This window comes from Anabrus simplex, chromosome 1 (genome assembly GCF_040414725.1).
Source record: "Anabrus simplex isolate iqAnaSimp1 chromosome 1, ASM4041472v1, whole genome shotgun sequence".
Lineage (NCBI taxonomy): Eukaryota > Metazoa > Arthropoda > Insecta > Orthoptera > Tettigoniidae > Anabrus > Anabrus simplex.
In genome coordinates, this window is record NC_090265.1 from 688789124 (window position 1) to 689069652 (window position 280529).

General features: G+C 39.2%; 3 protein-coding genes and 2 long non-coding RNA genes across 9 annotated transcripts; 2 read left to right on the plus strand and 3 right to left on the minus strand.

Moving 5' to 3' along the window:
• Nucleotides 1–84507: 84507 nt before the first annotated feature.
• On the minus strand, nucleotides 84508–149749 carry LOC137496956 (uncharacterized). The gene is made up of 3 exons (XR_011017546.1): nucleotides 149558–149749; nucleotides 116282–116454; nucleotides 84508–84641 (listed from the first exon to the last, which is right to left on the minus strand). It is a non-coding gene; the product is annotated as an uncharacterized lncRNA (long non-coding RNA).
• Nucleotides 96900–102072, plus strand: LOC137500429 (putative nuclease HARBI1). Its single transcript, XM_068227326.1, has 2 exons — nucleotides 96900–97119; nucleotides 97778–102072. The coding sequence occupies exons 1-2, from the start codon at nucleotides 96908–96910 to the stop codon at nucleotides 98646–98648; spliced, it is 1083 nt and encodes a 360-aa protein (XP_068083427.1). The 5' UTR covers nucleotides 96900–96907; the 3' UTR covers nucleotides 98649–102072.
• On the minus strand, nucleotides 103995–111992 carry LOC137500432 (uncharacterized). Of its 3 annotated transcripts, XM_068227335.1 has the most exons (7): nucleotides 109912–111992; nucleotides 109757–109809; nucleotides 109538–109601; nucleotides 109376–109441; nucleotides 109096–109161; nucleotides 108902–109009; nucleotides 103995–107413 (listed from the first exon to the last, which is right to left on the minus strand). In XM_068227335.1, exons 1-7 carry the CDS (start codon nucleotides 110033–110035, stop codon nucleotides 107172–107174), a joined length of 723 nt encoding a protein of 240 aa, XP_068083436.1. In that variant the 5' UTR covers nucleotides 110036–111992; the 3' UTR covers nucleotides 103995–107171. The 3 variants fall into 3 exon arrangements, with proteins under 3 accessions (XP_068083436.1, XP_068083433.1, XP_068083429.1); XM_068227332.1 differs by having other exon boundaries at nucleotides 103995–107410; nucleotides 109757–111992; XM_068227328.1 differs by having other exon boundaries at nucleotides 109757–111992.
• Nucleotides 149750–149962: 213 nt separating the features above from the next.
• On the plus strand, nucleotides 149963–233603 carry LOC137496954 (hyaluronan-mediated motility receptor-like). 3 transcript variants are annotated; one of them, XR_011017544.1, is made up of 5 exons: nucleotides 149963–150067; nucleotides 179751–179914; nucleotides 194085–194612; nucleotides 198495–198729; nucleotides 227669–233603. XR_011017544.1 is itself a non-coding variant. In XM_068225141.1 (5 exons), exons 3-5 carry the CDS (start codon nucleotides 196191–196193, stop codon nucleotides 227843–227845), a joined length of 489 nt encoding a protein of 162 aa, XP_068081242.1. In that variant the 5' UTR covers nucleotides 149963–150067; nucleotides 179751–179914; nucleotides 194085–196190; the 3' UTR covers nucleotides 227846–233603. The 3 variants fall into 3 exon arrangements, 2 of the variants coding, with proteins under 2 accessions (XP_068081242.1, XP_068081243.1); XM_068225141.1 differs by having other exon boundaries at nucleotides 194085–196267; XM_068225142.1 differs by lacking the exons at nucleotides 198495–198729; nucleotides 227669–233603 and having other exon boundaries at nucleotides 149969–150067; nucleotides 194085–194519.
• On the minus strand, nucleotides 212093–212568 carry LOC137496955 (uncharacterized). The gene is made up of 3 exons (XR_011017545.1): nucleotides 212433–212568; nucleotides 212255–212347; nucleotides 212093–212169 (listed from the first exon to the last, which is right to left on the minus strand). It is a non-coding gene; the product is annotated as an uncharacterized lncRNA (long non-coding RNA).
• Nucleotides 233604–280529: the final 46926 nt, after the last annotated feature.

The window sequence follows — 280529 nt, forward strand, 5'->3', positions numbered from 1 at the left end:
AGTGCACTCATATTCTTTAATGGGTAAAAAAACACGATCAAAACAAGCACATTCTCACCTTACTGCGTATAATTACAGATCCTATGTATTCACTGACTCGTATAAATACACTCGCACACTTATATTCTACAAAGAAACTAACATTTATCGTCAACTTACATAAAATTACACCGACTACATACGATAACAACAAACCAAAACAAACCCACATTTCCAAGAATTCCGGCTACTCGATTCGCCATATTTGAACGATCGAGAGTAGCATTAAGATCTGAGCAAGACCAACTACAATATCTCAGACCTTAACCGACCTATCGAAACTGTCCATAATGGCGGCAGCTGGAGTGTTAGCATGCGTTTGTTTTGATTTGTGAAAGTCGTGTTGTTACCAAATATTTACGGAAATTTGAATATTATTAATCGTACATTATATTTATTTATGGTCTTAAGAAGGTTATAGATCCTCTTTCAGTGCCGTAAGAAGCTGTTTGTTCTCAAAGAGCTTATTTATTCCAACAATATCGGCGGTGATTAGGTTAACGTTCATTCTCGTGTTGTTCTGTGAAAGTATTTTCTTCATTTTTAGTTACCTATGCAATATGTTTATAGTTTTATGTGCTGTGTGCCTGGATGTAAGTAAGAGTTTCAGTGTTCCCGTTTCCAAAAGACCTAATATTAAGGCAAAATTGGGTTAAGAGCATTCGTAAGGAAAACTTCGAACCGAATCATAGGCCTAATAATGCTGTGTACATTAATCATTTTATCATTTTTGAAATCAAATGTATTGTTAGGGAAAGCATTATATACCCGTAGAAGGTGGTGATCTAATTCGAGTGCCGCGCAAACTTCCGAAGTTAAAACTAATGATGCCTATCCTAGCATTTGCCCTATCAGCCAACGTACCTTACTACAAAGAAAATTAAATCAGTCCCAAACACATCCGGAAAATCATGACCAAGATTTATGATTTAGAGACGAAATTAAACGGTGGTGCAAGAATGATGTAATTAATTTTCTACGTTTTACAATGAACGTGCGTAAACTAAACCTAACCCCTTTCCCGTGAGTGAACATGAGGATTATGTTCTTTTTTTATGTAATATACAATTTTGCCGTCAATTCTGGTGAGTTATAAGGTAACGAGTTCTTTAGATGGCCAAGTGTATCATACAAATATCGCTTGTACCTACTCAACAATACAGGTGGATTTTGGAGGGTTGAAATATTGTTGGAGAAATTTGTTTGCGTGGTTTACATAATGGGCGGTGGTTAATAGTGGTGTCATTGTATTTCATGTAAGGTTAATAATGTTCTTTGTTGACATCTATATATCGTATTTAATTATTCATATTTCGAGTTAATGAGTTGCATTTCATGACGTTTGACTTGTGATCTTTTCTTTAGGTGACTCGGAATAAACACGCATAAGCTTGCCCTCAACCTCTCATATCGCCCACCGATGTCCGCCATGTTTTTCCTGGATTACGGTCTGATGTAATTGTAGTTGGTCTTGATCTGAGAATTGGAGTCGGTCTTGGGTTACAGGTCGATAACGTGACGTCATCATAGGTTACAGCAAAGAGATTGGGTTACAGTTATGTAGAGGAAAGAAAAGGAAGGGCGATCATGATAAGTCATGGAAAAGTGTAAATCGAGACGGAGCGCAGATGAGGGAGGAAGTTTACCAGATGGTGGAAGAAGATAACAGTATTTTTAAGCCTGACGCAAGCAAAGGTAGAAATAGGATTGTCTCTCAAATGACGAGACAACTTAACCAAGAGCCAGACAGGACGCTAACGAAGTTGAGAAGGGAGTCATCAGACGATGGGAAAGGAAAGATACGGACGGGTATACAGATGCTGGCCCGCATGAAATTACCGTGCGAAGAGAGGGCGTCACTACTCTCTGGAGAAGCGATGGGAGGGAACCTGCAACAGCTGAAAATACCAGACTCAAAATGACACAAAGAACACAAAGAGGGACAGCTGTAACATCCAAAGGCAACTTAAAACTAAGGGCGGCAGACAGTATGGCTTGGATTTATATAGGACGAGTACACCAGGACATAACTCCAAATGATGTAATCCACTACTTGGTGGACAAGGGGATCAAAGATGGAGTTAAATCTGAAGAACTCCGAACCAAGGGAGAAAATAAAGCCTTCAAGTTCGGAATTCCTCTAGAAAGCAAAGATAAAGTGTACAAGCCAGCTTTCTGGCCAACGGACATAATTTTTCGGCCCTTTCGATTCACCTCAAATACACAGTAAAACTTCATGGCAAATGAGAGACTCAGAAGTGAGGCTATTACTATGGAACGTTGAAGCAGCCAAATGCAGCCAACTTAGAGCCAGAGGATATTTTTGATTGCTATGACGCAGTGATAATGTCAGAAACCTTCCTGACCTCAGAGTGGACAGCGAACAACCATTACACAGTTAACTTACTAGCAGAACAAGGACTCACAGGAAGACCAAAAGGAGGAATCACATGCCGCCTCACGCCGAAATTCAAGCCCCTTAAAGCTATACATAGAACTAATAATGTCTTAGTAGTAAAAACTATACTGTGTATTTTCATTTGTGCGTACTTCCAACCGGAATTCAAATCTCTCCAAATGATAGATGAAATAGGCACAGCCTTGAGCACAACAAACAGAAATGACGGCATTATCCTTGCGGGTGACTTCAACTGCAGAGTAGATGTCCCTTCACAAAAATCAAGAGAAGTTTTAGAATACTTGGAAGAGGAAGGATTATCCATGGTTAATAGAAGCGAAGACAAAACATATATAAGTCATAATGGCACGAGCACCATAGACCTGATCTTTACAGTCCTGGGTAAACAAAAACCAATAGGACAAAAAATTATCCTAAACCCAGTAAGGAAACATCAAAAGGTACAAACCATGCTTCTGATTAAAATTGATTATGATCGAGAGGAGATTGAAACCCGTAGGATATCGAGGAAGTTCCTCCAGCACAATATATGTGAGACAGACAACCAGTAAATTGTGAAGATGGTGGTGGAAGGCAACCTGGAGGAAGCAGCCAACAAGCTAGAAGATTTACTACAAGGCGCAGACATTTCAGAGCCTACATTTAAAAGGAAGGCAAAGGCTTGATTTAAGGGAAATTGCTACATGGCAAGAAAGACTGCACTGAAAGCGCTGCACGCAGCCCTTAAAGCCCCAAGCACCAATCTACTGGAAGATTACACCAACAAGAGACAGACCTATAAGGCACTCTTAAAGCAGGAGAAAAAGCTACTTCAGGAACAGGAAGAACAAAGATTGATAGGAAAAGCAGAGCAATGCCCGTATAAAGCTCTTAACCCAAGACGCCCAAAATATCCGTGAAATATTCCTATTGAGGTTTGGGAGAATCATGTGGGCCACGTATGAAGTACAAGAGACACACGTCCTTGCAGCATTCTAGTTGAAACACCCACGGGAGAAAAAGACCTATACACTGAATGGTTTACATTCAAGGAAGTAGAAGATGCTATAAACAGCTCCAAGAATAATAAGGCTTGCGGTCCGGATAGTATGTATGACGAACACATCAAAATTGCTTTCCCGACACTTAAAGAAGCAATAACATATGTCTTGAACCAGTGCCTTAAGCAAGGAACGATTCCAAACAGCTGGAGAAAGTTCAAAGTCAAAATGATATATAAAGGAAAGGGAAGCACTGAAGATTCAAACGCGTATAGAGGCGTCGCTCTCGAATGTACGATGCTAAAGATCCTAACAAAACTCTTATGTATACGCCTGACTAGAGAAGTCGATTCCAAACTTCCAGAAGAACAATTCGGTTTTAGAAGGGGGAGGAACACGATTCAAGCCATCAAGTGTCTACTGGATGATATTGAAGCAGGTACAACTGGAGCTGAAAGCAAGCTGTACACCATTTTCGTCGACTTCTCCAAAGCCTTCGACACTTACAGCCGAAAAATATTAATGGAGAAACAAGACAGATTAATGAGAAGTAATGCAAGTCTCAAACGACTAATTCAGAACATACTGGCCTCAAACTGCATAGTAATTAGTGACGGAATAGTGAAGTCCAACCCAAATCAACAAACCACCGGTGTACTACAAGGGGATCCTCTAAGACCAGTACTATCTATAATTGCTACGGCGGACATTATAGAAGCAATCCTTGAGGAAACAAGCATATATATGTATGCAGATGATATCGTGATTGCCTCGAGGTCCAGCGAGACACTTGACGCGTTGGTGAAGTGGACAGAAGAGAATGAACTTTAGTTAAATGAGGAAAAGACAGTATCAATGACATTTAGGAAAGGAGGTAAAGCATCCGAGTTTCATATACATGGGATACCTCTAAAGAATGTATCGAACTTCAAGTATTTGGGAGTCACACTACAAACCAGAGGTAATGTTTTCACTACTCACATCAGCCATCAACGACATACAGAATTTGAATAAGTTATCTATCAAAACAGCCCTGAAATTATTTGACCTCAAAGTGTCACCAGTGATCACCTATGGATTAGAAATTGTATGGTCGCATCTAAAAATGAAACAGTTCGAGCAATTGGAAAAGGTGAAAGCTACGTTTCTGAACAAGGCACTATGTGTCTCGAAGTATACGCCTTCAAGGCTTGTATATGAGTTAACTCGCGAACCTTTCTATGTAGAGGATGTCCGTTGTCACCCACCGCTACCAACTACACCAACATATCTACCGTTCATAGAGAAATTACGAGCAAAGAAGAGAGACATTTGGAGCGAATTTTACTCGAGGGACGCAATGGTTTACAAAGACTGGCAAGCAGGAGGATATTAGCTCAGACACTTAATTACACGCTTTGCAATACACGGATTTCATTATAAGCTGTGTAAAATAAAGAAATTCCATCAAGCTGACACGGACTGTGTATGTGAACGTTGTGATAAGAGCTATGAACGTTTTCATGCCATGGTTTGTACTTATCGGCGCGAATCGATGATAGCCTTCTGCAGAGATGACTAATGTTGTGTATTAATGTAAATATCTTTTGGCCATTGGCTGCAATGAAATATATTATTATTCAGTTATGTAGAGGAGGATGCGAGTTAAGAAGCTCATAGGACTCACTAGCCAAAAGAATTTAGAGTTTAATGTTACAATTATCCAAAAATTCATGAATAGCAAGAACAAGTGAAGGTGTAGGATGTTGAACGAGGCGAGCATAAAGTGTGGAAAGAACGTTTTCTATTTAGGGCGAAATGGGGACATTGAAAGAATATGTGATTAATGTCGGCCATACTATTATTACATGCACACATGGGTGAATCCGCTAACTTTAATTTGAATTTATAAGCCGGAGTCAGAGCGTGATTAAAAGGTAATCTGATAATTGTTGTAATATGTCTGCGTGAATATTTTGTTTTTGAAAACCAAGGGTGACTAGCATTACTTGGTTGCAGCTGATAGTAATATTTTCCTTTGAGTTTCGCCGATTGTGTCCAGTTTTGCTGCCATTTTTGTTGAATAGCAAGTTTAATAATCGGCGTGAAATCTGTGTAGGGAAGGGCTACGGAAGCATTGTTTCCGGTTGCAGATGCAGCTTGTTTTGAAATTTTATCAGCCTGATCATTACCTGCGTTGTTCGAATGACCTTTTATCAATGTTAAAGTTATATCAGCACTATTTTCATCCAATTCAAATAAAAGGCGTCGAATATTGCATATGTACCAGTTTGTATAGGACATATGTGACATTAAACTTTGAAGTACCCTTAAGGAATCTGTAAAAATGATCACTTTGGAGACGTGGTAATTTTTTAGGTATAGCGAAGCTTGTCGTATAGAGAAAGCCTCAGCAGTAAATATTGAGGCATAGTTTGGAAGTGTGTATTGCTCACAGACGTGTAACTGCGGAATGTAATATGCGGCCCCCGTGCCTACATTTTGTTTGGATCCATTTGTATATATTAAGAGAGTAGATTTGAGATCATTTATCGCCATTTTAAGTGTTAGTTTAGGTATTTTAGAAAGTTTCATTGTGCTGTTATTAAAGGAAATGTGCTGAGACACTACAATATTAGGTTTGTAGTGCATTATATTGTATGGCATTGTATTGTATGGAAGCGAAATATTTTGTTAAATGCGAGTATGATATTGTCGCGTCAAGTTGAATGCGTCTAACAAAGCAGGAGTACGTGATTGCTGTTGAGAACGTTGCCCATATTTCTCCAGTAATTGTGGTATGGGTAGGATAGAACTTCTGGCTAGCGCCATTCGGGGCAATAAAAATTTATGAGCTAAATACAAACGGCGATAGTGGAGAGGCATGTCACATGTTTCAACAAGTAACGCATTAGTTGGGGAAAAGTTTAAAGCGCCTATATATAATCGGAGTGCTCGATGTTGAATTACGTTGAGCTTGTGAATAAGAGTTGAGGAAGCAATATCAAAATAAAAGGATCCATAATCTAAATGCGAACGTATTGTATGCCGATAAAGTAATAAAGCCGTTACGGAGTCAGCACCCCAGTTTCGTCGAATTGTTAATTTCAATATATTGGTAAACTTTTTAGTCTTTTTCGAAAGGTATTCAAAATGGGGTTTCCAGGACAGTTTATTATCTAAATATATACCAAGATACTTGTGCACACGGATTATCGGAATTGTAATATTTGCAATTCTGAAAGAGTCTGTATTATACTTGCGTTTATGCGTGAAAATCATGGCCACATTTTTAGTAGAGGAAAGTTCCAAACCATGCTCGTTTAACCATGCTTTAGCAGTAGTTAATGCTCGAGTGATATTAGTTCTGCAGACTTTCATGAGAAGAATAAATTACTGTATCATCCGCATAAAGTAATATTCTTGCATCGCGTATTACAATACCTTCTAAACCCTTTAAATATAGAGCAAATAATAGGCCACTTAATATGTCGCCCTGAGGCAACCCATTAGACGCGTATCGTACATTAGACGTAGAGGTTTGGCAAGTGATTTCCATTCGCCGAAAATATAAAACATGTTGGTGCATTTTAATAAAATTAGCAGGAAGGTGTAAGTTATGAAGTTTCGACAGTAACATGTGTATGGGCACGTTGTCATAGGCAGCTTTGATATCAACGAAAGCAGCAATTGCTCCATGTTTGCGTTGTTTTGCTTGCAGCAAATCCGTTAGTAATATATTAATGGGATCCGCTGTGCTTCTCCCTTTTATAAAGGCGTATTGATAGACGGGTAGCAAATTGTGATAAGTGAGACACCATAAAAGCCTTTCCAACGGAATTCTGAGGAAGACCTTCCTTAAACATGACCCTAAACAGATTCCTCTATATCCGATGAGATTAGTAGTCGAGAGTTTTGGTTTCGGTATGGACACAAGCGTAAATGTATTCCATGCAGGAGGAAAATCTGAGTTTAGTATTTGATTGTAACACGCTATGGTTATTGCATGTGCATGGTAAAAAAGATGGGAGAGCACTTTTTAGGTAATATAGTCTGGTCCAGGAGCAGAAGTAGGTTTATTTTGGAGTTTGTTAAAAAATTCTGGGTAAGATATAGGTTGGGAGAGTGTGAGAAATGTATCTGGAAGAGGCACTGTAGTATACTGCTGAAATTCTTGAACAACAAAATCCGGAATTAATGTGTCGTAAAATTGGGAGATGCTTTCGAAGTGTGGTTGGTCGAGTTTATTGCATCCCGTATGAGCTATTTCTTATAGCAGCCCAAATATCCTTAATACAGGTGTTTCTATTGAGGGAGTTAATAAGACATTTCCAAGGTTCTCTTCGTCTTTCGTTGAATACTTTTGTCAGGTGGTCAGTGTACTTTTTATATTGCAAATAATTGGCAGGTGTGGAATTTTGATTTAAACTTCTGAGCAGGCTGCGTCTTCGTTTCACCATAGCGGCGCATTGCTTATTCCAGCAGTGAATGTTAAGTCGTCTAGTAGTATTGCTATATTTCCGATAATGAAAAGGGTGATATATATCTAGGTAGTTTTGAATATGCTGATATAAGGAAGTATAGGCAGAAGATATTTGTGATGCGAATTTAATGCGATTTAAAATATAATTATGAAAGAGGCAAAAATCAAAATCTTACAGATTCCGTGTTCTACGCCGAAGTTTTAAACTATGTTCTGCGGATGAAGTTGTGTTATAATGTCAATAATTATAGGAAAGAAATCACTTAGATGAGTGTCTTTGTGTGTGTACCACATTGATTTATGGACGATATTTTCGGAACAAATTTATAGATCTACTGCACTATTAGGGTGCCCGGGTGGAGATAGCCGCGTAGAGGAGCCATCATTTAAAATAAACAAATGGTTATTTAAGACTGCATTAAGAATATAACGTCCTTTTGTTGTGGTATCGACACATCCCCAGTCAGTGTGATGTCCGTTGAGATCACCTGCTATTATTAAACTGTCTTGGGCCGAAAACTGTGAAAAATAGTGATGCCTTTGAAAGATGTTGCCTTGTATGGAAGGCGGGCAGTAGAGGTTCACGATAAGGAAATGATGTACTCTCACAACCAAGGAGTATGTGTTAGGAATCGTGTAAGGTAGTAAGATGTTAGTATATGGTATTTGCGATGGAATTAAAGTGAGTACCACACCGTATCCACAATCATAGAGTCGTTCAACATTATAACCCTGGATGGAAAAGGCGGAGTCAGGTTTAACCATGACTCTTGTAATATAATAATATGGGGATGGTATTCTTGGATGAGAAGTATTAATTCATGCTTTTTTGGAGTAATGCTCCTACGGTTCCATTGCAGTATGCGCATCATCCTGTACGAAAGCTGACTTACTTTGTTAAAGAGGATATTTAATAAATGAGTCCATTGAGGATGTTCACCCAGAACGTCTGCTAAGCTCTTGAAGTCTTGCAGTATTTCTGCTTGAACATTCTTTTTTAATCGCGGGAGTGTAGGGCGATCAGATGAAGTCTGAGGGCATTCTGAAGGGGAAGCTGTGCTAGTTGACTGTTCCACTTGCACCTTTGGCTATTGAGTCTGTGAAATAGATACCCGTGGAGCATGCTCCAAGATAGGATTGCGTAAGATCGCGTGATAGCCTGCTCTATCAAAGCTGTGATAGTACATATATCACACCCCCGAATTATATGTAGAAGTTTGAGATATTATTGTCAGTATTCGATTTATTATTATTATTATTATTATTATTATTATTATTATTATTAGTATTTCATTTGTATATTTTGTCATTTATATTGGTAAGCTGGAAAATATCCACATATCTAGGTATGAGTAATTTGTTTTGCATGAGTGGGAAAACATTGCTTTAATAACTCTGGTAATTTGAATGAGTCATATGGCTGCCCCAGTGTCTATTGTGATGTACTTGTGTCAGGAAATTCCATTTGTCATGTATATATCCCAGCCTGATGAGATGAGCTTGTTGTTGTACCAGGGAAATTTGATGATTCATGTAAAACTCCCCAGAGTTTGTTATTGTCTTGGGAGGAAGAAGTAGTTCAGGGCTTGGTCTTGACTAGAGATCTCTCATGATTGGTGGGCAAGCACCAATCCAGACGTATCATCTGAGAGGAGGGGGATGTTGATGTCTATAAAAGTTGATCATACGGCGGCAACCAGGAGATTGTAAAAAACATTGTGAGAGTGATTGTAAAGGAACGAGAAGGAACTACTACAACTACAAGAAGTAACACTGTATGAAGGAACGAGAAGGAAGACAACTACAACTACAACTGACGCACTGTACGGGAAGGAAGTGGTGCTGATACACGGTACTGGAGTGACACGGCAGCAATGGACTGGACTTCAAACGTTCGTGGAGCGTAGTCTAGTTATGTTTGTGGAAAGTGGCTGATTGTGGAGAGTGCTTGCACATTAAGTATTGTAGCACTTGTGGCGGCCTAGCATTATATGTTGGTGAAAGCTATCTCAGACTTTCCATAAATTTATATGTTGAGGATCGACAGACGTGTGTATATATCTTTACAACAAGTGTTAAAATATGTGAACACAGTGGTACAAGGTACAGTATCTGTGTGATGTGATAACTGCCGATTATGAGAATCGGTAAGTCGAATTGATACAGAGACAGTGAAGGGTATTTATCTTCATACATGTACATTGTTCATCGGACTATTTACAAATGGTAACATAGTTCTCGCTTTCGTTTTCCCACGATTTTCATTATTTTTGTTGTTGTTGTAAATATGGAGTCTTCCAGCAATATTTTATGTGTGTATTATATGTATAATGTTGTATGTTGATGAGGTGCTCATGCACGGAATTTGTTAAGAATATAGTTAGCTATTTAGAATCAGTGTTATTGATGAACCTAGGTGCAGTTCCTACCTAATTAGTCGTTTTCAGGAGGTTAGGTAAGGCCTGCAGCAGATGTACCAGTACGCAGCAATTTGTACACGCCCTGGGATATAAAGTTTATCATGCTCTTATATAAATTCGAGGGATCCATTCTGGTGAACTCTGGCGCCCATACTACGGACATTTCGGTTAATTATGCTTATTAATTTTATTAAGTTATTGAGTAATTTTATTAATTATATTTTATTCATGATTTTATTTATCAGTAGTCATCAACATATTACAAAGCCTGGCAGGGGAGCTGGTCAAATTGGTCTTTGAATCACTTCAGTGAATTTCTGTTTACGAGGAGTCTCATGTGGAGATATCGAATTGCTTGTACTAGGCTGTGGAAATAGATGTGGGAAGCTAAGGGGGGAAATCCTGTCGGATGGAGTTTTTCTTGTGCTTCCAGGAAGGAAATATTGTCCACACACATCATGCGTTTGATTGCGATTTGTTGCTGATGAACTTCACATCTATCGGATCCTACACTGTGATTCAGCCCACAATGTTGACATTTACACATTAAATCAGAAATGTGTGAGTTTCATGAGATTTAGAGCAGTTTCCGGATCTCGGGTATTTTGTTCTGCAGTTTTTGGCTGTATGCGCATATCATTGACACTTCCCGCAGATAATAGGGCGAAAAATGAATGCCTGAACCACTAGTATTACGTGAAATATAGTAACAAATTCTGGTAAAGTTTGGCATTTGCAGGTTAATTTTATCGTTCCCGTAGGAACAAAGTTAGCTTGCCCATCAACTGACACACGTTTGTTGAGCCGTTGGGCTTTAACTATAGGAACGGTGGATTCAGTGTACTGGATAATGTCCTCCTCAGTTAATTTCTTATCGCCTCCCCGAATTAATCCAATGCGATACAAGCTGGATTCCGGAATGAGAGCTTTAAGTTTATGAGAAGTCAAAATGGGGTGTTTGAGAAAAATGTTGGCATTGTCAGCTGAGTCAAAGAGACTTTGAATGCGCTTTGCACCTTTCGGTTTGATAGATATATGATACCCACAATTTTACTATCGTAGAAGAGCCTACCAAGCGTCATGGGATGAATATATCCAGTGTTTTTCTCATCAGCTGACTCAACATAGATTACGTACGCACCGCGGTGTCCTGAATAGTAGTAAATCGGATTAGTTATAATAATCTTGTCAGATTGTATATTGGACGAAGAGTTTTCACCACCGAGAGCTGGTGTGATGTCACTATTATTGGTTGACCGCACTGTTTCTTCATGATCAATATTACTAGAAATGTCCATGTCCGGTGAACGGTTAGCACCCCCACCCTCACTAACGAAGAGAGCCATACATATACCGTAATGCTTGCACTATGGAATACTGCACATGTCGCACACGACACAATTAGGAAAGTAGAACCACACACTACCACTCTTCGAACCGAACTGAGAATGGGATAATTACAATGAGGATAGAAATGATTATCTTCATCTACTTCTTGACTATTTTGGGCTTTAGTTCAACACCTTACCCAAAACTACAACTTTTCTTCTTCTTGATATTTGGTTAAGCTTGATATTTGACTAACACACAGTTCCAATACTTTTGAGAATGATACACTTCACAACACTCTTAACCACTATTTATGTAATTAATAAAATCTTTATCTCACAATTTCTATATATGGAAAATTTGTAAACCTCTTGGTTAGTACCGTATAGGGATCGCACATTAATATGTGGGATTCATGCAACTATTCAGAAAGTACTTTATCTAGCAGGAGTGAAAATCTATATAGTATGGATATGGATATAAGGGTGATTAGCACGTGGACACAAGGTGCTAGTCCTTTACGCCAAAGTTATCCATCTTGGCGTCTTGCTACAATTACGCAAATGACCGGATCTACAATTGTGAAGAACATAGAATATAAGTCAACTACTATAGGAGATAGTATTGAGGAGGGGAGAACACAAATCAGAGGGTTGAGATGTAGGTATTGCTCAAGGAATATGTGAAAAGTACCAGTAACGTGTGTTATTACGAACGACGTGATACCTTAATCCAAATACAGTAGAGACAATACGCGACACTGAGCGAGATATCGGGGGACAGTTATTGGAGCTGTCTCTAGCGAGTAGACCTGACAATTACTTATTCTGTCATAAGAGCACGTGTATTTGTGTGTGAAGTTTTTGGTGTTATTTATGCGTTTTCATTGAGTTGACATAATTAAATACTAGCGTGTGTCATTCCTTGATACCTAGTCTCAACATGAGGGGAAAGGTATATGCTGTGTTTGGCTGCACTATCTATGAAGTAGAGAAGAATGCGCGATCATCCTTTCGCTTCGCTCGTGACAAGAAAATGTAATATTGTGTTTGTATATATATTCTTCCAGTGACAAAGAGATTTTTATAGTACTTCATAATTTTCTGACCCACTTGACCCATATTTTAACTGGCTTAAAATGTAATACGCATATTTTATTGTATAGTGCAGCAGTTAACCTCCAATACCGATATGTTGTTGTAGGTGTGATCTGTGGGTTTTGAAATGTCACAGAAGTGATTTGGATAATGTGTACGTTACGCTTATATAAGAATTATAAGATCAGTTCAGATAATTTCCAGGCCAGCGACTTTAGAAATCCTCGACTATACAGCCAAGTGTATGTTACATTTTTGCTTTAATTGTACGTAAATATTCCTTAAAGCATCACATCGACAACATTTTCATACTTATCTCTCTTTTATCCCTCTTGTCAGATTAAAGCCGTGATTTTATAGATTTTCTTCCTGTTAGTAGGCTTCATGTTAAGAGGAAAATTGTCCAGCTATTAAATGTTAATTCATTGCATCATATGTGTAAGGAATGTGCCGATATTTTTATTGACAAGTGCCTTAATGTGATGATAACCATGTTTTTTAAATGAGAAAAAAGACTAATCTAACCGTAAAAGTTCAGGCAGGAATGCTAAAGCAAAAAAGAATGCATAAATGAAAGATCAAGCCATTTCACAGCAGTCCATTTCAGATCTTGTTTATATGTCTAATTTCAGTCTTTAAATAATAACCTTTTAAATAATTCTTAATTCATTTATGCAGAATTGCTTTAGCAACTTCGAAGTTAATATCTCAATAACACTTTCTTTCTAGACGTAATTTCTTTATCCATATTCGTCTATGCATTTCCATTGATATTTGAATTTAGCGCGATTTTTTTCAGGTCAAGTCACTAGGAGCGCCACCGTCGAATTTTCTCCCATTTTAGCAAGGCCAAATCCGTAAGTGTCGTGTATTCTCTAGTGTATTTGTTTAATCCTTACCTAAAGAATTTTGGTCAGGCTAAGGGAAGAACAACGCAGCAGTACATGTGTGATAGAAACGTCAAATGACAGTAGCAGTGCGAACAAGGGTCTCAGGAGCTGCTGTAGCTATATATCAAATACAAGAACCGAAACAACTCTCGAATAGGCAGAGAAGAGAAATGAGTAATATTTTGTTAATGACACAACTATTAATGAAAAAGTTAACCTGTTGCAATTATAGTATGATTTTCGTATCATTCAGAAATCTGTTTAATATGTATATTATCTCTGGGCTCGGGTTATAAACAATACAATAAACACTTGTTGGAAGAGGGAGTCGTAAACGTATTAGGCTTGTAAGTAACTGTGTTCGAGCCTGATTATATAACGGGCATTGTAAAATTAGATTATTTGAATCCGCCTCATTTGAACCACATTGACATATTGGCTGGTTGACAATATTGAAGCGATCCTTATACAGGGGTGTAAGAGCATGTTTGAAACGTAGCCTAATGATATTGATTATATGACGTTGTGTGTATGTTGTTCGTTGATACCAGTGTTTAGTAGGCAGAGAGGGTTGGATTCTATGATAGAATTTCCCTTTTATACTAGCGGTTTCATTCCAGAACTGTTGCCATAATGATATATAATGGCCATGAAAGACTGTTAGCTAAATTAGAGAGAGCAGGAGTTCGTGGCGTTGCTTTGAAGTGGTTTGATAATTATCTGTCTGATAGAAAACAGTATGTAGTGCTGAATAACTGTAGGAGCTCAGCAATTAGGGTAACCCATGGCGTTCCATAGGGGTCGGTATTAGGGCCGATACTCTTTCTAGTCTACATTAACGACATTGCAACTTGCCGTTTGAAGGGACGTATCACACTATATGCCAACGACACAAACCTGTTCTATACTGGTTGCAATATAGACTCCATTGTTAAAGATATGCAGGAAGACCTCAATACTCTGTGCTTTAGGTTTCAAGCAAATAAATTAACAATTAATGTGCAAAAGACTAATTATATGATAATGACAAAACAAGGACAGAATGAAATACCACATAGTAAAATATACATGCAAAATACTGAAATAAAGTCCGACTCGTTGGCTGAACGGTCAGCGCACTGGCCTTCGGTTCAGAGGGTCCCGGGTTCGATTCCCGGCCGGGTCGGGGATTTTAACCTTATTTGGTTTATTCCAATGGCACGGGGGCTGGGTGTGTGTGTTGTCTTCATCATCATTTCATCCTCATCACGACGCGCAAGTCGCCTAAGGGAGTCATCTCGAAAGACCTGCACCTGGCGAGCCGGACGTGTCTTCCGACACTCCCGGCACTAAAAGCCATACGCCATTTCATTTTACTGAAATAAAACTAGTTAGTACTGTCAAATATCTTGGGTTGGTGATTGATAGGGACTTGAACTGGACAGAACATGTTGAATACATTACTAAAAAGTTCACACCTGTTGCAGGAATTTTAATGAAACTTTATTTTCTTATCCCTCAACGTCTTCTAAAACAGATCTACTACTCTTTAATCCATAGTCACCTACAATATTTGAATGTAATCTGGATGCGCTGTAGGAAGTCTGACTTGAATGAGCTAATGGTAGTACAAAATAGAGCTGTTATAAATATACTTAATCATACCTACTTAAGGCCAATAAAATATCTATACCTAAGTGCTAAAATACCACCCCCTAAGCATGAGTACAGAATTCAATACAGCTGTACTCATGTATAAAATAAAACATAAATTTTTACACCACAGCACTACATATTTACTCTGAATTCTGACAACCATCCATATAGTACTAGGCAGGAAAAAACTTTGCCTTATACAATGTTCACTCTTATAAATATGGTATAAACACCTCGAAGTTCTCTGCGAACCAAAACAGGAGGTAAAAACAGCACCAACTTTGGCAAAATTCAAACAAAGAGTCAAGCATTATTTCTGGGAAAGGTACAGTGAAGTCATTCTCCCAAAAAATCTTGCAAACTGTCCGGAATTATTCTTGTACCTCTGCAACTTTTATGTTATGTAAATGTCAGTCAGAAATAATTATCTGTAATCCGCATATTGATGATGTACATATTTTATATATTGTATGTGTTTATATGCTCAACCATTTACTAATAATCTTATACACACAAACTATATTTTGATGTGTAAATGCCCGCCTGTATGTAGTGTCCTGTACAATTCCTATGTATGAGCCTGCAGGCTCGTTGGAATTAATTGAAATAAATGAATGAATGAATGGATGAATGAATGAATGAATGAATGAATGAATGAATGAATCAATCAATCAATCAATCAATCAATCAATCAATCAATCAATCAATGTTTGATGTTTCTTTAGTATTGGAATTACATCAGTTACTGGAGTCATAAATGTCATTGGAGGGGTGTGAGCAGTGAAGCTTCTTTGGCAACTTTATCCGCTTTTTCGTTAGCTGGAATGTTTTATGCACCGGAATCCATAGATCGTAATCTGTATACCATAATTATGTAAGGCATATAGTAGCTGCTTAACATTATAAACTTACCAATATTAAGCGTGAATTTAGTGGACTGGATAGATTGTAACGCTGAAAGTGATTCTGTGAAAATATTGGCATTTGGAATCGATTCGTTCTATATATACAGTAGTGTTTGTCTTATGAGTTCTGCTATGAATATAGAGAAATATGGGTGAAGTTTATATAGTCCAATGTACTGATTTCGTTCATAATAAAAAGCAGCACCTACTCCACAGGCATTCCTAGAGCCATCAGTATAAAATTTATGACCAATATTGGAATATGATAATGGAAGTTTTTTAGAGGTTGGTGAAAACGTAGATATCCTAAAGTGTAGCAAAGCAAAACTAGCAAGGGTAGCTTTTATACTTGCTGGGTAGTATTGGATTACGAAATACGATTCTGTTTAATGGGGGAGGTTTGTACTCCTCATGAGATTTGTTTGTAGGGCCGATATTTGTTGAAATACACTTATTAGAGCAGGGGTTCTATTATCTCTCATATGATCAGAATTGTATCGTTCATACAGTAGTTGCAGTTTCGGGACAATAGGATTAGAAACTTTTAACAAATGTCGTAGTAGGTACTTGGAAGCAAGGTATTGTCTGCGAATATGGAGGGGTGTTTCTCCCGTTTCCACTTTCAAAGCATTCGTCGGTGTAGATTGTAATGCACCAAAGCAAGTACGTAATGCTTGGTGTTGTATAGTATTTAGCTAATTCAGTGTTGAGGGATTGGCAGTATCAATGATATGTGCTCAATAATATAATCGTGAACGCATTGTAGTGCAGTACACTGACTTGGCGGTTGTATGATCATCACCCCCCCCCCCATGATCGTCGCGTAATAGCTTTGACCAGTTTTATATAATTAGCAGCCGTATTTCTGCGATAATGGGCATGTCTAGAGAAATTTACTTTGTTATCTAGGATGATACCTAGATATTTATAATGTGTATTTATCGGTATCTCATATGAAGCCTTTTTTAGAGTTTCGGCGTTGTTGATCCGTTTATGCGTAAAAATGAGTGCTGCACACTTAGATGGAGATTGTGATAAACAATGGGCACACAGCCAGTTCTGTACTCCAAGCATTATTTTAGTAATAGAATTACGTGCACTATCAATATCGCTCTCTGATATGTAAATGACTATATCATCAGCATATAGTAGGATACGGGCGTACAAGTTGTTCTAGGTCGGAGAGATAAAATGCAAATAATATGTCACTAAAATATCACACTGTGAAATTTCATCCGTAGCCTAACGTGAAAGAGCTGGAGAATAAGGGTGTTTTATTATGAGTGTTCTATATGTAAGCAGGTTTCGTGGTAGTTTGAGATTTTTTTTTGCAAGTTGCTTTACGTCGCACTGACATAGACAGGTCTTATGGCGACGATGGGGCAGGAAGGGGCTAGGACTGGAAAGGAAGCGGCCGTGGCTTTAATTAAGGTACAGCCCCAGCATTTGCCTGGTATGAAAATGGGAAACCACGGAAAACCATCATCGGGGCTGACGACAGTGGGGTTCGAACCCACGTGGTAGTTCGAAAAAAGAAGAAGGAATGCCTTTGCATGATAAGGAGGCCCATAACGTATGTAACGGGACTGAATCAAATGCCCCACGTATATCAAGGAAAATGGCAACGGTGTGGTATTTGCGTGTTTTAGCAATCAATATGCCAGTTATTAGGATAGTAATGCCATCATGTGAACTGCGACCTTTGAAATATGCATATTGGTGTTTGGAAACTAATGCATGGTATTCTAAGTACCATAAAAACGTTGTAGCATTATTTAAAAAAATGTTTTGTGTACACAAGATGCTAATACTATTCCTCTAATATTGTTGGGATCATTCAACGATAGATTGGTGTGGGAATAGGTACTAAGAAAAAATCATTAAAGTCGTTTGGAGAGGTGGAGATTTGTAGGACGTGGTTGTAGTATTTATCAAGTTCTTGTAATGCCTCAATTGGGAGGGCTTTTATCAGCTTGTAATTAATGTAATCTGGACCACGTGTGGATGTTGTACATTTTTGTAAAGTAGCTGTGAGTTCACGCAGGGTGATGGGCCGTACCAATACCGAAGATGATCGTGCAGAAGCGTTGCTTTCTGGTATAAACTGTGGAACAACCGTATTCGGAGTTATGAGTTAAGGAATTGTTCCAATATATCGAGCAGAATTAAAGGTCGAGGAATTTGTGTGGAGACACGCGTCAGAGCTCTGACCGCGTTCCACAAACTTGCTACTGATAGATGTTTATTAAAGGAATTGATGAATGTTTGCCATGCTTTGCGTCTTTTTTTGGTGTAATATGTGACGGAGTGTAGCATTATGATGTTTCAGCCGAATGTAATTCGCAAAGGTTAATGTTTTTCGATAGATTTTAAAAAGTCTTTTCTGTATAAGAATTAATTGGTGACATTCATCATCCCACCATCAATTAATCAATACTGATCTGCATTTAGGGCAGTCGCCCAGGTGGCAGATTCCCTATCTGTTGCTTTCCTAGCCTTTTCCGAAATGATTTCAAAGAAATTGGAAATTTATTGAACATCTCCCTTGGTAAGTTATTCCAATCCCTAACTCCCCTTCCTATAAATGAATATTTGCCCCAGTTTGTCCTCTTGAATTCCAACTTTATCTTCATATTGTGATCTTTCCTACTTTTATAGACGCCATTCAAACCTATTCGTCTACTAATGTCATTCCATGCCATCTCTCCGCAGACAGCTCGGAACATACCACTTAGTCGAGCAGCTCTTCTTCTTTCTCTCAATTCTTCCCAACCCAAACATTGTAACATTTTTGTAACGCTACTCTTTTGTCGGAAATCACCCAGAACAAATCGAGCTGCTTTTCTTTGCATTTTTTCCAGGTCTTGAATCAGATAATCCTGGTGAGGGTCCCATACACTGGAACCATACTCTAGTTGGGGTCTTACCAGAGACTTACATGCACTCTCATTTACATCCTTACTACAACCCCTAAACACCCTCATAACCATGTGCAGAGATCGGTACCCTTTATTTACAATCCCACTTATGTGATTACCCCAGTGAAGATCTTTCCTTATATTAACATCTAGACACTTACAATGATTAACAAAAGGAACTTTCACCCCATCAACGCAGTAATTAAAACTGAGAGGACTTTTCCTATTTGTGAAACTCACAACCTGACTTTTAGCCCCGTTTATCAACATACCATTGCCTGCTGTCCATCTCACAATATTTTCGAGGTCACGTTGCAGTTGCTCACAATCTTGTAACTTATTTATCACTCTATAGAGAATAACATCATCCGCAAAAAGCCTTACCTCCGATTCCACTCCGTTACTCATATCATTTATATATATAAGAAAACATAAATGTCCGATAACACTGCCCTGAGGAACTCCCCTCTCAACTATTACAGGGTCAGACAAAGCTTCACCTACTCTAACTCTCTGAGATCTATTTTCTAGAAATATAGCAACCCATTCAGTCACTCTTTTGTCTAGTCCAATTGCACTCATTTTTGCCAGTAGTCTCCCATGATCCACCCTATCAAATGCTTTAGACATGTCAATATAGACAGGTCCATTTGACCTCCAGAATCAAAGATATCTGCTATATCTTGCTGGAATCCTACAAGTTGAACTTCAGTGGAATAACCTTTCCTAAAACCGAACTGCCTTCTATCGAACCAGTTATTAATTTCACAAACATGTCTAATATAATCAGAAAGAATGCCTTCCCAAAGCTTACATACAATGCATGTCAAACTTACTGGCCTGTAATTTTCAGCTTTATGTCTATCACCCTTTGCTTTATACACAGGGGCTACTATAGCAACTCTCCATTCACCTGGTATCTAGCTAAAGATGACAGCACGGTGCTCTCTTGATTAAAGATGGCGGATGACAGCTAACAGATCTTTTCAAATTGCCCGCTGCTACAGAGTGCAGCACGGTGCTCTGTGGATTAAAGATGGCGGATGACAGCTGACGAAATTGCCCGCATGATAGCAGCACAGTGCTCTATTGATTAAAGATGGCGGATGACAGCTGTCAGAAAAGCACGTGGCTTTGTTTCCAAACAAGAGCACATAGAATTTTTCAAATTGCCGCCACCACATTTCAAAGGTATCTAGCAAAACAGTGCAGCACTGAGATTTGTGATGCAAGATGGTGGATGACAGCTGTCAGAAAAAAGCGCGAGAGTTTGTAAAGCACGTGGAATTTGCCACCGCCACAAAGAGGGCAGCACGGTGCTCTCTTGATTAATGATGGCTGCTGTCACGTGGAATTGCCTGCCACCACAGGTATTTGGCTAAAGAGGGCAGCACGGTGCTCAAAGATGGCTGCTGTCAAAAAGCATTTTTCAAATTATCCGCCACCACATTTCAGCTAAAGAGAGCAGCACTGTGCTCTATAGATTAAAGATGGCGGATGGCAGCTGTCAAATAAGCATGTGGCATTGTTTCCAAACAAGAGCACGTGGAATTTTTCAAATTGCCACCACCACATTTCAACTAGAGATTGCAGCACGGTGCTCTCTTGATTAAACATGGCGGATGGTAGCTGTCAAATGAGCATGTAGCATTTTTCCAAACAAGAGCGTGTGAAATTTGCCGCCACCACATATAGTGCAGCCCTGTGCTCTCTTGATTAAAGATGGCTGATGTCACGTGGAATTGTCTGTCACCAGAGTGCAGCACGGTGCTCAAAGATGGCTGCTATCAAAAAGCTTTTTTCAAATTATCCGCCACCACATTTCAAAGGTAAGTAGCTAAAGAATGCAGCACTGTGCTCTGTTGATAAAAGATGGCGGATGTCAGCTGTCAAAAAGCACGTGGATTTGTTTATCTCGCGCTAGTTAGGTTAAGTTGGTACCACTAAGGTTTAGGTCCGTCAAGATGGCTGCACTGAGGTTTGCGATACGTTATTGTCTGTCAAAAAGCACGTGGTTGTCAAAAAGCACGTGGCTTTGTTTATCTCGCGCTAGTTAGGTTAAGTTGGTACTACTGAGGTTTAGGCCCATCAAGATGGCAGTACTGAGGTTAGCGATGCGTTGTTGTCTGTCAAAAAACACGTGGCTTTGTTTACCTATTCAAATCTCGCGCTAGTTAGGTTAAGTTGGTACCACTGAGGTTTAGGCCCGTCAAGATGGCAGCATTGAGGTTAGCGATGCGTTGTTGTCGATGACAGCTGTCAAAAAGCACGTGGCTTTGTTTACCAATTCAAATTTACTGCGGGAGTCGGAGGTGGCCTCTGGTATGCCCCCTCGGTTGGCGGAGGCGGAGGAGGCCTCTTTGAGGGCCCCCCGTGTGGCGGAGGCGGAGGTGGCCTCTGGGAGGGCCTCCCGTGAGGCGGAGGCGGAGGGGCCCCTGGGAGCCCGGAGGAGGAGGCGGCGGTAGAACTGTCCTATTATACTACTTATGAATACCTGTAGATTGTGCGAGGCAAGAAATGTACTCTGCAAAAATTTGATAGCATGCATAGCAGATTGAAAGGTGATCTGAATTCTGTTTTTTCCTTTGGGTTGAATAGAGTGTACATGAAAATTACGTTCATGTAGAAGTCTGCCGAGGGCCATTTGATGTAAGTTGCCAATGTTATTCGTGTTTTTGGCTGACGCAAATACAATGTATGGACCTTGGTGATTAGTTGGGTAGCTATAGGAGTCACACTTATTGATATTGGTTTAGTAGGTGAATTATTAGCGTTATTAGGTGCAGGATTATTTGACACAGAGTTATTCTTAAGGGTATTTGATGAATTTTGATCTTAAATATAACGGATTTCTCCATCAGTGTTTGCACTTGTTGAGAGGTGGCTTCCAAGGTAAGGAAAATGGTTTATGTTCTGCAGAGATTGGTCATTGATTGAAATAGCCGGAGTTCCGTTATTGGGATTTGGTACCGGTTGGTAAATGATCTTAGTCTTATTAATATTAATTTCCAGTCCAATATTCTCATATGCTTGATTAAAAGCATTTAGGATTGATTGCAAATCTTATTCTGTGTTCGCTAAAATAACATTGTCGTCTGCGTATTGAAGCTCTATAACAGATACCGAGGGCACCTTGGTCTTAGCTCGCAGTCTGTTCATATTAATCTGTTTTCGGCCAGTTACATACACAAGTCCTACACCTGATGGAAGTTTGTGATCTACAAGGAGTAGTTTAGTTCCAAATATGCCGAGAACATTGTTGGAGCAATCACGCAACCTTGCTTGCTTCCAGTAGAAATATGGAAAGGGTCTCCTGGTCTTGTATTGGAATGAACAGTAGCAAACATGCCGTCGTGCAGTAGTCTATGTTTGGACATCTAGTCAGAGCTAGAATTCACCATAGAGATTCTCGAATATCAGAATCAAAGGCCTTGACAAGATCTATAAAAGCCATATACAAGGATTGGTTCTGCTCTCTAGACTTTTCCTGCATTTGTCTTGCACTGAAAATCATATCAAGTGTACTTCTGTTTGGTCTGGAACCACACTGTGTTTCTGGTAGACACATGTCAGTCAATGACAGTAGACGATTGGACAATAGCCTAGCAAGAAATTTTCCCGTAATAGAGGGTAATAATATTTCTCGATAATATTGTTATACAGAGTCTTGTCCCCTTTCTTGAAGTTAGTGATGATGGAAGCTTCTCGTAGATCAGGAGGGATTGTTCCAGTGTTTCATATTTTCACAATCAGCATGTGTGTATGCTGAATTCGTAAAGGACCATTCTCCTTGAAGAGCTCGACTGGAATTCCAACTTGTCCGGGTGCCTTTTTATAATTCAGTTGTTGAATGGCTTTCTCGATTCCTTGATTAGAAGGGACTTCATCTAAGTGATCTGGAATTGGCTCTTGTGGAATATCAGCAAACACATCTTCGACATGCGAGTTTGGCCGGCCGCAAAATGAGACGCAGGTCCGTGACGTGACGCAGAGTGACTCACGGTGAGTTTCTTCGAACCACAGAACTGACTGGACTCACGCATGTTACGGCGCAGGGTGACGTGACGCAGTTGCTGCGCGTGGTGATCCTGCGGACCGCAGTCTCTCTTCCTCAGTTTCCTGCAAGACTCACGGTGATTTTGGTTGTTCATAGTGTTGATAAACCATTTTACTGACTCAGGAATTCTTTTTGAAATATCGTATTAAATGTATTTTTGTCTAAACCACCATAAACTATATACTGTGTTTTGAAGAAGAATTAATGTACAATATAAAGCAACAGAATACCAATTTATTGCAGTTAAATGTTTTATCTATTGATGAATGCAAAAATAATTGTTTTGAAATGAGAAATTCAAAAAATAAACTCATGTGACAAATACAAATTATTTGTAATGGCTAAACTGGGATATACAAAATAAAAACAACTAATTTCCATACACAAAAAGTGTGTTTTAGTGAGAAAAACAAGTAACAAATAATGTAATGAAGTCATGACGAGGAGGTATGAGAGAAAGAAGTAATTATGAGAATTTTTTTTCTTTTTACAAATTGCCTTACGTCGCACCGACACAGATAGGTCATAAACTGCGTACTGAAATTTCGATCCATCTTGCGACGATTGTCGCCGTGACTCACTCTGCCGTGAAGAATTCGACGTGAGTCACCCTGCGTCACCTCACGGACCTGCGTCTCATTTTGCGGCCGGCCTTTATATTCAAGATGTCTTGAAAATTTTCTTTCCAATGGGAAGCTATAGAGTCAGGGTCGTCATTACAGTCCTTGGATTTTAGACAATTAATACCGATGCTGGAGGGGCCATAAATAGCTTTGGTAGCCCTGAAAGAGGCACTAGTGTTGTTGGAGGAAGTTATTTTGTTAGTTGCTTTACGTCGCGCCGACACAGGTAGGTATTATGGCAACGGTGGGATAGGAAAGGCATAGGAGTTGGAAGGAAACGGCCGTGGCCTTAATCAATGGTAAGTAAGTAAGTAAGTAAGTAAGTAAGTAAGTAAGTAAGTAAGTAAGTCAGTCAGTCAGTCTTCATTTTTTCCCGATCTTACAGTTACACAAACTAATCGACCTTGCGGAGAAAAACGGCAATTCTCCATTGAAAAAACAACCATGCAAAACTAAGAAAGTAAGAAACTAAGCAAAAAGAAAAAACAATGAAACCTAGATTACATAGACAATGCAGTATAAAGATGCAATGATACCCCACGCTGGTGGGCATAATAACACTAAACACAAAAAAACAAGGGAAAAGTTAGTCCGCTGGCCTCTCGGTCAGCTGGCCTTAATCAATATCAATCAATACTGTGTAGTGTAGTAGATTTATTTCTCCAGATTGTACAGTTTTTCAACCAAATAAATCTTTACGGAGAAAATAAAAGAGAGAACAAACCCAAAAAGTAAACATTTAAAATACCGTCGTGACACTGGTATTTTCACGACGTGAAGTGTTGTTAATTCAGGTTGCTCCCCGAGGGGTTTGGGAGATTAACCTGGTAAGGTAAGGTAAGGGTTATTCTGCCCGAAGGCAGGTCCGAACCTCCGCAGAGGTGTTCCTGAGCCGGAGTTTACGTGCGGTAGGGTGGCCAGATCCTTTCCGCTCCTCCATTCCCTTACCCCCACCAACAGCACGTGGCAACCCATCCAACTCCTGACCACGCCCAATGTTGCTTAACTTCGGAGATCTCACGGGATCCGGTGTTTCAACACGGCTACGGCCGTTGGCGAGATTAACCTATGGCCTGGGAAATGCCGCTACTTGTGAATAGATTGAAACAAATACAGTAGAGACAATACGCGACACTTACGGATTTAGCCTTGTTAAAATGGGAGACAATTCGACGGTGGCGTTCCTAGTGACTTGACCTAAAAGTGGCGCTATTCAAATAACAATGGAAATGCATATACGAAAATGGATAAATAAATTACGTCTAGAAAGAAAGTATTATTGAGATATTAACTTCGAAGTTGCTAAAGCAATTATGGATAAATTAATGAAAAATTATTTAAAAGATTATTATTTAAAGACTGCAATTAGACATATAAACAAGATGTGAAATGGACTGCTGTGAAATCGGTTGATCTTTCTTATATGCATTATTTTCTTTGCTTTAAAAATTCCTGCCTGAACTTTTACGGTTAGATTTGTCATTTTTCTCATTTAAGAACATTGTATCATCACATTAAGACACTTGTCAATAAAAATATCGGCACGTTCCTTGCACACATGATGCAATGAATTAACAATTTCCCTCTTAACATGAAGCCTACTAACAGAAAGAAAATCTATAAAATCCCGGCTTTAATCTGAGAAGAGGAAAAAAAGTACCGTATGAAAATGTCGATAGTGATGCTTTGTGGAATATTTACGTACAGTTGGAGTAAAAATGTAACATACCATTGGCTGTATAGTGGAGGATTTTGAAAGTCGCTGGCCTGGAATGATCTGAACAGATCTTATAATTCTTATAATTTTTGTACCCCTTATCCAGATCACTTCTGTGACATTTCAAAACCCACAGATCAAACCTACAACAACACATCGGCATTGCAGGTTAACTGCTGCACTATACAATAAAATATGCGTATTATATTTTAAGCCAGTTAAAATATGGGTCGAGAAAGTCAGAAGAATTAAGAAGTACTATAAAAATCTCTTTGTCACTGGAAGAATATATATGCAAACACAATATTGCTTACATTTTCTTCTCAGGAGGGTAGAAAAGGAAGGTCGTGCAATCTTCTCTACTTCATAGTTACTGCAGCCAAACACAGCACATACCTTTCTCCTCATGTTGAAAAGAGATATCAAGGAATGACACACGATACTATTTAATTATGTCAACTCACAGAAAACTCATAAATAACACCAAAAACTTCACACACAAATATATGTGCTTTTTTGGCAGAATCAGTAGTTCTCAGGTCTACCCGCTAGAGAGAGCTCGAACAGCTGTCCCTCGATATCTCGCTGAGTGTCGCGTATTGTGTCTACTGTATTATTTGATTGAAGACCACAGCTTCCCTTATACCACGTTTAATATCAGCGTTGATAATATATACTGTATTTACAAGTGCCTCCACAACCTCCAATGAGATGTTTATCGAAGAGTTGGCGTGGTCGACTCTCAGTAGTATATCATTCTGAGTCCAAACTCGAAGTGCTAGATATTATTATTATTATTATTATTATTATTATTATTATTATTATTATTATTATTATTATTATTATTATTATTATTACTATTACTATTATTATTATTTGAAAACCTCAAAGCGCTGACTTGGTTTTATATCTACTTCTCGTCACTCCCGTATTTCTGGAAAGAATCGAAGTTCTCCACCCTGTGGAAACTGAATTCAGCCAATCAGAACGAAAACTCCCATTTTCGTTCAACGTGTTTTCGTCTTTTCTAGAAGCAAATCTACGTACTTGGGAGGGTGCGGTTTCCTGCATTCGTGACTAACCACTGCTCGACCAAGCCATTTATTCTAGTTGCGCAACTATGATGCCTTTCTACACTCAGTATTCTTTCATGTTCGAAGACCCTTATGTTTCTTATTTTACATTCAATCTCTCCTCTAATATTATTCATATTATTTTGGCATCACTGCCATTACGCAGGTATAAATATATCCTCATATTCTCCCCTTTAACATCTGCTCATGTCTCAGTGACACCATCCTCCAACGTTCCCGATCACAGGTTCGATCCTCGGAAGAGTGGTTGTCCTGACCTCAAGACTGGGGCGGACACGACGATACAAACTACAATACAATCAAGACAAGATGTACATAATGGAAAACCCGATTGAATAATGTATTTCGGCAACATGGCAAACAAAGCAAAAACACACAAGAAATAGCTAAGTATAGCAGTCCACTAAAATGGGTGTGTGCCTGAGCGGGTGTACCCTTGGTCAGCCGTCCGAGTCTTCCAGTAGAGTCAGGAAGCTGAGCACTGACCTAGAACGCCGCTCGTGCACACCCGATATCTCCCCCACCCCCACTCTGCTAACCAGCAACGTGAGGATCTTAATTTTCTGCTGCTTATCTTATTGCTCCGTGCTGACCTATCTCCTCTGCAACACAATCGCCACGACAGGAAGAACAATATATACATCTATCTCACTACAATCTACTAACTTCAGCTTCCTTTAATCTCTTTATGCAGCGTTTTTTGATAGCGTCTAAAAACTTGTTTAAGTTCCCAGGTTCTTTCCACTCTCTAGCTACCCAGTTAATAATCTTCCGGTCATTGTCCGACAATTTCATGGCTTCCAAGTGTCCTTCACTCATGAATTTCTCTCTCTCTTTGCACGAGTTCCGTTGCATGCTATCAACAAGTGGAACTCCCCTCTTGTTTCCACACACAGTAAACAAATCGAGTTGTCGCTCATTCTTGTCCATCCTTTATTTTTGTAAGCACCCAACATCCACCATATTATTGCTCTTCTCTCTAATCTACTCACCTTATCTATTCTTACATTTACTATTTGTTTGATTCTAATAAACAGGTTTATGGACGCCCTTTTACCGCACTCAGTCTCCAGTTCCTGTAAGTGAATATCTTTAATCCTTTTTAACGTGTTCCTCTAACAAACTGCGTTCCTTCTCTCCCAATCCCTTCCCCAATAAATTCCTAAACACAATCTCTCAATGATATTGTTCACCTTGTCAATCCAATAGTCTCCAAGAAAACTCTTCATTTGGTGCTGGTAGACCGTTTGCAAGAGTAGGCTGCCCCCTCCCGTTAACAATTTTTTCCAGTACCCCAAAACTCTCTTCATGATATCAACCTCTAAGCACATATTACACATGACTCTGACCGCTGCGTTAGCCGTACAATTTGGGAGGTCCATTACAATTTTGCCAAATCTACTAACAATCCGTTTTAATATAAAACAATCCTTTTCAACCCCCCATATTTCTGCTCCATATAACACCCTACTTGGAACCACTGCATTAAATACCATTTTCTGTATTCTGTAATCGACAACTGGGAATTTAATTTCCAGTATTCTTATAACTGAAAGTGCTGCTAGGCCCTTCCACTTGGTTTGATTAATTTGTTCGGACCATTTGCCATTCCTAATTATACAAACACTCAGATACTCTATCTTATTTGTCTCCTCTATTACCTCCCCATGTATCACCCAATGCTTCTTTGTCTTCCAATTTCTGCTTTTCCTACATACCATTACCTTTGTCTTCGTACTATTTACTCTCAACGACTACTTCCTGGCGTACTCCGAAAATGTATTAAAACTTCTCTGTATTCCTCCTCCTCACGTCAGCGTCATCAATAATACATCGTCTGCAAATATCAGACCAGGGATCTCTATATCACCTAACACAGGGCTCGCCCACTCCTTCCCACGCCCTTCCAATATATCATTGATAATATTTTAAAAAAATAGGATATAATTTACAGCCGCATATATGGCCTCAATAGCATGTCTCACCTTTTTGGAAATTCCCACCCTACACAGTCTCTCAAGCAGCGCCTGCCTACTCACTGTGTCGAAGGCCTTTTCAAAATCAACCGCTGCTATATACAACTTGCTTCTTTCCTTCCTCACATACTTATCAATTATTGTCTTCACTCTCATCACGTTATCCATTGTTCTACGTCCCTTCCTGAACCCACTCTGGTAGATCGATAAAATAGAAGACTCTTCCGCCCATTTTCTCAATTTATTCTCTAATACACCCGTGTACACCTTACTCAATGCATCTAATAGAGTTACGCCCCTGTAGTTACTGGGATTGTTCCTCGGTCCTTTCTTTTCATAGATAGTGCATATGATCCCTTTTGCCAAACTTTCGGGAAATTGGCACCTTCGAACACCTTATTAAATCACTATACACTCCCTCATCATAATATTCTTTATCGCTTCTTTCCAAAATATATTTGTCATTCCGTTCCCACCCCCAGCTGTCCTATTTTTGGATTTGCCTAGCATTTCCAATACCTCTTACCCTGATATTTCTTTATCCAACTCATAATTCCCTACTGCCAGTCCCCTCCCCATCGCCTCCATCCCTCTCTCCCTCATCCATCTATCCTTCCCTCCTAACAGTTTACAGAAATATTCCATCCATATTTCGTAATCAATTTTAGGTTTACTATCCCCCCTCTGACCCCTATTAATTTTGATATTTCTCTCCCATACCTTTTCACGTTCTTTACTTTTGCATTCCCTATTGATCGCCTCCACTTGTTCCTTTTTTCCATAAGTTTTCTTTTCAATTATCTTAGCTTGTATTCCCTCCTCAGTCTACAGAACCTTTCCCTTTCTTCTCCCCTCCGTGCTTCCTAAAGTGTTTCAGTGCCCTTAGAATTACTCTCCTCAATCCATAACACTCACTATCTAACCACCGCACTTGGTCTTCTACCCTTTTCCCCCTATGACGTATCATCCCTGCTGCCCTCTTAATGGGGTATTCTACTAGCTCTAACCACATTATTACATCTCAAGGCTACTTTGCACCATATATTAATAATTTGGAATTAATATTGTAAACACTCATCAAGTCTTGTTTTAGTCACCTCTGTCCATTTATATTTAATGAGACTCATGCCCTTTTCTCTATCACTCGTTCCTTTTCCCAACCTATCACCTTGTTCCCCTCTCCTCAGGTTTATAGATATCGGGGCATGATGTGATTCAGCTCAGTTAATCACTTCCAATTTATTTATGTTCGCCAACATTTCCTCCGAGCTGATTACCAAGTCAATAACACTCCCTCCTTGCTTTGTAATATATGTCAACTCCCCCTCGTTATCCCCAGTCCACCATCCATTCAGAATGTATATATTACTTGTCGAACATAATTCAAGCAGTTTCTGCCGATACCCATTTATTCCACTAACTTTACTCCTTCTTTCATTCCTCCTGATTCCCTTCTCATCTTTATTATATAATGGGTTTATGTTCGCTATTCTCGCATTCCAGTCGCCCATCAATATCATCCCCGCTTCTTCGTATTTGTCCTTTATCCCACTAATTTTCACTATCAGCTCTTCAAAGAAACTATCAGTTGCATACACAGAACCACTGGGGTGGTTTGTATAAAAAGGCCAGGCATACCTCTTAAAGCTCGCCCCACCTAGGTTAACCTTCAACCAAATAACCCCTTCCATCTGATTTTCTAAAACTTCGATCATGTCGCAAATTTCTTCTCTTATTAGTAATGCTATTCCAACCTAGATTTCGTCCCCTCCTTCTATAGTCCCGGGCGTGTAAGGACGTACACTAAGGGTGCAACCTTACCCTTTCTCCCCTGTAATATTAAGGTATTGATTTATAGGTACTTTTCTTGCTGTTGGGTCTTTTTCAGTGTCGGTAACCATACAGTTTAGGGACCCTACTTGCCGATACGACGTCTTACTGTTACCGTTAATCTGGCACGTTGGCAACGTTCAGTCACTGTTCTAGCGTGAATTGCGTGTTGCCACCGCATTGTCTCTAAAGTCACTAGCGATACATTTGCGAGAATATTTAAAGCATATTTTCTTTTTCTGTGGGATTGTAAATCTATTTGGCTAATACCAGGTAAGTAGAATTGTGGCATGTTCGGATAATGCATTTAATAACATAGTTTGTGTGAAATGATGAGCACATCATTTTATTAATTACGTTCCTATTTCGTCCCATACTTATACGAACAGAATTCGATTGGGATGTCTAAGAAGGAAGAAAAATCTGCAAAAACTCCTCCGAAAAGGAAACCAAGGTTACGTCCTTTACAAGCTTCAGGTCAAGAAATGCTTGTACATTGCTACGAGCAATTGAAACAGGAAGACGACGAAGAAGGTATCAGTCGTAGTGATACGAAGCTAATGGCAAGAGTTGCATTATTAAATGGGGTAAGTGTTCGTTTTTATCTTGTTTCTATGATAAGTTTCTGGCATAATGACAATCAGTTGAAATGGAGCAGTATTTCATTCTGAACCTAACCTAACCTAACCTGATCATGTAGCCCTAGGCCTATACCATGTCTTGTGTCGACTTCGATACGGTTTGTAGACTTAACCTTTGTGTATTCATGTTGACTTACGGTATATGTATATGTAATATATTTCTGTGTGTGTATTCTTACAGTGTAGTTTCGGTTTAGTCCGAAAAGTAATAGGAAATTTCAAGAAGGGAGTTGAATTTTCTACACCAGGTAAACGCCGAAAGCGTGAACATCCAGTGACCGGCATAGACAGTTTTTCTAAGGAAGCGATAGCAAGGTTTATTTATGATAAATTACATAAAGGTAAGGTGATTTCATAAGGAATCTATTGCAACATTATTTATAGAAATTGGCACGCAGGTGAGATAAGCTCCCAGAAATGTTTTGTGCATGTATTGTCATACAGCTCTTTTGAGTCCCTTGTAACTCTCTTTTTTCTTCCCACAGGAGAAGTCGTAACTGTAAGAAAGTGCGGCCAGTATCCAGTATTCGGGAGATAGTAGGTTCGAACTCCACTGTAGGCAGCCCGGGGGCTGTACCTTAATTAAGGCCACGGCCGCTTCCTTCCCAGTCCTAGCCCTTTCCTGTCCCATCGTCGCCATAAGACCTATCTGTGTCGGTGCGACGTAAAGCCAATAGCAAATGAGCTGAGCTCGAGAGTCCATTATAGCATACGATTTTTTCAGTGTACCATGACTCTGTATGTATTGCTTCAGAGGAAGTTCGGCTCCCGCCAATGTCCAGTGTACCGATATTGAACCGTGTGTGTGTTGTGTCTCACTGATCCATGACTGCGTACGATTCTTTCAGTGTGCCATGATTCACTGTGGCTCGCTGCAGCGAAAGCTCGACTCCCCGCCAGTGTCCAGTGTGCCTATAAGGAGCCGTGTGTGTCGTGTGGCTCACTGAGCCGTGATTGTGCATGATTTGTGTGCCGTGAGCTTGCCGTTCCTGTGAATCGATTCACTCGGACACTTGAATGAATCGAAACACTGCTTCGAATCATGCACTCAGTAGCCTACACTAGTAGAGGTACATAGTACATTACCATTAAGATAGATAGCATTGCAAAGTAATTCGTCTTTACCATAATAATAATAATAATAATAATAATAATAATAATAATCGTATGGCCTCAGCTACCATGTGCAGACATTTCAAGTTGACGCCATCTGGCTGTCTGCTCGTCAGTTTTGACGTTCCGTTATACTCTAGGCCCACTAGATGGCAGACCGAGTAAACCGAAACTCTCTTGGGCGTCTGTGGCTGAGATTTAATGAATTTTGTCGGGTAAACACCAAATGTGTCACCAGAGATCTTTTACATGCCGACATCGTACGACATGAAGTGTCGAATGGACTTTTTTCTGCCCTTCAAAAATCCGACTACCTCTGCCGGGTTTGAACCCGTTATCTTGGGATTCGGAGGCCGTCACTCTACCACTGATCCACAGAGGCAGCTGTCTTTACCATGAAATACATCGTCGTCGTACATGACTGAATTACTATCAATATATTTTAGAGAAACTGTAATGTACATGAAACCGAATTTGAGTTTAATTTCCACGATACATTCTTCCTATATAAAGGAGACCATGTAGCTTATCCACCTTCATTTCAGCCACATAAATATTCAGCAAAAATTGCAAAATCACATTAAAGGACAAATACAATTTTTTAAGTAGAAATAGTCTGGAACATAGATTAGTGAGGTTGGACATCCTGCCCGTCATCATTCAGGAGTCGCTGTTGAATATACTGTACTTGTCAAAACTAGTAAGTTTCTATTTTACACAATAATAGTGAAATTTGATGAAGACGACATACACCCAGCCCCCGTGCCACAGAAATTAACCAACGGTGGTTCAAATTCCCCACCCTGTCGAGAATCAAACCCACACCCTGTGACCAAAGGCCAGCACGCTAACCATTTAGCCATGGGGCCAGACAATAATAGTGAAAAAGCATGTTCACTGCAGCTATTGTTGACAGGATATTTCTTTTCTTTAAAGAACAGTGAGTACCACGAATTAATATCCTGTTTTGTTGATTCCTGTAAACTTTGTATGTACGGTTTTGGTTCGCCAGTTCCTAGCGTATCTACTGAATGAAAACTTTGTAGACCAATGGATTCAGTTTTATGTTTATTGCCTTCAGTCGTCACGACAGTTTTTTCAATGACAACAGTCGCTCAATTACAAATCCTGTCGAACCTCACCTTACCCTGCGACAATCAGTGGTTTTCGATGGATCACTACCTAACCAGGCATTATCATTTGTATTCGGTGGATCACAACCAAACCTGTCCCTATCAGTGGTTTTCGGAAGAATACAGTGGTTTTGTCACAAGTCAATACAGACTCTTGAATCAATGTGTGAAAATGGGAAAGTGTAGAAAACCCTCTTCAGGAATGCCAATCTCTAAGTTCATAGTCTTTCTAGCATTGTCACACAGCTGAAATTCACTTTAGAAGTAATTGTAAAAAGTCGTATATAGGCTCTACAGATACATAGTACATTACCAATTCCATCTCGATTGCTATGATACGCACACTGCATAGCGGTTTTGCTCTATAGATAAATCATATTATAGTGAAACAAAAATTGTTAAAAAAAATATCTGTCTGGTATGAAGGTCCAGAAGGAAAATACTTTCATTGGAATTCTTATTTATGTGCTCACCACCCTAGTAGGTTTAAATAAACCTTATAAATACGTTGTAAGACCCATTCTCGAATATGGATCTCCATGTTGGTTTAATAAATTCCCTAGAGAAAGTTCAAAGAAGAGCGATGCGTTTCGTAACTGGGAATAGAAGGAATACCATTAATTGGGAAAGTCTTGAATCTAGAAGAACTAAAGTTCGCTTGTGTGGTCTTTATAAGAGCTATACGGGAAGGGCTGCTTGGAGTTGTATTAGGAATAGGTTATAACCTCCCTCATACTTATCGAGAAATTATCATAAGCATAAAATTAGGGCCAGAAACCAGCATACGGATGTGGGCAAGTTTTCCTTCGTCAACAGGACCATAAGGGATTGGAATAAATTACCTGCGGCAGTCTTTGATAGATTCCCTTCTGGTATCAAGTCATTTAAGAAGACCATTTGTGTAAAATGAAAAGTAAAAGTTGTAAATTACGGGCACTGAATTTGTGATTTTCTGCTTGGTTTCGATTGTGAAACTGGGAGGCTTTTTCTTGTGGTATTCTCTTTCCAGGGAAGTGCTTGCTGTACTCATGTTTTTGTAATTGTTGTTGTTCTTGGTTAATTAACAATGTTTTTAACTTTATTTTATCATCACTTGTAACGTTAAGCTAGTAAAAAGCTCAATCTGTAATTTTGTAAGCCACAGTGGCAAGTATTGGAAATAATTGTGTATGAAACTGTACATGATGCTGGATTTAGAATGACTAGTAGTATTTCTTGTAATATTTTTTTCCATGGAATTCCTTTTTGTACTTGAGTTGTTGTAGTTGTTGGGTAGTATGATTTAACTTTATTATCACTTGTAGTGTTAAGCTAGTAGTAAGTTCAATCTATAGTATTGTAATTTGTAGTGTTAAGTACTCGAAATACTTAAGTTGTGTGTGAATATGTATATAATGACACTGGATTTAGAAAGTTAAATTAGTAGTATTTCTTGCTTGTTGTAATGTTGTTGTTGTTGTAGGGTAATTACGGTTTAACTTCACTTTATTATCACTTATAATGTTAAGCTAGTAGTAAGGTCAACCTATAATATTGTAAGCCAAATTGTTAAGCACTGTAAATACTTAAGTTGTGTGTGAATTTGTATATGATGTTGCTCGATTTAGAATATTAAACTAGCAGTAATTCTTGTTATATTTTCCTTCCATATATCTGCTTCTTGTACTCTTGTTGTTTGTTTGTTTGTTTGTTTGTTTGTTGTAGTTGGGTAATTATGTTAACTTTATTATCACATTACTGTAAGTGACCGTTGCCACCGGGGTATTTCCCATTTGCAATTTATTAATAATAATAATAATAATAATAATAATAATAATAATAATAATAATAATAATAATAATAATAATGAGCGACAGAGGTTTAACGTAATTTGGAAGGAATGTTTTGCGTATGATAAATGAGTACCAGTTAACTATTGGGGGCAAAGGCGGTCATGCGTTGAGCTAACCACTCCACCCCACCCCACCAAGTGCTAACGTCATGGATAGTGGAAGCCTTCACCTTCCCCCCTTCCAATGGCTTTCATGGTTTGTACGGAGATGACTTTGCTTTTTGCTTTTTAATATTAGTATTCATGTTTATTATGTTTGTTTATTCATACCCCTGCTTTGTAATTCAGTGACCATGGAATGGCTCTAAATGTTGTAAATTATACTTATATTTACTTGTATTTATTTCCTTTTTCCTTATTGCACACGTTTGTTGTTGTTATTATTATTACTACTACATATCGCTTAACATGTAAATAAACTAATATTTAATGCAGTAAATAATGCTTATCTCTTCGGATTCATTTCTTCGTTGCATATTCGTTTTGCTATGACAACATGACTTCTTTATGATATAAATAAATATAAAATAAAAGTATTTCTTCCCAAACATATTTGTTATACGTGCACCAATCAGAGAACCAACTAGGGAAGTACCTCTTACTAAGGTGCATAATGTTTTTGCATACATGTATAATTGAAGAATTGAAGATCCATATACAGGTAAGTGGGTCGCCCATGTGGTAGGCCTATTACGCGTCATAGGAAACTGAGTGAACTGGCTGTGCAGTTTGATCACATTGCTGTGAGCTTGGTTTCAGGAGATGGTGATGTATTCGAACCCCACAGTTGGCAGGTCTGAAGTTTTCTTTGCCCGTCATTTTCATTTCAGGCTAGTGCTGTGTCTGTACGCTTATTTACATTTTAAATCCTAGCCCTCTTTCCTATCCAATTCTTGCATCACAACCTGTCTTCATGTGATTTAAGCCAATATATATGTAAAAATCTGGTAATGTTGTTTGACTCATAGTGCTCCTGTACATTGGTTTCCGTAATGTTGAAAGCTTGAGATACACCAACTTGTAAGCTGAAAATATGTTTAAAATGCCAAATGCCGAAAACCGTAAAAGTTCTTAGTGGGATGTAAAGCTGTTAGCATTATTATTAAAAGGAAGGACATATGTCTTATGTGGTAAGTCCTTGAACTTGCAGAAATCGCAATGAATTATTCAATCTATATTCCCTCCGCCCTTCCTTTAAGAATGCCGTTATAGTAATGCATACATCAGAATTAGAATAAAGGCAGGAAATGTTTAACATTATTTTAAGCGAGTGAAGGAGAGAATGTATGACTAGCTCAGGTTGGCGGATTCGAGTTCGGCGGTATTTGAAAGTGCTCAAATACTCCAGCCTCATGTCTAGATCTACTGGTACATAAAGAACTCTTGCGGGACGAAATACTGGCACCTCGGTGTATGTGAAAACGATAGAAGTAGATAGTAGAACTAATATTCAATTCTGCAGTGAGCTTGAAAGCTGACCTAATTTCCGTTCACGTAGCTTGGCACATTAGTATTCCTATATGTTTCCTGATAACCGTGAAGATATAACCAGCCTGCAGGCTGAAAATATGCCCAATCTCTCTCCTTAGGCTACTGGTTACCGGTATTGAAGAGAGAAGGAAATGTTCGCGCAAAAGAAAGGGAAGTCATTGGACTTTCGAAAATCACACTGCAAAGACTTATTAAACAAATTGCATCGTTTAACACGCCCCTATTTTCAAGAATATGGTTATAGTACGCCTACTGCATATCAAAATAAAGACAGATATATGTAACATTAATTTGAGTGAGAAAGGGTGTTTATTTCCTAAATTTCTCATTGAGCGTGGAAACCGACTTAATTATGAATATCTTGATTTATTTCATCTTAACTTTTATCATTTACTAGGGTAGGGAAACATTTATTATCGGTGTTTACATTGAGGTTAGTTTGTTATGGTTATGTCTGCTGATTTTAATATGTAACCAGGCAGGTTGGCAGCAGTGATCAGCCATTACAAAAAAGAGAAAAGGAGAGCATCGGGCGGCGATATTTACTTTCTGGGGTATTTCGTTACGTGGCGATTACTATAAGTTTTTCTTCGTCACGTTCCTTACCACATACCCTTTCCATTTCAAACTCCTTCCTTCCCCTAACCATGTCTCCAAAAGGGCAACAATTTCAAAGCTCTCCACTACTTTTATCACTCCCCCGTTTCCCAATTTACTTAATTCACTCTCAATATTTACAAATCCTATTTTCCAATAAAATTATTTATTCCCCTCTCCATATTTTTCCCTTCCTCCCGTAAATTTACTTCCTTCTGTTGTGTTGATCATTCTACTCGTTAAACGAGCTCTTTCTCTTTCAGGTACGCTTTCCTTTTCCTTCATTTTGGCACTCTCCTTACTGGCCTTGTCATCCTGACCTTTTTTATTTTTCTTACCCCACAAGTCTTTTAAGCTTAGATTTCTTCCCCTACCCATACCTTCACGGCTTCTTATTTCTTCTCCTTGCCCAGTTCCACTTGCTTGTGACAGCACCAGACTCTCCTCACTCGGTGATCTGCCCGTTGCTCCTTCCTCCTCCGGGGACTGGACTTCTGTCACTTCGTCATAGTTAATCACTACTGCGTCAGCACACTCGGCACTTGCTTCGACTTTCCTTTCACCTTCACCCGGCACTTGTTCGCTAACCTGCTGATGTCTGTCATCCATTTCCTGAAGCTTATTCACTCCCCACACGCGTGACCACCAGCCGTTTCCAACTACCAACTGTCGATCTCTAATATATGCTCTCAAACCTTGTTTTCTCGCTACCCAAAGATGTTTCCTCAGAATTCTAAACTCTTTCATTGATTCAGTGCCAATATCACTCTTCAACCATACTTCCTCCCCTATTCAATTTCCTGAGTTCCTTAGCACAATTTCCGCCATCAGGGTGGATAATAGCGACACTTTAATGGGCCTATTGCCCTTCTTTCTACCCACGCTGTAAACATCATCAATGCCAACCACGCTGAAGTTGATCTTCATTTTGTTTTGCACCAAATCCACCTCCTTGTAAACTAAGTGCACTTTATTTTCCCTGGCACTTTCTTGAATTCCATATATAAAATATTTTCCTTCTTCTTTCCTGATCACCATTAAATCTTTCCATCTTCACATTTACCAGCTACTCCTCCAAGTTTTGACCATCTCCGCAGTATTTCTACCTCTTCTCCGTTGTCCTCCACCTTTCCCTTTAGATGTTTTATCTCCTCCTTGATATATTGCTTAATATCCTCAGCCTGCTTCGTTATCAGATCCCGTACTTGGACTGCCTGACATGCCTCCTTCACCAGCTCCTTTTTTGCCTCGATTCCTTCCCATCCCAGAACGCCCACATTGCCTGTACCTGGTCCTGGTTTTGTCTCCACTTCCCCTATCATTAGCAACACTGCCACCACCGCTGCTACAAGCATCGCTGCCATTATCCCCTCTTTCGTAAACTTTGTCTTCTTGTCCTTTAAATCATTACCCTTCCATCTGCTCTGTCAACTTCCTATCGCAGCTCTATATTGTTGCACGGTGTTCCGCATTCCGCAGCACTCACTCAGCACATCCGTTCCGTTCACTTGCTTATTCAAGACTGAAATAAATACTGATGTGCATTTAGGGCAGTCGCCCAGGTGGCACATTCCCTATATGTTGTTTCCTAGCATTTCCTTAAATGATTTCAAAGGAACTGGAAATTTATTGAACATCTCCTTGGTAAGTTATTCCAATTCCTAACTCCCCTTCCTCCAAATTAATATTTGCCCAAGTTTGTCTTCTTGAATTCCAAATTTATCTTCATATTGTGATCTTTCCTACTTTTATAAACGCCACTCAAACTTATTCGTCTACTAATATCATTCCACGCCACCTCTCCGCTGACAGCGTGGAATATACCACTTTGTCGAGCAACTCATCTTGTTTCTGCCAATTCTTCCCAGTCCAAAATTTGCTACATTTTTGTAACGCTACTGTTTTGTCGGAAATCACCCAGAACAAATTGGGCTGCTTTTCTTTGGATTCTTTTCCAGTTCTTGAATCAGGTAATCCTGGTGAGGGTCCCATACACTGGAACCATTCTCTAGTTTGGGTCTTGCGAGAGACGTATATGCCCTCTCCTTTACATCCTTACTACCACCCCTAAACGCCCTCATAACCATGTGCAGAGATCTATACCCTTTATTTACTCGTACAATCCCATTTATGTTTTTATCCTAATGAAGATCTTTCCTTATATTAACACCCCGATACTTACAATGATCCTCAAAAGGAACTTTCATCCCATCAACGCAGTAATTAAAAGTGGGAAGGCTTTTCCTATTTTTGAGACTCTCAACCTGTCTTTTAACCCCGTTTATCATCATACCATTGAGTCCTGTCCATCTCACACCATTATCGATGTCACGTTGCAGTTGTTCACAATCTTGTAACTTATTTATTACGGTATACAGAATAACATCATCCGCAAAAAGCATTACCTCTGATTCCACGTCTTTACTCATATAATTTATATAAGAAAACATACAGGTCCAATAATGCTGCTTTGAGGAATTCCCCTCTTAATTATTACAGGGTCAGATAAAGCTTCGCCTACTCTAATTCTCTGAGATCTATTTTTTAGAAATATAGCAACTCATACAGTCACTCATTGTTCTAGTCCAATTGCACTCATTTTTGCCAGTAGTCTCCCATGATCAACCCTATCAAATGCTTTAGACAGATCAATAGCGATACAGTTCATTTGACCTCCTGAATCCAAGTGATCTGCTATATCTTGTCGGAATGCTACAAGTTGAGCTTCAGTAGAATAACCTGTCCTAAAACCGAACTGCCTTCTATCGAACCAGTTATTAATTTCGCAAACATGTCTAATATAATCGGAAAGAATGCTTTCCCAAAGCTTACATATAATACACGTCAAACTTACTGGCCTGTAATTTTCAGCTTTATGTCTATCACCCTTTCCTTTATACACAGGGGCTACTATAGCAACTCTCCATTCATCTGGTATAGCCCCTTCGACCCAACAATAATCAAATAAGTACTTGAGTGAATTGAGTGAAGCATTCGTAGACGTAGACAAAAGAGCACCACTTGTCCTAGCATGAGACTTCAACTCTAGAGTTGATGAAGTAGACGACAAGTCAAAAGTCTTATTAAATAATATAGAAGAAGAAAGTCTCACCCTAATCAACAATACCACAAAATGGACATATATCTGCCACAATGGATACAGCGTTATAGATCTGGCCTTCACCAACATGCCAGTAGCCAGTCACAACGTACAGAAGTACATGCCATAAGAAAACACCTGCTAGTTGAAACAGTATTCTACACCAACAACCAGACTCCATGACCCAATCATCAACAGCCTAGAGTTTCCAAGAGATTGAACATTGAATATTTACGAGGAAAGACAGAAGAAAGAAAAGCTATTATCGCACACAAACACCAGTGTGTCCAGAGGAATTTCTAACGTAAATAGAGGCAGTCCTTCATGAAGCTGGAGAATCATTCAAGATCAACACGAAAAAAGCAAAATTGTGTTTTAATAAGACATGCTACGAAGCCAGAAGATGTGCACTAGCTGCCCTGCCCAGAAATTTACGTTTGAATACTGAAGACTCAAGGGAAGATTACCTAATAAAGTAAAAATATACAGAGAAACTCTGAAGTGTGTAAAGGAGACGTTTCGCGGGCAAAAGCGACCGATATGGTCGAACAAGCCAGAAAAGAACCATACAGAGCGCTCCAACAGAATAAACCCACGTTATTGAGGCACATATCGATGAATAGTGTGACCATGCACTTCAAATCCATACTCCAAAAAAAGAATACATGCTCTGTTATCGGAAGGATCAAAAGATGGAGCAATTACAGACCGCTTCACTGTTACAGAAGTAGTTAATGCAATCAATGAAATGAAGAATGGGAAAGCCTATGGGATTGAGGGCATCTTCTATGAGCATCTGGAACAGAGCAGCTCATTCCTTGCAGAGGCTTGGACGACATTCGTCAACCAATGCCTTATAAAACATCAGTGCCAGAAAAGTGGAGATACGCCATCGTAAAAGTACTATACAAGGGAAGAGGCCAGACAGAAGACCCAAACACCTACCGATGCTCAGCGCTAGAAAACACAGGTCTAAAGCTTCTTACGTCCTTACTGATGAAGAGGCCAATGGCCATAATAGATCCAGTGATTACCAGAAGAACAATTAGTCTTCCGGAAAGGACGGTCCACAGAGCATGCCATACAATGCCTAATGGAGACATTAAAGAAGCTCTTCGCCTTCAAAGATGCAAACTGCATGTAGTGTGCATAGACTACACCAAGGCATTCGACTCGATCGATCGAGCCACACTGATTGACAAGTTAGGATCCATCACAGGTCCAGAGCAATACTTATATAAAATGTCAACCAGCCTGCTGTCAAGAAATTACCTGCATTTAGACGATAACCTCTCAAGATCAGAAGCAATACAACAGACTGTAGGGGTCCTTCAAGGAGGCCCGTTAATGTTCAGTTTTGCATCGGCGGACGTAATTCCAGTGACAGCAACAGCAGAGACAACAGACTACATTGCGTTGGTGTCGAAATCACAACACAAATTGCAAGAAGCTTGCTATAAGCCCGTAAGCTGGACACACGCCAATAACATGACACTGAACCCAAGGAAGACGGTACACATGATATTCAGAAAAGGCGGAATAATTCCATCGTCAACCATGATCATGTCCAAGAACGAAGCACTAACCAGAGTAAACACATTCAAACACCTGGGGTTGACATTACAAACGCCTGGCACAAGCTTTGCATCTCACATCGATGACAGGACAACTGCGGCGATCGTGGCTATGAACGAGATTTAGGTCTTAAGGCCTGTCTCCACTGATTCACATTTTACACCGACATGTTAAATATAACATGTTACAATTGACATGTATAGAGTGATTGTGTCTTCGAATTGACTTTGCATATTAACTCGGAATGTTGAGGTTAACACTTTTAACATGTTGGCGTGTTTTCCGCTCCAAGTGAAAAACATGCAGAGTCAATTCGTTGTTCGTGATATGTCGGCACAGCTTCGGCAAATTCCGTGTTGTTTCCATTCCAACAGGTAACCTAAACGACGCTAACGACGTACTTCTCGTGAAGTAGGATTATAGTTACAACACTATAGAAAACTCATTTTTTTTATAAGCTACAAATACAGTACGCGCATCTATGTCGTTCTCTCTGCACTAAACCGGCACTAAAATTTATAGTCAGAAACGGAGTGGAGCAAGGAGATTACTCTGGACTTAATTAATGATTTAATAGAAATGCCTTGTTTGTGGGATGTCTCATCAAAGGAATGCAGAGATAAAGCGAAGAAAGCCGACTGTTTCCAAGAACTCTAAATTATCTATTATTGTTCCCGCTAGTGCACCGAAAAAAACCTTCGTCCCTCCGCTCCCAGCACAGTCGGGAATTGTAAAAAGTTCAGAAAAGTCGGAAGTCGGGGGGGGGGGGGTTACGGACGAAGTTTATACTTCAAAGTGGTTTGCTTTTGAAGCAATGAGCAAGATGAGGGGATGAAATATACCTAATAAAACTGCATTTGTAAATCATAACAAGAAGCAACACTGGCAATAACAAACGCCAAATCCTCTTCATTTTTTTTCTTTTTGCTAGTGGCTTTACGTCGCACGGACACACATAAGTCTTATGGCGACAATGGGGTAGGAAATTCCTAGGATTTGGAAGGAAACGACCGTGGCCTTAATTGAGGTACATCCCCAGCATTTGCCTGGTGTGAAAATGGGAAACCACTGAAAACCATCTTCAGGGCTGCCGACAGTGTGATTCGAACCTACTATTTCCCGGATGCAAGTTCACAGCCACGTATCCCTAACCGCACAGCCAACTCGCCCGGTAATCCTTTTCATCTGAGTCCATTGTCCTTGTTTCAACACACTAGACAGCACCTAAATATATTACCACAATTTGATATAATAAACTACCTGTATATAGAAAAAGGAAGTCAAGTTTAACATGTTTATTAAGTGTGGACACAATTTTAAATGAAACATTATTCAACATTTGACATGTTGATTGTGTCACAGTTAACATTTAAGACTTTTAACATTTAACATGTTGTCGTTAAATGTTAATCAGTGGAGACCGGCCTTTTGCGACAACTTTCCATAACGACAGCAATGTACTTACTTCATATCAAGAATACACCTATCATTGCATACCCAATACATGTCATATGGGAGCAGGGACGTCGCGTGGTATGTAGGCGCCCAAGGCAAGGCTTAACTCGTGGCCCCACCCCCGGTAAAACTCTTAATTTTGTTCGTTTCAGTTTTGGTTCGGGGGAATAATACCCTAGCTCTTTAGAGCCACTCCATGATCCACCACCTATGAACCCGTCGTGTTCCGGACTGGAGAAAATGGCAGCTGTTATAAATAACAGCATCACGGACCACCCACCCTCCACTACATATTTTACATTTGATTTGATTTATTTACATACAAAATACAGTATTTGATTTTTTCATTATTTGTTCTTTGGTGCTCTTCTTTGTCGTCTATATACAAACTTCAAACCTTGAAAGGCACTCACCTGTTGTCAGAATGTCTCTAAAGACTATGTTTCTTGCAGTGTCATATTCTATTGCTAGAATGGCGAGTGAGTTCTGCCTTTCCTGTGCCATTGTAGAGCGTAAATAAGTTTTAATAAGCTTAAGCTTGCTAAAGCATCGTTCGGTACTAGCAACTGTCACGGGTATTGTTAGTAACACTCTTAATGCGACCCACAAGTTTATAAACAAATCTTTGCTGTTTGTGTTTTTGATTATACACAAGACATATTTTGGTGTGACTTTGTTCTTTCCATGGTCCAAAATCGAACTTATATGTAAAAGTTCAAGATACAGGTCATTGCCGTTGATATCAGACACTTTGGTTGTTTTGCCAATGTCCAACCAACTTTGTTTTAGATCTTTTTTTCCTGGAAGTTGAACAACATTACCCAAAAACTCCCCACACTTATTGGTGTTCTTTCAATGCAGTTGACCTCTTCTTAAGTGAGTTCAAAACTTGATCTACTAATGGATAAAAATAGATAAAATAATTCTCTCATAAAGGTTTCTTCAGGTGACGATTGCACTTCCCTAGAAGACTAACACAAAAAACACGCTTTCCTTTTCTCGGGGAAAACAGGTTCGATATCAAGTTCAGCAGCTATTTCTTTGGCGGAGATTACTGCGTCCACATATCCATTTTATCTAAATCTGTTTAAAAACCCCAAACACTTATTGAACTTTTCAGAACAGTCGCTGATGTCTTTCTCTTTCCCTTGAATGCTTTTACTGATCATATTAACTTCAAAAAGAATGTCATTCCATAAGATCAAAGTTACTGATTAGTCAAAGATTGAGCTTCAGAAGCTGTTTGGGGGTCATCAATTTTTTCGTCTAACTCAACTGATGCTTCCCTAACTTCCGCGTATTGGCATCTAACAGCCTGAACAGCACTTATGCGTGATTCCCAACGCGTTTCACACACTTGCTTTAAAGTATGTGCTTTAGTACGGTCGCTTATTGCACCCCAGCGCTTCGTTGAACTAGAGAAGATGGTAAAGATGCGTTGTAAAATACCAAATGAAGATGTAGACTTAACTGATGATTTTGCTCCATCAGCAGTTACTAGGTTTAGGCTCTGTAATCTGTTCTTGTACCTCTGCAACTCTGTTTTATGTATATGTTCTGTAAATACTCTGTAATCAATTCTTGTACGTCTGCAACTTTTATGTTATGTAATTGTAAATAATCTGAAATCTATTCTTGTACTTCTGCAACTCTTGCTGTTGTTTGTCCAACCCTTGCCCCGTTTCCCTAAGGGGTCTTGTATGAGGTGAGATGAATCTGTCGTGGCGGGTTTTTATGACCGGATGCACTTCTGCAACTCTTATGTTATGTAAATGAATGTACTCTGTAATCTATTCTTGTACCTTTGCATCTTTCATGTTATGTAAATATAAATACAGTCAGAAATAATTCTCTGTAATCCTCATATTGATGATGTACATATTTTATATATTGTATGTGTTTATATGCTCAACCATTTACTAATTATCTTATATACACAAACTATATTTTGATGTGTAAGTGCCCGCCAGTATGTAATTTCCTGTACAATTCCCTGCAGGCTCGTTTGAATTAATTGAAATGAATGAATGAATGAATGAATGAATGAATGAATGAATGAATGAATGAATGAATACAGCCAAAGTGAAGTCGGCCAGTACACCGACAGTTTGTCATGTTCAAACCACACTCTTCAATTTCTTTGAACAGCAAGTCAGCAAGAGCTTCACCAGTGGTTTCTTTGCGAACTCAATAGGCTATAAAGCTTTCTTCCTCTTTGATCTTCCCATCATCATCTTCAGTGACGTAGCGGATCGTTAATGAAACTTGCTCCTTGCCGCTAAGTATGTCCTCAAACATTTTACTGTCACCCGGTCTCAGCTTATCCCCAAGCTACGACTTTTACATTCTTATTATTCTTCCAAATCTCCCCGTGGAAACCGTGTCCCTGCTTTATATACCGCATTTCGTTCTCTTATACCAAGAGAATTTGAGCTCCTCCGTTTACCCACATTGCCTTTATACTCTATCCCTTATGACAGTCAGTCCTTTTATCCTCAAGTAATTATATCTTCTTCTGAATCATTTTCTTGTCTAACACATTCTACTCCTCTTTCCCCTCTTGCAACTATACCGCATTTCGTTCTCTTATACCAAGAGAATTTGAGCTCCTCCGTTTACCCACATTGCCTTTATACTCTATCCCTTATGACAGTCAGTCCTTTTATCCTCAAGTAATTATATCTTCTTCTGAATCATTTTCTTGTCTAACACATTCTACTCCTCTTTCCCCTCTTGCAACTAAACGTATTCACTTGAGTCTAGGGAATGTCGAAGGAGCAGCCATCATCGGCTTTGCTCGTGACTGCTCGAGAAACCTCGGCGTTTAGCACCTCCTACCTATCATGGCGATTTCGCGCCACGTGTGGAGCAGGAGAAGAAGAAGAAGCTTTGTTTTGCTGTCAGGCATTGTCGAGCGCGTGGAGCCGCTCCCACGTTTTAAAGTATGAATTTCTTTCATTCTTGAGCAATAGTACAAATAAAATCTGTCCCTCCAGACGCCGTACATGTTTGTATAACTTTAAAGCCTAGAGTTTTAAGTACGGTACTTAACTATATTTTTAAAGCGTTTTCAAGTCCCTAAAAAATAATCAGGCGGCAAGATTGAACAAGGAACGTTACCGGTACGTGTTTAAAATTGATAAAGTAAATAATGATTTTTGCTTCTTTCTATTACAATAGTTGAATGTTAATACTGATAGTAATACTAATAAAACTCAATAAGGATTTCACTTTGTTCGAATCCTTGGCTGTGACCGTCATTTCAGAAGGTCCCGGATTTGTTTTCCATCCGGATCGAAGATTTTAATCACGCCTAATTACTTCTGGCTCATAGACTGGGTGTTAGTGTTTGTTCCACCACTTTTCTCTTAATATTCCGACAACACACTGAGCCTCCCTGTCACAGACGGCATCCCGTCGGCCTCTCACCGCTGGAAAACGTGGTTCAAATCCCGGTCACCCCATGAGGGATTTGTGCTGGACAAAGCAGAGGCAGGACAGGTTTTTCTCCGGGTACTTACGCTTTTTTCCTGTCATCTTTCATTCCAGCAACACTCTCCATTCTCATTTCATAGTATCTATAAGTCATTAATAAATCACCTTGGGAGTGGCGATCCCATCGTACTAATAGCCTAAATATGCTTAATTCATTTCATCCTTGATCCGGTCAAGGAAAACAGAAGGTAGCTTTTTAAATTCAGACAACACACACTGCACTCCCAACCACCACAGAAACTGCAATAGTGATTACTAGACTTCGGATATTTAGGTGTTAAAAGGTCATTTTAGCTACCTAAAAGACTGTCAAGTAGTTTCTAAAATACTTTTAGGCAGCTTCAATTGTACGTATTTTGATAGACATTAAGTTAATTAAAATGCCATACTTATTTTGCTAAATTGATAATCACTACTGATCTGCATTTAGAGCAGTCATCCAGGTGGCAGATTCCCTACCTGTTGATTTCCTAGCCTTTTCTTAAAGGATTGCAAAGAAATTGGAAATTTATTGAACATCTCCCTTGGTAAGTTATTCCAATCCCTAACTCCCCTTCCTATAAACAAATTTTTGCCCCAATTTGTCCTCTTGAATTCCAACTTTATCTTCATATTGTGATCTTCCCTACTTTTAAAGACAAGACACCACTCAAACGTATTCGTCTATTGACGTCCTCCCACGCCATCTCTCCCCTGACAGCTCGGGACATACCATTTAGTCGAGCAGCTCGTCCGTCTCCTTTCTCCCAAGTCTTCCCAGCTCAAATTTTGCAACATTCTTGCAACGCTACTCTTTTGTTGGAAATTGCCCAGAACAGATCGAGCTGTTTTTCTTTGGATTCTTGCCAGTTCTTGAATCAAGTAATCCTGTCGAGAGTCCCATACACTGGAACCATACTCTAGTTGCAGCCTTAACAGAGACTTCGTGGGCTGAATGGTCAGCGTAATGGCCTTCGGTTCAGAGGGCCCTGGGTTCGATTCCCGGCCGGGCTGGGGATTTTAACATTCACTGGTTAATTTCAATGGCCCAGGGACTGGGTGTTTGTGCTGTCCCCAACATCCCTGCAAATCACACATAACACTATCCTCCGCCATAACAACACGCAGTCACCTACACATGGCAGATGCCGCCCACGCACATCGGAGGGTCTGCCTTTCATGGGCTGCACTCGGCTAGAAATAGCAAACACGAAATTTAAAAAAACAGAGACTTATATGCCCTCTCCTTTTACATCCTTACAACAACCCCTAAATACCTTCATAACCAAGTGGAGAGATGGGTACCCTTTAGTTACAATCATATTTATGTGATTACCCTAATGAAGATCTTTCCTTAATTTAAGACCTAGGTATTTACAATGATCCCCAATGGGAACTTTCATCCCAACAACCCAGTAATTGAAAATGAGGACTTTTCCTATTTTTGAAAGTCACAACCTGGCTTTTAACCCCATTTATCATCATACCATTGCCTACTGTCCATCTCACAACATTATCGAGGTCATTTTGCAGTTGCCCACAATCTTGTAACTTATTTATTACTCTGTACAGAATAACATCACCTGCAAAAAGCCTCATCTTTGATTCCACTTCTTTACACATATCATATAAGAAACCGTAAAAGTCTAATAATACTGCCTTGAGGAATTCCCCTCTTAATTATTACAGAGACAGATAAAGCTCCGTCTACTGTAATTCTCTGAGTCCTATTTTCTAGAAACAGAGCCACCCATTCAGTCACTCTTTTCTCAAGTCCAATTGCACTCATTTTTGCCAGTAGTCTCCCATGATCCACCCTATCAAATGCCCACCATAGGTCAATCGTGATACAGTCCAACTGGCCTCCTGAATCCAGGATATCTGCTATATTTTGCTGGAATCCTACAAGCTGAGCTTCAGTGGAACAACCTTTCCTAAACCCAAACTGCCTTCTATCAAACCAGTTATTAATTTTTCAAACATGTCTTTTATAATTAGAAACATTGCTTTCCCAACGTTTACATGCAATGCATGTCAAACTGAATGGACTGTAATTTTTAGCTTTATGTCTATCACCCTTTCCTTTATACACAGGGGCTACTATAGCGACTCTCCATTCATTTGGTATAGCTCCTAAATGCAAACAATAATCAAATAAGTACTTCAGACATGGTACTATATCCAACCCATTGTCTTTAGCATATCCACTGAAACCTTATGAATTCTAGCTGCTTTTCTAGTTTTCAACTTTTGTATCTTACTGTAAATGTCATTCTTGTCCTAGGTAAATTTTAACACTTCTTTAGTATCACTTACCTCCTCTGTCTGCACATTATCCTTGGAACCAACAATCTTTACATACTGCTGACAGAATACTTCTGCCTTTTGAAGATCCTCGCATACACACTCTCCTTGTTCATTAATGATTCCTGGAACCTGTTTCTGCCTTAAAGTACCTATACATACTCTTCCATTCTTCACTAAAATTGTATGGCTGTCAATTATGCTGACTTCTTTGCTAGATTCAATTTCCTAATAAGTTCCTTCAATTTCTCCTTACTTCCAGAGCCATTTCTAACTCAATCTCTTTCCAACTTGCATCTCCTTCCTAGTCTCTTTACTTCTTTGTTATACCGTAATATAGTGGATCTTTACCATTCCTTACCACTTTTAAAGGTACAAACCTATTTTCACATTCCTCAACAATTGCTTTAAACCCATCCCAGAGTCTGTTTACATTTTTATTTACCGTTTCCCACCAATCATAGTTACTTATTAAAAACTCCCTCATGCCTGTTTTATCAGCCATATGGTACTGCTTAATAGTCCTAATTTTTATATCTTCCTTTCTTACACATTTATTTTTAACTAGCTGACCCGACAAATGTTGTTCTGTCAAAAATAAATTACAATGGAAGGAACTCGAATTCAGTCTGTACTGCACGCAAAAATCAGAATAATGCAAATGATTACGTTATCAACATCGAATGAGTTAATTTTCTACTGCTACCAAAAGTTAATAACAAACTACTGGAAAAATGTATTTTCATTACCTGCAATATGAATATCTTGATTGTGAATAAGGAAATGCTGAAATAGGTCACAGCATATCACTACCTAGAAATTACCCTGATAGACTAACATAGATGTGAACTGTTCAGCAGGTCTATATTTTTTGGATATTTGTAAGGAAATATATGGAATCTGTTCTTGTTCCTGAAACTAATGAGTACAATGGATCTGGTGGTGGAATCAATGGCACTAATTTCATTTTGCCATTTGCGCAACACAATCCAGCGGCTTCATTTTTGTATTTCATTGCCTTACAATATTGGCACACTGAGTTCATAGATACAATAGCAACGCACTGGTAGGCACTGTAGTCAATCGAAACATCGTAACTGAAAGCAGCTCGATTCAAAGTTGCAAGATTATTAGCTGAACGACGCGCTGCACAGGTTTGTAATATCCCAATCCTTTCAGTTTCATTTCACTCTTCACGTTGTTGTGCAGTTCGATTAAACTGAAAATTAGCTTGGCTTGTAGTATGTGGAGTTCTTCGACCAAAGTTGCTCCGCCCGCGTCTAATAGGCGGCATGAGTCTTGAAATGAGTATACTGTACATGGAAGCACACACAAAATAAACCACTCAACCGAAGAAATAGATGAACTTGTTTGTTGAGAATCAAATATTTAAAAACAATCAGGATAGACAAAGGTCTCCAACTATAACAAAACACAGCACTGCATGCGACTATCTGGAGAGCGTATGTTTGGGAGATCCGTACCAGCAGTCGAGCCAGCCAGCGGATAATATAGTGGATCTTTACCATTCCTTACTACCTTTAAAGGTACAAACCTATTTTTACATTCCTCAACAATTGTTTTATATATATTAAATTGGCACCGTTGGCGACGGGGGCCGGGCTCGCTACTGCGGGCACCGCTGACGTTGGCCCGGCTGGCGACGGGCTGCGCTAACGTTAGCCTTGCTCGCAGACGGATTTCAGTTGTACTATAAGGTAGGGGAAATTGGGCAGAGTTAAAAGGTCACTTCTAGAAAGCTTTCTTGCATAATTTAGAGAGTATTAATACCCCGCGTAGGTATATAAGGACATCAGACTCTCCTCAGCTTCATTATGTCTGCATTAACACCACCTTTGAGCTGGTTCGTTCAAAGTGCCGAGTTGGCGGAGCTGCCGATTGACTGATGTGAAAATGGGAAACTACGGAAAACCATCTTCACGGCTGCTGACAGTGGGGTTCAAACCCACTATCTCCCGGATGCGAGCTCACAGCTGCGCGCTCCTAACCGCATGGCCAACTCGCCCGTTAATAAGTTAATTAATATAGGCTACTACTATACTACTTATTTGTGTGATTTTTTAAATTCCTACAACACCCTAACAGGATGAAAATTGCTGGTTATTACTGCAAACAGAATAACGCACAAGAATTAAACAATTCTTAACTGCAGTTAATAACTCGTTACGGGGAAATAAACAACTTTATTCACCTCTTTGCTGCAAACGTCACAGGAGCAACTCCTGTAACCACTTTTTAATTAAAGACGAGTTGTAACCTGACACTTTCAGCATAATTCATACACTGAACAAACGGAAACACCAAAATATTCTCACAGAATGAAATGCAGTTCTTTTCCCCAGAAGTCAACGGATACTGTGTCATCTTCTGCCTTGTGACAAACTACGGGAGTGTTCACTGCAGGAGGTTCTTAAGGCATTTCGGAGAGAGTGGTTTATAGCTTCCCGATTTTAAAATTTTCGTAAAGACTGAACATAAGCCAGCAAATATTTTATTTTCTCGAAATATACTGAAAGGCATTTTTAACCGATTTAGGGATAAAAATAAGAATTATATAGGTTTTAACGTCAATTCAGACATTTTTAAGCACAATAGGAGTACAGTTTCTAACTTAATAAATACATGAAACGTGTATATACAACTTCATTTTTAGTCATTTCTTCAAGAACAAAATACGTCTTTCCCTAAAATCTGAGGGCTGGTGATTACATCCCTCCACAGAGTTGGCGCCATGAAGCGAGACATGTCACACCCCCGAATCCACATATATGGGAAAAGCAGTAAGAGGAGAAGAAGAAGAATATTTTTTGTTTTATATATTTTATTTTAAATTTTTCATCAAATAATATATAAACATAAATTTCTTCATTTTCACAAAAAACAGGAAATGTATAACTAATCAGTAGCTAACAAACAATTTAACCACCTAAAACAAAAAATCAAGGACAACTTACATAAAGGCAATACTACTGTACAGTAATTGTGGATAAAACTGAAGACAGCATTTTTTCAGAGATGATAAATTCAATATTGTCAAGAAAGACCGCACTAATACCATCCAAAAGAATCTCAAATAAATACTCAAAAATCCTCAGTTCTTGTTAAATGAACAGCAGACACTGCAATTGATTAACATGAACCCCAAAATACCAACTACAAGAGCACTCCTTAAAATACACAATATAAACAGGGCCAATGACTTTCGATGTGACGCCTCTTTAAACAACAAGCATCATCCTCATCATCAAAATAAACATACCGGACTTGTGTCTAGGAGCAGCCATAATCGGCTTTAATAGACTTCTGCAGTGTTTTGGGGGTCCACTTCATGAAATAGTGAATTAGTTATGTGAATTAACTGCTTTATTGCACATTGCAGTGAACTTTTTATGCTTGCACAATGGACAATCTCGTATGTAGTGAGTGTAATAAATTTTTCAATTATAGGAAAACTTTAAATCATCACGTAAGAACAAAGCACACTAACAAAAATCCTAAATTTTCGTGCGATTTGTGTAGTTTTACCTCTCACACAAAATGCAATTTAGAACGACATAAAAATTCACAACATAAGACTGCGAAGTGTGAACAACCTCAAGTAAAATGTCCGCTTTGTGTAGAAGAATGTGCTACAAAATCCGATATGGTGGCACATTTTATTAATTTTCATGAGATTCGTATCGCAAAGGAAAGTTTAAAATTTGCGAATGAAGAGGATTTCCTTAAGTGGAAACGTGAAAAAGAAAATTAGCAAGTGTGTGAATTTGTTGTATGTCGCTCCAAGTACGAATGTAAAGATGGTTCCTCTAAAATGAAATACAGGTGCCACAGGGATGGGACCTTTAACTCAAGGGGTAATCATGAGCGTCACCTGAAAGTACTTGGAAGCAACAAGATAAGTGGTCATTGTCCAGCAAATATTGATGTTACTTTTCAGTCTGGAGAAGTGCATGTTTCATTTTGTGCAACTCATGTAGGCCACCAAGAAGAGTTAGGTCGCATGGGATTATCGCTGTCGGAAAGAAATGACTTAGCGAGGAAGATTGCGATGAAAATTCCTTTCGATAGAATCCTTGATGAGGTTAGAGATTCTATTGGTGAAACTGACATTGAACGCATTCATTTTCTGACCAGAAAAGATCTATTTAACATTGAGCAAGAGTACAATTTAAAATCTGAAGCTGTGCGGCATGAGAATGATTGTACGAGTGTCGAAGCATGGATTCGTGAAATGGACGAACGTGGAGGAATAGTACGCTTTTACAAGGGTCAAGACATGTCTTCTATGCTGTACCCTCAATTAAAACCAGAGGGCTTCGTTCTAATTATAATGCATGAGGCGCAGCAAGAAACGTTACTACGATACGGCGACAAGTTCACTTGTATTGACAGCACACATGGTTTAAATAAGTACGAATTTGAACTAACTACCCTCCTAGTCGAAGATGGCAAGTTCCAAGGATTTCCATGCGCGTTCATGCTATCAAATAGGACGGATGCATTTGTGATGGAAGTGTTTTACAGAGTTATTAAAGAGGCTCTGCAAGTGACACTACAGCCAAAAGTGTTCATGTCAGACATGGCAGAAACATTTTACAGTGCCTGGCTATGCGTAATGATGCCTGCCAAATTCCGCCTGTTCTGTTCGTGGCATGTTGACCGTGCTTGGAGGAAAAACCTTTCTAAAGTTAAAGGCCGAGAGAAACAGGTGGAGGTGTACAAGGAGCTCAGAGTATTGTTGGAGGAAAGAGACGAGGCTGCTTTTTCGAGAATGCTCTATCAAGAAATAAATAAATTAAAAAGTGACCCTGACACAAGAGATTTTGGTATTTATTTCGAGGCCAATTATGAACACTCTGCAAGTAGCTGGGCTTATTGTAAACGTCTCAATGCCGGCCTTAACACTAACATGCATCTAGAGCGCATGCATGGAGTAATTAAACACATATACATGGAGGGTAAGAAGCCTAAGAGACTGGACATCGCAATCCATATCCTCATGCGATTTGTGAGAGATAAACTTTATGACCGCCTTATTTACATGAATAAAGGCAAACACAAATAAACTCTCACAAATAAGACTAAGGCATGCCAATTCATTATCGTTACAACCAGGAGAAATTATTTGCAGTGAGGATGTATGGACGGTTCCATCCACGAAGAAAAGTGAACTGTACGAGGTCAGAAGAACGGGTGAAATGAATTGCGGCTGTGACCTGAAGTGTACAGAGTCCAATACCTGCATTCATTCGTACGTTTGTACATGCCACGACTCTTCCATTAAATTTAATATGTGCAAACATATACACCTAGCGGCTAAATATATTGGTGGTGCTAATGAACACTATTTAGAATCAGATACAAATTTAGTCCTTCAGGAAGCACCTTCAAACGAAGAAAAGGACATTATTCTGAAGGAATTGCATAATCCCATGAAAAGAAGGCTAAGTGAGGACATAGAAGAGCACAAGGCCAAGCTTCGAGAAAAATTTGAAAGCATTCTCGCAACAATAGAATCACCAAAACATGTAGATATAATTGAGAAACAGCTCCAACCAATAATCCCAACTATACATGCCCATAGCACAAAAGCGATGATCAGCACACCACCTTCTACTTCAAGGGGGATAAAGTGTGAAACACAGTGACGATTATTTTCCACAAAAAAAGTCCCATAAGAAAACTTCTTCTTCCTTGTAAAGGCCTACTGGCCTACAGGCAATTGCTGCAAATTTGTTACTCCACTAAGAAAAATGTGTTATAGGCCCTACTTCAGTACAATTGTTGGCTGCACCTGAGCAGTACTGGTGGAGATGTTCCATTTTTTCTTCTTCTTCTACTTCTCTCTCCCTCTTGTGTGGACTCCCTCTTTTTCTTGATCCCAAAGCGCCCTTCATGCTGCTGCTGGGAAGATTCTGTGTTGGCACAGAATTGGGTTTTAGCCTAAAAAAAGTTTATTGAAACTAAGTTAATATTCATATTAATTATACACATTGCTTTTTGAATAAGCCCATGCTATAGTACTATGAAATGCAAAACTGGTAGGCTATAATAATACAGCATATAAATTACAAGAATATGATGAACTGTTATGAAATACCAATCAATTTCATAGTAGTTGTGTAACAGCCCAAGATGTATTATTATTATATTATTATTTCTTGTGGTCCATGGTGTGGGTTATTGCAGTCACCGCCTAGTTCGAGAACCACAGGCAACGGCTGAGTTGCCTATAACATGGTCCTCAGACTCGAGATACCCTAACATATTCCAAGTCATGGCCTGCTTTGTGCTCAGGTGGCTAGGACCCGTCAGGGGAGAGGTCGTCACTAGGACTATAAGTAAGGTAGCATCCTGCTTCACAGAATCGACCTACCTTGGAACATTTCAAGTAAGCCTCGGACCTATGGAAGTAACGGAGTCCAGGATACAGGCATACAATAGAGAAAGAATGGGTGGCATACAGTGACGCAGCAGTAAAAGCAGGAAGGAAATGCCTAGGAACAACCCTCTCTAAAGGTAGTGAAAAGCAAAATATTGTCGGAATGACAGAGTGAAGGCAGTTTTCAGCGTTCAGTTACCACGGGCCAAGTCCTCAGTGTATCTGTGCTCCATGCGGTGGAGCTTGTCATAGGTATCGCACACTTATCTCTCCTCAGAGAAAATAATTGCTGACATGTTTCTGCTGCAACTAATATTTACTCCCCGTTGTTAGTAGTGAAATGTTGTTTGGTGCCTTTATTATATAATAATAATAATAATAATAATAATAATAATAAATTGCAAGATACTATGCTGTAATGTGCAAAATATTTATGTTCAAATTATGCTCATGTTTTTCTAGTGTAACTTAAAGGATTTATGAACTGTAATTTAATCTTATGACCATTGACTGCAATAAAATACTAAGTTATTATTATTATTATTTAACTCACAGAGGCTTGCAGACTGAACGCTGAAGGGCTTAACTGCCTGTAGCTATGTATGTATGTAATATTCATTTTCTCTATTTCAAGCAATAAAGGGAAGTTAAGTTTTATACACAAGAACTATTTAACTTCATAAAGCATAAAATTACAGGCCAGTCAGTTTGACATGCATTGCATGTACGCTTTGGGAAAGCATTCTTTCTGATTATATTAGACATGTTTGCAAAATTAATAACTGGTTTCATAGAGGGCAGTTTGAGTTTAGGAAATGTTATTCTACTGAAGCTCAACTTGTAGGATTCCAACAAGATATAGCAGATATCCTGGATTCAGGAGGTCAAATGGACTTTATTGCGATTGACCTATGTAAAGCATTTGATAGGGTAGATCATGGGAGACTACTGGAAAAAATGAGTGCAATTGGACTAGAAAAAAAGAGTGACTGAATGGGTGGCTTTTGTTACAAGCCCAAGTCAAGGCTTGGAGTGGAGGCCTCGCCCACACATGCTAGAGAGGCATCCTTGGTTCCTCCACCTGGGTGATACGGTGGTTCAGGTGAAGTGGGGCTGGTGACTGAGGTGAAGGCTCACTGCGGGGCGCTGGAACCAACACATCACTTTGCTCTACGTAGCCTGGCCCGAACTCAGTCATGATAATGCCAAGTGGAGACCACGTGAGTAGGCCTACTGAAGGGGGAACAAACCTGGCTAGGTTCGGGCCAGGGGCGGACCGCTGGATGGACGACTGAGGGGCGTGGTCTCTGCTACGGAGAGCCTAAGTTGTGGGAGGACAATGTATGGCTGTATGGCTCACCACGGATGATAAGAACGACGCTCAGGACCCTAGAAGGGCCAAAAAACCTATGATTGATTGAAATATGTTTGCTTAAAAAGAGCCAATTTCAAAAATTTCGATATCAAGGGAAGCCATGGAAGCTCCAATAGAGCATATCCAGGAGCAAGCCCAAGATGAAGAAATGGAGACAGAAGTCCCAATTGGACAGGCTGTCGCTGACTCAAAACAAGAAATGGCAACAGAAGCTCCAGTAGAGCAGACTGCTACTACAAGCAAAGCAGAACGTCCATAGAAACAGAACTGAAGATTTCTGCCTCGAAAATCAACAGATTTCATATCGACAGACCACCTCGCAACAGTGTCCGACTCGTTGGCTGAATGGTCAGCGTACTGGCCTTCGGTTCAGAGGGTCCCGGGTTCGATTCCCGGCCGGGTCGGGGATTTTAACCTTCATTGGTTAATTCCAATGGCCCGGGGGCTGGGTGTTTGTGCTGTCCCCAACATCCCTGCAACTCACACACCACACATAACACTATCCTCCACCACATTAACACGCAGTTACCTACACATGGCAGATGCCGCCCACCCTCATCGGAGGGTCTGCCTTACAAGGGCTGCACTCGGCTAGAAATAGCCACACGAAATTATAATTATTACCTCGCAACAGTGCATATTACAAGGAAAGGAAGGGAGCGAGGAAGGAGGCCAAAATAGCGACTGGAACTTGGACGGAGAAGAAGCCAAGGAACAGGGATCGGCGAGAGGCTATCCCTCCGACAATGCCCAAAAGGCTGAGGCCAGGGGATAGTATGCCATCAAGTTCGGCTACAAAATCGCCCGCCAAAAACCAGAAAGAAGAGACGGTCATGTCCTTTTCGGAAAGACTAACTTCAATCAAGGTAGCAATAATACCTTAAACCTCTCCAGATGGGAAACTGAAGGAGGATGACGTGAAGGAACTTACATTTGCTCTGATAGCGCAAATGAAACCGCTGTCAGATGGATGCCTTTCAGGCTTCCTCGAATCTCCGAGGCTGGAAAGTGGAGCAGTGGTACTGATCTGTGTAAATCCAGAAACTAAAAGCTGGCTGGAACAGACAGTGGCCAATTGCTACCCTTGGAAAGGGGAGAATTTGGAGGTGGCAGAAGTCAAGAAGGTGCTGAATACTACAAAGGTCAATATAAATGGTCCGTTATTGGACATTATAAATTTTCCAGCTAACTCATTCTTGGTTGCCAGCGTTTCGCCCTCGTGTGCTAGGGTGGGCTCATCAGTTGGTACCTAGCACACCTACCAATACGCTGGCTAGTGCATACCATGGAGGCCACTGCGTAGGCTAACTAGAGCCACCGGCAGTGCCAATGCACTAAGAGACTTTGTCTCATTATCAAAAATTTATGCCTGCTTGGCCATCAGATGATATACTTGTTGATTCCCATACGGAATCTGAAATATTTGTCCTGAATGAGCAAATTTATAATACCAATATAAATGGTCCGTTATTGGACATTATAAATTTTCCAGCTAACTCATTCTTGGTTGCGAGCGTTTCGCCCTCGTGTGCTAGGGTGGGCTCATCAGTTGGTACCTAGCACACCTACCAATACGCTGGCTAGTGCATACCGTGGAGGCCACTGCGTAGGCTAACTAGAGCCACCGGCAGTGCCAATGCACTAAGAGACTTTGTCTCATTATCAAAAATTGATGCCTGCTTGGCCATCAGATGATATAGATGTTGATTCCCATACGGAATCTGAAATATTTGCCGGTGGGTCTAGTTAGCCTACGCAGTGGCCTCCACGGTATGCACTAGCCAGCGTATTGGTAGGTGTGCTAGGTACCAACTGATGAGCCCACCCTAGCACACGAGGGCGAAACGCTGGCAACCAAGAATGAGTTAGCTGGAAAATTTATAATGTCTAATAACGGACCATTTATATTGGTATTATAAATTTGCTCATTCAGGACAAATATTTCAGATTCCGTATGGGAATCAACATCTATATCATCTGATGGCCAAGCAGGCATCAATTTTTGATAATGAGACAAAGTCTCTTAGTGCACTGGCACTGCCGGTGGCTCTAGTTAGCCTACGCAGTGGCCTCCACGGTATGCACTAGCCAGCGTATTGGTAGGTGTGCTAGGTACCAACTGATGAGCCCACCCTAGCACACGAGGGCGAAACGCTAGCAACCAAGAATGAGTTAGCTGGAAAATTTATAATGTCCAATAACGGACCATTTATATTGGTATTATAAATTTGCTCATTCAGGACAAATATTTCAGATTCCGTATGGGAATCAACATCTATATCATCTGATGGCCAAGCAGGCATCAATTTTTGATAATGAGACAAAGTCTCTTAGTGCATTGGCACTGCCGGTGGCTCTAGTTAGCCTACGCAGTGACCTCCACGGTATGCACTAGCCAGCGTATTGGTAGGTGTGCTAGGTACCAACTGATGAGCCCACCCTAGCACACGAGGGCGAAACGCTAGCAACCAAGAATGAGTTAGCTGGAAAATTTATAATGTCCAATAACGGACCATTTATATTGGTATTATAAATTTGCTCATTCAGGACAAATATTTCAGATTCCGTATGGGAATCAACAAGTATATCATCTGATGGCCAAGCAGGCATCAATTTTTGATAATGAGACAAAGTCTCTTAGTGCATTGGCACTGCCGGTGGCTCTAGTTAGCCTACGCAGTGGCCTCCACGGTATGCACTAGCCAGCGTATTGGTAGGTGTGCTAGGTACCAACTGATGAGCCCACCCTAGCACACGAGGGTGGCAACCAAGAATGAGTTAGCTGAAAAATTTATAATGTCCAATAACGGACCATTTATATTGGTATTATAAATTTGCTCATTCAGGACAAATATTTCAGATTCCGTATGGGAATCAACATCTATATCATCTGATGGCCAAGCAGGTATCAATTTTTGATAATGAGACAAAGTCTCTTAGTGCATTGGCACTGCCGGTGGCTCTAGTTAGCCTACGCAGTGGCCTCCACGGTATGCACTATACTGCTATTAATAAGAGTTGGCGTGTGACATTTCTTAGAGGGAGGTCCGTTTACTGCCTGCCGAGGGGGGATAAAGGGAGTGGCTGTGTGGTTGCCGTGGAAACGAGGGTGGGGCGACTGCGGTTGCCATGGAGATAAAACTTCAGGGCAGCTCGTCTTGCTGGGAGTTGCCAAACCTGTCACTGTCACTGATAAGAACCTGATTGTTTGTATAAGAGTGATCGCAAATGGGACGACACCGGCTGGCCAGGTAGTCTACAGCAGATCACAGCGGTCAGAATGAAGGAAGGAACAAGTGAGCCGGATGCGAGGGGTAAGAGCATGTAGAAAAGAATGCTGGAATGTGGCAACATCGTGAAATGGCACGTGCAATGCTCCTCCCTCTAACCTTACCTGTCAGACGCCAACTTTAGTTAAGTCTAGTATAGCTAGCGTATTGGTAGGTGTGCTAGGTACCAACTGATGAGCCCACCCTAGCACACGAGGGCGAAACGCTGGCAACCAAGAATGAGTTAGCTGGAAAATTTATAATGTCCAATAACGGACCATTTATATTGGTATTATAAATTTGCTCATTCAGGACAAATATTTCAGATTCCGTATGGGAATCAACATCTATATCATACTACAAAGGTCATCGCCAAGTTTCCTCCTCCATATGACAAGATGAAGGTTGATGATGTGCCTTTCAGGATACATGAGCATGACACCAAATTTCCGACGAAAGAGTGGAGAGTGCTGAATGCAACAACTACTGGCCCTTAATGAAAGAGCTTTTGAAGAGCTCAAGAAGAGAGGCCTTAAGGCCAAGCTTGGACTTGGGCAGATCAACTTTCAAGTAATCAAGGGAAAAACAAAACCTAGCGTTGGCAAGGATGGTACTGAAAGTTCTACAGGCCAACCTACAACATAAAAAGTCAGCTGTTGCCAATTTCGTCAGGAAGTTCAAGTCCGAGGCTATCGATGTGGCTTTTATACACAAGCAACGGGTAGTTAAGGCAGAATAGCAGGACTCACGGAATCTGGAGGTAAGTTAATGTACGATACTACATCGAATATGCCTAGAACATGTTTATTTGTGAGCAGAAGACTACAATGCCTTCTGATGCAGGAACATTGTTCCAATGACTTATTGGCAGCCAAGATAAAAGATAAAACTTGGAAATTGGGAAGCTCCCAGAGATATAACCATAGGCTCTGCATACCTCCCATATGACTCAACTAATCTGTCCCCACCAGAAGAAGTTGAGAACCTAATTTGCAACGCAAAGAGGAAAGGCGAACACTAAGTCCTTCGAGCAGATGCAAATTCACATCACACGGCATGGGGCAGCAATGCAAGAGGTGAGTCCTTACTAGAGTTTATTATTGGAACTCTTGACGACACTAAAACCAAGAAACAAGCCTACGTTTATAAATAAAAATCGTCGGGAGGTAATAGACATTACACTCAGCACTACGCATATTGCAAGAAGGTACTGGAGAATCCATGATTGGCAGACCACCAGCACATCCAATTTGCAATAGATACGAGACTATGTGGGATTGACATGTACAGAGTAAAAAAAGAACTAACTGGGATAGATACAGAGAAGTTCTAGGGAAGGCTGTACAAGAAATTCAAACTAATGTGAGAGGACAGAAAGAATTGGATGGGCACTGAAAGTATTAGAAGAGGCCATAATAGACTCATTCCATGACAACTGTCCTCTCAAAGAAAAGAAACACACCAAAAAGTAAGGTGGTGGAACAACAAACTAGCCAAAATGAAAAAAGAGGTTAGGATGTTGTATAGAATATCATCTAGAAATGGTATGTGGGACGTATATCATAGGAAACTCACTGAGTATAACCTAGAGATATGGAAAGCAAAAAGAAAATCTTGGAGACCGTTCTGTGAGAAAGTGGAAGCACACAATGAAACAGCAAGGCTCCAGAAGATTCTGAAATCAACCCATATAAATCACATGTCTTGAAGAACATCTGAAAATGAACTATAGGAATAAGAACATTTTCATTTTAACGGACAGCCAAGCGGCCATTAAGGCACTAGAGGCAGTCCGGATAGCAGTATAATTGGACAGTTCGGCCGCCTCCTCCTCCTCCCTCCGCCTCCTCCTCCGCCGCCGCCGCCGCCCGCGGGAAATTTGAATTTTGGCGGGAAATTTGAATTTGTAAACAAAGCCACGTGCTTTTTGACAGCTGTCATCGACAACAACGCATCGCTAACCTCACTGCTGCCATCTTGACGGGCCTAAACCTCACTAGTGCCAACTTAACCTAACTAGCGAGAGGTAAACAAACCCACGTGTTTTTTGACAGCCACGTGCTTTTTGACAGACAACAACGCATCGCTAACCTCAGTACTGCCATCTTGACGGGCCTAAACCTCAGTAGTGCCAACTTAACCTAACTAGCGCGAGGTAAACAAAGCCACGTGCTTTTTGACAGCCACGTGCTTTTTGACAGATTTGTAAACAAAGCCACGTGCTTTTTGACAGACAACAACGCATCGCAAACCTCAGTACTACCATCTTGACGGGCCTAAACCTTAGTGGTACCAACTTAACCTAACTAGCATGAGGTAAACAAAGCCACGTGCTTTTTGACAGCCACGTGCTTTTTGACAGATTTGTAAACAAAGCCACGTGCTTTTTGACAGACAACAACGCATCGCTAACCTCAGTACTGCCATCTTGACGGGCCTAAACCTTAGTGGTACCAACTTAACCTAACTAGCGCGTGGTAAACAAAGCCACGTGGTTTTTGACAGCCACGTGCTTTTTTGACAGCTGTCATCCGCCATCTTTAAACCACAAAGCACTGTGCTGCCCTCTATATCGCAGTAGCCGCAAAATTCGTCACCTGTCATCAGCAGTGCTGCCATCTTGACTGGTCTAAACCTTAGTGCTACCAACTTAACCTAACTAGCGCGAGGTAAACAAAGCCACGTGCAGATGTCATCTGCTATCTTTAATCCAGAGAGCATCGTGCAGCCCTCTTTAGCTACTTACCTTTGAAATGTGGTACGTCACAGCTGTCATCCGCCATCTTGCATCGCAAACCTCAGTGCTGCCCGGTGGCGGCAAATTCCACATGCTCTTGTTTGGAAACAAAGCTACGTGCAGCTGTCATCCGCCATCTTTAATCACCGTGCTGCCCTCTTTAGCTACTTACCTTTGAAATGTGGTACGTCACAGCTGTCATCCGCCATCTTGCATCGCAAACCTCAGTGCTGCACTCTATGTAGTGGCGGTAAATTCCACGTGCTCTTGTTTGGAAACAAAGCCACGTGCAGCTGTCATCCGCCATCTTTAATCCAGAGAGCACCGTGCTGCCCTCTTTAGCTACTTACATTTGAAATGTGGTACGTCACAGCTGTCATCCGCCATCTTGCATCGCAAACCTCAGTGCTGCCCGGTGGCGGCAAATTCCACGTGCTCTTGTTTGGAAACAAACCTATGCGCTTTTTTGTCAGCTATCATCCGCCATCTTTAATCTAGAGAGCACCGTGCTGCCCTCTATGTGGTGGTGGTAAATTCTACACGCTTTACAAACCTATGTGCTTTTCTGACAGCTGTCAACCGCCAGAGAGCACCGTGCTGCCCTCTTTATGCCGGTGGCAAATTCTACATGCTTTTTGACAGCTGTCACCCGCAAGAGAGCACCGTGCTGCCATCTTTAGCTAGATACCTGTGGTAGCGGTAAATTCCACGTGCTCTTGTTTAGTAAACAAAGCTACATGCTTTTTTGACAGCTGTCGTCCGCTATCTTTAATCAATAGAGCACTGTGCTGCGGGTAATTTCATCAGCTGTCATCCGCCATCTTTAATCTACACAACACCATGCTGCTCTCTGTAGTAGCGGGCAATTTGAAAAGTTCTGTTAGCTATCATCCGCCATCTTTAATCAAGAGAGCACCGTGCTGCCATCTATGTGGTGGCGGCAAATTCCACGTGCTCTTGTTTAGTAAACAAAGCCACGTGCAGCTGTCATCCGCCATCTTTGAGCACCGTGCTGCGGGCAATTTCGTCAGCTGTCATCCGCCATCTTTAATCTACAGAACACCGTGCTGCCCTCTGTAGTAGCGGGCAATTTGAAAAGTTCTGTTAGCTATCATCCGCCATCTTCGAGCACCGTGCTGCCCTCTATGTGGTGGCGGCAAATTCCACGTGCTTTACCAACTCACGTGCTTTTTTGACAGCTACCATCCGCCCTGCTCTCTGTAGTAGCGGGTAATTTGAAAAGTTCTGTTAGCTGTCATCCGCCATCTTTGAGCACCGTGCTGCCCGGTGGCGGTAAATTCCACGTGCTTTACAAACTCACGCGCAGCTGTCATCCGCCATCTTACATCGCAAACCTCAGTGCTACACTCTTTAGTTGAAAAATGGTGGCGGATCATTTAAAAAAGAAAAATTCTACAGTGGCCATCTCTCGACGCTAATTGCCCAAGATGGTGGCTATACATGACTCCTTAAAGGTGCTTATGCGAGATGATCGCTATACATAGACGCCCTTGGGATGCTTGCGCAAGATGGCGGTTATACATGGCTCCTTATGAGGGATGCTTGCGCGAGATGGTGGTTGCTCTTATGAGGCGGCTTAAGGATCCTTGGCTAGAGCCTCCCTAAGGATGCTTGCGCAAGATGGCGCATGCAAGATGGTGGCTATACATAGCTCCTTATGAGACAGCCAGTACAACATGTGATCAGAACATTGATTGATGTGTTCAGAACACAAAATAAGTAGAATCGAACACTGTACTCGATACAACATGTGATTAAAACATTGTTTGGTGTGTTCAGAACACTAATCGAACGCTGTACAACATGTTAGGGGATACCTTTGTTTAGATTGAAACATAACAAGACTAGAATTGAACACTGCACATTGATTGATGTGTTCAGAACACAAAATAAGTAGAATCGAACACTGTACTCGATACAACATGTGATTAAAACATTGTTTGGTGTGTTCAGAACACTAATCGAACGCTGTACAACATGTTAGGGGATACCTTTGTTTAGATTGAAACATAACAAGACTAGAATTGAACACTGTACTCGATGACGTTACATGTGTTCAGAACAATGATTGATGTGTTCAGATCACTAAACAAGTAGAATCGAACGCTGTACAACATGTTAGGGGATACCTTTGTTTAGATTGAAACATAACAAGACTAGAATCGAACACTGCACTCGATGTCGTTAACCTTAACATGTGATCCGATACAACATGTTAGGGGATACCTTTGTCCTAAGAACCGAACACTGTACAACATGTTAGGGGATACCTTTGTTTAGATTGAAACTAACAAGACTAGAACCGAACACTGCACTCGATGTCGTTACATGTGATCCGATACAACATGTTAGGGGATACCTTTGTTCTAAGAAAATTAGATTGAAACATAGCAAGCCTAGAATCGAACATTGTTTGATGTTTTCAGTACAACTTCAATGATTAACACACACACACTGTGCACATATCGCATAGCTATCTCGCCTAGTGTGAAAATCAAAAAACACACTGTGCACATATCGCATAGCTAACACTTCAAATGATTTGCTTAGTACGAAAAAAATCTATACCGCGTAGCTAACTCGTTCATCACACTGCTCAGACGCTTAGTAATTGTGAATACACTCATACGAAAATCAAGAAAGCACACTGCGTAGCCAACTCGCTCGGCTCACTCGCTTAGTAATTACAACACTGATACACACACGGATAAGAATGTTCCGAGATACTACATACTTACATGTTTTTTAAGGGGGGTGAAAGATCATAAATTATATGTACACATGTTGTCTCCTCCAAGTTGTAAGATGAAATAGACGCAGTACTGCGAGTTTCCGCTCTAGCTGGCGAACGGAAGTAGCATGATATCTCAGCAAAAAATAAAAATACGCGTGAGCTTGCAAGTCAGACACAATGATGGATACCGCGATTCAAATCCTGGTAACTTATGCCGTCGGGAAGGGCATCTAGCTAGATCATGTAATGACGATCGCGCAGGCCCCTCGCCTAGCATTTACAGCTTCTAGTTCGAACCCGCTATCTTCCGAAGTAGTGTGAATGATTGAAGAGTGTTGAGGGGTGATTCATTCGTCGGATGGAGGCGTTAAGCTGGCTTCTTCGGTAGGAGTAGGCTATGTCGGGACATCGATTTAAAATCTTAGTCAGGAAGGGCATCCAGCAGTAAAACAATAGTTCGTGATTTAAAATCTAAGAAGAGCATCTAGCTGTAAAACCCCCCGATTCTCGACAGATTCTTAATCCGAGTTCTTTGACGTCAGGAAGGGCAACCGGTTGGAAACAATTATCGAACACGCATCGCGAAGGCAAGAGTGTGCAGCGATATGCATGTTTAGACTTGCAGATTACGAAAGAAACATAAGAAGACTTGAGTCTTAAAACAAAATTCTTGCGATTTAAAATCTTAGTCAGGAAGGGCATCCGGTAGTAAAACAATAGTTCGTGATTTAAAATCTAGCAGTAAAACCCCCGATTCTCGACAGATTCTTAATCCGAGTTCTTTGACGTCAGGAAGGGCAACCGGTTGAAAACAATTATCGAACACTCATCGCGAAGGCAAGAGTGTGCAGCGATATGCTTGTTTAGACTTGCAGATTACGAAAGAAACATAACAAGACTTGAGTCTTAAAACGAATTCTTGCGATTTAAAATCTTAGTCAGGAAGGGCAACCGGCAGTAGTGATACAGCGATTTAAAATCTAAGAAGAGCATCTAGCTGTAAAACCCCCGATTCTCGACAGATTCTTAATCCGAGTTCTTTGACGTCAGGAAGGGTAACCGGTTGAAAACAATAGCGTATGATGTAAGAGCTTAGATACATCCAGTTTTGCGTCAGGAAGGATAACTAGTCTTAAAACAAAACAGATTCTTAATCCGAGTTGTCAGGAAGGGCAACCGGTTGAAAACTATAGTGTGAGAGGTTAGATACTGCTAGTTTTGCATCAGGAAGGACAACTCAACACATTCTTGCGATTCAAACACATTTTTATTCCCAAGAGAATCGAACCCGTGACTACCGGGTGAGAGGCATGCATACTGTAGGCTATGGGTTTGTTCTACAGTCCTTGAAGTTGTATCAGAGCGAGCCGCGGAATGCGTGTGTTAGCTGAAATTGTACACGTATCTTCCTGCTGTAGTAGTAACCTTGAACGAGGACACTGATAAGCGGCTTGTAACTCGCGAAGGTCTTCTTAGCTGAGTACCATTCAAGCTCTTAAAACACAGTACTAATTAAGGTTGTAAAATATTCTGAAATAGTCCTCCTCTGTGGTGTAGTAGTTAGCTGCTACCCTCGGAGGTCCGAGTTCGATTCCCGGCTCTGCTACGGGATGTGTAGCATTTAGCCTATGTAAGTTCCTAACGTAAACTATTATGATTGTACGGAGAGGTTAAAACACATCAACAGCCCTTACTTAATGCTGGCTTTCTTGCACACCCCGCCTCACGCCATAGTTTTACGACCGGCTGCCCTTCCTGACTAGGATTTTAAATCGCAGTATACGCGATAAATTTGTTGTAGCGGGTTTTATAACTAGATATCCCGATACCGACACATAGCCTACTCCCGCTGAAGAAGCCTGCACAAGGCTTATTGCCTCCATCCGACAAATGAATCACCGTCAAGTCTTGTACTCAAAAAATCATTTTCGAAGGAGTCAGCGCAAGGTTTAACGCCCCCATCAACAGCCCTTACTTAATGCTGGCTTTCTTGCACACCCCGCCTCACACCATAGTTTTATACGACCGGTTACCCCTCCTGACTAGGATTTTAAATCGATGTCCCGACATAGCCTACTCCTACCGAAGAAGCCAGCTTAACGCCTCCATCCGACGAATGAATCACCCCTCAACACTCTTCAATCATTCACACTACTTCGGAAGATAGCGGGTTCGAACTAGAAGCTGTAAATGCTAGGCGAGGGGCCTGCGCGATCGTCATTACATGATCTAGCTAGATGCCCTTCCCGACGGCATAAGTTACCAGGATTTGAATCGCGGTATCCATCATTGTGTCTGACTTGCAAGCTCACGCGTATTTTTATTTTTTGCTGAGATATCATGCTACTTCCGTTCGCCAGCTAGAGCGGAAACTCGCAGTACTGCGTCTATTTCATCTTACAACTTGGAGGAGACAACATGTGTACATATAATTTACGATCTTTCACCCCCCTTAAAAAACATGTAAGTATGTAGTATCTCGGAACATTCTTATCCGTGTGTGTATCAGTGTTGTAATTACTAAGCGAGTGAGCCGAGCGAGTTGGCTACGCAGTGTGCTTTCTTGATTTTCGTATGAGTGTATTCACAATTACTAAGCGTCTGAGCAGTGTGATGAACGAGTTAGCTATGCGATATGTGCACAGTGTGTTTTTTGATTTTCACACTAGGCGAGATAGCTATGCGATATGTGCACAGTGTGTGTGTGTTAATCATTGAAGTTGTACTGAAAACATCAAACAATGTTCGATTCTAGGCTTGCTATGTTTCAATCTAATTTTCTTAGAACAAAGGTATCCCCTAACATGTTGTATCGGATCACATGTAACGACATCGAGTGCAGTGTTCGATTCTAGTCTTGTTAGTTTCAATCTAAACAAAGGTATCCCCTAACATGTTGTACAGTGTTCGGTTCTTAGGACAAAGGTATCCCCTAACATGTTGTATCGGATCACATGTTAAGGTTAACGACATCGAGTGCAGTGTTCGATTCTAGTCTTGTTATGTTTCAATCTAAACAAAGGTATCCCCTAACATGTTGTACAGCGTTCGATTCTACTTGTTTAGTGATCTGAACACATCAATCATTGTTCTGAACACATGTAACGTCATCGAGTGCAGTGTTCAATTCTAGTCTTGTTATGTTTCAATCTAAACAAAGGTATCCCCTAACATGTTGTACAGCGTTCGATTAGTGTTCTGAACACACCAAACAATGTTTTAATCACATGTTGTATCGAGTACAGTGTTCGATTCTACTTATTTTGTGTTCTGAACACATCAATCAATGTGCAGTGTTCAATTCTAGTCTTGTTATGTTTCAATCTAAACAAAGGTATCCCCTAACATGTTGTACAGCGTTCGATTAGTGTTCTGAACACACCAAACAATGTTTTAATCACATGTTGTATCGAGTACAGTGTTCGATTCTACTTATTTTGTGTTCTGAACACATCAATCAATGTGCAGTGTTCAATTCTAGTCTTGTTATGTTTCAATCTAAACAAAGGTATCCCCTAACATGTTGTACAGCGTTCGATTAGTGTTCTGAACACACCAAACAATGTTTTAATCACATGTTGTATCGAGTACAGTGTTCGATTCTACTTATTTTGTGTTCTGAACACATCAATCAATGTTCTGATCACATGTTGTACTGGCTGTCTCATAAGGAGCTATGTATAGCCACCATCTTGCATGCGCCATCTTGCGCAAGCATCCTTAGGGAGGCTCTAGCCAAGGATCCTTAAGCCGCCTCATAAGAGCAACCACCATCTCGCGCAAGCATCCCTCATAAGGAGCCATGTATAACCGCCATCTTGCGCAAGCATCCCAAGGGCGTCTATGTATAGCGATCATCTCGCATAAGCACCTTTAAGGAGTCATGTATAGCCACCATCTTGTGCAATTAGCGTCGAGAGATGGCCGCTGTAGAATTTTTCTTTTTTAAATGATCCGCCACCATTTTTCAACTAAAGAGTGTAGCACTGAGGTTTGCGATGTAAGATGGCGGATGACAGCTGCGCGTGAGTTTGTAAAGCACGTGGAATTTACCGCCACCGGGCAGCACGGTGCTCAAAGATGGCGGATGACAGCTAACAGAACTTTTCAAATTACCCGCTACTACAGAGAGCAGGGCGGATGGTAGCTGTCAAAAAAGCACGTGAGTTGGTAAAGCACGTGGAATTTGCCGCCACCACATAGAGGGCAGCACGGTGCTCGAAGATGGCGGATGATAGCTAACAGAACTTTTCAAATTGCCCGCTACTACAGAGGGCAGCACGGTGTTCTGTAGATTAAAGATGGCGGATGACAGCTGACGAAATTGCCCGCAGCACGGTGCTCAAAGATGGCGGATGACAGCTGCACGTGGCTTTGTTTACTAAACAAGAGCACGTGGAATTTGCCGCCACCACATAGATGGCAGCACGGTGCTCTCTTGATTAAAGATGGCGGATGATAGCTAACAGAACTTTTCAAATTGCCCGCTACTACAGAGAGCAGCATGGTGTTGTGTAGATTAAAGATGGCGGATGACAGCTGATGAAATTACCCGCAGCACAGTGCTCTATTGATTAAAGATAGCGGACGACAGCTGTCAAAAAAGCATGTAGCTTTGTTTACTAAACAAGAGCACGTGGAATTTACCGCTACCACAGGTATCTAGCTAAAGATGGCAGCACGGTGCTCTCTTGCGGGTGACAGCTGTCAAAAAGCATGTAGAATTTGCCACCGGCATAAAGAGGGCAGCACGGTGCTCTCTGGCGGTTGACAGCTGTCAGAAAAGCACATAGGTTTGTAAAGCGTGTAGAATTTACCACCACCACATAGAGGGCAGCACGGTGCTCTCTAGATTAAAGATGGCGGATGATAGCTGACAAAAAAGCGCATAGGTTTGTTTCCAAACAAGAGCACGTGGAATTTGCCGCCACCGGGCAGCACTGAGGTTTGCGATGCAAGATGGCGGATGACAGCTGTGACGTACCACATTTCAAATGTAAGTAGCTAAAGAGGGCAGCACGGTGCTCTCTGGATTAAAGATGGCGGATGACAGCTGCACGTGGCTTTGTTTCCAAACAAGAGCACGTGGAATTTACCGCCACTACATAGAGTGCAGCACTGAGGTTTGCGATGCAAGATGGCGGATGACAGCTGTGACGTACCACATTTCAAAGGTAAGTAGCTAAAGAGGGCAGCACGGTGATTAAAGATGGCGGATGACAGCTGCACGTAGCTTTGTTTCCAAACAAGAGCATGTGGAATTTGCCGCCACCGGGCAGCACTGAGGTTTGCGATGCAAGATGGCGGATGACAGCTGTGACGTACCACATTTCAAAGGTAAGTAGCTAAAGAGGGCTGCACGATGCTCTCTGGATTAAAGATAGCAGATGACATCTGCACGTGGCTTTGTTTACCTCGCGCTAGTTAGGTTAAGTTGGTAGCACTAAGGTTTAGACCAGTCAAGATGGCAGCACTGCTGATGACAGGTGACGAATTTTGCGGCTACTGCGATATAGAGGGCAGCACAGTGCTTTGTGGTTTAAAGATGGCGGATGACAGCTGTCAAAAACCACGTGGCTTTGTTTACCACGCGCTAGTTAGGTTAAGTTGGTACCACTAAGGTTTAGGCCCGTCAAGATGGCAGTACTGAGGTTAGCGATGCGTTGTTGTCTGTCAAAAAGCACGTGGCTTTGTTTACAAATCTGTCAAAAAGCACGTGGCTGTCAAAAAGCACGTGGCTTTGTTTACCTCATGCTAGTTAGGTTAAGTTGGTACCACTAAGGTTTAGGCCCGTCAAGATGGTAGTACTGAGGTTTGCGATGCGTTGTTGTCTGTCAAAAAGCACGTGGCTTTGTTTACAAATCTGTCAAAAAGCACGTGGCTGTCAAAAAGCACGTGGCTTTGTTTACCTCGCGCTAGTTAGGTTAAGTTGGCACTACTGAGGTTTAGGCCCGTCAAGATGGCAGTACTGAGGTTAGCGATGCGTTGTTGTCTGTCAAAAAACACGTGGGTTTCTTTACCTCTCGCTAGTTAGGTTAAGTTGGCACTAGTGAGGTTTAGGCCCGTCAAGATGGCAGCAGTGAGGTTAGCGATGCGTTGTTGTCGATGACAGCTGTCAAAAAGCACGTGGCTTTGTTTACAAATTCAAATCTCCCGCCAAAATTCAAATTTCCCGCGGGCGGCGGCGGCGGAGGAGGCGGCGGAGGAGGCGGCGGCGGGAGGAGGAGGAGGCGGCCGAACTGTCCAATTATACTACTCCGGATAATATCCAGAATTGTCTGGTATTGCCACTCATTCCTTCTGAAGCTCTCAAAGTACAACATTGTCAAAATAACATGAGTACCAGGCATAAATGTATAGAAGGAAATGAAAAGGCAGATAAACTGGCCAGGAAAGTGGCAGAAACACATTTTGTAGGCCCGGAACCTGTATGCGGGATTTCCTATGGACAAGCCCGACACTACATAGGAAAATGGGTACAAAAGAGACAAATGGAGAACTGGAAAATTACTCCAGGATGCAGGCTTGCAAAGGAACTGAAAAAGGATTAAACAAGAAGCATACTAAAGAGTTGTTGAAACTCAACAGAGGAAATATAAGATGGGTAGTAGACCTGTTGACAGGATACTGCCATCTGAAAGAAAAAAAACCTACATAGAATTGGAGTAATAAGAGACAACATATGTAGGAAATACAATGAAGCAGAGGAATCAGCTGAACACATACTTTTCGAATGTGAGGCGTTGGGTAGAATCAGACTCTCTACTCTAGGACTACCAGGTGAAGTGAGAGGACAAATCCAAGAAGACCCAATAAGAACAACCTGCTGCTTTGTGAAGGGAGCAGGTATATCTAGGTGGGAATGAAGGAAAAACATGGTAGCAAAAGATCTTATAGGTCGACACTAATTAGGAACTAATATTTAGAGGCCCCATGAAGAAAACAAGAATGGGTGGCTATATTTCTAGAAAATAGAACTCAGAGAATTAGAGTAGGCAAAGCTTTTTCTGACCCTGTAAAAATCAAGAGGGGAATTCCTCAGGGCAGTATTATTGGACCTTTATATTTTCTTATAAATATAAATGATATGTGTAAAGAAGTGGAATCAAAGATAAGGCTGTTTGCTGATGATGTTATTCTGTACAGAGTAATCAATAAGTTACAAGATTGTGAGCAACTGCAAAATGACCTCGATAATGTTGTAAGATGGACAGTAGGCAATGGTACGATGATAAACGGGGTTAAAAGTCAGGCTGTCAGTTTCACAAATAGGAAAAGTCCTCTCAGCTTTAATTACTGCGTTGATAGGGTGAAAGATCCTTTTGGGGATCATTGTAAGTATCTAGGTGTTAATATAAGGAAAGATCTTCATTGAGATAAACACATAAATATGATTGTAACTAAAGGGTACAGATCTCTGCACATGGTTATGAGGGTATTTAGGGGTTGTAGTAAGGATGTAAAGGAGAGGGCATATAAGTCTCTGGTAAGACCTAAACTAGAGTATGGATCCAGCGTATGGGACCCTCACCAGGATAACTTGATTTTCCAGAACCGGAAAAAATCCAAAGAAAAGCAGCTCGATTTGTTCTGGGTGATTTCCAACAAAAGAGTAGCGTTACAAAAATAATGCAAAGTTTGGGCTGGGAAAATTTCGGAGAAAGGAGACGAGCTGCTCGACTAAGTGGTATGTTACAAGTGATAAAAATCATGTTGGGTCCATACTGAATCTCAGTTATGTTCCGAGCTGTCAGTGGAGAGATGGCATGGCATGACATTAGTAGACGAATAAGTTTGACTGGTGTCTTTAAAAGTAGGAAAGATCACAATATGAAGATAAAGCTGGAATTCAAGAGGACAAATTGGGACAAATATTCATTTATAGGAAGGGGAGTTAGTGATTGGAATAACTTACCAAGGGAGATGTTCAAGAAATTTCCAATTTCTTTGCAATCATTTAAGAAAAGGCTAGGAAAAAAAACAATAGGTAATGTTCCACCTGGCCGACTGCCCTAAATGCAGATTAAGAGACTGAGTGATTGATTCATGACTTACCCCTGACTAAAGTGCCGAGGATTCCTAAAATCTGTGGATTGGAAGTGATCTCAACATATCTTGTATGTATGTAGGTAGGTCCCTTCCATTGATCACACCTAAAACATAAAAAAAGCCAAATTAAAGTCAAACCTATGAGTGCAATCTCTGCACCGCCACTAATATTTCACAATATTGGAATTTACTTACACTGGTTTGCCTCGAGGAAAGCAGAAGAAAGAGTTTATTCTACTGACGGAGGGCCTATAACACATTTTTCTTACTGGAGTAACAAATTTGCAGCAATTGCCTGCTGTTCACTCTCGGTAGGCCTTGACAAGAACGAAGAAGTTTTCTTATGGGGCTTTTTTATGGAAAATAATCGTCGCTGTGTTTCAAACTTTATCCCCTTTGAAGTTGAAGGTGCTGTGCTGATCATTGCTTTTGTGCTATGGGCATGTATAGTTGGGATTATTGGTTGGAGCTGTTTCTCAATTATATCTACATGCTCTCGTGATTCTATTGTTGCGAGAATACTTTCAAACTTTTTTCGGAGCTTGGCCTTGCACTCTTCTATGTCCTCACTTAGCCTTCTTTTCATGGGATTACGCAGTTCCTTCAGGATAATGTCCTTTTCTTCATTTGAAGGTGCTTCCTGAATGACTAAATTTGTATCTGATTCTAAAATGTGTTCATTAGCACCACCAATATATTTAGCCACTAGGTGTATATGTTTGCACATATTAAATTTAATGGAAGAGTCGTGGCATGTACAAACGTACGAATGAATGCAGGTATTGCACTCTGTACACTTCAGGTCACAGCCGCAATTCATTTCACCCGTTCTTCTGACCTCGTACAGTTCACTTTTCTTCGTGGATGGAACAGTCCATACATCCTCACCGCAAATAATTTCTCCTGGTTGTAACGATAATGAATTGGCATGCCTTAGTCTTATTTGTGAGAGTTTATTTGTAAGTTTGCCTTTATTCATGTAAATAAGGCGGTCATAAAGTTTATCTCTCACAAATCGCATGAGGATATGGATTGCGATGTCCAGTCTCTTAGGCTTCTTACCCTCCATGTATATGTGTTTAATTACTCCATGCATGCGCTCTAGATGCATGTTAGTGTTAAGGCCGGCATTGAGACGTTTACAATAAGCCCAGCTACTTGCAGAGTGTTCATAATTGGCCTCGAAATAAATACCAAAATCTCTTGTGTCAGGGTCACTTTTTAATTTATTTATTTCTTGATAGAGCATTCTCGAAAAAGCAGCCTCGTCTCTTTCCTCCAACAATACTCTGAGCTCCTTGTACACCTCCACCTGTTTCTCTCGGCCTTTAACTTTAGAAAGGTTTTTCCTCCAAGCACGGTCAACATGCCACGAACAGAACAGGCGGAATTTGGCAGGCATCATTACGCATAGCCAGGCACTGTAAAATGTTTCTGCCATGTCTGACATGAACACTTTTGGCTGTAGTGTCACTTGCAGAGCCTCTTTAATAACTCTGTAAAACACTTCCATCACAAATGCATCCGTCCTATTTGATAGCATGAACACACACGGAAATCCTTGGAACTTGTCATCTACGACTAGGAGGGTAGTGCCCCCGTTTTGCCGGGCAGCTCAGCCGGTAAGCAAAAGTTCCCAGAGGCGGAACGTTCGCTTACAGGCGACGCTAAATTATAGGGGTCAGGGACAATCTAAGGACTGACGACAAATGAAAACGCTAGAAAGAAATGGGTTTTAACATTTATTAAATAAAATATTAGCACTTTCCAGGTTCTAGAAATATTTTCAAAATCTTGAAATAAAATTAAATAATTCTTCCCTGCCGGAATTCTTCCGCAATTCTCCATTAATTTGAATTCTGTAAACAGACGAAATTAAGCCTTAATAAATCATCCTAAGAAATTAAACAAATTATTATTTGAGAAAAACCTATCTCAAAATCTCAAAATATGAATTATTTCTCCTCTTCTTGAATTATAATTTAAATTGACAATACTTAGCGGTTCATTTAAATTGTGAGTCAAATTTCTACGTCACACGAAAAATCCAATAACTCCCTTTTATTAATTGAATATTATTTCAATTAATTATTTAAGCTTCAAATTATATAACAAAATTATTTTGAAATCAAGTATCTAACTCATTTGATTCTTATTCTTACGTCAATTGTCCTAGTGTTGTGCACAACTCACAATAAAGGCTTAAAATTCTCGCATTATAGCGTTAAACATTTTACATTCTGTGAGCTTATTTCATTGACGCGATCCTTGCTTAAGTATTTTTTCTCGAAGCAAAGATCCTAATCTATCTTATTTCGTCATAAAATCACTTAAAGATTCATAATTGAGCCAAATATGCTCGCCACAAAACAACAAAATAAACGAAACTTTACGCGCTCAGCGTACACACAACATGACGAAATATAACCATGGAAATCACAATTATAAATAAAATCAATCATTCATCCATCTCACATTCAAGCTTTGGTCCACGTTAATATTATTAAATAAATTTATCGAATCCTATCTTTTGAATTTTATTTTTAAATTTTATCTGAAACATGAGAACTTCTCTCGATGACCATATCAGACAAGGGTTACCATTACAAACGTCTGACGTGTGATTGTGACAGGATTACCACTTTTCCAATGAAATAAATTCCACAACGATGTTCCAGAATAATTTTGTAGTAGAAATCGTCACTAAAAATTCCATAGAACTGCCTACAGTCACAGATAAATAAACATTCGCGCATACGGTCTATGAGTCACGATTACGTTATTTTTAATCCCTCATTATCACAAATTATTGACCAACATGTGCTGCACAAGAAGAAATTATGTTTAAAAACACACTCTCTTCCTTAATTGACTCATGTAATGGACACACAAATAAAATCCTATCTTAAGATCCATTTACAAGTCTCAAAAATTACCAATAACAGTAAATGCAAAATCTGTGGACATTCAAGCCACGACCAATATTCCAGGTCACATCTACTTCAAAATAGCACACATTAATCACTTATAAGCACAGCAATAATTACACTCATGACCTTTAAATATTCTATTAGACCGTAATAATGTCAATTATTATTATTATTATTATTATTATACGCGCGCGGTCGCGTCATCGCAGGCTATGGTTTAAGGAAATCATAGATGACTCTATTCTATTTCGGATCTATGGTAAACCACAAAACATCAAGGAAAAATCCTAAATTCACGGAACACGTCGATATTCTGTCCCAGATAAATCAAAAATTATTCCATCATTAATTTATAAATTGAAAATTATTATCGCGTGGGTCAAATATTTTTAACACTTCCCTAGACTTAACATGGGACAGTGAGAATATGTCACGAAGCATTCACTCACATAGAACAAATTATAGGTCCCAAATACACTCTCACACACATCAAATCTACCAACACCAGTGAAAGAAGAGTGAAAAACCTAACTACAAAGACTATTAGAAATGACTTTAAATATTCAAGCAAGGACTACGTCTACATAATTATTACAACAGAGAAAAGAGAAAAGTATAATTTAAAATCTTAGCTGTAGTAGACTTGGCTTCTGGACTCGGCAGATGATCAATGAATATTTAACCAAACTCCATCTCTGATGTTATTCTCTCCCGGGCTGAATTATGCCTCACATTTTAAAGATACATGGCTGCAGCAGGCGAGGACTTAGGATAAACACACACTTCGTCGTAACGCTGAAGTTCCATTCTTCCAAACTATTTTTGGGTTGCTGGGGATCTTGCGTCTTCTGGTTGAAGCTGAAATTTATAAATTCTCTTCAGGTTTATAAAACTAAAGAAATCTGAACTGCGGCGTTTCCGATATTTTTTTGTCCCAAAATTTCCTCGGAAGCAGAAAATTTCTCGTCTTTCCTTAAATGAATACTGGTAAGATTCCACGTCGAATACGTCGCTTCCAGTAACACATGTGCTCGAACAATTCTTCCCGTAGACAACTGAGCACTGAGCGAATGCAAATGAGCAAAGAAAGCAAAAGAGAATGATTTCCTCAAGTACATGGGTATTTATTCCTTCAAGACGTAGGTGTGTCTGTTAATTAATTTTTATTGGCTAAGACTTTGCGATCAGGCTAACCTTGCGGTCCAATTGGTTGAATATCATGACGTCAAAATCTCAAAGTATTGATCGCTTTTAATCTGGTCGAGTTCCTGTCCACGTGCCACCTTCTGCTGTCTTCAACAAGGCACAAAAAAAAAAAAAAACCCAGACTCGTATGCACGGCACGGGAAAAACCTGTTCCCCTCGCTGGCTAGCAGACAATGCAGAGTTGAAATCACCTTCCTGGATGATAAATTTATGCATGGTTCCACACTAGAAATAAAATATTCTTCCCATGCAAACCAATAACCAATTTTCAAGGGTGCATATTTTCCCGTGGCTGAAAAAATGATTTGATGGGCAGATTAAATCATTATTATCTGGAAATATAATTAACATGTCCCTTGAAAATTTTGAAATACAGTTTTGTGTCACACTATTTCATAATTATTCCAGATGACGTTCCAGCACGTAGCCTACTATTGTCCAGTTCCAGCGCAGCACAAAGCAAGCGTAATTGGCTCATGGCGGAATTTTGTAACTCCTGACATTCTTTGCATACTTCTTCCGTCATATCGACCTGCGTTGAAGCATGAAGGTAGATCGGATCCTCATCTTCGTTCCATGACGTTTCCTCTTCAAAGATGACGTTTATTTGATTTACAGCAGATTGTTTAGGACGGTTATAACTCTTCAAATTTGAACCATTATGAACTCCTTCGTATGATTGATCAAGACTTTGTATGCGATAAGCATTGTTCCCATAGACTTTAATAATTTTGTACGGCCCAATAAATAATGGTGCAAACTTGGCATAATATTTACTTGTGGTTTCTGAGGAAGCTGGTTTCTTGAGTAACACGAGCTCATGTAATTTTAATGGACGACGAAACTTCTTGTTTCTGACACGTCGTTGCCTTCTCTCAGCTTGTTCCTTTAGAGATTTAGCTGCCTTCTCAATATTCTCCTCCAGGGTAGGTTTTATATTTCCTGGGCATTGAATGATACTATCCCAAGGTCGGTAAGGTCGTCTGTCAAAATGAAGAACAACTGGAATCTGAGATGTTGCCTCGTGCACAGTGTTATTTAAGCATTCCATCATAATTGGTAATACATCTACCCATAACCAATGTGTATTTCCGCAGAGAATACGGCAGAATTTTGACAGTTCCTGCATTACTCTTTCAGCTGGATTGCTCGATGGATGGCGGACAGAGTTCAATATATGCTTAATGCCTAATTGTTCCATAGCTTGACGAAATTCAGCGGAGGTAAATTGTGATCCGTGATCAGTCAATATGGCTTTTGGCTTGCCCATGTGAGGTATCAGGTTGCGGATTATCCGACGGATTACAGATTTTGAATTCGCCTTTTGGATAGGATACAAGGCAATATACTTAGAAAATACGTCGATAGTGACTATTACATGTCGGTTTCCCCTCCTAGAGATCGGGACTGGTCCAAATAGGTCCATTGCAAATAACTGTTTAGGCCCTGTAGGTAATATGGGAATAGGACTATGCTGAAGCAGATGAGAGCTGGGTTTTACTCGCTGACAAGTATCACATGTGCGGACTACATTACGAACAATGGTTCGAAGTTTCTCCCAAGTGAATTTCTCTTGAATAGTGGCAACCGTCTTGTCAATACCACCATGACCTGTTATTCTGTGCGTATGCCAGATAAGGGATTCCTGTAATTTTGGAGGCACCACAACTCTAAGTTCAGATTTTGCAGAATCAATGAATTTAAATAATATTCCATCCAAATATTGGTAACGTGAAGCTTTCCTCTTATATCTTCTGTAATTAGGTTCTCCAGGTTTGATTCTCTTCTCCAAAAAGTCTATGATGTTTCTTAAATCTTTGTCTCTCTTCTGGGCTTGCCGAATATAACGTAATTTTCTTAAAAATTCGTGGTCCTCTGGAATTAATTCAATCTGATGGATTTCCTCAATATCGGCATTCGGGTTACGACTTAAACAGTCAGCTAACAAATTGCTTTTCCCAGTACAGTGCTCCAGTTTGATGTCAAATTGCTGGACAAACATCGTCCACCTGAATATTCGTTCAGATGCCATGGTAGTTTTCAACATGAACGTCAGAGCTTTGTGATCAGTCCTGATAATAATTTAATAACCATATATTATCTTCTGCCAGTATTTGAGAGCATATACTATTGACAACATCTCCAATTCAGTAACCGTGTAGTGCTTTTCGTGATTTCTCAATTTTCTGCTGACGAAGGCAAGATAAATTCTCCTTTCAGGGTCTTCCTTATTTTCTTGGAATAGCACAGCTCCAATCCCAATACCTGATGCGTCTGTTTGTAATACGAATGGTTTTCCAAAGTCTGGATATCCCAATTTGACGTTTTGTATCAGCATTTCCTTGGTCTTATTAAATGCTGTCTCACATTCATCATTCCATTTCCATCTGTTTCCCTTTTTTAGCATATCCTGTAAAGGTGCGACAGTCTGCGTAAAATTAGGGCAATGGTTGGCGAAAAAGTTGGCCATTCCTAAAAACTGCCTTACATGTTTCACTCTTAAGGGCCTTGAAAATTTACTTATGGCTTCAATCTTGACCGGGTTAGGTCTGATTCCTTCACCATCTATTATATGTCCTAAAAATAGAATTTCAGTCTGACAGAATTTTTGACTTGGCTAGATTTATGTGGAATCCTGTTCTAGAAAGATTCTCCAGCAATTTCTCCAGTTTAGATAAGTGATCTTCGAAGGTTTCACTGGTCAACAGTAAATCGTCAATGTACTTAGTCGTGAAGCTCTTTACTTCCTCCGTAAGACACCGATCCAATGCTCGGATAAGAGCGCTTCCTGCATTAGATATGCCAAAGGGCAATTTTCGGAAGACGTAGGTCTGTTGATTAAACATGAATCCAGTTAGGAGTCTAGATTTTTCCTCCAGGAGAATGTGATAGTATGAGGAAGTGAAGTCGACTGACGTAAAGAGATTCATCCCTCGAAATTTCCTTAGAACTTCCTTAATAGCAGGTGCCTGGTCTCTTTCAGGGATCAACTTCCGGTTTATCTCACGAGCGTCTAAACACAAACGAAGGGATCCATCTGGCTTGCTTACGATGACCAAAGAACTAAGAAAGGGTGTACTAGCTTTCATTATGATCCCATCCTTTTCCATGCCTTCGATTAATTTTTCCACTCTAGAATGGAATTTCTCCGGGATCGGGTATGGCTTCTTCTTGAAAGGAGTCCAGTCAGTTACCACCAATGAATATTTAAAATCTGGAATTTGTCCCGGTTTGTCATCAAACAAGTTCTTATATTTTAATAATAGATTTCGTAGTTGTTCCTTTTCCTTGTCATTTCCCTGAGCTGAATTCACCTTCTGATTTATAAGATCCAAGGGATGCGTTCTATTTTCGCCCTCTTCAATGATGTCATCCAGAACCTGATGAATTTCTTCTAAGGCCTCATGGTCTTCTTTCTCCCTCGATGGTAAGGCGCAATTTATGTGGAACACCTCTTGGTCGGTTACATCAACAGGATTCATGACTGTAATTTCTGAAAATTCCTCCAGACGAAATACTATTTGGTTGGAGTCCAAACTAATGTTTGCGTGGTATGATGTAAGAAAATCCATTCCAAGAATGATATTAAATTTAATATTTGTCATGGCCAAAAATATATTAGGGAACTTGGTGTTTCCGATTTCCACATCGAGAAATGTCTGCTGCTTGCAAATCACAATCTTGTCAGGGATAATTCCTTTAATTTTAACATGTGAGACGGGAATGATAGGTATTTCATGCCTTTCTCTTAAGTCATTCATAAATGATGTTGATATTACACTAATAGTGGAGCCGGTGTCAACTAAGCATTTAACTCTCACGCCACAAATTTTAGCTAATATTATTGGTAATGTCCTTGCATCATTTCTACTAGTCTCAAGATTCTCTTCTAACAGATCATCAGATTTTGTAACCCATGAATCAATCTGAACTACAATCCATTCCTTCGGGACCTCTGAATTACAAGAGTTAGGATTCGAACTATCATTTTCTAGTTGGATGGATGTTTTTTTTTAATAGCCCCTTGGCTATAATCTACCTCTTCATAGCGCTGGCGATTTTCTTCTTGCTTAGCCCTTTGGTATTCTAAGCTTTCCGCTCCTACTATATCTGGGTTCACGTCCTGGTCCTGAATCGCGTGACGCCACTTGGATTTCTCCTGATTTTCCTTGCGTAATTCCTGGATGTATTTCTCTCTCTCTTCTTGTCTCCAGTTTCTTTTTCTTCCTCCCGTATAGTTAGTCTCGCTATTTCTTCTCCACCTTCCTCGAATATTTTCATAGGGTCTGCGTCGTACATTCCTTCGGTAATAATCTCTCTCCTCGTCACTTCTGTGTCCTGACCTAGGAGAACGGTCTCTCGATGACATTTCCTTTGTAGTTCGACCGCTAGGTTTCCCTTGGTTGAACGAAGCTCCACTGTCGGCTCGGACGACTGTAGTTTGTAACACCTGTTGATCTTGACCTAGATTACGCCTTGGTTGCTCTCTCGAAGTTAGGTCGAGCTGTCGGAGCACGGCTTCGGCCTGAATTGCGGTCTGCGCGTTCGAAGCAATCATTATACGTTGAATGTCCGCTGGAAGTTGCCTTATTATTACACGGACTACTTCAACTTCTGAGGGTGGCATATCAAGCTCCTTTAGTTTACGTAGCTGGGCTGAAAAATAATCGGCGTAGCGTGTGGGCGTAGAAGAAGCGTACCTCTTAGCGTAAAGTTCTGTTTTTAAATTATGCTGTAGGTCACTGTTCCAATATCTCTCCAGAAATGCCTTCTTGAACCCTTCAAAATCTTCAAATGAATATTTGAATGCTTCATACCATGTTAATACTGAATTCTCTAAATAGCGTTCAGTTACCCTTAGTTGGCGTTCAGGAGGTATCTTGTTATCTCTGAAGTATTCCTGAAGTTCACGAATGAAGCTTTTAGGAGTAACGCCTTTAACGTTATTGAACTTCTTCGGTTGTTCCTCATGAAGTTTAATAATATTAACAATTTGAGTCTGACCTGAAACATTTGCCGAATTTATCCCACTACTGTCCTGATTTATGTAAGGGTTGGTGTTATTTAAGGGATTAGCCATGTCCACCACTTTTGGAGTCGAAGACGGGACTTCACCAGACGTCCGCTTCTCTAATTGACCTTGCCTTTCCAATAATGTAGAAGTGACAATATTATGCCTCTCGCCCTGAAGTTTAATTATCTTAAGCTCTTCAACAAGCTCCTTAATTCCGTCCTGAAGTTCACGCTTCGATGCTTCGGACTCAGCTTTTACTTCGCTAATTTCCTTGTCCATTTCAGTTTTTATTTCTTTGAGACCTGTCTGCGTCTCTTCGATAGTCTCATAGAAATATTCTAGCCTTTCTGACGTGGTTACTTGGGAAACTTTTATCTCTGCTATGACTCCCTTTTCCACTTGTTTCAAAGTTTCGTAAAGGCCGGTAAACTTCTTACTCCATGCTGCCTTAGTCGCTGTAAGGTCGTCTGCATTATCCACAATTTTCTCCTCGATATTCTGAAAGTTTTTCTCCACCTCATTTTTGTATTTATCAAGCCCCTGTAGTACATCTGTCTGGACTTTAGCGAGTCTCTCACTAACTTCGTTCGACATCTCAGCTAACGAACTTGTAATACCCGCCTGTATTTCACCTTTAAAATCTGAGAAATTCTGTTTTACTGCTACAAGTTCACTTTGAATGGATGCTATTTTCCCATTAAATAATTTCACGTCCATGTGCAGTTTATTAATGTTTTCGTCCGTCCTATTCTGTATTTCTTCCAAAGCACTTTTAAGATCGGATTTAAATTTATCCTGTCCCTCGTTCAGTTCTAATTTCAGTTTTTCATTATTCTCACTAAGATCCTGTTTTAATTTATCATTGTTCTCGGTCAGTCTAAGCTCAAGTTTAGCTTGATTTGCACTAAGGTCCTGTTTCAATCGCTCCTGATTTTCATTAAATTCAGCACTAAGTTCCTGCTTTAATTTATCGTTATTTTCACTTAATTCAGCGCTAAGTTCCTGCTTTAGTTTAGCACTACTTTCACTTAAATCCTGCTTCAAACTATCCTTCAAATTCCCTAACGCATTCTCCAAAAATGCACGCCATTCACCCATAATAACAATAAACTTTTCAAGAAACGGCAGTTCAGACCTCGGGGAGAATAATATCAGAGTATAAACCAGAGTCCAGTTCCACGTCTACTAATGAATTAAGCTCACCTCCTTAGGGGAAGATTTGTATATCATTTCAATAATACTTAACTATTAAAATCCGAAATGTTGCGCAAATGCAGTCGCATAAAAAAAATGAAATTTTCCTAATCTCCAAGATTTTGTTTCAAACATTCAACATGGCCCTTCCTAACTTTAACTAAAGTGCTCTCTGCCACAGAGATCTGGGCTAATAAATGTTATCAAATAACCCAAAAATCCTATTGTCGCCGCATCTTGCTTATGTCCAAATTTTGGACTACAAGATCGAGTCCTTAGATTGGCGTCGTCAATTAAATTCGGGCCAAACACGTTACGGGCGCCAAATTTGTACTACCTGCCCCCGTTTTGCCGGGCAGCTCAGCCGGTAAGCAAAAGTTCCCAGAGGCGGAACGTTCGCTTACAGGCGACGCTAAATTATAGGGGTCAGGGACAATCTAAGGACTGACGACAAATGAAAACGCTAGAAAGAAATGGGTTTTAACATTTATTAAATAAAATATTAGCACTTTCCAGGTTCTAGAAATATTTTCAAAATCTTGAAATAAAATTAAATAATTCTTCCCTGCCGGAATTCTTCCGCAATTCTCCATTAATTTGAATTCTGTAAACAGACGAAATTAAGCCTTAATAAATCATCCTAAGAAATTAAACAAATTATTATTTGAGAAAAACCTATCTCAAAATCTCAAAATATGAATTATTTCTCCTTTTCTTGAATTATAATTTAAATTGACAATACTTAGCGGTTCATTTAAATTGTGAGTCAAATTTCTACGTCACACGAAAAATCCAATAACTCCCTTCTATTAATTGAATATTATTTCAATTAATTATTTAAGCTTCAAATTATATAACAAAATTATTTTGAAATCAAGTATCTAACTCATTTGATTCTTATTCTTACGTCAATTGTCCTAGTGTTGTGCACAACTCACAATAAAGGCTTAAAATTCTCGCATTATAGCGTTAAACATTTTACATTCTGTGAGCTTATTTCATTGACGCGATCCTTGCTTAAGTATTTTTTCTCGAAGCAAAGATCCTAATCTATCTTATTTCGTCATAAAATCACTTAAAGATTCATAATTGAGCCAAATATGCTCGCCACAAAACAACAAAATAAACGAAACTTTACGCGCCCAGCGTACACACAACATGACGAAATATAACCATGGAAATCACAATTATAAATAAAATCAATCATTCATCCATCTCACATTCAAGCTTTGGTCCACGTTAATATTATTAAATAAATTTATCGAATCCTATCTTTTGAATTTTATTTTTAAATTTTATCTGAAACATGAGAACTTCTCTCGATGACCATATCAGACAAGGGTTACCATTACAAACGTCTGACGTGTGATTGTGACAGGATTACCACTTTTCCAATGAAATAAATTCCACAACGATGTTCCAGAATAATTTTGTAGTAGAAATCGTCACTAAAAATTCCATAGAACTGCCTACAGTCACAGATAAATAAACATTCGCGCATACGGTCTATGAGTCACGATTACGTTATTTTTAATCCCTCATTATCACAAATTATTGACCAACATGTGCTGCACAAGAAGAAATTATGTTTAAAAACACACTCTCTTCCTTAATTGACTCATGTAATGGACACACAAATAAAATCCTATCTTAAGATCCATTTACAAGTCTCAAAAATTACCAATAACAGTAAATGCAAAATCTGTGGACATTCAAGCCACGACCAATATTCCAGGTCACATCTACTTCAAAATAGCACACATTAATCACTTATAAGCACAGCAATAATTACACTCATGACCTTTAAATATTCTATTAGACCGTAATAATGTCAATTATTATTATTATTATTATTATTATACGCGCGCGGTCGCGTCATCGCAGGCTATGGTTTAAGGAAATCATAGATGACTCTATTCTATTTCGGATCTATGGTAAACCACAAAACATCAAGGAAAAATCCTAAATTCACGGAACACGTCGATATTCTGTCCCAGATAAATCAAAAATTATTCCATCATTAATTTATAAATTGAAAATTATTATCGCGTGGGTCAAATATTTTTAACACTTCCCTAGACTTAACATGGGACAGTGAGAATATGTCACGAAGCATTCACTCACATAGAACAAATTATAGGTCCCAAATACACTCTCACACACATCAAATCTACCAACACCAGTGAAAGAAGAGTGAAAAACCTAACTACAAAGACTATTAGAAATGACTTTAAATATTCAAGCAAGGACTACGTCTACATAATTATTACAACAGAGAAAAGAGAAAAGTATAATTTAAAATCTTAGCTGTAGTAGACTTGGCTTCTGGACTCGGCAGATGATCAATGAATATTTAACCAAACTCCATCTCTGATGTTATTCTCTCCCGGGCTGAATTATGCCTCACATTTTAAAGATACATGGCTGCAGCAGGCGAGGACTTAGGATAAACACACACTTCGTCGTAACGCTGAAGTTCCATTCTTCCAAACTATTTTTGGGTTGCTGGGGATCTTGCGTCTTCTGGTTGAAGCTGAAATTTATAAATTCTCTTCAGGTTTATAAAACTAAAGAAATCTGAACTGCGGCGTTTCCGATATTTTTTTGTCCCAAAATTTCCTCGGAAGCAGAAAATTTCTCGTCTTTCCTTAAATGAATACTGGTAAGATTCCACGTCGAATACGTCGCTTCCAGTAACACATGTGCTCGAACAATTCTTCCCTTTAGACAACTGAGCAAAGACCAAATGAGCACTGAGCGAATGCAAATGAGCAAAGAAAGCAAAAGAGAATGATTTCCTCAAGTACATGGGTATTTATTCCTTCAAGACGTAGGTGTGCCTGTTAATTAATTTTTATTGGCTAAGACTTTGCGATCAGGCTAACCTTGCGGTCCAATTGGTTGAATATCATGACGTCAAAATCTCAAAGTATTGATCGCTTTTAATCTGGTCGAGTTCCTGTCCACGTGCCACCTTCTGCTGTCTTCAACAAGGCACAAAAAAAAACCCCAGACTCGTATGCACGGCACGGGAAAAACCTGTTCCCCTCGCTGGCTAGCAGACAATGCAGAGTTGAAATCACCTTCCTGGATGATAAATTTATGCATGGTTCCACACTAGAAATAAAATATTCTTCCCATGCAAACCAATAACCAATTTTCAAGGGTGCAGTAGTTAGTTCAAATCCGTACTTATTTAAACCATGTGTGCTGTCAATACAAATGAACTTGTCGCCGTATCGTAGTAACATTCCTTGCTGCGCCTCATTCATTATAATTAGAACGAAGTCCTCTGGTTTTAATTGAGGGTACAGCATAGAAGACATGTCTTGACCCTTGTAAAAGCGTACTATTCCTCCACGTTCGTCCATTTCACGAATCCATGCTTCGACACTCGTACAATCATTCTCATGCCGCACAGCTTCAGATTTTAAATTGTACTCTTGCTCAATGTTAAATAGATCTTTTCTGGTCAGAAAATGAATGTGTTCAATGTCAGTTTCACCAATAGAATCTCTAACCTCATCAAGGATTCTATCGAAAGGAATTTTCATCGCAATCTTCCTCGCTAAGTCATTTCTTTCCGACAGCGATAACCTCATGCGACCTAACTCTTCTTGGTGGCCTACATGTGTTGCACAAAATGAAACATGCACTTCTCCAGACTGAAAAGTAACATCAATATTTGCTGGACAATGACCACTTATCTTGTTGCTTCCAAGTACTTTCTGGTGACGCTCATGATTACCCCTTGAGTTAAAGGTCCCATCCCTGTGACACCTGTATTTCATTTTAGAAGAACCATCTTTACATTCGTACTTGGAGCGACATACAACAAATTCACACACTTGCTCACTTTCTTTTTCACGTTTCCACTTAAGGAAATCCTCTTCATTCGCAAATTTTAAACTTTCCTTTGCGATACGAATCTCATGAAAATTAATAAAATGTGCCACCATATCGGATTTTGTAGCACATTCTTCTACACAAAGCGGACATTTTACTTGAGGTTGTTCACACTTCGCAGTCTTATGTTGTGAATTTTTATGTCGTTTTAAATTGTATTTTGTGTGAGAGGTAAAACTACACAAATCACACGAAAATTTAGGGTTTTTGTTAGTGTGCTTTGTTCTTACGTGATGATTTAAATTTTTCCTGTAATTGAAAAATTGATTACACTCACTACATACGAAATTGTCCATTGTGCAAGCACAAAAAGTTCACTACAATGCGCAATAAACCACTTAATGCACGTAACTAATTCACTGTTTCATGAAGTGGACCTCCAAATACTGCAGAAGTCTATTAACACAGTCTGAACACAGCAGCACGATTTAAAAGAACACAGCAGCACGATTTAAAAGCAATAGTGGCTTCGCGAAAAGCTGCAACCAACAACAAACAAAACAGAGCTTCTTCTTCTCCTTGCCCCACACGTGGCGCTATAGCTAGGTAGGCGGTACTAAACGCCGAGGTTTCTCGAGCAGTCACGAGCAAAGCCGATGATGGCTGCTCTTTCGACATTCCCTAGACTCAAGTAACGTATTCGACTTTCCCTCTACATAAGGGAAGTAAGCATTTTTACTGACGGATCAAAATCAGCACACGGCGTTGGAGCAGCCTTTTATATCCCCCAACCGTATACTCTCTCTGAGTTTTCCCTCCCTTCTGCCTTTTCTGTTTTTACCGCCGAATTATTTGCTATTAGACAAGCCCTCATTACCATCAGGTCACATGCTTATGATAAGGTTACGATTTTCACGGATGCACAAAATGTTCTGCATGCCTTATGCTCGCCTCTCTCTTCCCCTAATTGGTACTTATATAGCGTTAAGTATCTCTTACTCGTTCTGGTGTTTATATAACTCTAGTTTGGGTTCCCAGTCACTCTGGTATCATGGGGAATGAGACTGCTGATCAGGCAGCTAAACGAGCATCACAACAATCCCCCCTCTTTTTCTTGCGATCCCCCCTTCTGATCTCATTCATGAAGTGCGGGATATAGCATATCGACATTGGCAGTCCGATTGGAATGAAACGTCACGAGAAAAGGGATGTTTTTATCATCAATTATAACCTGTTATTCCTCTTAAACCGTGGTTTTATTATGGTAAGTACTCTCGGCGCCATATCACATCTATTATACGTCTACGTTTTAATCATGCCCTTACTCCCCAATATAAAAATCGTTTTCATCTTCCTCCCCCAAATTCCTGTGCTTGTGGCTTGTCTGATACTGACAGTAATCACCTTCTGTTACAATGTCCTGCTTTTGATGTTCCCCGCCAGCGCTTCCTATCCTCTTTGCTTAACATAGGCATCCCCTTCCCTACAAGTATTTCGTGTTTATTATCCTCTCTAACTCCTACTCTTGTGAACAGCATAAATCAGTTTCTTGATGATGCACATATTATATTATAATCCTCTGACAGTCTCTTTATGCTCACTCTTCCATTGCAAAATGTTTATCATAATTTTGGTAGGATATAAATCTCTTTACCCTCTGTCTATATGTTATCATCGTCTCTTGTGTGACTCCTATGGTATGTTTTTTCTATCAGTTACATTGTAAAGTACAATACGAGTGATACATGTGTCAGTGTTTAAGTAATTAATGTTTTTCGTGACTGGACGATAACACATGAGTCCAACCACACCTTTGAAGAAGAAGATGTCTGGAGTCCAATCAAGGATAACGGAAAAATGTCTGCCTTCCTTTGTTTTCGTCAAGATACTGATTGACCTAGTATAGTTATTAACTCATTCTTTACTGACGCACTTAATAAATGAAATTGTGTTTCTTTGTTAGTTATACGTATTAAGTGTTTCATGATTATACTATCAAATTTTCCTAAAAGTTGCTTAAGTCCAAGAAAGTTTCCATCATTTTTTGTGAAAACTTTGAAGATAACCCACGAAAAGCCATATTGTGCCCTACTAGATATAAAGTAATTTCCACTAACCGTCGCAATACTTCTTCTGAATGTTGACCCTCAGTTTCAATTTACTTCGTGATGTGCTGGTTGGTAGATGTGTCTCCTTTAATTCTTTTTTCTGATTCAAACCATGTATCCATATTTTTGATATGGCCTGGTGACAACTTATGGGATTTTAAACGGTCTGGCAAATTTTTCCAGTTGTTAAAACCCATTGCTTGACCTAAATGTGACTTTGATGAAAGATTAAACAATCTACAACCGAAACAGTAGACAGAATCTGATTTTTCTGAATAAATCAAATATCGCCTTGAAATTTTTTCTCCATTTTCCAAAACCCGACGCCGAAATTGCTTTGAAAAGTGCCTGTTTTCCTAAGTGTTAGGGTAATCATGATCTTCTTTAGAATATTCGGTCGGCCCTTTCAAAACAAACTAATCACACTGAATGTGTATAATATGCGCTGGCCATGTTGCAGGATCTAAAGTAATCACCGGCACTTGCTCCGATTTGGAAATAAATTCAATTTCATTTTCAGTGTTTCAGTGTCTTTTGACAGTTCTATCACTCTTTTATTGCCATTATCACTATCACGATCACTGTGGTCACGAAAACTTGTAACGGTATCATTAGTAGGGGAAGGTACAGGTACTAACGTCTTTGGCCTCTTGACTGCTACTTTGTTTGGAAGAACTACAGGTAGGTGCTGATGTAGTCCTACTGGTCTCAGCCGCGGCAACATTTTGTGTTGTATTAGTTTTAAAGAAACCAGTTTCCTCTCTTTTCTTAATAAAGACTCATTCGATAACTCACTTTCCTTGTGCAACTTTCTCCTTTTTTCCCCTGATAACTTTTCGACATAATGCGTGAGTTTTCCACTAATCACTATCAACTATCACTATACACTTCACAACAAGATCGTTCAGTATTCATAAAGCTCCTAACACACGGAAGAATGAACTATTAGCAATTGGCGTAAACAGCGACGGCGTGTCTATGTCAATGTCACTATAGAACCAAGTCAGCAAGACAAGTGTAAACTGTGTTCCACGCGCAGTGCTCAGTATACACAGTTACTACAGTTCATTATGCATAGAGAAAATTTGTGTGCACTCAGCTATGCATCCATTGTATTAGGAATTGGTTATACAGGAAATGGAAGGAAAACCCAAGTGACAGTAGATGATGGAAGTACACACTGGCTAGGAACAAACTCAGATCATTAATCCGTGATGCCTACAGTGCATATATCCACAGCCTTAGTTCCAATAGTAAAGAGATATGGGCTTTCATCAGAAGCAAAAGCGGCAACAATGCTCCATCCGTCTTCAAGTACAACGGACTAACACTTTTCTCTCCCCAAGAAAAAGCAGACACATTTAACAGTAAATTTAAAATTAACTTCACCACTGCTGAAAAGGATGGAGACATGTTCACCACAAGGACAATCCGTCCATTTCCGCCCCTAGCTAGCTTGTACTTCGCTGCTAACGAGGTCGCAACACGTCCTCGGAGAACTAGACCTCATGCTGCGAATTCCCAGATAACGTGCCGGCCGGAATTCTCCATCGCTGTGCGGAAGCATTAACACTTTCTCTTTGTGCAATATTTAACATTTCAATAACAGTGGGATTGTGCCAGAAGAATGGAAGGAAACAAATGTCGTTCCCGTATTCAAAGACGGTGACAGGGAAAATGTGGACAACTATCGCCAGTCTCTATTACGTCTGGCTTATAAATGCATGGAACGCATAAAATATATGTTTTAACCCACGGCGGTGAACCCCACCTCCCACCACCGATCGCGCGCATAGCAAAGACTGCACTATCAAGATTAACATATGAGATCACGAGAGAACATTTTTATATCGAGGAGATAAGAGCAAAAATGTGCTTACCATCTACACGCCCCAAATCAGAGCGTACTCCGAGTACTAGGAGGGAAGAAGACAGATATCAGGGGAGACTTTTATCTAGCAGATGCAATGACGACATTCGAGTGGAAAAGCCAAGGTACGAACTGAGACACGCCATAACACGATTCGCAATCCATGGATTCCATTATAAACTATGCCATAAGAAATATTTCCATGATCCCGACCAAAGCTGCATATGTACACAGTGTGATCGTTAGCATGCGAAAGATTCCAAAAGAAGGAGAGTAACATTGACCGAACTCTGTACTTAATAACACGTAACTTTATCTGTGCACACTGTGCGAAATACATATCCATTATTAATTGACATTGCGTTGGCAAGATCACAAAATATTATCCGCGCAGTGTATCACTCCAAGCCTTCGTCCAGGAAAATCTTTCAATTGTGACATGAAGAGGTCGATCACATATTCGTAGAGTTAATATTACCGATTTTTAATGTTACTGATGTCATTTACGAGCTTCGTTGAACACATTACTATACTGCATAGTGTATTTTAGGCTGTCGTGATAACAATGACTTAGATAAAAGATTAGATGTGTGGCTTTTCAGGCGTTTGCTCTATTAACCAGCGTTTCGTCTTAGGTCTGACACTAGACTCATCAGAGTGGGGTGTGTCAGACCCTACCCACTGACGCTAGGGTGTATGCAGGTGAACTTATGGGAACTTGGAATTTTTCATTAACAATGCCTTAAGAACTGTGTGCGTATGTACCTGACATCTAGCGGAGAATTTTTGTGGCGGCCCATTCGCGAAAAAGCCTAGCATAGAGGAGGCAGTGTAGGAAATGAGAAGATCGAGACGGCAGTGAGAGGATGTGGACTAGAGATGGGCGAAGTTGTTCTTTTTCCGTAACAGTTCCGGTTGTTCCGGTTCCGAAAAAATACTATGTTCCGAATAACTGTTCCAAAATAACAGTAAAAGGTTTAGGCAGTGGGGAATTAGAAAACATTAACGAACCTCATAAATGCTCATTCTAAAATTGGTTCCTCATTGTTAGTTTCATGCTTTACTCTTAATGTCTGTAGAGAACGCTGAAATATAGTTTTTATCACAAAAAGTGGGTATTAATGAAACCTGAGAAAGAAACACCTTAATTAAATTGAATTTAATTTTCAGGTGTGATCTGTTATTAAATGTTTCATTTTTCAGGTATCTCACAGCCTAATAAATAAATTAGTTTCGACGGACAGAATAACAGTTATAGATTAACTAAGAAGACAGGTACCAGTAAAATATGAAATATTTAGGCCTTGTTCAATAACATTTGGTATATTGATATCGCTATGTTTTATATATCGGTATGTATAATAGTCTAACACTTCTTATGAACAAATTAGAGTGGATAGCACAACACAGACAGCCGTAAATCGCGCTAAAAGAATACTTCGACAATGCACGTGGTTTCACGCAGCAAGAATTCATACGAATAAAGATAAAAAATCAGTACCATGCACACTTTCGTTGTCTGTCAAAATGCTGACCGAGATGCGCGCCTCTGCGTCTTTACAGTTTCATATTTTGTGGGTTCCTTCCCCTTCCATTGAAGCCCCAGTGCAGTCAAGTTTCAAAGAACTTCGAAACCAGTGCAGAGAAATAGCACTCACGTTCGCCCAGAGTCGGAACAATCAGCCAACCAGGGATACGGAACACTATTCTTTCGGAACAGGGTGTTGCTAGACCAGTCCCGCCGAGTGCAGGCGATACAGAACACTGTTCTTTCGGAACAGGGTGTTGCTAGACCAGTCCTGCCGAGTGCAGGCGATACGGAACACTGTTCTTTCGGAACAGGGTGTTGCTAGACCAATCCAGCTGACTGCAGGCGATACGGAACACTCTTCTTTCGGAACAGGGTCTTGCTAGACCAATCCTGCCGAGTGTACAGTAGAGCCCCCTTTCATAAAACTTTAGTAAGAAACCAATAATATTAACTAATATTATGAGTATTACGTTTCATAGAGTTATTAAGTAAATAATATTAGTTAGGCCTATTAGTTTATGAGTAAAAATTATTAGTAGATATTTCTAATAATATTTGTAAACAGTTTCAAGGACAATATGACTAATAAAAGTTACTCATATTATTGGGATTATTTCCATGAGGGTATTTCGACTCATAATCTACATTATTAGTGAAACCAAAGCGAGTGGACCGAGCTCGATAGCTGCAGTCGCTTAAGTGCGGCCAGTATCCAGTATTCGGGAGATAGTGGGTTCGAACCCCACTGTCGGCAGCCCTGAAGATGGTTTCCGTGGTTTCCCATTTTCACACCAGGCAAATGCTGGGGCTTTACCTTAATTAAGGCCACGGTCGCTTCCTTCCCACTCCTAGTCTTTTCCTGTCCCATCGTCGCCATAAGAACTATCTGTGTCGGTGCGACGTAAAGCTAATAGCAAGAAAAAGCAAAGTGAGTGGTATTTTAATATTTTGGCATAAAATTGTGAAGATCAGTGAACGGGTTGACTCTGATTCAAATAGTGATGAGGAGCGAATGCACTGGTGGGAAACAAACATATGAATGCAATGAGAGATTTACGTCGGATTACAGAACATCTGAATATGTGCTTGATAAGAGAATGCAAGGAATGAAGCACTAACCCCAAAACAGCAGCTTCAGATTGCACTGAACTGGTTAGGTAGTGGTACACAGTAACATTCTGTTTCTGATATACATGGTATTTCATAAACGACAGTCTGCACAGTTATGTCAGCGCCAGATGACACCCTTCCTCATGATGTCGCATGTTGGTTAGCTGACTATGGCGAAGTGCTGCATTTGTCACATTCACTGAACTTGGCGGTATTCCTTTAGTTTGTGGAGTACTTGGTGGAACGCCAGAAATTGATGCACCAAGTGCGTATGAACCAGCATTTGCTGATTGGTATGGGAAACATTCCTTGAATGTAATGCTCATATGTGGACCAAATTTAGAATTATACAGTTGATAAGCGTGATTTGGCGACCACGGGGCTCATAGCTGAGTCCTGGCATTACTCCCACTTACTTGTGCCACTTCCATCTATCCTATCCGACCTCCCTTGGTCAACTCTTGTTCTTTTCTGACCCCGATGGTATTAGGTTGCGAGGCCTAGGGAGTCTTTCTTTTTCACGCCCTTTGTGGCCCTTGTCTTCCGTTGGACGATACCTTCATTTTTCGAAGAATTAGATCCCTTCCATTTTTTATCTCTGATTAGTAACATATAGAGGATGGTTGCCTAGTTGTACTTCCTCTTAAAACAATAATCATCACCACCACCACCACTTAGAATTCTATTATGTTGTCAGAATTGGCCTGGTAGTGTCAACGATGCTAGGCCTCTAAGGGCCTGTACTACGACTGTCAGATAAACAGCCAGATACGTAGGCTGCAGTTTTGCAAACTAGAAGTTAAATATTTTCTTGCGTACTACCAACGGATTTTAACTACGGTATTGTAATGCGGAAGATGTAGTAACATTTTTATTGGGTTGGTAATAAGGTTACTGAAAATATAGTGAAATTTAGCGCGGTGGTACACGTGTTCCCTTGTGTTTTCGCTTGTTTAGCTCTATTCCTTTTGAAATTGTATTACTATAGTCCAATATCAGACTTTTATTAAGCTATAATGTGGAAGTCCAGGTCAAAAACAGAATTAGGACTGAAATATACACATACGAAGAAATGTTAAAATTAATTAACTGTATAACGAAACTGAAACTGTTATAGAAAATAAATGTAACCTGGACGCAAAAGTTAAGATTCAGGTTATGTATCTTTTTTGTCTAGTACTATTTACGAGGCTGCGCGTTACGTCGAAAGTAAAGTTTATATTCGCAATTAATGCCATTGATGCAGCGTGGGATCATTAATTTTATTATTAATTCAAAAATTGTTTGCTCATTGAATAAGTAGTTAGTTTCTTTCTTTTCAATACAACGTGGGAATAGTAACTGGCAAGCATTTATCTCACTTTAGCGTAAATACTTTTGTAGCAAGTTGTTATGAAGTAAAAGAAATATAACCTCCTTAACATCCTCATTCGACGGACGAATCGCCATGAACAACGTCGTATACCTTTACTCCATATGTGCGTCGCGGATAGATTTGGAATAGAACCCACACTTTTTGACACGCATTTTAATGATTAGGAAATGTGTGCTATCGCCTCTAGTACCCAACCGGCTACAATTTACAAGGTAAAAAAATGTTAAACTATTGGGACTCGAACCCACGAAAAAATGCTTATCAGCAAACTTTGCTGCCCTAACGACCACGGCTACCCATGAAGGTTGCGATGAACTGCGTGTGTACTACTGATATACTCAGTAGCAACAACTTTCTAGCTTGGGAAATCTTTTAGAATTCTGTGATAGCTGGACAGGAAGCATGACATACTTCATAAATATATACATAAATTACATTGTAACAACTTAATTTCGCACAGCATCATGCAGATGTAGATTAATCTTCATGAGTAGCCATCTTGATTCTTTACGGTAGCGTCCCCGATGAGAGCTAAGTCCCAGATAAGAGCGTTAACAGCCTCTCCAACTTCGGCATAGCTATACTCGGGAATATTTTCCCAGATTGCACATAAACGAAAGTCGTAGTACGCGGTTTCAACCGAACTTCCAGATAAATGTCCAAACTGGCAAATAAATTTATACCGCACTTTTATCTGGCTGTCGTAGTACAGGCCCTAAGGCTAAGTGACTTGAACAATAAGATGACTGATGGTTGGAGACCTTTTTCTGGTGCAGTTCTGTTCGGAGACTCAGGGCCTGTACTACGACAGCCAGATAAAAGTGCGGTATAAATTTATTTGGCAGTTTGGACATTTATCTGGAAGTTCGGTTGAAAACGCGTACTACGACTTCCGGTTATGCGCAATCTGGGAAAATATTCTCGAGTATAGCTATTCCGAAGTTGGAGAGGCTGTTAACGCTGTTATCTGGAAGTCAGCTGTCGGCAGTAGAAATAATTCAAGATGGCTGCTCGTCGAGATGATGGTTTGATGAACCAATTTGATTTTGAGTCTGATTCTGATGACGAATTTCTGGAGCAGATGCTTCGTCGTGTCAGAAAAGTGAAAAGGATTAGGCCACGTCCAAATAACTTCGAAGAATGGGATGACGAAGAATTTGTAAAACGTTTCAGGTTAACAAAACTGACGGCACTTCTTGTACTAGATGAAATCCGTGATCAACTGGAACATGCTACAAATCGGTGAGTAACCTATTTACTCTATATTGTTAGTGGAATAATTATGTTATATAACTAGAGCTATTATTATTCTGGGTGTGAAATATAGTAGGTAACGTGTAACATGCCTGTAGCAGAAGCAAGGTTAAACGTCTCTTTATGTGGGTTTGTTGGCATGTAACCTTATATCGACACACATTGTACATGACCGAAGACTAATATAATATCTATTGACGAGGTTATTTACCGTATACGAGAGGCAAACAATTCTAGTTCACTGTACAGAACGAATAATTATTTTGTATGATAAAAAAGTATGCAAAGCAACAGGCTACACTATTTTCCATATTCTAGATGTCATGTTGGTCGTCAGTCGTGAATGTGTTAAGATAACAGTTTACTTGCCATAAAATCAGTGTATTAATTCTGTATATGCCTGTTATGTGATATGAGGCTGACATATATTAAATTACAGAAAATGCAAGGCCTGAAGTTAAAATGTAGGGCCTAGACCTAATTAGAGATATTACCGGTATGTCTCACTGTAGGCCTGTATTACATATTAGCCTGTATCACAGCAACATTATGTATTTTTGATATTGAATTATGGCAGGCTATATATATCATATATACATTTGTATGGTAGGATTCTAACCAGGTGGGTTTTTTTTTTCTTTTTCAGAAATTCTGCATTACCTCCAATGAACCAGTTATTATTGGCACTGAGGTTCTATGCCACTGGGGGAACACTGACAACAGCAGGTGATTTTTGTGGTGTTCATAAAGTTACTGCTGGAACAGTTGTAAATCGAGTCAGTGCCGCAATTGCTTCACTTCGGAGAACATACATCAAGATGCCTGAAGGAGAGAGAGAATGTCATAGTCTTCAGAGTGATTTTTATAGGTTGGCAGCTTTTCCCCGTACAATAGGTTCATTGGACTGCACCCATATTAGGATTAAATCTCCAGGTGGAGATGCCCCTGAAGACTTCAGGAACAGAAAAGGTTACTTTTCTATGAATGTGCAGACTGTATGCGACACAAAGCTGAGGATTAGGGACATTGTGGCTAGGTGGCCAGGTTCAAGCCACGATTCCACCATCTTCAACAATTCTGTATTGAAGGCAAGGTTGGAGAGAGGTGACTTTGGCAATTCGGTCCTTGTGTGTGATTCCGGATATGCCCCTGGTCTGCACTTGCTACCTCCTCTTAGGAACCCAGCTACTCGAGCTCAGCAGTTGTATAATGAGTCTCTTATAAGAACTCGTAACACTGTTGAAAGACAGTATGGCGTGTGGAAGGCCCGTTTTCCAGTGCTGGCATTAGGTATTCGGCAGAAAATAGAAAATGTGCAAGGAGTGATTGTGGCGTGTGCAGTTCTGCATAATATGGCAATCGACAATAACGAACACCAACCACCTCTTGATGCAGAGGTTGAGGATAGAGTTAGGCAGGGTATAGAGGAAGGTGAAATTCAAGTTGATAGAAATGAAAATAATGGTGCAGAAGCTGTTAGACATGCATTCATTCAACATTTTGAACGGCTACTATAAATTTGCTTTAATAGGATATCTGTTAGTTCTTGGAGCTGTTTAACATTTACTAAACTTGTACGGTATTTCTGGCATACTTTTATAACAGCAGGCACTGTACTATCACCAATCCTCCTGTAAATCTTCTTGTATGTGTTGCCTTCTTTATTAACCTATAGTAATTGTAAATACCACAGACTTAAAGCCAAATTAGCTTTACTACAGATCAAAATTAGCTTCTCAATTACTTATAATGTTAATCTGCTAATAAGTGACTTGTTGTGGTACAGTAATACAGTGCAAATGCAAAAATTTTCTAGAGTTATGGCCACCAGTGTACATCTAGTCCTTTGGGTTGATGAAAAGAGAAATAACATTCAACTGAACAGTGGTAACATTTTTTAAAAGCCGTTGTTCTGAAGTTTCAAGTGGCATATAGGTGACGTGCTTAATTATGAAACTGACGAGTGGTCTATTTCTTGATTTTTGAGGTCCTGCTCAGTTTCACACTTGCTGTTTTGTGGTTTTTCGCATATTTACTGTTTTGAAACATAAGTCTTCATTGTAGATTGTTATGTCTTTCAGCATTCAGTCGGCAAGACTCTGTGAATGTACTAACACTACCACAATCCCCTATTTGTAAGTAGCTCTGTGGCCTCATTTAGTTCGATACCTCTTATCTTAAAATCATTAGGTAACCTATCCTCCTCCATTCACCTCACATGACACCACCACCGAAGCTGGTTTATGCGTACAGGTTCATCCATTGAGTTCATTCCTAACTTAGCCTTCATCTCCTCATTCTGTGTACCTTCCTGCCATTCTTCCCACCTGTTTGTACCAACAATCATTCTCGCTATTTCCATGTCTGTTAGGTCCAACTTATGAATAAGATACCCCGAGTCCACGCAGCTTTCACTTCCATAATGCAAAGATGGTCTGAAAACAGACCGGTGTAATGATAGTTTTGTCCAGAAGTGGACTTCTTTCTTACAGAATACTGTTAATCGCAACTGTGAACACACTGCATTAGCTTCACTGCACTTTAATTCAGTCTCGCTTATTATACTACCATCTCGGGAGAATACACATCCTAAATACTTGAAATTATGTACCGGTTCTAGCTTTGTATTCCCAGCATGACATTCAATTATCTTAGGTTTCTTACCTACTGACATCACTTCAGTCTTGGGAAGGCTAATTTTCGTATGTCACTCGTTGCACATAGTTTCAAGTTCCAAGATATTACTCTGCAGGTTTTCAGCACAATCTACCATTTTAAGACTAAGTCGTCGGCATAGGCCAAACTGCTTACCGTACAACATTTGTGTTCAACTCAATACCCCTCTGCTACTTTATCAGATGATCTATGTAAACTATGAATAACAAAGGTGTGGTCTGAAACCACACTGGTTTTCTTCCAACTTACTCTCAACCACTGATTGCAGACCTCCCTTCCAAAATATCTGCGTTTACTTTTCCTGGTGCAGTGATCAACGAAATACCTTGATGGTTATTGCAATCCCTCCTGTTCTCTTGCTGATGGATAGGTGTAATTGCTACTTTCATTCAATCGAAGGGGAACTAACATCCCGTAATAACCATTTTACTGTATGAAGCCATTTCATCCCTGCCTTTCCACTATATATTTCACCATTTCAGATGTAATTTCATCTATTCTTGCTGCTTTATTACCACACTTTCCATTACTTCTAACGTAGGTTTGCCAACATTGTTGTACTCCACCCCATGAACTCAGTTGTTCACCACATCACCAGAAAGATTTCCTTAACGTTCAGAAGATTTTCAAAATATTCCTTCCACCTGTCCAGTGATTCCATGGGATCTATCATGAGTTCACCTGATTTACTCTAAACACTAAACACTATTGATTTCCTCTTCACCTCCCTTTCTAAGATTCTCTATTAATGTCCAGAAAGGTTCCCTGCCGCTCAACCTAGCCTTTCCACGTTATTACCAAAATCTTCCCAAGACGACTTCTTGGATTCAACAGTTATTTGTTTCACTCTGTTTCCTTCATCTATGTACAATTCCCTGTCTGCATCAGTCCTTGTCTTGAGCCATTTCTGATTTTTCTTTTTGCGTTTACTACAGATCAGTTAATAGTCTGTATCATCAAAAAATCCCCTGAATACCCATACATTCCTAACAAATTTCCTAAGTTTGAAGTCTGATATGATATAGTCTATTATGGATCTGATGCCCCACCCTCCCATGTGTAGCACTGATTAGTCTTATGCTGGGAGAATGTAATAACTTGTAATCCTATACTAGCACAGAAGTCCAATAAACACTTCCCATGCCAATTAACTTCCATATCTTCCCCCACATTTACCCATCACCTTCGCATATCCTTCAGATTTCCAACTCTCGCATCAACATGCTGATTAAACAGAGACAATTCTTGTCCTAATTCCTCCAACTGCCAAATCTATCCACATTGCCTAACAGATACTAGGTTGCGTGCAGTAGTATTCGTAATGAACAGTCCTTCCCCATATTCTGCTATTCACTATTTAACACCTGTCGAGAACACTATGATCTCTTATCTCGTCATCTCCCCTTACCCGAATACCATTAACTCCTAACACATCCAGAACTCTTTGCCGACTCAGCAGCCGTACTTTTTCGTCCATATGCCCCATTAATGTTGACAGCTCCTTGTTTCATTCGCCAAGTTGTTTCAAAGGAGTCCCTCACCTGTCAAGTGGAAGTGAGACTCCATTACTCCCGTAGGTTCGAGACCTGCTTAAATCGTTCTGAGTTCAGTGAATTCTGTGTAGGAAGGTGCTACCCTATGTACACGTAGGCCAATGAGGATCTCTCTTCTAACAGGTTAGGTACTACTGGTGGATTGTGTAGTCCTAACTGCATGAGCACAACAAGGGCCGTATGTCTTGAGATGCCCACTCCCATTCCATAGCAACTGGTATCCCGAGTCTCAGGACCACTCAGCCGTTGCTCATGGTTCACGAAGTAGGACATGACTACAGTAATCTACATCATGAGGAACCTTGTAGGCAGCATTAAACAATAGCCTATCATACCAACCAGCACAAAAATTCTTGCAGAAATTTGCACTTTACTGCTCCCTCTGAATGCATTTCCAGACCTTGTATTCCATACCAGCAAAGCTTTTCCATGGAAGTGACCTAGCTACCCTGGACTCAGTTTACTTTCAGTTCTAATTTATTGAAATGATAATAAATGAAGTATTTTTATTAAATAGACTAGTTGTTTGTCTTTTGCAAAAGAATAATGTTAAATAATATTTGATGTTCGATGATTTTTTTTTCTGGCAACATAGAAATTGCTGCTTTATTATGTACATATTTTATAATAAATGGAGTGTTTTAAGATATATTTGTTAGTATATTTTTAATTTTTCTTTCTTTCCCCTTCATTTTGGGGCATTTTAATTGAATTTTGTCCAGAAATCACTATTATTATTATAATTTTGTTAATTTTATCTTTTCCATTGACGTTTTGTATTTACTATGCACAATATTGATATTAACATCCATATTTTGAACATATTTTAAACGTGTATTTACTTGCATATTCATTATATCCGTTTTAACTGCTATGTAATGAACCAGTCCAATCATCCCTTCAACAATGATTTTGAACAATGTGCTCCATATGTATGGTTCTATGTGGAGAACAATGCTCACTCCAGGCATTCTTCACATAGTTTCAGAAACTTTATAAAATGCTCAGTGCATATTGCAACTTAGTATGGTAAGTTAAAATAAAAAGTGACAACCAACTAGGACTAATTGTTAAGGTATCAAATCTACAGGGTCTGACACCACGGTTAGACAGTTTGAGTTTGGCTGGCTGAAAAATATTATCACCATCATACAATGATGGCCAGCAGGGTAGGAGAGGTGATGGTATACAATTTCTAATCACTAGGTTGTGTGCCAAAAGCCTGAATTCAATTCTAAACCTTGCCACGGAGCGAGGATATATGACGCTGTTGATAGTGAATAGTCATTGGATGGAGATGTTAAGCCTTCAGCAGACCCCTTGGTGCTATTTGACAGGAGTAGGCTATGTGTTGATATTGGATTTACCCCCTCCCATCCTACTATCATGTATCACGTCAATCATTTCATCTCATTAACTCGTACGATGAGGTTTACATCAGAAAGGGCATAAAGACTCGCTACGAAGATTCATCTCGCTTCACATAGGACTCCAAAAAGAACCAGCGCAAGGGTTGGACATGTATACATACAACTATCACTAATTGCTGGAAAATAAACCAGTTAAAATAATTTTTGTGATGTAATTTACATGATATTGATACAAACTCAAATAAATAATAATACGGTGTAGTCTAGATATGCTCAATAACCTACTTTCTGTTTTTCTTTTTGTAACCAACCAAATTCACGGCACAATCAAGCTGGGTAAGGGGAATTTGTATTTAACCAGGATAAGGCGTGGCCTTCATTCATTGAGCATGAAATATACAACATGTTGCATCCGAAAGCATCTGTAGTGAATGTGATAGTACTTAGTTCTTGACTTCCCATTTAAGAGGAAGATACCTTGCCTCCCTAGGGATTTGGAGTTTGAAAATTTGCATAAATGAGTGTTTTTAATGCACATCACACTGTAAAAACTTTTTTTTTGCTATTGGCTTTACGTTGCACCGACACAGATATGTCTTATGCAGACGATGGGACAGCAAAGGGCTAGGACTGGGAAGGAAGCGGCCGTGGCCTTAATTAAGATACAGCCCCAGCATTGTGAAAATGGGAAACCACGGAAAACCATCTTCAGGGCTGCCGACAGTGGGGTACGAACCCACTATCTCCCTAATACTGTATACTGGCCGCACTTAAGCGACTGCAGCTATCGAGCTCGGTAGGCCCAAACTTTATCACATTTAAGTTCAATAAAAGAACAGGAGGGTGGAGAGTCGTTTCTTTCCCTGAAGATTTAAAAAAAAGTTACCCCAACTACATCCACTAAGCAAATATCTGAGTAAAAGCCAACCAGATCTCAAATTTCCTTTAACTTTCCCAACATGTTAACTCGGTAATAAATTCTTCCTACCGTTTTTGCAGGCTGTCGTGATGGCAAAGAGAACCATACAAATATTTTTTAGGCATGAACCTATTCATCTTAGGAACTGGATTGAAGGAAAAGGAAGGAAACTATAATTTTTTAAGGTCAAATGGAATGGGTTCTAAAATTAAGCCTTTTTTTTAGAGCACTAATTGCAAAGTTAGTATAACATTCTTTTAAGCCTGAATTGCTTTAAATTGCATTCGTATGTTTTAAGGGGAAATGGGATGAATTCAATAACATTTTCAGAATTAATGTGCACTTTATTTTTTAAAACTCACAATTTCACATATAAAAAATATACAAGTCTTATTTTGTGGAAAAAACAGACTACATTTCACCAAGAGTAAAAGTCCTCTCAATTTTAATCACTGCATTGATGGGGTGACAGTTCATGGGGGATCACTATAACATTGTATGTCAATATGGTCAAAGGCACTTTTAAAAAATTTATGACAAAGGAGACAACTATTTAATTCAGACAAATAAATACGAAAACATACCAAAACAACTGTACTTTCAGTGTGCTTAGGTGATACAGTACGTCAGTTTACAGAGACAAGAAAGGTTACAGATTACCTCTTAAGTTCAACGATACATTGGTCATAAACAGCTCAGCTCGAAACTTGCATTTGCCTTCATATCACTGTTGTCAGTTTTAACATTTGAGCACAGTCGTATCGCATCGTGAGCAAAATGTCACGAAAAATTTTCTATTTTGGACAAAATCAAAACCCTTCGGGCAAAAATCGTGGACATCTCCAAAGATAGGATCTCATGTTTGAAAGCAAATTAAATGAACACGTGGAAAGAATAGAGTGGAACAGAAAAGGGCAGACAGGAGGTGGGGAAAAAAACTGAAAAGGGAAGACCTTAATCTATGGTTTTCTACAGTACGGTAACTTGAGGGGTAACTTGGTCCAATGTTGAAATTAAAATCTGAGAACTTTCAAAGAAAATGGGTGGCTCATTAGAAAGGGAGGCATGATATCAGGTTCAAGAAAGCTCATGAAGAAAAAGCAAGCGCTGGTTTGACTTGGAGTTGAACAGTTGAGGCATTTTTGATCTACAGCAGGGCCTCTCAAACGCCCAAAATCTCACGCGTGCAGATAGAGGCGCAAGAGCTCTGTGCACTGTGCATCGCTGCCGCTCGGCATGGCTCGGATCAACGCTTCGTCTCTGGGCTACTCGGCTAAGCTCGGCTCAACTCGCCTATGCTCGGCTCAAGTCAGTCTGGATTTGGAGCGCTACGGCGCAAGTGGGGCAGAGGGAGACAGGCGGAGCGAGCGAGACAGGCGTGAGGAAAGAGAGAGTAAGCGCTATTGCTCCAAATCGAGGAGTGGGGGGTCTGCACTCTGTTCAACCAAGCCAAGTCGTTTTTTGCACCGTGCACAGTGCATGCACCACGCGCATGCACCCTGAGAGGCCCTGATCTACAGGTCATCAAATCCGCGACCTACTACCTGGTATTATACAGCATATTTCTGAGAATATCTGCAAAATTATTATTGCCTGGCTGTGAAAAGTGTTAATTTGAGTAATAAACAGTATCGACATAAGATGATTAGTGTTATCTGAAGCTGTCTCTTTTCAGTTTCGACTCTATTATTTTTTTTAAAGATGATGATACATGAGGCAAAATATTAATGAGCAGTATGCTAATATAGTTGGATTAAGTAAAGGAGGTGACTAATAGCAAAGTACTGAAATTTACCTATAATTTTACAAATATTAACCGAAAAATTCAAAAGCATCAGGAATTGATAATTTTTCTGGAGATATTCTAAAGGTAATGGGTTGGAATATCGTACCATATATGAAGTACTTATTTCATTACTGTTGGAATGAAAGAACTACACCAAATGAATGGAGAGTTGCTGTATGTACTACGGGAAGGACAATAAACGTAAAAGTCGATAATTTCAGGCCAGTCACCTTGACATGTGTTACATGTAAGTTCTGAGAAAGCATCCTTTCCGATTATATTAGGCACATTTGCGGAACTACTAACTGGTTTGGCAGATGGCAATTCATGTTTAGGAAAGATTTCGGTGAGGCTCAACTTGCAGGATTCCAGCAAGATATAGTAGATATTTTAGATTCAAGAGATCAAATGGACTGTATCACCATTGCCTTGTCAAAGGCTTTTGATAGGGTAGATCATGGCAGATTACTAACGAAAATGAGGGCTGTTGGTCTAGACCAGGGCATTTCAAATGCCCAAAATCTCATGCATCCAAACCGAGGTGGAATATCGTGCACAGTGCATCAGTCTAACTCGGGTTGGACCAGTATTTTGTCTCGGGGGCGAGTCGGCTCAAGTCTGCTTGGATGGTGGAGTACTGCAAGGTGAGGAAGGGGGAGACAGGTAGAGGAAGCGAGACAGGGAAAGAGAGAGAGAGAGCGCTATTGCTCAAAATCGAGGAGTGGGGATCTGCACTCTAGTCAACCTAGCGAAATCATCTTTTGCACCCCGCAATGCACCCTGAAAGGCCCTGGTCTAGATGAAAGAGATTCAATGGGTGGTTAAATTTAAAAAAAATATAATGATAAGGGAACGGTGGTATGACTGTAAATGGACTGCAAGGTCAAGTTGTAGTAAAATTACCTCATGGATATCACTGTCAGAACCTGTGTATTAATATAAGGAAAGATCTTCATTGGGATAGTCATATTAACAAGTTTGTAAATAAAGGTTGTTTGTATTGTTATGAGGATACTTGGGGGTTGTAGTGAGGATGTATAAATCACTGGTAAAACCCCAATCACAGTGTGGTTCCAGTGCTCAGAACCCTCACCACAATTACTTAATTCGAGAACTGGAAAAGGTCCAATAGAAATCAGTACAGTTTGTTCGGAGTGATTTCTGACAAGGGAGTGGTGTTGCAAACGAGAGGAAGGAGAAGGAGTTACTAGACTAATAAAGCAGTATGTTCCGAGCTGTCAGTCGAATGACATAAGCCGACAAACTTGATTGGGGTTTTTAAAAATAAGGAAAGATCATAACATCAAGATAAAGTTGGAATTCAGGAGAACATGTTGAGGCAAATATTTTGTTGGAGGAATTATGGATTGGAATAATTTAGCAAGGGAGATATTTGATAAATTAGAAATAACTTCAGAAATGATTATGTAAAGAACTGGCCACTTACGCAACAGCCCTAAATGCAGATCAGTGGTAACTGATTGACTGTTATAAACAAAATTGACTTGGCTAAAAGTTTTGACCTAAAATCCACAACTGTGAGGTTTTTCAGTTTGTCAAAACTAATTCACGGTAAAAAATTACAAAATACCTCAAAAAAAGAAAACATTTAATAACATATTATATCTGAAACATGTTATGTTTTTCAGGTATTTTACTAATCCTGAATTAGTTTCGACAGACTGGAAAACTTACCAGTTGTGGGAAAAAATGTTAGGACGAACATGCATTTCCAGTTAAAGTCTCTGAATATTACTTAAAGTTTTTCTCTTAATTTGAATGTCCATTTTGAGACTTAAAAGTTGAGCTTTTTTAATTTTCATTTCCATGGCATGTAACTCCTGTTCCCTCTTCTCCCTCTGAACAAATTGTTTTTTGAGGAGCTCCTGTTGTAGGGTGGCTAAACACTTCTTCTCCGTTACCCATGAGCTCAACTTTTGGCCACTAACTGAAGATGTCCTTACTGATGGCTGACCTGCTGGATAAAAAGAAAAAAAATTACAAATGTAAAGACACAGCTGGTGCATTTGATGGGATGGGGAGATGGCAAATCTCATTCTTGTACATAATGGCATGACTCCTATTTGTAATAATTATAATTTAGATACAACGTGGGCATGCAACTTTCAACCCATATTGTTCTTGAAATGATTGCTGTAAAATATTATAGGTGAATGCAGATAGTGCAAATTAGTGGTCAGGAAAAGATTAATACAGGGCCTCTCAGAGTGTATGCGCCGGTGCATTGCGCGGTGCAAGGTGCATAAGACAACTTTGCTAGGTTAACCAGAGTGCAGACCCCCCCCCCCAACTCCTCGAGTTTGAGCAATAGCACTGTCTCTTTCTTTCCCTATGTCTGCCTCGCTCACTGCACCTGTTTCCCCCTTCCTCACTCGCACTGCAGGGCTGACCATCCAAGCCGAGCTCAGCCGAGTCGCCTCGAGACAGAACGTTGGTCCGAACCAAGCCGAGTAGGACCGACGCACGGTACACAGAACCTCTGCGCCTCGTTTTGCACGTGAGTTTCTGGACGTTTGAGAGGCCCTGATCTAATATACTACTTTTCTCACAAAGTGAAATCCCCAATTTAAGATGCTCCACTGCATACAGCTGCCCAATATGAGCATATGGTATTGTATGTTCCTTGTATTTAATATTTTATCAAGCTTAATTTTTATCAAAATATAATTCACCTCGTACAATCACAGGACAAGGGGCGCCAGTGAGTAGAGATGGAGGTTCAATACAGGGTGATGCTCCTTTGTTGTTAGTTTAGGAGAGTGCTGATAGGAGCACCCTTACGTGCTGCCACCTGCATTTGTTACTGGTGTGTATGTGCACATCCTGGCTAGTGACAAAAACACACTGATCAAAAACACATCAGAGGTGTTCAATAGAAAGCCTCTTGAAAGGAAGTGAGCTCTGTCTCATGTCAACCATTGGTTCACATTTGAGCTTATAACTCATTCGTTAGGACCCATTAACAAGGCGAAGTTGGCCATTACGTCAAATTGCCTTGAATGATAGGTCTAATGGTAGTGAGTGTTCAACGGAAGGTTGGGGGTAATGACGCAAGATTTTTCTTGGTTAGAAAAGTAAGCTTCTTCTGGGGCGGGATGATGAGATTCTGGTATTGGCAATGAATAATCTCCTCCTTCAAAAGCATTATAAGGTAACATTAATATATTTTGTATCCCTGGGTAACATGTTACACGTTGGCATCTCCCATCTTTGGATGCTACCATTCACCGTCATGTAGATACAAACCCTGTGGATACCCACAACAACATATCTATAGTTCGATTGTTCCTGAGGAAGCGAACCCAAAAGGAACTTTTACAATACTCTGTGCCCATTCTTTTTTTAGCAACTGTATGTACCAACTATATTTAAGCTGACTGCTAAGAGTTACTGAAATTCATACATTTTGGTACTCTCAAGTCTAATATAATTACATTAAACTTACAGTTCACTGTAGGAGAAGAATTCTTCACTGTGCTCAAGGCATTTCGCAGCGGTATGCTTTTTCTTTTCTTAAGCATCCTTGGTGTATAATTTGACCAGTCATTATCACCTGAAATATATGAAAGGAGAACGTATAATTATATGGTCTTTTCATCATTTGTAGTGAATAAACCAGTACAATCACTCTGTACTTACATTCATTGTATTGGGCAGACACCACTGCAGAAGAACTACTTGCTACGTCCTCTGCACCAGTTGATCCTATAATGATTACAGATTGATTGATTACAATTATACAGTATTTTAAAGAGAATAATTTGTGTGTAAATACCTCAAAAGGTTACTTTATAATATGATATCAAGTTTGAACCACAGCTGTACCTTGGCAAGGATAAAGTTACCATTATCTACTTGCTGTGTATTGAAATAATGTTTTAAACAACCTCACACTGTCACAAGAATGAAGATGTTTTACCTGTGTATGAAAGTTCTGTTACAATGCTTTCAACTGGACCGGTACACTTGTAGTTTTGCAGATCTTCTGAAAAGTCAGATATGAAAAAGTTATATTTTAATATTTCAGGTTGACAAAGTTTGAATGTGGGGAAATAAAGTATTAGGCCTACACAAAAGTTACCTGGAGACATGACAGGGACATTCATTTCTTTTTCAACATAGCTGCCCTGTGCTTCTGCATGGTGCTATAAAAAAAAAAAAGATATGTCATTATGATGTACCTGATACAATAATAAATATCTGACCGACAGTTTCATAAACCATTGTAAAATAAAACCCAGTATAATTTCTCATTTAAAGCTAATAATTTCAACTTTACTGGGTCACAGTAATCACTAACCTCATTCATGTTGTCTGCTTCCTCAGCAAGTACAGTTATTACTGGTACATCAGCTATAACAAAAGAGAAAAATTCACTGTCAGCAACAGTAAAGTTACACACGTAACTTGGCTTTAAAATGTTATTACCAATTTGAAATATTTTAGTGAACTTACGCATTGCATCCGAATCAAAGATGCTGGGAAGACCCTCAGTTGAAAACTGTATCATTTCTCGGACTTTGTCCAGAACTGGATTTTTTACAACTGTTGTAAAAGGGCCTCCACCTGTCTGCACCATGCATTGCCTCTCTGCAGCAGCACTTTTCCTCGTTTCCTTTTTCAAGGATTCAAATTTACTCCTCAGTTGTTTGGGAGTCCTACTATTTGTGCTGCTGCTGTTGTATTCATCTGCAATACTATTCCATGCTTCATCCTATATTAATGAAATGAAAGGAGGTTATATTTTTTAATAAAAAACTTATTACTAACAGAAAAAGTATATGGTACTCTATAAAAAGCAGGATTACTGTTTGCCAATACTGTTCTATAACATTGTCTTGGAAGAAACGAAATAGCCTAATAATAATAATAATAATAATAATAATAATAATAATAATAATAATAACGAACAATAACGTTATCATAAATTGCAACAGTAATTGAATACTGAAATTAATAATGAAGTTACGGTAACGATTCTCCACCACATGAATGCCAGCAGGCTATTATTTTAGGCCTACTACTGATATCCGAATTTCCAAGTTTCTTACCGCAAGTGGTGCCACAGATTACGAAAATAGATTATTTTCGCAGCAACACGGTTCCTCTTTACTATTTTTGAGACAAAACAACATGATTCATGTGGTAGGAAATATTTGACAAGAAACATAACCTGTATCTTACCTTTTGCTTCCATGTAACACCATCAGTCTTCTTGTTTTCCACAATATGTTTGTATCTCCCTACACATTCAACTAACTTGAATGTTTCTTCCTGCGTATAGTTTTCCGTTCTACTTCTCTTTTTGCCTTGAGCTTCCATATTATGATAATGTTCTCGTGAAATAGATTTAATTTCAGAAGAAACGGCGCTAAACAGACAAAAACACGCGGGAACAGATACAGATACACCACCGCACAAAATTCCACTACATTTTCAGTAACTTCATTGCCAACGCAATAAAAATGTTACTACATCTCCCGCATAGGAATACCGCAGTTAAAATCCGTTGGTAGTACGCAAGAAAAAAGTTAATTTCCAGTTTGCAAAACTGCAGCCTACCTATCTGGATGTTTATCTGGCTGTCGTAGTACAGGCCCTAAATGGAATAACCTTGCCAAGCTGGTTTCTCCTAAGGCAGTCAGTAATTCAGAGGGAATGTCATCAATTCCAGGTGCCTTGTTCCTATTTAGGTCGCTCACAGCTCTGTCAAACTCTTTCCTCAAAATTGGGTCTCCCATTTCATAAGCATCAACAGCCTCTTCTTGTTCCAGAACCAAATTATCTACATCTTCACTTTGATACAACTGTTGGATATGTTCCTGCCATCTGTCTGCTTTGTCTTCTTTCCCTAGAAGTGGCTTTCCATCTGAGCTCTTATTTATCATACACCTAGATTTCCTTTCTCCAAAGGTTTCCTTGATTTTCCTGTATACAGCATATACCTTTCCTAGGACCATACAACCTTCGACATCCTTGCACTTCTCCTTCAGCCAGTCTTCCTTAGCTACCTTGCACTTTCTGTCCATTTCATTCTTTAATCGCTTGTATTCTTTTCTGCCATCTTAATTACTAGCTTTCTTGTATTTTCGTCGTTTGTCAATCAGGTCTAGTATCTCCTGAGTTATCCACTGATTCTTAGTTGATTTTTCTACCTTCCTAACATTTCTTCAGCAGCCCTGCTGACTTCATTTTCCATGACTATCCACTCTTCCTCTATTGTGTTTCCTTCAGCCTTTTCATTTAGTCCTTTTACAACATGTTCCTTGAAACATTCCCTCACACTCTTTTCTTTCGACTTGTCTAGATCCCATCTTTTTGCATTCTTTCCTTTCTTCAATTTCTTCAGCTTCAGATGGCACTTCATGACCAACAAGTTGTGGTCAGAGTCCACGTCTGCTCCTGGGAAAGTTTTGCAATCCAACACCTGGTTTCTGAACCTCTGCCTAATCATAATGAAGTCTATTTGATACCTTCCAGTGTCTTCAGGTCTCGTCCACGTACAAAGCCGTCATTTGTGGTGTTTGAACCAAGTATTGGCAAGGACTAAATTATGATCAGTGCAGAATTCAACCAGCCAACTTCCTCTTTCATTCCTTTGTCCCAATCCAAATTCTCCTACTGTATTACCTTCTCTTCCTTGGCCTACCACTGTATTCCAGTCTACCATCACAATTAGATTCTCGTCACCTTTTACATATTGTATTAAATCTTCTATCTCTTCATATGTTCTTTCGATTTCATCATCTGCTGAGCTAGTAGGCATATAGACGTGCACTATTGTGGTGGGCATTGGTTTGGTGTCTATCTTAACGACAATAATTCTCTCACTATGCTGGTCATAGTAGCTTACCCGCTGCCCTACTTTCTTATTCATTATTAAACCAACTCCTGCATTTCCTCTGTTTGACTTTGTGTTGATAATTCGGTAGTCGCCTGACCAGAAATCCTGTTCTTCCTGCCAACGTACTTCACTTATACCAAGTACATCTAACTTTAGTCTTTCCATCTCCCTTTTCAGATTCTCTAACCTGCCACAACGATTCAAACTTCTAACATTCCACGCTCCGACTCGCAGAATGTCAGTATCCATCCTCCTGACGATCGCCCCCTCTCGTGTAGTCCCCACCCGGAGATCCGAATGGGGGACTAGTTTACCTCCGGAATATTTTACCCGGGAGGAAGCCATCATCAGTACATAATTCATACAGAGAGAGCTGCATGTCCTCGGGTGTTTGTTACGGCAGTAGTTTCCCATTGCTTTCAACCGTGTAGCAGTATCAGCACACCTAAGCCATGTTGAGTATTATTACAAGGCCATATCAGTCAATCATCCAGACTGCCGCCCTTGCAACTTCCGAAAGGCTGCTACACCCCTTTCGATGAATCATTCCTTAGTCTGATCTCTCAACAGATACCCATCCGATATGGTTGCACCTGCGGCTCGGCTATCTTCTTCATTGGGACACGCAAGCCTCCCCACCGCGGCAAGGTCACATGGTTCGCAGGGATAGATGTTAATTGTAAGATCACGCAATACTTAATTATTAATATTTATGTTAATAAAATTATACCAGCCGTACTGGCTATTGCCGGTATAAGTAAATAAAGAACAAGAGATGACCAGAAACCCTAAAAAATATCCCTCAAAATTGTCAGTAAATACTCACCAACTAGCTAGTCGACGGCCCATAACGCAGAGAATAGTTGGATCCAAAGTTAAGTATTGGCACGGTATGAAATGAATAAAGGTTTGAAAGAAAAACACCAAAATTTCTTTCTCTAAACAATTAAAATTTAATTAACAATTCATTTGCAAGAACTTTACAATTAATTAAAGGATACTTTTTCCTCCTTTAGAATGTACGGTGCACCGTTTGAGGAAAATTAATTTTAAAAGATAGGAAGCATTTAAATAAATTAAGACTGGATAAAGTCAAAACACTTTCCACTGAGATGAGGGACGCCCTCTAAATTAAAAATTAAAATTAACATTAAAGAATAAAAGAATTGAGGAAAAATTTATCTCCTGGCAGAAGCCCCCAAAATAAAAAGTTTTTCCAGCACATTAATTTCAAAATTTTACAGGATTTCTTGACCTTTAATTTATTATTGGACTTAATAATGAGAGGCCATGAGTTTCTCTTGAAGAAACCAGAACTCAAGGGGACTCCACGAAGAGAAAAGAAAGTGAACCAAATACCAGCTCAAAACAAAAAGAAACACCAAGGTTAACTTTAAACAGGTCACCAACACGACCCAAAATTCACCGCGATTCACAAAAGGAACGAGGTACCTCAAAATTAGGGGAAAACCTCACGAAATAAATCATCAAACACCAAGATTTAAGAATTAAAACACATCAACAGAATAACCGCGCCTGAATCAACACAATTATATATATCACAAATACAGAGCTAATGCACTTCAATTAAATAATAAACGAAAGGGAAAAAGCAACAGCTCAAACTTCAGGCCACGGCCAAATTATCCAATCAATCTCTTTTTTTTTAAAAATAATCATCAACATCATGCCAGCAACTCATCTCCATGGGCAACGGTTGCCATAGAAACAACCAACAAGAGCAAGAACCATAATTTTAAAAAATATATATATTTTGCATACGGAAAAGAGGAACTAGAGAATAAAATTAAAAGAATAAGAAGATTCAGGTTGCCTGAGAAAATTGCGTGCTCTCAATTTTTACAGCGGAAGACTACACATTAGTTAAAATTATGTCATTTCTTATTAACAACATATCGTTTACATGATCTGAAATATAGTTAAAATTTACAATGAAGTCATTTCTTGCAGAAAAATGCAGACATAAACAGGTTTTGGTAGAATTCTTCCTGCGGTACGGAGTTTGAAAAAGTGCAGTCAGTAAGCCGAGTACTTTTTACTTTAGAAAAGAACAGAAAAATATCTTGAAAACTGAACTTACTTTTGGTCCTTGCACATAAGCTAACACATGGCTTCAGCCGAGATCTTATACTCACAACTTTCCAAATGAATAAAATTAGTAAATACGTTGTGGACGTCCACTCCCAGAAGAATCATAAGCAATTTTCGAGGACGTAAGCCCCCATACTTTATGAATTATCCAGGCATGCTGTGGTATTCTGATGCTCTAGCAATGAGCCAACGCAAAACACATCCAACATCCATGATAGACGACAATGAACTGGCTTCAAGCCAACAAGCTACGCAAAGCAGAACTTAGCTGGATAGCGAACGAGCTACGGGAGATAGACTCGCTCTAGAGTTGGTCCAACACTGGACTGGAAAATAACAAGCATAGGAACAGAATTCATCGTATATGGACGATGGAGTATAACCCCGCGGGCGGAGAAGATGCAATTAAATATAGCGACATAAGTCGCGCAGGAAATAAAATTAAAACAGAATTGGGATAAAATTCCAAGGTGATACAAAATTTCAAAGGTGAGTCACCTAGGCCTAAAACGTTTGGGGAGAAAGGCGGAAAACGTGTCCCCACTGGGACAAAATAACAAAGAAATTGGAAATGTATTTCACAAGTAAATTTGATAGTACTGGGCCGCTGTCTAATAATAATAATAAAAAATCACCAGGCAGCAGTCTCTAGAGAACCTCTGCCATAGTACATAGAACTGCATTGGGCTCAGCAATAGCTTACAGTGGTACTGCTATGGTGTGCTAGCCAGCAAGTGTCTTGGAAAGGTGCAGTTTTCAAGTGATGAGCTCAAGCCACACTGAGGCAAAACACTGGTGCTTTTGTGACTGAGTTTCCTGAATCTATTCATCTTTCCCAATGCAGACACACAGAAGCTGAAAAACAAGATATTCTCTTCTACGGTGGCCTTTCCTGCGCTTTCTTCTAATTTTCTAAAAAACTCATCGGATGTTGTTGAAGGAGTAGCCATTTCTCCCTATGGTTCACATGAGGTGTTCTTTCTCTTCACGGGGTTCTATGCATTCCTACAACCTGGCTATGCACTTAGGAGGAAATACCAGCAAGATTTTTTCAAAGAGGCTAATGTTATGCAATTTCTAACTTTCCAAACCAAACCTCATGGTACAACAGCTCTGAAGGGCCTTGGTCTACCAAGCGACCGCTGGTCAGCCCAAAGCCCCACAATGGAAATCAAGATCTACATCATAACAACACAGCGTGACGGTCTCAAGAGTCCAGTTAGTAGGTGACAGTGAATAACGGTCATCAGTTCTGTATAGCAACACTTTGTGATTTGCCAACAGACTACCAATACACATTCCATGAAGCATTTCTATGTTTACTGTCTGCAGCAAACAAACCATCATATGCATTGCCCTGATGAAAGCCAACGAAACTTAGCTGAAAGCTTGGCTTTTTTTTGCTAAAGATTTGTTACATATAATCATGTGGCTTCAATCTAGAAAGACCGAGCTTGATAGCTGCAGTCGCTTAAGTGTGGCCAGTATCCAGTATTCGGGAGATAGTGGGTTCGAACCCCACTATCGGCAGCCCTGAAGATGGTATTCCATAGTTTCCCATTTTCACACCATGCAAATGCTGGGGCTGTACCTTAATTACGGCCACAGCTGCTTCCTTCCCACTCCTAGCTCCTTTCCTGTCACATCGTCACCGCAAGACCTATATGTGTCGGTGCAACGTAAAGTAACTTGCAAAAAAATCTAGAAAGTAGATTTTATTTAAAAAAGAAAAATTGGTTTTATTGACATAATATTATGGATGTATTCCTAGGATTCATGTGGTCTTCGCTTTATTTTTATCCTAGCATAAATTTGCCTAATCGGCCAGATTAAGTGTTTAGGAGTTAATCTAGTGAACATCACACTTGCCTGCAAATGGAGCACTGTCGCTGAGGAGCCATTGCTGTAAACATTACAACAACAGAATAATTACGAGGAGTCGCCTTCACATAGTCACGGAACTTGTTGCCATTAAATCGAAGCATGGATCTCTTCAAATTCATATCCATCAACTGCTGCACTCTGTCACTAAGGGTTGGACCCTATAAAAATACCAATGACAGCATTAGGGAAAATAAATAAATAAATAAAAAGAATAAAAAATTCACACACATCAAGGTGATATGGAAATCGCAAATATCGGACAGATAAATCAGAGGAATATTAAAAAAAAAAATGCATGAGCATGACCTCGACATTGTAAAAATACAAGATGATGATGATGATGATAATAATAATAATAATAATAATCATATGGCCTCAGCTACCACATGCAGACATTTTAATTTGACGCCATCTGGCTATCTGCTCATCAATTTTGATGTTACGTTTTACTCTAGGCCTACTAGATGGCAGAGTAAACTGAATTTCCCATGGACATGTAGGGCTTAGTTTTAATCAATTTTGTCGGGTAAACACCAAATGTCTCACCAGAAGTCTTTTACATGCCGACATTGTATGACATGGAGTGTCAAATGGACGTTTTACTGCACTTCAAAAATCCGACTACCTCTGCTGGGTTTGAGCCTGCTATCTTTTGATCCGGAGGCCAACACTCTACCACTGATCCAAGGAGACAGTTTAGTACAAGATGATGATTCTCCCTACATCATCATCATTTAACAGTCTCCAGTTTCCCGGGTGCAGTGTAAGAGCGCTCTCCACTTGTGTCTATGCAAGTACCATAGCGAGTAGAAGGTAGAAGTGTGATCTCTCCCCTAGCTCATCGGTTCCTCCGCTAGGCCGTGCTTCCAGCAGTAAGTGAGCTTGAGCTTACAAGTCAGCATACAAATAAAAGACAATTATCGCATGCAAAATATTATGCTCTTGCTTACCATTCAGAAGGCAGTTGTCAGATGGTTCAGACAGCTTCTGGGTAGACTGTGATCTTACAAGATTTCAGTTCCTTTATCATCTGTCTTGTTAAAAAATAAAATAGACACTTCATAACACCAGTTATGCATAATGTCCACAACATGGTCATCGCAGCATCCTAATTATTTTGAATTAATAGTGATATTGTCCTCCTCTGCGAACCATGTGACCTGGCTGCGGTGGGGAGGCTCGCGTGACCCAATGATGCAGATAGCCGAGCTGCAGGTGCAACCATATCGGACGGGTATCTGTTGAGAGACCAGACTAACGAATGGTTCATCGAAAGGCGGGTAGCAGCCTTTCGGTAGTTGCAAGGGCGGCAGTCTAGATGATTGACTGATACGGCTTTGTAATATTACTCAACATGGCTTAGCTGTGTTGATACTGCTACACGGCTGAAAGCAACAGGAAACTACAGCTGTAACTACCTCCCGAGGACATGCAGCTCTCTCTGTATAAATGATGTACTGATGATGGCTTCCTCCCGGGTATCATATTCTGGAGGTAAACTAGTCCCCCATTTGGATCTCTGGGTGGGGACTACACGAGAGGGGGCGATCTTCAGGAAGATGGATACTGACATTCTTCGAGTCGGTGCGTGGAATGTTAGAATTTTGAATCGTTGTGGCAGGTTAGAGAATCTGAAAAGGGAGATGGATAGGCTAAAGTTAGATGTAGTTAGTATAAGTGAAGTACGTTGGAAGGAAGAACAAGATTTTTGGTCAGGTGACTACCAAATTATCAACACAAAATCAAACAGGGGAAATGCAGGAGTTGGTTTAATAATGAATAAGAAAATAGGGCAGCGGGTAAGCTACTACAACCAGCATAGTGAAAGAAGTATTGTCGTTAAGATAGACACCAAACCAATGCCCACCACAATAGTGCAGATCTATATGCTTACTAGTTCAGCGGATGAAGAAGAAATCAAAAGAATATATGGAGATAGAAGATTTAATACAATATGTAAAAGGTGACGAGAATCTAAATGTGATGGGAGACTGGAATGCATTGGTAGGCCAAGGAAGAGAAGGTAGTACAGTAGGAGAATTTGGATTGGGACAAAGCAACGAAAGAGGAAGTCGGCTGGTTGAATTCTGCACCGATCATAATTTAGTCCTTGCCAATCCTTGGTGCAAACACCACAAACGACGGCTTTATACGTGGGCGAGACCTGGAGACACTGGAAGGTACCAAACAGACTTCATTATGATTAGGCAGAGATTCAGAAACCAGGTGTTGGATTGCAAAACGTTCCCAGGAGCAGATGTGGACTCTGACCACAACTTGTTGGTCATGAAATGCCATCTGAAGCTGAAGAAATTGAAGAAAGGAAAGAGTGCAAAAAGATGGGATCTAAACAAGTTGAAAGAAAAGAGTGTGAGGGATTGTTTCAAGGAACATGATGCAAAAGGACTAAATGAAAAGGCAGAAGGAATCACTATAGAGGAAGAGTGGAGAGTAATGAAAAATGAAGTCAGTAGGGCTGCTGAAGAAATGTTAGGAAGGAGGTAAAGATCAACTAAGAATCAGTGGATAACTCAGGAGATACTAGACCTGATTGATGAACGACGAAAATACAAGAATGCTAGAAATGAAGAGGGCAGAAAAGAAAATACAGGTGATTAAAGAATCAAGTGGATAGAAAGTGCAAGGTAGCTAAGGAAGAATGGCTGAAGAAGTGCAAGGATGTCGAAGGCTGTATGGTCCTGGGAAAGATAGATGCTGCATACAGGAAAATCAAGGAAACCTTTGGAGAAAGGAAATCTAGGTGTATGAATATTAAGAGCTCAGATGGAAAGCCACTTCTAGGGAAAGAAGACAAAGCAGAAAGATGGCAGGAGCATATCCAACAGTTGTATCAAGGTAAAGACGCAGATAATTTGGTTCTGGAACATGAAGAGGCTGTTGACACCGATGAAATGGGAGACCCAATTTTGAGGAAAGAGTTTGACAGAGCTGTGAGTGACCTAAATAGGAACAAGGCACCTGGAATTGATGACATTCCCTCTGAATTACTGACTGCCTTAGGAGAAACCAGCATGGCAAGGTTATTTCATTTAGTGTGCAAGAATGTATGAGACAGGAGAAGTCTCATCCGATTTTCGGCAGAATGTTGTTATACCTATTCCCAAGAAAGCTGGTGCTGACAGGTGTGAAAACTATCGCACCATTAGTTTAGTATCTCATGCCCGCAAAATTTTAACACGTATTATTTACAGAAGAATGGAAAAAGAAGTTGAAGCTGAGTTGGGAGAAGATCAATTTGGATTCAGAAGAAATGTAGGAACACGTGAAGCAATCCCGACTTTACGTCTGATCTTAGAGGATCGAGTCAAGAAGGACAAGCCCACGTACATGGCATTCGTAGATCTGGAAAAGGCATTCGATAGTGTTGATTGGACCAAGCTATTTATGATTCTGAAGATGATAGGGATCAGATACCGAGAATGAAGAATTATCTACAATCTGTATAAAAATCAGTCTGCAGTGATATGAATCACGGGCTTTGAAAAAGAAGCAGCAATCCAGAAAGGAGTGAGGCAAGGCTGCAGTTTGTCCCCTCTCCTTTTCAATGTTTACATAGAACAGGCAGTAATGGAAATCAAAGAGGAATTTGGAAAGGGAATCACAGTCCAAGGGAGGAAATCAAAACCTTGAGATTTGCCGATGATATCGTTATTTTATCTGAGACTGCAGAAGATCTCGAGAAGTTGCTGAATGGTATGGATGAAGTCTTAGGTAAGGAGTACAAGGTGAAAATAAATAAGTCCAAAACAAAAGTAATGCAGTGCAGTCGAACGAAGGCAGCTGATGTGGAAATATTAGATTAGGAAATGAAGTCTTAAAGGATGTAGATGAATATTGTTACTTGGGTAGTAAAATAACTAACGAGGACATAAAATGCAGACTAGCACAAGCAAGGAAGAGTTTTCTTACGAAAAGAAATTTGCTCACTACAAACATTGATATCGGAATTAGAAAGATGTTTTTGAAGACTTTCGTGTAGAGCATGGCATTGTATAGAAGTGAAACATGGACGGTAACTAGCTCAGAAAGAGAATAGAAGGTTTTGAAATGCAGTGTTACAGAAGAATGCTGAAGGTGAGATGGATAGATGCAATCACGAATGAAGAGATACTGAACTGAATTGGTGAGAGGAGATCGATTTGGCTAAATTTGACGAGAAGAAGAGATAGAATGATAGGACACATCTTAAGACACCCAGGACTTGATCAGTTGGTTTTTGAAGGAAGTGTAGGTGGTAAGAACGGTAGGGGTAGACCAAGGTATGAATATTACAAGCAGATTAGAGCACATGTAGGATGCAATAGTTACGTAGAAATGAAAAGGTCAGCACAGGTTAGGATGTCATGGACAGCTGCCTCAAACCAGTCTATGGACTGATGACTCAAACAACAACAGTGATATTGTGCAAACTGTCCAAACACTCGTAAAATATATCGTTCCACAGACTATGTTCACAGGAATTTTTTGTTCCACTACACTTCCAACTTGCACAAACACATTATAAATTGCTCTTGAAGGATGGGTGAGGAAAGTGCTGTCAATACTGTATTTTATGCTATACATGTTGGGTATTCAGCCCGAAGGCTGGTTTGATCCACCACAGCTCTGTCAACAGTTCACATAAATAGCTTAGGCGTCACTGAAGAGGCATACTAGGGAAATGAGGAGTGAGGTAGTTTCCCGTTATTGCTATAGTTCCTAATAAATGTGAGGGCTACGGCAAGTATTTCTTCTGTAGGCTTTCTGTGAAGCAGACTGACAAATTTATGACATTTTGTGACCTTGGATACGTTGCGTATTATATATCCTCCTAGATAATAAATCAAGCACTTCTTTGCAAGACTGCGGCTATCAATGTTAATTAGACCTAAATTGTTCTCCCAGTCCGGTAATAGGTCATCCATGTTCTCAGTGAAGTCTAGTGCTTTCCTTATTTTACTTTATGCATTTTCTACTATAGACTTATTTGCCTCTTGTGTCTTCTTAGCCAGTGTTCTCATCTGATTGACAAATGATGTCAATATCAGTTCAAATTTGGGCTCACAATTACTACCCGATGACAGGGCAAGTTTGATTTGGATATAAATAGACAGCAATATGTGTAAATTCAGAAAAAACAATTGTGGAAGGGTGGTCGTGACAACTTAATGAGCGTATTATACCAGCGTGCTGTTCTAGTAGATATTGATTATATTTGGCTGTGAGCACATATTGGAATCCATTATTCCTTAAATACTCAGATACCTGTATGGTGCTCTCAATTGTTACTCTTAGGGATTCAGGAGTTCTTTCTGAAGCAAAAGTATTATTATTCCCACTGAGGTTATCTCTCCATTTTATTAAGGTTTGATGCCCTATTTATAAAGAGCCTCTGCTGGTGTAGAAGTATTTAATACTATTACGATATTTAATTCCCTAGTGAACGTTTCAAGAAGGTTCGCTGTCTTCAAATCCATCTGAGTTTATCTGTTTTTGTTTGTTTCATGAGGCATTGTGGCAAATTGGTGAATATATGAGGGACAGTGCCAGTTTTCAGTTTCCGTCTATCTCTAGGAATTTCTACCTGTACACCTTGAATTACAAATGAATCTGATTTAACAATAAATTCATCAGAAAAATGTGAATCGCACACAACACTTATCAGAAAGCTTTTGGTCTTTTCTGGGAATCACCTTTTCCCCATTTTGAAAATTATGCTTCATTTTTAGGTGGTTTGAAGAAGAGTTTACCTTTCGTAGTTTTATAGCCAGACTTACAGCCTGGAACAAAGCAAGTAGACATTTGTTCCTCCTTGGTATGTTTGTAAGTTTTATAAACTCAGCACTATATTCAAACTAAATAAATGAATACCATCACCAAATCACACGCGCTTCACTTTCACTTAGCAATAATGCAAGACACTTAAGTTTTTGCCTTCACAGAACAACATTACCGAACATAACCATATTACAACTACAGATACCAACCCTCAGATAGTAATGGTGCTGGCCCTAGCAGGCGATTCATTACAGTCCCTATGCTAGCCAACAGGGAACAACTTAGGAGCTCACACTCTCTCTTCCACTCGTTATGCAAGTTCACTATTACTTCTCCTATTTCTTATTCTTCTTTCCTGCAGATCATCTTTTATTTGGAAGATCCATCGTGTCCTTGGTCTGCCTCTAGGTCGCTTTCCCTCCAGATCTTTGTCAAACCTTTTTCGTGCTATATTCTTCAAGCCTCCAAACCATCTCAATCTTGATGTTGCCAGAATTTCCTTGAGTGGTTTCCTTCAGGCTAGCAACCCGTCGGAAGGACATTTGATTGCTTTCAAGTCTTGCAAAAAGTAAAATGCAAGACCGTAACGGGTCACATGGCCCAATACTTGGAAGGAAGATGATGATGATGGTTTCATACAGATGTCTTCACAGACCTTTTCATTCCGGATCTTATCTCGTCTTGTTTTCTGCAGCCTGGAGTCTGCTGTACAAAGTTTTCTTAGATATTAAAGGAATCTGGCAGTCCGAGAGAAGGTTCCTGACCTGATGGTACAAATGAGCTCCTTTTGGAATCCTATTGGTGATTTAATCTGAGCAACAGCCATCTTGAGTTACAATGCTGCCAAGGTATTTGAACCGATCAACTTCTGCTACCTTCTTTCCATCCAGCATAATATTCGTACTTCTACTTTGCCTGCCGTCTTGGTAGGGCTAATTTTTAGGCCAAACTCCTTAAAGTGATTCTCCCTACACACAAAAAAAGTGATTTAGGAAGATGAAGTTAAAAAACCACCCCTCAATAGGAAAAGAAAGAAAAAAGAGAGAAAAAGATTACAAATAAACAGGAAAGGTAAACAGCAAGGACTACCCAACACCATACAGATCACCAAATCTATGCAACAAATTAAGACTACGCAGAAATCAAACAGTGGAAGTCATTATTACCACGCTGCTCTGATTATATACAGCACAGGATTTTCTGTATAAAACCTGACTGCTTATGCATGGGCTGAGCCAAGGCTGGCTGACTTGCTTACTAACCTTCACATCCCACGCTGCAGTCAGTAGTCTATATTCGGATGGGAAGACAGTTATCTTTAGAGCAATGTATTTTTGTATGTACATGTTGTTAGAAATATGAATCAGCTCATTGTGTTTGTGTGGAGTTTATCAGGAGGTTCCTCGGGCAGTTGCCTCCTTCCAGAACTTCAATTCTTGATCTTGTGAATAAGTTTGAGACTACTGGTGCACTGCTAAACCAGAAACACATGTGAAGATGTACAGAGTTAAGAGAAGGAAAATTAAGATGAAACTGGTGCAAAACTTCAAAGTTCACAATAAAAATCACTACTAACATTAGCACGGTATGTCTTCTATAGCTATTCACTCAAACTTTCAGGCTGTACAGTTGGCAACTCTGTTGTCATTGGAAAAGAATGGTGCAAGGAATACCCACTCAATGTTTGCCCTGGTTTCTCTCAATGATTGTATATTCCAGTTAAATTACTCTACGAATAAGTCATGTCATTATCAATGTTAAAGAAAAGAAAAGTTGACCACAAAAATGTATAAATTTAAAAGTGACTGGACAGAAAAAAATCCTCTCTACTGTACCACAGAGAACAGGTGTTACTCCAGTGTTTACTGTGTAATGAATCAATGTCTGTGTGCAAGGAATACAATATGTGATGAATCTTCAGTACTAAACATGCAAATTGAATTGAAAAGTGCCCTGGATCTGACAAAACAAAAATATCTTAAGTGTAAGTTATGTATTTAAATTAAATTCTTGTTATATGGTCATGCTGTTTGACTGAAAGACACTACTTGTTTAACGCTGCCCTAACACAAAGGTTTTTTGGCGATGGAAGGATGGGAAAGAGCTAGGATTGGGAAGGTAGTGGCTGTGGCCTTAATTAAGGTACAGCCCCAGCATTTACCTGGTGTGAAAATGGGGAAACCACAGGAAACCATCTTTAGGGTTAGCGACGGTGGGATTCGAATCCACTATATCACAAATGCAAGCTCACAGCTGCACGACCATAAATGCACAGCCAACTCCTTCGGTTCCACAGAAAGATGGATAGTTACCAACAAAATAGAAGAAACTGTTCTCTGATTTGGAAGTTGTTAAGGAGAATGCTTTTTACCTTTAGCATTTTCATCATGTACTTCGACTATAACAAACGATGGGTGTGCAAACTGTGCTGCAAGATTTACAAATGCTACCATATCCCTCGATGTTCAAAAAGTGGAAAACCTACGTAAGTACAGCAGAGAAAAGCCACTAAACTTTCTGCAAATCCATGTGATTTTCCCTAAGTACTAAATCAATGACTAAAGTTTTGATTATGTTAGCACTCAGATGTTCAATCAAACAAGTTGAAGTATCTGAACCGGTACTTGCTTTATTGTCATGGACATGGAGATTAGCAACAGGGCAATGCATTCTACCAATGTAAGAAACCTTGTCTGGAATAAGGAAGTAAAAAGGAAGTGTAAAGAGATAATGTACAAAATGTATTATGTGCATATATAAATTAGGGTATATTGACTTATGTGGCTGAGACCTGGACAGTAGTGACAAGTAGGGGGGAGAGAAGAATTTAAGCCAGCGAAATAAAATACCAACGAAATATGATTGGAAAGACATAATGAAAAAATGAAGATGTGAGAAGGGAGGTCGGAATGGAAAATCTAATTTAGAGAACTGATAGCAGTAAACTAAAATAGTTTGGACATGTAAAGAGTATATGAAGGAGAAAAGAATACCAAAACAGATGGTGGAAATGAAGTTTGAGGGAAAGTGAACAAGGTCGATCGATTCAATAAAGAGGAGTGGAAGAAGAAACCTGGACTAGGACAAATGATGGAAGAGGAATGGTAGAAGAAAAGAGGAAGGTGGAGAAGCGCCACAAATGCCTCGACAAGTCAGCAGCTGGATAAGGGCAAAGGAGGATGATTGCATAAAACAACATATTTGGGAGCTTAAATCATTTTACTTCCTTCAAGTACAATCTCCCTAGACTTTAACTCAGCAGAGCTTCCGCACTTTGTTCCTAGGTAAGGAACGTGGTGGGGATGGACTAATATTCAGTTCAAAATATGCTGGGAAAACTGTCCTCTCCCTTGCCACCATTCTCCAGTGAGAGTATGTTTCTGTATCTAAAACCCAATGGAACCAAATGGTATTGTCAAGTAATCCTTACCCAGCAAGTTGCCCAGGCAGTTAGGGTCGAACTTGCAATCGAGAGATGTTGGGTTCGAAATGGACCATCGGCAGCCCCGAAGAGGGTTTTCTGTGATCTTCCATTTTCACAACAGGCAAAACCAGGTTCCACCCCTTTCTTTCTCATTCTTAAAACTGCAAGACTTTTGTCACAGATGGTTCCTCTAGATTCAGTAGCTACAGAATTAAGCGCAAGTCGGCTGGTTTCTGGTGACATACTGACAAGTAGGCATGTTAGAGCATTACTAAAAACAAACCAACCTAAATCTGCCTGTTTTCAATACTACATATTATTTTTCTATTATTACAATTTTTTGTTATATAAGTATGTACATATTTCACACATTCATGTTACATAAAGATCCAAGCCCTATACCTCTAATAACTAAAGTTGCCATTGAGATAAATCTTCTGGCCAGCTTATCTTGCTGGGAGTTGCCAAACCTCTCACTTCACTTCTGAGTTAGATCTTGTCGCAAGCAGTCCAGTGTGAGGCCTACTGGGGATACAATTATTTTAAAAAACGCGCCAGGTACTCTACCCCTGGGTGGTGTGGGAAAGAGTACACATGATTTATGACAGCCCCTGTCCTCCCTGCGCACCCGTTTCCCCTTGAACTCACTGTTTATTTGTTTTACGTCCTATATTTATGCCAATGAGGTGTACAGAAACAAAATATAGGAAAAAGGGCATGCTGAATGTTGTAAACAAGGTTGGGTTTACAAAAAAACACAACTTCTTTATTTACTTCACATGTAAAATTACAATATTTACACTAACAAAACTGAAAGTTATCTCGAAGCAAATTGAACTATGAATTTGGAGAAAGAGTCTGTCTTTGTACACTATATACACTTTGGAGTATTCACGTTCACTACTATTTCGGAAGGATAGTCCTTGTGACATGAAAAGTTCTCGATAGTCGAAAACTATCAGAAGCACTGACGTAAATATCTCAGAGAGTCCTTCCTTGTTGAAGTGTCTGAGTTCATTAACGTAAGTTCAATGACTGAAGAGTTCCTACTTAGCAAAACTAAGTTGATAATGGGAGCTTGCATTAGCTAGGGAATGATAGTGGCATATAATGGTAAGACTGGGCATGGACAGCGGAATAGACAAGAGGAGCGGTGACCCGAGGTGAGACCTCTTACTGCCAGAAATTCAGTCCACCTGGCCGAAGCACATTTTCAAGAGGAGTAGCCTCCGTGCTCGACGTAGGGTGTATTCTGGAGCTGGACACCGGTGTCAGTGGGCGTCTGGACAGACTAGGAACTCCTTTTTATAGCACACACGACGTTCCAGGCACGCGCACTGAGAGCTGCGCATCGAGGCTCGAAGAATAACACACTGGCACGCGTGTAGCTGGCTGGCGGATCGAGAAGGGAGCGACGGACATACAACACTGAATGACTTGTCAGGCTATAGGTAGCACCCCTGTTAAAGAATATTAATGTTATTGATTTTACATCCTGTAGCACTTTCAAATACCACCGGATTGAGCCAGGATCGAACCTGCTCAGTTGGGATCAGAAGGCCAGCGCTCTACTGTGTACATGAGACCAAGTCAGTCACAGTCTGACCGGTTGTGTGCCATTTGCGATCACTCCCATTACAGTGGAAAACAAGAATGTGAAGAAAGACCAGTTCATGTCCCATTTGCGATCACTGTAAAATTATCAGCAGCCTGTCAGGGTTTTCCAACGTCAATGCAGCAAGGGGACTGCTACTGTAATCAGGGCGTACTCCACACAACTGTGTGATAAGGATTCTCCCAACCCGTACCCTCTCTCTTGAACTGTTTTTGAGGTAATATTAGTCTATACTTTTTAACATACTGTAATTATTCCAGCTGTAAACATCTATTGTTGACGTAGCTTTTGTTGTTATGCTATCTGTGTGCTTACTTACGACATGCAGGTCAATGAGACGAAGAAAGGCAAGCCTTATGCTTTATATAACGGATACTCTTACAGAAATTTATGGAAAAGTCAGGGATGTTTGGTGACATGAGTTTGTTTTATGTCGCAGCGACACAGATAGGTCTTATGGTGACAATGGGATAGGAAACGACTGTGGCCTTAATTAAGGTACAGCCCCAGCATTTCCTTGTTGTGAAAATAGGAAACCACAGAAAACCATCTTCAGGGCTACCGACAACCGGATTCGAACCCACTATTTTCTGAATGCAATATAATCTTTTCATGCTATCATTACAGAATTATCATTTTTTCAACATATTTTAATCTAAACATTTTCTTAACATTAAGTTCTGGAATCTTGTACATCTAATCCGAGCGTACAGACAAAAATTATAATTTTATTTATATAGGTGAAAGTAGGCCGAGTGGCCGCGCGTTTCAACACGCTATGGCGCCAAGCTCTGCATTTGGGAAACGTGTGGGTTCGAATCCCACCATCTGCTGTTCTCAGCATAGTTTTCTGTGGTTTAATATTTTCACTCCCAGGCAAATGCCGGTACAGTTCCTATCCATACGCCAGAGCTGAGTCCTCGCACCCATTCCCAATTTCATTCACCATAACACATTTCGTCTTCATTAGCCCCTCAATTGAGGTTGGTGCCAGGAAGGGCATCCAGCCGTAGAAACAAGCTATATAAATTAATCTCATCTCATCCTGACCCAGTATCAAGAAACGAGACTGAGGGGGTAGACATACATATAGACAGAGGAAAGGAGGCTAATTTTATTTTGAGCAGCTGCTTACTTAACGTTTCAGTATGAATATTTCAACAGTTTGAGCATTATGTAAGCATTAATTTAATATTAATATTGTCCCCTATTGTATAAGAAAGTGTAAGTTAACTGTTAAATATGAGATGAGCTACAATTGCTTCAAAAAGGGTATCACTGTCGAAGAAGTTAAGTGTTACTTCAAGATTTTCCTTTAGGCATAGATTTTAAGGCAGTCTCAGTTTCTGTCCAGGTGATGGGAGGTTCCTCATCATAGGCTTGGATTTCCGGTTCTGTATTTTGTTCTTTAACTGGTCTATTTAGTAGGTGGTAGAAATGGTTCTTCAGGACTTCTCTCATATCATTTTCAGTCCTAACCAGAATTCCATTTTCATATTCAAGTGCCTTTATGGTATTCATTGGCTTCCTTTTACCTCTGAAAACACTATACAGTAGTTTCTTATTGCCTCTGCTGTCTTCTGTAACTGTTCTTGTAACATCCAGTTTCTTGTTTCGGTCATCACTGGAAACTAATTAAGAATCAACGGCCCAAGGGATTGTTTATGGAGTAGTAATGGATTATTAGACACTCCCACACTTGTTTCATCTTCTGTTATCTCCTTGTACAATGTTTATCTTCAACACTCATCCATGTTTTAATATGCCAATGCCTCTAACATTCTTTTCCCTATAACTGAATACAGGCATGCCAACTTTCAGAAGTAAAAAATCAGGAGAAATATGGCAGCGAATCACGACTTATTACGACACATCACTGATGGCAGAACATGTACTAATTCATTATAATTCATTACATTAACAATTCTATTTGGCCTACATATATATATATATATATATATATATTTTTCATCATTTATATGTGAATACTAAATATTGAACATGCCTGAACTGTAGGAACATGTGACTTCTCATCCTTCAACATGGAGATCCCATCACGAATAATTGTTGTTGAATAATTGTTGTTCAACACACCCGCAGCTGACTTATCCCTCTTCAGACACTCGGAACTAAATTTTTACTCAAAGCACTTGCCTTGCTGATTGATTTCAAGGCTAAAAGTTTCTCCAACGTTTGTTCAGACAGAAAGGATCTGAACTGTGTTTTTGTCCTTGTGACTTTGCTAAAAATCCTTTCACATTCTGCATTGCTATGTAGAACTGATAAAAGAGCAAGCATCACCTTAGAGAGTCTGTCATATTTAAGTATGGCATCAGCTAATTTCATCTGACCTACCAATGCCCATTGCATATCAATTCTTCCTTTTGTCAGGTCTGTTTCTTCGAGCTGAAAGTTACAGAACTGGGAGTGTAGAATATCAGTTTCTTTATCTACATGTTCCGTTTCACTAGTTCTCTATCATCAGATCACAATCATCCTTTTGATTTACTGGAGTATGATAATCTACATCAAGGAGAGAGGAGCTTTTAGTAACGTGTGGTTTCACAAATTTTGCCATCACATTCTTCAATAGTTCCTCCAAAACTGACCTCAATAAGTGGATGTGCAGCTTATTTGACTGAAGAGCTACGTTTGGATTATCACAGATATGCATAAAACTTGAGGAAAAAAGGCACAAAGATTTATGTAAATTTGATTAAAGGAACATGAACAGTCATTCTTCACGTGACAATACATGGCTCTTAGTGTCATCAGTAGTTTCAACTTTTTTAGTGAAACTGATGGCTGGGTATTCCTTTTAACTGAGGAGTGTGGTGAATGTTAGGACAATCTTTCAACTTTTCAGACAAACAGGACACATCTGCACTTAAACTGTGCTTAGGAATTTTGTAAGTCTTCAAATTTTGCTTCAGAGAATCCTTACTCACAATTTTGCTCCCACCGAGCTCGATAGCTGCAGTCACTTAAGTGCAGCCAGTATCAAGTAACTGGGAGATAGTGGGTTTGAATCCCACTGTCGGCAGTCCTGAAGATGGTTTACCGTGGTTTCCCATTTTCACACCAGGCAAATGCTGATGCTGTACCTTAATGAAGGCCATGGACGCTTCCTTCGCACTCCTAGCCCCTTCCTATCCCATCGTCGTCATAAGACTTATCTGTGTCGGTGCGAGCTAAATGCAACTTGCAAAAGCAACCAAAGGGTCCCACTGCAGCAAAATCATATCTAAACACCTTCTTAGTGACAACCATCAAGTAGGCTTCAGATTTTCCTAACCTCTGTGTTGTGTAAAATCTGAAATTCTCTGAACTTTTCTTTCCTTATTGCACTCCTTTCCAGATAATAAAATATATCAATTATACGTTCATCTACATTTACAGGCAAGCACGCCGCACCCTTCTCGGCAGCAAGATTAATTAGGTGACAAGAGAATCCTGCGACGATTATGTTACTATTTTCCCGCTTCAAACATCCTGCCACACCATTCTTTAATCCTACCATTACTGGAGCATTATCAGCACCAAGAGCTAGGCAGTTTTTTAATGGAATGCGGAATTCTCAAAAAGCTGAGAGCAAAAGATTGGCAATGTTAGCTCCAGTAGCATTAACTTCTAAATTAGACACAGAGAGTAGACAACCCTGAATTTCATTGACTTCAAGCCTAAAAAATGTTACTACAATGGGATATATTATCAAGTCGCTTTTACTGCTACCATCAGTAGCAACAGAAAATGCATTTACCTGCAAATGTGATAAATTTTCGCCTTTTCTTCCATGCACATTTCTGTAATGATAGTCGCTGTTTTCGTTCTAGCACACCCATATCGTTTAGCAATTTCTGAATCAGGAAACAAAGGTCCCGCGTGATTGGCACAATTTACAGGCAGGTTATGTTCTCCGATAAACGACAAATAATGCCTCGGCATTCGTCATAGGATTTACATCTTGGTTTTTACATGAAAAGTTCAGTTTCTGTTTTCTTTCTACACACTGGACACACTCATGTTTTTTGTTTGCATATGCTTGAGTATAACGCACTTTCTGCCGCGCGCAACTGAAAAATCACACCTATACATATAGCACAGAATGTGAACGTATATCCCTTCCTGGATTCACTCAAACTCTATAATATAAGCACTTTTAAACACTGCATCATATTTCTTTTTTTAACACTTTGGCCAAAACAAACAATAAGACATAAAACAAGCACTTCTGCAGGTCCTAACCAGCGTAGACAACTATGGCATGCTACTTCTGAGGTTAGGTTACTCACTTGCAAAGATTGTCTTATATTGTATTATAGACCAAAGAGGAGCACATGACTGACCACTGTGCCCCTTAATGCCATCTGGTATCATTATCAGAACTACTATCGACCAGCTATACTCATCCATGTATCAATACAACTAGCAAATCTGCGGGAGTTTAAAATAATATGAAAATTACCGATACTGTTCTAAAAATCGGGAGATCGGTCCCAGCGATCGGGAGAAACGATGAAAAATCGGGAGTCTCTTGCTTAAACAGGGAGACTTGGCATGTCTGTGAATATCCTACACTCTTCAATTATTTCTGTTCCGGGGTACTCTGTAGAACACAGAGATGAAAGAACGTGCGGGATTGAATGGATCTATCTTTGACAGTCAGAAGACTCATTTAAAATTTTGAAAATACAGGTTATATTTCTTTTTATTTCTTTTCAGAAATAAAAATGATAACTATCAATTCGCTTTGTGAAAACAGGATTCCAATTATAGAACTAGTTAGTTAGATCAGGTACAAGGTAGGTAACATCAAAAACATATACATTAGGGACCTGAGCTTGTCGCTCTTTAAATTGACAATTTAACAAGAGCACTGAGGCTCATTTCTAACACATTCAAGGAGAAAGATCTCCCAATTTTCTTTTACAGGATATTTAAAATTACACCATTTTTAAAGAGCGCTTTTGCTCCAAAATATTACAAATTAAGCCTTCAAAAGGCACCCAGTTTACATTACAAGAAAGAGCCTATATGCTCTACAAATTCTACCAAGGGGACTGTGCTCTCAAACCCATACAGCCTACTCAAGGTTCAATTACTGGCCCAAAACTCAAGAGGTATGGAGGCGGAACTTGCGCTCCTTGAAATCAAAGATAAAACCCTACTTGGGCTTGCGGCCTGACAATGCAGAGGCTAATCCTGCACTACTGAGGTGACTAGATGGACAAAGTAAGTTACAAGGCTACAGATAGAAAACGGTTACAAAAACATAGTCACCTCAAATACAAGTTGACTGGGAACTCGAGAGGATGTCACACTCTCTATTCCCGAATTTCAGTTAAATACACTTGATTTACTCAAACTTTTACATGAGAAGAAAGAGAAGTTTACATTTTAGGAAATGGACGGTTACATAGTTAAAGATCGGAACCTTTCCCAGAATCAGTTTGCGGAGATAACTACTGAGATAGAAATATGATGGCCATTACCTTAGCTGATGTTCTGCCTGCCGAAGAATGAGGCCCCCGTCTCCTCTCTTCACACACACACACACACACACACACACACACACACACACACACACACACACACACACACACACACACACACACACACACACACACACACACACACACACACACACACACACACACACACACACACACACACACACACACACACACACACACACACACACACACACACACACACACACACACACACACACACACACACACACACACACACACACACACACACACACACACACACACACACACACACACACACACACACACACACACACACACACACACACACACACAGTAACGCGACGATCAATAAGACAAGTTAGCTCGAATAGGCATCAGCTTTTATACCCGAGAGGAAGGTTCGAGAAGGCTCTGAACTAAAACCAGACACACCCTCTCATTTTTAATGGACAGTCGAAAAGTTACAAGAAGCCTATGATTGGCAGAAAAATAAATGCACAAAATTGCTGATTGGCCTGACTCCAAAGCTAGGCGGGATGATTAAGAAGTGTTGCAAACCTTGAAGTATCCAAAACAAGGAAAGTCAATTCAGTTCAGAAAACCTATAAACACAAAATTTCTTTAAATTTCTAGTTGTTCCACTTTGCACCAGAGCGCATGACATCAGTTCTTAAATACAGACATCTATGGAGAAAAGTCTCAACTTCTCGAAATAGCTGTTGCAAACTTTAAGTGTTAGATAGCATTCTTCCAGGCGCTTCATTTAAATGCAGAGGGTTGAGGTGTAGCCCCCAGTACAATTTCTTTAGGCGTATACATAATGCCATTGATGTTTGAAGAGAATGTATAAGTTGAGTTCTAAAACAGCTTTATTATATTCTGGTTTTAGGGAGTTCTGGTTATGTTGGATACTATAGCTGTGTATTTTCTCCTCCATGACACAAATTCACTCAATATAAACAGGCTTCTCTATGTTTCTCTGCTGCTGAGTATGCTGCTTCCAGTCTGGAAAATGTGGCACTTTGTTTAATAATAATGTTATTGGTTTTTAAGTCCCGCAAACTACTTTTATGGTTTTCGGAGATGACAGATGCCGGAATTCTTTTACGTACCAGGAAATCTACTGATATGAGACTGACGTATTTGAGCAATTTCAAATACCACCGGACTGAGCCAGAACTGAACGTGCCAAGATGGGTTCAGAAGGCCAGCGCTCTACCATCCAAGCTATTTAGCCCAGCAGCACTTTATGACATGATAACTTACACTAGAAAATTAAATCTTTCCTCTCCTTGGCATAGTGCCACCAGATATTAGAAGACAAGTAACATCAGAAACTGAAAAGAATAAGAGGAAGACCCATGGCATCCAATGGATGGTTTATCAATCAATCAATCAATCAATCAATCAATCAATCAATCAATCATCTGCATTTATGGCTGTCACTTAGGTGGCAGGTTCCCTACCAACAGTATTTTCTTACAATTATTTCACATAACCCTGTAATTTATCGAACATTTCTCTGAAAATCTTTCCAATCCCTAACTCCTCTTCCTACAAACAAATATTTACCCCACTCTGTCCTCCTGAATTCCTACTTTATCTTCATATTCTTTCCTACTTTACAAACTTCACTCAAGCTTATCTGTTTACTAATGCCATTCCATACCATCTGTCCACTCACAGCTCTGGACATATTGCTTACTCAAATAGCTTACAGTGTTCTCCCCAGAAATTTTTGTCAGCTGGGTGGCAGGAATGAGTAGCCGGGTGGGGAATACTATGTAAAAAATGAATATGCTAAAATTCCAATTTATTCCCCTCAGGGTATTAACAATGTCAGACAGGTAACCATTAACTGCAAAATATAACTACAGTATTTTAGTGTTATCATGAACAAGACATAACAGAGTATTTTGAACTTCTAGTCTTCTACTGCTCATTTTCTCTTTTACAAGTTGCTTTACGTCACACAGACACAGAAAGGTCTGTGGCCATAATTAACCTCTCAATCGATAATGACGAAATAAATCATCATAGCTGCATGGCTTCGTAAGTGGCCATGATGGAATATTCCATCATCACATTGCAAATGTCTTTCGGCGATATGTATGACGACTTATTCCGTCGTAGGATCCGAGATCCCTTTCCTTTGTGAGTGTATGTTAGTTTCGACCTTTGCCTACAGAAGCACTCTCTTAAAACCATGTGACCGGGCAAAATTATTTCGCTCCATGCCCAGCTGGCAGTCAGCCAGTACCGGCCGCCAGCCTGCTAAGAATAGTAGATAGTGCATTATGACAGGTGCAAGTGGAGTTCAGAAACATCTGCAAGAAGAACCGTTTGATTTATTACACTGTGACAATTCGGACAGTGATGTGTCATCTGATAGTGAGACTAATGTTGAAATCTCAGGAGACAGCGAGTGCAATGGTGAAAGCGACTCAAGTGAACGTGACAGTAAAACTAGCGGTGATATTTAGCTCAGTGTATGGAGAAAGGTAGGATCTGAATGGCCGAAATTTACATTTATGGTGCAACCTGGACTAAATGTACATTTTATTTTTTTTATTTTGCTATTTGCTTTGCGTCGCACCGACACATATGTCTTACATAAATGGTCCGTTATTGGACATTAAAAATTTTCCAGCTAACTCATTCCTGGTTGCCAGTGTTTCGCCCTCGTGTGCTAGGTTGGGCTCATCAGTTGGTACCTAGCACACCTACCAAGACGCTGGCTAGTGCATACCGTGGAGGCCACCGCGTAGGTTGCTTGGAGCCACCGGCAGTGCCAATGCACTATGAGAGACTATCTCTCTACCAAAAATTGATGCCTGTTTGGCCATCAGATTTACTCAATCGGGACAAATTTTCAGATTCCCCATGGGAATAAACTATATCACATATGTCTTATGGCGACGATGGGATAGGAAAGGACTAGGAAGTGGAAGGAAGCGGCCGTGGCCTTAATTAAGGTACAGCCCCGGCAGTTGCCTGGTGTGAAAATGGGAAACCACGGAAAACCATCTTCAGGGCTGCCGACAGTGGGGCTCGAACCCACTATCTCCCGATTACTGGATACTGGCCGCACTTAAGCGATTGCAGCTATCGAGCTCGGTGGACTAAATGTACAAATTGAAGACGTAAATAATTTGCTAGAATATTTTCAATTGTTTATCACTCCTGTATTAATGGAACTAATAAATAGGGAAACTAACCGGTACACTCAACAGCTTTTAGAAAGCACACCAACCTTGAAACTATGGTGGAAACAGTGAGCACAACGTTTGAAGCAGGGTGTAGTGGAACCAGCTGGAAGCGTGACCTTCAGCGAGCGCCTGGGAGTGAGGGAGAAGGAGCGAGTGCACAGAGAGAATTCCCTGCAGAAACAGGTGCTGGTTCGTGACGTGAAATGCTGGCCTGATGCCCGCAGTTCGAACAGGGCGTTCCACTGGGAAGAAAGTCACTGCACAAATACGAAATGTTGGCGATAGAATATCGTCCTAGTGAGCTGAGGAAGAATGAAGGTCTGTTGTATGGTGTACTAACTGTTCCTGTTGCCAGATTGTAGGCATGCCTAACTTGTTTCTCGTCACCAATATTGTTGATATGGCTTAATTAACTTTGACTTTTCCTCGTCGCTATAGAAGTATTGTTGATATGGCGGGTCTAATTGTTTCTCGTCGGCATATCGTCGATATGGCAGGACTAACTTTTACCTCGTCGCCATATTGTTGCTATGGCGGGCCTAACTTCTCCTCGTCGCCATATTGTTGTGTCGTATACAAGGAGCTTGATATACAAGGCACAACATAAAAGTTTATTACTTGGAAATTTTCATACAGTATGTACACAAAAAGAACGAAACTTTTCTTGATGTTTAATGTGCTGCACGCGTTCAATGATAACATAAATTAGTAGACTGAGGGTCTGACTATTATTTACAGTTATACACATTAATATTTCTATGTACATTGAGTTCTGTCTTGATCTAAGATAGGCTGCTCGGATGAATGAATGTCCGTGATAGTTGACTATCTGTAGTTGGTAGAATGACAAGTGGAACTTGTAGAAAATCTGTAGTAGCAGAATGCTAGTTAGGAGTTGTAGAAGTTGCAAGAAACTTGGGTAAAGTTCATGAATTGCAGACTGCTTGGATTGAAGTAGGAGAACTTGCAGGGAACTTGTGTTAAAATTCATGAGTAGCAGAATGCTAGGACAGGATGCACGGCAGCGATACGGGAGGCAGGATACATGAGGCAATGTCCTGAGGTGACACCTCCCGACCAGAGTTGGTCCATCTGTTCAGAACACTTATTTAAGAGGGTACCTCTGTGTCTGACATACGGTGTAGTCTGATCGCCGGACACTGTGGGAGTGCCTGGAGAGGCGGAACATTGCTCAATTTATAGCGCTGGCTGACGTCACAGACGATTACATCAGTGCACTGCAGTCCACCTTGCGGTCTCTCGAAACTTCAATGCTAGGCGGGCTGCGGAGCTTGCAGGCGGTGGAGGACACTAAGACGCCAACTCTATTACAGTATAGTTCTTGTGTCACCAGGTCTCACCAGGATTAGTTGATTCAAAAACTGGACAGGATCAAAATCAAAGCAGCATTTGTTTGGGGCAGTTTTTAACAAACAAAAATGTTACAACCTTTGGGTGGGGAAGAATTTAATAATAATAATAATAATGATGATAATAATAATAATAATAATAATAATAATAATAATAATAATAATAATAATAATAATAATATTTAATGCAGCCAGTGGCCGTACAATAATACAGTTATAGCCAAAAGGGTCAATATATAAAACCAACGTTTTTCCGATTCCCCGTCCTGAAGACTTATTTCGCCGTTTAGCCGGTGGACAGCTCTTCTCTAAAGTGGATCTCACAGTAGCTTCTCTACAGCTACCTTTAGACGAAGAATCCAAGCAGTGCCTCACACTGAATGCCCCTCTTGGACTTCTACCGCTCCAGCGCCTGGCTTTCGGTGTCTCTTCCTCCGCTGCGATTTTCCAGCAATATTTAGCACAGCATACCGCCTCCATTCCCGGTTGTGCTAATTACTTTGATGACATTCTTGTGACCGGCAAAGATCATCAACAGCACCTGAATAATCTGCGCATGCTCCTCACCAAATTGAAAGAAAATGGCCTACGTGCTAATCTCGTTAAGTGCACATTCTTTCAACCTCAAGTTCAATACCTAGGTCATATCACTGATAAGAATGGCATTCAACCTAGCGAACAGAACGTCTGTGCCAATGTCAACATGCCCGCACCGCAGAACATCAAACAGCTACAATCCTTCATCGGAAAAGCGAACTATTACAACAAGTTCATTCCACGCTTTGCTTCAGTAGCAGCTCATCTGAACGCCTTACGCAAGAGAGGTGCTAAATTTCATTGGTCTCAGCAATGTCAGCATGCCTGGCAGACCATCAACAAGGCCCTTGTCCACGCTGTCAAGCTTACTCATTTTCAGCCTAGCAAACTCCTCACTCTCGCCACGGACGCATCTGATTATGGACTCGGCGCCGTTCTTTCCCAGAAGGATCGTCACGGACAAGAACGTCCTATAGCCTTCGCTTCCAAGACACTCAACGAACATCAACGTCACTGCTCTCAGATAAAGAAGCCTTAGCTACTATATTTGGCATTCGCCGTTTCAACGAGTATCTATATGGCAACCATTTCCTCATAATCACTGATCACAAGCCTCTTGTTCACTTATTCCATCCTGGTAATAAGATCCCTGAACATTCTCTAAGGAAACTTCAGAGATGGTCAATATTTCTTTCTGACTACTCCTATCAGATTGCCTATCGTAGACAATCCCAGCATTGTAATGCTGATGCTCTCTCTAGCTTACCTTAGGTCCTGATACTACTTTCGATTCTCAAGAATCTGAATGTCTTCAGTTAGACATTGAGCTTGAAGACACAGTCTCCAGTGTTCCCATTGACGCTACTTGCATCGTCAAAGCGAGTGAAAAGGATAGTACACTAGCTACAGTTCGTACTTATATCCACAATGGTTGGCCTCTTCAACACAAGCTTCCTACGAGCCTTGCACCTTATCATCGTCTTCAGTATTGTCTCACAGTTCGTGCCGGAGTTATCCTATTAGAAACAGGCACCCTATTCCGAGTGGCTATCACACTTAGCCTGCGCAAACAAGTTCTCGACTTGTTACATGAAGGTCATTGGGGAATATCACGCACCAAGGAACTTGCCCGTCAACACTGTTATAGGCTCGGTATTGACGCCGACATAGAGAAACTCATCCGCCACTGTGACCCGTCAGGTACATCAGAACGCACCGTTGTCTGACCTCGCTCCATGGCCTCCTGCTACTTCTCCTTGGGAAAGCGTACACATAGACTTCGCTGGACCTTTTCTCAACTCTATGTGGCTCATAGGGATAGATTCTCTATCCAAGTTTCCTTACGTCGTAGAAATGCATTCTACTACTACAGAAGCTACCATTCGCGCACTTCAGAAGATTTTCACTACTGAAGGTTTACCTCAAGTGCTCATTTCAGACAATGGACCTCAATTTACTGCCACCAACTTCCAGAACTTCTGTACTCATAATGGCATTCGGCATATTCTGGCAACGCCTTTTCACCCACAATCTAATGGTGAAGCTGAACATTTTGTCCAGACTTTCAAGAAAAACGTGAAGAAAGCCGTATCTTCAGGTTTAACGAAGGATCAGGCATTGTTACAACTCCTACGAAGATATAGGACTATGCCTGGCACAGACAACCTCACTCCAGCTCACAAGCTCCATGGACGCCCTCATCGAACTTTGCTTTCTTTGTTGCAGCCTCTTCCTGCCCAGCCGCAGCGCTCGCAACCAAAGTTCAACGCCGCCAACGAAGTGTATGTCCGGACTTTCAAGTCCAATCCTCCCTGGATACCTAGTATCATCTAACGTAAATTGGGCCATCATCTCTATGACATCCAGACCGCCAAGAAACGCATCTGCCGGCACCAGGACCAGATCCGCCTCCGCTATCGTCCATCTCCTTCTGTTGGTTCCCTTGTCACACCTCAGAAATCCATCACAGAATGAGCTCTGGACCATATAATCACCATGGGTTCTTTTCAGGACGATTCTACGCTCCTTTGCCCAGACTAGGCTCCAGAGAACACAACAGACACGGCCGACTCTCCAGCAAAGCATCGCTGCCGTCTGTGACGTCAGCCAGCGCTATAAAATGAGCGTTGTTACCGCCTCTCCAGGCACTCCCAGTGTCCAGCGATCAGACTACACTGTATGTGTCAGACACGGAGGTACCCTCTTAAATAAGTGTTCTGAACAGGTGGACTAACTCTGGTCGGGAGATGTCACCTCAGGACATTGCCTCATGTATCCTGCCTCCCATATCGCTGCCGTGCATCCTGTCCTAGCATTCTGCTACTCATGAACTTTAACACAAGTTCCCTGCAAGTTCTCCGACTTCAATCCAAGCAGTCTGCAATTCATGAACTTTACCCAAGTTTCTTGCAACTTCTACAACTCCTAACTAGCATTCTGCTACTACAGATTTTCTACAAGTTCCACTTGTCATTCTACCAACTACAGATAGTCAACTATCACGGACATTCATTCATCGGAGCAGCCTATCTTATCAAGATAGAACTCAATGTACATAGAAATATTAATATGTATAACAGTAAATAACTGTCAGACCCTCAGTCTACTAATTTACGTTATCACTGAACGTGTGCAGTACATTAAACATCAAGACAAGTTTCGATCTTTTTGTGTACATAGGCTACTGTATGAAAATTTCCAAGTAATAAACTTTTATGTTGTGCCTTGTATATCAAGCTCCTTGTATACAACACTAAATACTCTCACAAACATATGAAGAGATCTGTAACCTTTATATTCAACATCTATAATCTGATTACCCCAATGAAAATCTCCTTATATACGTAAGTATTTACAGTGATCCCTGTGAGGTACCTTCACCCAATCAATGCAGTAATTAAAACCAAGAAGACTTTTCCTCATGGTGAAACTTACAACCTGACGTTTCACATCGTTTACCATCATACCACTGTCTCCTGCCCATCTCTCAACTTTCAGAAGACTGACACAGAGGCCATTTTCAAAAGACCTAGATTGTGTTGTGTGCACATCTATGGGCATATGATTGTTTTGTTAACACAACTATGTCATATGCTAAATGTCATACTGCATAGGGATCCAGGAACTAATATATCCCTGGATGGAATGAGCACTGCAATATGTTATATGAGAAATGTAGATAAACTTAAAACAGAGCTATTGCTCAACTGCTTCTGAATAAAAAATGACCAAAGGAAAAGAAAATGGCAAGATGCTGTTGTACATGTTGATTTCACTCTAACTTGAGTTGTAAGGCCTGGGAAATTTGTAGAAGCTGAAGAATACCTTGTATATCTGGATGCTGTACTGCAGCCCAAACTCTGTGTCTTATTGTATCCTTGATCTGTCACAAAAATAAATAATTAATAAATACTACGTATATGGAAAAACAGTGTTGTGAGCGTGAGTAAATTGTTAAGGAGTTTGTTTTGGAGTTGTGCATGTTTTGAAGAGGGAGTGATTGTCAAACTTTACGGCCTGCAATTTGGGCTACAAACAAAACTACGTAAGAGTCTCGTTATTCAGAGTTACATTGGCAACAGTAAAATAATAAGTGTTTAAAAAACATATGTATCTTTTTACACGAATTTTATATCCAAATCAATATTGTAATATCTCAATCTCTGGGCCACACTTAACTGATGACCAAAGTAACATATATTAATGTATATTAAAATGTATTTCCTCCCCTGCGAACCATGTGACCTTGCCGCGGTGGGGAGGCTTGCGTGTCCCAATGAAGCAGATAGCCGAGCCGCAGGTGCAACCATATCGGATGGGTATCTGTTGAGAGACCAGACTAACGAATGGTTCATCGAAAGAGGGGTAGCAGCCTTTCGGAAGTTGCAAGGGCGGCAGTCTGGATGATTGACTGATATGGTCTTGTAATAATACTCAACATGGCTTAGCTGTGTTGATATTGCTACACGGCTGAAAACAACGGGAAACTACAGCCGTAACTAACTCCCGAGGACAGGCAGCTCTCCCTGTATGAATGATGTACTGATGATGGCTTCCTCCCGGGTAAAATATTCCTGAAGTAAACTAGTCCCCCATTCGGATCTCCGGATGGGGACTACAAGAGAGGGGGCGATCATCAGGAAGATGGATACTGACATTCTGTGAGTCAGAGTGTGGAATGTTAGAAGTTTGAATCGTTGTGGTAGATTAGAGAATCTGAAAAGGGAGATGGATAGGCTAAAGTTAGATGTACTTGGTATAAGTGAAGTACATTGGTAGGAAGAACAGGATTTCTGGTCAGGCGACTACCGAATTATCAACACAAAATCAAACAGAGGAAATGCAGGCGTTGGTTTAATAATGAATAAGAAAATAGGGCAGCGGGTAAGCTACTATGACCAGCATAGTGAAAGAATTATTGTCGTCAAGATAGACACCAAACCAATGCCCACCACAATAGTGCAGGTCTATATGCCTACTAGCTCAGCGGATGATGAGGAAATCGAAAGAACATATGAAGAGATAGAAGATTTAATACAATATGTAAAAGGTGACGAGAATCTAATTGTGATGGGAAACTGGAATGCAATAGTAGGCCAAGGAAATGAAGGTAATACAGAAGGAGAATTTGGATTGGGGCAAAGGAACGAAAGAGGAAGTCGGCTGGTTGAATTCTGCACTGATCATAATTTAGTCCTTGCCAATACTTGGTTCAAACACCACATACAACGGCTTTATACGTGAACAAGACTTGGAGACACTGGAAGGTACCAGTAGACTTCATTATGATTAGGCAGAGATTCAGAAAACAGGTGTTGGATTGCAAAACATTCCCAGGAGCAGACGTGGACTCTGACCACAACTTGTTGGTCATGAAATGCCATCTGAAGTTGAAGAGATTGAAGAAGAGAAAGAATGTAAAAAGAATCTAGACAAGTTGAAAGAAAAGAGATGAGAGACTGTTTCAAGGAACATGTTGCAAACGGACTAAATGAAAAGGCTGAAGGAAACACAATAGAGGAAGAGTGGATAGTCATGAAAAATGAAGTCAGCAGGGCTGCTGAAGAAATGTTAGGAAGGAAGAATAGATCAACTAAGAATCAGTGGATAACTCAGGAGATACTAGACCTGATTGATGAACGACGAAAACACAAGAATGCTAGAAATGAAGAGGGCAGGAAAGAATACAGGCGATTAAAGAATGAAGTGGATAGGAAGTGCAAGGTAGCTAAGGAAAAATGGCTGAAGGCGAATTGCAAGGATGTTGAAAGTTGTATGGTCCTAGGAAAGGTAGATGCTGCACACAAGAAAATCAAGGAAACCTTTGAAGAAAGGAAATCTAGATGTTGAATATTAAGAGTTCAGATGGAAAGCCACTTCTAGGGAAAGAAGACAAAGCAGAAAGATGGCAGGAACATATCCAACAGTTGTATCAAGGTGAAGATGTAGATAATTTGGTTCTGGAACAAGAAGAGGCTGTTGATGCTGATGAAATGGGAGACCCAATTTTGAGGTCAGAGTTTGACAGAGCTGTGAGCGACCTAAATAGGAACAAGGCACCTGGAATTGATGACATTCCCTCTGAATTACTGACTGCCTTAGGAGAAACCAGCATGGCAGGGCGATTCCATTTAGTGTGTAAGATGTATGAGACAGGAGAAGTCCCACCTGATTTTCAGCAGAATGTTGTTATTACAATGCTAAAAAGAGAAAGATGTTCCACCTATTCAATACAATAATATTGTTGCACGAATTAATGTAGCAACACACTTAACATGTTAAGGGACCGGTTTCGACATATGTCCACGCCATCATCAGCCGACACAAAAATGGCGCTTTTCTTAATGGCGAAAAGTCAACACACTTTTCTTGACTTAAAAATAGAAGTTCATGTAGAGGTTCTTGAGCACTTCTGCTGTAGATGTTGAGGTTAAAAAAATGATGCGGTATAATTCACAATTGTTGTAATTCAAGGAATGAAATTTGTTGTTAGGTAACAAATTATATTTTGTTTTAGTAATTCAAAAGGTGGATACTGATATATATATATAAAAACTCTTAGAATATGAGATTATTAGTACTGATATGGATTTTATGAGCTCTAAGTAAAATAAAATAAATTAAAAATAAGAAATAGAAATGTGAAAATGGTAAAGTAATATTATGAGGCTCACTTTTATTTAGCCTTGTCATGAAGTACAAGAGGAAGTAAGAATCAAAAACTGAATATAGGTAGGGGAGTAGTTTAAGGTGGCTCGGGCGGGGGGGTGTTGTGGTAAGGGCAAGTAGCGCAAGATGGTGTTGTGTATTACGTGGAAGATTGATCGCCTACTTGTCAACTTGAAGCTTTTGAAAACTAAGATAAGGAAGTCAAAAAGAATGTTCGGTTTTTCAGACAAATCGTTACGGTTTTGGTTAGGATTAAAATATTGATCAAGTTGTATTAAACAATTTTTAGTGATGTCAAGAAGAGGGCCTTTATTTAGTGTACTGATAATTTCAATGCCTTGGTCTAACATAGTGAAATGATGTTTTACATCTTGCATGTGTTGCCCTATTGCTGAGAATTTATTGTATTTTATCGCGTTAACATGTTCTGAATATCTAATTTTGAAGCAGCGTCCAGTTTGTCCAATGTAAGAAGAATCACAGGTGTTGCATTTAAAACGGTATACGCCAGAATTTGAAAATATATTAATTCTGTTTATAGATTTGGAGTTGTATGGTCCTAGGAAAGGTAGATGCTGCATACAGGAAAATCAAGGAAACCTTTGAAGAAAGGAAATCTAGATGTATGAATATTAAGAGTTCAGATGGAAAGCCACTTCTAGGGAAAGAAGACAAAGCAGAAAGATGGCAGGAACATATCCAACAGTTGTATCAAGGTGAAGATGTAGATAATTTGGTTCTGGAACAAGAAGCTGTTGATGCTGATGAAATGCGAGACCTAATTTTGAGGTCAGATGGCTGCAGCGGATGTTTTATTGAATGAATACATACATACATACATACATTATCATTATAGACTGTTATGCCTTTCAGTGTTCAGTCTGCAAGCCTCTGTGAATTTACTAAACGTCGCCACAATCCTCGATTTGCAACTAGTATTGTGGCCTCATTTAGTTCTATACCTCTTATCTTTAAATCGTTAAAAACCGAGTCTAACCATCGTCGCCTTGGTCTACCTCTACTTCTCTTACCCTCCATAGCAGAGTCCATTATTCTCCTAGGTAACCTATCCTCCTCCATTCTCCTCACATGACTCCACCACCGAAGCCGGTTTATGCGTACAGCTACATCCATCGAGTTCATTCCTAAATTAGCCTTTATCTCCTTATTCCGAGTACCCTCCTGCCATTGTCCCCACCTGTCTGTACCAGCAATCATTCTTGCTACTTTCATGTCTGTTACTTCTAACTTATGAATAAGATATCCTGAGTCACCCAGCTTTCGCTCCCATAAAGCAAAGTTGGTCTGAAAACAGACCGATGTAAAGTTTTTTTCGTCTGGGAGCTCACTTACTTCTTACAGAATACTGTTGATTGCAGCTGCGAGCTCACTGCATTAGCTTTACGACACCTTGATTCAATCTCACTTACTATATTACCACCCTGGGAGAACACACAACCTAAATACTTGAAATTATCGACCTGTTCTAGCTTTGTATCACCAATCTGACATTCAATTCTGTTGAATTTCTTACCTACTGACATCAGTTTAGTCTTCGAGAGGCTAATTTTCATACCATACTCATTGCACCTATTTTCTAGTTCCCAGATATTAGACTGTAGGCTTTCAGCACAATCTGCCATTAGGACCAAATTGTCAGCATAGGCCATACTGCTTACTACATTTCCACCTAATTGAATCCCTCCCTACCATTTTATACCTTTCAGCAGATGATCCATGTAAACTACGAACATCAAAGGTGAAAGATTACAGCCTTGTCTAACCCCTGTAAGTACCCTGAACCAAGAACTCATTCTACCATCAATTCTCACTGAAGCCCAATTGTCAACATAAATGCCTTCAATTGCTTTTAATAATCTGCCTTTAATTCCATAGTCCCCCAGTATGGCAAACATCTTTTCCCTCGGTACCCTGTCATAAGCTTTCTCTAGATCTATAAAACATAAACACAACTGCCTATTCTTCTCGTAGTATTTTTCAATTACCTGGCGCATACTGAAAATCTGATCCTGACAGCCTCTCTGTGGTCTGAAACTACACTGGTTTTCATCCAGCTTCCTCTCAACGACTGATCGCACCCTCCCTTCCAAGATGCCAGTGAATACTTCGCCTAGTATACTAATCAATGAGATACCTCGATAGTTGTTGCAATCCTTCCTGTTCCCTTGCTTATAGATAGGTGCAATTACTGCTTTTGTCCAATCTGAACGTACCTTACAAATACTCCATGCTAATTTTACTACTCTATGAAGCCATTTCATCCCTGCCTTCCCACTATACTTCACCATTTCAGGTCTAATTTCATCTATTCCTGCTGCCTTGTGACAATGGAGTTTATTTACCATCCTTTCCACTTCCTCAAGCATAATTTCACCAACATCATTTTCCTCCTCCCCATTTGCTTGGCTGCTCACAACACCACCAGGATGATTTCCTTTTACATTGAGAAGATGTTGAAAATATTCCCTCCACCTCTCCAGTGATTCCCTGGGATCTATTATGAGTTCACCTGAATTACTCAAAACACTGTTCATTTCCTTTTTCCCTCCCTTCCTAAGATTCTTTATTACTGTCCAGAAAGATTTCCCTGCTGCTTGACCTAGCCTTTCCAGGTTATTACCAGAATCTTCCCATGACTCCTTTTTGGATTCAACAACTATTTGTTTCGCTCTGTTTCTTTCATCTACGTACAACTCTCTGTCTGCCTCGGCCCTTGTTTGGAGCCATTTTTGATAAGCCTTCTTTTTTCGTGTACAGGCTTCTCTCACTTCATCATTCCACCAAGATGTTCGCCTTTTCCCATCTTTACGCACAATTGTTCCTAGGCATTCCCTTGCTGTTTCTACTACAGCATCCCTGTATGCCACCCATTCACTTTCTATATCCTGAACCTGCTTACTGTCTACTGTTCGAAACTTTAATGAATAATCAATAAATTTAAACACCGGACAAATACAACGCTATCAAATGACAATCCTAAACCAACAGCTTACTCTACCTTCACTTTCAATGAAAACGTCTACTGCATTGCCAACATCTTCAAAAAACATAATTCCAAAATTTCCTTTCGAACTAACAATAGAAACGTGGATGTGATGTATAACTCCAAATCTATAAACAGAATTAATATATTTTCAAAATCTGGCACATACAGTTTTAAATGCAACACCTGCGATTCTTCTTACATTGGACAAACTGGATGCAGCTTCAAAATAATATATTCAGAACATGTTAACGCGATAAAATACAATAAATTCTCAGCAATAGGGCAACACATGCAAGACGTAAAACACCATTTCACTACGTTAGACCAAGACATGGAAATCATCAGTACCCTAAATCAAGGCCCTCTTCTTGACATCACTGAAAATTGTTTAATACAACTTGATCAATATTTTAATCCTAACCAAAACTGTAACGATTTGTCTGAACATTCTTTTTGACTTCCTTATCTTAGTTTTCAAAAGCTTCAAGTTGGCAAGTAGGCAAACAAACTTCCACGTAATAAACAACATCTTCTCGCGCTACTTGCCCATACAACACCCCCCTCCCCACCTTAAACTACTCCCCTTACTCACTTACCCTCTCCTATCCCCTACCTATATTCAATTTTCGATTCTTACTTCCTCTTGTACTTCATGACAAGGCTAAATAAAAGTGAGCCTCATAATATTACTTACCTTACCATTTTCACTTTTCTATTTCTTATTTTTAATTTATTTTATTTTCCTTAGATCTCATAAAATCCATATCAGTACTAATAGTCTCATATTCTAAGAGTTTTTATATATACCACTACCCACCTTTTGAAGTAGGCTACTAAAACAAAATATAATTTGTTACCTAACAACAAATTTTATTCCTTGAATAACAACAATTGTGAATTATACTGCATCATTTTTTTTAACCTCAAGATCTACAATAAGAGTGCTCAGGAACCTCTACATGAACTTCTATTTTTAATTCAAGAAAAGTGTCTTAAGTGTTACAACTGTGTTGACTTTTTGCCATTTTTGTGTTGGCTGAAGATGACATGGACATATGTCGAAACCGGTCCCGTAACATATTAAATATGTTGCCACATTAATTCGTGCAACAATATTATTGTACTGAATAGGTGGAACATTTTTCTATTTTTAGCGTTGTAGCCTAATTATTAGTTCAATACGGATCAGTGATGAAGTTTTTAACTTTAAAAGAATGTTGTTCTTCCAATTCCCAAGAAAGCCGGTGCTGACAGGTGTGAAAACTACCGCACCATTAGTTTAGTATCTTATGCCTACAAAATTTTAACACGTACTGTTTACAGAAGAATGGAAAAACAACTTGAAGCTGAGTTGGGGGAAGATCAATTTGGCTTCAGAAGAAATGTAGGAACACGTAAAGCTATCCTGACTTTACGTCTGATCTTAGAGGATCGAATCAAGAAGGATAAGCCCACGAATGTGGCATTCGTAGATCTAGAGAAGGCATTCGATAATGTTGATTGGACCAAGGTGATTGGTATCACATACCGAGAACGAATAATTATCTATAATCTGTATAAAATCAGTCTGCAGTGTTAAGAATCGAGGGCTTTGAAAAAGGAGCAGCAATCCACAAAGGAGTGAGGCAAGGCTGCAGTTAGTCCCCCTCCTTTTCAATGTTTACATAGAACAGGCAGTAAAGGAAATCAAAGAGGAATTTGGAAAAGGAATCACAATCCAAGGAGAGGATATCAAAACCTTGAGATTTGCCGATGATATTGTTATTTTATCTGAGACTGCAGAAGATCTCAAGAAGTGCTGAATGGTATGGACGAAGTCTTGGGTAAGGAGTACAAGATGAAAATAAATAAGTCCAAAATAAAAGTAATGGAGTACAGTCGAACGAAGGCAGGTGATGCAGGAAATATTAAATTAGGAAATGAAGTCTTAAAGGAAGTAGATGTATATTGTTACTTGGGTAGTAAAATAACTAACGATGGCAGAAGTAAGGAGGACATAAAATGCGGATTAGCACAAGCAAGGAAGAGCTTTCTTAAGAAAAGAAATTTACTCACTTCAAATATTGATAAAGGAACTAGAAAGATGTTTTTGAAGACTTTTGTGTGGATCGTGGCATTGTATGGAAGTGAAACATGGACGATAACTAGCTCAGAAAGAAAGAGAATAGAAGTTTTTGAAATGTGGTGTTACGGAAGAATGCTGAAGGTGAGATGGATAGATCGAATCACAAATGAAGAGATAATGAATCGAGTTGGCGAGAGGAGATCGATTTGGCTAAATTTGACGAGAAGAGATAGAATGATAGGACAAATCTTAAGACACCCAGGACTTGTTCAGTTGGTTTTTGAAGGAAGTGTAGGTGGTAAGAACGGTAGGGGTAGACCAAGGTATGAATATGACAAGCAGATTAGAGCGGATGTAGGATGCAGTAGTTACGTAGAAATGTTAGCACAGTTAGTGCTGCATCAAACCAGTCTATGGACTGACGACTCAAACGACATTGGCATTGCACCCCCTCTCAAAAAAAAAAAAAAAAAATAATAATAATAATAATAATAATAATAATTACACAGGGATTTCGTTCATTAGCATTATTATCATCATCACCGGTAAGCTAAGAGGTTAGAGAACACCATTTTTACCCAAATATGACTTACATCTTTTTTCCTTACTTGACTCGTCGAAAGTTCAACAACGCAAATTAACAGGAAGATTTCATACCACAAATTTAAAGACTTCATTTTTATTCCTCTACAGTAACACCGTTCCACTGCACTTTGTTTACGTGTACTACATTCAGTTGAGAGTCACCTCACCATATTGCGCACATGCACATGACAACCTTGCGCACGAAAATAAAACAGACATTGATCGACAGAATATCGACTGTTATACGAGTCGAATTTTGATTGGTGAATCAGAAGATCAAGCGCACTACTATTGGCTACGTGACTACCATACCTAAGCATCGATATTTTCACCATCCAGACGCTTCCGGTTCCGACGACGAGCTTTTTGACAACGAAGTTTAAAAATCACATGCATAAACCGACAAACCGTTAGTTGATATCTGGCATTCAATCGTACGAAGGATAGAAATCTTAAAGGACTTCAGCAAGAAATGTCGTTTCCTCGAGCAAAAATGCAACGATTTAATGATGGAAATAGTAAGTTGTTTTCGCTTCTGTAGATAGGATAGAAAACATTTCACTTTACAATGGAAATGCCTTTTAGCCCGTCTTAATCATTTTCAGATGATAACGCTTTTATTTTGTATTTAAGGTCTGATTAAGGACCTCTCATATCCATGTGTTTTAAACGTACTACTTTGGCGCGATGTCCTGGGGAACGTGTAGCGGAATTCGGTTTGTTGCTCCATGCATACCAGCATGGCTTCTATAATGTACATTTTATTATATTCCTACACGCTCTTGAAACAATCGTCGAAATTTGTGAAAGGTTCTTGTAATGTCTATTTTCATTTTAGACTTTAGATGATGCAGTTCTGGAGCATCAAGCTCGACTGAATTCGCTAACCAACATGATGGACTTATAGGGATGAATTAATATTCCATGGTCATGCACCTGGAAGACTAACTTGAATACCGGTATTACTACTAAAGTACTCTGATGCTTTCCTCTGTAGAACCCCTTGATCTATGATCCCTCTTGAGTTTTATTGACAAAACTCTGACGCTGGGTGCCAGTTAACTGCCATGATAAATGCTGAGTATGTGTCATAAAAACTATAGATGAATTTGTGTGGAATGTCCAGTACAGTGCTAGTCTGCAAGGTAAAGAGTTGTTGGAGGGTCCTAAACCATGGCCTCCTTCAGGGTAATGTCCTTGCACCAATCCTTTCACTGCATACACAAACTATCATCTTGTATGTCAGGAGAGACGGCACTTTTTGTACGTTGATGAATTTAGAGCACAGTACAAATCATTCGAGGACATAGAATGCCAGATGGAGTAGCTCGGGCAAGCAGTTAGATTTTGTTTATGTGCGTGTCCATTCAAACTTGTATGTCAAACTGGATCGCTTCCAGTGAATGGCAGTGGCAATAACAGTCATTCATTCTTATGTCCCTGAATGCTTAAGCCAGTTCTTCTGTTATCTTGCTGTAGATCTACTTGGTCTATGTAGTCATCGAATGAAGTACAGTAGATTTTGACACTTCGCCAGTCCGACACACCGAGGCCCAGTCATGTCATTTGCGTTGTCTTTAAAAGAAGAAAAAATATGCCACCTAACAAAGTAACAATTTTATTTTCCAAGATAGGCCTATTGATGTAGAAGAGGGGATTTAAAAGAAATTAATCATGGTTGTAAATTGCTGTTAATTGAGTGAAATACCTTTCCCTTTTAATGTCTTTTATAAATATTTCTAGCAGTTCACAATTTTAAAATAAATTATAAACTTTTTAAAATAAACTTTTTCCATTAAACACCCAGTAATCAAACGTCTAGTGTCAACTGGGGCAAATATGGGACACCATAGCTCCTTACGAGTAGCTTATCTGTAAGCTTAATTAGCGGCAATATATTATGAGTTCATTGAATGGCAGACAAGGACTAAATGACCAAAAGTGACCGTGGTGTGAGAAGCAAAAGTAATGAAAAACTAACACTTATTTTCAGCATTAAAAAATTTGCTTTCTGGTTAGAAATATATCTAATTTTAGAAAAAACTGTTGTAGATACAAGTAATTTCTTTTAATCCTAATTTAAAGAGCATTGCAGAAATTGCCTCTAAAGCCATGAAGTTGTAGGATCAACATTAAACAAGAAATTCTTTTCATATTCGCACCAATTATGGGACATTCATAGAGTAAAGTCAGGTTATGTTTTGATGGAATTTGAAGCAGCAAGAAAGCAGAAAATCATTGAATGCAGGTATGCATGTGTTTGAATATTCAGGCCAGATGTTGTGACATTAATTAGTCATGTGAATATTAAGAAACTGCCACAACCTAAATTTGTGTGTATTGGGGATCGTATCAGTTATTAATTTAGAGGCCATGGATGCAATGGAGACAAATAGGTCATTGGATTATTTTGATATCTTTGACTATCATAGTAGCCTAATCTTTTACTGGGCGAATTGGCCATGCCGTTAGGGGCGCGCGGCTGTGAGATTGCATCCGGGAGATAGTGGGTTTGAATCCCACTGTTGGCCGCCCTGAAGATGGTTTTCCCATTTTCACACAGGCAAATGCTGGGGCTGTACCTTAAGGCCACAGCCGCTTCCTTTAGATTCCTAGACCTTTCCTATCCCATCATCGCATAAGACCTATCTGTGTCAAGGCGACGTTAAGCCACTAGCAAAAAAAAATTTGTTCAACTTGCATTTTATTAGGTGCCCTATGGAATTTCACATCGATGATGTGCAGTGAGTGCAAATTTTTATTTGAAGTATTTGATCTCAATGTTGGCTTATATTTTAATTGAGCAATATGTATGGACAGTTATTATTTTAGTAGTAAATAAGTGATTATTGTTGCCTCAAGTATTGGGTAATTTTTAACGGTAAAAATCTGTTAAATTAACGAAAATAGTGCAATATTATGCTAAAAGAGTCGTTTTAAAAAATAGGTTACATAATATGAACAGAAAAGGTCTGATGGAGAAGCTAGAAGCTAAAGAAAGAAAAATCCTGAGAAAGATTCTTGGACCAATCAAAGAAAATGGTGAGTACAGGAGACGACACAACAGCGATCTGTACCAGCATATGGAGAGGATAACGGACACGATTCGGAAAAGGATTAATTTTTATGGTGGCCATATAGCACGCATGAGCACACAGACAGACCAATAGGATCTTTTCCTACTTTCTTAACAAGAAAACCAAGGGACCCTGGTTTATCGAAGTTGAAAAAGACCTTCAAGAAATAGGAACCACACTCGAAGACATCCAGAAACGTGCTCCTCTCCAGAAAAAGCTCCAGGGATACAAGAGGTTCCAAGAAAGGCCAAAGTTGAAAACAGGCAAGAAGTGGACTGATGAAAGAAGGCTCACAGAACGAGAATGCGTGAGTACTGGGGAAGAATTAAAGCTCAAGGATGCAAACGGTTGAAATAACGTGGTCCACAGCAGGCCGAAACGAAGAAAAAAAAACTGTCCCTCTTTTGCCCCATGCCTGTCCCAACATTGCCCCAAACTAAGGGGTAATGGTGGGACACAGTTTTTGTGGAATTGCTAAACAGTTCTAAGATTTTAATACAAGTCTTCCTGTAAATGAACTGTGGGTATCAAATTACAATAATTTAACATCATGCCAAATTTGCACTTTGATATTTAGAGCCCTAGAATTGGAAAGTTTTCATTTCCATCCCTTAATTATCCTACCTGACCTTATCTTCCAGTAAGCCTCGTCCTATGTGTGTCGGACTAGAGACTACTGTAGATCAAACTAAAGTTGCAAGTTCATCCACTTGTAATATCTGGTTCTGTTCCATCTTATTTTTGGAAAGTTCATAGGAGTTCTTACAAAACATTGACATATTATCTTCTCGATTTCTATCATCTAAGTACATGCTCATAAAATCTATGAATTTTAATTGCTCCAGTTTTGTAAGGCTTTGAGAGATATTTTGTAGCGTCCACATTCTGGAAAGTCAGGGAAAAAATTTTGGCCAGTGAAAGTCATGGAAATAGACAAAAAATCTGGAAAATCAGGGAAATCTTCCCCAAGGATGGATTTGAGGGGATATTTTTAGGCTCTAGTCTTTTGTAACCCAGGCTATTGTAGCATTTCTTTTTTAAGTATTTTTTCAAAAAAGTACAGAACAATTCTACAATTTTTGTTGTGGCCTTGTGTTATTTCTTTCAACTATTTTTGTTATTTTTTATTTCAGTTCTAGGATGCTTCCTTGAAACTCATGTCAATGGCTAACAAGCAGTGTACATTTAATAAACTTCGGCTAGAAAGTAAAGTGTTTGCCAAACTGAGTGGTTGGTTGAACATATTAATAAATGATGCAGTGTAAAGTGTGTTGTAAATCATTCAAACTTAGTAATATGGGTAAACAAGCAATCACGTCTCATGCTAAAGGACCTGTTTATACTGTGTAAATTATATGAAAGCTGTCTTCCCAGCCAACAATGTCTTTCTTTTTAAAGAATACCTGTACTATGGTTACGTGAACGATGTTGAACCACGAAATATCACTGTAATATTTGTCACAAACGAAAGGTAATCATTGATTTACTCAAATAGTCTCAAATCCTAGGTTGATTAAGAAATACCGTCGTTACTAGCAAGAAATATGTATACGTATTTGCTGGCTGTAAATAGGAGTCCATGGTGTTGCATTCCGCTGCTTGTGCCATCTTTTCTTTCGTTCGTGACGTCCAGGGCTGGCACCGATGAATGGGAGTGCTATGTCTGCGATTTTTGTTATCTTTGGCCATATTACTTGGATTCTGCTGCTCGCGCTATCTTTTTTTTTTCCTTTTTTTTTTCTTCTTGAGGTCCAGAGCTGGCACCAACGAGATCTCTTTCTAGCGAATTGGAGTGCAGGTATTTTGTTGAAAAATAGCATGATCACTGGACCAATATATATATATATTTTTAAAGGAAAATAGCATGATCCCTGGACCAATAAATTGTTTAATGAATCAGTTAATGCACATGAAGTGACAGCCCATCAAATTAAATCGAATGAGAAAAATCAATAAAAAGGACGCCAAAGAACTTAGGTGAGCAAAGATATCACAGACGACAGTGTTGGACGGTCGCACTAACATCTCGCTGCTGACTATAGCCACGCTGCTCGCCATGGAGCTTTTACCCTGCAGCAGCTCTCAGTTGTAGTCTAAAATTAAAAACAGAGGAACTGATAGTTAAGGTGGTTTATATTTTGCATAATTTGATTATAGGTATAGAGGGTATGAACACTTAGACTACGAAGACGTACTTCCAAGAGCTACCCCGTCGAGGAGAAACACAGCTCCAGCTGAAGCTTTTGAAGTGCGGAATAAATTCAGAGATTTTTTTTAACGAGTGAGTCGCAGTTCTGTTGGCGAGTGTATCTTACAATAATTTGGTGTACTGAATGTGAAATAAAAAGTGTAAAATGCTTCGCCTGGATTTTTCAGTGCATTTCTACTGCGGGAGTTGATTGAAGAATGAAGCTACAAATGCTTCATTTTGTAATTTAATAGTGTAAAATAAGGGATTATGGAGTATCTCATTTTGACTTTAGTTAGGTCTCCTAAACAAAATATGTTTACAGTTTGAAAAAATGACTGTTGAACTTTCCATGAAAACGAGGTACTTCATATAAATCAGCTGCTTGTAATGATAGAGGTCCCCTAAATGGCGAGAATAAAAGAAAAAAGTTGACGTAATCGTTCCGCATTCTTTTGCCACGTCATTCCATAGTTTGATGATGATGATGCTTGTTTAAAGTGGGCTAAGTCATCGGCCCCTGATGGTACGAGATGAGACGAAATGGATTAAAAATAATTAACCCACTGACTAGGATTAGAAAAATGATGAGGAAAATTATTATGAATTTAATATAAGTAGTGGATCTAATTCGCAATGCCTTATTTTCCTCTAAAATTAAAAAGAGTAAAACGTAATAAAAACTGAATAAGGCACTGACATATAAGTAAAATAATATATTTAATTCAAATTAAAAGTACACAAAGATAAACACGTAGTCAATAGAAAAAATTAGTTTTCTTGCTATTTGTTTTACGTCGCACCGACACAGATAGGTCTTATGGCGACAATGGGTTAGGAGAGGCCTAGGAATAGGAAGCGGCTGTAGTTTTAATTAAGGTGCAGCCCCAGCATTTTCCTGGTGTGAAAATGGGAAACCACGGAAAACCATTTTCAGGGCCGCCGACAGTAGGGTTCGAACCTACTGTCCCCAGGATGCAAGCTCACAGGTACACGCCCCTAATCGCATGGCCAACTCGCCCGGTAGAGTAAAAAATAGTTAACAATAAACCAATAAAAACACAAATAGAAACTTCACTTTTAAACATGATAAAACAAGCCACTCTCCCTCATAAAAGCGTAGAAAAAGGTCTACTGGCCGCTCGTCGTCTCGTCACTCCTTTTATCACATATGAACCTCTTCGGGATGCCGCTGGTTCCAAATCGCATTGCGTTCGAAGACAGGTTCGGATAGCAAGTGATCACTGAATGTGTGTATAGAGTTTGAAGAGAGGGAGAGCGGGTGACCTTAAAATAACCAATCACAATCCAAATTACAGGACAGCCGGCGATGAGCCAGGCTCTAAAATCAAACATTTTTGAGACCATGGATGTGGCGAGGATAGCAGCCATGAGCGCAGCTATGAGCCGGGCTCCAAGGTAAAAGCACAGACTGAGATCCATTGGTTTGTTTCATCATCGCCTAACATCGAGCAGCGTGACTTGGCGATGTGCCAGCAGCCAGGCTGCAGCATAAACGTACCCTTAGATGGGTTTATACATGGACTCTCCTTTGCCTTTAGGCAATATTTTGCGAGTCTCAGTGGATGGGCTGAATGTTAAGCTCAATTTTATTAAGAAACTTGAAAATCATTTGCAAGTGCTAAATCCCGAGGTTAAATCTCTTGTAGATATAGGCATACAGTGAATCGAGTCATGAAAACTGGGATATCCAACCTTTTTAATTTTTTCAGGTTTCTGCACAATCTTTTCAAAGATAGCCCTGCTTGACTTGCTAAATATACAGACATAACAAGCACCGCATTTCCTTAAAAGTTCACTGCAATAAGATGGTTGGGAAATGGAAGCTGTGAAGAATCCACTACTTCAGCCAAAAGAAAGTGCTTTTTAGAAGTATTTTGCGAGATGTTGAACCTTTCCTCAGAAGATTTCAAAGTCAGAAACCTGTGGTGCCTATGACTGATTTGTCTTCAAATTTGAAAACTGTTTGGAATATAGACCTAGACTAATTGGAATTCATTATATTCGCCCACATTAGAAACAGGTTAATTGCTTTTGATCTCAAAAGTGCTTTAAATCCACATGAAATGGTATTAGATTGCTGTGGTGAAATATTTTCATTTGAATTACTCTATAAATAAGGTAGTTGTACTTTGTCCTTAGAAATAAGATAAAGGTATACGTTAGGCCTACATGTTATCTTTAACCCTTCAAGTGATATGAGTCACTATAACGGCTCATGTATGCCTTTGTGAAATAATAGTCGTTATCAGCGACTCATTTTTTTAGAGCCGTATTGCTGGGCAACCATTTAATGAATATTGTCGAATTTTGCACTAATCGATAATTCAGTTCATTGGCTATTTCGTGTTGATAACAGTGACAAAAACCTTTATCATCTGTCCTGTTGCAGAACCAGTAAAAAATATTGGAAAATATTTTTCAATCTTCTCGACATTGCTGTATTTGATGCATTTGTTTTGTATTCTAAGAATACAGATGAGTCTATAGACCGAGATGAGTTTGTGGACTGCATTGTATTAGCTTTAGTAGATGGAGTTCAGCCTGAATATCCAAGACTCAGCCAACAAGACAAACATTGTCTTCAACATTTACCTGGGTGAAAAGAAAGATTATGCATAGTTTGTTCAGAAGATCCTGCTATAAGAAGAAAGCGAAGCAACTTCTGGTGCCCTAAGTGTAATTCTGACATTAATCATACATGCTACCATAAGTTGAAACATTTCTACAGGCCCATAGTAAAGGGGAAGAAAAAGAACAACTCTTGCAAGTGACTTGAAGCAAAGAATTATGCCCGAAGAGATGTACATAGTTTGTTTTTTGTTCATAACTTTGTTCTTTAGTTTTACGGTAAATATGTACTCTGACTTTTGTTGCTAACAAAAGGGTGAACATTTTATACATTTACCTTCTGTTCCGTTCTTTTATAGTTTTGAAGCTACGTACAGTGAAAGTTGAAACATTCTTTTTTTCTTAAGTGAAAAATTGTAATTCACCCCCATTCCATTTTAATGGAATCAAGCTATGTACTGTATATTATTACATAATCAAATTCTCTAGTTTATATTGAACAAAAAGGTATGTAATATAATATATTTTACTGTCATTTTGTATTTTTTATGAATTTAAAAAAAAACTTGTACTAAGACGGTACAGTTGCTTATCACTCAAGAGGAACAATGTATTTCATGCAGTTCATGTAAAAATGATGTGTGTTCGGAAGAGGTTTTTACATATCACTTGAAGGGTTAAACAACTTGGAATATATATATACAAACATATAAAGTGCCCATCAATGTAATTGTTTTTCCATAAATATTTGAAAAAAAAAAAAAAAAAAGGAAGTGGAGAGACAATTATTAGGCCAGCTATGGGAATGGTGGAGGCTGAGTTGAACGCAGTTTGTCAATATAAATCTGTCCTTAGAGGTAATAGGAGAAGATTCACTTTCCAGCACTTAAAAGAACATTTTGTAATCCATTGTTTTGGTAACAGAGAATAAAAGATTGTTTTTCAAATATTTAAAATGAGAAGTGCAACATTATGTTGCTAAACAAAGTAGATGTGCATGCTTCTCTGAACTTTCATATTAAATAGAAATTAATGTTATGTTTTTAAGTCCATATATAATTCCATATTTCAATAAAAACAACTAAATATATTTCAATAATTATTAGTACATATAAATCCGTTCCCTGGTAATCAAATATGGTACACTGTAGAGAATACATGCCACTTTGTGAGATATTGCAAGACATTGATTGCCAGCGCACCTAGCGGGATGGCCTTGAAACTGAGTGTAATAGTAATACCATTCAGCTGATGTAATGTGAAATTTTGTTCTTGGATTTGCATTAAGATTACGAGGGCGTTTTTTTTTTTTTTCTTCCCAAGTTCCGTTTGTTCCTAAAAGTAAATTGCGTACTGGCAGGAAGCGGGTCTGCGCGTTGTACGATTGCACTGCTCCCTCGCTACAACTGCCGCCAGTGCTGGCTCCAATCCAGTGTTGCCAATTTAGCTTTTTTCAAGCTACATCTAGCGTATTTAAACCAACGTTTAGGGGCAAAAAGTCGATATTCCCGCTGTAGCCTTTTCCCTGCTAAATCTAGCTTATTTCATCCAACGTGCCTCATGTGACTTCGTGGTGGTATTCCCCCAGTTATGAAGGAAGGTTTCCTATCTCTCTCTCTCCTTGTGTTTGTTTCTTGCATTATGTCATTGATGTGATAGCAACAGCGGAACTAGCTATCATTGCTTGGACATGGTACGTGAATTACCCCCAGCCCAGCAGGAGCATGGGATGTGCCTTTCCCTGCTAATCCTTATCGCCCGATGACCTCACAAAACTTAAATATATCTGACCAATATCTACTGCTTCGTAAGATTTCCTTTACCTATGTAATGACACACGACTAGATAACCCCTCCCTAATTCTCACAGGTGTGAAAATGCAACTCCATATATGGGTACGTTGTAGAATAGGCCGAAAATGCATGACCATATTTGGTCATGTTCTGAGAGTGCGGGGTGACGTGGCCTGGCTAATTCTAGTGATAGTAGATAACGGCTTTGTTACTCCCTTTGGCTCTTCACTTGCGGTTTGAAACTCTATATAGCTCCACGTGCGGGTTGAATTTGTGCTAGTGAGTGTTCATTTAGCTGAGCAGTATTATTAATGTTGTTATTATTATTATTATTATTATTATTAAGTTATTATCGTCATCAGTCTACCTATATTTGTGTGAAATGCCTCCAAAATATCAGCAGCATTTTCGGAAAGAGTGGCTTACAGATCCTGCTTTTCGAGAATGGCTTTGAGGTTCCGGGTGACAGAAACAAAGCCAGGTGTAAATTCTGCAAGGGTGTTTTTAATGCAAAACAGTGATTTTGCTCAACATGCTAAAACGAAAAAACGTATCACAGCATGTAGTGCATTTAGCTCATCAAGAAAAGTAGATCAGTTTGTTGCGCCAAGTAGAGATTATGAAAATTTAGGGAATGCTGAAGCGTCTCTCTCACTTTTTGTAGCATGCCATTCGTCGATACTGAGTATTGATGACCTTGGGAAACTGCAAATCAAAATTTAATGACAGTCCAACTGCAGCAAACCTCCAGCTGCATAGGACAAAGTGCAGTGCTTTATTAAATTTTGTTTTGGGTCCTCACTTCGAGAAGCTTTTGCGAGAAGATATAGGCAGTGGGCCTTCTAGTATAATTATTGATGAGTCTAACGACATCAGTGTTACTAATCTTGGGGATAGCAATTCGGTATTTTGGTGTTAAGACTGGAGTAACTTAGTTACCATCTATTATTCACCCTGTGAAAATATCCTTCCTTCTCTGTACCTGCTGCAATAAGTAACCACACACTACTTGAGATCCTTCCCATGCTCTGGCCCCATAATCTTTTCTGGTACAGTATGCATATTTGTTTTATTTAGTTTCCATCACAGAAATGTACTCATTTATAAACATATTCTTTTTAACTGTCCAATATTAAGAATTCTGTTGATTGGCAAAATGCAGTTAATGAATTGAAAATTAGAGGTTCACTAAACTTTAATGGTATAACTTAAATGGTACTTATTTACATATACTTAGTCAGACTAATGATAAACCTTTCATGCAATCGTCGGGTCTGTACTCTCTAGCTCAGTGTACACAATTAAAAGTGCATGGTTTGCAGTTATTTGCTAATTGAACAGAACAAAGAACAATTTAATTCCCTATCCGGTAAGCAGTGCTACAAAAGTTTAGCTTATTTTTTAACTTTTTCTAGTTATGATTTAGCTTTTTCTAACTTATATTGGATGATGGTCTAGCTTATAAAACGAGAATTGTGTTGGCAACACTGTTCCAATCCCTTGGTCGTCGCTGAGCTGCTGGCGAGTAACGATGGCCGCAACGGTCGATACTCCCGCTAATTGTGAGTTGCAAAATGTGATTCGTTTCCTTCAAGCTGAAGGATGCAGTGCTGCTGAAATTCATTGCAGGATGAGTGAAGTGTACAGTGAACGCTGTACGAGTGAGTGTGCTGTGAGAAAATGGTGTAGGAAATTTGCCGAAGGTCGAACAGACGTCCATGACGAAGCTGGTCAAGCACGCAAGTCGGTCTTTATTGCATGTGATCTGGGAGACACAGAGTTTTACGATTAGTGAACTTTCCACAAAATTTCCAGACATTTCACGGTCTTCCCTGTACAAAATAGTGACCACTGAGCTGTAGGTGGGCCGGCGTAAGGTTGCAGATGACAGCTGTGCACAATGTTGGTCACACTCCAGTGGCGCACGAAGTGATGTTGCCGCTGCAATAACATCTGATTGCACGACACGTGAGTTCTTAAAAACATGGGAGAAATTCTTTTAATATCATCACGATGGTTCACAATACAAATGAAATGAGCCGACAAAAATCAAACTTTGAGCACATCGATTAAGTTTACAATAAAATATTTAAACACACAAAATGATAAGAGATACTACGGAAGTTCTTATCGCGATGTTAGAAAATATGGAAGAAATCGGCCGACAAGAATCTCTCTTTAAATACACCAATATATGTTAGAATAATATACACCCGTGCTAACATAAAAGGTTACAAGTAAAATCTATAACATTTACAAAAATTCAGAAACCTATTTTCATACCTCATTCATACAGGTAGAGGCTTGATACCCTCCAGATCACCGCTATCATTACCGTCACCTTCGTTGTTATTGTCATCGTCGTCTAGTCACAGTCGCTGTTGATGCCATGTATTGCCATTGTCGAGTTAATGTTGCGACATGGCTAACTTTTTTCCTCCACAAAGCTGCATCCATTCAAGCAATACTCTCCCAGAACAGTCCTTCCACTTCAGTAATTGTGAAGAACTTGTTATTAGTGCGTATATAATGCTTTACTTCACCCCATACCCTACCGGTACAAACTCAATGAGGTTGAAGTGACAGTGGTACGGCGGCAACCTAATAACCTTGTATCCTTGTTCCCTCGCTACCTCATTGATTTAGTCATACGCATGTGTGCTGGGATATTTCTTTACTGCAGCCGTTCCACTAACAGTTCATTACGGGCGCTTGAAGTAGGGGTCTTGTACATTATTATGGAGTGGTAGGGTGCATTGTCCATAACAATGACAGAAGGAACTTTGAGCTGTAATAATCGTACACATGTCTTCGAATTGCATCGGCCTGGAAAGAATTAATTCCTGTTACAGGAGATAGCGTAATTAGTTTCTTTCCTGGAGTGCTGTGAAACAAGTCCCTACTATCAGCCCCGTTTCTGCTACTGCTATGTTCCCCAGACCCTTTTTCCTTCTGTTCTTGGAGGCGAACACCTGTCTGAATAACAGTACGCTTTGAAAGCCCTAATGTTTGACATATGCGTTCCACAACTTGATCTGCAGGAACAGAGAGACGGCTATACAAGCGTACGAATTTCCACTCCCTCTCATAAAACTCAAGAGTTCTCTGCACTAATTCTAATGCCTGACTTAAGGAGCACTCCACGGAGCAAAGGAATATCACTTCGCGTTTCATAACTATGTTAGATCAAAAATTAGATGGATGGCTTTTCCGGCGTTTGCTCTATTAACCAGCGTTTCGTCTTAGGTCTGACACTAGACTCTTCAGAGTGGGATGTGTCAGACCCTACCCACTGACGCTGGGGTGTATGCAGGTGAACTTATCAGAAGCTTATTTATGAAGCACAGTCTGATAACTGCATACGGGAGATAAAACTCCACAATGGAATTAATGCCCGCCTAGCAATTCCAAATGGAAATTCTAAGTTCCCATGGAGGGAATTAGATATTTTTCACCAATAGAGCAAACGCCGGAAAAGCCATCCATCTAATTTTTGATCTAATTTTTTATATGCTCTATTGGTGGAAAAGAATCTAATTCCCTCCATGGGAACTTAGAATTTCCATTCATAACTATGTTGTCGTTTCAGTGACATCGCACTGAATTCGTTAAAATAAAATTTCACAATTATCTCGCAAAGAAAACAAAATTTTCACAAACGCGCAAATCACACCTGACCACGTGCTAGCGACGACAGACGAAACAGCAGTACTTCAACACGGTAGTCAAGCTAGATATAGATGGCACTACTATACTGCCCACATTGCCAACTACAATCGGCTGAAAATAGTTCGTATTTATTTTGTGGCTCGCTTAAACCTTAGAATGTTTTTTTAAATTCTCATATTTGTCTAAGCAAATAAGATTATAAGCACTATACGGAATGAAATACGAATTATTAACATGAATAAAAATGCGTAACTGTCTGACATAAAAAGTAGTAGATTGGTGATTCTGATTGACGGGTGACGTTCATTTCATTTTTGTAGTGGTGTCAACATGAATTACATCTGTCAGGTGCAACCTTGTGCTGGCCCACCTATAGAATACCGAAAACTGGGTGCCTGTTGGGTCCCAAAAAGGACAATGCACAACAATGCCAATGTGACAAAAAGAACTTCTCCAAAAGTTCAAGTGGGAAGTCTTTGACCACCCACCTTACAGTCCTGACTTAGCACCCATTGACTATCACCTCTTTTGAGAAATGAAGTCGTGGTTAGGTGGACGACGCTTCGCTACCAACAAAGAGCTTCAAGACGCTGTAAGGACCTACCTGAGCTCACTGGCGGCAGACTTATTTGCAGAGGGCATAGGAAAGCTGGTCTCTCGTTATGACAAATGCCTCCACCTTCATGGTGACTATGTGGAAAAATAAGAATGTACAAATCTTTTGGTGATAAAATAGTCTTGTTATCTCAATACATCTATCATTTATGACTTATCATAACTTGAAAAAGAAACGGCCTTTGTATTTTTTTGAAAATTCAATTCGTCCGGTGACTAAAGTTTTTGTGTTTTCAATCATACAAGCATTGAACCCTGTTTGATAGTTCTGTTTTCAGCTGCAATACCTCTGAAGTTGTTCAGCTATCAGAATCATTCTTTCGCTTTCCTCCAAACAGAACCTGGGGTCTTTCTTAACAATAGTTAATTTATTATCTGTGAAAAATGGTTTGTCTTCATAATGTATTCAGTTTTATCCATGATTACTGTAAAGTAGTATTGCCTTTATATGCCTTGGTGAACTGTTAAGTTGTCTTTGATTTTTGTTTTAGGTTGTTAAATTGTTTGTTAGCTACTGAGTTGTTATTATTGTTGTCCTGTTGTATGTGAATATTAAGAAATTTGTGTTAATAGGCTATATTATTTGGTGAAGAAAATTAAAACAAAATACATAAAACAAAAATTCTTCTGCATTCCCCACATCTGTGGGTTCGCAAGTGTGAGCTGTGTCGCACATATGGATTTGGCCCTATTTTACGGCCGGACAAAAATTTGAAACGTTAACATTTGATAATCACTCCACCTCTGTACAATCGATTGCTTGCGTGGGTCGAAGCAAGACCAACTACAATACCTCCGAAGGGAAGTCCACGGTTGTCGATAACTCATTTTTTGATACATTTGGTACATTTAACTTTGCAAACCCTTCACATGTGTACGATATGCTTACATTCCTGGTATCCATTCTGTGGCTGGTATTACACTCAAGAACCTGCTTGCGCGTCAATGTCCTTGCCCGACTTCACGCTGTCTGATGTGGCATGCAAAACAGTGCATTCTGTTCTTATTGATATCTCAAAAACTGTCTGTTTATGAAAATACTTCATATTTGAACTTGTACACAGTTGAACTTTTAGACCAGCTGTATGAATTTGTGCCGTTCTATTTGAAAATATGGACTTAGCATCAATATCTCAGTTATTAATCACCCCATGAGAATACGTAGCGCAGTATTTTACAAGCTCCTGGGTACCATTTACGAATATGAGAACAGAATGTCGATATCTTCAATGGTTTAGAAGTTATTTCTGTGTAACATCTTAGGTTAATAACCCTGTATATACGGGGGGGGGGGGGCTAGACTAATAGAACATGTCTGATGGAAATAGACATGTTGTTCTTTAGAAAGTGTGAATGAGCTTCAGCTTAGTATATCCAGTTCTGAGATGTGAGAGTTAGAATTCCATTTTGTATTACTAATTGATCAGATTTAATATTTTAGTACAACTAATGTTTAACATGATCATTACCATTATTTTAAATTGAATTCAAGCTTGCTGGACTAAGTAACTCAGACGGTGGAGCGCTGGCCTTCTGAACCTAACTTGGCAGGTTTTATCTTGGCTCGGTACCGGGGTATTTGAAGGTGCGCATACGTCAGCCTTGTTTTGGTAGATTTACTGGCACGTAAAAACTCGTGCAAGACAAAATTCTGGCACCTCGGCTTCTCCGAAAATGGTAAAAGTAGTTATGACATAAAACCAATAACAGTATTTCATTCAAACTTTCTAATTGGCTTACATTTAATAATGTTTCACAACATTATGTTATGGAAAGAAAGACTAGTTCTTCTAGCATATGACATCAATACAAGAAATGATTAAAACTGAGACAAGGAACAGGGTTTTGTTTTTTAAACTTTTTTAACCCTCTTTTTAACTCTTTTTGCATGCCGTTGAAATGTTCAATTTTGTCAGTGTTTAGGTATTTGGGACGTAATAACTGGTGTGGGTAATAATACGAAACAGAAATGGAAGGTCTATGCCACAACATTGTTAAAAAACCAAGGTAAGTTGAGTCAAAATGTTACGTATACTGTTGTTAATATGGATGCAGGTAACAGAGCAGTGGCTGTTATTACTGTCACATTGTTCAGAATGTAAGGATGTGGAAACATTTTCTGAAGTACTGAAAGAGGAAATGGCTGAAATTGAATGGAAACTATGGATCAACACATGCAGCTTGAACCTAATGGATGTGGTACAGTCGACAGGTTTTGGTTGCGACACGTAATGGAGAAACATTTTGCTCTTATAGTACACCATTATGTATCTAAAATCCAATCTGCTTAATTGAGAGAAAGAAAGGGACTCTTGAACAGTTAATTCATTTGTCCTCTCTTATAAGGAAGGGGACGTGTTGAAATCGGTGTCTATGTATGATTAGTGCCCATTAACACCATGCTACTGTTGCCTTTTATAAGTTTCAAACGTGTGTGGTAAAAGATATAAACAGGCTGTCTACATGTCATGAAAGTCCTGTCCATGTTTTCAGGTCATGAAAATTGCAAACGAAGAACTTAAGAAACATGAAGTTGACTAGTACCTACAGCGAATAAACAATCAATGCTGTGCTCCTTTTCATAAACCCATTTATTTTTATAATTATTTCTCCTTATCCAGCTGAGTCGAGTCATTTAGAGTAGTTCCCCACCTTCCTCTCTCCTCCCACTTATTTCTCTTCAATTTTGTTCCTATAGGTATCAGCCCCATGTGGATTTCATCAATGTCTTCTTTTTTCCTCATTTTTATCTTTCCAACTGTTAATTCAACCTTTAACATTGTTATATCATTCTCTCTTTCTGTCTTTTCAAACTGTACCACTTTTTCTCACGTTCAGGTATTTGTCAAAATAGACTTCACATTTTTTCTTTTGGTTATATTAGTAACTCTCATTCTTCATCCTTCAACTTTGTGTATACTCTTCTCTTGCTTCTTACGAGCTCATGTAGCATTGTTTTGCTTCCCTCTATATCCTCTTCTATCTCTAGTGAATTTCTCCCAGCCTTCCTCTTTTCTTCAGTTAATTTTTATGCCTATTTTTTATTTCTTAATATTTCCTTTTATGTTCTTCCTTTTTATCCCTTTTCCATTCTTGCATTGCTTTTATCTTTTCTTACCAGTGAGTTGGCTGTGCGGTTAGGGACGCGTGGCTGTGAGTTTGCATCCAGCAGATAGTGGGTTCGAACCCCACTGTCAAAAACCCTGAAGATGTTTCCTGCAGTTTCCCCATTTTCACACCAGGCAAATGCTGGCTAGGGCTGTATGTTAAGGCCACAGCCGTTTCCTTCCCACTACTTGGTCTTTCCTATCCCATCATTGCCATAAGACCTGTCTGTGTCGGTGCAATGTAAAGCAAATTGTTGTTTTTTCTGTCAACTTCCTTCACTGTTTCTTTCCACCATGGTATCTCCTTTTCTTTTACTCTTGCAAATGTTCTAACACAAGTTTTCTCTGCACAGTTTATAAATGTATCTTTAAACTTAGGTCCTTCCACCCGTCCAAATTGCATTGATGAAATTTAAATATTTCCTGTACATTTTTATCTTTTAATTTGCACACTTTTATTTTCTTATTTCCTTCATTCTTTCAATTTTTCTCACTCATTATTGCTACCACTAGTGGATGGTGTCCAAATGCTTCTCCCGGTAGAGCCATCCATCTACTGCGACCTCAACTATATTGTGTACTGGATTTGCTATTCTTCCTAAACCACATATTTTATCATATGGTTGAAAGTGTAAGACTTATCAATGATGTCAACATATTTTCGAGTGCAAGACTTTTGGATACTGTAAATAATATACACCCTTAATTTAAAATGAATTTAAAATATAGGTAAGTTATTTTTTATTGTGTATCATTGAAAGTGCAATATTTTTGTGTAATTATCCTGTATTGCATAATAAATATAAATAAACTAGTTAGAAAGAAAGAATGCTACTGGAGATACTTGTTGACAGTGCCAAAATGTAGAGTTGTGGGCATTCTTTCTAATTCATTATTGTTTGCTTTGAGTCATGAAATATAGGGACATCATTTTATCTATTCGGGGGGATTTTCACTCGTCCGGTCGCCTGCGCTGCAAGCCTGTCTCCTGCCGAGCACTTGGAAATAATGTGGCCAGTGCACGTTTTTGCACACGATTTCCTGTACTTTGTGAAGGTTTTATGTATATACACATGCTCACGTAAAGAAAATGGCATTGGAACAACATACTGAGCACTAAACACATGAACACATGACTAAACTGAACCTCATGCTGGTAAAACTTTCAGCAGACTGCAATGGATGGGAGCTTGTGACACCAAGAAGCGCATAACGGAAAATTGCTTGGCGGGAGACAAGCTTGCAGCACAGGCAACCGGGCGAGTGAGAATCCCGTGACTAGATAAAATGTGCCTGTATTTTAGGAAATTGTCATGGAAGTTACGAAAGTCATGAAAAATGGTTTGCTGAAATCTGTACACACACTTAATGAAAGATCACACTCCTGAGGTGAAGACATCAGATTGCAACTGTGATGGGGTGTAAAGTGAATATAAGAATGGGAAGAATGTTGTTACAATATATCACAAGTCCAGTTTCAGCTTAGAGTGTGAATGGAACTTCTTTGCCCTTGGAGAGAATTCTTATGGGGGCATTGAGGGCACAATGAAGAGATCAGGTGCAAATGCTACTTTTCAGATGCATCAAAGGACCAGATTCGAAAAACAAGACTGTTACTTGTATCTATATAAATGGCAGTACCAAAGAGAAAATAATAGGATAGAGATGAAACTTTACATTTCAGTGCCAAGCAAAATGGCAGACTTGTAGTATGTGGCTGTAAAGAGATGGCACAGTTTTGTACATTGTTCATTTACCTCATTAACAGATGATGCAGTAATGTACCATCTGGCCATTCTTCCCTCAGCTTGCCCCATGCCTACTCTACTCCTCCCAACACACACATGCCCCTACTGGTGCAGTTCCACTATTTTCATTCCCGGTACATTACAATTCATATACAGTTGAACCTGCTTTATACGTAACTCTGTTCTACGTAATTCGTATTTGTACGTAATTTCCTTTAGGTCCCGGCAAAATATAATTTAAAAGAGTGTTAATTAAACCTTATTTATACGTAATCCGTTTATACGTAATTCGCTTTTATACGTATTAAGTGCCAATGAAATATAACTGAGTTTTGCGTAATTGTAAAGAGAACGTGCTTTTTTAAAGAAACTACTGTATTTACGAAGTTTCCTCATTGCCGGCATAGGCGGAAGTAGAGCGATCGGGTTTCGGTGCTGAAACAGAACACACAGAGTTTCGCGGAGTGACATTGTTGACACTTACTTACTGGCGGCTTAACAAAGGCAAGTCCTCTTCGCTCTTCCTCTACCTTCGTCGTTTTTGACACGCCGCCAAAGATACATTATAAACAAAGTGGGCGGTTTCGGTGCGGAAACAAAGAAAATACAGTAAATTTGTTTGAATATGAGAATTTCTTTCGTGGGAACAACGGTGAAGTAAAATATCCACGACGCCGGTATCTGGTGTTCACTGTTGAACAATAGTTTTGTCATCCAGTTGCTTTTGATTAGCCATGGAGAACAGAGAAAGGAAAAGTTATACGAGAAGTAGACGCTAATCCACACAAAACAAAAACGGAAATTGCTTAGACCGCGCTATGTACAGTCATCAGTAAAAGAAAAGCTATTTTGGACGAGTTCCTAAAACTGGGTTCAAAATCAGCAAAGTGCAGCCGTCAGCAAGAAGGATGGTAGGCAGATTTCGAGAAATCACTTCACATGGTTCCGGCAAAAGCGGGCTGCAGCTCTACCAATTAGTGGCAACTGCTGAAGGCAAAGGCGATAGATTTAGCTAAAATGATGAGTATCTCCGATGATTTCAAGGCTTCATCAGGATGGTTGCAAGGATTTAATGATCATCAAGGAATCACAGGGAGAACAATTTGCGGCGACTCAAAATCTGCGGACGACGTCACTGTGCAACACTGGAAAGAAGAGGTTCTGCGGTGTATCAGCCTCCAAACATCTACAACTGTGATGAGACCGGCCTATTCTACAATCTCTTTCCTAATAAAACATTAGCTGAAAAAATGACTCGTGCCATGGAGGGAAGAAAAAAGTAAAATTCGTGTAACAGTACTTCTCGCCACCAATGCAGATGAATCTGACAAACTTCCTCCACTTGTGAAAGGAAAATCGAAGAATCCGAGATGTTTTAAGGGTGCGAAAACAAAACCTACGGAATATGAATCCAGTGGCACAGTGGTTGAAAAAACTGGACATAAAAATGAAAAAGAAACAGTAGAAGATCCTTCTTCTTATGGATCGATGTGCAGCACATACACCTCAAATCGTTCTGGAGAATGTCGGAGTTGAATTTTTCCCTTCTAACTGTAGCAGTGTTCTACAACCGCTTGATTTGGGTATCATTGCAAATTTCAGAGTGCATTATAGAAAAATGCTGGTTCAACATTCGATAACACTGATTGATGCAGGAAATGAACCTCTCTCCATTAATTTGCTACAAGCCATAGACTTTACTTTGGCTGCCTGGAAGCAGGAGTCATCCTCCACAGCCAGCAACTGTTTCCGCAAAGCTGTTGTCTTACTAGAAGAGGCTGCCTCTAATGATGATTATGGGGATGAAGTTTTGTCTGGCAATGGGCTAACGCTACCGGAAGGCGTAGAAGTCGATACTTTTGTACATTTCGATGACAATTTGGCTGTATGAGGAGAACTACCGGATGAAGAGATTATTGCTGATGTATGCCAACAACGCGGCGGTGATGGACCAGCTACAAGCGATAGACATTGGAGATGGAGATAACAACTTGAATTTTGAAACACCTGAACTGAGTGAAGTGTTAAGTGCAATCGATGTGTGTAGGAGTTGCATCAATGCGAAAATTTGTAGTGAAAATGTTTTGAATTCATTACTAAGTTTGCAAAAGGGGGTTTATACTCTTAATGCAAAAAAAGTGAAACAAGCCAAACTATCTGATTTCTTTAAAGCTGGACTAAGTTCAAAATAATATTTTCTGTCTTAATGTGTTTATTATTTGCAACGGTTTGGACATGTAGGTCTATTCCATTGGTTTCTTTTTGAGTAAATATGTGATGTATTGCGTAAGTCTGATTTCTAAGTAATTCTGAGTTACAAGTAGTTTTTTCTCTTCCCCTTGAAATACGTATAAGTCAGGTTCAACTGTGTCTCGGAAAGCGTGCTCAGAGGGTTACCGTAATCTGCAGTCAAAATCATGAAAGAAAGAAATCTATGATTATCACTATTGGTGCATGGAATGTCAGAACATTGCTAGACAACAATAACAGGCCAGAGAGAACAGCAGCTGCCATCAGCCATGAGCTGAATAGATATAGTCACCCTGAGTGAAACCAGCTTTGCAGGAGAAGGAAAAATCAAGGCTTCAACAGGCTACACAGTCTTCTGGAAAGGGAAGGAGGAAGCTGAACGTTGCATCCATGGTGTTGGTTTTGCAGTAAGGACAAAATTGGCGAATGATAGACTCTCTCCCATTGCAGTTTGTTACATTCACGCTCCAGTTAAGTCATCAGATTTTCCAGATGTGTATTTGTAATTATTGTTGTATTTTAATTATTTTTTGAAATGATCATGTGATTGTTTAATGAGCATTGGCAAATCAATAAATGTAATTTATGGAGCTTGAGTTATTGTGGTCTACTGATGTTAAGATTATGTCAGTGCACTGATTTGAGGCAGCTTCCCATATCCCCCTATCCTGTGCTAACCTTTTCATTTGTATGTAACCACATCTACTATGTTGTCTGTGTGTCTTGATCTACCCCTACCATTCCCTCAAAAACTAAAGAAGTTTGGTTTTTTAAGATGTATCCTATTATTCTCCCCTTCTGGTCAAATTTTGCCAAATCATTCTCCTCTCACCAATTCAATTTAGCTTATCTTCATTCATGATTAAATCTACGCATCTCACCTTCAGCATTCTGTAACACATTTCTAAAGCTTCTGTTCTCTTTCTGAGCTAGTTATTGTCCATGTTTCACTTCCATACAATGCCACACTCCAGATAAGTCTTCAGGAACATCTTTCTAATTCCTGGCAGTGTTGGAAGTGAGCAAATTTAATTTTAAGACCTTCCTTGCTTGTGCCATTCTTCATTTTATTTCCTGCCATCGTCAGTTATTCTATACCCATGTATTTTCATCTTGTCCTACTCCTGTAGAGTATTATTTTGATCTTAATAGGATCATTCTGCTTCTGTATATTAAACAATTTCTCCATCTCTTCTGCATACTCTGATAAAATAAGAATTTCCTTTCCTTAGATCGTGGTTCATCTTGAACCAACTCCAGTTTACCTGGTGTGGTGAATGAGTGTTCTCCATTTACCTCTGTCCATGAAGATTTCTTATGTAACCTGCTGCTAATTCAGACCTCGTCCACTAGATAATTTCTAATCTGATCGTTCCATCTCTTCCTTGGCTGACCTCTTGATCTTCTGCCTTCAAGTTTTTTCTCAAACCACACTGTTCACTTCGACAAAATGGCATGTTGTTTTCTGAATCTTAGTTTTTAAGATCATTTCCAGTGCATGTAGCTTGCTGAAATTTCTGTAGGCTTAGATATGGCTTTCTAGACTGGTACAAAGAAGCTCCTGTAGAGTATTAATTTTGATCTTAATAGGATCATTCTGCTTCTGTTTGTGACAGTGCATGGTACTACCTGCAACAGTCTGGCAGTCATTACAAAACCAGGCTAACTTAGGGAGAACCAATGGCTGTGGGTGGAGGAGTTCTCTCTTAGCAGTTTTTGATGAAGCCTGTGGGTAGGAAATGACAGATTTATCACATTGCTGCTGCCTTGCAGATTGGATAGTGGACTATCAAAGTTAACTCTGATAGAGAAACTACACCTTGCGTTAGGCCCAGTAAGCCATCAAGAGGAGAAAAAATTGTCAAATCTATACCTGCCAACTTTCCTGATTTATGCAGGAGGCTCCTGATTTTTTATAGTTTTTCCTGCCTCCCAATTATTCTATTTCTCCCGATTGTAGGTTATTTTTTGGTGAACTTCAAACATTTGTTTTCAAATCTCACCATTTCTGTTTGTGCGCCAGTGGCCGGAAGTCCTTCGCTCCTTGGCCGGTTTCAAATGAAATATTTAAGTTCATTAATATGAGAATTCTAGAGACTAGTCGGTAGATTTTGTCTTTTTTTGAAATTTAGTGACAATTTCAAAGATAGCTCTAGTGCCTTTTTTTTTAGATATTTTAGGAGCCATTTGGAGACAATTCTGGTGAATTTTAATTTCTTGGTAAAATAGCATTGCACTTCGCATACTCGCACTGGCGCGTGATGCAATATGTTAATCTATGCATTTGCTAAATAATGCCATCTAAGTGAACGACTGATTCACGTGTGGAGCATGAGTTCATACTATTTTCGGAAGGCTTTATCAGATACAAAGTATGTTAAAAGTGTTATTTTTAATATCCACCTATTCAGTACAAAGAGATACAGATACCGATCATCTCACTGGTATACTTTCTGTGAGGGAATAGAGATGTGTAATTTTTAGCCCTGTAGCCTCGTACAGCAAGTCAGGTTTTGAGACAATAAGTGTTATTATACAACTATAGCATAGTACTCCTGTATTGCGCAAGACATGCAGAATAAGTAGTTTTGACCAGTTGTATGTCCTGATTTTCATATCAAAAACTCCTGATTTTTTTTTTGTAAAGTTGGCAGGTATGCAAATCGCTTTAGACAGTAAAACGAGTCTTGGATTTAAACAAAAACAGACATAAACCTCTTGTGTATAATTCTGTTAAGGATGACAGTAATAGGTCCGAAGTTAAATGGAATTATTCAAAGAAGAAAATTCCTGGGCAAAAAAGAAAAATTCAAAATGGAAACATTAAATACCGTAACTCTAACAATGTGGCCTTAGACAGAATAGATCAACAATAGATTGGATATTTACAGTGCAAAGGATAATGGAAAAATACCTGGAAAGGAACAAGGAAATCTTATTTCTGGATTTGGAAAAAGCTTATTATGCAGTTAAGAGAAAACGTGTATGGGAATGCCTATGGAAAAGGAATGTACCAAAATCATTAAGTAACAAGATAAAAATGTTGTATGAGGAGAGTAAAAGCCGTGTGTAAGTGGTAACTCTGAAACATTTTATAATTAGAAAAAAGTTTCAGGCAAGGAAGTGCAGTCACCATTTTTGTTTATTATATTGATGGATGAAATCATAAAACGTGTAAAACAGAGTATCAGTAGTGATGAATTGAATGCTTTGGTATTTGCTGATGATGTGATATGGGGAAAGGGAGAAAAGTACAAAGAAGACTGGACGTGTGGAATGGTAATTAGTAAAAAGAAAACTGTAGTCATGCACTATGGAAAAGAGATAAGCCAAGAGAACATAAATGGGGAACATTTAGAGAATGAACAACAGTTTACATATCTGGGTAGCATTATGAATGGAAGTAATGAAATCAACCCTGAAATTAATAAGACTAATGGCCAGTTACATGTGTAACTTCAACTGTGCTGTTAACTTTGAGTTTCCATAAACTTAAATCCAGATTTATAAGCCCTGGTAATAAAAAACAGTAATAGTCATGTTTATTATGGTGGTGGTGGTTTTAAGAGGAAGTACAACTAGGCAACCATCCTCAACATGTTTAGTATTTCTCATCCTCCAACAGATGTCTCTACACAAATGTTTTTAGGGTTATTTTGGTAATATCTAGTTACTTTTGCTAGCAGAAGTTTTCTACAATGAAAAATGGTTAGCAAATATGTACATTCATCTGTCTGATTTAGCATGTAATAATGTCTCATAATATGAAAATATGTACGATCTAATGATGCAAAAATTAGGTATACATTATTTCCCCTTCTTTCTTATTCACAGTATGCAGACGTCTTCAATTTCACTTTGATTGTTGTCGTCAGTAAAATAATAAAGATACACTGCAATTGCCGAACAGATCATTTTTCAGTGAGCCAGGACACAACAAGCGTAAACGAAAATAATCACATAAATGAAAACGTTCTGCACACTTTGGAACCTATCATTCTGGCACTGAAATTCTGCACTGATGGTGCGATATCTATTTATTCTCGATGCAATTGCTGCAGATTTTTTAAACTGACCACGCAACATGCATTGACAAAAATACTTTCGTAACTGCTGACGTGAAGTCCACTTGATATTTCAATCGAAAGTAGTGAGCTAACCCTGACTTGGGGTGTGAAGTGTATTGAAACAGATAAAAAGGTAACAAACTACAGCTCCCTGCAAGATTTTTAATTAAAGAAGTCCAGATGTTTTATGTTTATTGGGAGTCTGAGACCTAACGTCACCGGTTAAAGGATATAATAGCATTTTAAAAAGCAATGAAAAATCGATATTTATTATTCAGTAGGTTTATATTAAATGCATACCGGTACCCAAGATATTTATTATTTAGTACAAATGTAAATATTAATAGTAAATGCTCCATAATTTCAGATTGTGTACACTAACTGTTGGTGGGACTCAGGATTCAAAGCCTGACGAAGGATCAATTAGAGCCTGATGAAAATCCGTTAGACTAGAGTTCTGTTTTATTTGACGATTCATTTCCTGTATTGGAAGATATATCTACAGTAGAGGCGTCATGCTCAGAGAAGATTAATAACCTAAACAGCTGGGGCAGATGACACAATACACGTTGAATCAGTGATATGGAAGTAAACGTACTAGAGTCCAACACACCCAAGCACGTCAAGACTACAATGAATGACTGTAAATATATTATAATCAGTTCATTACCACTTTCTAATATTTACGAAACTAATATAAGACCTTGTACGAAACGGTATGGTGTGACGCCTCATAGTGGTATTTGTTGGAATCGGTTCTGACATAAAGGTAACTACGGCACTAGCTGCAGTTACCAGTCGTTGCGGAGATAACTGTGAAGAAGCCGATAACTGTTGTTCCGGAAACTCCTTTTAAATGTATCACTAGGTTAAGTCGCTAATAACTACGCATCTGCAGATAACTCATTCCATAAACCGGCAAAAAGTAAAGATACAACATTTTATTAGGATGACGAAGTACCCAAGAGAACAAAATTAACATTATATAAACAGTATTTCATACCGGTTGTAACATACAGACTAGAAACTCGGGTAGCTAATAAGAGACAAGATAGTTAGATCCAAGCAGTGGAAATGAAATTTTTAAGAACATTGGTTAAAAAGACAGAATTCAAAAGATTAAAATCAGAGAAGACCTAAATATAGAACCGTTAGTCCAGAACATACAGAAAGCAAGACTGAGTTGGTTCGGACATGTAAAAAGAATGGGAAAGGAACGGGTAGCAAGAAGGGAAAGAGACCAGTTGAAAGACAGAAGAAGGTGGATGGATCAGATTTGGAAGAACATTAGAGAAGCTGGATTGGATGTGGCGGAAGTAATGGAGCAGGAAACGTGGAAGGACAGAAAGGAGTGAGGAGGCTTATTAAACACACCCGGGCGAGTGGAGTGGGACATTGATTATGATGAGCTCTAACTGCTAAATGTGAGGAGCTTGTAGATCTCATGGAAATAAGGTAGAGTTTCTCGCACTGAGTGAAACAGAAGGGAAAGGAAATAAATTGCTGCAGAAAGGGTACAATCTCTTTGGGCATGAAAATGAGGAAACAAGGTATGGTGTGACATTCATATCAGAAAGAACATCGATGCTGTGGCTGATATAGAACATTATAAACTAATTTCAAGCTAAATCAGAAAATCAACAAAAACACCTGGACCATTTTTCATGTTTTGCTCCACAGACTGGGTGTAAGTCGAGAAGAGAAAGATGATTTTCTTTAAGACGTAGAGGACTCTGTCGAACAAGATGATACTCCCATTGTGGGAGATCTAAATGCTCAGGTGGGAACTGTAAGGACAGGGTATGAAGCAGTGATTGGTTCCCATGGATATGGAAAGAGGAACTAGGGTAATGTTTTGTTGACTTCTGCATACAAAACAACCTAATAATCAAGAATGCCTGGTTCAAAAAGCAGCTGAGTCATAAGATCACAAGGTACAGCTGAAATGGAGAGAAATAGTCTTTTATTGACTAAGATTTTATTAAATTTCATGTCTCATCTTAATCAGAGAAACATATGGCCCCATACATTGTTTCCCATGTAAGGTGTGCGTTAGGAAGTTTTGATGATAATGGCAGGCCAAGTTTCCTATTGCTTTTCTCAGGAGTTTCTACTTTAACAGCAGGCTCACTTGCATACTGTCATTACAATTGCATGGGGAGTTTTCATTATAATGGTAGGTTCCTTCCCTGCTGCCATTCAAAATTGAGTTTTGTTATCATAATGATCGGCCCCTTTTACTAATGCCAGTCACTATTGAGATTGGGAGTTCTGATTATAATAGTAGGCCTCCTTGCATACTGCCAATCTCTGTTCTCTTCCAACGAGGAGACCTCCTGACACTGGCACATCACCTCTGAGTGGAGGGCATGTTTCCTATTTTGTACTAAGGGTGAGGGAGTACCTTGGGAGAACTCCCTTTCTCTCAACTTTCTTTTCTTGTTTCTTGATCCTCGATTGCAAATTGTCTAGCAGATCACTTTGCACATGTCTGGTTTCAGGAATTACCACCCCTAATTTCTTGTTCTGCTGCTCGTGTCATTCAAGGAAGGGTAATTCTGGAGAGTTGTGCAAGGATGTGGCTTCCAGTCCAGATAATGTCCACAGCTTGATGTTGAAACTTCTCATATTACCCTACATGGGTGAAGCTTAACTCAGAATCTGTTTCATCAGAGGATGATGATTTGCCAGAATAGTACTGTTATCGTCATTGCTGATGATTTAAATGACATCTTAGACATCCCTCTGCCAGTACTCTTCTTCCAAGTTCAGGACACGGTGGCTATATCTCTGCTAGTAGTCTTGTTACCATCTTAATATTGCTGCCTCATGACCATGATAGTTGTGGCATGAAGATTTTATGGTCTGACAAACAATTTGTGTCAACAATAAGAAATGAGGGGTCATTATTATGCAAGGAAGTAGTTAATTGATAATTTTCGATTGAAAAATTTTCTATGTACGGGATTGGCACATGACTTTCAAATTATGTGTAAAAACAGTATCTTGCATTTCGGGGACTTAAGAATGTCAGCTGCGTGTTATGCTGAAAATTGGTTTTAGTTTAAAGTCTCTTGTTCTTATAGATTTTGTTATATTTATTTGTGAATGTCAGCTTTCATTCTAAAAATATTGTTTTGGCCATGTTGGAGAGACAGCTGCCATATGCAGGGCAAAGCACGAAAACATTTTTGCAAACTCCGTATTTATCAATTTACATACAGGAACCCTCTAATAAAATTCTTTGTATGCAGCTGAGCAGGTATTCAGCACATCACTCGGCATGCCTATGAAGGAGTCCTGAAAGATTTTATATGTAATAACTAGAGCCCGGATTTCTATGCGCTATCAAATCTCAAAATATGCATGCATGCATTCATGCACTATCATATGACAAGACATGCACAATAAACTGGAAAATATGCACTATCATAATTCAGTTCCCTTTCAAACAATGTCCAATAACTGATTTCTCTAAATTGTCTTGATATAAGCTCATCCGTTTATGCCAGCCCATTTTTACGCACAGAAAATACAGTACTTTTGTACGTCGCTAGAAGTGACAGGTGCATACTTAAATGAAGACATTTGGGACAAAGTGAGGTCAAATTGCACTTCTTTTGCATTTTCACCACAATATGTCTTTTATAAGTTTGACGAATTCACAATCAGGATTTGAACGGATTATCCTGTTCAGTTTATCTCTCGCTGCCGCAGCTACTTCTCCGTACGATTATTGCAGATGATGTCTTCAATAACTGCTAAAGATTGCAGCTGCGATAACAAAGACGTGTGTCGAGTGAGAGTTCCGGGTAGGAAATTCCAGGATAACAACGGAAGAGGGTTCAATGCAAAACCAAGATTTGTAAACTGCTATCTCGTTACCGCGACACCACCGAAGTACGGTACAAGTTTTGTTTTGTTCGTCTTAGACGAAGAAATGAGCCGTCAATGAGTCATTTACATTTTACGTTTCAGTTTATAGCAATGTATAACTGGGACACCTTAATCCGAAAAATTACAGATATCGACGTCGGTGACTACTCAAGCAACAGAATAAGAAAGTGTACAAGATGTACTAATTTTGGTTTTAACATAGGATGCCAGGAATGCATTGTCTCCATATCTCAGTAATAGACATACTGTATAACGTGGAAAAATGGTCCCAAACTCTGCAAACATTCATAAAAGGCGCTATCGTGCAAGGTAACATTATATATACGTGGAAGTCAAAAGAAAAGTCATATTATGCAATATTAAATGTTCAAATATTCGCTATTACACTCAAAACCTTCAGAATATGCATTTTGCATAAATTTCCTTCTAAAAAGCCCGAAACATGCAAGCATGCATGGAAGAACGGTTATTTGGAATTGCTAAGCCATAAAACACATATTTGCAAAGTTTGAGAAGTGTAACTAGCTTATTTTAAAACGTGCATTTGCATGGAAATCCGGGCTCTAGTAATAAACTATATCAAAGACTGAATTTAAAGTTGTCTAATTTTATTGTAGTTCTGTAACATTTAGTGTACTGGAAAGTCATTCGCAAAAAATAAGCTATCTTCAAGGTCACTGCTTTTTGGATCTATAACCTTATTTTCAATGCCTTTTATACGAGAATCTTTTAATTATTGCTATTGTAAAAAGTAAATTTGTGTCCTCGCCCTGAGGTGGTGCAGTTCTTTTCAGGTACCCCAATGGAGGTGAGCTACATTTACCATTTTAATTACATATCAGACCTGCCATTCTTAAATTTCTGGCAGTACCACAAATTGAACCCAGGCCCCCCGAGGACGGCAGCTAATAGTACTAACCGTTAAACTACAGAGGTGTACATTGCTATTGTCATAATTTAGTAGTTCATACTAGAATTTTAGTTCAGTTTTGGGAAGTTTATGATTTACAATAAAAACTGAAATTCTTTTAGATATTTTTAAGTTATAAAACTCTTGGAAGATGCTGGAGAATGGAATTTTTGCTTTCTCCCCTGTCTATATCAAGGTTTCAGCATTTCTTGGTCTGCCACATTTCAGCTTTTATTGTCCTATGGTCTGTGTAGCATGGTTTACTCATAAAATTGTTTCATATGACAGATTCTACTCCAGCTCCAGGAAGCTACGACCCGAAGTTTGGATCTAAGGTTAAAGGTGCCATAATAGAGAAAAGTGGAAGATTCACCGATAAGACTGATGGAGAGTCTCCAGCTGCTGCTGTTTCTAAAGCTTCAAGTATGAACTGCTTGCCAGTATTTCGCACAGTAAGTATTTGGGTATTTGAGAAATTTATACTGGAGAATTGTTTGGATTCGACCAGACTGATTGCAGTGACCCTTCGTCGAATGCTCAGTTAACAGTGTAAATGTTATGGTGAGTCATTCTGGCGTAAAATTTATTTACATACCGGTACTTACGAACTTAACTTCTTGCTGCAGTTTTAGATAGAACATGGTGTTTTGAAGCCATTAATTGTGATGAAACTGGATAGGATGATGAATGAAAACGTCAGGACATCACTGCACACTTGCCATTGTGACTTGCAGAGGTGACCGTAACTTTTTTTAAATGGGATCATCTCTTTTCTGACTGTCAATCCATGAAACTCTTAGCGGTATGCCAAATTGTCCCTTTTTATTCATTCCAATCCTGTTTTGTTCCTTCTTTGTAAATAATGGTATGGCCACAGTAGTTGTAGGATCATTGAACATTTTGAATCTTAAAAACTTGGAAGGCTCTAAAGGTGTGTGAATTAAGTCACATATACAGAGGTCTAATATTGGAACACTGCGCGCTTGTTAACTACAGTATTCTGAACACACTCTCCCTTCAATAAGCTGAAACTGCAGCACTGCTGTATGAGCTGTCCCTAAAAACAAACTGTAAAAATGTCACATTGAGATCAAAATCATTTGAAGGAAATAGTTTCTTCATGTAAATGATAATCATAAATTGTAGTGCATTTCTCAGTTATGTGATGAAGTCCACTGTATTTCTGCAAGTTACCATGTCATAAGACATATATATATATATACATATATATATATCGATGTTTAAAACGCCCAAGTTCTATACCTTGGAAAAAATCATTTCTGGAACACGGTCAAAATCCAAAATTAAAAAATTCTAAAACTTGGTAATCAATTCCATATTTCTACATACATACTGTGCCTGTTAAGGCTAAGCAATGGCGATAGAATAGTGAGACACCTCAAGGGTGCTCGGTAAGAAATTGATATCATCATTTCTCCTTATCCAGCTCCTGCCGGGTTGGGATATTTATGGCACTTCTCAATCTTCCTCTTTCCTTCTACCATTCCTCTTCCATAATCTTGCCCCAGTCTAAATTTCATCTTTTATGCCGCTCTTCACTGATTCAATCCACCTTGTTCTAGGTCTTGCTCTCTTGCCCTTGCACTTTGCCTCCAGCATCTGTCTTGGAATTCTATTCTCCTCCATCATCTTTAAATGTCCAAACCACCTTAGTTTATTCTTTTCAACTCTCTCATTTAGCTTTCCTATACCAACTTCCTAACGTCTTCATTTCTTTCCTTGTCTTTCCTGTCATACTTAGGAATTTCATCTCACTGGCTTGAATTCTACTCTCTTACCTGCTAGTCAAAGTCCAAGTCTCAGTTGCATAAGTCAGTCTGAGTACATAGTACATTATCTCTTTACATTTCCTTGGTACTTCTTTGCTCCAAACAAGTTTTCTTACACTTTGGTAGAATGCATTACCCTGCTGTACCCTCCTGCTAATTTCCATGTCCACTCTAGCATTTTCCATTAATTTACTTCCTAGGTATTTAAAGCTGTCAGCACCTTCAGCACGGTGTAGCATAGTCGTAGATAGGGAAAGTGGGTGAAAATGGGTCAGGGTAACCAATAAAAAAAATGAAGAGGAATAGAACATTCAGGTTATAGACTAACTCAAGCTAAAATAAGGAAATCGGAAGCTGCATATTCGCTTAAATAACATGATTTATTCCAAAATGAGTCAAATATCTTGTAGCCTATATAAATTAATCTGCAAAATTTTACACAAATGTTAATTCTTCCATTTATTAATGAATTTTTTAAAAAATTAATCTTCAATCGACGTTCTTAGCATGTTGTGGGAAAACCCTAGCATCACAGCCGTTCGATGCCGCAGCAACCAGAGTTAGGCTAACCTTCAAAAAAAAAAAGAAGTAAAATCAAATAATGAATTTCTGGATAGTTAAATTGCATACACAAATAACATAAAATTTTATCCCTAGTGAATTTATGCCACAGGACTTAGGGTTAGCACATGCCCTTAAAACTAAAACATGCAATTACAAAATCTACCATATGGAAATTGACCTCAAGACTACAGAAAGTCCTGCAACAACCCTAATTATAATACAATAGGAAACGCATTATTTACACTGCGCAGACATATCATGAATCTCCACATACACATACTAATGATACAGGCAGTTGTGTATAAATTTTACTTTCCACACAGCATTAAGAAATAGGTCAACGATCCCTTCCTTTTGACATAGTATTGTTTCCACAAACTTGGAGAAACTTCCCCTGCAGTGACGTCAGAACGTTTTACTTCTCCTTTTAACACAACAAGGGATCTGCACGAACAGAGGCCATGATGAGACAGCCGTAAATTACAACTGGCTGACAGCTGGTAAACAAACAACTGGTGAACAATCTTACCTCAACTTTAGCCAATTAGAATTACAAATTACTATGCCCTCTTATTAATATAACTCACATGTAATTAGCACATGTCTACTCACTCTATACAGTGCGAAACTCAGCACTCCAATCTGCTCATAACTCAAATTCAACTGGAGCATTATCCAGATACTCACTTGTGCACTTTACCAGCACACATGACTATCATATCGCAGCTTATGCCTGCATTCATTGGGCTATTAAGGGCTTTATCCATTGTTTCTGGGCTTATCAAACATATATCTCATTTCTTACTGTAACCGAGCTCGATAGCTGCAGTCGCTTAAGTGCGGCCCGTATCCAGTATTCGGGAGATAGTAGGTTCGAACCCCACTGTCGGCAGCCCTGAAAATGGTTTTCCGTGGTTTCCCATTTTCACACCAGGCAAATGCTGGGGCTGTACCTTAATTAAGGCCACGGCCGCTTCCTTCCCTCTCCTAGCCCTTTCCTGTCCCATCGTCGCCGTAAGACCTATCTGTGTCGGTGCGATGTAAAACTAGCATTTCTTACTTATTTCTGCTTAAATTCATGACCAACTCGATTTTGTACCGATTCCAAGTGCATTAAAGTACCGGTAAATATAGAAGATCTTATAATATTCCGTCTGACAGTGAACACTATCTACACATGCCTCGCGCATCTAGCTAATCCCTAAATATCTTGTTCCACCTATAAAATTCTGATACTGCGTAACTTTGTTATATGAAATTATACGAGCTTATTTCCATTAACTGAAGACATTATGTACAACCAGTTATGACACCAATAAAAATAAAATGTGAAACAGCATGCAAAAATGAAACTATCTTACACGCGTGAGTCCTGGGGCATAAACCTATGTACAAGTGCCCGAGGACTCGTTCATTATTTACATACAGGCAGAACGCCTTAGTTACATTATTAAAATCCTGACATTAGCTTATCTCTGCTTCATGCTGAGAAATTATCATCTGATCAGTTCCCCTGCGGACCTGATTGTTTAGCACGCCATGCTAATGTTGTTGAGTGACGGCAGGCGGAGGTTCATGACTGGTGACATCATGATCCTCTTCGATGTTCAGCTCAAACTCGTTCTGGTGACTAGATTGCCGCCTCCTCGTTGTGGACGGTGCGTTGACAAGATGGTAAACACGCTGCTATCGGTCCTCGCTCGTGCCTGTCTGCAGTGAAGGATGCTCAGTCGTTCCGCTCATACTACTGCCTCATCATGATGAATTGGCAGTACAGGTACACTTGTGATGTCAATGAAACTGCAAGGAAAAACCATATTATACTGTGTTCTTATTCTGATGCCTAGGTTCCCCTCTTGCCTACAGACTTAATCCCTTAAATATCTTGACTCTCCATTAGTTTTATCGTTATGAAATGGTCACACAATCATCACCAGAAATGGAACTTAAACTCGACCACAATTAATTTGAGAGAATTGAAGTAACACTGTCTTTCCGAGCCTACACTTGCTTGTAACACTGAGAACACATTAGCATCAGATTGTTCTATACAACTTCACTTGGAATAATTACTAGCAAAGAAATGTTTCCAAAGAAAATGTATTCATTCATTTTGCTGTACAAAGTTTCTATTTACATCTCAAATGGTTGTTACTTACATGTCACTAAGACAATGCAGTTTTTAACTGTGATACGTGGAGACAAAGGCTATCTTCTCTTCGTTGAGGTGCCGTGAGACGAAACCTCCCTGTCAGCGATACGTACAGTGAATGAGGCTAGCATTCTCGCGGGCTGTATATATGAATGAGTATTACCCACGCTTGCGGGATCATCATGTGTGACCACTCGAAAGCCTGCGCACGGAGATGAAAATTCTCTCATGGTACTTGAGATAATTATTCATTAATTCGTTGAGGTTACAACTACTATCATGTGGCATATCAAAATTCGCAGAAAAATATGCTTATTCCAACTCTAATATCCAAATATCTCTATTCCTCTTGTGGGCGGAAATATCGAATAAGTTTCCCTCCAAGGTAAGCTTCCCCGCGGTTTCTCATGAAGTTGCTAGTGTCCCACATTATAAGCTAAGTGGTTCGCTTGGGTTCATAAATTTTAATATTCATGCTGGGAACTTCATCTCGCTTCTGACGTTAAGCTCTCTTGAAAAACGCCCCATGTTAGGTACTATTGAACCATAAAATACAATCTAATGTCCTTTCTTTGTGGTCTCGTCTGCATATCATAATTATCAGCGTATTATCGTTCTTTGACCATGAACAGAATGGTTCAGTACATCTAGTTGTAGTTGCACCTCTTTGCTGTTCTTTCCCCAGATCACATCATCTGCGAATAGTAGTATCTTTATCTACATGGGCTTGTAATTGATACTACAGTGGAACCTCGATTCTCCGTTTTTCGAGGGACATTGGAAATAAAACGTACAATATGGGAAAACGGAAAATGCAGGAATTAATGAAAACCATCAACAATTTGGTTATACATCACAAAAATGAAATGTGTATATTTATTTATTATTTACATATTTTACGCCCACATTGGAGCACTGAAATCAATACATTTGAGTTAATTTCTTCTTCTTCTTCTCCCAGAACTTTTTCATCCTCTCCGACCTGGAAGCCCTTTGTGTGTCCGATATAGTATATTGTTTCCGTTCAACTGCTTTTAGTTTTAGACTTATGCTTTTGTTCTTCAAAATCCTCTTCTCTTTTCTGTCTTTGATTTGTTGCCGAGTTATACCCAACTCTCCCAAATCGTCCTGAACTTCTTTGAACCAATTATTATTGATTTTATTCTTCAAAAAGTAATCGAATAGTTGTTTCAATATCCTGGTGTCTGCTAATCTTGATATAATTATAATCTTACAAAAACTTGTAAACCAAACTACATCCCCATTGGGACTTTGCATGCCAAGCAATCTCTGCTCAGCCCGAAGGCCTGCAGTTTACGAGGTGACGCATGGTCAGTGTGACGAATCCTCTCGGCCAACATTCCTGGCTCTCTAGATCGGGGTCGCCATCTCACCATTAGATAGCTCCTCAATTAAAGGTAATCACGTAGCTGAGTGGACCTGGAACCAGCCCTTATATCCAGGTAAGATTGCCTGACCTGGTCGGAATCAAACCCGGGCCATCCGGATGAGAGGCAGGCATGTTAGACCGTGAAACCACATTAATTACCGGTACGCGGTTTCAAAATCTCCATACTTTATATTCAATTTTACAGGGGAATCTTCGTCAGTTTCCCGTGAAAACTTCTTTCAGTTTAGCAACTTTGATTAGCCAGACTCTTTGAAAAATCTAACGCCAAGCCAAACGACAATCGACCAAAAGTAGTTTTTAATTCTCATATGTAATATAATAAAGCACATTAGATTCAAAAGTGCCCAACATGATGGCGAAATCCCTTTTTTTCTTAATCTCTCATTGTAATTTGGTCTCCGGTATAGTGTTCGTAGTCAGTTTCTGGAAATATTGTAACGCGTAAATTAGGCCTACATCGACTTTTAAAGTTTATGTTGAACTCGAAAACATAGTTTCAAATGTAAGTATCGATTCTCGAATGCATTATATTCAATTCTGCCTGTCACTGATCCAATCATGGTGGAAAGAAAAAAAAAAAATTATATCATCAAAACTTCAGAAATTACGGTTATTCGTGACCTTGAGGTAATCTAGAAAGCGCGCTCGCTGCACATGTCAGTACGAGTTGGAGGTGATAAAAACCATTTAAATGTAACGTGTGCACATAAAACGACTGCGGTCTTTGGCATTTTAAATTGAAAACGTAAAATTCCCAGTCTTACATTGGGACCAAAACAGTAATAGGCAATGCCAAGATCTCCATGGCTTTCTTTTTTAATGTAAGGTGCAGCATCTGTTCTAGTCTCGCTAATATAATCGTGTATGATAATATTAAAATACTAAATTTGTGTTAAGAAGGAGCAGATTCGTTTCCTGCCTGAAAGCCCAGTTACTCTGCAGTGCCATGAGGAAAGTGCCGAAAACCTGTTCGGCGGTACGATTGAAAAAATGTAAAAATATAAACATAATGTGGAAGTTTTATAAGTGTGAACATTTGACGAAACTTGTTCCGTCTTCAAGCAGAGCTGTCAAAATGCGCTCTGTCTCCTTACAGTTGTTGTGGCCACTCTCTGCTTTATGATTTCCGAGATTCTCTCAACAAGACCGAATGCAATGCTAAGGTGGTCCCTTATGCAAGTTCACTGCCGATCGCTTTTCCAATACAGTACTTGCTCTAATTATCGCAATGACGGGGCGTAAACTCAAAGATCCATAAGTATGCCATAGCCATCCTTTCGTGAGATACGGTTTATTAAAAAATGAGTGATTGATTAGCGTTGATGGGACTGAAACTTCTGGACGGTTGATCAGGGAAATCGTTTCTTCGAGGAACGGATAATCCAGGATTTTTACAGCGTGATTTAATTACGATGCTCGCGGGACCACGTAATATGTACGCGTATAGCAGGAAGACGTGGTTTCCGGGAACGGATAATCGAGGTTCCACTGTACTCGATAAAAATCTTGTTGATCCAAGGAAATCTACACCGGATATTGATAAATAAAGGGCATATTAAAATAAATGACATAATTTTATTCAATATTTGTCATCCTAGCAAAATATGTTCATGATCTTTGTATAGGCTTTTGGGCTTGTGCCGTGTCAAGAAAATGTGAAATTCTTAACGTTTCGCAGAAAACTGTGCTCTGCGTCCTCAGAAGAATTCTAGATTGTCCACTAGAAAGGCTTCTTAAACAATGACACTTCTGAATTTGGAACGTTATAATAGAAGTGGATATGGTACGTTCATTCACCACCAGGTCGCCCCCCAGGACGTGGCACAACGCTAGCATTCGAAGTGGAAGCTGACCGAACTATCACAATCAGACTAAGCGGTTCACATAACGTGTTTGCATAACATATGACAGGTGTAAGACATAGACATAAGCCTGGAATGAAACATATGGCGACGAGGAACGTACGAATGTGGAAAAAACACAGATGAAATAACAATAGGGAGGGGAACTACTTATGATATGGTGGAGGTATGTTGATGATGTATTTGTGATCTGGACAGAAGGTCCTGAGAAACTCCAATTTCTAGACCACCTAAATCAGCAACATCCGTCAATAAAATTCACTATGGAGATGGAGTCGGACGGATGCCTACCTTTCTTGGATGTTTTAGTAAGAAAGAAACCGGACGCTTCCTTAAGTCGTACCGTGTATCGTAAGCCTACCCACACAAATCGCTATCTTCATGCAGATTCTCACCACAATCCAGCACAAAAACAAGACATTCTCACGACACTCACCAAGAGTGGAAAATTCCCATGGAGGGTATTAGATATTTTTCAGCAATAGAGCATGTCAAAAATGTCAAATACATATCAGATGCAAGGCATTTCAGGCGTTTGCTCGATTAACCAGCGTTTCGTCTTAGGTCTGACACTAGACTCGTCAGAGTGGGATATACTCGCCAGGAGGGCAAGACGAATTTGTGAGCCATCACATATCCAGATGGAGATGGACATGCTCAAAGTCGCGTTTAAGGGTAATGGTTACAGCGATCTGCAAATTCATAGAGCCCTGCATCCCAGAGAAACGACCAAGCAAATCTCACAAAAGGAAGAAGTGAAGGGAACTGCCTACTTGCCTTATATCCACAACACCACAGATCTAATTGCCAAGGTCTTCCGAAAACACAATATAAAAACCGTGTTTGGCACGGCCACTAAAATTGCTCACAGACTGAGTAAAACCAAAGACAAATTGTCCCCACTTTTACATCCTGGGGAATACGAAATTCCCTGTACGTGTGGCAAAGTATACATCGGCCGAACATGCCGGTCCATTGGTACCCGTATCAAAGAACACGAACGTAATATTCGTCTCAACCAACCTGACAAATCGGCAATAGCTGAGCACGCTCAATAGTCGGGGTCATGTCATATTCCAAGATGCTCGAGCTCTTACCCACACTAGACACTATACAGGTTCAGGATTATATGTGAAGCTGTGAAAATACGTAGAAATCCTAACAATTTCAACAGGGACACTGGCTATCAATTAATACTTGGTTGCCAGCCATTAAGAATTTACGTAGGTAGTTCCCTTCCCTGCCCCTCACTATTGTTATTTCGTCTCGGTGTTTTTTCCAAATTCGTACGTTCCTCGTCGCCAGATGTTTCATTCCAGGCTTATGTCTATGTCTTACACCTGTCATATGTTACGCAAACACGTTATGTGAACCGCTTAGTCTGATTGCGATAGTTCAGTCAGCTTCTGCTTCGAACGCTAGCCTTGTGCCACGTCCTGGAGGGCCACGTGGTGGTGAATGAACGTACCATTTCCACTTCTACTTCCATTATAACGTTCAAATTCAAAAGTGTCATTGTTTAAGAAGCCTTTCCTTTCTCGTGGACAGTTGAGAATTCTTCTGAGGATGCAGAGCACAGTTTTCTGTGAAATGGTAAGAATTTCACCATATTTTCTTGATACGGCAGAAGCCCAAAAGCCTATACAATATCATGTCTAAAAGTACGGGCCGTGGAAGCATTAATAGCAATATGTTCATGATCGCTACATTAAATTTAAATTTTTGATTATTACACAAATAATAGCATACAAAGGGGATGTTCTAAATATATTGCCCTATCCATTCTAACAAATTCTCAATTACATTTAACGGTTCTGCTTTTAAGTTTACAATGACCATTTTTGTCTGGAAATGCTTGTAGTGGATTCATAATACTGTATTCTGATACCAAATCTGGAAAAGATTAAATGTTATTTAATTAAAATTTAAAATTAATTCAGTCAAAATGATCAACAACCATAAAAGGTGTTGAAGTTACCCTTATGGATGGCTTGAAATTTAATCAATAATTAAAGATGAAATTAGCCGTTTAATGAATTAATTGTGCATTATGTGCTTTAAATTTAATACTTGTTCAAAAAAATTATTCTTCACGTTTAGACATAGTGATGCTGTTAAAGAAAATAAAATACACTAGCTCTCCTTGGAAGAATAATTTGAATAATCAACATTAAAATTTATTCAACAATGTAGGCCTCTCTAGAATAATTTAAAAAAATATTTTCTACAAGTGACATATACATAGAACTGTTTTCCTATGATATACGTGAACAATAAGATCTGAGTGCTGATATGTGGTTTGTGCCTTGTTTCTGCTTCTTCGAATAACCCTTTTGAGGGTATGATGATTAACTTCAGTTACTTTTCTTTGCATTTAACTTTGTTTCCAAACTTCCTTCATTTTCTGAGAATGTTGTTCCTTTTCCTCAAGAATCCATTTACTACCAGTTGTTAATCTTTCTCTCCTGAAATCCTGCCTTTTGTATTACTTCTCTGAAACATGTTCTATTTTCTATCGTATCCGTTTTAATTCCAGCGTTTTTCATATCCTTTTCAATTTCAGTGAACCACGTTGGCTTGGGTTTGTAACTGTTCAATAAGTTGAAGATTTGTTTAGTTAGTTTGTTGTTATTCATTCTATAAATGTGTCCTAAAAACTGGAGTCTTCTTTTCCTCATTACAGTTGTCAGTTTTTCAACTTTTAAACATAGCTCTCTGTTTGATCATTGTCTAAATTTGGCCTTGTTGTTTCTTATAGGTCCCAGGCCCGGTTTCATCAATGCATGTTTAATATATACTAACAAGTAGTTAGTTAATACTGAATTAAAAATTCAACATCTTGTTACGTTTCTAGAGTTTCATCAAACTTTTCCTGTGAAATATTAACTAACCGACTGTTAACTCTCCCAACATTGCGAACTAGTGCAAATCAAGGAGGCAGTGGTACGAACGTGCTGTTTTACAGCGCGCTCCGATGCTCTTTTGTTTGAGTACAGTTGTTAAAAATGGCGCGTGAAGTGAAATGGATTACAAACCATTATTCTCATCATTATTCCGTATGGAAAATAGCTAATCACAAAGTTTACACAAGGAGTAATTTTAATACCACCTATTGAATACAATTTACTCCACTATTGTGTGGTCAGATACACATAGAAATTACCACAATTTTGAAGGTACATGTTTCGCCCACTTTTTATGGGGCATCATCAGCCTCGTTCAATCTTAAAACACACAGTGGTCTGAGGAATCTCCAATTCGACTACGTATTTTCATCCTAATTTTAAATATTAAAGACTTCAACCTCATCAAATACTGTATCTTTTAATTGTACTATTTAATCCTGTGAGGCCTTGGTTTTGATAATCTGTTCCCCAGGCGTGATATATATTGTCAAAGTTTTTTATCAAAAAGATCCATTTCAGTGTCAGACATGGATTATTTTAAAAATACAATGTGATGCAATTACTTTTAGATGAACATTTTAATTTTTCAAAGTGATTTTAGTAGGTGTACTTATATTATTCAATATTTTTTATGCTGTAATTATTATGGAACCACAGTATCAATACCATTAAGTGTTTATCAATGTGTTTTATGTAATTTGTTAAGATTCCTCAGACCAGTATGTGTTTTAAGATAGAACACCAGGAAAATGGCTTATTTCATAGAAGTCGCAGATAATTTGCTGACGTTCTTCTACTGGAGGGAATGTTACACACCTCCTCCTCATGGATGCTATTGCAGTTTAACATATGTTAACGTTAAGTTGTTGATGAAACGCAAATTTTCTTAATTCTATGTTAAAAGTTTCTGCTGCTTACAAAATTTCTGTCTAGGCCACTGTTTGATGATGTCTTAATTTCAAGTTCCAGGATAGAGATATGGTTATTATATATACTTTTTTGTCATGTAAAACATCCTTTTCATTTTGTTTACTCTTATATCAATAGCTACCTTTTCTTTTGTTAGTTACCCATTCTCCCAGGTATTTAAAGCAATCTGTCCAAGATGTTATTGTTAATTGTGATATTTTGAGGGGCATTAAGGATTGTCATGAACTTTATTATTTATTTTTTTTCAAATGATATTTGCAATCCTATTCTGGCTGCTTGTTTCTGTATTTCTCATATTTGTTCTTGAGCATTATCTGAAGAGTCTGTAATTAGCACCATGTCATCTGTGAAAGCTAAACAATCTATAATGATTTTTAGTTGGATTTCTTCCTAGTATTGATGGCTTTCCTCTATTCTTGAACTACCTTCTCTAATGCACAATTGAAGAGTAGAGGTGACAAATTACCTCCCTGTCGTATACCTCATCTTATTTCAAATGGTTTTGGGAGTGCTACCAAAAAATTTACTTTGGATGTTGTGTTTATTAATGGTGCTTTAATTATTTCAATTGTTTTATTATAAAGTCTAACTTCCTTTAAAATATCAAATAGAGTATTTGTATCAACTGAATCATAGGCCTTTTTCATTTCTACAAAAGTGATTACAAATTTGGAGTTCCTGATCTTCCTCATAGATTATGTTCTTAAGATATAATTTTTGTTCTGAACATGACCTTCCCTTTATCAATTCTGCTTAATACTCTCCTAATTGTGGGTCTGGTATTTCTTCAGCTCTTTTTAAGAGGGCCTCGGACAAAATCATATATGTAATTAGTACAAGGGAAATTCCCCTATAGTTAGGGTCTGATTTTATTCCTCTTTCTTTGTGTAGCAGATGTATGAATGTTGATGACCATCCTGCTGGTAAAGTGCCTGTTCATATTTCTTGGATGATTTCTGTTTACATTGTATCATATTGTTACTAGACTATTTCCACAATTCAGCAACTCTATTATCTTCCGCTGGTGCGTTATTATTTTTAAGTTCCTTTATGATTTCTTTGATATCCTCTTTTGTTGGTCTGGTTGTATTGTTGTATTATCAGAATTAAATTTCTCTTGTGGTGGATCGCTTTTAGAAGTATTCCTGCGAGTATCCTACAATTTTCTATGTTACAACCAATTTTCTGTTTTTTTTGTATCTCTGAAATGTAAACTTGGTGGTGTGTATTTCCTTACATTGTTTAAATACTTTGTAAAAGTCTCTTGAGTTGTTCTGTTTGAAGTCTGATTCCATTGCTGTTAGTTGGTCTTTCATATATGTTGTATTTTGATCTTTTTGAGGCCTTTTGGTGCAAGCTTCCTGGCTTCCATGAAGCTGCTTTTTTTAGGAATAATTTTTGTTTGCATTATATTATTTTTCAAGCTCGTTGTCCTTTTAGAATTAATTGATCACATTTATCAATCCACCAAGCATGTTTTAGTTTCTTTTTAAGAAGAATAGTTTCTTCTGCTGTCTGTAAAATGTCCTTTTGAAGTTGTACCCATGTTTTAGGTGTCCATCTATTGGTTTAATTTTGAACTTAATGGTTGACAGGTAGTGGTCTGAATCCAAAATGGCACTCTTACCAACATTAAGTATCTCTCATGCAGACTGTCTACTTATGGCAACATGGTCAAGTTATTTCTCACCACAGATTGGATTTGGAGAGACCTGTGTAGTCTGTTTTCTAGGAAGTTTTTTAAAGAATGTAGATTTTAGGACTATATTATCTTCTTCATATACTAGCGAGTCTTTCTCCATTAGCATTTGTTCTTTGATGAGCAGGGAATTTACCTACTATAAATCTATGACAATGTTCTTTGGAGATTTGAGCATTATAATCTCCAAGCAATATTATTGTGTTTTTTGATGGAATTTGTTCTAAGGTGTTTGAAAATGTTTGCCAAAATCTTTCTTTGTTCTTTCTGGGTTTTATTTTTTTCATTTGTAGGTGCATGTACATTTACAATAGTGTAGACTGTATTCATTGATTTAAAGGTTAGTGTGGAAAGTATTTCATTAGGAGATTTAAACTCAATTATAGAATCTAGCATATTCTTGTTTACAATAAAACCTGTTCCAAATTGAGGAACATTCTTCATAACTCTTTTTTTCCTGGTTTTCCCTTAAATATCATGAATCCCTCTGAGTCAAAGTGATTGCCCTTTTTTTTTGTTGTTATAAAACTATCAGCTGTTTAGTGAGGAAATTTAAAAAATTGTATTAATCTGTTTTAAATGTAAATAAATTCTCAGGCAAGTTACTTTGGATCTTTATCTGTGGGTGTACACTTTTTTTTTAATATTTTAGTTTATATTGAGACATTTTTGGTGTTCTGTGCTTGCAGCAAATACAGTACGCGAACTTTTTCTTGGGAACTACCCATTCAGCACTATGGAGTTCAGGGCTCAAGAAAAAGTTCGCGTACTATAAGTAGCCTTATGTAATATGATGATGATGATGATCATCATCATATGGCCTCAGCTACTGTGTAGAAGTTTCAATTTGATATTGATGTATTCAACAAACTGTTACTGCTGATTTTATGCCACAATTTTCTGATTTTTTTTTTTTTTTCAAATGCTGGAAGCCATAGTTCCAGTGGACCAATCTGAGCTTACCGTGATGTCCTCTAAAATGTACCCCTTGCATTAATCGACCAAATTACAAAAGTCATAAAAAATGCATATCATTGCTTACTCTTTGAATGATGTTAGTCATCCCATACTCTGGCTCCTTCAGTGCTCAGAACTTGACTTGAACTGCAGTTGTTGCATTTACCAGTGGGTAATACCATTACATAAGACTAATAGTCTGCTTTTTCTTTATAGTTTGCATCATTCCACTGGTGTAAATTCTGAGTTACTTTATCTTTTCAATTGAATGAATTTAGCTTTTACCTTGTTCAGTAGTTATTCACTGTTTAGTATACTGTGACACTAATGATCTTTTTATTTTATTTTTAGCCGCAGTTGCCACGGAAGACTACAAAAGTTCCCAGCAAAACAAGTTGTAAAAAAATCCTGACAAGAAGGATGGTGCTGATAAAGAAAAATTGCAAGGAAAGGATCTTTTTTCAAGTTCAGATTCTTTAGATGTTGTTCCTCTTAAAACTCAAATTGAGGAAATGACTGTGGAATTGAATGTTACTAAAGAACAATGTAAGTTGTTGGAGAGCACTATCTCTTCCAAACTAAATGTGATACAGGAATTGGAACAAAATAATGAGTTACTTGGAATGCAAATGAAAGAGTTACAAGACAATCTATTGTTAGTCCAAACACAGCATCGGGCAAGTTTGGAGGATTTTGAAAAATACAGCCAAGACTGTTTGGAGAGCCTGAAGGATATCAGTTCTCTGTTAGACGACTGTAATTTCGGCTTTCAGGAAGATCTGCACCATGCCAGAGAGGAGCTGGCACATGCATTAACTATTCATGGTGATCTTGAACAGAAGATAAATCAAAAACAGCAGATGATATTGTTATTACAAGGTGAGCTGTCATCATCAGAAGTGGAGCTAGTTGAGTGCAAGTCTGAATGTGAACGCATGATTGCAGAAATAACTCGTGAAAAGGACAATCTTAGCAATTCCATCAAAGTGCTAGAAGAGAAGAGAGAGAAGGACAGCAATACGTGCCATGTAGCGTTGCCTTTCCTTGCATTCTTGTTCATAATTACGTGCAAGTTCTTGGAGCTGCTTTTCTCTAGATTCTAATAACCCCTCGAGGGCCTTGATTTGTTCAGCAGATTCCCTCGCATTTTGCTGTGTTGTTGTTAACTCGAAAGAAATATCCTGCAATCTACATTCCATTTCACGAGATTCGCTCTTAAGTTCTTCTATTTCTATAGTGAGACAGTGGATCTGTTTCTGCTGCTCACTATTTGTGTTTGTCAAATTCATTAGATGTTCTGTAGCTTGATGAGAGAAGTTCTTGTGACACTCCAGCTCGCTCGATAGATTGGTTATCTGCTGCGTTGCAGCCTTGGCACAGTCTCTCTGATGGTCCAGTTTCTCGTTCAATGCTTCAATCTCTTTCTCCTGTTCAGCAGTGGTTTCTTCTAAATTATTAACCACTTCATTCAACTCCAAAATTTTCATCGTCTTGGATGATTTACATAAATTTGTAAACAAATTTATGTAAATCATCCAAGACGATTTTGTATTGATTAGGTGGTCTAATAAATAACTTAATGTTATTATTTCAATCTAATATCATCAATACGGACCAAAAATGATATTTATTACATGTAATAACCCTCAACATCTTGCGACAGCTGCTCAATTGTGCATTTGAATTCCAGAATTTGTTCCTCTTGAGTGGCAATCTTGTTCTGGGCAAGTGAAAGCTCTGTTCTACTGTGTTGGAGTTCCACGGATTGCTTGTTAAAGTTTGCCGACAAAGAATTGTAGGCATCTTCCTGCATTCCAAGGTGTATTTGAGATTCATGAAGATTCTTCTCAAGCTGTTCCAAGGTCTTCAGTTTCTGCTCCTGTTCATCAACCTGTCTTTCAAGAACAGACGTATACACACTCAGTTGTTGGAAATCTCTCTTCAAAAGTTCAAGATGATGGTTCTTCTCACAATCTACCTTAAACTTGAGCTTCAATGACTACTCTCATCAACAAGTCATTTCTAACCTCTTCGATCTGTCGCAAATTTGCTGCTTCCACTTTAGCAAGATTTTCCCTCTGATCTTCCAGCTCCTCACACTTGTCACTCAATTCCTTACGTATTTGTACTATTTCATTCTCAAGTGCCTCTTTCTGCAGAGTGATTTTCTCTACATCACATTCGCTTTCTAGAAGACGTTGTTTCAGAGCCTCCAAAGACTGGCTAAGATTGTGATTACCAACCTCCAACATTTTGTTCCGACCCTTCAGCAAGTCTCTGTCCTTGACAATATCCGATAAGGACTCTTTTGCAGCATTTCTTTCTACAGTTATCGTATCAAGTTTATCCTGAAGTTCAACAATCGCAAGTTTATACTCCATATTGGAAACTCTCATCTCATCACGTGTCATACACGTACGGCGTAGTTCTTCCTCAGCACGAAGGAGTTTCTCCGTAATGATACGAGCATCTCTTTCCAAATCCTGGATTTTGGAAGTTGCTGCACGATCATTAACTTCATTTGCAGTCTTCAGGTTTGTAACTTCACTCTGCAACTCCTCTACCTTGGACTTCATTTGCAAATGATACAATGTTAATTTTTTGCCTGTGTTCAATATATTAGTTGTTTTAAGATCTTCGCTGATTGGCTGATGATGACACTTGAAATGTGTTGAAACCGGTCCCAATAAACAGGTTGTAACTACTTTTTAGTTCAACTTACTACGGAGTATTGAAAGGTGGATCCTTCCCTATAATATTGTACATCTTATTTCTCTATTCAATACGGAACAATCATGAAGTTTTTAACTTTAAATAACGTTGAGGGGTCGCTACTTCTATCCCTTCCATCAGCAGTTTTCTTACTTCTGCAAGAGTAATTTTTTTTTTGTTCCTAGCCACATGGACCTTAACTTGGCTCCACACATTTTCAATTGGATTTAAAGAACGATGGTACAGAGGTATCCTTAAAACTAGCCTTCCTGATTGCAGTGCGATATTATCTACTCAATATGTGCCACAAGAGTCCTTAATATGCTGTGGGATGACATTAAAGAAGTAGCGGCCATGAACCTCATCACATTTTCGAGAGTACTAGGGCTCATCCATCGTTACTCCACATGGAACTTTAACAAAGGTTATGTAAACGTAAATTAAAATGGTTAACTAAATCCTAAACACAAAGAATGACTATCAACTTCATCCTGATATATTACTAAATATTAGCACGAAAGAAACTAGTAATAATGTGTAAAGTCACTAGCGGGCCAATAACGCTCGGAACACAGCAATAAACAGAAAACACATGGGTTGTACATCAGCTAAATGAACCGCTACTGAATACTGCAATGGCTTTTCGGCTGTTGACACATCGCCCCTCTCAAAGGGCACTTTAATGCACGAGTATCGATTATAAATTGAAACTAAACAACTTTTTTTTAAACCAAAAAGTGAAAATAAACTGATTTAGATAACGTACATAACTTTTACGCGGAAATAACATTACTTATCACACGTAAAGTATTTTTAACGCTCTACCAAAAGATACAGTACCACCGCATTTATCATGTGTTTTTGCTGTTTACCTTATCTCCCAGGTTATTTGAGATAGGGTATAGACTTTTCCAAGGCCAAGTGCATTCTTGCTGCCAGCTGGTAGGCTGCTTTCTTCTCACACGACTAATCAATTAAATATAAATCAATATAAAATCAACAATTGCATGCAGGCAGAAATCTCTTAATTTTCACCTGACATTCTCATGAGCTTCGTAAAAAAATAAAAAAATAATAATAATAATAATGATAATAAAAAAGATTTATGGCTATGATCGCCCTGTAATGAGAAAATGTTTCACAAATTTTACAACAACCTTTTTCACAAATATCAAATGAAATAAAAAATTCAGATTCAGATTAACAATAAGTTACTTTAAGACGTACAATATTAAAGTTTAATGATGATCAGATCAATACTTCTAAAGTTATGAATCTTCAAAGTGGGCGTTCTGTTAGAAATGGAAAAAAAATACCGGCACTTTTTAGGTGCAGCCTGCGTTAAAATTTTAACTGGGTCCATAAAAATATCTACTCCACAAAATTTAACTTAGAATAAAACAAGCTAAATTTTGGTGTAGCTTGTTCCTGTGTGCAACAAAGGATAAACTTCGTCTTAACAAATTAACTTGGGTGTCTATACTTTTTCCAAGACAGTAGTTTCTGGTGACTTACAAAATGTAAACCAGCCAGAAGTCAGCAAAATAAGTAGAAGGGTATCTGTACTGATTGCCAGGAAAAGACCTCAGTTTGTCATGTTAACACAAGCAAAAAATATTTTTTTCAATGGTTAAAAAAATTAAGATATGCTAGGTTTGATTAGAAAGAACTAAAATTGCTAGATGGAAGTCGCCACTCTTCTCTGGTTTTAAAGTATTATTATTATTATTATTATTATTATTATTATTATTATTATTATTACAGACATTATTATTCCCAACTTCAAATACAGTTCAAAAAATCTTGACTTGGCAAAATCTACTTTAAAGAAAGTAGCATCTATGAAACAGACTTAGAGCAGAGTTATACTTTCTGTCAAAGTAGACTTGGTATCCGCTCAAGTCTTGTTCTTGAATACGACCCTAAAGTGAACTTTGTTGAGGTTTCGAAGATCATAATTGAGAAATATTACTTTGGATTCCTTTCTTCTTATAAAAGTCATTAGTGTTGAGTACGTATTCTTCACCTGATCTTGATGTCTTGTTTCAGAGAGTCTCAGTGGAAGGAGCGGTATTTGGAAGTATATTCACTTATTGGACCCTTTAAGGAACAATTGGAAGCTTACAGAGCAGAATGTCAGCACCTGGAGCAGGAGAAAGGAGAAGTAGTAGGTGAAATTCATAAGCTGGCTGAACAGTATGCAGACATATTGGGCCATCAAAATCACAAGCAGAAGATTAGACACCTAGTTAAACTGAAAGATCAGAACTTTGAGCTGAAGGAAGTAAGTGCATTTTTTAAATAATTTCTTCCATATTAACTTTTTAAATGAACAAGCTGCACATTTAATTCATTATTAGAACCTGGATTTCCATGCAAATGCTTTTTGTTTTTAAATAAGCTTGTTATACTTCACAAACTTTGCATATATTCTTTGTTCCCCCAGAAATTTTCGTTAGCTGGGTGGCAGGAATGATAAAATTTTAATTTATTCCCCTCAGGGCATTAACAGTAATATTAGACAGGTAAAGATTAACTGCAAAATTGAACTATTTTAGTGTTATCACGAAGAAGGCATAAGAGTGTTTTGAAGTTGTAGTGTTATACTGCTTGTTCATAATCACTTGGTTGCTGTGGAGTGCCAGATGGGTTTGTTATATCCCATGGAATGAAGTACTCGCATGCAGTTCCACGCTAATCCAGTCACCGCTCGCGCACAACACTGCGTAATAAACTAAACCTTTGAACTCAATGTAATTCGTGCAATTATGCTGACAATAATGAAGATTTTTCATTTCATTTTCCATATTAAAAGTCCGTTCTGCTGGACTGATTTGCTTCATTTTTGTTTTATTCTCTGCGGAATTACCTGCCAGTGAATCATCAGGCATTGATAGGTCTCTAAGTTCAGTCAACTTTGAATAATCCTAAAATCAAATTATTAAATGATCATTCCAATAATTGCAGGTGAAGGCTTACTCTACGCAATACATCATTTGACTAGCGGGCTGCACACAGTTGAGGAGCAATATGTTTACGTAAAGATACTGACGGAGCTGTTTTCAGTATCAATATTGGTATCAATGACAGACTATAGCAAACCCTGCAATTTCAACCAAACTTGATATACATATGACTTACTATATTTCTCTCCAGATAGTATTAATCGCCACGTAAGGCAATGCACTAGAAAGTAAATATCGCCGCCCGATTATCTTCTTTTACATTTTTTGTAATGGCTGAATACTGCTGCCAACCTGCCTGGTTACATATTAAAATCACGACATAACCATAACAAACTAACCTCAATATAAGCACCGACAATGAATGTTTCCCTACCCTAGTAAATGATAAAAGTTAAGATGAAATAAATATATTCATAATTAAGTCGGTTTCCACGCTCAATGAGGAATTAAGGAAATAAACACACTTTCTCACTCAAATTAATGTTACATATTTCTGTCTTTATTTTGATATACAGTAGGTGTACTGTAACCATATTCTTGAAAAGAGGGGCGTGTTAAACAATGCAATTTATTTAACAAGTCTTTGCAGTGTGATTTTTTTGAAGTTCGAGACATCCAATGACTTCCCTTTCTTTTGTCATGTACCGGTACATCTAGACACGAGACTGGCGTATTTGAGCACTTTCAAATACTACCGGACTCGAACCCACCATATAGGAAGACTAATGTGCCAAGCTACGTTAACAGAAATTAGGTCAGCTTTCAAGCTCACTGTGTGACGTACCCCTCTTAGAGAACAATAATTGAACGAGAAATGCAACTATGCAAGCTAAGGGCGCCAGTCTTTAAGTTGATGACTTAAAAACAAAAATTTATAATAAAGCTTGGACGGACTCATCACAGGGATGGGGTGATAGTGCACTAATCATTAAGCAGGAGAATTAGAAATCAAAAGGCTAATTAAGGCAGACTGATTAAAATGAACCAAGAGAATAACATTCATTATGCTAAATAAAAATGACGACTGTTTGACGAGAACTGAATTTAAAATAGGAAATTAATTTAACAAAAAATCGAATAACTCTACATCGCGGAAACTTGCAATATTTTTAACTCGCTTGCTCACCATCTGATCTTGTTCTGCTGGTCCTTGGAAAGCTTCCATCCTTGTAGCTGGAACATCACCGGTCATCTTTGAGATATCTTCATCTGCAGCTAAGTACCATTCCTGCCTTGCAAATTGCATCAACCACTAATTGGATGATGGCTTTGAAACTATCACTCCCTGTTATGCTCTATCCCATATATTGGAGATGAGCCCTGAATCACTGTTTGAAAAACCCCCTTGGGTTATGTGGAGAGGATACTGAATTAACATTCCTTCCAACTTGACTGAAAATGTGTACCGTAGTTTCATTTCTAGCTAGTTTAATGCTACCTATTGTTTTAGACTGGTACAAACCGGTCTAGTAGTCGAGCTGTACGTACTTCCTGATGAGAGTGGCTATACACCCATCATTCAGAGATTCCTAAGTACCACGTCGTGGTGACGAAGTTAAGACTGAAGAAGTGATAAACTATTAAACTTAGTCCATTATAGTACATCAACCATAAAACAAGTTATCAAACCTAAAGCGAAATACAAGATAGAATGATGCCAAGAGCTCCAACACGCCCTTAAGTAAGCTTTACTGGCCCTAGTTAATGGTCAAAACACGTGGTCCAATCAGGTGACACGTCTCTCCCTACTCCAGATATTAAAGTTGATGGGTCCCAACGATGATATCAACTGTTCTTCTATTAGCCCTTTCACTCAGTATCCATGGCAACATGACGCTCCTTTGAAAATATAGGCGGTGACCAGTTTGAATTACTCAGCTCCGAGCACAGTAGCTTCGGTTACATCGCCTGGACACGTGCCAGCTTTTCCAAGAATTGAGTTCTAAACTTGTTGATTCTTCTTCCTCGATGATGTGGCAAGATAGAGGAAAATCTACTGCAAGTTAAATTTAAACGAATGTCGCAAGAATCTAAATTAATATTAGGATATTCAGCCCTCGTTTACAAGTCGTAGTTACAAAGTAATGAAATGATAGTGACCAAATGATCAAACATGAATTATAATAAAATTACGTACAAAAATAAATATGTCATCATTTATGCCATTCCTGAATTAATTACGCATAATAAAATTAACATCATTACACTGTGACGTCTGAAATGTTACAACTGCAGAATTTAATATTAGTTCTACTATCTACTTCTATCGTTTTCATATACGTCGAGGTACCAGAATTTCGTCCCGCAAGAGTTATTTTATGTACCGGTAGATCTAGACATAAGACTGGCATATTTGAGTAATTTCAAATACTGCCGGACTCGAACCCACCAACCTGAGCTAGTCATACATTCTCTCCTTGAAAACCTACAAGCTGTTTTCCAGTCTTTGACCGGGTCAGGGACGAAATGAATGAACCATATATAGGCTATTATTACAATGGGGTCGCCACTCCGAAGGTGATTTATTAATGACTGATAAATGCTATGAAATGATAATGGAGAGTGTTGCTGGAATGAAAGATGACAGGGAAAACCGGAGTACCCAGAGAAAAACCTGCCCCGCCTCTGCTTTGTCCAGCACAAATCTCACATGGAGTGACCGGGATTTGAACCACGGTATCCAGCGGTGAGAGGCCGACGCGCTGCCGTCTGAGCCACGGAGGCTCGCATTCTCTCCTTCACTCGCTTAAATTAATTTTAAACATTTCCTGCCTTTATTCTGATGTACACATTACTAAAACTGTATTATTAAAGGGACTGGGAGGGGGGAGGGGAAAAGGAGAAAGAATCTAGATTGTATAATACAATGCAATTTCTATAAGTTCAAGGACTTACCGCATAGAACGTATCTGTCCTTCCTTTTAATAATAATGCTGATAGCTTTACATCCCACTAAGTACTTTTATGGTTTTCGGAGGTGCCAAGGTGGCAGAATTTTGTCCTGCAGAAGTTCTTTTACGTGCCAGTAAATCTATGGACATGAGACTGATGTATTTGAGTACCTTCAAATACCACTGGACTGAGCCAGGATGGAACCTGCCAAGTTGAGGTCAGGCCAGTCCCTCAGCCGTCTGAGCCACTCAGCCCAGTGTCCTTCCTTCTGCTTGGATGTTGTCTTCTTTCTTCAATAAGCAGTAGGGGATAGGGGCATTTTAAACATATTTTCAGCTTGCAGCTTGGTGTATCTCAAGCTTACAACATTAGGGAAACCCGGGAAAGGTACAGGGGCACTAATGAATCAAATAACATTATCAGATTTTTACATATATATTGGCTTAAATCATATGAAAACAGGTTGTAAGGCAAGAATGGGATAGGAAGGAGAGCTAGGACTTAAAATGAAAATAAGCGGTTGTTGCCTTAATAAAGATACAGCCACATCATTAGCCTGAAATGAAAATTAGGGAACCACAAAAAAAAAAAAAAAAAAAAAAAAATAGCCTATGCGGTGGCCTCCATGGTATGCACTAGCGACCATTTTGATAGGTGTGCTAGGTACCAACTGATGAGCCCAACTAGCACACGGTGGTGAAACACTGGCAACCAGGAATGAGTTAGCTGGAATATGTATAATGTCCAATAACGAACCATTTAAATTGGCATAACTTCAGACCTGCCGACTGTGGGGCTTGAATCCACCATCTCCTGAAAGCAAGCTCACAGCAGTGTCATTGAACTGCACAGCCAGTTCACTCAGTTTCTTATGACGCGTAATAGGCCTACCACATGGGCTTGCTCTCTCAAATTACACAGTTTCAACTTCTACCACAAGGCGACCCACGTACCTGTATATGAATCTTCAGTTTTCAATCTATATATATAAAATAAGAGTTTTGTCTGTACAATGCTCAGAATTTGAAAAGAATGGTATTTCTGCATCGGTCATGTCCACAGTAACAAGGAAATGCACTTTTTACTTCTTTCCGTAATTTCTGTATGTATGTACACGCATCACTAGAAAACGGCTAAAGATAATTTAATGAAAATCGGTATGCAAAGTCAGGGAATAAGTCACTACAATCTAGGCCATAAATAATTTTATTTATGCTGATAGAAATGGTAGTTTAGGGGAAGGCCTAAAATTTAATTTTCAAATATTTATTAGTGGTCCTATCTTAATGAAAATTGGTATTCAAAGCCGAGGAATAAGTCGCTACAATCTGGGTTATAAAGAATTTTATTCACGCTGAGTTAAATGGTAGTTGAAGAATTACATTTTTGGCCTTCCCCTAAATATTTACGTTATGAGTGGTCCTATCTCAATGAAAATTGGTATGCATAGCCGGAGAATGAGCCATTATAATCTAGGTTATGAATCATTCTATGCACACTCAGTGAAATGGTAGTTTAGGGGAAGGCCTGAAATTTAATTCTCAAATATTTAAATTATTAGTGGTCGTATCAATAAATACTACTTAACCAAAGTTATATAGAATTAAATTTCCGACCATTTATGTCTTATACATTTTTACCGTACCAACTGTGATAACACAGATATTCATGAAATTGTAATTTTGTTGCTAAGTCCATATCAACGCCGAGCTACGAGAAAATGGGTTAACAGAATTTAATGAAAATCATTAAATAGTCGGGGAATGAGAAACAACAGTCTAAACTATAAACAAATTTATTCACCTTGGATGAAATTGTAGTTTAGGGGAAGATGCCTAAAATGTAATTTTTAAATACCTATGTTATTGGTGCTATCGAAAAGTATTACATAACAAAAGTTACAGGGAATACAATTTCGATCATTTATGTTTTATTCAGTTTTACCGTGCCAACTACGATAAGAGTGGTATTTCCAAGTCGGAAGAAAACTAAATGTGAAGACCTACAATATCAAAAGCACATGGCATTGATCAACAATAACATTACATTGACCATTGTTTGAGCTGATGTTCATTGTCTCTTGTGCTGCCTCTCAACTCTGACAGATGGGATTACTGCTGCGTACAGAGTATAACAGCCTGACCGAATATTAGCGGAATATAGCTGGAGAGTTAGAAAACGTTCTTCTTTCGCATGTCATTCCTCTGGTTCATACATTTTCTGATACAGCTGGTACGTAACACACACGTTAATCATAGTATTCCAGCTACGCGATCCCTAATCTGGCGCGCTGTATTGAATGAGCAGTGTGCATACTTAAGGCAGTGGCTCACTTAGTAGTAGTAGTAGTAGTAGTAGTAGTATGGCCTGGTATAGAATAACAATTTAGGCCTATTCCAAATTATAGCACCACAATTCACTAAATAACTCAAAATTTGACCCTGAAAAGAGCCGTTTCTTAATTAAAGTTTCTTCCTCTTTACGTTTATTAAATTCTACATTCTTTTTCTTCCAAATTAGCAGCGAAGAGTGGGTTTCTCCTCTGGCTTGGAGGAAAAATTTGCCTCCAAGTCAGATAGATTTTTCGCCGCCAATGTAGTGAATTAAGATATTCTGACTCATCGGGTACTTCTAGGAAACAGATTAGTAGAAGGGCATACTTTATGCCGTAGGAGTCTCCACTATTCGACCCCCTTCCTGGCGAAAAAAGGCGAAGGGTGTTCACGGATCACGGCTATCTGCGGCTTTGATCATTCCAGCTCTGGAACTTTGTTCTGTTAGATCGGCAGTGTAGTCCTGTTCGTTAAAAGTGAGAAAATGTGCGGTTTTTCATCTGATAGAGTATTTTAGGTATATGATATCATTGCTTTTAGTCGCTACTTTCCTACCGAAGTTTTTGTAATGACCTATGTTAACTTGAGGTAGGAAAACCACACGGTCAGTCTCTCTGAGAATCCAATCCCGTAGCGAAGCACGGGTACATTACCTAGTTATACATATATGTAAAAACATTATGTATCTTAGTAAAAGATACTTCCCTAGTCTGTAATTTGATTGGTGTAGGTATAACAAATCTGATGATCATGCTTGTTGTTTAAAGGGGCCTGACCAAGGGACTGCTTCTATAGCACAATCCTGAATCGAGGATGCGTGTTGTCTAAAGGAGTCCAAAATTCAGGTCAAGAGCCCCTCATAATGGTACTTACCGCTAGTAAAGTAGAACCATGGTATTTGTCATGGTGCGGTACTAATCAGAAATAGTGTAGACTTGCGGTGTTCAACACATTATGGTACTACTCACAAGTATTCTACTTTGTACAGGTAACAAAGACCTATGGTGTTTCTCACATAATGGCGCCACTCGTAGACTACGCAAAACCATGGTGTTCCTCACCTAAGTGTACTAATCACGGGCGCTGGTATTCCCATGGTGTTCCTCCCATGGTGCCGCTGATATAGTGGTACTAATCACAGGCAACGCCCAGACACGTGGTGTTCCTCACAATGGTACTAATCACGGGTACTGGAAAACCCATACTCTCGCCTTATGCTGCTACTAATCACAAACATATTATGTACCTAACATAGTGGTACTACTCGCAAGTAAAGGCGACCGATGGTGTTCCCCTCGTGATGGTACTAATCACAGGTAGTTTCATGGTTCTAATACAATCATCTCTTCGTCACACCTTTTAGTCACCTCTTACAACTGGCAGGGGTGCCTGCGTCCCTCATCCATGGGGGTGTATAACAAATCTATTTGGGAAGAAATACTTTTATACTGTATCTACATCATAAAGAAGTCATGCTGTCATAGCAATGTCAATATGCAATGAAATAAGCATAATTTACTATATTTAATGTTAGTTTATTTACATTTTAAGGGATATGTAATAATGACAAAAGAATGCAATAAAAATTAATATATGGTATTTTGCACATCAAGAGCTATTCCATGGTCACTGAATTACAAAGCAGAGGGTATGAATAAACAAACAATAATAAATACGAGTACTAGTATTTAAAAAGCAAAGTCATCTCCGTCCTCCTGATGGTATCACCACAAAGGTAAAATACATTTTGCTGGGTGTTTTGGAGGCTTGCGTGTTCAAATGATCCTTAGAGCTACGCCAGCGGGAGCATATGCTCTTGGTAGGGCCACACAAGCCGGACAGGTCAAAGGTGATGATCCAGGCTAAGAGTGATACCCTCGTCCTTCAGGTTGGGGTTTGGTGCGTGGGGCTAACAACTTCACCACCACAAAACTCCATATTGTTTAGAAACCAAATAGAGATAACCGGATGGTCCTAAACTTACGATGACTGAAGCGTGCTAAATGACAGCGATATGGATATATTGGAACATGGAATGTGAGAAGTATCATTCAGGCTGGGGCTAGTAGAAAATTGGAGGAAGAATTACTTAAATATAACATAGATGTGGCAGCATTACAGGAGATAAGATGGAAGACAATCAAGGTGGCAGATCTACAGCACTACATTTTATTCAATAGTGGGAAGGAAGAAAATAGAATAGGAACAGGGTTTATGGACAAGAAATTGATCAGTCATATGACTGAATATGAAGCAATAAGCCTCAGACTATGCCAGTTAAGATTGAAAAGGAGATCTGCCAACATATCACTAATTAGTGTCCATGCCCCAACAGAGGATGCTGAAGGGGAAGAGAAAGAACAGTTCTATGAAAAAATGGAGCAAGCATATGACAAGTTGCCCAAGTATGATAAGTTGTCCTAGGAGATTACAATGCCAAAGTAGGCAAAGAGAAAGAAAACCACCCAGTGGCAGGATATCACAGTAAACACCAAGAATCCAATGAGAACGGATGGAATTTGATTGAGTTTGCCTTTAGCAAGGAGCTGGTGATTAAGAGCACATGCTTTCCTGATTAAGAGCACATGCTTTCCCCATAAGGAGATCCATAAAGAGACATGGATATCACCGGATGGTCTGACAAAGAACCAGATAGACCCTGTGCTGATAGATGCACGACATGCGTCCAATATTATGGATGTGAGAAGCATGCAGGGTGCAGACAGTGATTCAGATCACATACTAGTGAGGATCAAGTTCCAAGAAAGACAGGCAATTAAACCCAGGGACAGAGCTGAGCAGAGCAAGCTGTATAATGTAGAGCTGTTAAGGGATGAAAAGGAGGAAGAGTATAGAGACCAGATGCAAAGAAAACTACAGATGGGCAGAAACGGGAATGTGGACATCAATTAAAATGTGGGAAGAAACCAAGCTAGCAATAAATACAACAGCGCAGGAAGTACTTGGAGAGAGAAGGAAACAGAATAGAAATAAATGGTATGACGAAGAAGTGGGTAAGGTTCCTAGAAGAGAGAAATCTGGACCGACAAAGAATGCTACAGAGACCCACTCGAAATTGTATGGCAGTTTTTAAAGAGAAACTGTGAATAGCAAAGACATCGATAAGGAACAAGAAAATAATCGAAGGGAGAGATTGGATGAAGTGCAAAATAATTTTGAAAACAAACAAGGTAGAAAATTCTTCCATGGGGTTGGACAAGTAAAGAAGGGATATCAAACTAGAGTGAATATGCTTAAGGATGAGACTGATAGACTGATTGTTGGGAAAGAACGAATTCTGGAAAAATGGGCAAAACATTTCGAAACATTACTTTCTGTCAGACCAATATATGAACAAAAAGAAGGATCAGGTAGTATGGAAACTTCAGGGAGAGATGAGTGTGAGGGGGGGAAGAGAGGAACGATGAGAATGGACATGAGGATGAAGACAATGTGGGATCACCATCGGTTGAAGAAATAAGTGAAATTATAAAACAGTTGAAGTATAGTATAGCCCCAGGGAATGACCTAACTGCAGAAATGGTAAAACTGGAGAAGTGTTGGTGAGGAGAATACATGAGATAATTAAAAAGGTATGGGAAACAGGTAAAATGCCAGAGAACTGGACACTAGCAAATATATGTATGCCCTATACATAAGCATGCAATGCAAGAATTATCAAGGTATATCCTTACTGAGTACAGTGTATGAAATCCTCTCTACAGCCATAACAGAGAGAATTAGTAGTAGAGCAGAAAGAATTATAGGGGAGTACCAAGCTGGTTTCAGACCTGGAAGATCGACAGACCATATTTTCACCACAAGAATGACTGGAAAAGACATACAAATACAATGTTCGACTAGGACATCTTTTTATATATTTTAAACAAGCCTAGACAAAGTAAAGAGATCAACATTATTGGAAACAATGAAGTATTTTAAATCCCCACAGAAGTTAATAAAATAGACTAAGATGACCCTGGAGAACAGCAGAAGTCGGGTAAAAGTACAGGGAAGTCTGTCAAGATCTTTCAGAACTGATGAAGGCCTAAGGCAAGGAGATCAGCAGTGTTATTTAATATAGTGCTGGAGAAAGCTGCAACATCAATTACTACTAATCCAGGTGGTAATATTTACAATAGACTGATCCAAGTTTTGGCTTGTGCAGATGGTGTGGTGATAACTGCTAGGAGTAACGAGGCACTTACAACTGTCTTAAGGGAGCTGAAAGATGCGGCTGGATCTTTGGGTTTATAGATAAGTGAGGCTAAATATAAATAGCCTATATGGTAACGAAGAGAAGTGGAAGGAACACCGAAAAACTCCAAGTGGATGATTACACCTTTGAAGCAGTATATCTAAGCTCAGTAATAACATCAGAAAATAAGTTGAGACAGATATTTTAAATCGTATTAAGGCTGCCAACACATCCTACAGAGCACTGTACCCTCTTCTGAGAAGTAAAAATTTTAAAACTGACTCTCTACAAAACAATAATTAAACCAGTACTTATGTGTGGGAGTGAGGCATGGGTATTGACTGAGACCACAGAGAGAAGATTAAATGTGTGGGAAAGGAAAGTAGAGGAAGATATTTGGATTGGTGACGGAGGGAGATTTGTGGAGAATCAGAACAAATGAAAAATAAGATAAGGATCTGGACTTGGTGACCTCAGTCAAAATGAGAATAAATTGGATGGCTGGGGCATGTGCAACGGATGGAGGAGGGAAGACTTCCATGGAAGGCACTGACAGGGCACCCTGGGGGCAGAAGGAGAGGTTGGCCCCGTATGAGATGGCTGGAGGATGTGGAGACTGATCTGAGGACCGTTGGAGTCAGGAGGTGGCGTAGGCATGCTGTAGATCGGGACGTCTGGAGAGCTGTGGTCAAGGAGGCCAAGGTCCTTAAAGAACCGTAGAGCCATGAAGGCCATTGGAAGGGTGAAAGATAAAGGCTTCCTGTATCCATAACTTGGCACTTGTTGGGGTAGAAGCACTGGAACTTGCTCACTGACTTGAAGCTTGCTGACCCCAAGTTCTTCCATCCAGGTGACATTGAGTTATTAATAGGCGCAGAACATTTATTTTCATTATTGAAACTTGGTTGCAGAACTCAGTCACCAGATTATCCTATTCTTAAAGACACTGAACTAGGATGGATTATTGCTGGACACTACCACCAGAGGGGAAAAAAAAGTCTTACTGTAATAACATGTTTCTTGAAGTCACAGGACATGTTAGATACCCAGCTACAGCAGTTCTGGGAAATAGAAGAGCTTACATCCCCAGTCATGACAAGAGAAGAGAGAGCCATAGAAAGGCACTTTACAGAGAATACCACTAGGGATTCTACAGGTAGATTTATAGTTCGCCTACCCCTCAAGCAGAAACCTGAGGTTCTGGGGAAACTCCTTCAATCATGCCATGTCAAGACTAACTCAACTAGAACTGCGTTTCAGTAGGCAGCCCTCACTTAAGCACAAGTACTAACTTTCTTCATGAGTAAGAGGCCATGGGGCAAATGGTTAAGGTCAGGGAATGAAGGTGGAAGCTATTATCTACCCATCATCCAGTTTTTAAGCTTAGTAGCTCACCTACAAAAATGAGGGTTGTATTTGTTACATCTGCTAAAATATCTAACAATATTTCATTGAATGATATAGTAATGGTTGGAACGACAATACAAGAGGATCTTTACTCTGTTATTCTAAGTTTCAGAATGCATACCTTTGCCTTCACTGCAGATATTGCTTGAAATGTATTGGCAAGTCATGGTTCATGCAGATGATAGGAACATTCAGCGGATTATCTGGAGGGAATCAAATTAAATTTATTCCTTTCGGAATAGCATTAAATCATGATAAACGCACATGGTACATCTTTCTTTCACCATGCAGTTAGGTGGCACACTAGGTTGACCAGGCTGATGCTAGAATAACGATGATACTCCGTCATTTTTAATGTCTTTATGAAACCAAGCCCAACATTCAGCTTGCAAAACTTTGAAGAAATGTTTTCCCTCGAAATTAGTCCAATCTAATAGGAACCCCAGCCTTCAGCAAAAGTGCTGTGAACATCTATTTTTTGACTTGTTTTCAGGTAATTGATTGATAACCTATACTTTGTGTTACTACATACAATATTAAGATTTTTCAACTATAGTCCATTAATGACAGATCTCAATTTAACACCAAGTGTGTTTTTATACTTGTAAAATGTGTTATGGAGGCTGTATATTTTTATAAATGGTGTTTTTTTGACTAGACTCTATTGGTTTAGAGGAGGTGACTAATACTAAAGAAGTATTACAATTTACATATGATAACAATGACATTTACAGTAAGATACAAAAGTTGATAACTAGAAAAGCACTGGAATTGATAAGGTTTTGGGAGATACACTAAAGACAAGGGGTTGGAGTATAGTACCATATCTGAAGTACTTATATGATCATTGTTTGCATGAAGGAGCTATACCAAATGAATGGAGAGTTGTTATAGTAGACCCTGTGTATAAAGGTAAGGGTGATAGACATAAAGCTGAAAATTACAGGCCAGTAAGTTTGACATGTGTTGCATGTAAGCTTTGGGAGGGCATTCTTTCTGATTATACTAGACATGTTTGCGAGATTAATAACTGGTTCGATAGAAGGCAGTTCACGTTTAGGAAAGATTATTCCACTGAAGCTCAACTTGTAGGATTCCAGCAAGATATAGCAGATATCTTGGATTCAGGTCAAATGGACTGTATTGCGATGGACCTGCCTAAAGCATTTGATAGGGTGGATCATGGGAGACTACTTGCAAAAATGAGTGCAATTGGACTGCAGATAGGGAATCTGCCACCTGGGCAACTGCCCTAAATGCAGATTTGATTCGAGAAGAGCACTGAGGTTTGTAAGGAACGAGTTAGTTACGCGGTATTGACTGTGTAGTTATAAATTTATCTATCGGGCGATCCAAGCACCACCATTCTAGATCCACCAAGCTCGATAGCTGCAGTTGCTTAAGTGCGGCCAGTATCCACTATATGCTAGATAGTGGGTTCGAACCCCAATGTCGGCAGCCCTGAAAGTGGCTTTCCGTGGTTTCTCATTTTCATACCAGGAAAATGCTGGGGCTCTACCTTAAGGCACGGCCGCTTCCTTCCCACTCCTAGCCCTTTCCTGTCACATCGTACCATAAAACCTATTTGTGTCGGTGTGACGTAAAGCAACTTGTACCAAAAAAAACTAGACGCATGCATAATAACGTGATCAATTTTTATCAGAGCACATAGGACCAGATACCTAGAATATTCAGTGTCTCTCAAAGTTTAAATATATCTTGTTCTCTTTCCCTACAATTTTCAAATGTAACGCTGTTATATCCGAAAGGACAGGGCCATTAGAAATGTATTTCCCAGCAAAGTTGGAAAACCCTTAATCTCATGGAATAGCTCTTACAATGGTACAGCTAACTCCTCAGCTTTCTTCTCCTTCCTCCTCTGATTCAAAGCATGGCCTTCATTGTGCAGAATCTCATCAACAATATACCTGGTTAAAAAGAGAAATATTGTTATGCGTACATGAAAGTAATCAACATTAGTCTACCTAAAGTTATGTTTAGATGCTACTGTACCTCTTTAAGTGACTTTGATTCATGACACATCTTTTGCAGTTCATCTTTTGTTGAGTTTTGTGGTGGAGCCACCCCAATTCTGCCTCACCATGACTATAAATTAAAGGAAAAATAAAAATAAAATTCTGTAACAACATTATAATTCAGTAGTAGAAAATATTCAATCTATTATAATTACCACTAATTGATCCTTCCTCCATTTCATTGTCGGTTGATGCTCCACAAGCTTACAGTGATATGCTACATTATCCATCACAATACACAGGGTCCTATATTTCTTAATCCTATGATTGTGTTTCCACCCACATCTGAGATTTCTCACTGTTCATAGCACCATGATAATCTTGACTTCTCTTCAAATTTGTGGCAAATATCAAATCAGCACCTGTAAGAATTCTGAGTTTTAGCATGAAGTTATTTCTTCTTTTCCCTAAAAATATGAAACCACCTTCTACAGGAATATTAACAGACAAAAATTGTTATTTTTGTTGAATGATTGAAAAAGATGTCTGATTTTAAGTGAAAGCAATTGCAATGCAACAGTCACCTGATGAAGTTAATGAATTGCTACTTACACTACTCTATGCTAAAATTTATCATGTATTAGTATATTTAGTATATTGATAGTGGTTTAATGTCAATATGGTATATCTAGACTAGAAGTCCATAATCACTTGTATTAATGATATTTCTATAAACACTAAGGTTTAATACTTTAGAAGAAATGTAACTGCTACGAACACCAAACCTATATCAAGCACTAAGAAATAGGAAGCTTAGGTGTGCAATAGTCAGTTATACACTGATTCAGGTGGAGATTGTCAATAGAGAATGAACCTAATAAATAGGCCTGTAGTACAAGTAATTTGCCGATACCAATATCCAGTAATATTACATGAACATACACTGGAGAAGTTATAATTGAAGTGCATCTCTAAAGTTAATCGTTGGCCTAAAGTGAATAACTACAGGTCTTTTTCATAACCAACAGACCCCTTAACGGTGATGAAGTCAAATTCAAGAGCCACTGATAGAAAGCAGTGAAACAACAGGTAGGAATCTGCCACTGCCCTAAATGCAGATTGAAGGTGTAAGTTAAAATGCCACTTCCTACATCATGCCAGTCAATTTGAATCAATCAATCATCACTGATCTGCATTTAGGACAGTCGCCCAGGTGACAAGATATCACCTAGTAAACAGATTAGAAATCTGAAATGAAACCACGTAATAATACACATGAGCAAATATATTACATACACATATGCCGTAAGTCAATAAGAATATACAAAGGCTGGGTCTGTAAACCGTGTCAATGTCGAGACAAGACATGTTTAGGTTAGGTTAAGTTCATAACTAAATATTTTCCATTTCAACTGACTCTCACTGCCAGAATCTTATAGAAACAAAATTAAAATTTAAAAGAACACTTAACCCCCAATTAATTGTGAAACTCTTGTCATAAGGTCCATATCACTAAGAGTGATAACTAGTCTTCCTTTTTCAATACCTCGTAGCAATCTCTGAATTGATTTTTGTAAAGGACGTAACGTTGCTTTCCTTTTCAGAGGAGTTCTTGCAGATTTTTCATCCTTCTTAGACATCCCAATCGAATTCTGTACATAAGTATGGGACGAAATAGGAACGTAATTAATAAAATGATGTGTTCATCATTTCACACAAACTGCGTTATTAAATGAATTATCCGAACATGCCACAATTCTACTTACCTGGTATTAGCCAAATAGATTTACAATCCCACAGAAAAAGAAAATATGCTTTAAATATTCTCGCAAATGTATCAGTAGTGATTTTAACAATAATGCAGTGGTAATACGTAATTCAGGCTAGAACTGCGACTGAACATTGCCAACGTGCCAGATTAACGGTAAATGTAAGACGACGTATCGGCAAGTAGGGTCCCTAAACTGTATGGTTACCGACACTGAAAAAGAACTGCAAAATACCCAACAGCAAGAAAAGTAACTATAAATCGCTACCTTAACATTACAGGGGAGAAAGGGTAAGGTTGCACCCTTAGGGTATTGCCTTACGTGCTCAGGAATATACAGTGGGAGTAAGACGCGTAGCACCCCTAGGGGTGGAGTGGGGAGGGAGTGACATATAAAAATAATCGAAAACTACCTATACTAGTGTTGAATTCGTAGATGAATAGTGAGCGACACTCTGGTTGATATTTAAGTCCAATTTCAGCCTCCATCGGCATGCGATTCATAACGGACGAGAAAAAAAGAAAATGTCCAAAATGATAGAAATCGATACTAAATTCAGTTTTTGGGTTCTCTAGGTTATTTTAAAGGATTACTACTTCCCAAACAATCAGGGCTGCCACAAAGTTCCACATGAAACAAAATAGTCTAAAACTGAAATTTCAAATGAAACTCACAATACCTGTAAAGCTACAAAATAGATTGAAAAAAAAAAAAACCAGCAGGTGGCTGCGCAGTGGGGTCACATGGGTGTCTGCTTGCGTTTGGGAGATAGTGGGTTCGAATCCCTCTGTCAGCAGCCTTGAAGATGGTTTTCTGTGCTTTACCATTTTCATCTCGGGTAAATGCTGGGGCTGTTCCTTCCCACTCCTAGCCCATCATTGCCATAATACCTATACGTGTCGGTGCGACGTAAAGCAACTTGAAATATTATGTCACTAGCACATGTCTAGGTTATGATAGCTGGACGGTCTGTGAAAACGGCTGGGCGGTGTGCCCATTAGAAAAGTCCTAGAGAGAACACTGTATTCATTTTATGACTTAAGAATTCTAAATAACTGTCTTTTCCCCTGCTTGTTTGCCTGTTTTGGCCTTTTTAGCAGAAAATTATGTATAATGGATATTTTGAAGATTTGGGATTTAATAGTAAATATTTGGATGTTTATATATTACTAGGGCCTGGATTCATATGCACTAAAAATGTTGAAAATATGCACTAAAAATAAAACAAAATACTCTTACCAAACGCTTTATTTAATTTTAACTCAACGTTAAATTGACGAACATGTTTCATTCCTTGTAAAATTATGCAAGGCAGTAGGTTATCAACAGTTTTTCAATGTTTTCACGGGTCAATGACTTTCTGTTGTCGGACAGAATTAATTTATACGCTAAAAATTATCGTACGTCACAGACGTAACAGGACAGTACTTGTTCACTGGCACTGACTGCTCAGAATATTCTTTTGGCAAATCGTGTCGGATTCCACTTATGTAGTTGCTTATGGACTGAATCTTCAGTCCTGGGTTTGAGTCTTAACACCGCACTGAATTTCCTTCTAACTTTTTCTCCAGTTTCAGCAGGACACAATTTGAAGAACTAATGGTGTTTTGAATTAACTGAAGGGATTCGTGTAGGGAGTGCACAGAGTATATCTAGGCCCTTAAAGTGCCGAATAATGCTCATGGATGAAACATATCTTTATATACAGTTTCAGATTGAAATGTGCACTTTGCTTCACAAGCACACACAGTATGATTATCGTCAGTACTTTTAACTACATCTGTCACTTGAATAAAGTTCTCCTGGTAGAACAGTACTGCGGATAATAAAGTTCCTTATCTTATGAGAACAGGTTTCGGCAGAAGAGAAATGGGAGGCAGGTGAGTTTTGTAAATATGTACACCAGCCAGTGCTTTTAGGAACAGTTTTTCCCTACTTGAAATAACTTCGTTGATAGGTGGAAAGGGGTACGTATCTCTTCTGCAATACGATGCAATCCGTGGGCCAAACGTGCAACATGGATGAGATTTGGAAAAAATACTCGAAGAGACTGGCCAGCTTTCAACATATACAAAGCTGTGTCTGTGACTAAAAGGCACACAATTACTCTTCGATTCGCTAGGCCACAGAAGTTGCAGGGAATCGATAAATCTTGCAACTGAAGCATGGTTTTTTTTTTTTTTTTTTTTTTTTTTTTTAATTTATTATTATTATTATTATTATTATTATTATAGCTGTTTGCACGAAAGTAAATGAGGTTTGCCGGGTTCTTCTGGACATAATTTAATAATAATAATAATAATATTTGCTTTACGTCCCACTAACTACTTTTTAAGGTCTTCGGAGACGCTGAGGTGCCAGAATTTAGTCCCACAGGAGTTCTTTTGCGTGCCAGTAAATCTACCGACACGGGGCTGCCGTATTTGAGCACCTTCAAATACCACCGGACTGAGCCAGGATCGAACCTGCCAAGTTGGGGTTAGAAGGCCAGCGCCTTAACCGTCTGAGCCACTCAGCCCGGCAGGACATAATTTACCACTACGAAGTTCGCAATACATCGACCACACAAATAGATGGTTTCATCTACAGATATCCGGACACAGTTCCCTCCTATTTCAGATTGTATTGAATCCATGACAGAAGCGTGCAGTGAAAGTAAATATCTTCCTCAGAATAGATTCATCTGGTGTCCTTTGATTAGCACAATTAATTCAGTTAATGCAGCGGAATGTTGCAGCATGCAAAAGCTTCACAAGTATCAGCGGAAAATGTACTAACTTTACACAGTGTTTTCTAGTCGGCTAAAAGTAGTTGTTGCATATTCTTACTCTGTTCTTTTGATCAGAGATGTGAAGGTGTTTTTGAACACTGTTTAATTCAGGCGCGGCTCCATAATATGATCTGCAGAGCTCCAGAACCACCAAAATGAAATGATATACAGCGATTAGCGATCCCATCCTTCATATTGAGTGTTGGTATTGAGCCAAACATTCATATACTGATGATCTGGCAACCTTGTTAGGTTTTGTGAATGACAGAACGTCTTGTTGAAAGCATAAGAGAGCACACTTAACTACAGCTTTCTCCAATAGGTGGCTAAAAGTCTCCCATAAGGTTCTGTATGAACTGCACACATTGCAGCACGGCTGGCCTATTTACGTGGATTAGAGTAGCTGTCACTGAGACCATAGTTAGTAAATGCTACACTAGAGGTAGCACTGGTGCCACTTCTGCAAGAGAATCACTGCAGCAAGCAGGGCCGTTGAATTCTCAACTGTTTGGCAGAAAGCTCCCTCTGCTGTACTCATAAGTGTAAATAGAGAACTTTTAACACATTCAGTACCTGCTTCTGAGCTGCACACTTGAATGCCTGGACCGGCCATTTTGATGCCTGGCCCACTTGACTTGCATCACTTAATACAATTTACGATTACTCCTAAACTATAAATGTTAGAAAAATGATACTTTGTGCTTACCACTAGTAAATATTTAGGGTGTGATATCTGGTGTCACAGGTTTCAAAATACCGTATGCCTAATTTTATACAGCCTATCAGTATTTTCGGCATAATGATTGCTGTCACCGAAGTGAAGAAATGAAAGAATATGAAGGAAGCGTATTCGGAACATTGTATTAGAAAATATCGGAGTATGAAAAACAGGGTTTTCGGTCCAGTATATTTTTATATCAGGATTTTGGACTAATCGGTTTCCACGATTGCATGATCGAATTCTATGTGAAAGGCCGCGGCGCCGCACTTATCACTTGACTCGCGTATAGATTGGTCTGCTCACACACATACTGATAAAATTCGTCATTCATGAAAATACTCACGTAACTCAAAATATCCTGCTTATATTTTATTTGAACGTTTATACCTGAATTCTCTGTAAATGGTGAAACGGGTGGACAGTAACTAGGATGTATCAGGCAGTTCACTTTTCTCTATAGGCCTATCAGATTCGGGAATCGGAATTTTCTCGTCACTCTCACTTTCACTATCTGAGTCTATTTCAGGAATAAGTTCATCACCAGAATAATCATTGTGAACAATACTTAATACTTTTTCTTCCGTAAGAAACTGTTTTATAAACCATTATAATACACTCGGTAGGAACGACATGCAACTGCATTGAAATCTCAAGTGCTGTCTTGACGTGCGAGGAAGTGCTGAGATATTCCCGCTAAAACAACTAAGATAAACATAAGCCCACTCAACGCGACGGTTATCTCAAAAAGGTCACCCAACTTCCTGCTACAGCTAGTAACGCTGACTAAGGTGTAAGAATGCATAGATGACGAATATAAACAGCATTGCTTCGCGCGGAACATTAAACGTCTTACGCCGTCCACGGCTCGCAGCATAGGAGCAAGCTTAAACGTCTTACGCCGTCCACGGTCCGCAATGAGTTAAAACGGTGTATATTTATATGGTGTAAAATTCTTACATTTCAACATTTTCTGATACTGTAGTATAGTTGCGATGCTTCTGTTCAGTAGAAAGAAAGCCCAAATTGCTCAAATACAGGAGAATGCATGGTAAAAGAGGATGGTTGTAATTACAGTAAGTTACACACAATCAGTTTACTGTTCATGTTAAGTCTTCAATCAACTTACTTTAAGATTGGGGGTACGAATATTTCTCTATCCTTCTATCCAGCAACCGAAAACATTCTCTCTTACGAAGCGAATGAGCAAGTTCTTAGGCCTACAAGTAATCAATAATATGTTTCTCCATAATGGTTGTGAATTCTTCCAAGTTAGGTAGTCATGAAAATAAAACCACAAACGTTGGTACCATCGGATGATGTTCCCTCTCCATTTAGAAAGCCAGCTTCCAAAGATGTATGTAGGTCTCGGAACCTCTGTAAATACGAGTGTACCGATAGATCAACATTTTTTCATTACGCGGCAGAAAGGCATTTTTTGAAACTGAACTGTTTTTTTGTATAAGTCAGTTATTTATATAGTCGGTGTCCCTTGAAATCGGGGTCTTACAAATTGAGGTGAATGTTTACCTGTGTTTTTCCTGCACATTTTCGGGAAGTTCAAAGCTGATAAACATGGAGCAAAGTGTTTCTGCGGGTTTATAGGACGGATGTATATGAGCTCAGTTGGCAGTTCCCGTATGCAATACGAATTTAGGTGTGTGTATTACACTTACTGCAATGGACTGGGCATCTCAGAGCAGAACCAACAAAATAATTCAGCACGAGCTGCCACTGGTTCAGTTCTAAATTTTGCATTTTACTCTCGTCGTACATTTGACAGTACACTATGTTCTGGGATTATCTGTGGAACGCAGAGGGGTGAAAGAAGGTGCGGGCTAGATGGGTCTATCTACGAAAGTCAAAGATTCATTTAAAACTTTGAAATAAAGGTTATATTCCTTTTCAGAAAATTAAATTGTTAACCGGCAAAATTCTTCACTTTGTGAAAGAACCCGGTATCATGACAATTTTCACACTAGAATAGAAAACTCAAGGGTGGGTAATTTACAAGTTTTTGAGCTTCAAGCTCCAAATGTACATGTTTACGACGTCGCAAATATTGCGTTTAGTTAGATAAGGAGAGAGATCTCCCCAGACACAATTCAAGAGCACTTTGCTCCAATGGTTACAAATACAGCCTTCCAAAGGCCCCACTCAGTGGTACACCAAAATCTCTTGCATAACAACAGAAGAGCTTACATGCTCTACTTTCAAGTTTACATTCAGGATAGAATTACATTACTTGGCCTCTAGGCACAACTTACAGTTTACAATACCATGTGGTTTACACAGGGGTATCTAGTACCTGTCCTACTGGGCCTTCGTGAAAAGAAAGAACAGTTTAAATTACTAGCCTAAAACTCAAAAATGTGTGGAGGCGTACACTTGCACTCCTAGACAACAAAGTTTAAAACCCTACTTGGGGTTGTGGCCCGATGATGCAAAGTTAGTTAATGCTTTACGGGAAGAAAAACGGTTACAAAATCATAGTCGCCTCAAGATAAATTCAAGGGGTACTCGAGAGGGCAGCGCACTCTATATCCCCGAATTTACAGATTAAGTCTTTATGAAATTTTACATTAACAAGAACTAGTTTACATTTTTGGGAAAAGGATGATTAGATAGTTAAAAATTAGAAACTTCCCCTGGGGTCATTTTCCGGAGAAAGCTACAGAGATAGAAAACTGATGGCAATTACCTGGGCTGATGTTCTGCCTGCCAAAGAATGAGGCACCCCTCCTCCTGTCTTAAACACACACTCAGTAATTTGACGATCTACAAGACAAGGTAGCTTGTAAAAGCCGCAGCTTTTATACCCGAGGGGAGGGTTCGAGAAGGCTCTGGACTAGATCCGGATAATCATAAAGTTACAAGAAGCTTAAGATTGTCTGAAAAATAAATACAGAAAAATTTGCGATTGGCCAGACTAAAAATCTGGCGGGATGAGAAGGAAGTGTTGCAAACCTTGAAGTATCAAAATAAATGAGTCAATTTAGTTGAGAAAACCTATAAACACAAACCTTCTTTAAATCACTAATCATTACACCATGCACCAGAGTGCATGACCTCAGTTTTTGTAGACACACTTGTGGAGAAAAGTGAGAATTTCTTGATGTGCACCAAAACAAATCAAATCCAGTCAGTGTAGGAAACTTTAAAATAACATATTACTCTGTCATTTAGAACTGACAGCTTCGGATCAATGTCTCAAGTTCATGCACTGGCAGTTTCAGGTTTAGTAGGATAGATAGCGTTCCTGAAGGCGCTTCTTTTAAATGTGCGGGGTTGAGGTGTACCTTCCGGTACAGACCTTCCCCCCAAAGGTCCTTCCCTGGGGTAACACGGTAGAATTTTGAAAACGTTAATTTTAAAGTTGGAATTTCACAGGTGAGAACTTTCTTGATAAAGGTCCATTTTTAGAAATTTAATTTGGAAAACTAGTTTTGAAGTCTTCTTGCCATCGTAGAAGTCTAGGATATACCAATTAAGTTTGACGGCAAGACTGGCCGCCGTTGCCGATACCCAGTCGAGGTCCCCCGGACCCCCCCCCCCCCCCAAGGACCCTCAGATGCACCTCTCCCGCTACTATGAGAGGGGTAATCATGGTGATGGTCGCCGCAGATCAGATGTTGAAGTACAGTTCCCAGGTGGGTTGGCTCTATAGAGTTACCGCACCTCAGCCCTTGCCAGAAAGATGGAGCTTCGGCTCACCGCTCGGAAGGAGACATGACTAGAGTGGAGTGGGCCCAAACCCCACTCCGGTATCGCTCGCCACTTGTTGAGACACTTCCGCCAACGGCTGAGAAGGCACTGAAACAATAATTATCTTGGTGACTGAGATGGTTTTGATGGAGCTTGTGAGTACTAAATTTTTGCAGGAGGTACAAGTGGACGGCTTTGATGGTGAGTGTGTGTCAGCAGTACATGGATTTAGGGAGTTGGGGGCTAGGTATTGGCCACCAAGTAATGGACAACAGGAATTTATATCAGAGGGGAAAGTTGTACATAGAATAACAGTACTATGGTCAGGGCAGAAGGCCTTCATGTTCCCATCTGATTAATTTTAAGATCTACTATCCCTCTTAAAAGAAAGATAACCTTCAACTCCTGCCAAGATTTAGTGGCTAATGTAATATATCAATGAATTTATACTGGCTTCACCTGAGACAGGTGAACCCTAAATATCCTCTCTGTGGCTGGGTTAGTGACCAATAAGGTGACAGGTGTTAAGAAATCTAAAACAATGCATGTCCCATGAAATCTGGGGGCAAGCTTGCCCGCAGGAACAAAATTTTTAATCATGACCTGATCTCAGGCTTTTAAATTGGTGGGCCTCCGTCCACGATCGTATCTTTAAGCTTTTCATGGGAAGCTTTAAGATTGCTTTTAGCCTTCTTCCATAGATCTCTAATATTATCGGGATCTATTGTCTCTGGTAATATGTCATTAAGTGACCAGACTTAAACATGATTCTGGAGATAACTTGGACTCATGAACTGCCGAATTTAGAGCGAACGCTAACCAGTGCAGAGAAGTATCCCACCTGAAATGATCATGATGAAATGCAATTGAGGCAGATCGGAGATTACGATTGACCTGCTCAGTAAACTCTTTCAATATTAAAATTATGTCCACCTTTTCAATACAAATATATATTTTTGGTGGTTAAATTCTACATGAATGAAACACACCAGTTAGGGACATGTTTCGCCCCGGTTATGGGCATCCTCAGCCTATATTAATCCTAAGGTCAAGAATTAAAACTATAAACATTGGAACTTATAGTAAACTAACTTAATACTAAATACAATTGTAAATACAATTGTCTTATGCTATTTACACAGTTTACAATATGTACAGTATGTACAATAAGTGCATTAACCTTGCCAGAATTTATGAACAATGAATTAAATTTTTTACAATGACCCGACCTCCAATTGCAGATTGGATTGATCACAGCGTGAGTTGGGGTTTCTTCAGCTGTTATAGTCCCCTGAGTCATAAGAATTTTTACAACACCGGAATCTTGGATAAAATCGTTAATATTCAATTTATAGTCCACATGTAGTTGGAAATGAAATCCATTCAAATGGATACAACATTTGGGCCAAAAATAAATGAACTTTATATAATTGTAAATTTAAGAGGGCTTTCTTTTGTACGTTGCTTTAATTTCATTTCTTATCCAAATTTCGTTGACCTTATTCTGAATTCTGTTCGTATTATGAACATGAAATTTGAATCAACTTATTTTATGACTAGAATTCCAATTGTGGATTGGATTGATCAAGCGTGAATAGGGGTTTCTCAAAATGTATTGACTAGAATTTATCATTGCGTGAGTTGGGGTTTCTTCAGCTGATATGGTCGCCTAAGTCGTAAGAAATTTTAACAGTACTGTTAGGGTTTGAAACAGTTTGAATATTCCTTTAGAAAGAAGCATGGTTATGTTTTAAGGTTGAAGCATGTAAGTAGGATACATATTGTTTATTTCAATCATTGTTTATCGGAATAAAAATATTCAGTCATTCTTGTGGATAAACTTCCCATTGGTGCATATTCAATCTGGGAGGAATATGAGTTGTCTGTAACTGGATAAAAGAAAAAACGGGGAATTAGAATGATGAATGTGGAACCCAATACGGTAATAAAGTAGAGTGAGTGTTTATCGTATGAACTTACTTGTCTTGTCGACGTTAGCTGGGATCAATTGTTACGGTTGTGTTTATCATGTTGAAGGATGAGAAGTCAAAAGTTCAGTTATGTACAGTATTAGTATTCATATAGAATGAAATATATATGTAGGCCAAATAGAGTTGTTAATATATTGAATTATAATGAATTAGTACATGTTCTGCTATCAGTGATGTGTCGTAATACATCGCGATTTGCTGCCAAATTTCTTCGGATTTTTTTTACTTTTGTAAGCTGGCATCTCTGCACTTTAAAAAACCAACATTAGAGTAAATTAATAAATTTCTGTATTAGGTCTACCTTTAAACTTAATATTGATAGAACACGCTTTATTCTTCAGCTACAGCTGTGAGTATTCACATGAAAAAATGTCCCCAAATCTGTGCGTTTCCTGAATAACGCACACTTTTTAAGAACATATGTTTTGTAGACCCCAAATGTGTCTACTGTTGGGAAGTTTTACCGTATGTATTGTACCAGGAAAAGTTTATGGGTTCTTGAGCATGGAAAAGATCTCGGGTAGTGTGCGGTACTTTAGGAGCCAGTACAGAGAAGGAAATTTTGCAGGGCAAATAATAGATGGTATTATGTTTTCTGATAAATTTATTCAAGATTTGAATGAAAATCACCCTGCTTCTATCTCACATTTAAACACTAGAGACTGTCTTGAAAATATATTCTTCCATTGACATGTTCAATTTTAAATTAAATTCCAGAAATCTTTAATGTAGGCAAAGTTAAACAGAAATGTAACCTTTTGTCAAATACGTTCTCTTGACATTTGAAAATGTCCAAAATCAATTCTTGTTACACTCAAATAGACCTTACAGTTCATATAGGTTGATTCCTAAAGTCCAATCTTCACTCATAAATTCATAAATGAAAAATAACCCAAAATAAGCACTTAGTTCATGAATTGTTCTCATGAAAATCTGAAGTTTAAATGAAATCAATTGAAAAGTTCAAAAATAATGATTCTCAAATCACTCCTGTGAAATCTTAAGAGTCCTTTGAAATTGAAATTCACAGATTGAATACTGTTTCTAAGAAATACACACGGGCTTCAGAAAATCCTGAAGTCCAATTAAAATCCCTTATTTTCGAAAATGGACCTACAGTTCATCTAAATGAATTCCTACAGTTTATCTAGGTTGTAGAATTGAAATTCACATGATAATAAAATTTTAATGAATTAGGCACTTGTACTTGACCAACGTAGCACTCAAGGATTATAACTGATAGAAGTGCCTTTGCAGTGAGTCACTGATTGTCTAGTGCAATATTTTGAAGTTATTCACCAAAGTAAACTGGTAAACTACACTCATATCACCTGAGTTCAGCAAACTGGAACTGATGAAATGTGGGCACACAGGTCGGCGACTGGAGCTCCCACGATGTGCAGCATGAGGTCGAACCAAGCACCAACAGCGGCTTACCACATATTATCCCTCGATGTTTCACATATATCCTCCAACGTTGTCACCTGTCCCACGTTGAATCAGATGTTCGAATAAATACGAGGTTTCAACACTTTGTCAAGATTTCCGGTGTCGTCTGATATAATTGATACACGGGAAAGTTCAATTGACACGGTAATATGAAATCGTTGCACTGTCTGTTAGCAAGTTAAGGGTGACTAATATTGCACTTTGAAATTTAGTCTGAAAGCACAGTTCACAATAGCACTTCGTAATGCAGCAGTTAACGTAATACTTGAAATAATGCTGGCTGTTAACACAGTCTGAAAACACAGGTTTCTGTGTGTAGTATTTACAGTAATATGTTCTCACTTCTTATATCACCGAGCTCGATAGCTGCAGTCGCTTAAGTGCGGCCAGTATCCAGTATTCGGGAGATAGTAGGTTCGAACCCCACTGTCGGCAGTCCTGAAAATGGTTTTCCGTGGTTCCCATTTTCACACTAGGCAAATGCTGGGGCTGTAACTTAATTAAGGCCACGGCCGCTTCCTTTCCACTCCTAGCCCTTTCCTGTCCCATCGTCGCCGTAAGATCTATCTGTCGGTGCGACATAAAACAACTAGCAAAAAAAAAAAATCTTCTTATATCACGAGGGTTTTAAATGCACAGTTCACTCAACGTGAGATTATAACACTGGGCACAGTTCATGACATTTAAAACCCGTAGTAATAAATTCAGAATGAAATGTCAAGGTCACAGTTCATGGAAAAATTAAGCACAGATTCAGTTTATATACGACGCATTCAAGTCTCTAAAAATCTCGAACACACGTCTTAATTAAATTTTCCATGTAAGTTATCCATACTAAAGTCCATATATCCTAGAACTGACATAAAATGTCCTTAAGGTTCTGTCATTATCCTAATAACATTGTTCAAATATTCGCTAAAGGCGTGAAAATTATCCACATTTGGTCCTAATTGATCACTGAGTGTTTGACTATCATAACACATTAAACAGTTCAGTCATATTCAAATTTGAAAACACACGTAGAAATGTCTTTGAATTCATAAATGCGTCGACAATAATAATTTCAAATTATCACACACTGTCCTTTCAATGTCCGTAATGCTGTACCTGAAAGTGACAGAGTTCGAATACACATTGAAATATCGACAAGTCCATAACACGATATAACTCTAAGTCTTGCACTGTATTAATGCATCTGTGAAAATCCTAAAATCTACAGTTTTCATCCTATCACCTTAGAATTTTGATCATTTAATATCAGTATCAGACACTCCACTCCACACTCCACTGTAGTCAATTCTATGCTTGTCCCTCATTACACTAATTTTCTGTCCTGAGCTGCTAACTTTAACACCCCTAACACTAGCTTTTAGTTTCTCACTTGCTTCACAACCCATGTTGAATTCAGCAATTGCTGATGTTACAGCAATCTCCAGTTCTTTTATCCAACACTTTACTAGGTCGTTTCTTCAATTCTTCTGCCCATTATGTACACTGATAACACAACCTCACAAATCCCAACCTCAAAAACTAAGCTGCTTGCACTAAGTAGATACTGTTATTGTTTATGGATCATTTATAATACACTTATTACAAATTATTACAAATTACAAATGTAACATTTAAGAAATTACAGAAAAGCAGAGTAGGCCTAAAACAAAACGTGAGATCACAACTCTTTGTTTGCATTCAACACATGGACAAGCTCCATCCTTGAAATAAGCGCCAATTCCACTCGATATATCGATAGTCCATCAGAATAGCCAACATAAAGACCCACAGCAACAAAATTTCTTACATTCAACCCGCACGCTCAATTCAAAATCTTCGAAAAACGAAAGATATTCATGAGAATAGTGTCGATGGGTGGCAACGCCCACTTGCACCGGGTCATTTAAATGGCCACTAAGGTCTTTAAATGGCTGATATTTAAATAAAACAAAGCCCAAAAATAAAGTACAAGGTATAAACATTATGAGAACATAAAAAACTAAAAATGGATTTTTTTTCACAATTTTCACCAAATTTCACCTATACATTGCCTTAAATGCACCTTGAATTCACAAGTCCACAACTCGGTAGAAAATTCTTAAGTTTCATATAACATGGAGTTCAACTTAGATGCACTTTGAAATATTTCACAAGTTCACGACTCAGCTGAAATTTCTAAGTATCACGTTCTCGTACGACGAACTTTGTAAGTTTCTGCACGGCTTTCACTCGGACTTAACGTAGCGTGACACGACAGCATTATCGCCTTGCATGGTTGAGTTGTAGATTTCAACTGAGTATACACGGTGAGTCGTTGACCTTATATACCCGTTGCTGGGTGGCTCGCTGTTCCAAGCGATGGGAAAGTGGTTTCATTCCCACCTTAATATCTCCGAAATTACTGCATGTATTGACTTCAGAATTTGGCTACTACCCTGGTGTACCTCATATTTCTGTATCTTAAGCCGTTTATTAGTTATAAAAATGTTTCTAGACCATTCCCTAGGGGTGGGTCGACAACATGTGGCTTTGACGTCACTAGGCCGGCTCCTCGCTCCGTAACATCGTGCTGTCTCTCTTACTCCTGCAGCAAGCAGTGAGTCGAGAACATTCATCCGCAAGGCTGTTTCAAATGTTAAAGCCTAGCAGTTCTTGAACAAATAATGAATTATAATTATGATGTGCCAGGCCATAGGCATTCCTGGTACAGTATATATGTTTTAAACTTTCTGCAAAATAAAAATCTTTATACCGGGTGAGTTGGCCGTGCGGTTAGAGGCGCGCAGCTGTGAGCTTGCATCTGGGAGATAGTGGGTTCGAATCCTACTGTCGGCAGCCCTAAAGATGGTTTTCGGTGGTTTCCCATTTTCACGCCAGGCAAATGCTGGGGCTGTACCTTAAGGCCACGGCCGCTTCCTACCAACTCCTAGGCCTTTCCTATCCCATCATTGCCATAAGACCTATCTTTGTCGGTGCGACGTAAGGCCAATAGAAAAAAAAAATCTTTTTGTAAAGACATTTCAAGTGTGTTCTAACATAGTTGTAATAACTATTTCAGGAGGTGCAGAAACTGAAGCGGACTGTCGATAAACTTCAGAAAGAACGTGCCACTAATAAACCTCTGAAGGCATCTGTAACAACCCCTGTTAAGGGCAAGGAGAACCACACGCCTAGCTGCAAATCCCTTCAGTTAAGTCCTAGTACTAAGCCATTCTCCCAGAAGAATGCCATGTGAAATCCATTTTAATATATATTTTTGACTGTGGAATCTATGAACTAATTTTAAACTTTGTTTTGTGCAGTACCTGTATCAAGTGACTAATTCTAAGCAGAAACAAGTTTTTCTACTGATTTTATCTAAATGTCAGCAGCTGTCTGTTTTTAGCCACAGATGTTGAAAATGAACATGAAATTCGGATTAAATTGCTTGCACTTAATTGTGATATCAAGATAGGACTGCCAATGTATGCCATTGCTGTTGACTAGTCTGCTCATAAAAGCGAACATGGTGGATTCAATCTAAAATTAGATGTTGGAAAAATGTACTTGTAATAATTTTTAGTATCTAATTCTGGATTCAGTTGGTAACTATTAACATAAATACAATTTAATTCAGCCCAGTGCTGTCATGTTCCAAGAACTGACCAAAATAATGCAACTTTGGCAAATATCATGCTAGGAAAATCTCCTGTAGTACAAGTAGTTTTTAAAATGCCATTTACAAACTTTATTTTTATAGCTTTTGTGATTTCAAAGTGCCTATTGTACTAGTCTGTTTTAACAGTATTGAGAATCTAACAGACATGATGGATTAGATGAATCTGGTACACACAGATGAAGTTGGTTATCTTTACTATATATATGCATTCTGTGTCATTCTCATCAGTTTCTCTTGCGGTGCATGACAAAGGCCTTGATCCACGTCATGTAAAAGGGTTACTTTCTGTTTTTCTAGTCTTTTGTGTGTACTTTTGTTCTCATGTATGCTTTTGAAAGTGCCTTATTACTGGGTGAGTAATTTTCCTTGTAGTACTGTTGCATAAGAAATCTTTTTATATGTATATAACTGAATTTTTTAATGTTTCTGAAAATTGTTAGTTCTGAGCCATTGATATATGGTACCTGTGAGAATAATACTAAATTTGTTCTAATTTATATTTTTGCTGTAGATAAAGTAATCACAATCTGTTAGAGATTGAGGTTTCTATTTCTTATATATGCTCTAAACATTGCCTCTGAAATGTAATCCACCTAGGTAGATCCTGACTGAGGGCCATTTTCATTGTATGCTATTGTTTTCTTAAATTAGGGTTGGTACTAGTAAATCTGATTTTGGAATGGGTCATTATTTTTAGTACTTATGATCTGTTGTATGAAGGCAAGATTTACAGCAGTGCCAGAGGTATTCTGTCAGAGCTGCAATCTTTTAACATTAGAACAGCTGAGAATCTTACATTCCTAGAACAATGATAAAGGGTCATTTTGACCCATCATAAGAATTGCTTGGAAATGTTTAAATTAGACCTCGATAAGAGATGTACGGTATTTTCTTCTACATTGTTTCCACAAATGTATTTTACACATGAAGCCCTGACTTTAGCGTATGGCCCTTTCATATTACTGATGGACACATGAATAATCAAATACAAAGCTGCCAAAACATTTAAGACGAAATGTACTTTTGAAGTTAAATACCTTGCCAAGTAAAAACACTGTTGTATTGGGGTTCTTATGTGACAGCCTATGCGGTTTCTGAAAGGATGCCACAATGTAACTTTTTCGAACCTTGGTTGCATACAGTATTATCTGATTTACTCACATGTTTCATTTCATGGCATTTATATATTAATGCTGTTTCATAAATAATTATCTGAAGTTTCATATTTTACTGTAACAGAACAGCATGACAAAATACTTCTCAGCTGTAAAATACTGTGGATAAGGAGATTGTTTTAAAACTAACATTTTGTAGGTTTTAGTGAACATAATCTTGTAATTCTGCATAGCTTATAATGGTTACAGTAGACACACAATAAGTGTTCTTATTAATGTACCCAAATCTAAAAGTACAAGTTGAATTGTAATTTGGAAACAGGCATTTTACAATTCATTATGTTCAGTTTTTGAACTGTTAACTTTTTTTTTTTTAATGAAAGATTTGTGAATGAATCCAGATTCTGTTATTTAGATGATTGTATTTCTAAATTATAAACTTTACACAAGACTTAATGATTAACCTATAATCGTGACCTATCAGCATTGCTGTGGCAAAATGCTGGCTACAAAGCTGCTGGTGGTACATTGACAATTAAGGATCTGCCTAGGGATGATGTCATGCAACTATACATTCTTATGAAATTTTAGTAGTATTGTCACTTCTTTAGGATTGCCGTCTCAATGTGAAATGTTTTCTGTGAAGTCTGTATGACTTTAATTTGTTTATTTCATAAGTTTCTCATTACCATATGTATTTTTCTTCCCATTACATTTTGTTCTCTTCTTGTAAGCTTGCAAATTCCCTGCACTGCTAGACGTATTCATTGAGTGGTGTGAGAGAAGTGTTTGCTAAAGCAGCATACTGTTCATTTCTTGCCATGTGTTGTTTTGCTCATTTGCTTCAGTTTTTATTAAGTAAAAAGTGCTGCTGTTTTAAAATGCCAAAGATCATTTTAAACAGATTATTCATTAGCCAAAGAAAGCGTTCCTGTTTAACAAGTTCTTATTGTCGTCATTTTAAAACTTAGTTTCAGATGTGTGGGTGTTTTTTTTTCAGTATATCCCAGTTAATTTTGCTCTACTATATATGCAAAAAAAGTAAATGGTTGCCTGTTCCATTTAACCCATATGCACTCGGCCACCATGTACACAGACATTGCTAGGAATCTGCCATCTTTCAAATATGCAGGCTTGGTTTTGTCAGTTAAAACTGTACTGTGGGTGATCAACTGCAAATATCACAGGATCTGTTTTATATTATTCAGATTTGCCACACAATTCATCCTAATACCATACCTGCCAACTTTCCCGATTTAGGCAGGAGACTCCCGATTTTTGACAGTTTTTTTCGCCTCCCGATTATTCTAATATTTCTCCCGATTTTAACTTATTTTAGTGAACTTTGAACATTTGTTTTCAAATCCCACCATTTCAGCTTTGTACGCAAGTGGCCGAAGTCCTTTGCTCATTGGCCTCTTTGAAATAAAAAATTTTGACGTTTATTAATACGAGAAATGCGCACGAATGTGCGATGTTTATTGAAACCTGTGTATCGCGACGCGTATATCGACTATCAATCTCTCGTTCTCGCGTGTTATGTTCCTGTTCGTTCGCATCAGTCTAGTCGATTATAGAGACTAGTCGCTAGATTTGGAGTCTGTTTTAGTAGTTTAGTGATAGAATTTCCTAATGATTTTAGGAGCCATTTGGAGACAATTCTGGTGAGTTTTAATTTATTACTTGATAAAAATAATATTGCGCTTCTCATAATCGCGCCCGCGCGAGATGCAGTATATTAATCTATGCATTTTCCAAGTAATGGCATCTAAGCGCATGACTGATTCACACGTCTGGAGCATGAGTTCATACTATTTTCGGTAGGCTTATCAGAGACCGATTATCTCGCTCACATACTTCCTGTGAGCCTCATATAACAACAGTCATGTTTTGAAACAATAAGTGTTATAATATTCGGTACCATAGTACTCCTGTATTGCGTAAGATATGTAGATTAACTAGTTTTGAGCAATTGTATCTCCTGATTCCTCTCGATTTTTCCTGATTTTCATCTCTAAATCTCCTGATTTTTGGCTTTGTAAAGTTGGCAGGTATGTAATACACTATCTGAACAATAAGTAAAGTTAAAACATTAAGCAAGTCGTATAAAATCTTAAACTTTCCACAATCAAGTTAATTTTTGCTCAAACCTAGCGCAAGGCATGACAGTTCTAAAATACAGCGTGTGAACACTTGTGTCTTTGCACCAGTAACTGTGAATTGTAGGCTTCTGTACTAATCCCATTACAACGCAAAGAAAAAACATACACACGTATTTCATGCAAGTTCATTGGTAAAAATTCTAGATCAATACTGGCATACCTATTGGTTTCATCTGCAATATATTGTACTATAGTCATCAGAGTACTGCCTGAAAGTCGATTCTCTACTTACATTTTCACAAATTCCACTGATAGGGCACACTGCTTGTTCCTGAAAACGTATAACTGGAATATTCTGTTCTTGTATCCAGTTCCACTCAACATGCACTTCACCCTCTTCCCTAACATCGCTTTCACTATTGGATAAATCGTGTGATAATATACACACAGAGTGACAAGGAACTTTGCCCCCTCATCACTGCTAAATCAGAGCCTAAAACATCTAGCAAACTTTGAATTTCGTTATTACTGAGCTTTTCGTGCTACACACACTTCTTCAAAGCTATCTTCATGACAACAAAACATTGATCAACCGATCAATAATCACATCAATTCACCTCTGGAATCAGAAAACAATCAATCGAGGTATCTTAGATTATAATTTGAACTACAAATACTTTTGCCTACTGCTAATAGCATTCGGATGTGTAATACAAGACAATGCTGCGCTGCGTACCAGTCCGCTTATGGGTGCATATAGATTGAATGAACAGGAAGATGGATAAATCAGAAAACTTACTAATGGTCAACCCTGAATAAATTTCATCATGGTTCTATATTGTCAATTTACAATATAATGAAATAATGTTAATTATCCACCTAGTCAATACAGTTATTTTATTCACAATTTAAAAGTACAAAAAAAATTTACAAAATTAGTGATCAGGACATGTTTCAGCCTATTTTGGCCTTCTTCCGCTGCATTAATTATACCATCTGAATATTATATACCGTAATGAACACATTCTGAAACTTCACAAATTTGGTTTTCAACCAGAGTTTTGGACAATATTTTAAATGAAGCACATAAACTTAGAACAACTATATCTCCCATAAGATTTTATGGTTTTTGAGGACTACATTTTCAGTTTTATTAATCATTCCATGACATTTGACTCATTCTTCCTCTCGATGTTTAAGGGGAGGCTTCACTGAAATTCTGAACTCCTACATTTTTCAACCAATCGCCTCCAAATTTTAACCCCTTATACATGCCCTTACGAGAAATAATTACACAAAGATTTGAGATAATAGGCTGATTAGTTTTTGAGTTGTCTTCTTATGGAAAAATTTTCATGTAACATGAAGAAACTTGTTGCATTTTTGTTTTTCAAGCTGAAATTTACAGAACTAGTCTTAAACACTCATAGAATTGATACTATAAATTTTTTTGTTAGACAAGGTATGTGGGAGAATTTTCAAATTTCTGACTTGGAAAATTTTAAATATATATTTTGTTGCAAATTTAAAGGGTAAAATAATTGTAGTAATCATTTGACCCTATAATCATTAGTATAATTTAACCCTTATGTATACTGAAAGATTTCCTGAAAGTTTTACTTGACTTTGATAAGAACTTTGTCGCAAGGAGCCTTTTGTATGGGAAAAAGTGCTGAAAAATATAAATGTGAGAAAACAGCAATTGAAAGTTCAGACAAACGTACTCTCTTCAAAACTGCCCTGCACCACATGTTTTTCCTTCAGACATCCTCTCTTCCTCTGGTGTTTTACTCCATTACACCAACTTCCTTTCTTGCTTTTGTGTAGAAGTTCAGAATTTCAGTGAAGCCTCCCCTGAAACATCAAGAGGAAGATTGAGTCACAAATGGCATGGAATGATTAATAAAACTGAAAATGTAGTCCTTGAAAACCATAAAATCTTGTGGGAGATATAGTTCTCCTAAGTTTCTTGCTGTTGGTGCACAGTCTGTGGTCCTGTTGCTCCCTGATGGTCAATGCTGAGAGGTAGTAGGTTCATCCCTCATGCTGGTCACAACTTGGAAGGCCTTTGCACAACCCATATTGAACTCCATCACAGATTTAATTACGGCTAACTCCAGTTTATTTTTGGAAACAAATGTTTCCTTAGGGCAGTTGTTCTGTAAATGCACAATGTAATACCAAAATTTAAACATTACTTAAATATCACAGCAGTAGAACCAGCTTTTGGGTGATTAGGCTGTGTGTGTTTGCAGAGTTTTGCCCAGACGTGCCATTCGGGCTCATCAGTCACCACTCCAAGACTGCTTAGCAGTGGTAGACAGACTGCAATTCTGCCCTGTTACTAAGTAGAGATTGCTAACCTCCGAAAGAAGTGAATTCTGTTGCCAAAAAAGTGTACTCCCCATGGAGATACAATTAAAACAAGACTTTCACAGCTGCAGATCTAAATATCACTGAAACAGAACCAGCTTTTGAGTGGTTGAGCTGTGTGTGTTTGCAGAGTTTCGCCTAAACTTGCCGTTGGGTTCATCAGTTGAACTGGCACGCCCCTCCTAGAATGTGCAGTAAAAATATTCCAGGACATCATCCATGTCAGAAAAATTCAAAACATTACTCTAGTCAACTCTGCTCATCTTTCTGTAAAATAACTCAGAAAAAGCTTTATGGAGTGTGTATCTTCAGTGCCATGCAAAGATTGTTATGAAAAATACATAGAATGGGCCTATCTCACAGTCCCAGCCACACGTTCTGTTATAGATTATGTACCATGTGAAAGATATTAGCACAATAAGGTATGTAGTTGATATTTCTTTGATTTAATATTGTAATTCAAAACAAATTTAGGGTCTGCAAGACCACAATTCCAAGTCCTTTCCTGTCGCTCAGGCAGTACATATGCTCAACTTGGGGCTCCAGCAGCGTGGAGCTTGCCACACAATAGTCAGCCCCCTTAATTTCCAGACTCCTGATAAGCCTTATGATGCTTGGCATTGGTTTGGAATTATGACAAACCACTGTATCCTCCTGTATGTTTTTTCTATCATTTTGAAGCCATTTTACAAATGGAATAAATTTTTTGCACTTCTTTGCACCACAATTTTTCAGGTGCTCATCATTTGATATTTTCTGCCAAATACACGATGAATCACACTATACCTTGCACAACATGCTACCACATTGAAATCCATAGTTACCCTTATTTTAGGTCGCGCAACATGGCAATTTTAGTACACAAACGATGGCGCTATAGCATCACCCCATGACTACATACCGAGATCAGATTCTTCTTAAATGATATGATCCTTCCTCTTAGAAATTAAATATTGAACACTGTCATCGCCCATCTAATATATAAATAATGTTTATCTTTGATATTTTTTACAGCACTCTCTTGCACAACTGATTCCAGAACTATAGATGTATTTTACTTCAAAAATGTGACGGCTGAGTCAACTAGAAGTTTCATATTTTCCTAATACAAATGTTATTTTCAATTTTCTGTCATGGAACCTGAGTTGTGTAGCTTAACTCTTTTACTGTCTCATTCAGACTGACTTGCTTTCTCTACAGTTTTCTTAAAACTCATGCATATAAACAAAATATAGACATAGGTAGAAAATGTATTTTCTTAAAAAACTAAAATCATTCGAAAAAATTAATTTGAAAGGGTCGGGAATGTATTACCTCTATTTCGATATGACAAGACATTCTGTTTCCTGACACACTACTTTGTCCATTGTGGCAACCTGTAATTGCGGTAAGTCGATTAGTTCAATAAATATATATTTTCAAACTTGCCCAGTAAATTGTAGTTTATCAGGGTATGAACGGAATCTGCAAATTTGGGGCAATTTACGGTAGTGTAAAGTCCCAGTACTGCCGCCTTTTTCTGGTAAAATAATATTGAGAATACCACTGTCTTTATCATGATCGATATATTCATCACTAGGTTAACTTGAACTCTCACTTTCACTAAATTTTCATGATACAGTTCTTTTAATATCAAAATTAAACAAAGAACATGAAACACTGAGATGTAGAAGAGTAAACAAGCTGCGGTTAGATTCATTCTTTTGTCTCCAGCTTGGCCATGCACGGAGGATAAATACTTACAAGGGAAGGTTGCTATGTTTTATAGAAAAGTGTTCAAATTTTGAGGATTTGTCCTCCATTAAAAAATATTTTAGCCCTCTTCAAGTGTTTTCTGCCCGCTGGTCTTATTTTGTTCAAAATTTAATGTTTAAAATCTATCCTCAAACTTTTGTAGTCTTATTCCTGAAGATACTTCCAACTTGTCTCCAGGGCGTAGACACTAGAGCATTGTCGTTGGGAATTGAAGTTTTAGGGTTTGAATCCAACCTTGATCCTTTATTTTGTTTTATTTTTTAATTCTATATTTTTGACAGGCAGTGATGAATGATACAATGTGGGGAAAAAAAGAGAAGATTGGAAGAGGCTCTGTGAACGACCGGCACAAGCGGAAACGTATCAGGAAGAAGAAAGAGTTAATTTTTTAGATGACAGTTGATGAATTGGTGAATTAAGCTCTATGATGGAGCAGAGTGGAACAGAGGGAAGGGCTCCTACATTGCTGCATTAGACTTGGCGCAGTACAAATGAACGTAGGGTTGCTGGCCGCACTGCTTTTCAATTCTAACGAATAAAACATGACATGTTCAAGCAACAAGGACAAATAGTGGTTTAAAATATTGCAAATGTCTCTAAAACGAGAGACCACAGCAAATAAATTATTGAAATATAAACAAAAAGGGATGCATCAGTAAAAGAAAAGTGCTGACCAAAGTCAGGCTCAGACTCAAAATCTTAACTTCCCAACGTCAGTGCACTAGCCACGGAGACTAGTCGGGAATATCTGCAGGAATAAGACTACAAAAGTCTGAGGCTGGATTTTAAACATTAAATTTTGAACAAAATAAGGCCCCTTATCAAAAACGTTCAAACAGTGGTAATATTTTTCAATGAAGGTAAATGTTTCAAAATGTGAACACTTTCTGGAAAACCACAGTGACCTCCCATTGTTAGAACAGTGCTATTGTAAAGAGAACACCTTTGCATTTCCAATGATGTGCAATGGATGGCATTTTCAGTTACAATCAAAGCAATTAATGCAAAGCTGCACAAGCCTGAATACGTATTCGAGCTGACACATTGAAGTGGTAATGGGGAGCCTGAAGACAGCGAAGGAGTTAAATTTAAAGCCAAATCACTGGAGCAAGGTAATTATGTACTCCAGTGACAAGTGTCTCCACAGTTATCATTGATTTATTATACCTAAGCCTCTTCTCCCTGTGGAATGATGTACTTTAAATTTACTTTCTGTACATAACAGATCAGATTTTATAATGAAGGCTATTTTACCAATTTTTGTAATCTTTTAAAACATTCTAGATTTTCAAGAATTGACTGTATTGTACAGTTTTGCATTTTGGCCAGTATGTTATGATGCTGAATAAAACGCACCTCTCTAAAATAAATTATTAGGTATTCAACTTAGCATGCACATTTTCTCTTGTCACATAGGACATTTATTGTAAAGTAAAGTAATTTAACTCCTTCCAAAAAAGGCGAATGAACTGTTCATTGAATATTTGTTTTCTCCAGCCAACTACCAGATTGTATCTCTTGCTACCATCCGTAGAATAACTGAATTATTTCATGAGCTTGGGGAAAAAACATTTTTCCAGAAATCTTGAATTATTGGAAGCAATGTTGCACAACTGCATTCAAATAACTCCCTGGAAAAAAATTGACCTTTATTATTCATCATGTTGTAGACTTTAATTTCTTAAGAAAAGGAAAGAGCATCTAGAAATATACCAATTTGTTAATAGGGTAACAGATAATAAGTTCCATTGTATTAAGAAAACTAGCTGTAATGCCAGTCGTTGACAGGAACATAGGTATTTTAAAATTTCAGGCACCTTCCCCTAAACTACCATTTCATCTAGCGTGAATACAGTTATTTATAGCCTAGATTGCAATGCTTTATTCCCAGACTTTACATACCGATTTCATTGCATTGTATATCAGATGTAAGGCTTTTCAGGCTTTTGCTCTATCAACCAGCGCTTTGTCTTAGGTCTGACACTAGACTCATCAGAGTGGGATTCCCTCCATGGGAATTTAGAATTTTCCATTCATTGAATTATGTTCACTAGTTTTTTCGTAGCTCGGAATCTATTTGGACTAGGAAACAAAAATCAATTTATAAATACCTCCTTCATTATAGCCGGTACGATAAAAATGTAAAAGACATAGGATTATTGGAAATTTAATTCTATATAGTGTTATGTAGTATTTATCAATAGGACCACAAATAACATTGATTTTTGAGAATTAAATTTTAGGCCTTCCCATAAACTACCATTTTACTCTCTACAAATATAATTTATAGCCTAGATTGTAGAGTCTTATTTGCCAACTTTATATACAGATTTTCATTAAATTCTCTTCAGCCATTTTCTTGTGATGCCCATTCATTCATACATGCATGCCTGTATACAAAGATGACGGAAAATTTGAAAAAGATCATTTCCTTGTTACCTTGGACACAACTGATACAGAAATCATTATTTTTCATTCTGAGCAATGTACAGACAAAATTTTTATTTTATATGTGTGCGCGCGTGCACACACACACACACATAGGAATTTAAAAAGTTAATAAACCTCCATGGCTATCTGACTTAACAACACCCAGTGTTCACAACATTTTTGTTCTTAAAGCAAACTGCCTGAATGAATGCTATTAATGCTGGAATGTTTTAATTTTGAAACCAAATTTCTTGCAAATAGTCTTGGAACATGCTGCACTGTTATTTTGGAGTAACACAGCCTGCATAGTGCCTTTTATAAAGAGATGTTCATGACTATTATAGGTATTAATTGTACCTGTACCTGAAACGTTTACATCTTGTACCAAAGGAAAGTTAAGAATGAGCATGAAATGTGATGCACCATATACTGTTTAAAAGCTAGTACATAATTAGGTTTAGACTTTGTTGTTCATTGATGTATGTAGGCTACATGCTTTTGATAGTTGGCTAGCATTAATTGCTCAACCTTCCTTTCATCTTAGCCAATACACTGCCATTAGCTTGTATGTCAAATAACCATTGTTAATCAGTTATGTAGTTGTATTCATTGATGTATGTCTTTTAAAAAAAAGCATTTCCTAGTATTTTCAGAAATATATTTTAGTCCTTGCCATGAAAGACTTAACAATATTTTGTTTGGTCTGAACACTTAAAGAGAATTACGAACACACTATCAAACTACAGAATTGTACATACTGGCTTTTCTTTTTAATTTGTCATCTTTCTGGAAAATATTGCTGAGGCTCTGCTCTATCAGTGATGTTAAAAGCTAATTTTTAAGACTTGTTCCCATTTCTTTATGTACACCATCAACTGACTGGAAGATTTCTGTGACTTTGTATGTTTCTTTTCTTAGAGAAGATGCAGATATATAACTAAATGGTGATTTCCAACCTGTCACATGATTAAGGGATCGCAAAGAAAAACTACTCTCAAGGCGATGTTGATCAAGCAAGGATATGCTAAATGGAAGGGAAGCTTTTAAATATAGAGTTCTCATTAATTGATGTGGATGCTATTTTACTCAATTGTATTAGTATTGTCTCTCTTGTACATGTAATATATTGCTTACTTTGTATTTGCTCACAATAATACTTTTCAGACTATATTCACCAAAGATTTTCAGAATATTTCATAAACATGACCTTACTTTCTAAGCCATGAAAACTGTAAGAACATTTTACCCATATTGTAATGTAACCAAATGTTTGCAGTGAGGAACCAGTTTCTATTGGAGCTGAATTTCTGTTGGTCCTAGGGATTGTGTACAGTGAAATGATGTGTGTCTGTGGTAGACAAGGAAATGCCAAGTTAAGGATACTATATACATTTCTGGAAATGCAGAGGACTTTTCTCATGTACAGTACCTGGTTCAAATGTGCCTTCTGTGATAGACCAACTACATAACATAGTTCTGAGAACAAATCCTAGCATTGATGGTTACTGAAAAATCTTCAAAGACCTTTGTCACTTGATTTACTGAATCCTTCTTTCCTTGTGATTGATAGGTCATGTTGTGCACTTCTTAAGAGTTTTGATAAAACCATAGTTCACTTTATAAAAGTAGAATATTTTACTTAGGAAGCCTTTGTTTTTATTTAAAAGTTACAAATCTTGTTTTATCTCGAAGATGGTTGTATGCTCTGTTTTAAATAGATTTTATGTAACCTTCCTGTCCTCTTGTTATGTGCATACTCCACTGATATTTGTGCTGTATCTTTGTGTAAATAAATTTTGATTTCTGTAAAGTAGAAGCAATATAAGATTAATGTTGCAAAATCTATAGTCATTCCTTACCTTCTACATACATACATCACATGCTGTGAAATGTGTGGTTGAGTGAAAGAAGTACGTAGCTCAAAATGTGTGGTTGAGTGAAAGAAGTATGTAGCTCAAAATAAAACTACATGTAATTTTCTGCACATCACAATGATTGTCATTTGAATATTGTGTGTCTGATGATTCTCTGAATAAGTTTCTTATACAAAACATGGTATGTCTGAAGTGAATTTTATGCTTATCAAGAAACTGGTTCCTTCAGGACTATATTGTAAATATTTTATTTTTTCTTTATGTTATAAGTTATTTTGGTTAGGTAAACTGTGCACATCATAGTTAAGAATTCAGTCTGTAAGGCACTCATTGCTAATACATTAATTATATGCATACTTAAAGCATATCATAAGGTTCTTAATGAAACACAAAGTGGAACTGAGCGGAGAAATTGGAATGGATGCAGATGTTTAAAATACGAAGTTCTGTATGTGCATGTCATGTTATGATGAGAATAGCATGGATATTAACAAGGAAATGTTTTTGAGAGAATGTGTGTGCACTTGCTGTCTTGAAGTTGGAACTTTCCTTTCATAGTCAGATACATTCATTCTAGCTTGTCTCTCTTTTTATAACCGCATTAGTATTATGAAGAATTTCTCTGATATTTCTTCCACAGTTCGAAGAGTCTACATCTGTGAAAGCAGAAATATAGTTACGAAGCATGCAGAAGCTTCGAAATCAGTATTTCCATAATTATAGTTTATCAGTTGAATAAAGCCTTAGCAGTCTGGCTCATTTGCTGAATGGTCAGCGCTGTGATTTTTTATTAAAGGGTCCCAAGGAAGATTCCTGAGAGTCTGGTTAAATGAACACAGTCAAAACCAAAAGGAAAGATTTGGATATTGCAAAATATCTATTCAGAAAGAATAGTGAATACATCCTTTCACATAGGTTTGGTGTCGGCAAGGGCATTCAGCTGCAAATCCATATGTGCAACATAGTTGCACCTGCAACCCCAACCCCACCAGCATATGGGAAAAGTTGTAGAATAAAGCCTTACCTAAATGTTCTATTAATACAAGTTACATATTACCTCATTTTGAACCTGGATATTCTAGCAGGATTGCTTTTGAGAGGAAAATCCAAATCATTTGACATAGCTAAGTTATGATAATTGAACTATTCCTGTCTGGATTAATTGCATTTTAGTGTTGGTGTTGATTATCCATTTTGCATGTTGCTTGGGATCTTGAGGAAAGTGATGGAATTCAATCATGACTGGGAACTTACCTGCCACTAATGTTGCTTTGGAAGTGCTAGAAACTGTTCTTAGTATAGACTGTCTTTGGAGCTCAGTTTAGTTGCTCAGATTTCCCATAGTTTATTTGGGCCACAGCTTGTAACAGAAATATTATTTCTGCTGGTTATCAGATATGTGCGGAAGGAGGGTGTTTGTTTCAATGTTGCCTGTATTCAAATTGAAGTTACCTCAGAGTGCAAGGTTGACATAAAAGATTAGATTAAGAGAGAGAGAGAGAGAGAGAGTGTGTGTTTTTTTTGTAAAACTGCTCTTGCAAAGTAGTGCAGTGTAACATTCCTCTAGTTTTTATTGTTATAATATCTCTCGATGCTTGTTGGTCGTGTGGATTTGCACGTTTGCACCAAAGTATATCTTTCAAGAACTGTAGTAATAGTTTTATTTGAAGTGACTTGGCCTTCCCAGGAATGAGAACGGGAAGCTTTTACACCTGAATAATTTAAAGATTTATTGCTGGAAATGTCGCACAGAAAAAACTTAATTTTCTTATGATGTGCACAGTTTCTATCCCGATTTGTTACAACCTTAAAGGCTGATGTGAAAATAGTGTTATTCCTTTTTAATGTATTGTTCAATAAACATGTTTATTTGTAAAGTTATGGTTTTATTAATTTCATATTGACCTTTCTGAATCATTGCATGCTTCTCGACAATAATTGTCCGCAGACTCATTCACTTGAGATTATACCTAAGAGCTACGAATGAACTCTCCATCAATACATCTTGAATATAAGCTGCAGAAGTTTGAAGTACTGCATTATCTTGCTGCAGTGTTCCAAATTATGCAAGTGTAAAACGCCTAGACACTCTAATGTGAAACTCTCAATGCTGATCTCCAAATTATTTTAATGCTTTGTGTCTGATGACTCCTAGGTCAACCAAAGAAACAAGGTCTGTGTGAGAGCAGTTTAACATTTTGAGCAGAGAACTACGCACAACCTGAACAGCACTGCAATCCCTAACTATCAATTGGTTAAACAAATAAGGTGTGTAGTACTGATGTTTGTTCCATGCACATGCATAAGAAATACATTTGCATTTTAGCAATAAAATGTCATTGAATTTACTTCCAATCTCCACCACCAAATAGTCCAGCTCCATGGCTAAAAGGGTTAAAGTGATGGCCTTTGGTCCAAGAGGTCCGTGGTTCAATTCCCGACCGGGTTGGGGATTTTAACTTTAATGAGTTGATTCGGACTGCTCAGGGGCTGGAGATTTGCCATTAACATTAAAATTAATCATAGGTAGGTTCCCCTTCTCTCAGGCTTGTAGGTAGCCTATATATAGGTTCCAAACCGAAAGACCTGTACCAGGCCTCTCACGCTGCCAGATGCTGTTGACGTCACAAAAGAAAGCCTGGTCACAAATTTACTGAAAATATATAATTACCAGACCTCTGTTTTATTTATTTTGGGGTAGGTAGTCAAATGCTCAGGCAAGTAGGAGAAAGGAACTAAGAGAAAAATGTTCCACCTTTTCAATACAATAACACTGTTGCACGAATCAATGTGGCAATATATTTCATTTATTAAGGGACCGGTTTTGACATCTGTCCATGTCATCAGCCTACACAAAAAATGGCAAGAAGTCAACACAATTGTAACACTTTTCTTGAATTAAAAATAGAAGTTCATGTAGAGGTTCTTGAGCACTCATGCTGCTCTTGATATTTAATTCAAGAAAAGTGTTACAATTGTGTTGATATCTTGCCGTTTTTGTGTAGGCTGATAACAAGGACAGATGTTGAAACCGGTCCCTTAATAAATTAAATATGTTGCTACATTGATTCATGCAACAGTGTTACTGTATTGAAAGGGTAGAACATTTTAAACTTTAAAGGAACTAAGTGTAAGTGTTGAAGTCAGAGAAAATCGTCTCGCCAAGGGGACGCACCTTATGAGCCGTTTGAAAATACTAGGATGTTTAATTTGTCATAGTGATACTCTGAGAGCGACAACATGCTGAGACATTTTGGCCAACAGAACAAGTCCAGAAACAATTTGGTCTTTCCTCGCAGAAAATAGCATGAAAGTAGCAGTGGTGATTTTTAGCATTTTGAAATCAGAAATTAAGTATTGTAGCATTTATATGTTTGTAATTCATAGTTTAAATAAAAACATCACATCTTTTCCACAGACTTGATGCAAAATTTGTCTTTTGATAATGTTATGAAACAAATCTCATTTGCATAGAGCTAACAGTAAAGTAAAAAATGCATCTAGTATAATAAAACTGTATATACAGGGTGATTCGACTAAGTTGTCCACCTCAAATATTTTCTGATATAAACATTCTGTTTTCACATTCTTAAATGGTATTAAAGGGATGATAAAATACTGTCCTATTCCCGACATATGTAATTACCGACAAACCGGTAGCAACTTTGTGTTTTAAATGGGACTATACTAACTACACCCAATAGAACAACGTGCTCTAGTATTTCGTTTTGGCCATCTTAATTCCTCCCCTTTCATTCCCAGTTCTCCCTCATTTGATCTGCGTTCTTCATTAAGTAACATTGACAGAAATACGTATTGGAAAAGAATAAGCAAGAGTCAAATCAAGTCATTTTCATGTCCCTATCTCCTTATACATTTGACAAAAACTGAGGCATTCGAGATGCAGTGCTACAGCTGTCTGCACCAAACTCTATAGCTGCAGTCACTTAAGTGCGGCCAGTATCCAGTATTCGGGAGATAGTAGGTTTGAACCCAGCGGTCGGCAGCCCTGAAGATGGTTTTCCGTGGTTTCCCATTTTCACACCACGCAAATGCCGGGGCTGTACCTTGATTAAGGTCACGGCCGCTTCCTTCCCACTCCTAGCCCTTTCCTGTCCCATTGTCGCCATGAGACCTATCTGTGTTGGTGCGACGTAAAGCAAATAACAAAACAAAAACAGCTGTATGCTCCGGATCAGATGGGTAGATTGAATTTGAAATGAAGATGTTCTGATGTGGATGGGAAAGAAATAAGAGATTATCAACACCATCAAGACCCAGAAACTCGCCTACTTCGGCACGTGCTATGGCCTACCTCATCTCATCCTTCAGGGAAGATATGTGGAAGACGCATCCCAGGCAGAAGGATATTGTGGCTGGGAAACCTACATCAGTGGTTCAGGCTTTCCTTAACAGTTCTCTTCAGATCAGTTGTCAATAGGATGATGTAGCGAACATGATTGCCAACCTCTGCTGAGTCCGACTCGTTGGCTGAATGGTCAGCGTACTGGCCTTCGGTTCAGAGGGTCTCGGGTTCGATTCCCAGCTGGGTCGGGGATTTCAACCTTCATTGGTTAATTCCAGTGGCTCGGGGGCTGGGTGTTTGTGCTGTCCCTGACATCCCTGCAACTCGCACATAACACTATTCTCCACCACAATAACACGCAGTTACTTACACATGGCAGAAGCCATCGTCGGAGGGTCTGCACCCGGCTAGAAATAGCCACAAGAAAAGAAAACCCAATAGAACCATTAAGAATCAAGCGACAAATTCAGTGATGAACTTACTTTGCAAATCCAACTAGTATTTTTGGAGATATTAAGGGGTTTGAAATGTTCAGACATTAATCAGAATGTTCCGGGTGCGTAGTTCTCATACTTGGCCAAATATATAAATAATAATAAAATATACCGGTATTCAGAGAGATCCAAAACACCTTTAAATGACGAATTAGAGCCGATGATCAACAAACTTTAAACCATAGCTGAAGAAATCGCTCCAATTAAAAGGAGAAAGAAACATGCGTGGTGGAACGGGGAATGTGACAAAGCAATTCAAGCCAGGCACAAGGCATGGTTAAATGATCAACAGAGGAAAACAGATCTCGAGAAGAACTAATTAATGCCAGAAGACAAACAGCTAAAGAAATTAGGACAATTAAAAGAAATTATCAAAAGGAAATGCTTAACGCTATAGAGGAAATATTCTATCAGCATAAAACAAGAGACTATTACAAAACATTCAAGCAATATCAATCTAAGTTTACCCCTCCCACACTTATGTTAAGAAATAAAAATGGAAAAATGGCACACAATAATCAAGATACTTTAAATCAGAATACTTTAAAAAGTTACTTAATTCCGAGGATCCTGTGGAACATTTAGAATTTGACTCTAACCCAAAAAATAAAATTCCATTACAAAAGATTACACCCACAGTCACAACGAAGTGAAAACGGCAATTAATGCACTTAAAAACTACAAAGCAGCAGGAGAGAATCAAATAGTAGCAGAAATATGGAAGAATGCTAATGATCAGACTATTCAAAACCTAGATAAATACATCATTGATATTTGGAACACTGAGAAGCTTCCCGAGGAATGGAATACAGCGATAATCCACCCGCTGTATAAGAAAGGTGATCGCTCCGATCCAAATAATTATCGGGGGAATCCAAGAACAACTCGACCAAGAACTTGGAGAATATCTGGGAGGATTTCAACCAGGTAGAAGCTGTCCAGATCAAATCATTAGTTTAAAATGGATAATGAAGCACCAAAGAGTTCGAAGTAAGGGTCTAGTCATCACGTTTGTAGATTTTAAAAAAGCATACGGCAGTATTCATAGTGAATCATTATTAAAAAGCCTTCAAGAATTTGGATTACACCAAAAACTTGTTAACCTCATTAGTATGACTTAAAAATACGAAGGCAAAAGTTAAATTTAGAGGTGAATTATCACAATCATTCACTATTGACGTCAGAAAAGTTGGATGGCGCAGCCACGCGGTAGAATGTTGAAGCTGAAACATAGTGACTGGTGAGGTTTATTTACATGGCGAAGCATTGACGTCGTGATGGAAACAGAAAGAAAATGGTCAAATTTGAGGAGGTACTGCTCTGTATACGGTTGCAAACCGTATAAAACGGATGCGAAATCTCTTCACTACTTTCCTGTACAAAAATTTCAGAGAGAAAGATGGGCTTCCGCGCTGTCAATTGGAAAACGCGTTACGCGATACATGACAGTGTGCAGTCTGCATTCTCGTGAAGACTACTTCTTTCCACAGCGTAGGTACCGGTACTGTTTATTGTACTCATTGATAGTTATTGTGTCTAATTTGTATTCACAAAGATTTAGCTACATCAAAAATACTGATAAACTTGTAGCCTAATACTTCTGTGCCGCACATAGAATGTAATCCGCTCTTTGTAAACTTCTTCATATGTGTAACAGCAGACAGTAAATTAACTATCTACGTGTGAGTAATATCTTTAACTGGTAGTAATTAAGCACTGCATTTAAATTGCCTATAAAAACTTCTATCAATGAAAGAAAATATGTAGTATTTTGCCATCATAAATGAGCTTTTTTTTTTGCTATTTGTTTTACGTCGCACCAACACAGATAGGTCTTATGGCGACGATGGGACAGGAAAGGTCTAGGAATGGGAAGGAAGCGGCCGTGACCTTAATTAAGGTACAGCCCCAGCATTTGGGAAACCACGGAAAACCATCTTCAGGGCTGCCGACAGTGGGGTTCGAACCCACTATCTCCCGGATGCGAGCTCACAGCTGCACGCTCCTAACCCCACGGCCAACTCGTCTGGTCATCATAAATTAGAAGCCATAACCTAATTATATGGTAGAATTGGACAAACCAAGTATTCTTCAACCCCACACAGCTGTGACTTTAGAGGTTATAGAACTCTTAAATTATAATTTTCAAACTTTGCTCTGCATATTCTGTAGGTAGTTATAATTTTTATACTTATTATTGTCGGTTCTAAGTTCTAACTTTTGTGCTGATGGTAAAAATGGAAGAATATTAAGATAGGATGTGGGTTGTGCCAACACAAGCCTGTATATAGCCTAGGATTTATTTGCTTTACAACATTTACTTAGTAGAATTATTATTTTATTTCTTCCCCAAGATTACAGTTTACAAGACAGGTAACTCCCCCGTCACCTGGCTAACGCTTTGGCATGTCTTTTGAACACTTAATAAATCCTACAGACGCACACCCGATCACTGTCGTGTTTACTTCCCGTCACTATCTCGCCGCCATATTGGAAATAGCTGACCGTAAGCTCCTCCCCCGTTTCGGACGTCAATAACAACTGGACTTCGACAAGGAGACGGACTTTCACCATTGTTATTTAATTGTACATTGGAGAAGGTTATGCGTGAATGGAACAAGAAATGCCAACAAACTCGAAATCAGTAGAAATATTAAACTCAACTGCCTTGCTTTTGCAGACGATTTGGCATTACTTGCAAATACAATAGAAGAGGCTAAATTTCAAATTGAACAACTAGAAATTATAGCAAAAAAAAAATTAGATTACAAATTTCATTTGAAAAAAGAGAAATGATGCCAACGTTAAAAGTTGATTTTCCAGTTATTCAACTGAACAGTAATAAAGAGATTTAAATTGTTTATAAATTCAAATATCTTGGGGAAATAATAACATGGAACACAAATGAAAAAGAAGTAATAGAACACAGAACAACTAAATTTAAACAAGCACGAAGACTTACCTGGCCAACCTATTAAAAAAGTCTCTTTCGATAAACGCTATAATTCCATAGTTAAACCAGAGGCAACGTATGTTAGTGAAACTTTCAAATTAAATGTAAAATCTACAACAGACAAATTAGGCTACAGAAAACTGATAGAAGAATTCTTAGAACAATTATTAATAAAAAACACCAAGTTGATGAACAGTGGAGATTGTTGCCTAACAACAGTGCCTATCGTCAATGTGAATCAATATCTACAATGGGTAAAAGAAGAATTTCCTTTTTCTGTCACATATCAAGATTACCAGACACCAGGACATTGAAACAACTATTTGATTACTTTTTGAAAAATAAAATCAATAATAATTGGTTCAAAGAAGTTCAGGATGATTTGGAAGAACTGGGTATAACTCGGCAACAAATCGAAGTCAAAAGAGAAGAGGATTTTGAAGAACAAAAGCATAAGTCTCAAACTAAAAACAGTTGAACGGAAACAATATACTATATCGGACACACCAAGGACTTACAGGTCGGAGAGGATGAGAAAGTTCTGGGAGAAGAAAAAGAAGAAATTAACTGAAATATATTGATTTAAGTGCTCCAATGTGGGCGTAAAGTATGTAAATAAATAAAGGATATGGTAAACGCACAAACCTCACTATTTCTAAGGGGGCCAGAGAAAAAGATTGTGTGATGTAGGCCTACACGGTTTCGGAGTTACAAAACTTTTGTTTCATTGCCGTTGAATCAGAAAGAGACCAGATAACACAGTGATAATTTAATTGCTTTATTGTCCTTTTAAGTAAATGAGATGAAATAAACTTCAAAATCCAATGAATGACATGGTCATTGGAAAGAATGGATGTGAACTTAATGGATACCGGTAACATAATTGTTGGAATCTTCGGTCTTCCTTAAAGTCAACATGTAAGATTAATCTATGATAGTAACAGATAATGGTAGAGTTGAAATAATAAGTACTGTACTATTTCAGTACTGGCTAACCAGAGAAAATTGAATTAATTTACACATTAACATTTAAACTGAACCAAAACTTGCTCTTCTAGTTTCATGTGGATGAGTCTTCTAATTTTATTTTTACGATTGTGCCTGACTGTTACGGAGATAGCCGTGGGGCAGGAAGAGGTTAAAGAAGGTGCCGGGGTGAATGGGTCTATCTACAATATCAAATTAATCTTAAAACTTAAAATGAAGGTTAAATTTGTAGAACTTCAAACTTAACAATTTTTCATAACAATTAAACATCAGGTACAATAACAATCTTGAAACAAGTCAAGGAAAATACAAGATTAGAGAACTTTACAAATCCTGGGCTTCAAGCCCCTCACTTTACAATTCCTGAGCTCAAATTTACAATTCAAAATGAGAACAAATTTAGTCAAGGGCAGAAATCCCCTAATTCAAAGAGCACTTGCTCCAACTTACAAGCCTTCCGGAGGCACTCTTTACAATTACAAAACTAGAAAAAGAGCTAACAGGCTCTCAGTTTCTCAAGGCAACATTGCATGTAAATCTGACAATCTCTGGCCTTACAAGGCACTATTTACAAATTGAAATATTATTACACAGAGGTATCTCATACCCAATCTACGGGGCCTTTGCGAAAAAGAACGGGTTAAATAAACAGCCCAAACCCAAACAGAATGGAGGCGTCCACCGCGCTCCAGATAATGAAATACTTAAAAACCCTACAGGGCTCTAGGCTGATGAAAAGGGGGCTATTCCCAAACTACTGAGGTGACTCTCGTAGAAATTACTTTAACACATTACAGAAAGAAAAACAGTTAAAAAACGTAGTCACCCCAAACCAAGATGAAGTGGAGTTCGAGAGGGTACTTCACTCTCTATCCCCGATTTACAGTTAAAGATTTTATGAATGTTTTACATTAGCCAGAAGAAAGTTACATTTCAGAAAAGTAGGCTACATAACTAAAGATTCGGACCTTTCCCCTCGGGTTATGCTGCGGAGGTAGCTACGACACGAGAGATACAATTTATGTGGCCATTACCTTATAGATGCCGACGAAAGAGGCCGCCCGCCTCCTGCTTAAGCACACACACTCAGACGAAGATCAATTGGCCAAGAAACGTGAAGATACGCAGTTTATAAACCCTCGGGGAAGGTTTGAGATCATTCAAGACTAAACCAGCCACACCCTCTCAATTTAAGTGGTTAATCTCAAAGTTGCACTCAGAATCGAACCAGAAGCCTGTGATAGGTTGAAAATTAATTACAGAAATTTTTCATTGGCGAGATTCAAAACTGGCGGAAAGAAAAAGGAAATATTGCCAACCCAAAAATAAATGAACATCAATCAGTTACAAAAACCTAGAAATACAAAAATTTCTTTAAATTATAACTTCTTACACCTCGCACCAGGGTGCATGATCATGGTTTTTAGTGGTGTCCCATGTGGAGAAATGTCCAAACTTCTTCATGAATGTCAAACAAAACAAGTAGAAATTCACTCAGTGTAGGAAACTGCGCAATAACAAAATTACATAATATTTTAGTGGTGACATCTTCTGATTAATTTCCAAGTTGGTGTAGTTTCAGTTTCACTGTTTTACCAATAGAGGAGTTCATTTAGGCGCTAGTTTTGAATGCGCGGCGTTGAGGTGTACCTCCCGGTACACTGACCATCAAACATTTAGACAAGCAGAATGTCACAATGTGCTATGTATGGAATACGTTTGGTATGTGTGTTATCAAAGCTGAGTCATGGAGGACAATAAACTGGACAGCACAGCGAGTGGTGCCAGTAGCGGCCCCCCACTTTGTAGAGAAAACATCACATTTTTATTCCATTTTAGCCGGCTGAAACTAGGAATTATTAACAATTTGTGCAAATTTGTAATTATTAACAATATTATCGAAAATAGGCACAAAATGTCGCTCGTCGTGGCTAACCGATTTGTATAACGCCACAGCAAGTAGTGGGGACTTAGCAAATGCTATGAGGAAGGGTAACGGGTATATTTTTTTGCCAATGTTGTGGACATGAGGTATGATTCACCTGCTTGCCGCGTGCAATCGTCGGTCTCGCAGTCTCCATAATTCTTAGAGTGTAGTCGAATACTAAATGATTTTTAAATTTTATAATCACACCGTACTTCTATTTAATTGTGATACGTGTGTAATATTGTGTGTGTGTGTGTGTGTGTGTGTGTGTGTGTGTGTGTAAGATTTATTGTATAGTATTGAATCAAAATCTCGGAAAACTATTATTGCCGTACTGAAGTTAGTAAACTGTCAACCTTTACCTCTCTGTCGAAATTTGCTCAAAGAGCATCAAAAACGTACCATTTTGTAGAGTTTTGTTCTTTTCAGTTTTGATGCTATATCCCACAACCTGGCTCCTTTCTGTTTGTTGTCTATATATTTTTTGCCCACCCCCTTCCCCCCACTTCTACGAGTAATTCCCAATCGTGCTACTGAGTGGATCGTCGCTTTCAGTATAATATCCACACATCTGAAATACTTTAATAGCTCTAAACGAACTCACCGGATTCACAAAGTAAACACATCACTGAATTTGTCGCTTGATTCTTAATTGTTTTAATGGATGAAATTAGCATGGTCCTATTTAAAAGAACAAAGTTGCTTCCTGTTTCTTGGTAATTATGTGCATGATTAAAAGGAATAGAATGATATTTTATGAGTCCCTTACTACAATTTACGAATTTGAAAACAGAATGTCTATACCTTTACAGATCAGAAGATATCGGACGTGGACAACTTGGCTAAATCACCCTGTAAATATTCCTAATTGATACATTGAAAAGATTTCATGAGAAGATCAGAATAATAAAGATAAAATTAACTTATATTTGTGAATCTCTAACACTGTTGAAGTCTTGGAACACAACATTCTGTTATATCGTTTGTGTTCTATCATTTGCAATTAAATTATATATATTGAAATGTCTTAGCATCTACAGTGTCGGTAAGACTCTAAGTTACTTGAGGAAACTCTAGGGACCGGGCGAGTTGGCCGTGGGCGTAGAGGCGCGCGGCTGTGAGCTTGCATCCGGGAGATAGTAGGTTCGAATCCCACTATCGGCAGCCCTGCAGATAGTTTTCCGTGGTTTCCCATTTTCACACCAGGCAAATGCTGGGGCTGTACCCTAATTAAGGCCACGGCCGATTCCTTCCAACTCCTAGGCCTTTCGTATCCCATCGTCGCCATAAGACCTATCTGTGTCGGTGCAACGTAAAGCCCCTAGCAAAAACTCTAGGATTTGAACTCAACAGTATTTGTAGGCAATCCAAGGAGGTACAAATTCCCATTGCCAAAAAAAGTTTTATTTGAAAAAAATGTAATTGAATTTCTTATTTTAATGTAAATTAAACATTTTCCATTGTTTCCAAATTCTTTCAAAAATGGTGTACAGGTTGTAGAAACGAAAATACGAAAGGACAAGCCTTTTTATCTTTTAACATGTCAGTTACAAAAGCTCCCCCTTTCCAAGAACATGCAAGCAGAAATTAAGTTTGTTCGAGGTCTGATGTTACTCACGAGACAGATAGTGAAACCTGTTGTTGTCTGAAGCTTCACTTTATGGTGAATAGGAAAGATGTATGCCATTCTGCTCATAATGCACTGCCTGACATCAAATTGAAACACCCAAAAGAGGAGGAGAAAATAAAATGAAAGTACATATGTTGAGTGGGTATGTGATGTTATTTCAGTAATTTAAAAATCAAGCCAAATTTACAAAGAACTTGGCAGTAAAAGTCCACTTATGAGTATGACATTGCACCTAGTGATGGGCAATGCTCTCGAGACTGACGTCACAGATCTTGAGACAGATTCTCCTGTGCTGCAATCTGTGCAACGTCCCAGTAACTACAAGCATAAACTTGTTATTGTTATTGTTATTGTGTGAAATAACTTTCTCATATGGAAATGTGTATGCTGATATATTTTGTCAAAAGCCGGAAAATGTACTAAATGTTCAACTATTAGCCCCTAAATACCATTAATGATGTGACATGCCGGATCACCCTAATTTTAATATAAATAAATTCTCGCTCACTTCCCTCTCCATAAACAATGTTTCTTGGGCGCCAACCTTCGAACTCATGGCTTGAAGACGATAGTTGGTAATTAATAGTAATAAGTAATGAGACTCTAGATCAGGGCCTCTCAAACGCCCAAAATCTCACGAGTGCAAATCGAGGGGCAGAGACTCCGTGCACAGTGCATCAGTACGACTTTGCTCAAATCGGCTTGACTCTGATGGTGTAGTGTGCTGAGAGCGACGAAGCTTTCGGTGATAGACGGCTTGTTTGTCAGTGAAATAGATAAGCGCAAAACAACATAATAATCGAGCAACCTGTTTCGAACAAAGCAAAGACTTCCGAAAGTCCATTTCAATCGAACTGGGAACTTTCATATTTTTTGTGAGTCGTTACGATAAAGTCAAATGCTTAATCTGTGGGACAATAATTATGTCATAAGCAAAAAGATCTATTTTCCAATACAAAGGCTCTGCTCAAATTCTACGAGAATTTGTCGAAGGAAGATTTTCCTAAGCTGCATCGAGAAGCAGCTAAGATTCTATGTTTGGTTCCACATGCATATGTGAAAGGTATTTTTTTCCTGTTTTGACTTGTACGAAAACTAGATTGCGTGCGAGTAGGCCTATTTCTTCTGATTGTAATGTAAAGAAGGCTCTCAGAATTACTGCCAGCCGGTCCCTTATTCCAGCCATAACTGGTATCATTGCAACGATAAAGGAAAACAAGAGCTAGAGAAGATAAATTGTCTGTTCAAACCAAATGGAAAGAGTGCTTTAACACCGCTAACATTGTCCCATTAAACAGTGTCACCACTCACGGCGCATAAATATTTCGCATCAGCGGGGAAGATGGAGAAGGGGGAGAGAGGCCCAACGGGTGAGACAGTCGTAGGGGAAGTGGAGTAGGGGTTTGCACTCTGGTCAACGTAATGAAGTCGTGTCCTGCACCTTGCGCATGAACTCTGAGAGGCCCTGCTCTAGATACTCCGAGATGTGGGATGACAGAACACTAACAATTAAGTACACACTAATTAGGAAACTTAGGTCATTAATAATAATTTATGAAAGTACCAATTAAAATAACTATTTATTAGGATGGTAAACGTGATGGCGTATTTATGAAAACTGAACTTACGGAAACAAAAGAAAATTTGAAAAAGATGCAATTTAATAAAATGAACTGGTCAGCGCCTGTCTCCATGTAAGGGGCAGCTGTGAATAATCCTCCAGGTTAACAAACTCGGTTGTAACAAAAGGTGACTCTAGAAGTCACCACTCAGAATTCAAAAAAATTATCAATCATGGAAAAGTGTGATGGGAGACTAATTATCGCAGGTGCACATATGTGCGCAAGAAGACATTCGGATTCTGGGGAATCTGCAACGTCACGCAGAGACGAATCGGAGCGTCTTGGAAGCTCACACAAAATAAAATGCAGGAAAGCACACTACTTAGCTACTTTTAATGCAAATTCTCTTTTGAAAGTGGAGAAAATTAAGACTCTAATAGACACATTAAATGAACATAGATTCATCATAACAGCTGTGCAAGAGACCAGATTCTTGGATGAGGAAAGCTTTGAACCGGGAGGATTCAGGATACTTAAGAGGAAGACAGGGACAAGAGTTATGAAAAATGTTCTCCATCTCGGGACAGGTTTCGTAAACGACAAGAAAGTATTAGACTCCATTACAAGGTTTGAGTCTACATCTGAAAGGCTATCCACACTCACAATTAAGTCCACCAACAAAGTATATACAATTGTGAATGTTCACGCCCCTATAAACATTAACAACAAAAAGAATAAGGAACTATTCTGGGATAAACTAGATGACACCATCCAGAAGATACCCGATAAACATAACGTCATCCTTCTAGGGGATTTTAATGCCCAAGTGGGAGAGAGAAAAGGTTCAGGCATATAGTGGGGTGTTACCCAGCACATAACAGGACCAACCAAAATGGTATCAGGCTCATCGAATTATGCCAGGCACACAATTTGTTCCTGAAGTCAACTATCTTTAAGATATTGCCAAGAAAGCAGAAGACTTGGGTATCACCTAACCCTCTCCTGGGAGAATTACAGTTAGATCGTGTTGGGATAAAGCGGAAATTTCATAAGGAAATCCAAAATGTTAGGATTCTCAGAGGGGCCAACCTCGACTCGGACCACTACTTATCTAAAGTGAAACTAAAGATCATCCCCAAGAGTAACTTTCAAAAAAATAAAGGTGAGCAAGGACTGGGGCAAGTTAACCAGCGACCTAGGAGATCAGGAGTGGAAGCAAATGGAGAAGAGTCTTATAACCCAAGGCAGAGCAGCTTGCGCATCGTTACCAAGACGAAGAAGCACAAATGGTGGAACGAAGAGTGTGATAGAGTACTTGATCTGAGGAAGAAGGCGTGGCACATCTGGCAAACAAAAAAGGACGAGAGTGCCTGGCAACAATTTGTGGAAACTAGGAAGATGGTGTCCAAGGGGATCAAGAAAGTTAAGAAGGAACAAGGAGACAAAGTACTCAGGAAAATAAATGATGACTTTGCTGAGGACAACATGAGAAACTATTATCGGATCTTCAGGGAGAAGCTAAACAGATATGACCCCCCAACTCTCCAATTTCACGACAGAAAGGAGAACATGGAGTACAATAATAGGGACAACTGTAAGATTCTAGCAGAATATTTCAAGGAACTTTTGAACTGCGAAGACCCGCGCCAAAAGATGGCGTTCAATGGTGGACTGAAGTCATCCCCCAACCCTGACTCGAAGCCACTATCTATAAGCGAGATCCAGACAATACTAACTCATATAGAAAATAACAAGTCATCGTGGGAAAATCATGTAACAGCTGAATTATGGAAGTATGCAAGCAAAAATGCAATTTTCTCACTCCAAAAAAATGTTGGAGCGATATGGAAGAATGAGGTTATTCCAGAAGAATTGAAAATGGCCCTGATACACCCTCTTCACAAAAAGAGGTTCGAAATCGGATCCCAACAAGTACAGAGGGATTTCACTGGTGGATGTGACATACAATATATTGCCCAGAGCATTGCTGCAAAGAGCTGAACCTGAGTTGGATCGCCAACTTGGGGAGTATCAAGCAGGTTTATGAAAGAAATGTCTTGCCTTGAACAAATCTTAAACCTCAGAAACAATTTAGCATACCAGAAGCAGAGGGCGAAACCGTATATAGTGACTTTTGTAGACTTATAAAAAGCTTACGATTCCATAGACAGAGAGCCGTTGTTCAATATTTTGGAAGAGTTTTGCTTGGACGGGAAAAACCTTAAACATCATCAAGGAGACGGTCATGAATACGTCCTCTAAAGTCAGATTCATGGGCAAACTATCAGAATCTTTTGAGGTCAGAACAGGGTCCGGTAACTGTGCACTTGAAAAAGTTATTAGGGAATGGAATGCAAGAAGGAGAGGGGGATAAGACTTGGAACAAGGAATCATGATTAAGTGCTTGGCATTTGCTGACGACTTGGCGCTGCTCGCAGAAACGTGGGAGGAAGCAAAAGAACAAATCGCCGTATTACAGGAGCAGGCGGGAAAGATAGGACTTAAGATTTCTTTCGATAAGGCGAAGATCATGACGAATATGCTTAACACTCCTAAGAGAATTAAAGTAGGAGCTCAAAAAATACAGGTGGTGAAGAGTTTAAAGTACCTAGGGGAATGGATTGAATGTAACAACCTTGAAGGGAAAGCAATGGAAGCGAGAAGGAACAAACTGGAACTAGCTTTCCAGAAAACCAAAAACACATACTATAAGAAAGCCCTCTCTTGGAACACCAAAATAAGGCATTATAACATAGTAATTAAGCCGGAAGCACTATATGCAGCAGAGACACTAGTCATGGGGAGGAAGGAAAAATGAAATTGGAAATCAAGGAGAGGAAAATGGTGAGGAAGATTATGGGTCCCAAATTGCAAAATAACAAACACGTTTTTTATAGAAACGAATGCCTCTACGTACAGTCGGAGAGACTCTCGGATACCATGAGGAAAAGGAGGATTGATTTCTATGGACACATATTCCGAATGAATTCTGACAGATTAACTAAACAGATCTTTGACTTCTTTTACAAGAGAAATGCTAAACCCAATTGGTTTAACGAAGCTGAAAAGGATCTGAGAGATCTTAAGATTACGGTACCGAACTCATGTTAATGAATGGTACAGCCAAATCCGTGACCAAAGTCTAAACTAAGAGGTTCCAAGTTAAGAACAATACCAGAAAACCGATTCAGATATGAGAGGAGGAGATCAGTTAGAATGAAGAACTATTGGGAGAAGAAAAGAGCAAAAGCATCTAACAAGTGATTGATCTGACGTACCCCAAAGATGGGTGATCCGAAATGAAGAAGAACCGATACGCGGACACTTGCAGTAATATATGTCAATAGCTCATCACTTGTAGATTCTGGTATCTAGACACGTTCGATTATGTAAGAGTTGTTGTTTCATGTTCCTCTTGTACTGTCGTCATCTCGTACGTACCAGCCGATTTGTGCGTTGCCCACTAATTGGACAACTACTTTCCTGACTTTAACACTATAATACTCATTACAAATTGTGGTAATGAACCCTAATTTTTATATCAAAACAAGTGATGGGCAACGCTCTTGTTCGAGATTCTAGAGACTGGCGTCGCAGATCTCGAGAACGATTCTCCTGTAGTGCAAGCTGTGCGATGTACCAGTAACTACTACTGCAAACTTGATAGTATAACATTGGCAGTTATTGCGCGAAATAACGTTCTCATATGAAAACGTGTGAGCCAATACATTTTGTCAAAAGCCTGGAGAAGTACTGCATGAATAATACTGAATAATTTCTCAAACTGTAGATAGGATGTACATTATTCAACCTTGAGACGTGGAAGATGGGCTTTGCTACATATGCAACGCCTATTATACATGAGTGGAACGTGTAATCTAAAATGGAGAAGGTCCGTGGTTGGCTATTCGAATACTCGGCACAAACAACATTCAGCTCCGGCTACCTGTAGGCCTACGACACGCTGCTCGTCGCACAATGCGGGGACAAGGGCTCTCAAGATCTCTCGAAATTTCTCGCGAGAAATAGTTCCTGCGCTTCTCTCGAGAAATTGCGAGAAATCTCTAGACCTCGTTTCAGACTGCCCATCACTAATCCAAACTACCTTGGGTTGCGTTCATGGGGACAATACACTTGTATTCTTCCATATTACAGAAATGAGGCCTAACTAAATATAACAAATTTATCTCCTGATCAAGACAAGTCAAAAAACCGGTCTCTCGTTAACTTTATCTCTCGTCATTGGAATAGCCAGTTCTCAATGAGGGTAATTTTGAATAATGCTCTACTCTGCTGCGAAGTGAATTTGTAAACTAAACAGAGAACCTCCTCTTGTTATCTGCCCTGTCTTCCCTCGTACCTATAATAAGGATGAGAAAGAACTTCCTCCATCATCATGATCATCAAACGGTAAGACGTTCAGTAGCCGAGACATTACGATGTTCTCGTATTAAGATGTGAAGGTATTAACACCTTCCCGACGTTAAGCTATTCAGCTTTCGTACCCGACATGGGCATAAACCGAGGACCTGTGTTCAAGATTAGTCATCTAGCTCACAGACGGAATGCTAGTTTATTAAAAGAAACTTAAAATAAATAACTATCAACATCCTGGCAAGAGATAAAACATCCAATAACTTTTATTCCAAAATCTTCCTTTATTCACGATCTACTTGGGCAAGCTTTATTTGTCTAGCGGCAAACTCGCCGGAGATTGAAGCTTGTGACGCTACGGGTGGGGCCGAGTCAGGAAACCTCCAAGATGAATATTAGGAGAAGTCACCTACACCTCATGCTGTAGTCGAGTGGGAGAAGTAAACATTTTCGAATCGAAATATGGGAGCCATCTTTAAATCTGCATGACCAACCTGACCATCTACGTTGAAAGAATTAATGAAATTCACATTCCTGGATTGCCTTTTGATCCAGAAGACCTGGTGGTAATTGGATAATTTATTTAGAGTGGATGGTGTCCTTTCTGGTAATAATATACTGCTAAAAGAAGGAATAGTTGTTTACGTAACGACGAAAAACTACTGATGGCCATCTGGCTTATCTCCTCACGCCCAATCGATAAGGGGATTCACCAGAGGATGGGAGAAATTGAGGAAAGTTATCTAAATTACTAGAGATTCCACGATCGGATTTCTTACGGATAAGTCTCATTTACATTATATTGTATAGGCTTTTGGTCTTGTGCCGTGTCAAGAAAATAAGGTGAAATTCTTAACGTTTCGCAGAAAACTGTGCTCTGCGAAAGTTAAGAATTTCGCCTTATTTTCTTGACACGGCACAAGCCCAAAAAGCCTATACAATATCACGTCTATAAGAACTGGCCGTGAAAGCATTAATGGCAACAAGTCTTATTTACGTTAGTAGGATACTGATCACCTAAATATGGCAATATTGTGCATCCGTTAGGCCGTAAACATGCTGTAAGAATGTTTTGAGAGGGGGTAGTCTCTGAGTTGTTAAAAGGCTGCAGAAGCGTCACCCCAGACATTTGGATCTTTCTTCTCACGAAAGGCGAACCTATGCTAGGCTAGTTCCTAGTCTTCCCTTGTTTAGTGCTGCTTAATTCAAGTGAATTGTGCGCTGTATTGACACACGCGACTTTGATAAGTGAGTGATCAAACCGTGTCGAGTTTTGAACACATTGTTTAACTCGTAAACTTATTATTATTATTATTATTATTATTATTATTATTATTATTATTATTATTATTATTATTATTATTATTATTATTATTATTATTATTATTATTATTATTGCTCCGAGGTATCTGTGGAACAGCAGAGGTGAAAGAAGGTGCGGGCTGGAATGGGTCTAACTACAAGTCTTAAAGATGAATTTAAAATTTACATAAAGGTTATATTTTCAACAGATAACAACGGTTAACAATTCTCACTAGATGAAATAACAAAGAACAAACAGGAAATGCAACTTTACAAATTCTGGGCTACGAGCCCCAAACTCTGAGCTCTCAGCTCACAACCACAAATTACCAAAGGGCAGAAAACCCCTTCATTACCGGGAGCGTTAGCTCCAAAGACACATGTTGGACCTCCGAGAGGCTCATCTATCACATCAGAAAGAGCTAACCTGCTCTCAATTCCTCACGCCTGTTAAAGGCAACAACCAAATTAAAGGTTAATTAAATGGCCCAAACACAAAGATGAATGGAGGCGAGTACTTGCACTCCTACACTAAAGTTTGTTAAAATCTACGTGGCGCTAGGCCGATAATACAGGGGCTAATCCAAATCTATGGAGGTGACTAGACTGCAAAATAAATTTAACACATTAAGAAGGAAGAGAAAAACGGTTACGAAAACGTAGTCACCTCACGTCGAAATGAAGGGGAGCTCGAGAGGGTAAAGCACTCTCTATCCCCGAATTACAGTTCCAGTTAAGTGGAGTATTTACAAAGATTGAAAAGGCTTACACATTTAAAGATATAGGTTACATATTAAAGGTTTCGAACCTTCCCCGGGTGTTAAACTGCTGAGCTAGCAAGAAATAAAGATGTTAAGAGGCCATTACCTTGATGAAAAGCTGCTGCCTGAAGAACGAGGCGCTTCCCGCCCCCTGCTACATATTCACACACTGAGCAAGATGTTATAAGAGTGGCCCGGAGACAAGAAAATCAGCAGTTTTTATACCCTCGTGGAAAATTCGAGACCTTTCAGGAATGAGTAGACACACCCACTCAATTTTTATTGGTTGACAGCAAAACTTATACACAAGGCGATGAAGAAACACCTTATTGGTGGGAAATTAATTACAGAAATTTAGGATTGGTTAAATTCAAAACAGGCGGAAAGGAAGCTTAATATTGCCAACCCTCAAATAAAAGAACAAAATTTAGTAAAGACAAAACTTATGAATACAAAATTTCTTCAAGAAAGTTCATTCCTTCACACTAGAGCGCATAATCATAGTTTTTTGGTAGAGACCTCTGTTAGAGAATGTCCACACTTCTTGATCAATGAAAAACAAAAGCAAATCAAAATCACACAATGGCATCTTCTGATAAACAGTAGAGTTAGTTCAGTTGTTAAAGTTCCGGGTTTCTCCAGTAGAGAAGTTTCAATTGGCGCAAGATTTTAACTTGCGTCATAGAGGTGTACCGCCCGGTACAGATCTCCCCCCCAAAAGTCCTTCCAGAGGGTGACACAGAAGACATTTTTTTCCAAAACAAAGACCAAGTTTGTTGCTGATTAGTTGAAGAATTTAGACGAGAAAATACAACTTTTCAGTAGCCGGAGGTCTTTTAAGTTGTTTAATATGGATGGGTAGGACTAGTTTAAGTCCAGCTTTAGTTTCTTTGTTGTAGTAGAATTGCGAAACCAAAAACATTAATTCATGGGGGTAATATTTTTCTAAGTCCACCAAAGGTTGATTTGAAGCAAAAATATATTAATTGCAGATATAGAGTGTTCATGAAACTGTTAAAGTACATTAGCTGCCGATTAATTTTGACGGCAAGACCTGCCGCCGCTGCCTGTGTCCAGTGGAGGCCGCTCGGACCCCTCAAGTACCCTGAGATACCTCTCTCCCGCTACTATGAGAGGGGTAGTCGTGGTGAAGCACGCCACAGATGCGAAGTTTGTTTACAGTCCTCGAGTAGCTTGCGGGTGGTGCGCCGCACATCAGCCTTGGCCGGAAGGAGGGCTCCGGCTCGCCGTACACTGGTTGACCTCACTGGAGTGGAGTGGGCCCGTACCCGACCTCAGTGGCGGTACGGCGCCGCACGGCTGCGGGGGCACTGAAACAGTAAGATCTCGGCGGCAGAATTTGTGTTGGACCTTAATGTTTTAGGGTACTGTCTTGGAGGTGAGGCTGAGGGGCCAGGGGCGTGGAAACTTTTTATTTTATTTTTATTGCCACTGGTGTGGTTTAGCAGGAGACGGGAGAGTGGTAATGGCCGTAGGGGCAAGACAGCAGATCAACTATGGGGAAGGTTGTACATGAAATACTTAAATCAATAACCATAAAATTAAATCGGGGCAGAAGGCCACGGAAAACGACAAAATACAACCTTTACACCATTGCAAAACATAGGTGGCTAAGTTAACTATGATATTACACAGGTTTCACCTAAGACAGATGTACCCTAAAGATCCTCTCGGTGGCTGGATTACTCACTAACAATGTGACCGGCGTAAGAAAATCTAAAATAATGCACGGCCCATGAAATCTTGGGGCAAGCTTGCCCGCGGGAACAAAGTTCTTGATCATAACTTGGTCTCCTACCTTTAAATTGGTGAGCCTCCGTCCACGATCATATCTTCCCCTAACCTTTTCATGAGACACTTTAAGATTGGCCTTAGCCTTCTTCCAAAGATCTTTAATATTATCTGGATCTATTGTCTCAGGTAGAATATCACTAAGAGACCAAAGGTTAGAGAGCGGCGTGTTGGGTCCAAATTTGAACATCAATGAAGCAGGGGTGAATTTATGAGTTTCGTGACCCGCCGAGTTCAAAGCGAAGGCTGACCAATGCAGGGATGTATCCCACCTGGAGTGATCGTCGTGATGATAGGCAATCAGAGCCGACCTCAGATTACGATTGACCCGTTCAGCCAGAGATGGTTGAGGATAGTATGCAGAAGTTGTTACATGTGAGATAGATCAAAACAGAATTTACGAAAGAGATTAGAGGTAAAGGCTTTAGCATTATCAGACACAATATATTGACACGGACCAAAAGAAGCAAAGATAGAATTTAAACAAGAAATGGTGGACTGAGCGGTAGCCAGCTTATTCGGAAATAACCAAGAAAATCTTGTAAAACCATCTACACACACAAGAATGAATTTGTTGGCGTTTCCCTTAGATTGGGGAAGGGTCCTACGTACTCGATATAAAGACGTTCCATGGGGCGCGACGCTTGATGAGATGACAAGAGCCCTTGCTTAGTGGACATGGTGGCTTTACTAAGTCAACAAGTTTTACAAGCTTTTACCAATTCACGAATTTCACCGTCCATACCTTTCCAAATGAACATTTCTCGGATCTTTTCTCTAGTTTTGAAGATAACTAAATGCCCCCCTAATGGGATCTCATGGTAGTACTTGAAGATCATAGGTACAAGAACAGTTGGAACCAACAGTTGGAATCAAGAATTCGTTGGCCATTGCCGTTCTATAAATAATAATAATGAATTAAATCTTAATAACTACTATTTATTCAAAAATATAGAATGCGATGGATAAATTAAATCTGAGGCTCGAATATTCATCAATATCTCCAATAATATTTCTTTTAAAGCACTGGTTTAATGTCATCTTCTTCATTTTAATTGTCATAGCCTTCATAAAAAATTAATATCAGTTTCACTCTAAGCTTTTGATTTTATAAGTAAATATATAATAAATCCTTAAATACTGAACAAAAGAAATTGTTTATCAAAACGTTCATTTGGAGTGTGCTGCTATATGGCTGTGAAGGATGGACTCTCTTGAAGGAGGACGTGAAACGACTAGAGCCAGTGGAAATGTGGCTATGGAGGAAGATGACAAGAACTAACTTTATTGAGAAGAAAACTAATGAAGCAGTGCTTAGAGAAATAAACACCCAGAGGCATTTAATAACAACGATAAAAAGGAGAAAAGCGTCAGTTTTCGGTCACTTTCTCCGGCATAATGGTTTCATAAAGAAAGGCAGAGGGAAAACACAGAAGAACATTGAAGAGGTAGTTGAGATGATGGGATGCCAAGGTTATGGAGAGATGAAAAGGATCGCAGAGAGAAGAGATCAATGGTTGCAGCGACAAGGCAAAGCCTTTAGATGATGATGATGATATAATTCATCTCAGATAAATCTTCATAGACTGGAATTCTTTAAGTAAAATTACCCGGTCTTCACACAAATTGCTTCTCACATCTCCTAGACCGAGGTTTCTTATTAAAAAACTGAACATTGAAGACTTTGTCATGTCAAAAGTAAATTATTTGAATGAGATAATGTTTTGAAATGTTTAAAAATCTCATAACGAAAAAGTAAAATATTTGATGTTTATATTAAGAACGATTATTTTTAATCTTGTCTCACATATTACATGTATTCAATTAAATGTGTTCAATTATGCATACACTTAGGCATACACAGAATAAGATCAGTTTCAACTATGTACCTGCCAATTGCTGCCTACCATAATATATTTAAATATATAACTAATCATAAACAATTATATTCGAAATATCTTCCATGAATATTTGTGAAATTGCCTTAAATAGATTCAATAGCTTCGTTGTCAGGTTGCAATTATGTCTAACCACTTCATAAAATTCAATCGTTTTACTGCAAGTTGATAAGGAATTCCATGGATGAAATTTTTAATTCCTCATAGGTTATTATAAAGAAGACACTAAGATCGTATTTCGTATTAGCATCTTGTTATTTAACTTAAATCCGTTTATACCATATACATAATATGTAATTTTCTCCGAAATTGCCATACGAGTGTTGATTATAAGTTATTAGAAACGTCGCCATAAGACCTATCTGTGTCGGTGCGACGTAAAGCCCCTAGCAAAAAAAAAAAGTTATTAGAATTATTTTTGATGATCAATATCTGCTACTTGCTCGTAAGTTTATTAGGAAATTGTAAATTATTACGTAATATGGATTATTCCACAATTAAACATCGTTACTACCATTCATTATAACCTTGATCCTAATTTGCGTTACTTAACCATTCATTATTTAACCTTGTATGAAATTCCTTCCTCTTAAGTCATCACATTTATCATAATTAATCGACTACATTCTTTTATACAACATTATTCCATCATCTCATATCCCCTTTCTCATATTTTCTTCATATATTTATACTATTCCATACGCCAGTATTCTTAGGAATATTTATGGTGCAGTCAAGGGAAATGGAATCTGGCTAATACGAAATAACAGAGAGTTATACAGCTTGTATGGAGTACCACGGATATCGGTAGAAGTAAGAAGAGGAAGTCTTCGATGGGACACCTGGAGAGGATGGAGGAGAAGCGAGCAGCACGCCAGGTATTCCATCGACATATTGAAGGAAGAAGACAGCAAGGACAACCGCGCAAGAGATGGTTGGATGAAGTAGAGGCGGACGTGCGACAACTGCGGGTTCATGGGTGGAGAAGACTCGCTCTTGACCGCGAAGCATGGACGAATGTGATTGGGAAGGCCCGTGTTCCTCATGAGCTGTAGCCCCGATAGGTAAGCTAAGGTATATGCTAGTATTACTTATTTGATTCTGCGTAACTCACAAATCAATTCACCTCTCAACTACTTAAAATAACACTTCATGGATCAACACCTAATCATATGCCTAGCAATACGCATCTTATTTATCCATATATAGACTTAAACTTCACAATACTGTAAGTCGTCAATATTTACAAACTTGGTAACCTACGACTTGATATTAACATGTATCACACTTAATTTTCATCAAAACTCCCTATCTTTAGCATGGTTTGTTGAAAATCAACTGAAATATCGCTAACGTATCACTTCACTGACATATATTCACTCTCCTACCTTAGGATGTGCTTAAATCTTACGCAAGACCACCTATAACCTTCCTTAATGCATCACTATTGAATCACTCGCGTCCAAACTACGTGTTATTAAGCATTTCACGAAGTAAGAAGAGAACATTATCAATCAACAACTATCTTCGACAAAGAAAAACATAAATGGTCTAAAAATAAATTGTGACACTTATCTTATGTGTATGTCTGCTGCCGTGATCACTGCTTCTTCTGCTACATCATTCTGTGGGCTGTTTCTCCCATGGTTAACGGCTCAGTCATCTGGGAATCTCGTTAAGTGAGCTCGTCTCTGCAGGTGATGTCGGCTGGAGTCTATCAGCCGCCATACCATGCTTGATTTAGCAAACCATTACGTCGATCTCGTGGGCATGCATGAAAAACACATTCAAAGTTAATATTAATAGCATCTTCCCCTTAGTTGCAAAACCTTCTTGTACTATATTTTTGCTTCATAATATCAAATGTGACGTCAATTTGTATGCTATATACAGATAACCAATATGTCTGTGGTAACTTATGATCGTCTAATTCAGTGGTTGTTTATTTCAAATGCTAGCGTGCTTTAATTGCGTTTCCTAAAGAAACGTTCACTTTTCTTCCATGCAATCCCAAGGTGAATCCTATCGTATTTTATTTCCTTCTTCATATTCCGTCTTGAATTTTATAACTTTTAATTCTGTGGTGGCTAGCCTGAATTATTTTTGATTATTTATTCCTCGTGTATTCCATGACATGCATTTCCATAGATACTAGTTAACCACAACTGAGGAGGAGCCAAGTGGAGACTCGAATGTAAACAAATGTAACTATCCTATGATTCCCGTAATATCTTCGGATTTTACTGGCAAACTTTATATTTTAATTTGGAGATATGTTAAATTTATAAAACAGAATTGCTCTTCCGATCTTTAAGGAGTTACGGAAGGGTTAAAATGGTAAAAAGAATCATTTTTTAATATTTTATGAATCTCTGAAGTCTGCTCTTTAAAATGATGTATAATACATTATAGTTTAACCATTAAAAGTTGCCACAATTTTAATTTAAATTTGTGCCAACAATGAGAAAAACATCAGTAATGGCTGCGAAAACTACTTGAATTACATTGCCACAACTCCGCGATTATGAAGTTGTGATAGTACATATATCACACCCTCACACTATATGTAGAAGTGAGATATATTATTGTCAGTATTCGATTATTATTATTATTATTATTATTATTATTATTATTATTATTATTATTTTATTTGTATATTTTGTCATTTATATTTGTAAGCTGGGAGATCTCCATATATGTAGCCTAGTATGAGTAATTTGTTTTGAACAACGAGTGGGAAAACATTGCTATATTGGACTCTGGTAATTTGTATGACTCATGCGGCCATCCTAGAGTTTTATGAGATGTACTTGTTGTTGTCGGTAAGTTCGATGAATCATGTGAATAGCCCAGAATCACACGAGCTTGTTGATGTTGTACTGGGAAAGTTCTATGACTCATGTGAAACACCCCAGAGAGTTTGTTTATGACTTGGGACCAAGAAGTAGTTCAGGGCATGGTCTTGACAAGAGGATATAGCATGATTGGCTGGCGAGGATCAATCCAGACGTATCATGTGAAATGAAGGGGAATGCTGATGTCTATAAAGGTTGATCAAACGGCGGGAACCAGACACACACGGCACGGGAATGAAGTAGTGCTGATACACGGTACTGGAGTGAGACTGCTGAACTATACTGGACTGGACTTCAAACGTTCGTGGAACGTAGTCTTGTTATGTTCGTGGAAAGTGGCTGATCGACAAATTGTGGAGTGCTTACGCATTAGGTTTTGTAGCACTTGTGGCGGCATGTTATTATATGTTTGGTGAAAGCTATCTCAGACTTTCCATAATTTATGTTCAGGATCGACAAGCGTGTGTTGCTCAAATGTATATATCTTTACAAGTGTTAAAATCAGTGAACACAGTATTCTGAGGTACAGTATCTGTGTGATATAAGTGTCGATTATGAGAATCGGCGAGTCGTGTTGATACAGAGACAGTGAAAGGTATTTATCTACATATATTGCATTGTTCAACGGACTATCTGAAAATGGTGGCATAGTTCTCGCTTTCGTTTTCCCACTGTTTTCTTTGTTGTTGTTGTAAATATGGAGTCTTCCAGTAATCTTTTGTTTGTGTATTATAAGTGTATTTTGGTGTGTTGATGAGGTGCTCATGCACGGATTTGATTGAGAATATAGTTAGATATTTTAGAATCAGTCGTTTTCAGATGGTTAGGTAAGGCCTGAAGCAGATGTACCAGTACGCAGCATTATGGACACGCCCTGGGATATAGAGAATTATCATACTCTATCTAAATTCGAGGGATCCATTCTGGTGAACTCTGGCGCCCATACTACGGACATTTCGATTAATTATTTGTATTTAATTTATTTCAAGTATTTTATTAAGTTTATGAGTAATGATATTTATTTATATATTTTTATTCATGATTTTATTTATTATTATTATTCTAAAATATTTACAAAGTCTAGGATGTAGGGACCTTTTGCAATCAATAGTACATTCTTTGCCTTTTAATTCTGTGGTGGCTAGACGGCACTGTTTTTGATTGTTTATTCCTTGTGTAGTCCATGACATGAATTTCGATGGTTACTACTTAGAGTTGTTTATTTTTGATGTGATTTGAGCTAATTAGCTGTGAATATACAGTAACTCAATTTCAAAATACCTAGAAGTAATCGTGTTTTTAAGAAAAGACGAATATTGTTATTCCAAAGAGCAAAAATGCTGTAAGTGTTTTAGCACAACTGAGGAGAAGCCAAGTGGAGACTCGAATGTAAACAAGGACATTGCGGTTAGTGAAACTTCTGACAGTGCTTCGAATAAGAAGAAGTTAGCCTCAAGCAGTGATATTTATGAAGAAGTGTGTGATGAAAAAATGCGTTATGAACTTATACATATTACACTTCTACACCCCCTGGGTGGGGGCAGTAGAATAACACACACGGTATTCCCTGCCTGTCGTAAGAGGCGACTAAAAGGGGCACCAGAGGCTCTGAACTTTGGAGCGTGGGTTGGCGACCGCGGGGCTCTTATCTGAGTCCTGGCATTGCTTCCACTTACTTCTGCCAGGCTCCTCACTTTCATCTACCCTATCCGACCTCTCTTGGCCTACTCTTGTTCTTTTCCGACCCGCGACACTATTAGGTTTGCGAGGACTAGGAAGTCTTTCATTTTCACGCCCTTCGTAGCCCTTGTCTTATTTTGGCAGATACCTTCATTTTTCGAAGTGTCGGATGCCTTATACTTTTTTCTTTGATTAGTGTTATTTAAAGGATGGTTGCCTAGGTGTTCTTCCTCTTAAAACAATAATCACCACCACCACTTACACTTCTACAAGATGCCATGAGTGAATTTCTTGTATGCAAGATTTGTAGGGGTGATGTCAGCTGCATGTGAAGAAACATGTTGGCTTTGCAAGTGAACTTGTTTTTGAGTGTCAAATGTGTAAACATATGCACGAATTTACAAATACTGAGACTATGACTTACCACATGAATAGTAAGCGTATGGTGTACAATGATATAAATTTAAGATTTGTCTGCGGCCTGCGTGGAATTGGTAAAGGGCGGACAGCAGGTGCTACATTGTGTGGTATAATGGATCTTCCCAAACCGCCTGCAAAATTTGACAGATATGTGGATCTGTTAGGCTCGTCTGTTGAGAATGTATGCCATAAATATATGCTTGAGGCGTACAGGAAAGTGTAGATTTGAACGATGGGAAACGTGATCTAACAGTTGCTCTGGATGGGAGTTGGCAGAAACGAGGGGATACCTACCTCTCTGGTGTAGTGACAGCAACCAATGGAGACACGGGGAAAGTTATTGATGTAGAATTACTTTCTAAACATTGTAGATGTCAGGAAAGAAACAGTGGAAAACATGGTGATGACTGTACTGCCAACTATTAAGGTGTGAGTGGAGGGATGGAAGTTCAGGGGACTAAATAAATTTTTAGAAGGTTAGTTGATAGATGCGATGTGAGATACGTGCAGTGTTTAGGTGATGGGGATTCGAAGGAGTACAAATCTGTTGTGGATGAGGCTCCTTATGGCAATACTCGGATAGAAAACCGCGAATGCTTGCGGCATGTTCAGAAACGAATGGGGACAAGGCTGAGAAACTTGAGAAATAAACTTGGAGGGAAATAATTAAGTGATGGGAAGAAGTTTTCTGGTGTGAATCGGGTAACTTTGGAAAACATTGGTGATATTCAGACTTTCTATGGCTTGGAAATAAGAAGAATCCAAGGGAATTTGCAAGGAATGAGACGAGCTATATGGGCAGTTTATTTTCACCTATCGACAGATGAAAATCGTCAGCATTTACTTTGCTCATTAGACGGGTGCAAATATCAACGAGCAAAAGAAGAAGGAATTCCTTACGACCATTCCAAGCACACACATCTTCCTCTTGCCTGTATGGTAGAAATGAAACCCATTTTTAGAGATCTGTCCAGCCCCAGTTGTTGGAAAATTGTCTTCATGGGAAAAGTCAATAATTAATTAATGTTATTTGTTTTACGTCCCACTAACTACTTTTTAAGGTCTTCGGAGACGCCGAGGTGCCGGAATTTAGTCCCGCAGGAGTTCCTTAACGTGCCAGTAAATCTACCGACACGGGGCTGTCGTATTTGAGCACCTTCAAATACCACCGGACGGAGCCAGGATCGAACCTGCCAAGTTGGGGTTAGAAGGCCAGCGCCTTAACCGTCTGAGCCACTCAGCCCGGCATGGGAAAAGTCAAAATCTTAATGAATCAGTAAACAACGTTATATGGTCTCGCATCCCTAAAGGCACTTTTGTGGGCATAAAACCCTACGATTTGGAGTTCTTGATGCAGTGGCCAATTATAATAAAGGAAACATTGTTAAATGTCTGGTATTACAGGAGTTAGGACTGAAAATGGGAAGGAATTGTGTGAATGCCATGAAGGAGTTGGACCGAGAAAGCCTACGGAAAGCAGAAAGAATGGTTCAGGAAGTGCAGAAAAAAGCTAGACAATCCATTGACAAGGCTAAACGGAAGCTAGAAGACCTGTATGAATCACAGGAAGATCCCGATTCTCCTTCATATGGTGCAGGGACACACTGAAAAATGAAAACGCGTGGAAAGTTTTAACTGCAGTTTTCTCAGTTTTCATTTTTTCAAACGTATCTTCCTTTTTCTAGGTGACTATCACAGAGCTGTGTAATTTGCATCATGAATTTATCTCATATCGGTTAATATTTTAACGGAGAGATTTCCTGATTTATATAAAACTGTTTCTGACTTGGCTGTTTTTTTTAGGAAAAATTATTCTATTTATTGACTGTTATAAAAATATGTATCTGAGTCCCCTTAAGTCCAATTACAAAAACGCTCCGTATGTCAAGTAAGGTTTGAATAAAATGTGACATAAATTTCATTTTCATAACTTTATTAGATCCTAAAAAAGGAACATGAACTAACAAATTTAACATTGGTAAGATAGGCGGCTCCGTAACCCCTCAAGGCTGTTTATTTCAAATCAGTTTTCTATTCTTCTCCCTGTTGACTCTAACGATTTCCGATGGTACATTTTATCTCGATCACGGCCACTATGATTCCAACTCGTAGTATCAATTGACTTGTATTTTTCTGCCGTTTAATATACGAACTTTTTAACGTAATTCACGGCAAATGATGACTTTTAAATTCAGTATTTTGGTAATCATGGCAATGAAATGGCACACAATATTCTTTGATTCAGGACTTACTAATCAAATGTCGCGTCGGGTTGTGCGTGGTGAAGCTGACTTGCATAACATGAATTAAACTTGTGCATATTCTATGCCTAGATAATTGAAGAGTCATCATTCGCCGAGGACGATGGAGATTAAATGCAGCTGTCAACAGGTGGAACCAACGACCGTCTCAGTGTAGATGCGCCGGCACTAAACCTCCTGAGTTGACGAAGGTGTATCAAGGAATATAAGTCAAATATCAAGAAGAAAGAAAGAAAGAAGGAATATAAGGCTGAGTAAATCCATCTTGTATGCATGTCTTTGGGATATGGGAAAATTCTTTTGTAAAATTGTAGCAATAAATGTCAGGGATTCAATTTTATTTAAATGTAAATGTGCCTAAGCAGAGCACAGAGTATTTCCATTGTAACAAGTCTGAGTGGCTTTAATTGTAAATATGGGAAGATGTATTTGTTGGGGAAAGGGTTTTATTTTCCATTTTATTTGGGGATTTTTACGTTTCATTAATCGTCCTATAAGATGAGTAGTTTGATAGATTCTAGGTTTGATAATGTAGGAGGAACTGGTCGTAGATAGTATGCATGCCTAGTGGTATTGTGGTAGAATAAGTTGTATTTGAGAAAAGATGCAACTATTAGCGTTGCCCAGAGGACCGAACGTACCTTCCAATGATAGGGACTACTTCATTTTCTTTGAGTTGTTTACACTGCCACGTGTGTTGTTTTAATTACCGTATGTATTGTTTTGATTAATGCGTGTGTGATATGTAAATCGCGTAGGTACGTCAGACAGAGAGTAGACTCACTTTTAAGGATCCATAATAATACTAATACTAATAGTAATAGAAACCGGTGTCTTGATGTTGAGATGTACGTGTTTGATTGACTACCACCGGAGCAGCTGTGTGTGAGATTATGTGCGAATATACGATTTGCGAACTTAGGATGACTCTAAGGTGAACTCGCGGTGTGAGTATTTTTGTCAGATTGTATTTGAGAGATGCATGAGGAATAAACTCATGGTAATGACGATATGTTGCGGTTTAATGTGATGTGTATGTTTAAAGGACGATTTTTTTCTTTGACGAATGGCTGGAAGCCCCGTCCGTTGGGAGGGGTGGCTGCCCGGAATCGTACTTTCTGTGCAAGACTCGTGTGCAGTATTTTTAGAATGAGCTTCGACCCTAACGACAATCTTTTTCCTCACTGGAGTTTCATTCTTGCGAGCGTGTTGGTTGATTTATTTGCCTCAGCTGATTCAGATCTAATCCAGTTATAAGCGATCCAGTGTTCTGTACTTAGTATTATCTTATTGTTTCTCACATATTAAATGGCTAGTAGGGTTTCAGGATCCCTGGAGACGTCGTGAACTTGTGTTCGGTCCTGGGAATGTGTACAGCTATCTCACAGAGTTGGGATAGATGATGCGCATCTCACATGCTTTGTGCACATAAAATGTGTGTTTCTCACGTGTTTCTTTTCGTGTTCCATATCTTGCTTGTATTCATGATTCAGCGTCGACAATGGCTGTTATCCATTGCTGCGGCGAAATTGTGTATTTAGGTGAAGGTTCGATCCGAACTCAAGACTCTTGATTCATGTACACATTGTACAATTGGTGGCAGAATAGGTGTCACTCAGACTTGTCTGCATGGAGTGTTTAAATTTAATTGTCCAGTAATATGGGAATAGCTTCAGTGATTTATGTTAAATGTTTCCGTACACGTTAAGTCATGACATATTTGCTTTACGAATGGTAGATACTCGGTCTTATTCCTAAATATCAGATTTATAAAATAATCCAGAACGATGTTGAATCAATTCTTGTAAATTTCTTGTATATATGTTTCATTCCTCAAAATCAGGATTCAATAAACACATTCGATTTATTTTAAACTTCATAAAAAGTGTTCTGATTCTAATTTAGATATGCCTCCCGCCTCTTCCTACCCTTTAAGCCGCTATGTTATTTTAGATTTGATGCCCACTTGATGTTTAACCCGTTAGCGACCCTGTAGGTTTATCGCTGGAGCCCATAGGGTAGGGGGCAGGTTGTACTCTAAAGACCTCCACAAGCTCTTGATGCGGTACATAGGCTCCAAAATCTCCCTCCATCTACCATATCACATGTTCTAGTAAGATGTGATATTCTATCCCTTCTTTTTCCATCGCTGTATATCATCATCTTGTTTCGTAACGTTCATTCACATAGGTTGAATGTTTGCGCGCTTCGTAAGCATCACGTAGCAAAGTTCGAAAAGTACGAGTTAACAAGTTCTGTCTCTTCAGAATATGGAGGGGCAGGGCAATTCTGCAATTCGATGATGTCCTTTTCCTGGTAAAATTCTTAAATTAACATGGCATGTCCGGTCAACTGACCTCCAGCTACTGGAAATTTACAGCAGTACCTTACTCAAGACTTAACTCCTTCATTTTTTGTTATTGATGATAATGTGAAATAGATGACTAAAAATCCTATACATAAGCATAATAATTTAGAATAGCGTGTCATAAATTAAATATATACATCTTACAAATTAATTGTACAGTTTGCTAATTTTATGTACATTCTGTGATGTTGGAAACACCATAACGAAAGCGAAATAAGAACGCCAGTATCTTAAAACGGTTCACAAGTTATTTGCTGTGGATATCTTAGCTGAATATCCCGGTATAATTTGTTAATGTAGACAGGATGCACACCTACCTGTTTACCCAGCAATTGTCGACTGGATACCTTTCTGTGGTGAAGACCAGGTCGAAGGAGTTCTCTTCGTTTGAACAAACACAGCAGGCTGTGCTATGTGGCATCTCTTCAAAATAATCCCACATCCATGACTTATATCGTGTTTCGGACATCGTATGAAAGTTGTTACGTACAGTTACACAGTCATATACCGAAATACCTAATCATGACGCGAATACTCCGTACCATTGTAAGGAATTATCTCCTGGGTCACCATGTCAGAAAACACAAGCACTGGTCGAATGGATTTTGAATGCGGGGTCTGATAAATAACGATGTACACGTACAATAATAATAATAATAATAATAATAATAATAATAATAATAATAATAATAATAATAATGTTATTTGCTTTATGTCCCACCAAATACTTTCACGGTTTTCGGAGACGCCGAGGTGCCGGAATTTTGTCTTGCAGTTCTTTTACGTGCCAGTAAATCTACCTACACGTGGCTGTCGTATTTGGGCACCTTCAAATACCACCGGACTGAGCCAGGATCGAACCTGCCATGTTGGGGTCAGAAGGCCAGCGCCTCAACCGTCTGAGACACTCAGCCCGTCTGTACACGTACCGTAGCAGTTCGTTTCTGTACTTAGCCTATTGATTCGTGTACTTACCGGTGCATAAAATGCCCGAATGCGAACACTGCGTCAAGCTAAACCTTGGTAGATATAAAGAAAACGAACGAACATCATTCAGCTCCATCTACCTGGCCTGCGATGTACTGCTCACTGCAGGGACAGAACTCTCTAAATTTCTCGCGAGAAACAGGTGCTTGCGCTAATCTCGAGACCCTGTCTCACAATGCCCCTCACTAGTTGCACCCCTTCTGGCCTGGATGCGCGCACTGATTTGGTTGGGGAGTGTGTCATAAGGCTGTTTTATCCTCTCCTGATGCAAGCTAGCCCAAGATTGTTGTACCTGGTCCTCAATACTGGCACTGGGATGGAATTGACGTCAGAGTAGGTCCCACGCGTTCTATCGGGGACAGATCTGGAGGAGTACCTCAACATCATGCTGACAGTTCATAGATACTCGTGCTGCGCGTGGACCAGCATTGTCCTGTTGGAACATGGCACCACGATAGGTGCTTTTTAATTTGTAATTATGTTTCAATACGGACGGCTATGTAACTTACTTCTTATGACCATGATAATGTCACACGAGAGGTAACACGTGAGGGAGTAGGATGTCAATGCTCTCATAGTTTCCTCAAGCACTACCAGCCGTAACCTGAACTCATACCCGATGGCTCCCAACACCATCACACCAGGGGTAACACCGCCATGCCTCTCCTAAACATTGGAAGAATGGGACCTCTCCCCAGGCCACTGCCACACTCTCAGACGATGGTCATCCGGGACAGTGCAGAACCATGTTTCATTGGTATAAACGAGACACCATTCACCAACAATCCATTCCTCCCAGTCACGGCACCTCTCCAAAAGGAGCCTTTTGTGTTTGTGTAGTAAATGGACTTTTAAAATGAGCCAGTGCCATTTTTTGAAAATAACTTTAGAGTGCCATTATTCCGACACAGTCAACCTACCTAGTACCTTCTGCTAACAGTGTGTAAATATTGTGTTGCTTGTGTTTATGTTTTGCCTATGTTTATATGCATGTTTTGTTGAATGATCAACTCATTTGGTTACTGAACATGAACTCTGTATGTCAGTGCCTGTGTGATACTTGAATTGAACTGAACTCTCATGAGGGCATATCAGGCAATTTAATTCGGTTGAATCATGGTGATTCAACGGTGGGGAGCATGTTCCGGCCTAGCTACGGCTAGACCACCTAGTTACTCGCTACCACTTTAAGACAGATAGCAGCACCCTTCAGTGTGTATTTATTTTGAAGGCCCTCAGCCGGAAGTAGTGTGGATGGAAAGGGAGGAGAGACTGTTGTGCTTGGGTGCCTCGTGCGAGAGGAGACGGGAACATATGACTGACTGTTATCGAGGGCATCTGCCCATCAATACTCAGTATTATGTATTATAATGTGTTATATAAGTGTCGTAAGTCTAATAAATGTTGTTATTTAAATCAAGTGAGTGATTTACATACAAAACATGGTCCACGAAGTGCGCTCTCTCGAAAAAAAATTTAAAGTGACATCATGCAGGTCGTACAGGAACTGATTGAAAAACAGATCAAAGAAATACCGCAGGTTGTGAGTCAGGGGTTCGAGACCTGAAAGAAGTGCCCTGCGTATGAGAGTGAGAGCCATGGAGACTCGTGCTAGGGCCACCCGCAGCGACAGCGGCTCCAGCACCGAGAAAGTAAAACCCCCGCGTGTCGACGGGACACCACCTTGGCGGACCTTCCGGGCCCAATTCGAGACCGTGTGCGGGCACAACGGTTGGACATCGGAATAAGAGTCGTGTACCTAATCGCCGCACTGCAAGGACCAGCAGCGGAAGTACTACCCAGTCTTCAGCCGGGTGCCACTTACGACGAAATCGTTTGAGCGCTCGACAGCCGGTATGGTGACCACAAGCTGGCAATCGCCTACCGAGTCCAGCTAAGAAAAAGGACCCAGCGCGCTAATGAGACGCTGCAAGAATTCGCGCAAGATGTGGATCCGCTAGCCCACATGGCTCTGGATGGGCTGCCTCTGGACCACATTCAGCGGGAGGCAGCCTATCTATTCATTGATGGGCTCCGCGACGCTGAGATCCGTCAAAAGCTGATGCTCAGCGGGGAGCATGGCTTCAGAGAGGTCTTGAAGTTAGCCCTGAGGGTGGAGGCAGTGAAGGGAACAGCGGCACTGTCACCAAGAATACGAGGCGTGAGAAGCTAGGACGCGCCGTTACAGGAGAACGACGCGCGCCGCACCAACGAGATCATCTGTTAGAATTGCGGCGAGCGTGGCCAACTGCAGAGGAACCGCCGTATTGTGGCGGTCTCTAATCAGGGAAAGGAGTAAGCGCCGACAAGGAGAGGGGTTTGTCGGCACCGTCACTACCGTCCCCTCGTTTCACACTAAATGTGGTTACCGAGCGGAGCGAAGACAGCTTGATCGCTGTCGGGTGGCTTGGAGACAGGCCGTGTCAAGTCACGATAGATACGGGGGCGGCACTGATCATCGCCAGACCGGACATCGCTGAGGGACAGCCATTATCTGCTGTGAACGGCCTCAGGAGACACCATTCCTATCTTGAAGGATGCGCTACTTCAACTGACGCTGGGAGAACGACGCCTACGAGTCTGGGCCTTCGTCGCCGCCATCACGTATGAGGTCATCCTGGGCCTAGACGCGCTACGGAAATACGAGGCGACTGTCGACGTGTATTCTGGCTCGGAAAACAAGAAGTAATGCTGCGACGCCCAGGGACGCAACCTCGAGTAGCGCGATTAACGTTGGCCAGCGACGAAGTGATACCAGCCAACTGTGAAGTGATGGTTACGGCACGGTTAGAGAAACCCATACAAGGGGACAGCGTGCTCGCGGAACCCGATTCGCCGACCACCGATCAAGGACTCTACCTGGCCAGGACGCTCGTTCCAGCACGAAGTTGCGTACCAGTACGAATATTGAATTCAACGTCGCGGGAGAAGAGAGTACCCAGCGGGACCGAGCCTGGGACTTGTGAACCAGTCACGTGCGTTGTGCCAGCTGACGACGAAGACGCACAGTCCCTGGAAGCAGGCGAAGGATTGGATAAGCTCTGGAAGATTATATCCGACGCCCGGAAACATTTAGATGCGAGAGAGCTCAGAGAGGTTAAGGAACTAATCCATGAGTTTCAGGACATCTTCACTGTCGGAGGCGACTACGGAAAGACGGACAGAGTACACCATCGCATTAAAATCGGCGACGCCGCTCCAATCCGACAGCCACCTCGTAGGGTACCCCTGCGCAGAAGGTGGAAATCGACCAGATGCTAGATGACATGAAGCAGCGGGGAGTCATCCAGGAGTCGAACAGCCCGTGGTCATCGCCAGTCGTCCTGGTGAAGAAAACGAACGGTGAACTCCGTTTCTGCGTCGATTACCGGAAGCTGAACGACGTCACGAAGGACTGTTTCCCGTTACGTCGGATAGATGACACCCTGGACACGTTATCTGGAGCCCAATTGTTTTCGACTTTGGACCTGAAGTCTGGATACTGGCAAGTAGTGCTCCATCCGGAAGACAAGGAGAAGACAGCGTTCTCAACTGGCCACGGGCTGTACCAGTTTCCCGTGATGCCCTTCGGCCTCTGCAACGCGCCGGCGACTTTCGAGCGACTGATGGAGGCCGTGCTGAGGGGGCTAACTGACGATGGTTGCCTCGTTACCTGGACGACATAATTATTGTGGGACGCACGTTCAAAGAGCACGTGGAAAACCTGCGGAAAGCGTTCGAAAGGCTACGTGGGGCTCACCTAAAGCTAAATCCCGGAAAATGCCAGCTGTTCCAGGAGGACCGCTACCTGTGCCACATCGTGTCATCGGAGTAGGCGCGGATCCAGAAAAGTTAGAAGCTGTCAGGGACTGGCCAGTGCCGAAGGACAAGTGAGAAGTAAGACGTTTTCTCGGCCTTTGCACGTATTACTGTAGATTTATAGCTGGCTACGCAGACACCTCAAAGCCTCTTACACGGCTCAGCGAGGAGAGGTCTTTCCAATGGTCAAGCGAGGCGGAGGCTGCCTTCCGGAAGCTGAAGGAGTCGCTGTGTACTGCACCCATCCTCAGATATCCCAAGCCTGGGGAGAAGTTCATCGTCGATACCGACGCCAGCGACGTGGGATTTGGTGGGGTACTGTCACATGCACAATACGGCTAGGAGAAGATGATCGCCTATTTCAGCAAGACGTTGTCAAAAGCTCAGAGAAATTACTGCGTGACGCGTCTGGAATTGCTGGCCATCGTGAAGACCTTGGAGCACTTCCACAAGTATCTGTATGGGCAGCCTTTCCGCCTGCGCACCGTCCACTCCGCATTGACATGGCTCCTAAGCTTCAGAAACCTGGAAGGTCAGACAGCTCGCTGGGTGCAACGCCTTCAGGAGTACGACTTCACCACTGAGCACCGACAAGGAAAGAAGCAATGCAACGCCGACGCTCTATCGAGAAGACCGTGCCCTGCGAACTGTACACACTGCCAGAAAGTGGACAGATAGTCAGGCATCGTGGACGTCCGGGCTGTGAGAGCCACCGCCGCTAAAGGATGGGATCGAGACGCCCTCAGGAGGAAGCAGCTGAAGGACGACATCGGGCTCATCTTACGAGAAGTAGAGTCGGGGCAGAGGCCGGAATGGACAGACATCGCCGAACGCATTCCAACCTATAAGGCGTCCTGGGCCCAGCGGTCGTCTCTCATGGTTAGTGGGGAACTTACCCGCACGTGGGAATCAACCGAGGGAAAGAAGTACATTGCACAGCTGATAATCCTCAGGAGCATGAGAAAAGAGGTGCTGACCGAGTTGCATGCGGGCGCTACTGCCGGTCACTTGGGAGTGAATAAGACACTAGATCGTGCCCGACAGCGTTGCCACTGGTTGCACTTGAGGAACTATGTTGAGAGGATGTGCCAGCTGTGTGACACCTGCACGGCGAGCCGGGGTCCACGTGCCAGGAGTATGGGCCAAATGATGCAGTACAACGTTGGAGCACCATTCCAGAAGTTCGCCATTGATGGACCATTCCCCGAATCTGACACCGGGAACCGTTACCTACTCCTGGCTATGGACTACTTCACAAAGTGGCCGGAGGTCTACGCCATCCCGAACCAAGAGGCATCGACAGTGGCCGACGTCTTGGTCAAGAACTTCTGTCGATTCGGTATCCCGAGGGAACTTCATAGCGACCAAGGCGGAAACTTTGAGTCCAGGTTGCTGCAAGAGGTTCTGCAACGTTAGGTGTGCGAAAGACACGTACGACGCCTCTCCACCCTCAGTCAGATGGTCTGGTGGAGCGTTTTTGTGAAAACCGTCAAATAGCACCTCAGGAAGGTGGTTACTGCGCACCAGGACGGGGTCGAGAGGGTCCCCTTCTTCTTGATGGCCTATCGAGCGTCCACCCATGAGACGGCGGGCTTGTCACTTGCCAACAAGGTCTTCGGAAGGGAGGTCCGTCTGCCATGCGATCTAATGTTCGGGTCTGCACCAGACCAGCAGCAACCAGCGACAGACTATGCATGGGAGTTGGTGGATCTGTCAACGACATCCACGATTATGCCCGACATCATCTAAGGGTAGCCAGCGACAGGATGAAAGCCCGCTACGACATGCTCGCGAACACTGCGGGTTTCCAGGAAGGTGACAGGGTGTGGCTGTACGGACAAAAGGGAAGTCACCGAAACTGCAGCCACAATGGGAAGGCCCATATACAGTTGTCACCAGGATCAACGACGTTGTCTACCGGATCCGGCGGCCTCCCCAAGGGAAGACGATGGTTGTTCACCTGGATCGCTTGGCACCGTATCGTAGAGCTGCTCGGGACGAGCAGTGTTGAGGAGGGGGCAGTGTAATGGTCATAGTGTCCGCCATGCCAACTGGCGGTGGGCTCGGCTCGGCACCATATAGGCCCACCCCTTACGCTTCAGTTGCGCCAATCACAAGCAGCGCTTAAGTGCTAGGCCAGCCCCACTCGCTTCCGCTCGCGGTCCCGTAGCAGAGGAGTATGGAAATGACTCCACGATTAATCTGGAGTGTTCCCTGTCGCGATGTTCCTGGATCCA

What these genes read in the sequence shown, in the direction of transcription:
- LOC137500429 (XM_068227326.1), top strand. Translation starts at nt 96,908, where the DNA reads ATGAACCAATTTGATTTTGAGTCTGATTCTGATGACGAATTTCTGGAG. An exon ending in CTGGAACATGCTACAAATCG is followed by an intron (nt 97,120 to 97,777) that starts GTGAGTAACCTA and finishes TTTCTTTTTCAG; the next exon opens with AAATTCTGCATTACCTCCAA.
- LOC137500432 (XM_068227328.1), bottom strand. Translation starts at nt 110,035, where the DNA reads ATGGTGCAGACAGGTGGAGGCCCTTTTACAACAGTTGTAAAAAATCCA. An exon ending in AAGCAGACAACATGAATGAG is followed by an intron (nt 109,602 to 109,756) that starts GTTAGTGATTAC and finishes TTTTTTTTATAG; the next exon opens with CACCATGCAGAAGCACAGGG. An exon ending in TTCTTCTCCTACAGTGAACT is followed by an intron (nt 107,414 to 108,901) that starts GTAAGTTTAATG and finishes CTTTTTATCCAG; the next exon opens with CAGGTCAGCCATCAGTAAGG.
- LOC137496954 (XM_068225141.1), top strand. Translation starts at nt 196,191, where the DNA reads ATGATACGAGCATCTCTTTCCAAATCCTGGATTTTGGAAGTTGCTGCA. An exon ending in ACTTCATTTGCAGTCTTCAG is followed by an intron (nt 196,268 to 198,494) that starts GTTTGTAACTTC and finishes GTCTTGTTTCAG; the next exon opens with AGAGTCTCAGTGGAAGGAGC. An exon ending in AGAACTTTGAGCTGAAGGAA is followed by an intron (nt 198,730 to 227,668) that starts GTAAGTGCATTT and finishes TAACTATTTCAG; the next exon opens with GAGGTGCAGAAACTGAAGCG.